The sequence below is a fragment of the Plectropomus leopardus genome, chromosome 1 (genome assembly GCF_026936395.1).
Source record: "Plectropomus leopardus strain MGB_pleo_1.0 chromosome 1, ASM2693639v1, whole genome shotgun sequence".
Taxonomy (NCBI): Eukaryota; Metazoa; Chordata; class Actinopteri; order Perciformes; family Serranidae; genus Plectropomus; species Plectropomus leopardus.
The window spans coordinates 43,969,000-44,257,357 of NC_142176.1; the positions used below are offsets into that span (position 1 = coordinate 43,969,000).

The 288,358-nt window shown below is 41.5% G+C and overlaps 2 protein-coding genes, 1 long non-coding RNA gene and 3 pseudogenes across 6 annotated transcripts; 2 read left to right on the forward strand and 4 right to left on the reverse strand.

Annotated features, from left to right (window-relative positions):
- The first annotated feature begins 53,199 nt into the window (after positions 1–53,199).
- On the forward strand, positions 53,200–54,581 carry LOC148190487 (uncharacterized; annotated as a pseudogene).
- Positions 54,582–70,153: 15,572 nt separating this feature from the next.
- Positions 70,154–221,758, forward strand: large2 (LARGE xylosyl- and glucuronyltransferase 2). Of its 4 annotated transcripts, XM_042485237.2 has the most exons (17): positions 70,154–70,643; positions 115,643–115,699; positions 120,110–120,207; positions 179,270–179,471; positions 189,903–190,192; positions 192,108–192,190; positions 193,321–193,444; positions 200,567–200,738; positions 202,629–202,733; positions 203,018–203,130; positions 204,562–204,687; positions 208,102–208,257; positions 208,873–209,036; positions 212,315–212,593; positions 213,531–213,677; positions 213,794–213,989; positions 218,278–221,758. In XM_042485237.2, the coding sequence occupies exons 4-17, from the start codon at positions 179,372–179,374 to the stop codon at positions 218,473–218,475; spliced, it is 2,253 nt and encodes a 750-aa protein (XP_042341171.1). In that variant the 5' UTR covers positions 70,154–70,643; positions 115,643–115,699; positions 120,110–120,207; positions 179,270–179,371; the 3' UTR covers positions 218,476–221,758. The 4 variants fall into 4 exon arrangements, with proteins under 4 accessions (XP_042341171.1, XP_042341161.1, XP_042341179.1 ...); XM_042485227.2 differs by lacking the exon at positions 115,643–115,699; XM_042485245.2 differs by lacking the exons at positions 115,643–115,699; positions 120,110–120,207.
- LOC148190488 (uncharacterized) lies at positions 142,419–151,774 on the reverse strand. Its single transcript, XR_015777363.1, has 3 exons — positions 151,644–151,774; positions 147,001–147,216; positions 142,419–144,263 (listed from the first exon to the last, which is right to left on the reverse strand). It is a non-coding gene; the product is annotated as an uncharacterized LOC148190488 (long non-coding RNA).
- On the reverse strand, positions 181,769–183,027 carry LOC148190489 (zinc finger BED domain-containing protein 4-like; annotated as a pseudogene).
- A 24,501-nt stretch (positions 221,759–246,259) lies between the features above and the next one.
- On the reverse strand, positions 246,260–247,420 carry LOC148190490 (SCAN domain-containing protein 3-like). Its single transcript, XM_088090232.1, has one exon. It carries the CDS (start codon positions 247,418–247,420, stop codon positions 246,260–246,262), a length of 1,161 nt encoding a protein of 386 aa, XP_087946358.1.
- A 30,466-nt stretch (positions 247,421–277,886) lies between these two features.
- On the reverse strand, positions 277,887–278,899 carry LOC148190491 (uncharacterized; annotated as a pseudogene).
- Between the last annotated feature and the right edge of the window lie 9,459 nt (positions 278,900–288,358).

Genomic DNA, 288,358 nt, shown 5'->3' on the forward strand with positions numbered 1-288,358 from the left:
GGTTGGTATGCTAGAACGTGTTCCCGTGACCTATCACGAGATGCGGTGTTTGTATTATCCATTAACCCCTAACGCAACTAAATTCTATTATATTCACAATGTTACTTATGTTGAGATAGAACCTCAATCTGTAAATGTGGGAGTAAATTATAAATCTACAGAAGATGAAATTTTAACAACTCAAATTATAGTACTAAGCACTGTATCTGAAAGACTGTCTGTCGATTTTTGTAATTCCATGTGGAGGAACCTGACCCCTAAATTTTTTGTGCATTTAGATTCAGATGCTTATAAGGATTTTCAGCCAGTTATAATTAAAGCTACCCAACAGAACCCACCTGTAGTATGTGTGCATGCCATAACAGAAGTTATACAGCATAACATGGGTTCCCACCAAATTGGCAAGGGGTTTGTTCCCCATTCTGGATCCCGACGACTGTTGAGTTTAATCCTAAAACTGAAACTGTGTGGAACCAAACGGAACGGGAAGAGCCTCCCCAGACAATTAAATTACCCTCTCAATTATCAGATGGATATGATCCAAAATTGACAAACAAAGAAAATGATGATGACTTGGGCTACAAAGAATTTATTTTTAGACGGCAATCATCCTTTTATTTCTAATTTATGGTATAACTCACTTATGACAAAGGTACGTAGACTGACCAAAAAATCTTGTTATGCCTGCTCGTTACTCCCACAATCAGCTATGTGTAATGGCCTATCAGTATGTGATTCAAACTCATCCTGATTTAATAGCATGAGTCTACATTCTTTATTAGACCTGTAATTTGGTCAATATTCATATTGGGAAAACTAAGGCCATGGTATCTAAAATAGGTGATGTTTTGCATAAAATGATTCAATATGTTATTTATTCCAATATCACTATTAGCAAAGAAAATGGTCATGAAACCCATAGAATTTTTGCTACCCCACTCAAGGATCCAGAACACTACTCATCTCTAATGGGTTGCCCAAGTTTTTATTAGAAGCATATTTTTCAAGTACTGGCCAATCTAGCTACTGATAATATTTTGATGTTGTCTTAGTACCATTCTTTATTTCTGTCGCCTTAATGTGCATTAAGCCCTTCCTTCAGTTGGCCATAAAGCCTTAGTTTCAGAAGGCAGTTTTTTGGCTGTGAATATGTAATGTGGTGTATCTATCATAACTGGTGCTGTGTGATGGTGATGCTGGGGATGTCAGCTTCCTCCAAGACACTTATGTCTTCCCAGTTTATTCTAAAAATGTTGCAGAGGCATCTCTGGTCATACTGCTCCAGGACTTTCATATATGTGCCCAGCTATGGAAAAACCAGGAACAAGTCACCAGAGGGTATTTTGAGTTATTTACAGATTCTGAAAGTGTAGTTTCTAAGCTTTCCAATGATGCCTAACACATGGAAATCGGAAAATATTTGAAGAAGATGTGGCCATTTGAATGTAGGCACTCTTAAAACTACTTTTGTGAGAAATCCAGCCTCAAAGTTTCTCACCTACCTGGGGAGCCAGGTAACAGTGGCTGCTCATTTGCATTACATTTACATAAATCCAGCCCCCTACCGGTCTAGCTATCAGTGATATCTGTTAGCCCATAGGACAGTCAATACTTTATTTATGTACCCATAGGTGTGCTATTCACACATTATTCAAGCACATTATCAGGTTGGTGTGTTATGCAAATTAATAGCAGATGCTCACAGTTTCGGTGTGCGTATCATTGCATTTTAAAACGACAATACTGAGCTAGCTAGCTAGATAACTTGGACATTTATGAAATTCACAGTGGATTATTAAAAGATAGCTTCTAGCACTAAAAACAGTTTGTAATCCCTGTATGTGCCTTCGAATGAACACTAATGTAACGTAGATAACTTGATTGAATTTATGAAAACTCACCCCATAAGAAACTGAAAGTAGTCCTGCAGACTTCATTGCCTCTGATCACATAACAAGCTTGGGGGTGCTTTCTTTTTGTCGCAGGCTTCTTGGTTGATGTAGTCATCTCAGAAGTAACTACTGTACACATGTTTTCCTCAAGGTGTCCATTTATTCTCATGTTCTGCCACTCTCTTTTGGCCGCTAAAGAATCCATCCGTATCTTGTACATAAGCTCGGGAGAAAGTTTGCGGCTGCACGACTGTGTCCTGAGGAGAGAATTCTCCTTTCTTCTTCCGTAGCATTTTGCTGTCGTTGATTTCTTCAGTTTCATCTTCTAGTTCGGGTTCAGAATCAGAAGTGAGATCGGTGTTGGCATGACCAGAAGCATCTGGCTTCTTGAAGAAGTACTGCCAAAGATTTGCGCTGTAACAGCCCCCATCTAGTTCTTCTGCAATGCGTTTTTCCTCTTCCATGTTCATTCAATGATGAAAACACACACAGCTTCCAGAAGTAGCAGTGGCAGTTACCAGCCTACTTTAAATGCAGGAGCGGCTGCTCAAGTAGCCATGTGGTTCCTCTTTAATGTGCAGCTGATTGGCCGAAAAAAGAAACAAAAGCACATGAATTGCCAAAGAAAGCCAGTATGCTTATGTACTGTGGTATCACTACAACCACAACTAGGAGCCGGCTTTTCCTATAAAACAACCCAAATTCAAATACTTTGTTTGCATGACTTGTGCCGGGCTGACTTGTTGCTGGTTTTCTAGTGGTGGGTCACATATTTGCTGGTTGTCTGGGAAAGGCAGAACCACCACTTGATAGATGGGGGTTTGTTGTTGTTATGAATGTCCTGATTGTCAAACACACAGCTCTGATTGACTCGCAATGGAAAAACAATCTATAGCCTATTTTAAGCAGGTTTACTCGTGTTTTCAAAACCTGCGTGCATGCGCTACTTTTGATGGAAAAGGGGTATAACTTTTTGTTTCACTTCAACTTGTCAGATAACATTGGATATAACATAATAACACATTATTAGTGTTTTGATAATGTAGTCAAGCTCAAGGCTAATGTTATCTATCAACATTAAGTTTCTAACTTTGTAAAGATGAGCAGAGCCAAAGGTGAGCAGGTACGCTTGAGCTGCAGGTGAGTGATTTGCTGGTGGTCCAGGAAAGGCAGAACCACCACTTGATAGATGTGGGGTTTGTCTTTGTGTTGACTGCCCTGATTCTCAAACACACACTTCCTCAGCCTGTAGCAAAAGCCACCTGGCATACCCTATACTGTACCCCACTACCAAGGTAGGTGAAGTGATCCATATTGATTTTTTCCACACAAAAATTGTTTGAGCTTGGAAGGGTTCATCAGGTGTTGGTTGATGTAAAATCTGAGTCCTCTCAATGTTTAAGTCAAGTCTATGGAGATGGTAAGCATTGGTAAAAGCATTCAACATATTCAGTAGGTCTGGTATAGAGTGAGCAACTAGGGTGCTGTTATCTGTATAGTTCCTTGATGAAGGTGGAGGTGAACATATTGCTTTTTTTGCCATAAACGGATACATACGTTTTTCCCCATAAGATATGTTTTGGTTGGTTAGGTGGAGGATGGCTTCAATTACATTCATTAGCCATAAAACTTGCAGTCCAAAGGAGCTGTGACATTTATGACCAATTTTGGTGTATCAGACAAGTGAATAAATTTATTTCCATATTGACAAAAAATGCATTTGAAACCTTTTAAAAAAAAGAATAATCATGTATTCATTACTGATTGTGATAACAATATAAAAAAATATTTTTTTTTTGCAATTTTAATGTATCAACTGGGGTTTTAGGATAACATAATGGGCATTTTTCACTATTCAAGCAATTCAGATGAAATCAGTTTATCCAGAAATGATCAGTTTAATTGATAATGAAATATTCTTAGTTGAAACTAACAGTTAATGTCATGGCTGAGTATTTTCATCTCAGAACTATGGTGTACCAATGATTGTATAAATCAGTGTACACAATTTCATGTGTCACATACCTCAGGAACCAATCACATCAACTTGCAAAACAAGGGGCATTAGAGGAGAAGCCAAGTGTAGCTATGTATTGGTATTGTGCAAGCTAAAGCCTCATTTCCACTGCACAGAAATCCCAATAACACCCAATAGCATCTGGCTTTTCAATGCAATGGGTACATATATAATCAGAATTCACACCTGGGTCGAAATGACTCGGCAGTAGTCACAGGTATTTATTGCCTCCGGCTCCAATCGACACTGATAGAAACACAACACACTAATTTCAGCACCTTAACTGACGAGATGCAATGACGCCCTGCCACTAATTACTGTCCATTCCAACCTCAGTGTCTGCACTGAGTTTGACACTGAGTTTGCACACTAAATAAGTTAGCGATATAAAAAGAGAAGTAATCACCCTTAAGTTTTCACAGTCTTCCATCCATGGTGCTTTTTACTTTTTACCTGTTTGCCAGTCTATCCATGGTGTTGAATGCACACACCAAAACAACACATTCACACACACAAGGAATAAGGCATACTCATTTGCAACAGAGCCATGTACACAGTTCTGCTCCACTGGTAATGGGAAAGCAGTCTATAGCCTGTTTTGAGCAGGTTTACCCATGTTTGAAAAACTCCCGTGCAAGCATTCATTTTAGTGGAGAAAGGGTGTACTTTTTCTTTTAGTTTAACTTGTCAGATAGCACTGGATATAACTTTAGAACACATTATTGATATTTTATAAAGTAATTAAGCTTACGGCTCATGTTGTCTATTAACATTATGTTCTCTTTTTTTAATTATTTTGCGGGGGTTTCTTCATTATTTGACAGGACAGATTTAGCATGAAAGGGGGGAGAAAGAGGGGATGACATGCAGCGAAGGGCCACAGGGTGGAATCAAACCTGCAGCTGCTGCAGTAAAGACAAAGCCTTTATAAATGGGACGCCCGCTCTATGAGATGGGCTACTGGGCAACCTACATTACATTTCTAACATTGTAAAAAGTGATGAGCAGACTCAAAATTGTGCAGGTGAGCGGCTGAGGGGCTGGAGCTGATTTGCAGATTCACAGAATCACACATACTAAATGAGGCAAAGGTGTCAGGTTACATCTAAACCTGTCACGACTGCTCCACTGCCGCTTCCTTTCACTCACCTCTCCTTTTATCACGCAGATCACCTCCACCTGTGGTGTTTCCCTGTCTCTATCTCTGCCTGGCTGCACCCTCATCAGCGGTAATCACACCCACCTGTTGCCATCCCCACTCCTGCATTTAACCTGTTCTGTGTCTCATCCTCACTGCAAGATTGTTCTATGCAAGACTCTCCAGCGTTCTTTTCCTGTCTGATCTCCTGTTGCCGCACCTGCCCGTCCCTGACCAACTTGCTCTGTCTCTGTCCCGGTAATCCAACCTGCCTTCCGTCTTCTGGTTCTGAGCTCGATCTGTGTTTTCTGATCTCTGGTCGCAGAGAAGGGGTGGTATTCTGCGAGCCTGCCTGCGAGGTCCGCCATTGCTGGGGTGAAATCGGCTGATCTCTGTGGCTTACCTGACTGGTTTCCTACCTGAGCCACCTCATCAATCCGGCTCGGTTCGGGGATCGATCCAGTGGGTCATCGGCACCGACATTCAGCTCAGTGGACTGAAACAATGTTTCATTGTAAAACTTAAGAAAAAAGATGATGATGAATGAATTTATAGTCTGTAAATCAGTGGTGTTTGTAATGTGGAATGTGTGTGTGGTGTTCTGAATGCAAAACAAATAAGGAAACCAAACGAAAAGGGTAGATGGTGATGGTAATGGAGAGAGAGTGAGTGAGAGAGAGAGGCAGTAACCTAGGCCCAGCATGCTCAGGTAACTGTTTGAAATTAAAGATGAAAGCTGGAATGTGCAAAGATTCACAGTATAAAAGAATCACACGTGACATAGAGATAACAGTCCCAGAGATATGTGTAAATGTAAGACATGGGGAGGGGGGGGAGATGTGTTTTTAATGGTTTAATTAATGCCAGGAGAGAAACCGTAACAGAATGAGTGCTTAAGTGTTAGCAGGAGTAGCAGTGGAGCAAACACAACAGAGACATCGACAGTTGTTTTATGGTAACCTTCCTTCTCCTCCTCTTCCTCCTCACTCTCTATTGGAGCCTTTTGGTTTGCCGCTGTTCTCCATCCTGCTGTGTAACCATAAGACTTATTTATTTCTCTTTGCTAACTCCAGGTTCTAATGAGCGGTGCCGAATGCTGCCCTCCCTATCAGCTGTGTTTACCAGTCATGGCAGATAGTCGTCTCCCACAACCTGCAAAATAAAACTCACATGAAGAATTCACGAAAATGGACTACTGATAAGACTATGAGTGGCGAATCTTTTGTAAACGCTGTCTGCCTCGTCTCAAGGCACATTACATAATTGAAATACCTGCAAATAGCCCAAGAGCGCTGAGATGCTATTTGCTTGGCAGCGCAGTTAGTGGTGCATTTCACCCTTTGCCGGTACTTTGAGAATTACAGTTTTTTTTTGTCTTATATATGCAGGGTTTGAGGCAGCAAAAGTCACATGATTAGTTTCACCGATACATGCAGTCACTAGGCAGGTTTCCATGCATAAATTGAAGTAGCAAATATAAAATATGTCTTATGAAAACACATACATTTTGAAAAAACATTTATCGCAAAGAAGACATTACGCTTGCATGGGGTGGTATTTCGGGTGATTACAAAAAGCCATATTTCATAAAACTGCAATGGAAACACTTTTTTGACTTATATAGGTCACATCATATGGCTATGTGCTTGTTGGTAGGAACTGGCTCCATCATGCAGCAGGCGCTACAAGAGGTGTTACTGCATCACAGAACTCTTCAAAAGTTGAGCTGATCATCCGGAGGTTTTGATAATTCTGGACTCTCACCTCCCATCTATAAGGGTTTCACCTTTCCAGTATTGCCTTGGTTTAGAAAAAATGACTGCCAGTGTGGTGGCTGCAATATAAATAAAGCTGTTTTGAACATCTATCACTATGTTGCTTGGAATGTTATCACCAGAGGAAAAGTTGCAGAACATCACTTAGTGGAAACACAGTCATGTTGCAATGTGTTTTATCGGCATTTCGAAAAATATCGCTTAAGTTTTCTGCAAGTCTGTAATGGAAACCCACATACTCATATGTGAAGCAGTTTGGGTAGCAGATTTTGCAGTGGTATCAGTGTGGTATGGGTGTTAGATACATTTTTGCATGGAATTATTTTAATGACAAAACTAGTTTTCAAACTTTGCAAGACTTTTAAAGCCTCTGAAATTAGATCATTACCACTCGTATAGGCCTTATGAGCCAGAATGTGAGAAGCATAAAGACTGGATGCATGGGCGAATGCCAAGCTGGTTCTAACTATAATAAAAAAAAACAAACAAACAAACAAAAAAACAAACATTTAGAGGCAACACAGTATTAAATAAAATGAAAGAAATTAAATGTGTGCTTGTCCTAACTTTAATGTTTATTTGATAAGGACATATACAGTATGCATAGAGAACTGTGAGACAATCATTTGATGCATTGTTTGACAGTTATAGCTACGGCTAATTTCCAATGTCTATCCTTAGAGGACACTCCTTATTTTTTGGAAATAATCCTAAAGGCTGGGTATGGTTGTTCAGAATTAGTCTGTATGACGTCCTGACCGCGTCTTGGTTCTCTCCAACTATAAATTATGCACAAACAGCAAATGCTGAAAGCTGTGTGGACTCTTGAGTTTTGTTTGCTGTCCAAATATCTCAGAGAAATGAATTACGGTGCACAACAAAACTGCAGCCGTACACTCTGTGGCTGCTGTGTCTTTGTGTGTCAGCAACAGGTGTTGTTATGTCAGCGAACTGGAAATATGCAACTTGTTAGTGTTCTCTGCAAGAGGAGTCTCTCTCTGAGGCTTAAAGACTGACTGGGATTCAGTTCAAGATATGGCGGCTTGTTTGATGTTGTTTTGTTTTTAGCTGTTGGAGCGGGACGGATCAGTCTCTCATCCACTTGCTTTTATTCCTGGATCCTACTGCCTTGCTGGTTTTCTGTCCTACCAGGCAGTTAATTGCATTCACCTGGCATTCCAATTGTAAATCTGCCACGTGGAGCTCAGGAGCCATGATTCATGAGAACGGTGGAGCTTTTCAAATCCTTCTTTCTCTTTCCTCTTCTTTAACCTTTTGAAACCTGAGCAAATTTGCTTGATTTCTTTCAAAATCATGGACAGATGGCAGTGAGCAACTTAACAAAGAAATCAGTCAAAAGAAAAGAAAGAAAAATGAACTGAAATTAACAAAGAAAAAGAGAAAGTAAAAGAACAAAACCAGAGAGTGACCTAGAAAAAAGTGCTAAGATTAAAAAAAAGGAATATAAAAATAAGCATTTTTTTGTAATCTAATTTGTAGTGCATAATTAGAATAATTAGAATGATAGTTTTCTTGATATTTTTCCTTGGTTATTTGTTAATTTTCTAATGATTTTCTCTATCACTCTCTCTTTTACCTAAATTCTTTTTCTTGTGACCATTTACAAAATTTTTGCAATTTGCATAGCATCTCTTGCCAATTTGCTTATTTAAGTAATATTACATGAGAGAGTGTACTTTAATATCATTTGAGCATGACAGTGAAGCAGTGGCAAGCATCACCGAAGTGCTTAAATGACGTGAAAGCACACCTTCTCAAGGTACAAGACACAAGGCAGATTTATTTGTCATTTTTTAAACAAAGTTTGAAAACCAAAATTAAAATTGTCAAAGTCTTGTATCCTGTCCACCGATCCAGTGCAATAGCTTTTTCTGGGATGTTAGGGGTTAACCATGTCTCTGTGAAAATGTGCTTAGAGCAAATCTCTGATTTCCGTAATATTCTCGTATTTCTTGTGTAATATTGCGTTTATACAACTATTACAATCAAAATAAAAATGTATAAGTAAGTATGTATAATCATGTATTCATGTTTTCCATTTAAATACACAGTCTGACTAGTAATTGGAAAACAATCAGTATGTCAGTAGAATCCTCTATGTAATGAAACCTAGTTTACAACTCCAGCAAGCAGAATGAACCTTAGTAACAACCCACAGACACGTTTTCTAGTCCCTGTTGAATCCACTGGCTAATTTGAGCTTATGCTTTCTAGAGATCGTGGGGTTTCCCAAACTAAATAAATATGTGATCCCATTCACTTAGCCCATTAATGTCTAGTGCATTTTCAGTTTGCAGCTAATTTTTTTTGTTTTAAGTTTCAAAACACAAATGTCACTTTTTGTCAGAGTTTATTTTGTGTGTAATGGTGGTTTATGCCGTTTTTTGCAATCTTTGTGTTAGTTTATAGTTTATACCATTAGTGAGTTGGCTGTTACTTTTCATTTGATCAGCTGCATTCTCTCTTTGGAAGTTTTAACTCCTTGATGTAAAAAAAATGATGTTCATTGGTATTGGTTTTGAATATCTCTTGTCCCCTGCTCAAAATGGTATGATAATCATGTAATTGCTTCAAGAGCGGTGATTAAGAAATGGCAGAGAAACCCATTTAGTGATGAGGAAGGTATGCTGTCATGCACATTTGAGCACATTCTAAATGTCTAGTGGACCAATCACATTGATTTGTCATAACTATAATGCCTTTTCCCCAACTTTTTGAAAAAAAAAAAAAAAAAAAATCAAACCAATTTTCTCGGGATTCAAAGGTTAAAATACTTGTAAATGGCATCTGATCCAGGTTTTAAAGGGTTAAACTTCTTATGTCAGCATGAACACAAAACATGGAAGAGATAGTCACAGGTTACAGAATACATTTCATCAAAAGGTTTAAAATAAATGCCAAGGTTCTCAAAGTGGAGACAGCCACAGCAGCAGGTGCTGAGGAGTGAGCAACTCTGACAGACCTATTTAGTTGGAGCTAACCTCACTCCTATTTTAATAATGGGGAGAGAAGGAAAGCAGCAGAGTTTGTCCTGGCAGAACCGCCTTTATTATTGTGTCCCGGCCCAGTGCTCAGGGGTGACTGACAGGCATTTTGGTGAAAGGGGCAGAGTTTCATTTAGCTTCTCCCTCAGGAGATGAGAGGCTGCTCATCTGCAGCAGCAAGCACAGAAACCTGCCAACACCACTCTCATCTCTGAGACACTGAAAAGCAAAGAAAAAAATCACCATTTGCTATTTTATTATTTTTACTATTTTTTAGATACTCCTCCTGACTCAGTTTTAGTGGCCAACAGCTTCCCAGCAGATGTCGGTGTTTTTTAAACTTTTGTCCTTTTTCCCAAACTATTAGAATACTAAGATGATCTGCTTCGAGACTTAAATTACATTTTGTATGTTATGTTAAATGTATGTTGGCCATACGTTTCTTTTCGTCAGTTTTCCAGAGATAACGAGATTGATTTTCATAAGATCTCAAGATAACAAAATTGTGTTTTCCTGAGATAACGACATAATTAATTTGAGATCTCGAGATAAAAAATTTAATGTAATAGGCCTGAGATTTCCATCACACATAACTTGTCATGCCATGCTGCCTGATGGACGCCCTGGACACTAATGAAGATAAGCCATTTGTTTTTGTGCTTTTATGCTTTCTACTCTACAATATTTTTTAAATGAGTGAATGTCACAACACAAATGTTAACGTTACAACAGCTGTCTGTCGAGCTAATTTGATGGCTCCGAACCACACAATGCACTCCAGTCTGCTCTTCTCAAACAATTTTGGACACAAATAGCCACCAGGGCAAAATCTCAGCATGGTCCTTTTGGAAAATACTGACAAATGTATATTGTCTGGAGCTGAAACAGCCTATCATGTCTTGAAACGTGCCTGACAATGATTCAAGTAGTATTTCACTGCTTAAAAGATGGTCTTTTCATAAAACCAGAATGCAGCATAATGACGCAAATGCTTTTGAAATTATTGCTACATGACCAGAGAAGAAACGGGCTCTGGCATTTGCTTTTGCTCAAGAGGTAGAAAACCTACAACTACCAGAATGCACTGTGGACCAATAATAGCTCCCACTGGAGGGTCATGCAAGCTCATGCAAGCTTGTTCAGTTTTCCACAGGAGACAATATGGCGGGCAGATGGTAACAAGCAATCTCAAATTACAGTTAAAGAGCACACTAACATGCTTCGGAAAACATTTGGGATGAGAAATAGGCAACTCAGAACAGCACCTTGGGTTATATTTGATCAACACTACTTAGTTTTATGATTTCTTTTTTCTTCCTTCATTTTTACAACGAATGAAACAGTATGGCGGCCACTTCCTGTTCACAAATTTTTGTGTTACAGCCAAACAGTGCACTAAAATATGTTTCTGTAAAGAGATGAAATGAGAAATGGTCAATACAAAAACTTCATCTTGGTTTATATTTCGCTCAGCACTGCCTGGTTTTACTGTTTGAGTTTGATCTATGTTTAAATCTCACAACAGCGGTAAAGATGGCGGCAGAGGCAGTGAGTGGTTTGGCTGGCTCCACTCACATGCAAAAATCTATTAACTGCACCATCCTTAACCCCACCTATTTAATACCTAAGATTTTTCTCTGGATTCTAAGCAAACTATCACACAGTGCCCTGAATCAGTGTGGTAAAAATAGGGGAAAACCCGATCATCACAACGCCGGCCTGTACTTTCTCGTGTGTGGCGTCCTATTACTGGTGCCTGCTCTGTCCACCTGCAACACACCTGGGACCGCAGCCGACAAAGCACAACACTGTGTGGATAACACTGCAAACGATCCACTTGGCATTTTATCCGGGAAAATACAACTGAACTTCCTAGGATATGGCTCAGTTGCAATCTTTGCACAAGTCCTTAGGGACGGCCAAGCTCAGATCCTCAAGCCACCATGCAAAACAACACTGAGAAGAATGAACGACAGCTGGCATAAACGCCACAGAGCCAAAATGCTACTGTTACTGCTTCTTCTATCAGGGGATGTTCACCTAAACCCCGGACGTGACGGACGGTGGAGGTGACGTTCCATCGGCAGGATGGTTTGGAGGAGGCACAGACAGGCGGGCAGATCCACTCGGCCGCCGTCGCTGGAGTTGATTCACCTGACGGCCGGGGATCCACATGTGCCATGGAAGCTGCTGGGCTAACACGGCAGCCAGCGCTGTATCCCGGAGGATCCACGGTGGACTCAGCGCTCTGCCATCCAGCGCAACCTGAGCGCTCCAAAGACTTTGCCGCTGACACTGGGGTGAGTCCTGATGCTCACAGTTATCCACACAAGCTGATAACCACAGACAGCAATCACGAGGACAAACGTGGGACAGTAGGCAAGTGTAAACAAACACGGAAACAAACGAGGGACAAAATAGCCTCACGTCGTTGTGCAAATTCAAAACAAAGAGAACTCAAACTTTTTCAAACTGTAAACCATGCACAAGTTATTTGGAACCCTGAATCAAAACCCAAAGGCCTGCTGGGTGGTCATATAAATATCAGAAGCTTATTACCAAAAATAGACCAGATTAGGAAACTGCTTATGGAATCTAACTTGGATTTTTTATGTATATCAGAGAGCTGGTTGAATTGTAATATCTCTAGTGATCGAATCAGTGTATTAGGATGCTCATGCTATAGGAAAGATAGAACCTCGAGCAAGGGAGGGGGTGTTGTAATCTATATAAAGGAGCATTTCAGATGTTCTAACCTTGATTTGAGCATTGACTTAGAGTGTTTGGGACTTAATGTGACTCTCTCAACAAATGTGAATTTTAATATTGTTGTTCTGTATAACCCTCCTTCTCATGGTGCAGATTTTTACAATGAACTAAATAGTCTTCTTTCTGTTTGTGACAAATGTAATGAATGTATTTTACTTGGTGATTTTAATATTAACTGGATGGTTAAAAGCGAAAAATCTAAATTGAAACCATTCATGGAGAAATTTAAATACAAACAGTTGATTGATAAACCTACACGCATTACAAGAAAGAGTGAGACACTCATTGATCTGATTTTCACAAACAGGCCAGAGAGAGCAGTAAAAACGTACAATCTAATCACTGGTCTCTCAGATCATAATATGGTACTAATAGTAAGAAAGCTAACAAAAAAACGTTTAGTTCACCATAGCAAAATTGAAAATAAAAAAAGACAACAGGAATTCCTAAGTCAAAAATGGCAGATTTTGAATATGATTTATCACAAGTAAACTGGGAAACCATAACTAAGGAGTCAACCCTGAATCACAGTGTAAACAATTTCACTTCAACTTTAGGTAACTTGATAAGTAAACATACAAAAACATGGAAAAGCAGACCAAAGAAATCCTCCCTCCCATGGTTTAATAATGATATCCACCAACTTATCAAAAAGAGAGATCTTTAGTGAGGTCTTTAGTGACGAAAAACAATACTGACCACCTTACCTTCACCAGTCTGAGGAACAAAGTGGTGTCTGAGCTACGGAAAGCCAAGAGTAACTACTTCCACAAACTAATTGAAGAGGCTAATGGCAGCAGCTCTAAATTGTGGCAGCAGATCCATAGACTAACAGACACAAGTAAACAAAAACACCCTAAAATAACCAGTCTTAAAGTAGACAATAACAAAATTGACAGTAATGAGTCAGTTGCAAATGTTTTTAACCACTTTTTTATTGAGTCTGTCCACGAATTGGCAAGTCATTTTAAATCAACTGACCCCAAGATATCCCCTGTGACTGTGATAATGCTTCCCTAGATGGTTTCACATAGAAGAAGTATCCAGTGATACAGTTAAAAAGGTTATTGCAGACATGAACAACTCAACATCGAAGGATATTGATCATTTAAACGCTGGTTTAATAAAGAAATACCAGAAATATCTGTTGCTGCCTATCACTTACTTAGTGAACCTCTCAATAAGAACAAATACATTCCCAGAAAGCTGGAAAACAGCAATAATTACTGTTGTGATGTGAACATTATTAAGTTAATCTTATCAGAATGGGAGCACAAGTGCTATGCACCCACCAGGGGTTGATGTTCCTTATATTGCATTTATTTTGAAGGAGACTTCTGCTCTGATAGTCACGTACGCCCCTGGCGTTGTTGTATGCTTGACCTCTAGCCGACAGAGACGTTAACAGACTAGCTCCGGTTGTAATATTAAGGTTTGCCAGTGTTTATATAAAGTGCAACTACGGCCACGACGTTGTCGAGTGGTTCTTTTCCAGCTGAAGTTACCACAATTACCCCGATCTATAAGTCGGGAGACAAGGACATGGCGAGTAACTATAGGCCTATTGCCATTCTCCCTATAGTCTCAAAAGTCCTGGAGAAGATTGTTGCTACACAACTGATAGAACATTTGGAGACCAGCCAACTGCTCCATACACAGCAATTTGGATTTAGGTCTAAATATTCCACAGAAACAGCCAATTGCTATCTTATTGAGAGGGTCAAGGGTCTGTTGGTCAGGGGACATGTCGTGGGGACAGTGTTCTTGGACCTCAAAAAGGCTTTTGACACTGTCGACCACAGTGTCCTCCTGGCCAAGCTAAAATGTTTTAAAATGTCTACAGATGCCATTCAGTGGTTTAAGTCATATCTGGAGGAAAGACAACAATGTGTTAAGGTAAATGGGGAGAAATCCCAACTTCTCACCAACAACATGGGAGTACCACAGGGGTCCATACTTGGACCACTGTTGTTCACTATGTACATTAATGACCTGCCGCTAAGTTGTCCAGGTGTCAGCTGCCAAATGTATGCTGATGATACTGTCATCTATGTATTTGCTAAAACAGCTAGCAAAGCAGCTGACCACCTGACACAAGCACTTGAGAAAGTCACTCATTGGCTTGAGTTGTCTCAATTAACCCTTAACGTTAAGAAAACTGTTTCTATGTGCATTTCTATCCGCAATAAGCCTGTGTACGACTTGTTTGAGGTGAAGATTAAAAATGAAATAATTAATGAGGTGAATGAGGTCAAATACTTGGGGATTATATTAGATAAGAACTTAAAATTTGATAAACAAGTACAGTACATCTGCAAGAAGGTAAAACCAAACCTTAACTGTTTTCGTTTTATCCGAAGAGACTTGTCATGCAAAGCTGCACAACTCTACATGCACGCTATGATTTTCTCCCATTTGTCATACTGTATCACGTCATGGTCACAAGCTTCTAAAGTCACTCTGAAACCCGTAGTAGCAATATATAAGCAAGCAATAAAAATTATGGACCAAAGACCCATGAGATGGCACCACTGTGGCATCCTGAGAAAATACAACCTTCTTGCATTTGAAAACACACGAGCCTCCTACAATGGTGACTGCATAGTTCCCAGGTGTACAACATCATTTGGACAATCTGCCTTCTCAGTAAAAGGCGTTAACCAATGGAACACTCTACCCACTCACCTGAAACTGGAGACTGATACAAATGCTTTTAACAGAGGACTAAAAGCATGGTTAAAAGCAAACCAACAATGTTCACATGTATAAATATGGACTGAGTTTAATATTGTTACTAATATCACAGTTGTGATCATGTATTTTGTTTGTCTTATCTCCTATTGCTGGTCATATGCTCTGTGATCTTTGAATATTACTGCTGCGATCATAACATCTGTTTGTTTTACCCCATATTCTTAATCATATGCTCTGTGTTTTTAGAAAAGCCGCCTATGGACTGGTGTTGAAAATTAGCACGTGTGCTATACACACCTAAGCATTGACATCTGGTCTTTCCACTGGGACAGTCTTAATGTACTTGTGATGTCCATATCAAATAAAATAAACTTAACTTAACTTAACTTAACTTAAAAGAAAGAGAGCAAGAGAAGGGCGGGTCTCTCTCATCGTCAGCTTCTATACTCTGTTCCCATGGTGGCAGACAAACCAAAATGCACATTATTATGAAAAAAAGCTGGTTGGAAAGTGTCAAAGTATCCCTTTAACCATTTAACAAAAATTAGCAATAATTTTTTTTTAACTTAAAGGTCCAAGAAAATTTAATTAAATACATTTCAAAAACAAACAAATGCAGAATGCAGAATTTATCTGGAAAAAAGTACTTTATACGTTATTTAATTAAAAGAATTTTTCAACTCTGTAATTGTGATTATTATATATACATTTTTTCCCTGGATTTTTTTCACTTGACATATTCCCTAGCTTTTTTTTTTCTAAATCTATTTTTTTTTATAAATCTCATCTACCCTATGAAGGTCTGTTAAACTGAAACATTGTTTTATTCATTCAATAAATACATCATCAGTAAGTGGGTATCATGTCAAGGAAGTTATGTTGATTTGCTTTTTGTCTTGTGTCTATGTTGTCTTGTGATTTCCTGTTTCATTTTGAAATCCTAACTCTCCTCTCATTTCAGGTCACTTACTTCCTCCCTTTGTGTGTTTTCCCGCCAGTGTGATTGTCGGCCCCACCCTGATTGTCTCAACCTGTTTCCCCTTACCTTATATATATAGTCAGCGTCTCCCTTTGTCCTGTGCCAGTTCGTCAGTCAGAGAACCAACGCCATTTCCATGCTCAAGTCACGTTTTGTTTGTTGCTCGCTCCTGTTTGTTGCTCAGGTCAAGTACCTTGTTTTGTTTGTTACTTTGTTGGACTTTTGTTTTCTTTGCTAGTAGTATATTCCTTGTCAGTGTTAATTTTTTTTGTTACTTTTCAGAGTGATTTTTTGTTGTTACTTTATCCAGCCTCTTCTGAGTGATTTTTGATTTTGCCTTCATTTGTGAAAGACTTTTTGTTGCCTTTAATAAACTGATTATTTGATACGTTGATCTCGTGTGTTGTGCATTTGGGTTCAGCTAAAAATTTGGTTTTGTCAGTGGGACAATATTCAGAGGATTTTTTTTCTAAATCTACTAATTTCTTGCGATTAGTGGAACATTTCTTACAAAGTTGCTCATTGCCATTTTTTTTTTTTTTTGATTTTGAAAGAAATCACACCAATTTTTGTGAGGGTTTAAAGGTTTAACTATTTGTGAAAGGCACCTTAAAGCAGCACAAGAAAAATGTTGTTCCAGGTTTCAAAGAGATAACTGCTGTAATCATAAACTTGCTGGTTGGTCACTTTCCATCCAAACCAGGCGTAAAACACTTCTCATGCGAACAAACTGCATATAAGGCTGGCATTTTACAGATATTCCTTCACACATTTCCACAAAGTAGTGAAGTGTTCAGAGAGCTGAGGAGCGTTCTCGTCTGAGGATGGAAACAACTTTAATGTCAGAAGTGGGGACTGAGGAGGCAAATGCAACACAGTATAAAGGGGGGAGGAGAGAAGATGGAGAGTAGTAGGCGATGGAGCATAATGCATGTGTGCTGTCCCCCCCAGTCCTTGCCCTCATCATGGCGTGCGGTCAGTGGAACCACCTGCAGCCTGGATTAAAAAGGCCTCGCTCTATCTGCTGGACTGGCTCTGTGTGTTTTGATTTACTGCCGGCTATGTGTGATATAGAGTGTGGGCATGCGCGTGTCTTTGCATGTGCACAGTGGTGGTTGTGTGTGTGTGTGTGTGTGTGTGTGTGTGTGTGTGTGTGTGTGTGTGTGTGTGTGTGTGTGTGTGTGTGTGTGTGTGTAGGTGTTAAGGAATGAGAGAGCAGATGGAGGCAGATGGCAACTCCTACTGCTGCAGTAAAAATGGCATCTCATTACAGCTCTGCCAGTTTAATCTGCTACCAATAAAAAAAAAATCTTTAATAAAATAAGAAAAATAAGGCGGGGGTGCTCGGGGAACAGGTGGTGGTTGGGGGGGGGTCTGTGGAAATTTCACTTCAGCAGTGATATCACTGTTACTCACCATGGAAACTCCATCATTTTGGACATCAGTACATAAATGGCAGAATGCAATATGTGAAAGTTTAAAATTAGACATCCACTGCTCTTAAAGGTCCATATGTGACATTCAGAGCATTAATATAGTAGCTAGCCACTCAGTGCTATGGAAAGACATAGAGGAGTAAAGGCGTCCTGAGCAAAGAATGATGTCACACTCACCCATGTGTAATGTAATCTGAGCTTCTCTCTGGTTTGTTGTGGCCACGCGTGCATGTAATGCTGACTTCATGTGCTCCTCGGAAATATTGTTTTAATGTAATTACGAGATATGAGCACATGAACAGCCCTCCCAATTTTGTTATTATAGTTGGGAAATTATGTAAGTAATTAGTAGTAAAAGAAAATATGTATTTCGTTATTTTGTTTCAAATAACTATCATTCACTTTTAGTAGTTGTACATTATAGTATATGCATCTATTAGCGTTAGCAAGCAAGCAAACTTTGAACTACAAAGCATGCCAGGCAAGCATTCTAACATTGATTACAACATTATTCTATAGCACGAGCTGCCAACTTCACGTCATAAATGCATAAACTTGGCGAGCAAAAATCAGTGTTTGGTCAATGGTACGAAACTTCTTTATTAATTTAGGTATTAAGTATCAATTTTTGATCACATATCAAGTGTAATATGGTATTAATGATAACTGCTGTCTATTTAGAGCAACCTAGATTAAATACAAAAATTATATTTAAAAAATAGTACAGAAAAAATAAAATAATGTATAGAATATAAATAAAGTGGAAACAGCTATCTACCTCTTGTTTAAAGGCTCTTAGCATTAAAATGCAACCCATCTTCTTTGTAGCTTTCGTGTTTTTCCCACTTTACCACCTCAAACCTCATTAACACAATGTGGTCGGAATGACTTCCCAACTTGGAAACTACGACTTTCCGACATCACATGAATGCAGCGATAGTGCATAAGTGTATTACACTGACTTGCAGCGCTTATCGCTGATATATGGATGGCACCTTAGCTGAAATGTCATGCAAACAACTGCCACAGGGAACCAGTGCACACGTCCATCCGAGTGTGTGAAAGAGGAGAATTTAACCCCAAACTATCATCCACCAATACAGGTTCAAGCTCATATGTTTATTTATACTAATTTGGGTGGAGGCAGAATTGGTTCTATCAGTTGAAGTGATGTCAAGTAACACCAAAGAAACAAAAGAAGATGAGATGAAATGGTCAAGTGAGAGTACTGAACTGTGTTGCTGGGAACGGACCAGGTAATCATTATGTTGTTTGTTAAAACACACACATTAGGAGTGCACTGTTTGTGGTGCACAGACCTCACCACTCAGTAGGCAGGTTTCCATTAACCTTCAAATTATGCAATTCAAATTACGAATATTAAAAAAATATGATTAATAGAAACACGTCAATTTCGAAAAAACTCCCATTCATCACAAAAAAAGTTTTTAAGCTAAGAAGTGGTATTTCAGGCGATTTGAAAAAGGCGTATTTCACAAAACTGCGATGGAAACACTTTTTTGTCTTTCCTAGGTTACATGATGCTACGGCTATGTGCTTGTCAGTAGGAACTGGCTCCCTCATGATGCAGCAGGCGCAACAAGAGGTGTTATGCATCACATAACTCTTCAAAAGTCTCTTGAGGGGATCATCCAAAAGTTTTGAATCCACAATTCCTCTGTGAAATCGTGGACTTTCACCTCCCAGAATTCCCTTATACGTGGCTACTCCCACTTATATGGGGGTTGTCTTTCCATTATAGCTCCATAACAGACCTACATGACCTTGGATTGGAAATAATGACGGCTAGTGCGGTGGCTGAAATAGAAATAAAGCTGCTGATGTTTTGAACATCCATCAAATACACTTAAGTTTTGTAAAAATCTTTAATGGAAACCTGCCTACTTACCAAGCAACGATATTTGATGAGATAGGAATGAGAAGGGGCTGGTCACCAAGAGGTCTGAGAACTGTTGTTGCAGCCCTATGCTGACAAGTTGCTGCGAGGCCATATGTTGGTTCATGTTGTACTGGAGGTAAAAAGAAGTTTGTTACATCTTTGTTAGTTTCCCTCCTGGTTGACCTTCTCATTTTACTTCGGGGGATGATTCTGCTGGAGCGGCTCCCCGGGCCCCCGCAATCACACAGTAATGGAGGTCGGAGCAGACTGGAGCCGTCCTCCCAGGTCTTTATTACAGCTTCACTTTGGAAAGTCACACCCGAGTAACCGTTCACCCCTGCTGCTCCACCAGCTCGGGAAATGTCAACGTGTCACTGATGAAAGCCACAACGGAAAGACTTGAAACACACACACACTTAAGAGTGTATGCACACACACTCAGCACTCTGACTTTTTTATGGAACAGATGAGGGGGCACACAGCCAATACAGAAGCAGTAGAAAAAGAGCTGCTGTAAATGGAATAAAAAGAGAATACTGACTAACTGTCATCAGTGTGGAAAAGCATCCTTGATAAAGCAGCACGATTTCTAAAGCTGTGAGATGGAGTGCTTCTCTTTCTCACTTTCGCTCTTCGGCTCTTTGTCTCTTATTCACTTACAAAGATGCGTAGGCACACAACCACATATACACACACTGAGAGAGAAGAAGAAATACAAAGAAAGAGACACTGAAGGTTTCTTATCTCTAACACAGTCTCACATTTATAGAAATGATCTGTGAGATGCAGTGATACCGAACAAAATGTGCTCTATCTGACATTCACATTTAATGTTAGCATGCTAAATGTAACATTCGATTCAGAGCACATTTAAAAATGATATATAACTCTATAGAATAGAATAGAATATTTTTTTTTGTATACGTACAAAGGAATTGGATGCAATCCCCATCAAATGCAAAAAAAATTAAAGTGCAAGCTTCATAAACAAATAAATAAATAAGAATTACTTTAAAACTAACCATAGCACTATAATAAAAATAAAGAAGAAAAGGAAAAACATAAGCATACAAGACATTTTCACAGCTCGCAGGAACACACTGCACAATTCAAATCCACAGTTCAAATTTGGACGGTGTTAAGTGCAGTTATGGCTCTAGGGTAAAAATTGTGTTTTAATTTGTTTGTCTGTGTTTTCAGAACTCTGTAGCAGCAGTTCAAACAGTGAGTGTCCGAGGTGGGATGGATCTTTGAGTATGCTCTGGGCTTTACTGAGGCAGCGGGAACTGTAAAGATCTCCCAGGGAGATCTTCTGGGTGGTGGCAACGACCCTCTGAAGCGCTTTTCTCTGCTGCTGTGCAGCTGGCAAACCACACACAGATACAATATGTCATTATGCTCTCTATGGAGCAGTGATATATGGACATCAGCAATTTTTTAATTGAGATAGTTCTTTCTGAGGACCCTCAGGAAATACAGTCTCTGCTGTGCCTTTTTCACCAGTGCTGTGGTGTTAGCACTCCAGGTCAAGTCCGTCTCCATGCACACACTCAGAAACCGGAAGTCCGAGACCCTCTCCACACATTCCCCGCTGATGTAAAGGGGCTACATTACTGTTTTGGGCCTCCTGTAGTCAATGATTAGCTCCTTGGTTTTGCTGGTGTTGAGGACCAGGTTGTTGTCTGTACAGAGCTACAGAGCTAAAGTCTTCAAATAACAGCATAGCGTAGCACCTCTACTGCTCTAGGTGTGTCAGGGTAGTGTGGAGAGCTATGGAGCCTCTGTGGACCTGTTAGCTCTGTATGCAAACTGGTGTGTGTCAAACTCGGATGGGAGGCTTGAGATGATCTGAGTTCGTACAAGTTTCTCAAAGCACTTCATAATGACAAGACTAAATACCACTGGACGTTAGTCATTCAGGCTGCTGATGGTGGTCCTTTTTGGCAGTGGAACTATGATTGAGGTCAAGTAGGATGCAATAGGATGGGATGGTGGACTAGGATAGGCACTGGTTGAAGATCTTGGAAAAGACCCCAGCCAGCTGGTCAGCACAGTCCTTCAGCACCCGTCCAGAAATGCCATCAGGTCTTATAGGTTTGCTCAGGTTTACCGCCCTGAGTGTGCGCTTCACCTCATGCTCCTCCACCATGAGGATGTGACTGCTGTGGGCTGGAAGATGTAAAGTGGCTGCCTCTAATTGCTCCACCTCAAAGCGAGCAAAGAAGTGGTTCAGCTCCTCTGCCAGCGCAGCGTCACCATCCATGGCTGCGAGGTTGCTGGATTTGTAGCTGGTGATGTGCTGAACCCCCTGCCACACCTGCCTTGTGTTGTTGCTGTGGAAGAAGTCCTCAATGTTACTCTTGTAAGCAGCCTTGGCCTCTCTGATGACTCTTTTCAGGTTGGCTCGAGCAGCACTGTATTGTGCCCCATCACCAGACCTGAAAGCAGTGTTTCTGACCCTGAGCAGGCACTGGACTTCTTTTGTCATTTAGGGCTTCTGGTTGGCATAAACCTTGATAAGCTTGTCCACAGTGACAGTGTCCATGCAGTACTTAATGTAGCACAAGACAGTGTCTGTGTACTCCTCCAGGTCCTGATGTTCAAAAATATCCCAGCTTGTCCTCTCAAAGCAGTCCTGCAGCTGATGGGGGGCAACTTTGGGCCATGTTTTAACAGACCTAGATGTGGTAGGAGCACTTTTTCTAAACGGGGCTGTCACCAGAATTAAGGGCAGGGACAAGTGGTCAGACTGGCCCAGGTATGCTAGTGGTTTAGCCCTGAAACCCTGTTTGATGTTGGAGTTCGGCCAATACAAGTTGAGCTTAAAAACAATCTAGTGCTGAACGTCATGAGCTGAGTCTGAGATCAAATCAAATGGCATCAGTTTAGAAAATAAGTCCATTTTGATTTTATGTTTTATTCTCTGGCTCGAAGACTGTCCAGACTACCAGCTATAACCTCACTGGTAGTAAAAACTGAATAAAAATTACATTTTCTCTCCAATGTTAATCTATACGATGCTTAGTTCTCCGGTGCCATGGATGTTACAGTTTCAACAGTCTTTGGTCAAATTTCAAGGTAAATGTCTTATGTTTCAATGTCAAACTCACTTCACATGTGTCCTCCATGTAGAAAACTCATCCCTTTCACTCTGTGTCTGTCAGCAGCAGGGAGCACTGATTTCTGTATCTGACCTGAAATTGACTCTCAAACTGTTACTTATGTGTCTGCAGCCTCCATATTTGTGCTGATTAGAGACTCTGGGATTTGTTGATATGCAATCAACCAATCATGGAGGGGAGGATTGTGTGTTGTACTTGATGCCGCAGGCAGCTGGAGCTATGATCTCAACACTCTCCCAGCAGACTCACTTCAATGCAAAACACTACACTACGTACACACACACACACACACACACACACACACACACACACACACACACACTTGCATTGTTTGAATACTGTTAATTCAGTACTTTAACTTTTGGTTCTATCTTTGAAATGTCTGCTATGTGCTGCTCATGAATCATATTGGAGTGAGAAGGTGTCCTCATGCTAGTCCAGTGTTGGACTCACTAACCTGGTAGAAATTCATATGTTTATACCACAGACTGTATAAAGATGGACAATACATCTCCTCTTACCCTAACTGTGCAGAAAGGAAGCCAAAATATCCCAGATACTTCCACTGCCATCTTGCTCTGGTGACATCATTTGGAGCCAGTTGCAATCTCTATGCTATCAAGTTTTATGTCTATACACCCATCTGACCAATCATCAGTAATGCCACTAAGACCATGTCCACACGGAGACAAGTTTAGGTGTATCCGCAAAAGTTTTTTATCATGTGGACGTTTCATGCACACGGAACCAGCGGTTTTTTGAAACCGCTAGTTTTTGAAACTGGGTCCCAGAGTGAACAAATCTGAAGATGGCACCCTTGCATTTCCTTGTTTACAACCCATACACATCCTTCCTGAACTGATGACGCCATAGCCCCGCCTCTCCCTTATCCCACATGTGCTAACTTCGCCAACAACAACAAAAACAATGGCGGATTTGTAGTCAAGCGTGACCTGAAGCAGAAGTTCTACCTCGTCGTCAGTCCACACAAATGTCTCCTTTCTAGCTTGATTCATATTCTCCACCATCTTCGTCTTTGTGTGTTTGTTTACATCACACGAGTTTTATGCACATGTTCCATATCTTATTCTCTGTTTTTGGTGTATTTCTGTGGCAGCGTTACAGCCCCACTTACAGGCCCGGCATATACTGTATACTATGACGTTTTCAGTGGTTTTGTGTGGACACATACGTTCCTTGAGACAATTCTGTGTTTACAGAAAACTTTTTTAAAACGAAAAATAAATAGATTGGTTCCGTCTCCATGTGGACATGGCCTAAATGTGAGCACACTGACTGATATTGTTGCCAATCATGTTTTAAAATCCCTTTTTTACAGCATCAAACAATTAATCAAACCCAAACTTATCAGAAAATTGAACAGTTGAATAAACATAATGGTGAAAAAATGACAGAAACCATCTTTGGGAAAAAATTATTTACGTGTGTTTTTGAGGTTTTAGTTTGGCCCCTGCCCCATTTACTAACATGGATGGGGTGGGGTTTATGACCTGTTCTGCAGCCAGACACCAGAGGGGGATTCAGATGTTTTGGCTTCACTTTTAGGGAGCTGCCATGCCATCCATCTTTATATAGAGTCTATGGCAATGATCATTTGTAGTTTGTAGTTTATTAATTTAAAAATGGGACAGCGTACATGAATCCACATTGAAACAAATGTAAATGCTGGCTGGGGAGCTAATTTCAATCAGTAGTCCCTTGCTTGATGTTAAAAAGCATCCTAAAGTATGTACAGGATGTACAATGATACTCAATTTATGGTTCGAGAAACAAGTCTGGCCCCCGATAGAGTGCTGGTAGGCCCCCTGACCTTTTTCTGATACACAATAAAAATGAAGTGATTCACACTCGGAATTGTTTTTGTACTTTTCGTAAACTTAATGTGCCAGAGTGCACAAAACGGCATAAAAATAGAGCTTATTTATCAAAAAAAGTACCAGTGGAGGATCCCCCACTCCCCCGACAGAGGTCCTAGCTAAGCCCCTAATTGTGATAGCGTGGGTTCCAAGGATGAGGGAGGACCCACGAGCAAACACTCGGACAGGATAGTTAAGTTGTAACACATGAGTTTTAATTAGAAAAGAGGAAATGAAAGGGAATGGTGGTGGGGGAAAGGAGCCAGGGAACACGTGGGCACAGATGGCAGGTGAGGTTGGTATGGTGCAGGCAGCGAAGGCAGGTGAGGTTGGTGAGGTGGAGGGTAGTGAGGATCCCAAGGTGGTGGCTGAACACAAAGACGAGAGGCTGGCTGGTGAGGCGCTGGAGGAACACAAAAAGGCACAATGAGCAAAAAATCCAAGAGGCACCAAAAGCAAATCCAAAAACACAGAGAGAATCTCAGACTGAGACGGCCGATCTACCACTTGTGGAGCAGGCAATAATCAGGCGCTGAGGAGATGTGAAGTCTGGGTATTTAAGCTGTGAGAGGTTGATTGCAGATGAGGCGCAGGTGAGAGAGTGTGCCCAGAGCTCCAGCACCCGAAAGCCACGCCAAGCCCCTGTGACACAGACAGACAGAAAAGAAAACCCAAGCACACACACAGAACCTCCCAAACACTCACAGTCATAATGATCAAAACACCACACTAATGTCCTAAAATCCAAGAAATGTCCTAAAATCCAAGAGATGTCCTAAAATCCCAGAAATATCCTGAAATCCTAGAGACATCCTTAAAATTTAGAAATGTCCAACAATCTTAGAAACATCCTAAAATCCTAGAAACGCCATAAACTCCTAACGGTCTCAAGTCATAGAAACATGCTTACATCCCAGAAACATGTATGGAGCTGCAGGGCTGGTCCCTGTCATTTTGCAAAAAGTGGACCAAAAGCAAAGAAAGTTGAATCTTCCTGGTCTGCGGTTTTTACTCGTACTCCCTGTTAGCTGATAAATTCAGTACATTTCAGATTCAAAATAAACAAACTTGTTCAGAGTGTCCTTTTCTTGCTTCTATAGTTTGGAACTGCTGAATGTGGGTTCTTTTTGTTTGTTTGTTTTTCTGAAAACTTCACTGAAAGAAAGGAAAGTTGAATTAGCTTTGCGTTATTTTTTGGGAAAATAGGTCTGACATGAAGGTAAAATGAGGGTGAATGACATGTTGAGGCAGATGTTTGTTGTTTTGGCAGTGAAAAACAGAACTCATCTGTCAGAAGCAGATTGCTCATTTCCTCTTTGCTCATTCATGTTTCCCCATTGGATATGAATGTTTTATTGTTGAATATTTCCCCCCTGTTTAAAGTGCTTCTAATTCAAATTGTGCTTTTGTGCCAATCCTAATAATCCACATCTATCTTGAATGGCTTGTTTACATTTAGTATTTTGGAGTGGATAGAACATTACATTTACTGTTTGGGTGGATTCTGTCTCACAGATTCACTTTTTATAAAGGGCAGATACTTTGACATCACCACCTGCACACACACAGGCTAACTGCTGCTGCAATTTGAACACTGAATGAGCAGAATGAGAGTTAAGGTCAGGTGATGTCTGATCTCTTCAGAAGGCAGCAGTGTTTACAGTCTGAGCACCTGAATGATGAAAAGCTGGTTATCATAAAGAGGGGAGAGACGTAATATTGTTTTAATGTGAGGATTAACAGCTTGTGTTTTCAGAATGTCTCTCCTGTACGACATTCATAGAACTGCACTCTGTTGTGAGAAATGACAGAAATAGTTGTGTATAGAATGAAAAATCAAGCTTCAGAGAGAATATCTGGTGGTATATTTTGGGGAAATTGTCAGACGTGAGAGGAAACTATCTGTCGATCTGTCGATCTGTTGTGATGATGCATACCAGCAGTCTGAAGGTGAGTCTGGGCTAAATAGGTATGATTTGATAGAGGCTCACTAGACATATGCAAGTGGATGTGCGTATTTACATGACTTGAAAATGTTTCAGTGAAATTAACACTATGAACACTTGAACCAGACTCAGACCACAGGTGTTTTAAAAGAATCTCAGGGCTAGAAACACTGAATGAAGCACTTTCACATCACAAAAAGTGTAAAACCAGCACTGCTCATTGCTTCTTACTACTGTGACCAACGCAAAGACGCAAATGGCTGTATTTGCCTGCATTTGGTTTGTCCGCTCTGGGCTACTGTAGAAACATGGTGGTGTAACATGTTGATCTCCATAAACTAGGACCTGCTCCTTATGTAGGTATAAATGGTTCAGTCTTTTTTCTTTTTCTTTTTTTTAATTTTGTATTTGTGTAGAGTATTGCATACTTTCGTGACACTGCAAGATTTTTTGCTAGTTTTTGCAAATTATAATAGTACATTCTCAGTATAATTGAAACTGTTTTTAACCAGCATTACATCTATACTCTTTTTTTTTTAACAGGAAAATATATATTTTTTAAAAAGTTAATTAAATAATATAAAGTTTTATAAAATTATATATATATAATTTTATAAAACTTAATTTTAGGTGATTATACACGAAAGAACATATACTTATTGTATTGTATTCCATGTCTGCCAATACATACCCCTAAATCCTACACACTGGTCCTTTAAGGCTGTATCTGTAAAACCTCTTACATTAGCAGATAATTAGGACAAACATAGGTACTGGCCAAGGTTTCGGACCAGATTTCTCCTCCAGCTGATGAGGAAGGAAGGATGATGCCCCTGCCAAACTCCTGTAATCTGAGCCTTTCCTTAATGAACATATGGAGACAAGAAGAAAAGGAGGAAAAACTTTGTCTTGTAAATGAATTGACTGTCTAAATATCTACAAATAACTTTCACTGTAAACCTTTTCCTTGATGAAACCATCAGACAGTCAGCCTGAATGAACTGTCTGTGGGAATAGACACCTGTCCAGAGGAGGTGACATGGGTTGGGCTGTAACTGGGAGTTGAGATTGTTTGTCTTAATTAGTTAGAGCCTGTCAATGCAGACATAGGGGCTAATTTCCTCTCTCAGAAGAAGCTCTACAATCTGAATGAAACACAACTTCAACAACTTCAACCCTCTGTTTTATCCTCATTTCATTAGTGCTGCCTCACGTTGCGCTCGGTCTCCTGTCAATCAACCTGAGCCAAACAGAGACAGGAGGGAGTCTCCTGCAGGAAGTGATCCCTCCCAGACTTTAGCATCATATCTATTACTTTTAGAGCATCTTTATTGCAGTTCAGGGAATCATCTTCTAAGACATTTAGCCAATCCAATTACAAGATTCACGTAGAAAACTATTTTTCAATATTTATTACAATGTGCTAAGTTCATGTGGCCAGACACAAAAATGCTCCAGGCACATCTTTCCTTAATTCTTGCATTTGTCAATGTAGTCTGAAGTAAATAGCATGATGTGGTGGTTATTGTTTTTTGGAGTGCTTGTGTGGCTGTTTTCTGAGCATGCTTCGTGTTTTGTGTTCTGTGTCCTGTGTTGCAGGGGCTGGGCGTGGCTTCTGGGGTGCTGGAGCTCAGAGCATAGGTCCTCACCTGCGTCTCGTCAGCGATCACCTCCCTCATTGCATTTAAGTGTCAGCCTCACCTGACTTTGGCGTCAGATTGTTTCCACTCCTACCGTAGTAGATCAACCGTCTCTCATGAGATTCTCTTTTGTAATTTCTGAGCTTCTTGTTGTTTCGTGTTCTCATGCTCATTGTGTTTTTTGCCTTTCTGCTTCCAGTGCCTACCACCTCTGAGCTCCAGTGCCTCGCCGCCCAGCCCTCGCCTTCGTGCCCAGCCACTCACCTCCACCCCATTCTCGGATACTCAGCACCCTCTGCTCCACCGACCTCACCCCCATCCTGCGCCAACCACCTCTGAGATCCCTAGATCCCATTCCCTGACTACCATTCCTTACCCCAACCTCCTCAACTTCATTAAACTCTTTGTTTGTGCACCTCGATCCTGTCTGTGGTCGCTTCTGGGTCTACCTCTCGCACACACAGTGTTGACACACAGCAACACATGATTTGTTATCATATTGGAAAGGAAATCAACTCACATGCTGGTAGTCATTCAGTTATAAAAAGATGGAATGATAGTGAAGAATAAAGCAGAATTTATTCATAGAGTTCTTTACAATTCATAAATAGTGAAATTATTCAAATGCTGTTTGTTATTCAGCTGCTTTTTAGGTCCAAAACCTTTAAAACTTTTAACCTTTAACCTCATCACAATTTCTCTATTAGCATTTTACTTTAGTGCAAATGGAAACTCATTTAAAAACCTGCTAACACATAACATAAACAAACATCTCTTCACTGATTTCTGGGTAGGTCTTCAAATTTAAACAAATGGCAAGCAGGAAACTGCTTCAAGCTGGAAGCTGTTCCTGCAATCCACCAGACTTTACCTCTCGTGTCAGAAAGAGGTTAACGTGACGTGGTTTTGAGAGAAATATCTCAACAACTATTGGATGGATTGTGATGAAATGTGGTTTAGACATTAATGTTCCCCTGAGGATAAATTATAATAACTTCTGTGATCCTCTGAGTTTTCACCATCATCAGATCAACCTTTCAGTGTTTCTGATACTTTGGTTTATGACCTCAGCTGTTCTGTAGCCCATCGGTGAATGAAATCACTCTGATTGGCAGTTTGACTCAGCACATGAGAAGTGAAACGGAATTTAGAAAAGTAAACAAAGAGCTAAAGTCAAGAAGGAGAGAGGTTGAAAGAAACTCATCATATCAGTTATTTTTTTAAGATTATTGTTTTAAGCCATCAAGCTATTTAGCAGAAACATTTCCTTACGGGTTGTGTTGTTGTTCATTGGCGCACGATAAATTTACTTTGTTCTTTCAACACTGGATAATATTGTTAATCTGCTAACTGGCTAAGTAGTGTCATGATGGTCTTCTAGTTTTTGAACGATGAATACAAACTGTCACCATCTGCTGCGAAAAAGAGTTGTTTCCTCTCACGCAGGTGCAGAGTGTACATGCTGGTTGCAATTGTTGTGGTATGTTCATGTGTAACCTTTTGGCTGAGACACAGGCAAGGTGAGGAAATGCAGCAGTTGGCTTTCGTCGCTGCTAGTCTTCTGATGTTTTGAGTGTCTGGGCCTTAAGGCTGCTTTCATATCGAATCAGGCATTCTGGTGATTGGCCTGGTGGTGTGGGAGGGTCACTTAAATGGCACATTTGTTGGGGAGCTGAGGGTGATGACCAGTTTTGCCATCTCAGCAACTTTATCTTTATCTTTATCTTTAACTTTCTTACCTTTGTAAGATAGTATACACACAAGCTGATAGTACATACATAATTATATTTTATTACTGGCTTTAGTATTTAGCAATAGAAAAAGACTGTATTGTTTGTTCCTGTGGACTGCGGGTGTCTTTCCGGTCTGATAGCTGGTTTCGTGATAGGCTACTGCAGCTTGTCATCATTTATCCAAAAGCTGTACATTTTTCCTCATGGTGAAAAGGCAAAAAAGCTACAAAAAGTATTATAAATCAAATAAAACCCCAAATCTCTGCCACAGGCATTATCATATGAGTGTTACTAATAATATATTTTAAATTTTACAAAAAATATAACATCCAGTTCATTGTTATGTACTGGGGCATTTAGTATGAAAACTGGCCTATCAGTTGGCCAGTTTCACTGTCATTGTATTCAACAAAAGTATTGCTGAGATTGCAGAATGCAGCCTCATTGCTAAAATTTGGTCCAACAGAGTCACAATAAGACAGGTTAAAACAGCACCTTCTCATCTCAAGTTGCAACATCTTGCCACTCAGCAGTGAACATCTACATATTACTTTTTAAGTATCATTCTGCATCTGCTGCTGTGATGTCAACAAATGCAGTGTTTCCCATTCAATGGTAAAATGGTAAATGGACTGTATTTGTACAGCAATTTTTCTAGTCTTTTTGACTACTCAAAGCACTTTCTCAGGACATGTCACATTCACCCATTCACACACACATTCACACAGTGGTGGCCAAGGCGCACCATACAAGGTGCCACCTACTGGGTAGTAACCATTCATATGCATGCACACTCTGATGACGCAGCATCACGAGCAATTTGGGGTTCATATCTTGTCCAAGGATACTTCGCCAACTTGCCCGGGGGAGCTGGGGATCAAACCGCTGACCTTCCAATTAGAGGATAACCCACTCTACCTCTGAGCCACAGCCGTATTAAAACATTGTTGGGTTATTTATAAATGGTAAATGGACTGTACTTGTATAGCGCTTTTCTAGTCTCTATTGACCACTTCACACTACTTGTTCTGATTAGCTGTGAATGTATCAACAGATCAATTATCTACATCACTGGTGACATTCAGTTGCAAAGGAGATAAAAAGAACTCTGCTGTGCTGCATTCGCGGACCCGCAAAAACATTGGATATTAGAGTGACACCACAGATAGAGTGACGCAAACCACACAATCCTCCATGAAAGATACACTGGCAATCTGTGGAAAACACAGAAATGCACATGGTGAGATGACACTGCACATGGTCATAGACTAACAACTAACTCAACTTCAGACTACATTAAGCAACTAACTCCAGGGCATTAACAAGCGCACATGCTGGCATAGGATTAGTCAATTAGGGCACGAATGGTTAAGTTTTGGCGAAAGAATCTCATGGTAAGCTGTAGGAAAAAATATCCATCACATTCAGACAGGAAGCGAACATCAGACTCTGAGAAGACTCTCAGAAGTCTGAGATTGTTGGATCCATCCATCATCCCTCCCACCCCTCCCTATAGGGACATATGTGCCTCTTACATGACATTATTACTGGCAATGATTCAACCTGATGCCGGCCAGTAACTGGTTCCGTCTGGCCATGTTCTCAACTAATCTCAAACTGACTATCGTATAATGAAGGGACTTGATTGGGTCTTGGACTTCAAGTCAGTTATGTTGTGAATCTAAACTTTTCAGATATTCTCATATACTGACAAATATTTTTATATCCAAAGTCCCTTCAGTCTTTGTTTTGGCATAACTCTTCACATATTGTGTGTGTGTGTGTGTGTGTGTGTGTATGTGTGTGTGTGTGTGTGTGTGTGTGTGTGTGTGTGTGGTGAATTATTGATGCGTGCGTCTGGCTCTTGACTTGTGTCTGCCATTGGAGTTGGGTTCTTTGATCACAGGAACCACACACACACACACACACACATACACACAGGTTGCTTGACTACCTCTATTAAAGATGGTTATCAAAGGTTCTGCTGTGCCATCTGGCAGCTCATCAAATATTAAAGGTCTGTCTGCAGCGGCAACCACACTGACTGCACTGCACATGAAAATATACTGTGAATGTGTATTCATTCATTCAGTCTTTTTTGTTTGCAAAACTTTGTGTGGAAATCAGTTCTTACAAACACCATGTAAAGTGTACAACAGTTTTTAGTCAAGCTATTTATTATTTTTTTCAAAGATTTTTATAATCGCCACTTTCACATTTTGCAATTATGCCTTAGCATCTCTTAATTATGACAAGCAAAGTTTATAATTACAAGATCTGTATAATTAGTAGAAAAGTGTATCCAAGTAAAAGGTAAAAATCTTTTATTCTAAGATTTTTTTAATCTTCTTTCTCCTAATTGAGACATTTTAACTCATCATTTTGAGATCTCTTCTCACCAAAATGAGATGCAGATTCATTAAAAGCTGTGGACGTAAAAATGGTGAGAAAATGTCTTCATTTTTGCTTTCTTCTTTTAAAGCAATTCTCTTTGTGCTGATATACAATTACCAGCTGGTTTGCATTTTACCTCAAATTTTCTCTGTACTTTTTATCGACAGAGGCATGTTCTGAGCTGCACTCATCACAAGAGGACCTTGTGCTTGGAGTTCAGTCTTCTTGCAGCAGGAAGCACAAAAATATTTGGACACGTTCAGAGGTAAAATCCATGTGTGTTGCAGTACTATGTGTTATGTTGATGACTGCTTGAAAGCAAAATTTGATTTGGACTGGAGAGCTGATTCTGGTTACCAGTGACCATCTAAAAAAGTAAATAGATAAACAATAAATAGTGTTCTGTGTCTGTGGTTTAGGTATCAGGCCACATGATTACAGTCTAGAAAACTACTATCTTCTGAGTTAAGGCTGACAGATGAACATATTGAACCTACATAAAGATCAAATACAAGACGTCCATGTATACTTATAATGCAAAATGATGCCACTTTAAACCCCAATTGAAGACAGGACCTTATAAACTGGATGATCCTCACAAGTCATACACTGGTACCTTACTATTTCACAGACATACACTCAGACATCAGCCCATCCCCCACTTGAAGATAGGACCTTATAAACCAGATGGTCCTCACAAGTCATACACCGGTACATTACTATGTCACAGACATACACTCAGACATCAGCCCATCCCACTTGAAGACAGGACCCTATAAACCAGATGGTCTTCATAGATCATATTTAGGTGGGTTACTGTTCCACACACACATACACCCAGATATCATACTGACTGAAACTATGAAAAGCTTGTTAAGACAGACTACTTGTTAACCACTGTCCACATAAACTATGTCCATGTAAAGCATACCACTGTCCATACAAACCATGTCATAATCATGTGAATGCACACACACACACACCAATGAAACATGGTTGTGGTTTAGATAATTTGTACAGTGTTACATTGTTAAACAGTGAACTAGATTTAATTTGCCTTTCTAACCTTGTTATGGGACCAAGCTTTGGACTTGTCTGATTCTGGTCACTCACAGCCATCTGGATCTAGTTGTTCTCAGTTAGCACCTGAAACAGATAAATCACAGAGGAAAAATCAAAATAAAAAGACAGGTACAGGTATAGACAGGAATGCTTACTTGTGAGATACAATCATTGCAAGATTTCACTGAAAATGAAGATATACCTCATCAATATGTTCCAACTGTGGATGGGGAATTTGGGAGCCCACAAAATGTTGAAAGTATTTCCTTATCAAGAGCCTGCAAAAAGAAGAAAAAGATATCACAATATCTGAACAGAGTATATTTACTGTGTAAAATAATGTGAAGTGCATAATTTCTAATGATTTTGATTTTCTAAGGTGCATTTCTATTTGACAGTGCTAGCCCCAGTGTCAAAGCATTAACCGGTCAAGAGCTTTTAGTAGCACAGCAAACTAACAGGGTTTGCATCTTCTAGATGTCAGTATACAACACACCATGCACACTGTATTTTTTTTACCTTAAATAATCAAAACCTTTCATGGTAAGTTTAACTGATAAAAAGACCAGTGAAAAAACTAGGACATGAGGAAAAGGAAATAAAATTATGAAGTATTTGTTTTTATCTCTATATAGTCACATTTAGACAAAATTGAAACTATTGACTCAGTGAAAGGTGTTAACTTGGAACAACTAACAAGTTAGTTGTTGGTGTCAACCTTGTATAATTCTGCACATCAGTAACATTAAAAGATAAATATTTAAGATTGAATGAAAGAACCCCTCCCTGAGCTACCACCTTATCGTGGTGGAGGTGTTTACGTGTGCCAGTGATCCTAGGAGCTCAGTTGTCGGGGGCTTCGTGCCCCTGGTAGGGTCACCCATGGCAAACAGGTCCTAGGGGAGGGACCAGACAAAGTGTAGCTCACAAGACCCCTATGATGACGACAACCAATGGTCTAGAGTTCCCCACGCCCGGACGCGGGTCACCGGGGCCCCCCTCTGGAGCCAGGCCTGGGGGTGGGGCTTCATGGCGAGCGCCTGGTGGCCAGGCCTTTACCCATGGGGCCAGGCCGGGCACAGCCCGAAGAAGTGACATGGGACCTCCTTCCTGTGGGCTCACCACCCGTAGGAGGGGCCGTAGGGGTTGGGTGCCATGTGTGCTGGGCAGCAGCCGAAGGCGGGGACCTTGGCGGTCCCATCCTCGGCTGCGGAAGCTAGCTCTGGGGACGTGGAATGTCACCTCTCTGGTGGGGAAGGAGGCTGAGCTGGTGCGCGAGGTTGAGAAGTTCCAACTAGATATAGTCGGCCTCACCTCGACGCACGGCTTGGGCTCCGGAACCAGTCTTCTCGAGAGGGGATGGACTCTCTTCCACTCTGGAGTTGCCACTGGTGAGAGGCGCCGGGCAGGGGTGGCAATACTTATTGCCCCCTGGCTCGGTGCCTGTACGTTGGAGTTTACCCCGGTGAATGAGAGGGTAGCCTCCCTCCGCCTTCGGGTTGGGGGACGGATCCTGACTGTTGTTTGTGCCTATGGTCCAAACAGCAGTTCAGAGTATCCACCCTTTTTGGAGTCCTTAGAGGGGGTGCTGGAGAGTGCTCCTTCTGGGGACTCCCTCGTTCTGCTGGGGGACTTCAACGCTCACGTTAGCAAGGACAGTGAGACCTGGAGGGGCGTGATCAGGAGGAATGGCCCCCCCAATCTGAACCCAAGTGGTGTTTTGTTATTGGACTTCTGTGTTCACCATGGATTCATAACGAACACCATGTTCAGGCATAAGGGTGTCCATATGCGCACTTGGCATCAGGACACCCTGGGCCGCAATTCAATTATCAACTTTGTAGTCGTATCGTTGGACTTGCAGCCGTATGTCTTGGACACTTGGGTGAAGAGAATGGTGGGGGAGGACGCCGGTCAGACCTGGCAGACCCAAACGCATTGTGAGGGTCTGCTGGGAACATCTGGCAGAGTCTCCCGTCAGAAAGAGCTTCAACTCCCACCTCCGCGAGAGCTTCGACCATGTCCCGGGGGAGGCCGGGGACATTGAGTCTGAGTGGGCCGTGTTCTGTGCCTCCATTGCTGAGGCGGCCGACCGGTGCTGTGGCCGTAAGGTGGTTGGTGCCTGTCAGGGCGGCAACACCCGAACCCGCTGGTGGACACCGGCGGTAAGGGGTGCCGTCAAGCTGAAGAAGGAGTCCTATCGGGCCTTCTTGGCCTGTGGGACTCTGGAGGCAGCAGACAGGTACCGACAGGCCAAGCGGAGTGCGGCGGCAGCGGTCACCGAGGCGAAAACCCGGGCATGGGAGGAGTTCCGCGAGGCCATGGAAAACGACTTCCAGACGGCTTTGAAGAGGTTCTGGACCACCATCCGGCGTCTCAGGAAGGGGAAGCGGTGCTCCGTCAGCACTGTGTATGGTGGGGACGGGGCGCTGCTGGTCTCGACTCGGGACGTTGTGGATCGGTGGAAGGAATACTTCGAAGACCTCCTCAATCCCACCGACACGCCTTCCGTTGAGGAAGCAGGGCCTGGGGACTCGGGGGGTGGGCTCCTCTATCTCTGGGGCTGAGGTTACCGAGGTGGTCAAAAAGCTCCTAGGTGGCAGGGCCCCGGGGGTGGACGAGGTCCGCCTGGAGTTCCTCAAGGCCCTGGATGTTGTGGGGCTGTCGTGGCTGACGCGACTCTGCAACATTGCATGGACATCGGGGGCAGTGCCCTTGGACTGGCAGACTGGGGTGGTGGTCCCTCTTTTTAAGAAGGGGGACCAGAGGGTGTGTTCCAACTACAGGGGGATCACAGTCCTCAGCCTCCCTGGTAAGGTCTATTCGGGGGTACTAGAGAGGAGGGTCCGCCGGATAGTCGAACCCCGGATTCAGGAGGAGCAATGCGGTTTTCGCCCCGGTCGTGGAACTGTGGACCAGCTCTGGACCCTTGGCAGGGTCCTTGAGGGTGTGTGGGAGTTTGCCCAACCAGTCCACATGTGCTTTGTGGACTTGGAGAAGGCATTCGACCGTGTCCCTCGGGGAGTCCTGTGGGGGGTTCTTCCGGGAATATGGGGTTTCGGACTCCCGAATACGGGCTGTCCGTTCCCTGTATGACCGGTGCCAGAGCTTGGTCCACATTGCCGGCAATAAGTCGAACTCGTTTCCGGTGAGGGTTGGACTCCGCCAGGGCTGCCCTTTGTCACCGATTCTGTTCATAACTTTTATGGACAGAATTTCTAGGCGCAGCCAGGGTGTTCAGGGGGTCTGGTTTGGTGACCTCAGAATTGGGTCTCTGCTCTTTGCAGATAATGTGGTCCTGTTGGCTTCATCAGGCCGCGACCTTCAGCTCTCACTGGATCGGTTCGCAGCCGAGTGTGAAGCGGCTGGGATGAGAATCAGCACCTCCAAATCCGAGGCCATGGTTCTCAGCCAGAAAAGGGTGGTGTGCCCCCTCCAGATCGGGGATGAAGTCTTGCCCCAAGTGGAGGAGTTTAAGTACCTCAGGGTCTTGTTCACGAGTGAGGGAAGGATGGAGCGGGAGATCAACAGGTGAATCGGTGCAGCGTCAGCAGTAATGCGGACTCTGCACCAATCTGTCGTAGTGAAGAGGGAGCTGAGCCGAAAGGCAAAGCTCTCGATTTACCGGTCGATCTTCTTTCCTACCCTCACCTATGGTCACGAGCTTTGGGTAGTGACCGAAAGAACAAGATCGCGGGTACAAGCAGCCGAAATGAGTTTCCTCCGTAGGGTGGCTGGGCTCTCCCTTAGAGATAGGGTGAGAAGCTCGGTCATCCGGGAGGAGCTCGGAGTAGAGCCGCTGCTCCTCCGCGTTGAGAAGAGCCAGATGAGGTGCCTCGGGCATCTAATTAGGATGCCTCCAGGACGCCTCCCTGGTGAGGTGTTCAGGGCACGTCCCACCGGTAGGAGGCCCCGGGGAAGACCCAGGACACGCTGGTGAGACTACGTCTCACAGCTGGCCTGGGAACGCCTCGGGGTCCCCCGGGAAGAGCTGGACGAAGTGGCCGGGGAGAGGGAAGTCTGGGCTTCCCTGCTTAGGCTGCTGCCCCCGCGACCCGAAAATGGATGGATGGGATAAATTAAAGAAAGAAAAGTTCAATAAATTGACACGTTCTATCAATAGGCAGCTGCAACCTTTTATATCAATCTTAAAACATATTGAACATACCTTATCAAAGCTTTTGAGATGATCAGCTGATGCACCTGCAGAGTCCTTCTGTGGACACAGACTTGCCACTGTAGATGCCTTTTGTTTACTCATAGAAGACTCTGATGTGGGTAGTTCTTCATCATACTGCCCCTTCAAAGACTTTCCTCCAGGTTTCTAAAGATTTTAACAATAAACATCAGACCACTGAATTCACAATGAGATCAAGTAAAAATGCATCTTCTAATGCAGTCGTTATCTTAGATATGTGATTATGGCAGTGTAATTGTTTATACTACACTCAACTTGTGAAGTAAATAATATGTTTTTTTCATGCTATAAATATCATGTTCAAACTAAGTTTGATTTATAACTTACAGTATATATATGCATGAACTTTTCCATGGTTATAATGTTTCCTTTATGAGAACTAAAAGTGAATTTTTTTTTAAAATTATAGTTACTTCATATACTTAAGTAGTGTAAATTAGCCTGATATCAGAACCATCTATCAAAAATGTTTGCATGTTTGAAAAAAAACAAAATGCAAAGTGTCATATAGTAATTCTAATTAGACAGAGCACTGACATAATACACATCACCACAGTTTTCTATGGAAATTGTACTCAACAATCAACATGTGAAGGCAGTCATGGTAAAGTCCCTGTCTTCTCACATTTTTGCTTGCTTATTAGTTAACGTCTGTATTTCAAAAGAAAGTCCCCTTTTATTGACCGAATCACTATGACATCACACAACAAAAGTCGTGTCTGAGTAGAAATTGCAGTTGTTTTGAATTGCAGCAAGCTCGTTGTAATTCAGTTTTAACTGTAACATATAAAGATAGAGTGTTATACACAGGGGTTAGACCTATCTGACATTTCTATTGAGCTTATTTTATGAACAGGGTTGCTTTCCTAATGTCGTAGATAAATCAGTCCTACCAGTGTTGTAGTGACCTGTTAATGCAAGTGCCTCCCTTGGTGGTTTTGGTTCTCTCTTTCCCCCTTTCACACTCACAGTGTCCTGTCAATTAAAGGCAATAAAAAACCCAAAAATATCTTTAAAAAAAAAAAGACTGTTTGTTGTTTATGGGGAGGAAAGGGTTGGTGCAAAACAGATAAAGTACAAGCACAGGTGTTTGTTTTATGATGGAGGGAGGGTGACTAAATGAAAAAAACATTTATAGCTTCAGGAAGGGTCGAGAGATGAAACAAAAAGTCACATCCTAGCCACCCTGATAAATAAAGTTATTCCTTAGAAGGTTTGGGTCAGGTTTAAGTAGGGGTATCACATATTGACAGGGAAATAGATTTCAACACAACACCGGCACGGAATCTAAGCGATGTCATGCTGTGGACAGGGCCACAGAAAAACATGTTTTAGCCACTTAAAAAAATCAGTATCAGTCTAAATGTAAATTATATTTGAATCTTGTGTCATCTTTACCTTCCACAACAGCTGATGGAGGCAGCTATAGAGCAACAGTTTCGCTGTTCAGTGGAGTAAAATGTGTTTCTCAGTGTAGTTTGGTGTTCTTCGTATAACAGCCTCAAATCCCCGTTGGTAAGGGCTGTCTGTCTGACAGCAAGGTAAAGCGGTGAAAATACTGTAAATGTAAATGTAGCTATTACACAGGCTATACTGAAACTGATACAGCTTTTTTAGGAGGCTTCAAACTAATCAGTGAAGGCAGAGTTTGCTCAGCACTGTTTGATTATATGTACATGAAGCTGAGGTTTTCTACCCGGAAGTTAATGTAAATATACAGTGTAACTCAATTTATAAATGGAACAGAGGTGAAGATGCCACGATGTGGTTCTGACACAAACAACAAAGAAATGACAAAAAGTAAAGTGATATATTTTAGTGTAATCATTATTTAACAGTCAGAAGACTCGCCTTACCTTTGAAGTCATTTATGTATTTGATGTCAAGTCCAACTTTGTCTCTTCCAGTTGTACAATATTACATCTTCCGTTGGATTAATGCATCGCCGCCTTTCCAGCATTTGTCAAAAGCCTGAAAACAAAAGATGATAGATAAGAATAATTAGAAAATAAAGTTCACAGATCTTAAAACCAGTAATGTATGAGCAACATTTTATTAAACCCATTTAACACATGAACTAATTAATTATCTACAACATTTAAAAGGAAGAATATGGCACTTCCTACCCTTCTGATAAAATTTTGCCAAAATGTAGGTACATATTTGAAGAACACATCAAGTATATGTGACATTTTTAAATATTTATATATATTTTATTATTGTGTTGCTCAACACCTTTCCACCATAAAAATACACTGGTTGGAGTCTGCATTATGTAATAATAGGAGAAGGGTGACTTTTGCTGAAATGAGCAGCTGTGCTTGACCACATTTGGACTGATCTGCACTCTTGTCACTATATTTTTGATACTGTACAAAGTCACCCACAACATGACATAGTTTGCCTAACACAACCAACTCCAGTTAACCTCCAAAAGAACCACAGAGACAAGGCTATGGAAAGGGAAAATGTTTTAGCTGAGGTCCACTAACAGAAATGGATATTTTTCCCAAAATAGGTGGTTCAGTTTGTCTGGTTCTCTGTTCTCTGTTTCATCATCTTCAGTCTTTAAATCACATCTTCCTTCTCTCACTCTCCTCCATTTACTTTAGACTCCTGACGCACTAGTATTGAGCTCACAACAGTATAAGCAGGTTAGCAGCATGATTTTATTATTTGTTTTGTGATATGACAGTGACTGGATTCACATTATGGTTTTGGGTTCATGCCCTTATGACAAGAGCCAGGGCTTGTTTTGTTACCACTGTGGAGCTTTTGACATCAGATTAATTTGTGATTGCTTGATTAATATTAAAAGTTAAATTATAAACTTCAAGAAACTAACTATTCAAAGAGCCCCAGCCAGACACATACTTCAAAAACAGCAAGAGAAAGACATTCCTCTCTACTTGTTCAGCTATAGTCTAATCTGTAATAATAACTGATCTAATGCAACATTTACAGTAAACTCAGTTAGCTGTGTGCTGATTGCTTAAAACACCTGCCCCTGTCCACCTTAGCTAAATAAGTGAACAGTGTAAAGACTGAATTTAACATCATACATTATTTTAACTTTAACATAGCATTAACACTGTATACACATCATACATTATAATACACCAGCAGACCTATACAACATTTAACAATATCACATGATGCTTACATGTTGCTCAGTCATATTGATTTTGTCTATTTTATCCCTTCTGTGTCACTAAAGCATCCCAGGCAAGACTTGATATCATTTAGGCTACAAATACTGACTGCATCCATTTAAAAAATGACCAAAACTAGCTGTCTATGGCGAAATCATCTCATCTCAATCAACTCATCTCCTGCTGTCCTCTGTGTACAGGCACACAGCAACAGCATGCATGATGTAACCTTAATGTGTCTTAATTAACAAGGAGACTGCAGTTTTGAGGAAGTATAGAAAACCAACAACTGTGTCATATTATACACTATTTTATCACTTTTCTCGCCAAAAACCAAACCTGGTCTTAATGTTAGATGCTTCTGTGCCCACTCTGGCTGCTGTCCTTGACCTAAACCAGCAAAAAGTTAGGCTTTCACTATTGAGTGTTAGCTAACGAGACTTACCTGGCTCAGCTAACTTTACCATGTGCAAAGAAAAAAACATCTATGGTTTGACACAGGTCTGTTATATCTAAAAGCATACTATCATACCTCTCTTTAATGAAAGATAATGTTAGCTGCATCACATGGCCTCATTTCCTGCAGTGTAAACAGATGCTACAGCTAACAGATAGTTGTCCTCCTAATCATATATGCTAATAGGGTAAGCTAACAGCTAAGTTGCTAAGCTAGCTGCCGATTGAAACCAGTCGCCCTGACCATATTTCACAAACAATAAAAAAGCTTACCTTGATGTGTTTAATCCTCCCATGAATCCATTAATGCAGTGTGCAGGCTCTCCTCCTCCATCCCTGAGACCAAGATGGCGGCGCGTGTAGACGCAGCGACCTCACGCTCTCCCGACAATGCGGTGTTTTGTTCGTCAAGTAAATGTTTGTCTGCAAGTTTTTCTCGTCAGTCTACGTCGGAATACATGTACAGTCGACAGGCTCTCTTACACATTCGGAGAAGCAAGATCTGCAAAGTTTTGAACATTGAAACGGAGACGCTAAAGGAACTAGGACTATTGCGCCGGCCTTTTACCTCACCGGACTCACCTGCTACCCCTCCCACAGAAAGGAGGCGTCGGAAGCGGTGCGCAAGGACGAGGAAGAGGGGCAAACGCGGAGGTATCCGAGCTAGGCTAGAGGCTAATCCAACTCGCCCAGCCATACCAACCATCCTCCTGGCTAACGTACGATCACTGGACAACAAAATGGATCACATACGACTACTGAGATCAGCGGATCGGAAAGTGAGTGACTGTTGTGTGCTTGTTTTCACTGAAACATGGCTAAACGACAACATTCCCGACTCTGCTGTACAACTGGAGCAGCTAGCATGCTACAGAGCGGACAGGGCTCTCGCAGACGGAGGGAAGACTCGTGGCGGCGGGGTCTGTGTTTACATCCGTGAGGCGTGGTGCCGGGATGCCACTGTAGTAAGCAAATACTGCTCACCACTGGCGGAGTTTATGATCATTAAGTGTCGCCCCTTCTACTTGCCCAGGGAGATGAGCGCGATATTGATTTTCGCAATTTATCTACCCCCCACGAACAACAACAGCGATAGAAACGCGGCGCTTAATGAACTGTATCTGGCAATCAGTGAGCAACAGACAGCACATCCAGACGGCTTCACCATCCTCGCTGGAGATTTTAACCATGCTGATCTCAAGACTGTTCTTCCAAAGTTTCATCAGCATGTTCACTTCCCAACAAGGGGAAACAACATCTTGGACTTAGTCTACACTTCACACAAAGGAGCATACAAAGCCACCCCTCTCCCCCACATCGGCCTCTCTGATCACCTCACTATCATGCTAATGCCGGCATACAGACAGAGAGTGAAAGTCACCAAACCTGCTCTGAAAGAGGTAAGAGTGTGGCCAGAGGGGGCCGCTTCTGCTCTTCAAGACTGCTTTGAGACAACAAACTGGGAAATGTTTAAGTAAGCAGCCACCTACAACAACATCACTGACATTGAAGAGTACACAGACACTGTGACCTCCTACATCACCAAATGCATTGATGATGTGACCCACATGAAGACCATCACCACTCGGGCTAATCAGAAGCCATGGCTGACAGGGGACGTTCACAGGCTGATGAGGGCCAGAGACAACGCCTTCAGAGGTGGAGATGATTCTGGCCTGAGAACTGCAAGAGCCAACCTGTCCCGAGGCATAAAGAAAGCAAAACAAGGCTACACACACAAGATAACCTCCCACTTCAAAGACAGCAAGGATGCACAGAGCCTATGGCAGGGCATTCAGGCCATCACAGACTACAAGCCCGCGCCACGGAGCTGTGAGAGCAACGTCACTCTGCTCAACAACCTGAACAGCTTCTTTGCTCGCTTTGAAGCCCAAAATAACACCCACCCACAGAAAACCTCACCGCCTCTGCACGACCAACCTCTGTGCCTGTCTGCCGCCAGCTTGAAGAAGACACTTTCCGCCATCAACACCCGGAAAGCAGCAGGACCAGACAACATCCCTGGTAGTGTGCTGAAGGACTGCGCAGAGGAGCTGAAGGATATCTTCACAGACATCTTTAACACCTCCCTGAAGCAAGCCATCGTCCCATCATGCTTCAAAGCCACCACCATCATACCCGTGCCAAAGAAATCATCCCCATCCTGCTTCAACGACTACCGTCCCGTAGCACTGACACCCATCATCATGAAGTGCTTCGAACGACTAGTCATGTCACACATCAAATCCACCCTCCCCCCCACCCTGGACCCCTTCCAGTTTGCATACAGAGCCAAACGATCCACGGAGGATGCAATTTGCTCTGCCCTCCACCCAGCTCTCACTCACCTGGACAAGAAAGACTCATATGTGCGAATGCTGTTCATAGACTTCAGCTCAGCTTTCAACACCATAATACCACAACAACTCATCGGCAAACTGGACAAACTAGGCCTCAGCACCTCCCTCTGCAACTGGCTGCTGGACTTCCTCAGCCAGAGGCCACAAGCAGTGTGTGTTGGCAACAACACCTCTAGCAGCATCACCCTGAGCACAGGGGCCCCACAAGGCTGTGTGCTCAGTCCTCTGCTCTTCACCCTGCTTACACACGACTGCACACCAACCCACGACACAACACTGGTGGGGCTTGTCGCCAAGGGCGACGAGACTCACTACAGGAAAGAGGTTGAGCTCCTGACCATGTGGTGCAAGAACAACAACCTCCTGCTAAACGTCAGCAAGACTAAGGAGATTGTTGTCAACTTCCAGAGAGGCCACACCCAACACCCGCCACTGACCATCGACGGAGCTGCAGTGGAGAGGGTGAGCAGCACCAAATTCCTGGGGGTGCATATCAGTGAAGATCTCTCCTGGACTACCAACACCGCATCACTGGCCAAGAAAGCCCAGCAGCGCCTCTATTTCCTGCGCAAACTCAAGCGGGCAAGTGCTCCACCACCCATCTTGACTACATTCTACAGAGGAACCATTGAGAGTATCATTTCCAGCTGCATCACAGTGTGGGGTGGGAGCCGCACCGACTACAACAGGAAAGCACTGCAGCGCATTGTGAATACAGCTGGGAAGATCATTGGGGCACCACTCCCCTCTCTGCAAGACATTTACACCACCCGCCTCACCCGAAAGGCCACCACAATTGTGAGCGACGCAAGCCACCCCGCACACAATCTGTTCAGCCTCCTGCCCTCTGGAAGGAGGTACAGGAGCCTCCGCTCCCGCACTACCAGACTCACCAACAGTTTCATCCACCAGGCTGTGAGACTGCTGAACTCTCTCCCCTCTCTCCCCTCCTGAGGAGAGTTAAGTTATTAATTTTACCTCTCATTTGTGCAATAATAACCCCCACAGCTGCTACAATGTTTTTGTTTACACAGTTTATATACTGGTTATTCTTATTTTGCACTACACTGTTTACACTGTTTATTTACTGATTATTCTGTTTTTGCACTATTATTCTGCTGTTTACATTCGGTTTATCTGTTTTCTCTCTACTGCACTCATTACTATTTTTGCTCTTGTTTTTTGTTTTTTTTGTTCTTTTGTTTTGTTATATAGACTATATTTTTAATTCTTTAATTCGATTTTTAACTCTGTTGTGCCTGTGCACTTTACTGTTTGCCCTGTCCTGTCTGATATCTGTCAACGCATGGGATAGTGAGAAACGTAATTTCGATTCCTTTGTATGTCAAGTACATGTGAAGAAATTGACAAATAAATCTGACTTTGACGTCCCGCCCACAAATTTAAACCAGCCAATCAGAACAAAAGCCTGCCAAAAGTGCCCATGTGTATCAGAAATGTGCAAGAAAGTGCAATTCTACCACTCGCCGGTTATGGCGCTGTGCAAGACACTGGGATACACAAAAAGTCACATAGACAAACATCAATAACAGGGGACTATAATTCTTTACTATCCAATTGGGAACTTTTATTAGCAGTCATTTTAAAAATACAAACATATATACAGTACATATAGTTGAGGAATAATTATAAAATTATTTAGGTGAGATTCTTTTTGTGTAAGTGTTATTTATCTTATTTTATTTATTTTTTACATGGTGGAGTGTGAATGTCACTTCAGGCTATCCAAGAGGGAACTTGGGTCATTATGTACCAGCCAACAGTGGACTCATGTTGTTATATTCTACATATGTGTTGACATTTTTTCTATAATGTGCACCCACAAACAAATTACATTTCCATTAATGCAGACTGAGAACACAAGCATATTGAAAAATTGATTGGCATTCAGTGCTTGTGAAAACTGGTCAGGTTAGTATGGTCTGGGACTAAACAACTCTAAAGGTCTAGTCAAAGTCTGATGTTACATCATTTTACATAATTAAACCTAAAAAGAAATAATCTTACTGCTGATAATTTTAAAGTTTTCTTCCTTTTTCTTAAAGCTCGAAAATACTGATTTCTCTCCTGCCTTCTGGATAGCCCTTTATTTTAATACAGTGTGAAATCACCTAAAGCCTTGTATTTTAATACAAAGCCTAATAACAAATCACGTTTCAGGAGACTGGTTTCTTCATTAACCCTATAATGCCATTTGTATCATATTTGATACATTACATTCTGTGACCTCCATGTCATCCACATTAACATTACTCAAGCCTGTTTAACGGCCCATCTACAGTCTGAAAGGCTGGTGGGGACTGCAAGCAATACACCCTGTAGACAAGTGTTAAAAGCGACGTGTGTGAATGAGTCGTTCAAATACCTGCTCCAACCAGCAGGGACAAAGCTGAATATGGATAATAACACTCTCACACGGGCAGCACAGTGGCGTCATGGTTAGCACTGCGCTGGCTTCCTCCCACAGTCCAAAGACATGCAGCTCAGGTTGATTGGTGACTCTAAATTGCCCTTAGGTGTGATTGTAAGTGTGAAAGGTTGTCTGTCTATATGTGTCGGCCCTGCGATAATCTGGCGACCTGTCCAGGGTGTACCCCGCCTTCGAGAGGTGACTGACTGACACTCACACAGACCTCACACAGGTCCCCTCTTGGCAAATTTTGACAAATTTCACCAGGGGCCTTAACACATGATTTTATGATGATTTGGAACATGACCCAGTGGGGACCTAAAAAATGTCCCCTGTTGCTTTTTCAGTTCCCTGTTGGTGACTGTGTAAGGACACCTACGTCCACTGTTATATATATTTGCGAGTGCACTCACACACACACACACACACACACACACACACTGTGTGTCCAGAATACTCCTGAGACTGCTGTTGTGACAAACAGCACATATGGGCTATTTGCATATGATGCCTGGATCTTCAGCCTCACCTTGAATATATCTGTGTGTGTGTATGTGTGTGTGTGTGTGTGTGGGTGTGTGCGTGTGTGTGTTTTAAGGGAGTTGATGCCAAGCTGAGTGGGTCTGTGGTGAAAGTGCTCATCTTAGAGTTGAGCTGCAGCTCAGTGAAAGTTGTCCTTGTCCGATTCTTTTTCATGCTCTCATAAAAACAACTTGTCTGAATTATTTATGATCTGCGGGTTCTTTGCTCCTGTGCTGCTTCACCTTCTTTTTCTCTCTGAGTCTAGTTTATGAACTCACTTTCTGTTTCTGTCTCTTTATCTGTCTTTGTCTTTCTCTCTCTCTTTCTGTATTGTCTTTTTTTAACCTTTGTTTTTCAGTAGAAGCTTCTCTGAACCTTAGTCTCTCTCTCTCTCTCTCTCTCTCTCCCTCTCTCTCTCTCTCGCTCTCTCTCTCTCTCTGTAGGACTCATTTCATCTTCAGTCTACTGCTCAGCTGACCACTGACAAACACTGTGATGATATCAGGGCACTGAAACATCACCTTGGCTGTCGTTTGGCCCTCACTGGGCCATTGTGTAACATCTGTGATCGACCATCACCTGTAGTCCTGTGGACAGCATTATTGGTTCCAGTATCTGCCGCTGTTGAACTGATTCAGCATGTTGAGGCAGTTGGTGAGAGACCTCTCTGACTGGCTGTTTGACCTATTGGATTAGTGATTTTTACCCATATTATGTACAGTGCAAGTTTCGCAACTGGATACGTGCATTTCTACACAGTTCTCCTCACTAGCTTGCAGCACAGCAGTTCATCTCAACATCCAAAATGCACTAAAGCAACCAAAACATTTGTACACATCTCAGGATCAACTCTTCTAGCAGAAAAACAGTTTCCTCTCAAAAAGAAAATTTTGTCACTCAGGAACACAGTGACCTTAAAAAACAAAACAAACAAAAAAAAAAAGATTCAACAACCAAATGTCTCTTTACAGCATAGATTGTGAAACCTTACAGATTGTGTTCCTGAAAAACAAATCCCCAATTCTGCAATATGCTTCAGTAAGCTTTATTTTGTGAACTAAAGTCACTCTGGTAATGCATTACAACAGGGATACTCATCTTGCTTTGCTTGGGGGCCACTTTTGCAAAATGATAAGAGGCCAGGGGCCATTTGCAGCAGCCTCCAAAATAAGTTTCTAGGCTTTGAGGAAATTTTTAGGATTTTAGGAAATTAGGCTTGGATGTCTGTTGGGAGGTGATCCTAGGAGTTCAGTTGTCAGGGGCTTTATGCCCCTGGTAGGGTCTCCCATGGCAAACAGGTCCTCGGGGAGGGACCAGACAAAGCGTAGCTCACAGGACTCCTCAGGAAGAAAAACATATATGTAACACATATATAACATATATGTATACCCCCCTCCGGAGCCAGGCCTTGGGGTCAGGCTCGATGGCGAGCGCCTGATGGCCAGGCTTTTACCCATGGGGCCAGGCCGGGTACAGCCCGAAGAGGCAAAGTGGGACCTCTTTCCCATGGACTCACCACCCATAGGAGGGGCCAAAGGGGTCGGGTGCAATGTTAGTTGGCCGGCAGCCGAAGGCAGGGACCTTGGCGGTCCAATCCTCGGCTGCAGATGCTAGCTCTAGGGATGTGGAATGTCATTTCTCTGGTGGGGAAGGAGCATGAGCTGGTGTGTGAGGTTGAGAAGTTCCAACTAGATATAGTCGGCCTTACTTCGACACATAGTGTGGGCACTGGAACCAGTCTTCTTGAGAGGGGTTGGATTCTCTTCCACTCTGGTGATGCCACTGGTGAGAGGCGGGCAGGGGTGTCAATACTTATTGCCCCCCAGCCCAGTGCCTGTATGTTGGAGGGAGAGCTGGACGAAGTGGCCGGGGAGAAGGAAGTCTGGGCTTTTATGGGCAAACTGAAACCCATAGTGTACTTAACTACCATTTCTACCAAATTACAACTTAACTGCTTATTTGTCCTCTGCTCCAATCACCAACTTCTGCCTGCTCTGATATCATCTACTGCCACTCTCTCTCTTGCTCATCCAGCACAATGAATGAATGAACTTTACATTCAGACAAAATTTACATGTAAGATAGTGAAGCTGAAACACTCACTCATGTTTGTGTATAGTATGTGTGTGCCAATCTTTTTGTTGATGGTTATTGGTTAGTATTAAGTGAACTTTGACTGTCAATCAAAATAAATAACGTTCTACGGCCAGTAGAGTTGCTTTCATACACCTGTTACATCTGTCAAAGTGGCGGATGGCCTGATGAATTTACACGCCACTGCCAACTATTTTGCTGCATTTGGTGAATAGCAGGTGCTTATTTCAGACCTTGAGTTGAACCATGTAATAAAGTGGCTTCAAAAGGTATTTAGACCCGACTTTTACCCATCATTCTAGAGTTATTGATGATTAAATTATTTTTTTCCAAATTAAAAAAAATTCAAAAACTAAAATCTTGCATTTACACAAGTACTCAGACCCTTTGCTGTGCCACTCTAAAGTGTCGTCAGGTACATCAGGTTTGAGGTAATTATCCTTGACCATTATGGTAGAGTGGTTAGACAGAAGCCTCTCTTGAATAAAAGGCATATAACAGCCTAATGGCATTCAAAGAACTCTCAGACCATGAGGAAAAAGACTCCATGGTGAGATAAGACTATAACTGAACTCTTTGAGCAGAAAACCAAGCACTCTGTCTGGTGAATACCAGGCACTGCTCGCCTCTCTGACTGATGCCATCTCTACAGTGTAGAACGGTGGTGGTAACATTATGCTTCTCAGCAGCAGGGACAGGGAGACTAGTGGAAACTCCAGACACCTGAGGCATACAGCCAAGGCAATTCAGGAATGGCTACGGGATACATTTCTGACTGTCCTCGATTTGCCTATCCAACACCAAGATGCAAGGCATTTGCACACCAAGTCTGTATTGTTCATCCAAAACTGTTGCACATTCAAAAACAGAGAAGAGGTGGACAGAGGGCCATGGGGAGTACTGTTACAAAGGTTTTATTAGTAGTATAATATTTTAGAGTCTCCAGAGGGAATTGTGTGAAGTCTGATAAATGTAGTCAAGTGATGTCACTTGAGTCAGCATCAGTTGGGGCTGAGGACTACAGGTTAGAAAATTTAAAAAGATCTTGAACCCACTACCATCTGGCTTTTGTGCGTAATGGGAAAGGTATAATAGGCATTCACACCCACATCAAATCACTCTGCAGTAGTTAGGGGTATTTATTGGCTCCAGCTCCAATCAGCAGTGATGGAAACAAAACAACCGGGTGAAGTTCATTTTAGCCCTTTACCGGTGAAATGCAATGAAGCGTCAACAAAAAATACTGTCCATCTCCATTCAGGCAGCACTAGAGCATTGTTGCATATAAGTCTGGGTTTTAGAGAGAGAATTAATAAGTAAGAGATATAAAAAAAGAGGAAATCACTAACATTTTTTACTGATCTCCATCCATGCTGCCTTCTACTGTTTACTGACCTGTTTTCCAGCCTGTCTGTGACACTGAACATGACACACCAGAAAAAAGCAACAAAAAACAGATAGGCATGTGGAAAGAGTTTATAGTCTATTTCAAGCAGGTGTTCCCGTGTTTAAAAAAACTCATGTGCAGGTACAATTTCAGTGGAAAAGCGGTATAAGAACAGAATAGAATAGAATGTCTTTATTGTTATTGAGTATACAACGAAATTAAACAAAAATAACGGAATTACAACAAAATTAAACAAAATTAGAAACTGTTTTTAAGTCTGTTTGTGTGTGATTTCAGACTCCTGTATCTCTTACCAGAGGGTAGGGGAGTGCACAGTTTGTGACCAGGGTGGGAGGAGTCTCTGGTGATTTTATTAGCTCTGCAGAGGCAATGGGAGGTGGCAATGGCCTCTAGAGCAGCCAATGATCTTTTCTGCCATTTTTATCACTCTCTGCAGAGCTTTTTTTGTCAGCAGCTGAACAGCTAGCATACCACACAGACATGCAGCATGTCAGCACACTCTCGATGGTGGAGCAGTAGAAAGACACTTGCAGCTGCTCCTTCAGGCAGTTCTTTCGGAGCACTCTCAGGAAGTGTAGTCACTACTGAAGAAGTGAGTTCATCTGACCTTTAGAGCCCGCTGCTCATCTCCGCTGCAGGCTAGAGGCTTCAGGCTTCACCAGCCGCTACCGGCCACATCCCAATCCCTGACCAAACAGCCCATTGTCAACCTGAAGTTGCCAAATACTGACACTTTGACAGTGCTTTCGGCGTATAATCCTGATGCCAAAAGCCTCCTTTCACATCCTCATGATGCGCACCTGGATGGCTCAGTTTTGAATGTGGCTGGACAGAACCTGTCATGGGTGATGGATGGCACCTGCTGTGGCAGCCTGATATGCCTGATATTGAAAACCCAGCCGGGCTGAACCTGTTGTATCCACATGAAACGCCAAAGAATGGCATCAGGTTAAAACGCTATCAGTACTGACATAATATGAGGAGCACAAGGGTACATATAGGGAGGATGGGAGGGACAGTGGATTAATCCAACAAACCAGGACTTTCATTTGGGAGTCGGATGTTCGCTTCCCCTGTGAATTTGATGTTTACTTTTTACACCTTACCAAATGCCTCCTTTGCCTTATCCTAACCATCAGTGTGCTTTTGTTGACATTCTAGCATTGGTTGCCATGTGCTGTTGTTGTCTTAACATAACCATGTGTTGCATCATCCCACCATGAGCTTGTGTTGACATCACTGTAGCGGCATCCAGGGAAAACAACAGCAGACGCAGAAGGATACCTAGAGCGTATTATGTAGATGTGGAAGTCCACTGCAAAGTGGCAATATGTGATGACTTGGGATGAGAATGTGTTGGACCAAAGTGCCAGTAGTCAGCTTGCATTGCGGGCACCAGGTTTTGACAAGGAAAAATAATAGCTTAAATAGAATAAAAATGTTATAGGAGTGCAATGCTAAATCAGTTTGTACTTGTGTGGTCTCATAGGTTTCATTATTCACTGTTTTATATCTGAGGCCTCTCTGTCTGCTCTTGTTTACTTACTCTCACACCTGTTTAGAAAAATGACCATCTACAGTTTCAGAAACTTTTCTAACTGTCCCCCAAAGGTCCAGACTGATGACACAAACCTGCTTCTTTTCTCTCTCCTTCCTCTGATGTTTTTTTCATACAAACAGCGTTATTCAGATGTGAAAGAGCTCCCATGTTGATCTTTAACTGAATATGAAAAGATCCTAAAGCAGAGTTAGAATTCTGCCTGTGCTTCACAGAGATAAGATTAATCCACAGTTGACAACTGAAGTGTGATTTCTGCTCGCAGACTGCAGCTGCTGTTTCAACATTTAAACTCTGTAGATTCCTCAGACTTTGGACTGCTTTTCTTGGCAAACTCTTGAGATCGTTAGTCTCAGTGACACTAATTTGACCAAGTCTGGCTTACTTTATTTATCTAATGCACTTAATGTGTCTCATGATAGTATCCTCACAAAAATGAAAGTTTCCTTTTCCAAGCTTGGTTTTGGTCCAGGAATTAGTAGAACATTATCTAAAAGTATTGTTTTTCCCCTGAATGTTGAATAGTTGAAGTAGTTCAATAAACTCAAACATCATATTCGAAGGTTAATCATCGACCACACTGTGTCAATATTAGAGATCATTTAAAGGTTTAAGCAAGGGTTACATAAGGTTAAATTTGTCCCAACTGCAAACCATATTCTAACTCAAACAGTATTGTCAGTATGTTCAAATAGGAAAAAATTTTAAGAAGTTTTTAAAATGCAAGCATAGATACTGAAAGTAAAAGATCTCTGATGTTTTAAAGAAGTATTTCACAGCTGGAAAGATGGTATTGCTATAAAACTGAGCTGTCTATTCAAAAATTATTTTAAAATAAGTGCTACATGACCAGAGAAAACAGACAACGGGCGGTGGCATTTGCCTTTGCTAAGAGGTTGAAAACCTACAACTACCAGAATGCACTGCACCAGTGTTAATTTTGGCAATTATTTTAGATTTAGTTTTAGTTTTAGTCTTGTGACAAAAATGTGTATTAGTTTTAGAAACATTTTAGACATGTTTATTCTTCATAGTTTTAGTCTAGTTTTAGTCAATGAAAACTCATGACGTTTTAATCAACTTTTACTCAAGGTGGGGTTTTTTTTCTCAATTTAAACTTATCCAGTCAGGCCAATACAGGTCCCAGAAATTATAATCAATGTGACAGGTTGTCTAAAAATTTCATTTAAACATAGTTTTTAATATATATATATATATATATATATATATATGTACACAACTATAAATCCTTTCTACACATTTAGAAATCTGCATTTCTTCTGCAGTTTTCACAGGTTTAAAGGATGATTTACAAGAACCACTCACTGATCATCATTTATAAGCTCAACAGCTCTCTATTTATGGCCTCAAATATTTTAACATCACAAATAACTAATTTCAGACAACTGGGATTCACTGTGAACTCTGACCTCTGATCACTATTAAGGAGCTTTATTTCAGAGTGATTTTTTTCTAAATCTGCAAAATATTAGTCTGGAGGTTGAAACTCAGGTCCTCTCACAGAGTCACTGATTAAACTGACTGTGCTAAAACTTGTAGCTGTCACAAAAAAGTTCAGACCGGTTATATACAGGCGAGCTACTCTCTCTGATAACTGAGCCTCCTACCTGCCTGTCAGACATGGTGCAGGGAGCAGATGTACTGACGTACTGTGGGCGTACTGATGTACTGCGGGTAAGTCAAGTCAAGTCAAGTCAATTTCATTTATAGCGCCCATTACACAAAACATGGTTTTCCTCAGAGGGGTTTACAGTGTACGACATCCCTCTGCCCTTAGACCCTCACATCACCCAAGGAAAAACTCACGAAAAAAAGAACCTCTGTAACAGGGAACAAAAAAAAAGGAAGAAACCTCAGGAAGAGCGGCAGAGGATGATGAGGGATCCCTCTTCCAGGACGGACGTTACCTCACTTTCGGTGCATTTTTGTCTGTGTCTGGTAACTTTTCTGCACTACTCCTACGAGCAATTCCCAGTTTATTTTTTAATTTGCTCCTTATTTCGGCTGCTTTCTACTTGTCTGTGACTGAAACTTATCTAAGTTTTACACAAACACTAACCGCTGTCTTCTCCTCTCAGCGGTTTTTCCTGTTTAATCACACAGCCGCTCACTCAATGTTAGCTCATTAGCTACTTTAGCTCTAGCTCTGCTGCTCTTGCCTGCTCGGTGTGCCAGTTAAGTTACTCCTCTGCCTCCTTTAGCAATACTGGCACTTGTAATCAGTGTAGTTTATTTGCTGCTTTGAAGGCGAGGCTTAGTGACCTGGAAGCGCAGCTCTGCACCATGGAAAATCCCTCTGTAGCTGAGGTAGTTAGCAAGCCCCCTGTAGCCGAAGTGGGCCGACATAGCGTAGCCTCTGTTAGCCATCCCCCGGCAACCCCCGTGCAACCGGGAGGCTGGGTGATTGTCCAAGCAAAGCACAGTGGCAGGCCTAAGCCCACTGTACACCACCCACCCCCCCTTCATGTTTCAAATAAGTACTCGCCACTCAGCGACACACCTGCTGAGGACACAACCCTGGTCATTGGTAGCTCTATTTTGTGAAACGTGAAGTTAGTGACACCAGCAGCCAAAGTCAAATGTATCTCTGGGGCCAGAGCGGGCAACGTTGAGTCAAATTTAAAGCTGCTGGATAAGGCTAAGCATAAATTCAGTAATATTGTTATTCACGTCAGCGGCAATGACACTTGGTTATGCCAATTGGAGGTCACTAAAATTAACATAGAGTCGTGTGTGAGTACGCAAAGACGATGTCGGACACCATAATCTTCTCTGGACCTCTCCCCAATGTGACCAGTGATGACATGTTTAGCCGCATGTCATCATTCAACCGCTGGTTGTCAAGGTGGTGTCCAGCAAATGATGTGGGCTTCGTAAATAATTGGCACTCTTTTTGGGGAAAACCTGGTCTTATCTGGAGGGATGGCATCCATCCCTATTTGGATGGAGCCACTCTCCTCTCTAGGATTCTGGCCCTGTTTATGAGAGGCCCAAAGCCATGACATCCAGATTTGGGACCAGGGGCAGAGTCGCAGTCTTACACACTTCTCTGAGCTTCCTCTAGCACACACACACACCCATAATGTTATAAAAATGGTGTCTGTCCCCTGACCACTTCATTTGTTTAAATCTAAAATAAACAAAAGGGGAATTGTATAAGAAAATCTAAAAATAAAAATAAAAAATAATAACTTCTGTCAAAGAGCATCATAACAGGAGAATTAATTGCGGACTTTTGAACATTAGATCCCTATCAACCAAACGTCTTTTAGTAACTGATTTAATATAGGATAACCATACTGACTTATTTTGCCTCACAAAGACCTGGCTATGTCCTGATGAGTACGTTAGCCTGAATGAATCCACTCCTCTTGGTCATATAAATAGTCACGTTGCTCAAGACACTGGTCAAGCAGGGGGTGTCGCTTTGCAATTTACCCTAAAGCTGAGCTAAATTATAGTTCATTTGAGAGCCTTTTTCTTAGTCTTTCTCACCCATCCTGGAAAACTCTACAGTCCATTCTATTTGTTATAGTGTATCACATCCCCCGCCACTACTCTGAATTCCTATGTGAATTCTCTGAGCTTATATCAAGTTTAGTGCTTAAATTGGTAATTATCGAAGGAGATTTTAACATTCACATGGATATTAATTATGATAGTCTTAGAGCTGCTTTCTCTTTGTTTTTGGATTCAATTGGCTTCACTCAGTGTGTACATAAACCCACCCACCGCCACAACCATACCCTAGATCTTGTCCTTGCATACGACGTTGTTATTGAAGACTTATTAGTCTTTCCTGAGATTCCCGCTCTGTCAGACCATTATTTAATAACTTGAAATTTTCTATTACTTACATTACAAGCCTCTCAGCAAGAGTTACTATTCTAGATGTCTAAATTTAAGGAACTGATTCCTTTTGCATTGACCTCATTACCTTGTCTCACAGTGACTGAGAATGCTCTTACAAATTTAATTCATTCCCGAGTTGATTGTCTCGATGATAGTGCTACTGGCTCACGATGATCAACTCTCGACTCTGTTGCACCTTTCAAGAAGAAAATAATGAAACAAAGAAAATCAGCTCCATGGAAAATGTGAAAGAAATTGGCGTTCAGCAATCCTGGAGGAGTCCCATTTCGTCTGACTGGACAGTCTTAAAATGTATAGAAAAGCCCTCTGCCATGCCAGAGCAAACTATTACTCATCGTTAATTGCGGAAAATAAAAACAATCCCAGGTTTCTTTTCAACACTGTAGCCAGGCTGACTCAGAGTCACAACTCTATAGAGCCTTGTATTCCTTCAGCCCTCAGCAGTGATGACTTTATGAGTTTCTTTAATGATAAAATCATAACTATTCGAGATAAAATCCATCACCTCTTGCCCTTAACTGACCTGACCCCAGACACAGGTAACTTGGATAAGGTAACATGGCCTGGAATTTATTTGGAGCGTTTTTCCCCCATTGACCTGAACCGACTCTCTCATTTGATTTCTGCATCTAAGCCATCAACATGCCTGTTAGACCCCATCCCAAATAGGCTACTTAAGGAAGTGTTACCCTTAATAGAGAATTCTTTATTAGATATAATCAATGTGTCTTTATAAACGGGCTATGTACCACAACCCTTTAAACTAGCTGTCATTAAACCCTTCTAAAGAAGCCCACTCTCGATCCAGAGGTTTTAGCCAACTATAGACCGATATCTAATCTCCCCTTTATTTCTAAAATCCTTGAGAAAGTGATTACTCATTAACTTGGTGACTTTCTCCAAGATAATAGTTTATTCGAGGACTTTCAGTCAGGTTTCAGAGTTCATCATAGTACAGAGACGGAACTTAATTAATAATGACTTATTGAATGCTTCTGATTAAGGTCTGGTCTCTGTCTTAATCCTATTAGATCTCAGTGCCGCATTTAACACCAGTGACCATCAAATCTTACTGCACAGACTGGAACACTTAATTGGCCTTAAAGGAAAGGCACTAAGCTGGTTTAAATCTTACTTATCAGATCATTCCCAGTTTGTTCATATTAATGACCAATCCTCCGTGCATACTAAGGTCTGCTTCGGAGTGCCACAAGGTTCTGTGCTTGGACCAATCCTTTTTACTTTATATATTCTTTCCTAGGCAACCTAATTAGAAAACACTGTAAATTTCCATTGTTATGCTGATGATACACAACTGTATCTTTCCGTGAAACCAGATGAAACTGATCAGTAATTGACAAGACCACACTAGGAAAAGAACGCAAATGCATGACTCATGAGGCAAAGTATCAAACAAAAGGATTTATTAAGAATTGTGCAACAAAAAAATCACTCTCACGCAGAGGAAATGCAAAAACTGAAAATCACTCTTCAGAGGAAAAACACTCGACAGAGGAAAAACCACTTTCACTAAAAAAAAAACAAGGATCTCTCAAAGTAACAAACAAAACTAGGTACTTGACCTGATAGGGAAGCTGAAGCATACAAAACAAAACTTGACCTGACAAAGGATCTCGGCATGGAAATGGTGCTGGTTCACTGACTCAATGGACAAGGCGAACTGGCACAGGACAAAGGAAAACGCTGACTATATATACACAAGGTAAGGGGGGACAGGTGAAGACAATCAGGGTGGGGCCAACAATCACACTGGCGGGAAAACACACAAAGGGAGGAAGTAAGTGACCTGAAATGAGAGGAGTCAGAATTTCAAAATAAAACAGGAAATCACGAGACAATATAGACACAAGACAAAAGCAAATTTTTCCTAGTTTCCTAGACATGACAGTTATGTAGACAGTTATGTAGACTTCAAACATGTCTTAAGGACATAAAAGCCTGGATAAGCCATAATTTCTTGATGCTGAATTCAGACAAACTGAAGTTATTGTTCTTGGCTGCAAACACCTCAGACACTCCTTTTCTAAGGATATAATTTCTCTATATGGCACGTTGGCCTCTAGCACAACTGTAAGGAACCTCAGAGTTGTATTTGATCAAGATTTATCTTTTGCCTCCCATATAAAACAAACTTCTAGGTCTGCTTTCTTCATTTGCATTCCATCACAAAAATTAGACATATGCTGTCACAAACAGATGCTGAAAAATTAGTACACACATTTGTCACTTCTAGGCTGGATAACTGTAACTCCCTATTATTCAGTTGCCCTAAAAAATCTTTTGCAGAATGTTGCTGCAGGTGTTCTAATGGGAACCAAGAAAAGGGACCATATTTCTCCTGTTTTAGCTTCTTTGCACTGGCTCCCTGTAAAATCCAGGATTGAATTTTAAATCCTCCTCCTTACATACAAAGCTCTAAATGGTCAGGCTCCATCCTATCTGTCACAGCTTATAGTTCTTTACCAACCCTCAAGATCACTGCGCTCTGAAAATGCAGGTTTACTTGTGGCTCCCAAAGTTTTCAAAAGTAGGATGGGAGCCAGAGCCTTCAGCTGCCACGCTCCTCTTTTATGGAACCATCTTCCAGTTTTGGTCAGGGAAGCAGACACCATTTTCACTTTTAAGGGTAGACTTAAGACCTTCCTCTTTGATAAAGCTTATAATTAGGGCTGGTTCAGGTTGGCTGGACCAGCCCCTAGTTCGGCTGACATAGGTTTAATCTGCGGGGGGACTTTCTATGATACACTGAGCTCCTTTTCCTTCTCTTACTCTCTCCATCTGAAAACACTCATGTCTGTTTACTGCATTATGCTTACTGCATTACGCTTACTGCATTACGCTCACTCCGTCGCCTCTCCGAAGCATTCCTGCTCCCTTGTTTCCTAGTTTTTCCAGATCCTGGCTGCAACCTTGGCTGCACTTGATCGCAGTGATAGCTGTGCTGGTGCTGTGACCCTGCCTTTGGTTGTGCTTGTGCTGTGGCTGCACTGATACTGTACCCCCGGATCGACCTGATCGTGGTCTTGGTTTTGCTGCTGCTTTGGTCCTGTCTGAAGCTACACCTTTGTTGTGGTTCCTGGTTGCGCTGATGCTGTGATCGTGCTTGATGCTTCCCGTACTGCCACTATTATGAGTTACGCCTCCACTATGCACATGGGACTCTTATCAACACCCACAATATTATTATAGAGTGTATTTAGTAATTTCACACCTATAGTTATTGTAATATGACATGCATCTGTTTTCAATAATGCTGTGCATCGCCCCCCCTCTCTCCCCTCTCTTTCCCTCTCTCTTTCTCTTTCTTTTTTGTCATGATTGTATTTCAATTGTTATTTACGACATCTATTGCACGTCTGTCTGTCCTGGAAGAGGGATCCCTCATCATCCTCTGCCGCTCTTCCTGAGGTTTCTTCCTTTTTTTCCCTCGATTCTTTTTCAGGAGTTTTTCCTTAGGTGATGTGAGGGTCTAAGGGCAGAGGGATATCGTACACTGTAAAGCCCTCTGAAGCAAACCGTGTTTTGTGATAATGGGCTTTATAAAAAAAAATTGACTTGACTTGACTTGACTAGATGTAAAGAGAGGACCGCAGCTGCTGGCTGCCCGCTCTGCAGGGGTTCAACGGCTAACTTACGGAGCTAAATGCTAACAGCCTCAGCTACAGCTCACGAACTCCACAGATACAGATAACAGCTCCATCATCCACAGTCAGACACACACCGCAGTTGATTTACTGCTGAACTAAGGCTCGCACCAATAGCTAATGCTGCTCCAGTGTGAATGTTTGACAGCTAACCAAACATCCTGGTGCTGGCTGTTTACTGAAAAGAACAGCCAGCCTGTCTCATACTGTTGCTTGCACGCAGAGCTGTTGTTGGCCATTCTTTTATCCTCTCCTGTCATTTTGAATATCTGATGATAAACCTCTGACATTTCTGTCTCGTCTCGTCAGCGAAAATGAAACTTAGATTTTGTCATAGCTTTAATTATTAAGAGGTATTTTTAGCTCATCATTGTCTCATTTTGATCATGAAAAAAAGGGTCATTGAGAGAAGATTTCCATCATAGTTTTCCTTAATAAATTTAACACTGCACTGCACCACACCAAACTAATAAGCATCCTCACTTTTGGGTGACATAGGACTTGAATGCAGAAAAGAGTATGGTGGCCAACTGGTAACAAACAGTCTCGTATTACAGTCAGAGAGTAAGCTGAAATATATAGGGAGGGTGAGGTAAGATGAGCCAGTGGGTAAGTTGACCCACTCCTTGTACCTAGGTAACCATGCACATGTTTTGTCATGTGACCATAAATTAATGTCATTGACAATTCTTGTCAAAGTAAATTTTCTGCATGTCAGATAAAATGACTGTTATGTCAAAGCAAATTTATCCAGGCCTAAAATTATATATTATACATGTTGGTGATTTGTTAACGTATAAAATCATGTGAATCACGTCACTAAAGATTAGCCTGAATTTCTAAGCTAGCTCATTTTTTCCAAAATGGTGGCTATGGGGCAAAGTGAGCCAAAGGCTATGGGGTAAATTGAGCCAATGGTTTAACTTACCTCACCATAAGGCACTGAAATTGAAACTGTTAAAACTGCTTGTTAGCACAATATGCTCAGGTTTACATTTTAGAACTCCCCAGATGGCTCAACTTACCCAGTGACTTGGTTCAACTTACCCCTAACCTGGGGCAAGTTGAGCCACACGAGCACTTTTTTTGAGAAGTCATTATTTTGGGCAGCTTTGTCAGAGATGCAGTCTGCATTTGATAGGACACATCCTGAAATAAAGGTATATGTTTTCATTCTATTTCTGTGTCATTTTTCCTTATCTCCAGGACAACGTAAGTTAAAAGTGGATAATCTTACCCCACACTCCCCTACCTGAAAACATTTAAGGTGAGAAATAGCCAACACAGTAACAGATCAGGTAAAACTAGGCAACGCTCATCAAATATGAACCAAGATTCCGAGTTTTTTCAACCTTTGTTTTCACAATACAGGAAACAGTATGGTGGCCACTCCAGTTCACAAGCTCTAGTATTACATCCAAACAGTGCAGTAAAATATGTTTCTGAAGACATATTTGGTGAGCAATTCTCAATTCAGTCACAAAATCTTTTTTACTTTATATATACAAACTTGGATTTTTTTTCACTGTGCAAATGAGCAGGGAGATCTGGGCGCTGGTATGATGGATGGAGGTGTTAATTAACACCAACAGGTATTCCCAGCAGTATAATTTGCAGCGTTTCTCAGAAGATGGTAGCCACCATTCATAGTTGCTTGTCTGAAAATGACAGACAAACCCTTTTCCCTGCTGGGACAGGCTAGCTAGCATAGGGGTTGGTCGACCTCACAAGATCCAGTTTTTCTTGAAAGGTCCGTCTTGAAAATGGTGTGGCAAGTATATCTGCAACCAAATCTATCCCTTCTCCTCCTTCAGCCATCGTTGGTTAAAAAAATACACCGATACCTGTTGGTAGCTAACAAATCTCTTGGTTTAGTTCAGATATTTTGCAAAGTGTCTCCTTTCAGGCTCTCACGAGTGCTTATCCAATCACAGGATGCATACATGTCAACTTCAGCGTAAGACCTTATAGCTGGCCTTGGTGACGCAGACTCGAGAGCTGATTGGCTATCGCAACTGACTGTGTCCGTTCACTTACAGTGCACAGAGCCTGCTCTGTTGATTCTGAAGGCCTCAGGCAGATTTCATAGAACTTGACAACAAAAGCTAGCTGAAATATGTTTGCAAAAAAACCTCTAGCATTATATATAACACAGTGCAATCAAGTGGATATAATATGACATAAAGAGAACAGACTAGGGAGAATAATTTTATTTTAAAATATTTACCAAAAAAATACACTACTTTTCTGAGTATGTTTAGGCCAACAGAGAAGGCCTTGCTGGCCCACTGCATGTAGCTGTGCATTCTCTGATTAACATGCCCTCCCATTGTCATTTTGCTTCTTTTCAACAAATTAGGATTTTTTTCCTGCTGGTGGTGGACTTGTTGGACCATACAAACAAAGCCTCCCTCTTCCATTCCTTCAACCACCTTCTTGAAATCCTGTCGGTATCCATGTCTTTCATACTGTTTAAAAGTAGGTATGTTTTTCCTTCTGACAAGAAATTAGGTCTTTTATTTTGGGCATGCATCTCTACTCAAGCCCTGCAATCTGCTGGGAGTTTGTGTACAGCGTCTCCATGACAGCTCACGGAGGTGGCCAGTATTGCAGTACCAAACTGCAGTAAAAACGGCGACTGAAAGGCAAATTCCGAATGCACTGTTACATGTTCAAACAATGCTGTGCTATGTTACAATGCATGTAGAATCAGAATGATGGTGGAATATTAGTGTGCATGTAAACATGGCAGTGACTTATTGTTGATATATTAACAATAGTTACCCAGCTTTGTGTTGTCTAAAAACAAGCCAGATAAATGCAGCAAGTGGGTGAGCACAAAAAAACAAACACAAGAAATGAAACTTTAATTTTTCTTTTAACATAGTTACATAATAACCAGAGAAACACAGATTAATAACCAGAAACAGAAACTGCAGATACTGAGGCAACAGATGTCTCTTTTCAATCTTTTTTTCCACCTCTGCAGATTTCCTTTCATTCATTTGAACCAAGCTGGTTCAAACCCCATCACTGTGCCTTCTAAAAATGATCCTATGAAACTTGTGGCAGATGATATTTGTGAACAAAATGCCGCCTGGATTACATTTTCTGTTCCTTTGTATTGATTGTGTCAGCAAACTGTTTGCTGCCAATTTTTCTTTTATTATTTTCCGACAATATCTGTTCTGGATAAATAAAGCATGATTAATCTCTTCATGGTTATGTTAAAGATCGAGATGTTTTCAGTGTTTAAACCAAAATCACAACCTTTCCCAAAACTTCACCCACACAGAGTTTATGTTAACCCGTATATGCTGGGTTTTGGCTTGTGTCATGCACGGTTGATAAAAACATTAAACAGCCAAAATGTCCGGTGGAAAATATTCAAAAAAAAAAAAATTACCCATCCATCCATCTATTTTCTTCCGCTTATCCAGAGTCGGGTTGCGGGGGCAGCAGCCTAAGCGGGGAAACCCAGACTTCCCTCTCCCTGGCCGCTTCGTCCAGTCCTTCTTAGGGGATCCTGAGGCATTCCCAGGCCAGCTGAGAGACATAGTCTCTGGACATGCTGAGAGACTATGTCCTGGGTCTCTCAGCATGTCTTGGGTCTTCCCAAGGGCCTCCTACTGGTGGGACGTGCCCTGAACACCTCAACAGGGAGGGCGTCCGGGAGGCATCCTAATTAGATGCCAAAGTCACCTCATGTGGCTCTTCTCAACACATAGGAGCAGCGGCTCTACTCCGAGCTCCTCCCGGATGACCGAGCTTCTCACCCTATCTCTAAGGGAGAGCCCAGCCACCCTACAGAGGAAGCTCATTTCGGCCGCTTGCAGAGTTCGCATTACTTCAGATGCTGCACCGATCTGCCTGTTGCTCCCAATCTCGCGCTCCATCCTTCCCTCACTTGTAGTGGACTGCCTTGGCGTGGTCATTACATTTGTCCCTCTGAGGAACTCCAGAGCTCAATGTCCCCTGGGCAAGTGGGGGACACGTCAAAAGACACTGTTTTACGAACCCAAAACATCCAACAGGGGGGTTGTTAATTAACTTAACTTATACTCCCTGGGGATGTCTGCAAACACGCTCTGCCTTTTTAAGCCACGGGAAAGTGTCAGTATCTGACACCCTCCATCCTGACATATGGTGGAAGGTAAGCACTCCGAAGGTCCCATCAGCATACCACAGGATGTAAGGCATCTGAACGACCTCCTGGGATCACCCAAGCAATACCAAGCAACCATCGTATTGCCTCCCCTGCTGAGATAACAAAAGGTCAAACATTGGGTAAAGCCATTATATAACCCTGTGTTGTGATAAACATCTAACAGAATGACTTGGACCAAGGTTGTAAGTTAAAATTTCCCTTTCTTCCCTAATCTTTGTGACTGGGGGTGAGGTTGTCTCCCTGCTTCAGTAAACAGATAGGAGCACCTCCCATTCTTTTCATCTCATGTAATTTGAATGAGTTAGGTAAAGTACGTTCTTTTTCCCTTTGTTATAATGGAGCTATACTGCCATCTAGTGGTCTTAGTTATTAGTAAGCTCGTAACAAACTTTGTAGTTACTTCGTATTTTGAATTCATTGTATAATGTTAAAAGTAATCCTATATCTAAGTAATCACCAAGTTTCTTAGGATCCATGGTACAATGTTATGTTATGCGTGGTCATTTCACAAAATTGAGCAAAGGATCTTCAGAATCATGTGTTACGTTATAAATTACTTTTAGGTCTCCTAACATGCATTTGAAGTTACTGTGATGAGACTATAGTGGTGAGGAGATACGTGAATTTATACACCACGGGTTAGATCGCGTAATTCGTCACAAAGTTCAGAGACATAAATGTCTCCTAAATTACATTAGGTCTTTTAGAAACTTATACGATCGCTCGGTGCAGAAGTTCGCTAACTCCGCCTTCCATCCGCACCCCCAAATCGAAAGATAAAAACTGAGTGACTCTCTCTAAGTCAGAGCTCGCTCTCTCTCTCTCTAAGCTCACTCTTCTCAAGGCTTCTCCTCTTCTCTCTTCTGAAGTTTTTCTTCGCTCCTTTTTACCGCGGTGCGTCTCGTGCATCCGCGCTCGCAACTTTTCTTTTCTTCAATTTTATAAGCGGAGCCGCAACAGCTCACCAGAGCTTTGCTGAACTTTAACTTTTGAAGCCATTTTCTTTTAAATCTCTTTGACGCTTTTCTTTATACCAGTTTTTGGTCAGTAAAGACACTTTTGGTAATTCGTTTTAAAGTAAAATCAAATTAATAATTTAAAGTGACTCCCTCAGACCAGTGGGATTACTTTGATTATTTCTGCGAGTTTTAATTGAGAAGGACACTCCGCGATTCGCCGTCAACTCTGCCACGGATCTAGAAACAACACCTGCTGCACAAACTATCAGCATCCGTTGCCTGCCCTTAAGGACTTTGTTTAAAGACTTTTACCGGTTCGCTGAGGCGAACACCGAGGCCAGTTAAAGACCGTCGCACACCGACTCCACCTGCCCGGCCGCCGCCGCCTTTCAGCGGGTCACCTCGTCTGGAAGACGCGCCGCAGCTCTCCCCTGGAGTGACGCGAGGACCTGGACCTCCCCGGAGAAGTCTAATCAAGTCGACAAAAGTAGGCAGAATAACATTTTCTAGTGATCAGAGTTGATGTCGTATAGCGAAGCTTTAATGCCAAATTTCTAAATTCTACGTCACCGTTCAGTGCGCATCCACGTTTTAGACGGTCACGTATTTCCTCCACTATCATCCATAATTAATTATTTACATCACCTGAACATACATCACGTAGGTTCCCTTTTATGTGTTCACTGTCCTTTTATATGTCATACTATTTCATCTATTTACTCTTCATTTTATTAGTCTAAATAAATTATCCTCATTTATCGCCAAGTCGTTGTCTGTGGATATTATTTCATGAGAGAAACAAGATCAATGTATACAGAATAAACGGTTCAGATTATGAGATTGATTAAAGTAATGACATGTCTTAACACTGTCACATTTTAAGATTTAATTTTCTCCTGAATGGAGAATGGTGCCCCTTTTACTTTAACGAGTGCAAAATCCAAATTTTAACGTAGTTATTCATAACCACTACACACTCGTAAACAAGACCCCGAGGTACTTAAATTCCTCCACTTGGGGCACGATCTCATCCCTGATCTGGAGAGGGCGCTCCACCCTTTTCCGGCTGAGAACCATGGCCTCGGATTTGGAGGTGCTGATTTTCATCCCGGCCTCTTCACACTGGGCTGGGAATTGATCCAGTGAGAGCTGGAGGTCGTGGCCTGATGAAGCCAACAGGACCACATCATCTGCAAAAAGCACGGACCCAATACTGAGGTCACCAAACCAGACCCCCTCAACACCCTTGCTGCGCTTAGATATTCTGTCCATAAAAATTATGAACAGAATCGTTGACAAGGGGCAGCCCTGGCGAGTCCAACCCTCACCAGAAACGAGTCCAACTTACTGCCAGAAATGCGGACCAAGCTCTGGCACCACTCATACAGGGAACGGACGGCCCTTATCAGGGGGTCCGATACCCCATATTCCTGGAGAACCCCCCACAGGACTCCCCGAGGAACATGGTCGAATGCTTTCTCCAAGTTCACAAAGCACATGTGGACTGGTTGGGCAAACTCCCATGCACCCTCAAGGATCCTGCCAAGGGTCCAGAGCTGGTCCACAGTTCCACGACCAGGATGAAAACCGCATTGCTCCTCCTGAATCTGGGGTTCGAATGTCCAGCGGGCCCTCCTCTCCAGTACCCCTGAATAGACCTTACCAGGGAGGCTGAGGAGTGTGGTCCCCCTATAGTTGAAACACATCCTCCAGTACCCCTTCTTAAAAGGGGGCACTGCCCCCGATGTCCACGCAACGTTGCAGAGTTGTGTCAACCATGACAGCCCCACAACATCCAGGGCCTTAAGGAACTCCGGGCAGACCTCATCCACCCCCGGGGGCCTGCCACCAAGGAGCTTTTTGACCACCTTGGCAACCTCAGCTCCAGAGATGGAAGAGCCCACCCCTGAGTCCCCAGGCCCTGCTTCCTCACTGGAAGGCATGTCGGTGGGATTGAGGAGGTCTTTGAAATATTCCTTCCACCACTCCACAACATCCCGAGTCGAGGTCAGCAGTGCCCCGTACCCACCATACACAGTGCTGACAGAGCACCACTTCCCCCTCCTGAGACACCGGATGGCGGTACAGAACCTCTTCGAAGTCGTTCGGAAATCGTTCTCCATGGCCTCACCAAACTCCTCCCATGCCCAGGTTTTCGCCTCGATGACCGCCATAGCTGCACTCCGCTTGGCCTGTCAGTACCTGTCTGCTGCCTCTGGAGTCCCACAGGCCAAGAAGGCCCGATAGGACTCCTTCTTCAGCTGGACAGCATCCCTCACCGCCACCCACGTCTGGGCGAGGGAAACTTCAAACTATTTTTTGTATTCATTAGAAGGGGTCCAGTGAGCTACACTTTGTCTGGTCCCTCCCCTAAGACCTGTATGCCATGGGTGACCCTACCAGGGGCATAAAGCTCCTGACAACTGTGCTCCTAGGATCACGGGGACACGCAAACCCCTCCACCACGATAAGGTGGTAGCTCAGGGAGGGGAATAAATAAACAAATTAATACATTCTTTAATAGCATATTAAATAACCTAATATTGTGAAACCTGTAACATAAGCTATGTAGGCAAGACAACTTATATAAAAACTTAATTATTAATTCCCAACAAATCTATTTGTCCGCCAAAGTGTGCGTCCAAGCCTCTCTAGAGCAAATGATGATCTTCCTCTCGGTGTAGTTAGAAGATGGCATCAAAGATCACGTTCTTCAGGAAGACATCCAACACACCATGGGTCTCCTGGTAGAACAGAACAGATACACACTTAATTCCACCACAGCAAGCCAGACGGTTGATAGGCCCAGGCTGCAGGGTCACAAGCCCAGGCCCCAAGCTCCATGGCCGGCTCAAGATCTGCAGCAATAGTTTCGCTGTCTAGTTTATTTTTTCCACAAGCCACGAGCAAATCTGGCAGGAAAACACACAGAAAGTTCTTTTCCTCCTTTGCTGCTGCCACAAAATCTGTGATAAGTGACTATTTAATTTAAAGTGGTTTATTGCTTTAAAGGGCTGTTATCTTGCTATTTAAAACATATGGCCAGCTGTTTCTTATGGCGGGAATTCTGGAATATTGTCGGCCATATTTGGCATAAAAAAAAGTCTAAAAAAGTGTAAAACCTGAACCCACGTTTTAGTGGCTGAAACCTAGAAACAAAGCAGGATGTGACAATACATTAATCCCAGTCTCTGTTGTCAAAGTCTAATCCTTTCTTCACCGAACTGTCCACCTCCATCTCCTTCTACCATTTTCCTTTTCCACCAACATGGACTAGTTCCATTCCAGTACTGCTCAGAGCATTTTGATCCAACATTAACTGGTTCGGAACCTGAAAAGTTGGTTCTCAGTTGGAACCAAAAATAACACATTTACTTTATGATAATAAATGCACTTTATTTATACAGCACTTTCCTTAACAAGGTTACAAAGTGCTATTCAGAAAAAAAAAGCAAGGCAAAAAAAATGTAACAACACAGTGATCAAGTACAAAGTCCATAGGGGGTTAATAAAACAAAGCAACAGCAACCTATTCAATACTCAAAAATGCTTACCTATAATAGAAAGTCTTAAGATGCAATTTAAAAGATGCAAATAATGGAGCAAGTCTTATTTCAGTGGGCTAAAAGTTCCACAGTTTAGGGGCTTTTACAGCAAAGGCACGATCACCTTTTTGTCAGGAGAACCATGAGAAGAGCTGCATCCATTGATCTGAGGGAGTGCCTGGGTACGTAGGGGATCAATAATTAGGAATATTCCGGCCTGGCGAAAAATTTTGTATTTTGGTGGTTTCAAAGACAGGCATTGCAAAATGGCTCCACAGCGCCCCCTAATATGTAGCCCCAATAGGGAGTTTCACTTCAAGTTTCACGTACAATTACGGAATTCAGTACACTCTTGTATCATGCCCAGATGCACAAAAAAGGCTCTTGGACCCACCCCGAAAACCCAACAGGAAGTCGGACATTTTCAATTTTGTGCTGTTTTTTGGCAATTTTGGGCCTCGTACTTTTGTCAACTTGTCCTTCAGGATTAATCCGCTTAAACTGACGCAGTAAGTAATAGGCCAGTGTAAATTTGCTAAAAACAGGAGAAATGTGTTCATATTTTTTGAGCGGGCAACAGCGTTCTGGACCAGCTGGAGTCGTTGAAGGGAAATCTAGTGCATTACAGTAGTCAAAGCGAGGAAAAATAAAAGCATGTATCACCTTGTGTAAGTCTGGGGTAGACAAGAATAGTCTAATTTGAGAAATCTTTTTAATATGGTAGAAGCAGGAATGAACAACATTTTTTATTTGAGCATCAAAACAAAGTTCTTCATCAAATATTATAATATTTAAAAGTTTTTGCAGTCTGCTTCAAATTAAAAGAAAGGGAACCAAGTTTGCTGTGAATCAGGCTGCTTGCGTTAGTTGGACCTATGACTAAAATTTCAGTTTTGTCTTTCTTAATTTTTTTAAAAATGTGTGACATCAGGCATCTAATATCACTTGTACAGGTAAGGAGGTAATCTTAAGACTTACTGGACTGGAGGGGGATATAAAGCTGTGTGTCATCTGCGTTACAATGATAGGAGATACCATGGTTCTGAATAATGAGACTGAGGGGGAGCATATAAATGGAAAATAACAGTGAGCCAAGAATGGACCCTTGAGGCACCCTGTACTTGAAAGGAGACACAGAGTAGCTGGTGTTTTCCAAGACAACAGAGGAGGTTCTGTTAGAAAGGTAGGAACTCAAGAGCTGTAGTGCTGTTTCTTTTAAACCAGCCCAGGATTCAAGCTGGAGCAGGAGCATAGAGTGATCAACAGTGTCAAAAGCTGCGCTCAAATCTAAAAGCACCAGGACTGAGCATTCACCTCTGTCAGCTGTTAAAAGTAAGTAATCTGTATCTGTAATAAGAGAATCAAAGTTTGCAGGTAATCAATGCAATCTGCAATTTTGCTAGCTGTTTGCTTCTGTTGTGCAACACCCTCTGTTCAACACACATCCTTGATGAGAATGCGAAAACCAGGCCCCCAGGAAGAGCGCCAGGCTTTTTGTAGTGGCCAAACGTTGTTACTGCAATTTCTGGACTCGGTCATATGATTCCATGGGGCCAAAAAAGACTTTTTGTTGTAGACTTACATTGGGAGAGAGACGTTGATAAATTTATTTGAGCGTCACAACCCACACAAATTAACTTGTTTCACTATCAAGATTTAATCCATTATGAGGCGCGCAGTAGCTCAGTTGATAGTGCAGGCACCCCATGTACAGAGGTTGTTTCCTCGCCTTGGCTGTGGGTTCAGTTCCTGGCCCCAGCCCTTTGTTACATGTCATCCCCCTCTCTCTCCTTTTCATGCTACAGCTGTCCTTTCTATAATAAAGGAAAAAGCGAAAAAAAATCTTTAAAAAGAAATTCTTAAAAAAAAAGATTTAATTCATTCAGTCTGCTAGCACTACATATATTTTTATGCTAGTTTGCCTAATCTGTGTTGTTCTTCAAATGTAGAATTAATAATATTACACTTTTAGGTATTGATTAAAGTTCTTGAGTAGCTCCTTTGATTTCTTGATTAAAGTGTCCAATATGAAAGTGGACCCAAGGTTGTGACTCTGGTTTTAAAAGGCTGTAAAATATCTTTAATGCACTTCAGTCACATGTGGACAGAAGTATGCATTCACCTCACTGCGTCTGAGCGAGTGACTGTCCGCTTTTATTAGAGGGGGATAACTGATTGGCTCCTGGTGAGAAGCTGAGTCTTTGTCCCTGTAACAGAGAGAGAGAGAGAGAGAGAGAGAGAGAGAGAGAGACAGAGAGAGAGAGTTTGTGTGTGATGGGGTTGGTCCTCTGCTATTGGCTGAGCCCACGTTTGGGCGGGGTCTCTCCTGCTGGGGGGAGGTGCTGCTGCAGTCAGCCTCCGGAGTAGCAAAGCAGATACAGCAGAGTGTGTTTTTTCCTCACAGTGATCACCGCCCGGCTAATGAACAAACAGCTGCCACACAGAGAGAGGACTGTTGAGAACCGCGCACACGTCCTGCCAGAAGCAACGTCCTCTCTCCTCCATCCCGGGGCAGGGTGCGTCTTCGGGCTGAACTCTGCGCGGACTCGGCGTCTTCCTCCGGAGCTTACACCGATTCTCTGCCCCAGCACCTGGCTCTGTCCTCGCTCCGTCCTCACTACGTGTGTTTTTGTGAGCGTTTGAGGACAGTTTTGCAGAGCTGTTAACGTGACTGTGTCTCCTACACACACGCACAGAGACACGCGTACACAGCTTGGATCGGAGACGAAGCTTTTCCCCAGTTTGTGGATGGATTTTCGGATGGTTTACAAACCCCCTGGATTAGGAGATGGAGTGATTCGCGGCTCGGAACAACAGTGGAAGTAACAACCATCAGAAGTACACACATACATAGGTGAGGGACATTTCCACTTTGTGTTGCTGTGGAAGATAAGAAGCAGCTGGTATGTGTTTTGTACATACATCTGACTCAGAACAGAAAGCAGGTTCAGTCACTATGTGCATGTCTCGAATCATTAAAGTGTGTGTGTGTGTGTGTGTAAATCAGGTCCATGTGACCTGTGTGTTGGATAAGGTCTAACTAAGCTACATTCTTATCCGCTGAGCCATGTTCAAACCACCCCCCCCCCACAACAGAGCACTCACACGACCATGCTCTAACTTAAACTGAATATTGACAATACCAAATCGCCTCCGTATTTTAATAATTCTGTCGTAAATCTAATATTTAATTCATTTTTGAATTGTTAAAAAAAATAAAGTAAGACATGCAAGGAAACCCTCAATCACTGTACTTTAATAGGCAGGACAGAAAATTCAGCATATTGTACACTTCCACAATATTAAATCCAAATGGACGGATCCATCAACAAAGTGTGTCATACTCAGTCTTTCTAGTTCATTAAAATTGCTGTGCGTTTGTAATGTTAAGATACTGTAATGCAACTCAACATTCCTAACTCTGAAGCTGCTAACTCTGATTTAATTTTAAATGTTTGACATCAAAGTTCTGGATCCCCCATAGCACACTTCTGCTTCCATGAAAGGTTGAAGGTGTTTCATGTGAGGATAAGATTTAAACTTTTACCCCTTTGAAACCTGAGCAAATTGGCTTGATTTATTCCTTAAAACCTGATAAGAAGGCAATGAGCAACAAAAGAAGAAATTACCCAAAAATGATCAAGAAATTATTAAAAATTACAAGACAATTACATGATAATTATTAAAATGATTAAAAACAACAAGAAAGTAAAAAAAGGAAATGACCTGCAAAAGTGCCTGACATTTTTAATAATTATTAAACATAATTTAATGTGATTATTATGATTACAAATATAGATTTTCTCTAGTTTCTTCCACCCAGACATAGCTTTTAAAAATAACTTAATAAATCTACTAATTTCTCATTGCCTTCTTTCCCATGTTGTTCAAAGAAATCACCACCTCTGTTGTCAAACATATCAGAACTGAAAACTCGAGGATTATAATGTTATTTATAGTTTGTTTATTTAAAGGGCACAGTGCACATATCATCACTGACATTTAATAACACCAGCGGTTGAGCTCAACAGCTAATTTACGCTGGCCAGTTGTTCCGACACTGAAATATGACTGAATATACACAGGTGAAATTAGCAGTGTACGTCTGTTTCTAAAATCTTGTGTTCAGCTGAGCGGAATAAAGGCGCTGCACACCACAATGAGTTAGATATGGAGATTGATTGATTGATTTTTTGGTATCGACTGCAACATGTCAAAAACTGTAAAGTAGTCTATTTCAGCTCACATGTATATTTTTGTTTTTTGATCTATCCTGATTTAAATAGAATTTTTCCCCCCAATTTTAGACTCTGTTCAGACAAATTATTTGTACAAGTGCTTTGCAATAACATTTTGGGATTACTGCGTCTTTTGTAAAACCTTAGTTGATTCATTTTTTGGCCACTCAGGGGCAGTGCAGTAAGCTGTAAACACAACACTTAGATGTGTTCATATCATGAACTTGTTAGCAACTTGTTTGCTAGTCTGGAGACTCAGCAACATGGTCGTTCATTTGGAGCTGTGTTTATGTCTGCACAATGAATTGAAGTTTGATATTCACTAATTTTTGCTCCGGTTTGGTCTCTTTCATCACCACCTCATTTTCCTTCCTGAAATTTTTGCAAGGTGTACGGTATATGATGGCAAATGCCCTACTTGCTATCAGCTTTTCAGACTAATAAATACACAATAGAAAGCCACAAAATGTTAAAAGTAGTATTCTCTCACTTATTTTTCTTATTACACAGAGAAAAACAACTTTAACACCTTTTGAATTCAACTTCCTCTCGGTCACAGACGACTGACAAGGCTTAATTGCCTCCACCACAATGTGTCACTGTGTCTTTCAGCTCAGCTGCCTGTTCTACCAGTAGAGACCGGAGACTGAGCTCCGGTGGTGCATGCTGTGCACGGCATACAATGAGTGTAATGGAAAGAGGGCTTCCTGTTTTTATGACAGTACTAAAAATCATACCATTGTGATTTCTGAATACCCTGGTATACCATGATACTGCAATACTGCCCAAGCCTACATTGTTGTGTGGATGTAGTCTCAGTGTGGTCCTTGGCTGTGTTGTTAAGGCCAGCTGCAGTCAGGAAGAAGCTGTTCTTGGGGTATCAGTTTTAGTGTTAATGGACCTCAGCCTCTTGGGGAGTGTTTCCAAAAGTTTGTGTCCAGGGTCTGCAGTAATCTCTCCATGTTTATATGGTACATAGGCATCAATGGTGTTGTCAGTAGAGACTGGGGACTGAGGTCTGGTGGTGCGTACTGTGCACTACATACAGTTAGTTTCATAGAAAGAGGAGTGCCTGTATTTATGATGGTATTGAAAAACATACTGTTATACTGTGATACTGCCCAAGCCTTGTAAGAGACTTTCTCAGAGCTTTTTGTTGAAAACAGCTGCTTCTGCTGGAAACAGTGAGTGTTAACTAGACAGGAAATATGCAGTAAAACCAAAACTGGGAGCTACAAGAGGTTAAAATGCTCAGTAAAGCTGAAGGGAACTGCTGAGTTAGGTAAAAATTGCTTCGGCCTCGTTGCTATAAACAACTCCTTTAATGTTAAAAATTTTTATAAAACATTAATGAGAGCAGCTTTGACCTCTTGCAGAAGAAAGATGCATATTGAATACCAAAAGCATCTGTTCTAAATCTCAGATATCATGTCAAGATTAGTATCCAAAAACTCATAACACCCATTGGGAGTAACATCTGCTCATAGAAAATAGCATCTACACACACACACACACACAGACACACACACACACACACACACACACACACACAGAGTTGATCTCTGGGGTTTCGTTGTAGCAGCTGTTTGTTCTTTGACACTCTGCTGCTGCTGCTTCCTGTCACTCTGACTTCCCACCCGGAAAAAAATCCTGCATGCTTTGCCATGTGGCAGATGAAATGCATCATGGTTTTATTTGACTGGCTCCTTTTCTACAATGTTTTTCACAAAGCAGAAGGAAAGGAAACAGTAGTTAAAATCAGGCATTTTTGTCTTTCCATTCCTCCCTTCCTTGTCCCTCTTTCTAATAACAGAGGAGAGCATTTCCCCTGCATGTTTCACTGTGCCATATTTAAATATTCATCACTTGTAAGAAGGTGTGCCAAAGCATTGCACTTTGAGGGGACAAGCCCCACCCTCCACCCCCAAGGAGTAGCACTTGGCTACCGCTGCCACGATTGACTCCACACTTAACCCATCCAGGAAGCGTAAAATCTGATTTAGGAAATGAGAAATTCCATTTACATTGGCCTCGGAAATCCCTCAAGTGTGCAATTGGAATTCCTGATGACTTGCCCTCACACTTCACCTCGAGCACTTTATGTTAATGTTAGTGGAGGGGAGCAGTGATGCATGTCCGAGTGGCATCACATCGTGGAGGCTGCATTTGGGTTGCGTGGAGCGGACCCTGACTGATGTTGTATGTTCGAGGCCGATATTAATTGAGCTTTTAAAGGGGTTTTTACAGCCTAACGTCAGCTGACATGCCATTCAGAGTACTACTACTACAACTTCCACCACTACTGCTACTACTATAGTTATGATGTTATTAGTGATGGGGTAATTTCATCATAGGCTTGAAGTCTATAAATAGATAAAAGAAAGTGCTGATCAACCTTAGCTGTTTTTGTTCACGGAATCCTTTTAGTAAAGTACATTTTAAAAGTGCAACGTTATAATTTAGAATGCAAGATTTATTTTATTTTATGCTAGTGAGGAATCTTGAGTCAACAAGATGGTCAATTTTTCTTTTCTTTTTAAAGTGTATTCTGGATGGTGTTTGGTGTAACATTTTATTCAGTGTTTCCCCACACATTAATTTATTTGTGGCACCCCGCCACCATCAGAACATCTGCCACCACAAATTGATTTTATATTTTTGGAGCCAGGTGTGTATGCATATTTGGATACTGGAGCGCAGCTAGTGCCACACATTCCTGTGCATATTGTATATGCAGTGCAACTGTATACTGTGTATATATTGTATATATAAAGATTGGATACAAAATAAATCATGTTAATATTTTTTGTGAAATTACTGCAGCCTTCAGTGTTAAAGACAAGTTCACAGCTTGCACTTTAACCCCGGAAATTCTGTTTACTATATTAACAGAAGGGAAATTCAGTTTGCCTTTAATTTTTACTGCTAAAATCAAAAGCAAAACTTGTTTTGAGTAATTTCGTTGTTATTTGTAGTTTGTTTTAAGGAAGGAAAAAAAATCGATTAAAACTGTAGATCAGGTTTGGTGTGAAAAAAAAGATTTTATTTTTAGGCCATATCGCCTGGCCCTAGGATGTACCATTTTGTTTTTCACTGCACAGACAGAGCAGCAGAACACTGGGTGCAGTAAGTGAAGCTTAATTGTTCATTGCGCTGGGTTTGAAAGTTTGCTTTCATTTACCTCAGCATCAGCTGGTCCTCTTATTCATTGATCTGATCTGATCCGGTCAGCTCAGACTGGTTTGACTGATTAATTATCCACCCTGGGAATCAAATTCCACAAACTGCTGCTGAAGAAAAAAAAAAGATGAGTTCTGCCTGTGCTGAATTCACACAATCTCACAAAAACAAGTGGGGCGATAAGAACACAGAATGATAAAAAAGGAACGCACACCAAAGATTAAAAAAAAGTGAAGTTTGATCAAACTTCCCTACTCCTCAAGGGAAACACTGTAAATAGTGCACAAATGAAAATTCTAGGTGATAAGGTTGCCTTTCAGACATTCAGTTAGCGGTTTGCATCGCTGAAATATTTTATTCTTTGTATTGAAAATGAGTGGAGCTCCAAGATGTCCAAAAATGTATTTCTGAAAAATCCTTACAGTCGTACTTCCTCCGCTGTCCATACTCAATATGTAAAAGCAGCCATTTGAACCGTATCGGAGAAAAAGCATTGTTTGTGTGTGTGTGTACGAGTGTGCGCGCATGTGCATGATGTACTTGTACATCAGCATACAGTAATGTTTCTAGGTCCAGTAGGTGAACCTGCTATTATTACCAGAAAATACATTTTGCAACTGTCATTTGGCTTTCAGTAGATTGCAACATCAGTTCAATCTTTATTGATTGCTTTGAGGGAAGTGAATCATTTGGACCAGGTTTTGGAGCTCTAAACTCACAGATCTACTGATGAAAAGTTAAGCCAAAGCTGCCCTCACTCTGTCCAAAGGTAACATTTAAGGTTTGGCTGGTGTGACAATTTTCAAACTGGACTGGATGAGTTTACCTAACTTTACAAGGTGTCCCACATGATTCAGCAGCTGCCCCTGAGTGTAACTTAATGACACCAGCATTATTTTAATGCTCGGACAGAGCCAGGGTGGCTGTTTTCCGTTGTTTTAGGCATTAATGCGAGACTAAGCTAACTGCCTTCTGATTGCAGCTTCTTATTCACAGTGCAAAAGAGATTAGCAATCCAAATTTTTGATAAAACAATTCTTACAGAGAATTTCTCCAAAAATTAAACAACTAAAAGGAGTAGATTGATTTAAGAATTTTTGTACTAAAAATCATTTTACTGTCAATTTGTCTTCATTGAATTCTTGGATAATAAAAGTTAAAAAAAGAAGACCTAATCACCTTTTTCTCCATTTCTCTCTGTGTTTCTGTCTTTCATTTTCTTGTTTTATTTGATCCCTCTTCATTTCTCTCTGCTCCATCACACGGACAACCTGCACTTAGTGTTCTAACTTCCATTCCACTCTGTCTCCGCTCAAGTCTTTAATGAGCTTCCTGCTCTATTGTCTGCATAACAGTAAAGTCAACCAGACCATTAAAATATGGCTGATCAATATTTTAAAGCTATATGCTGTATAATATTAATGTTACAAGCTCTGCTGAGTGAGCCCTAATGTACTCTACCTCTTAACCATAAACTTGTCATTTCCTGCGTTTTATTTTACCGCTGAGGGTTCCTTCCAATTCTCCTACAAGGAATGTTTTGACTTTTAACAAGAACTTAAATCAGCTTTTCTTTACCTTCTTTAACCCTTTGAAACCTGAGCACGATAGCTTGATTTCTGTCAAATCATGGGAGGAAGGCAATGAGCAATGAAAGAATTAGATTATTAATATTTCACAGCCATATATTAATATTTAGGTTCAATAAAGAAACAATAATCTATTAACCCTTCGGAACTGTGTGGTGCATTTACTTTCCAGTCTTCATTTTTTTGATAATTTTGGCTGTGTTCATGCATATGTACAGTATATATTTTGGCAAGATTGTTAATTTTTGTTAAATCTTGGAGTTCACAGTTCGGCTCGTACAATAAGTCTAAAATAAACCTTGGGAACAAAATTCTTACATTCATATTGTTCAGTGCAAAAAAACACACCATAGAAACCCATTCAAACTGACATTTTTGATCCCACAGCCATCAAAGCATAAAAACATACAGTGTATTATTTCTTGGTGTCATTCTGGGCTTTTGCCTTGGAATTTGTCATTTTTACTTTTTGTTTTCAACCTAATGATGTCAATTTTCCCCATATTTGGCAAATAGAGAAAATACATGCTATTTCCACTAGGTGCTAGTGCACTAGGTCACAATCAATGTCACTGCTAATCACTGACATATCCCAGGCTGAGATCATTAAAAAAAAAACTACTTTTCATGTAGTATATTGAAAATAATTTATTTTGTCTTTTTTAAAAATCTAAAAACATAATGACATCATGACAAAAAACCTGGCATTTAATGGGTTAAAAGTCAGAAAATTTATCAGTATTTGATATTTATGATTAGAACTGATGTTGGTTGAAATTAACTCAGTGTACTTAATGTATAATATTTTTTAAAGCTTGACTTTGAAAAGAGCATTTTTTTGTTTTTTTTCTTATATGTGGGAGCGGCCACGTATGAGATAATAAATGGGAGTTTTTTCGAAATTGACGCGTTTCCATTAGGCATATTTTACATTTGCAATTTCAATTTGCACAATTTTAGGGTTAATGGAAATCCGCCTTCTCCCTCTCTCTCTCTCTCTCTCTCTCTCTCTCTCTCTCTCTCTCTTTAATAACCAGAGCAAATAGAAGGCTATTTATTAATGCTTTATGGGTGTAGACACCACTCCATTCATATCTGTATATCTCTTTTGGTATTTGTATTGCTCTCAAAGTACTGGTTTTGGTACAGATATCATCATTTAAAAAAATACCCAGCCCTAACGGACCAACACATTGTTACTTTTGGTCTTTTCGTGGGATTTGTTGATGGGAAAAAACGTTATAAAAACACTGGCCCATTTTTTGGAAAATTACACTGTATCCTGCTTTATTTTGTATCATCCTGTTTTAACTGCTGACACATCTCCATGCAGTAAGCAGCAAGGTGGCGGACAGGTTCATAATAAGCTGAATTAACAACTATTATGTGCTTATTATGCCCATGGCTGCATTCTCCTCCTCCTCTTCTTCCTCTTCCTCCACAGTTTCTGCTGTTCCCCTTCATTCATCCCTCCACTCCCCCCTCTCGCTGCTACTCTGCTTTTCCCTTTGTACTAATGGTTTCTCCATTAAGCCCACCTGACGGCTGTGTGGGTAATTACAGATCTGTTTACGGCCTGTGGCCACACACAATGAGAAATAAATAACGTGTTTGACCAAGCAGAAAGAGACATTAGCAAGCCTTTCACAGATTTAACCACGTAGATACACACACACACTCACACTCACTCTTACTTTTTAATGGAAACTGTTGCCAGGAGGCTTAACTGTGACGTCCTGTACAGTATTGTCTCTGGATGTCCTTGGTGCTGCTGTATCTCCAGTTTAACTGGAGCCTGGAGCTTTTTCCTCCCTCTGCCTCTGCTGATCCGTTGTGTAACAGATTGTTTTAAAATAAGGTCAATACAGAGGCTGATGCAGGTGGAGTAGACTAGACTTTACACATTAATTTCCTAGAAAATAGAACATATTTACAATAGTTTTTTTCCACATTTTTTTTAAATTAAGAAAAAAAGTTTAATTCATTTGTTTCTTCTTTTTTCATAGAAATATGACAAAGCAGGTTTGGAAGGGTTTGTTCTCTTAAAAATGGCAATTTGTTTCTCCTTATTTCCTTTTTTGCAGTTTTAAAAGAAAACTTTAAAACTCACTTTTTCTTCAATGTTTGAATGGCATGTTTTCACTTAAAAAAAAGAAAAGAAATTAGCATTTGAATCTGATATGTTTGAAAAACACCAGCTAAGTAGGGCAAGAAAAAAAAGATATTTTGGGTCTTTGAAAAATAAGGTTTTTGTGGTTTTAAATTAGTTGTGTATGAATGTAATTTCATGGAGACGGGGCTGTTCTGTAACCTTTATGAACATAAAAACATGACAACACTGCAATTTACAATTGTGTTAGAATATTTGTGGTTTTCTTTAAATAGCATGATGTTATTGTTGAGTATTTTTTGCTGTGATTGTGTATGCAAGAAAGGCACTTTTTCTTTTGAAGGAGGAAAAAGATTTTGACTTCAGAAATCAGAACAAACTTTCAGTTTTTGATACTCTCCAAAGACAGAAAAATCCCCTCTTTTAGTCAACAATCTTGTGGCTGATCCTTGTGTTTGTAGACCTGAGGAAGCTTTATGTGAGGTCAAAATATTACCTGTGTGTTTGTAAAATGTTGATGCCTTTGTCTTTAGACAGTGGGCGGGTTTCTTTTGATATGTCTTGAAAAACTTTTTTAAAAATTGCAGTGTGATCAAACACTTCCAGAATCAGGGACCTGCTGTATTCTGCTACTGCTTAGGGTGAACAGAGTGGCGTTGTCATACATTCATCAGCGTGTTTAATCCTCTCCATGTGAGAAAACAGATTTCCGTCTCTTTGCGTGTATGCAGCTCGTCTTTTCTCAAAAATTTTGAACTAGATCCAGAGTGCACAGATGATCGCAGACTTGCGTGGCCTGCTGGGCTGCATGCTAATAATCCCTGTGAAGCTCTGATTGATTTCAGGTCATTATCCGTTTGCTGTGTTTGTACTGCTGAGAGCAGTTTGTCAGATTTATGTTTGGCAGTGTTGGGGATTAAATGTTAACAAGTGAGCGAGTAAAACTCTGCTGTTAGGATGCCTGTTTATCACTATTTTTAAAGCACATTTATATATTCCATTTTGATTTGCTCTGTGTTGTTAAAATGTCTGCCAATGGGAGTTTTTTTGGTCATTTCTCCAATCATGAGCTCACATAAAAAGCAATTCTGTGATTTTTAAGACCGGTTGACATTTAAGAGAATGATGGGAGCCCGGGAGAAAAGATTGAAATAAAATAAAAAAATGCTTCTTTGCTCCTCTGAGTCGTTTGATGTCCCACTTTTATGTTTTTATTTCAGCTTCTATAACATTTCAGTTGTCCCTATGACAAAGTGACAGAAATATCCATCCATCCATCCATTTTCTTCCGCTTATTCCGCTTATTTCTTTATTTCTTCCGGCGTCGGGTCGCGGGGGCAGCAGCCTAAGCAGGGAAGCCCAGACTTCCCTCTCCCCGGCCACTTCGTCCAGCTCTTCCTGGGGGATCCCGAGGCGTTTCCAGGCCAGTTGTGAGACATGGTCTCTCCAGCGTGTCCTGGGTCTTCCCTGGGGCCTCCTACCGGTGGGACGTGCCCTGAACACCTCACCAGGGAGGCGTCCTGGAGGCATCCTAATTAGATGCCCGAGCTACCTCATCTGGCTCTTCTCAACGTGGAGGAGCAGCGGCTCTACTTCGAGCTCCTCCCGGATGACCGAGCTTCTCACCCTATCTCTAAGGGATAGCCCAGCCACCCTACGGAGGAAGATCTTTTTGGCCGCTTGTACCCGCGATCTTGTTCTTTCGGTCACTACCCAAAGCTCGTGACCATAGGTGAGGGTAGGAAAGAAGATCGACCGGTAAATCGAGAGCTTTGCCTTTCGGCTCAGCTCATTCTTCACTACTACAGATCGGTGCAGAGTCCGCATTACTGCAGACGCTGCACCGATCCGCCTGTCGATCTCCTGCTCCATCCTTCCCTCACGCGTGAACGAGACCCCGAGGTACTTAAACTCCTCCACTTGGGGCAGGACTTCGTCCCCGATCCGGAGGGGGCACTCCACCCTTTTCCGGCTGAGAACCATGGCCTCGGATTTGGAGGTGCTGATTCTTATCCCGGCTGCTTCACACTCGGCTGCGAACCGATCCAGTGACAGCTGGAGGTCACGGCCCGATGAAGCCAACAGGGCCACATCATCTGCAAAGAGCAGAGACCCAATCCTGAGGTCACCAAACCGGACCCCCTCAACACCCTGGCTGCACCTAGAAATTCTGTCCATAAAAGTTATGAACAGAATCGGTGACAAAGGGCAGCCCTGGCGGAGTCCAACCCTCACCGGAAATGAGTTTGACTTACTGCCGGCAATGCGGACTCTGTCACCCCCCCCCCCCGGGACATGGTAGAAGCTCTCCCAGAGGTGTGAGTTGAAGCTCCTTCTGACGGGAGACTCTGCCAGACCTTCCCAGCAGACCCTCACAATGCATTTGGGTCTGCCAGGTCTGAACGGTGTCCTCCCCCACCATCGGAGCCAGCTCACCATCAGGGGGTGATTGGTTGACAGCTCTGCCCCTCTCTTCACCCGAGTGTCCAAGACATACGGCCGCAAGTCCGACGATACGACTACAAAGTCGATCATCGAACTGCGGCCTAGGGTGTCCTGATGCCAAGTGCGCATATGGACACCCTTATGCTCGAATATAGTGTTCGTTATGGACAATCTGTGGTGAGCACAGAAGTCCAATAACAAAACACCACTCTGGTTCAGATTGGGGGGGCCATTCCTCCCGATCACGCCCCTCCAGGTCTCACTGTCATTGCCAACGTGAGCATTGAAGTCCCCCAGCAGAACGAGGGAGTCCCCAGAAGGACCACTCTCCAGCACCCCCTCTAAGGACCCCAAAAAGGGTGGATACTCTGAACTGCTGTTTGGACCATAGGCACAAACAACAGTCAGGATCCGTCCCCCATCGTTCTTTGCTCCTCTGAGTCGTTTGATGTCCCACTTTTATGTTTTTATTTCAGCTTCTATAACATTTCAGTTTTCCCTGTGACAAAAGTGACAGAAATAGTTGTGTAAATAATAAAAAGAGAGCTGAGAGGTAAGTTTAAAGCCTGGCTCCTCTCACCTCCACACAGTCACCAATCATTTTGTTCCTTTTTGGGGCCATTTGTATCTCTTTGTAGCCATTTCTTTATGTGGATGTTTTGCATCCTTGTCTGGCCAATTTGGGTCTTCTGTGGGCATTTTGCATCTCTTTATAGTTATTTTTGTTTCTTTTTGTGGCTGTTGCATCTCTTTGTAGTCATTCACTTCTGCGTCCCTTTTATGACTCTTTGTGGTCACTTTGTGCTTTGTGTTCGTGACTGACTGTCCAACAAGAAATGTTGTTGCAATATATGGTACATTAGGATTTATCCTGTGGAGGTCACAAAGCTCAACAGATCTGATGTAAATATGGCCTGTGGTTTCGAAATATCTCTTTGGACGGGTCGATGGACAGCAACATGTGAAGTCTCTGCTGCAGAAAAGAATACAAATCTGTATAAATCTGCTATATTGAACAGTGTTCATGATAACAAACATTTACAGTATCCAAGAGCAGCAGGGAGTTCATGTAATTGGTCAAACATGGACTGACTCTTTGTTCCGTATCTCATCCCATCACACCATTGAGGTGTCGAGGTCTTGATTGAATCCCAGCAGCATCAGCGGCAGCAGCAGGAGGATAAAGCCTGACCTGTGTCCTCCTGCTCTTCACTCTGATGTGTAATCCGGAGCAGAGCTGCTGCAGCGCAGACCGCCTTCAGCTCCAAGATGCACGTGGGAGTACATCTCTGATTTGACGCCTTTTATACACGACCACGCTGTTTTTCTCTCTGTGCTCTCCTATTTCTGTGTAGTATAAAAGGCTAGGTGTGTGTGTGTGTGTGTGTGTGTGTGTGTGTGTGTGTGTGAAGAGAAATAGTTTTTCACATACAAGGAATATATGCATTTTTCAAATGAAAAGAGCTGTACAACAAAGATGATAGAATTTGCAAAATAAGAATCCTAAGATTTGCATTACTCCTGAAGCCTTTACATTAATGTAATGTTGCGGCCAGCAAGCAGCACATATACTTATTTCAGAAAGGTTTGAAGGTACGAAAAATTAGATACTGCCCAAGCCTATTCCACACTACTCAGGTGTATTCAAACCCCTTAAACAGGGATTTTTGAAAACGATGTGGACCCTGTTTTAGTATGAAAACAATGTTATCTCTTATTAGTCACAATCAGTGATGTAGAGATGCATTGTGAGGCAGTTAAAAATTGATAAAAAATATGCAAGACGCAAATCGGTGAGATGGAAAATGAACCGATGAAGATGAAGCAAATGCTCTAGACAGGTACTATTGAAATAGAAGATGCACCCTCCAGTTTCTAATCAGAAGTGTGGCGGCATTTGAGTTTCCTTAAGTCAGAAAGTAATAGAGGCGGGAAGATGAGAAGAACAGAAAAGACAAAAAAAGTCTGTAAATATTGAAAGAGGGTGTTGAACTACACAAATAGTACTACTAACATGATGCAGCATTTGAGCCGGCATCATAGTTAGGAGCTCCGGTCCACTCAACCTAGGCACGTTCATCCTTAACGGCCAAAAAAATACACGGCCAAACCACATTGACAAGCTGCAACCCTGCTCGCCCAAACGAGTACAAGAGCCAAAGAGAGAGCCCAACTTATCACCCACGAGTGGGAAAACACTAACTAAGTTCTTCAAACATGCCCTCTCTGCTTTCCCCTCTGGCATAAGCACACCCTTCCACAGCAGCCACCTCTATCCCAAGTGAAAAGGTTTAGGTTTTTTTTTTTTTAACAGCAGAGGACATTGTGAATGTCCAGAAATGCATTCATTGCATAGTTTGTGTTTTGCATTTACACCCTACCTCAGAAATCAAAAAGGTATATTTTAATCTGATGTAGAAAAGAAGAGAAAATGCAGTATTTTGTATCACCGTGGCTTCCCGAGCAATTAGCACTGCTCTGATATGTAGCAGTATATGCTTTGCAACAGCTTCTAATCTGTTTCCTGCTACCTTGACCACCTTATACTCACGTGTCAAGGGTCATTTATGCTCCCTTTACATATGCAAATAGATCCATTTCAAACAGTCTAAACCTCACTGTCAGGCATACTTACATGTGTCCTTTATAAGGACATAGTTCCAGCCAATAGATGGCTCTAGAGGACAGAGTCAAAACTTTGAGGTGACAGTGGAAGACGAGGAGGGGGTTGGTACGAATTTTTTTGCATTTCCATGGTGAAAAGTACCATGAGAACCTGTTCCGATTTTTGGTCACCCTTCTGCTTGAGGTACCTTGCACATAGTTTCACTACTAAAAGGTAGAGCTACAAACGCTGCAATCTGTTGATTGGTCAGTAGAGAATCAACACTTTGTGCTCAGGGCTGAGCTGTGGCTGCTTCAACCACTGTTCATACTGTGCCAAGTAGAAGTATAAAATAGCATAAAAATAAATTTGTTGTGGTCTTGATTGATCGATTAGAAATCCGGAGTCTTCTACGTCTGAGACCGATAAAAGACAGAGTCAAAATGCATTTGATTTTGAGATGAGACAAGACCCTTGAAAGACAGATCTCCAGTACTACAACATTAGGCTAATGGACCTCAGCCTCTTGGGGAGTGGTTTCCAAAGTTTGTGTCCAGGGTCGGCTATAATCTGTCTGTGCGTTTGGGTGGTTCATATGCATCAGTGGTGTTGCTGTAAGACAGACATTGATCTGTGTGTTGCATTAACCCGGCAAGCTAATGGTCAGAAATGGGTGATATAAAACACACACCTGCTGAGGGAGAGCTCAAAAGCCCAAATGAATCTGGTATTTTGTAACGTTTTGAACTTGTGTGACCTGTGTTTGAATGTGAGTTCCGTTCTGGACTGAAACAGTTGATGTCAGATGTCAGGGGGGTAAACAAGCTCTAGTTTACCAGATAGATAAACAGATTTTCTATTGATTAGAAAATCTTTCATACTGTATTTATATGCCAAAGACTTTTGGATTTGCTGTTTGTGTTCTATGAGGATTCTATACAGTGAGTCAGCTTGCAGTTTCCTCGGGTTGTTGGGGGTGTGTTGCTCCTAATGGCCTGTTTCCAGCATGTGGCTTCTCAACATGCCCTCGCATTAAGGGAGCAGGAGCGGGGGCTGCTGGCCCTGTGGGAAGGGCGATGGAGGGACTCCTGCAGGGGAATATGAATGGAGGATCAGGGAGGGGATGAGGTGAGGTGGGGGTAAGGTGCTTTAGCCTACAGGGGTGTCGGCTCTCTTCAGCCAGGCTCTTTTGTCCTCATCGTCAGCCTCTTCATATTCAGATTAGCTGATGTTGGTTGTCAATGAGAAACAGGAAGTGTGCTCCCCCTCAGAAGGATCTGCGTTCTCTTGGGTGCTGAGCTGTTTGTATATCTGACGAATAGAACAGTGTTTCTCTGCTGAGGCTTTCCACACGCTGCTTTAGGTAAGACATTACCACAGAGCTCAGACCAGTTGTAAGCTGCACTTTGTCTTCTCTGTCATTGTTTTGACTCAGATTATCGATGATGTGACAGCTGCCTCACGTAGACAGGCTGCAGCAGCTTTCAGGAAAAAAAGAAGAGGGAAGCTCAGGGCCAAGGCACCAGAACGGAAAAGGTGGCAAAAATGTTTTCAGACTTGACTTTCGATTTAGATAATATCATTGTCCTAAATCACATCGTATTTAAATCTCTGAAAACTGAGAAAATTTGTATGATTTTTTTTCTTTGAAAACATGAGCTGCTCTCAGGCACAATCAGTTGTTCCTTCATGAAGGAAGTATGAAGATGGTGGTTTAGAGAGGATCAGTATGAATTAAAATAGTGGAAAATATTCAGGAAACAACCCAGAAAAATTTATAAGTAGAGCCAAATAATACTGTTTTTTGTGTTCAATTTCAATATTTGAGCTTTTAAAAAGTCTGACAGTGCTGGAGTCATTTAACCCTTTGAAAGCAGGATCAGCGTCACTTTTCTTGTGCTGCTTTCAGACGCCTTTCACAAGAATTTAAACCTTTGAGCCTTGAACAGTTAGTTTGATTTATTTTAAAAATGTTGCAAGAAACTAGTAGATTTACAAAATTAGTTTTTTTCAGAAGGCTAATGAAAATTTGTACCTAGCTGTTTTTCAGATCATTTCACTGTTTTTTTCACTTTCCCATTTGTTTCTATGGGTTTTATAATTTTCAATAATTCTTAATTTTAATAAATCAAGCCTATTTGCCCAGGTTTCATAGGGTTAAACAATTCATGTTATTTATTAGTGTTTGGTATTAAATTTTCTCTCTGAATAAGCAGCTCTATAGTTCCATTGCATCCATAGCTATCTCAGTCAGCGCTTGCCTCTGATTGGTTATATGTGTGAGACATTATGTGCTTCTAAATTAATTTAGAGGCAATTGAGCCTGCATGCTCACAATTTTTGGTCATTCTTGTTGTGGTTATATAACTGTGTTGGACTGTCACAAGCTCAGAGGTGGGAAAAAACACTACCTGTTAGTGACACCAAGATGATATGTATGCTTTAGTAGTAATGTTTTCTAACTGTACTTTTCTAATTTATGTGAGAAATTAATTCAAGTACATTTTTTCCGCATTCAAGGGCTGGCTTGGGTTGGTGTGGTTTGGTTTGACAAACCAGCTCAGTGCGGCAGGGTTTTACTATTCCATTACAGCAGGGCTACCGGCTTGAAGGGTGTGTCTCTTCAATGATGATGTTTAAAAGTAGCTAGCAGCAGGAAAGGAAACACAAATTGGCATGGCATGGTTTGACTCGGTGTGACTAAAAATTTCCAACAGAGAAGGCTTAAAGCAAGGCTACTCTACTTGCTTTGCTTGGGGGCCACTTTTGACAGGAGGGCAGGGGCCAGTTACAGCAGCCCCATATTTCTAGGATTTAAGGGCATTTCTTGGATATAAGGGCATTTCTAGGATTTCAGGACATTGCTATGATTTTAGGAGATTTTCAGGACTTTAGGACATTTTTAGGATTTTAGGACAATGCCAGGAATTGAGGGCATTACTAGGATTTTAGGACATTACTAGGATTTATGATGTTTCTAGGATTTGTGGACGTGTCTCAGATTTTCAGGATGTTTCTAGAATTTTAGGACATTTCTCGGATTTTAGGAGCTTCTTCTGTTTTAAAATATTCTGCTCTGTTCATCAGACAGTTGTAAAACTGTTTTGGTGGTAGATCTCTTTTATCCAGAGACTTGTGAGGAAGGAACGCCTGGTTTCATAAGAGCTCTGTGATCATGTTTCTGGCTGCTTTAATGAGCTGTGCATCACTTTGTCAGACACCATAATGTACTTTGCAGACTGATAATCACACTTTCATACCACAGGGACAACTTTTATTTTGGAACGTGATGACAGCTCCCTGTTAGTTGAATCCTTTGCATAATAGAGGTGTCTGATGATTTAGATGGAAAATGTAGCAGTTTGATCCACACAACCAGATGTTTGGTACTGAGGTGACTCACTGCTGTGTGAACAGCATGTTGTTGAGTTTCCTCTGCAGATAAATGATTTTACCGAGTGAATTATGCACCGACACAGGTGCTAATGAGTGCAGTAGTAGTGGACTGGAATCAGTCAGTAGTACAATAACAAGAGGTTTAGAAGGCGGGAATGAGACAAAGGCTGATTTATAGATTTACTCAGGCTAAATGTTTGGTTTTCATTAACCGCAACTTAATATAGTGCATTCCAGATATTGAGCATCATCTACAAATATGTTTTTAAATGTAAAATGCATGATGTAACTAGCAGCACTGGCGTTGGCACAAAAGGGCTGGGCGTAATGGCTTTAAAATAATATCATGATATTTTTAGGGTATATTACGATACATGATATATATGTATGTCTTAATATTTTGAAATGTCCTCTAAACGACTGTAAACTACAGATTTCCAAGTCGCTCTGTTGTGCCGTAGTTGCAAAATCTGACTAAGTAGGCCCAGTCTGAAGCTCTGCAAAAACCCCTGCTTAATGTGTGTGTGTGTGTGTGTCTGTGTGTGTGTGTGTGTGTGTGTGTGTGTGTGTGTGTGAGAGGCAGAGAACCTTAGGAGAGAGAGGGAAAAACGAAACGCAGAAGCGAGTCTCATGCCGGGGGGTAAAGAAAGAGACTATTCATACGTATATTCGTATATTCACCCACCCCTAGTTCTGTGTCTGATTTTTTCATACCCAAACCACCTCCAGAGGATAACGGCAGCACCTCTTTTGGGTGTGAGCTCCTCCTGGTGTTGAGTAGGCCAGACTGTGTTATTGTCTTGTGCTGAATCCCCACGTTCAGTATCCAGCTCCTCCATGTTTGTTTGTTTTGGTGAAATGCGTTGTGCAGTCACCCACTCAGACGGGCACAAAGCATTATCAGACGATGCAAACGAAATAAAGGATGTGACATAGTATGAAAAAATAGATGTTTTTTATCAGCATACAATAGGGGTGTGTGATATGACGATATTAGATTATGAAGAATAGAAGTAGAATTAGATAAATAAATAGAATTAGAATGTGTCCACGATCCGCCGTCAGGGAGAGATCGCTGTATTATGCTACAGTGCCCATTTCTATCTGTTGTAGTTCTGTGATCACACACGGGACACATCCAAACTTTGTCTGGACCGCAGCATGCGGTCGGCTCTGGCACAGTCTCCGCTGGTCACAGGGGACGTTCATCCCCGGACCCGAGCAGAGCTGCGTAGGGAAAACGTGTTAACAATCAGCAGGTACAGCTCCAGAGGAAGCAGCTCCCCTCCACTGTGTGACTGTGTTTAACGTTATAACTGTATTGTTAAGCTTTCACTGTCAGTCTTGTGCTCACATTACACCAAAGCAAATCTTATGCCAAAACACTGCAACAGTAGACGTGTTGACCAATCATGTAATGCAGTGAAGGACTGACTGTAGAATACAGCCGATTATTTGACAACCAAGTGGTGTTTCATTATCAGGGATTGGACAGCTGATCGATCAACAGCGCAGCATGGTGAGAGAGAGACAGACAGACAGAGTGGAGCTTCCCCCTCACAGCACCAAAGTGTCTGAATGAACCCAGTGAACTCTGTGGATTTCTACAGACTACTTTGTTTTAGTTTCAGGTTTAATCAGACTTTGGGATGGAAGTACTTAGAGCACATCGCTCCATGTCTCATCCAGCTGCTGGCGCTGAGCTCTCATTATAACCAGGGGCAGACGTAGTGATTTGGGGGCCTGGGGCCACAGGCACATTGCCTTATTTTCAACCTTTCTCTTAATTTAACATGAAATATGTAAATATGTACTCAGTGATGGTAAATAAGTCCCTGAAGGAAAAAGGTTGGGAACCATTGTCCACGGTCTAGCAATATACAAGGTTTTAACTTAGGCTTGTTTTTTCTCAGCTGAAGCACACTATTTGCTAGTCCGTTTCATGTCTTCCCTATAGATACACAGAGAAATCAATCATACTGAACCATTGAGGCTTGAACCCCCCCCCCCCCTTTTATTTCACAAGTGGGAAGTCATGGATGAACATGAAAACAGCCCAGAGTTTGTCCCTCAAAAAAATTCAACATCGATAGTATTTTAACTGATAAAAGATATGGTTCCCATAAAAACAGTGGAGAACAAAACCGCGCACACAGATTAAAATAGGCCTAAATGTTCTGTTATTCTTTTTTATTTCAGGGCTATATTTTTTAATTGGGAAATCAGCTTGTACTGTTCAGTAACATGCACAATAGTCTTAAAATCCAAAGTGAAAAAGAATCGTGATAAAATTGTGATCCTGCCTTAAAAAAATCATGATATGATAATTTTGCCATATCGCCCCCACCCCTATCAGACGATCTATTTTGTCATATCTCACAGCCCTAGACACATTGTAATTAATTGGTGGGAAAATTTCCTCACTGAGGCATCCTTAACTAAGGCTCAACTCAGAGACTACATGCTAGCCCAAGCAAGTAGCTTGTTCTGTTTTAAGCCTATTGCCCTATTGCTGGCATTTGCACGGTTCTGCGTTTACATTGTGAAAATGATAGTTGGCAGTGGTGTTTCTATGCCACTGTGTTGAGTGTTGTAGTTCAAATAAATGGTGACTTAATCTGAGCAAGTTGAATTTGGAACTAATAAAGGTTGAACAGTTACTTTGACTAAAATTACTGCAACGCAGAAAACAGAGAAGACGGCACTGTCTAAAGCACTCCTTGTAATTGGTCTTTTTAGGAAGCAAACTTCTTCCTCCCGCAATTAGGAGGTAATGCAATGCTACCAAGTGGACCAATCACAGCTGCTGCAATCTGTTACATTTCTGGGGAGATATACATTAGGCAATGCAGAAGTATGAACCAGCCTCACAAGTCTACAACAATGCCAGCGTATCCGTGAGGCATTACTTAATCTATATTCCAGTATTGCACCTTTGGAACCAAAAGTATCACCTACGACCAGTTACCTAAAACCTAGATTTGTGTAGTGTTTCTACTGTAGACAGTACTCTTACATGTGGACAGGCTTTGTTGTCACTCGCTGCTCCATCCAGCAGCACTCACTGTATTTCCTTATTCACCGGTGATACAGAATTCTTGCACCTCGTTTATTGTCCACAGAACTGTCCACAGAGCAGTTTGGTGCTGCCGAAGCGCATAGGAACTGAACTGCTTGGTGCAGCTTTAGGCCCAATAGTCCTTTGAGCCAAATGCTAATGTCAGAATGCTAGCATGTAGAGTGTGGATGTACTGTCAGGAAATGTCAAAATCTAATATGGATAAATGGGAAAGATGCAGGATTTATGCACACTAAAAGTTTCTTTCTGTAACTTCAGAATAACAGAATTGCTTGAGTCCCTTATTTAGCATGCTCAGGACATTTTAACCTGCAGCTTTTTGTCGTTTTTGTAAAGCAGCTTTGTTCACAGTGTTGTTTGTCGTTTGCAGATCTGGCATAGAGTGTTTCAGGTTATTTTTGATTTCTGGTCAAAATACGAACCACATGACAATCCGCTTTGTTTTTTTTTTTTAGTTTTTGTTAATAAAGAAAAGTTTCTTTGATTTAAGTTTACAGCGAGTTTGCTGTAAAGGTTTTAAACTGTCTGAGTCGTGCTTCAAGGCCGCCTTAAGTCCTGGCATGACTCCCAGGAGAGAACTTGTCATCCTTCCTGTATGAATCCATCTCGTCTCTGTCAATCCTACTGGAGCTAAACTTTTCTCCCAGCATGCCTTTATTGTCCCTGTGACTGACAGCTGTGGTCCTGACGGGGCGTCCGGAGTGACAGCTTATGACGGATCAGCTGGAGACAATGTCTTTGTGTGAGATTCAGCCTTTTGTGTTTCCTCTGCTGACATGTGAGGGGGAAGTTCTGATAAGTGGCTGATATGATCGCCTGTTTATACCAGTAGTCTGTGTGTGGCCTTGTATCTCTCACATCCATCTGTATTTCATAACAGAAAAGGAGAAAAGCATGATATGTCTGATACTTTAGTCTGATATGACAATGACATTTCTGGATGCAATAAAACTTTATTTTAACAAAATTTAAATGTTTCATGATGCAGATATTGAGAATGAGCAGATTGTGTTTGAGGTGTAATCAGAATATGTTTATTTTCTAACACCACATGACAACCGTTACAATATTCTACGTACTATTATGTATTATTCTTTAACTGGTATCCTGAATAATGTACTAATACAGATTAAGAGCCATCATACAGACAAACCTTGAGTTGGCAGTCTGGGGTCACATTAACACCTCAGTGTAGATAATTTGTTTTCAGCTACTTAAAAGTACAAGAGACTTTATGTTTTAACCCTTTTAAACCTGAGCACATCCGGTTTTATTGCCAAGTACATTTACATATACAAGGAATTTAACTTGGTGTTTTGGTGCAAAACAATTAACATAAAGGAAGAAAAAAATATTGAATTTAAATAGTATAAGACATAACATAAAAATATAGAAGCAATTTAAAAATATAAAATGAAAAATAGAATATAAAGTACACAAAATGCACATACAAAAGGTGCAATGGAAGAATAGTACAGATGTGCAGAAGTTGGAGTTACAGTCTAAATAAATAAATTAACCTATAGTGAGAAATCCAGGCCAGTGTAATGTAACTGATTGAGCTTAATATTAATATAATGTTCTCAGACTCTGCGGCAGGGTGAGAGCCTGTGTCATTCAGGCGATGGGGGCGGGGGCAGGCACAGAGTATTGTTCATGATGATGACAGCCAGAGGGGAAGAAACTGTTCTTGAGTCTTGAGGTTTTGGTTCTGATGGACTGCAGCCTCTTGTCTCAAGAAATCTGTGGGGTGAGAGAGGTCGGCCACAATTCTACCTGCACACCTCAGGGCCCTGGAGGTGTACAGGCCATGGAGAGATGGCAGATGGCAGCCAATCACCCTCTCTGCAGCATGTATGATATGCTGCAGCCTGTTCTTGTCCTTCGCCGTGGCTGCAGCGCACCACACTGTGATGGAGGAGGTGAGGATGGACTCAATGATGGCGATGTAGAAGTGCACCATCATTGTCTTTGGCAGGTTGAATTTCTTTAGCTGCCACAGGAAGTACATCCTCTGCTTGGCTTTCTTGTTTCTTGAGGTCCTGGGTGATGATGGTACCCAGGAGGCAGAAAGACTCCACAGTGGAAACTGGGGAGTTACAGAGGTAGATGGGGCGGGGGCGGCAGTAATCCTTCTGAACTCAAATACCACTGTCTTCAGAGCATTGAGCTCTAGGTTGTTCTCACTGCACTAGGTCAGTAGATGGTCAACCTCCCACCTGTGGGCGAACTCATTCCAACCAGAGATGAGTCCAATGAGGGTGGTGTCATCAGTGAGCTTGAGGAGTTTGATGGACTGGTGACTTGAGGTGCTGCTGTTCGTGTACAGGGAGAAGAATTTATGGATTTCTTTGAAAAAAATGGTGGGAAGGCAACAAGAAACTTAATAAGATATGGCCCAAAAATTAGCAAAAAAGTTGAAAAAAAATAATAATAAAAAAAAGTCACCTGCCCAAAAAAAAAAAAAAAAAACCCAACCGAATATCTTTTAAATGTTTATCTTCATCAGATATAGATTAATACAGCACCTTTAACAAAACAAGATATTTATTGTACTCAGACTTGAACTGGCCACTTTACAGGATCTAGGATCCTTAAGACCTGGGGCAAAGAGGAGGACCCATCCTACAAGCGGTGCGGTGCAACCCCGTGCACCCTGAACCACATCCTGACTGGCTGTCCCAGAGCATTGGGAGAGAGACGCTACAGGTGGAGACATGACAAAGTCCTTACTGCAGTTGCCAAATGGAGGGAAATGCAAAGAGTTAAGGCCAACAACCATCAGACACCCCCACCGAGAGCCATGTTTCCTCAGGGAAAGAGAAATTGGCTTCTATTTTGTTTCATATATGATCCACCTCTGTCACTTTATGAGGATGGAGACAAGTGAAATAGGACAGTGGAAGTGATGGTTGGTGTGTGCTGCGATTATCCTCTTTCTTTTTCTTCTGTACTGCGCTGACAGGCAGCAGGCCCAAGGCAGCTGAGGGCTCTGTCCTCACAGACTTAGTCAAACTTTGATGATCTCTTCAAAAAGCCACTCGGCTTGATCCCTTAGGAGTGTCCTGTGAGGACACAGCATCACTTCATGTGTGTCCACACATGACTGTGTTTCATAGCCGTCCACTCACAGCAAAAATCCACCAACGTTCAGATCTGCAAGACTTCACAGACTGTTGGGTGCTTTCACATGTTCTAGAACTACAAATTAGTAGGGTTTACAATAAGGTTGAGCAGTTTTTTCATGCTTCAAAAATCAATTTCCAAATTTGAATTATATGCTGCTGTGAAAATGAGCTTCCTCGAGATGTGTAATCCATCACAACAAGCAGCAGGGATTTTTTAAACGGACAAATTTACATAACTCTTACAGCAACTGCAATAATGAGCTTATCAACATCCCATCCAATTATCAAATCTAAGATGTCCGAGTGTCCTCAAATGCACCATCAAGCCGAGATTTTAAGAATCGTTTTAGCTCACAACTGCAGTATCACATTCTGATTATGCAACTTAGGCAAATTACATTAAAGGCAACAAAATGTTGACTGTGATGGATCGTCTCTCTGCTGCGAGTTTCTACGGTCTTCAATTTAAATACTGAACTGAACTGAAACCAGTTCCTGCCTAGAAGGAAGGAAATTAATCTGAAAAGTTTGAGTCGATTCAGAAAGTGGTCAGTGGGGATATTCTAGTTCAATTGTAGTTAAAGGGCTAAAACACCCCAAACTAGCTTAGGTTTGGGGTTTAGGGCATGGAAACTTAACTTGCTTTGCTTGGCGGCCACTATGGAAAAAGGACAGTCGCAGCAGCCCCATACATGTTTCTAGAATTTCAGGACATTTATAGGTTTTCAGGACATTTATAGGATTTCAGGATGTTTCTAGGATTTTAGGACATTTATAGGATTGGCACCCGTCAACCTATTGGAGGCAAAGTTTGGCCCATGGGCTGTAAGTTGAATATGACTGATTAAAGGTTAGGTTTAAGTTAAGGTTAAGGTTTAAGTTAACTTATGTTAACTTGGTAGTATTTTAGACACAAAAGAGGGCCAGATTAGAGACATGAGCTTGTTCCAATTGTCAGACTTACAGATGGAGTTTCATCATGGAGACATATTTACTTTGTCCTTACTATTCATAACTGTTAATTTCAAAAGTCATTATTAAACTGACATGCTTACAAAAAAAGATCGATGGGTGACCCTCTGTTATGAGCATGCCTCTCTAAACTTTCAGCAACTACAATTTCAAAGAAAAGAAAATTACTTTAAATGTGTCAAAGCCTACTTATCCTTAACTTAAAAAAAAACAATAACAAAAACAGTAAATAACAAATATGCAGTCTCTCTTGTACCCTATCCCCCATGAACCTAACTGTGGTAGTGATGCCATTTGTGCAGAAGCTGTGGGTGTGTTTGTGACAAATGGTGGCACAGAGGAAGAGGAGGAGCGAGGACACTTTGCTCCTCAGCTGATGCTGAGAGGATGCTGAGTCAGGGCGAAGAAGTGACAGGAGGAGCTGAGGGGGAGAGAGAACGAGGGGAGGAAGAGAGACTGCTAAATATTTTAGGAAGGTTGAGCGGAGCTGCGGCACTCTGTAGCTGTTCCTCGCTTTCTGCATCTGAAAGGACTTGTTTTTCCTTAGATTGTGACATGTAAATAATGTAACAAAGGCAAATGTTATATTAAATGTAGCTAAATTTTCAAATAATCAGGTAATCAAATGTAAAAGTAATCCATGTGAACAAAACCTCACGCTTCAGCCTGCTCTGAATGCTCTGTTTTTTATTTTATTTGTTTTTCGTAATCCAGGGGCCCAGACACACCAAGCTGACTGTGTGTCAGGCTGTCAGCAAACTGTTGCACTAGTTTTTGCAGTGTGTCCCACGGGATTGGAAATGGTCAGCCTCTGGCATTTGGACTGACAGCGCAGTGACAATAGACAGTGGGATGCAGATGATACAGAGAAGGATGAATTAAATACTCATTAAAAATTTATTATATTTCATCACATTTGATGCAGGATCATATATCATCTCAGAAAATGTTGCCTGTGCCTACAAGACATACTGATTCAGCTTCTCCCTTCCCAGTTTTTGTTAACAGTACTGATCCAACACTGGTGCCCCCTGTTTTCCAACTTTAGATTGTTTACTCTACAGGGGCCACTTCATTGTTGATTGCTGTAGTACATTTAATGAACTGAACTACATTTAATGTGGATCAGTTCATGATGCTGATGAGGTCAGTTTTTCAGGGCTGGTGCTGATCCAAACTTTGTGGTTACTCAGTTTTTCCCTCTGAATATGTGTGGATATTAGGGAACTGGGAAGCTGTTTAGACTTGTAGAGACTAGTTGATGCAAGTTTAGTTGAACTTTTGTCAGAATTAGGGCTGGGCGATATGGCTTAAAAATGATATCACAATATTTTTAGGCTAAATCGCAATATATATCTCTCTGTGTTTTAAAATCTCTTCTAGACTGCTGTAAACTACTAAAATACAAAAATATTATATGATCTACATCCATGAATAGACGTGATGATTCATTCTCTATAAGCTGGAAACAAAGTAACAGCTCTCCAGTACATATATTAGTAGTATTTGCTGGTCATAGTGGTGCCCCATGGCGGCAAAATGTGACTAAATAGTCATGGTCTGGAGCTCTGCAAAATCCCTGCTTTGTGTGTGTGTGTCTGTAAAAGGCAGAGAGCCGGAGGAGAGAGGGTGGAAGACGAAATGCTAAAGCCGGTCTCATGCTGGTGGCTAAAAAAACACGACAGTTTATACTTGATGTTAATGAAAAATAAATTTTATACATCACGAACCACGATACATTAAGTATATTTGATTGATTGCCCACCCCTACTTGGAATTATTTAAAAAAAACAAAAAACTGATGCCATGCTGTTTCTGATGATACAAACCAGAGTTCTTGAATACCTGATATTACCACACACATGCTGCTGCTGAAGTCCATTTTTGGCTCTGAATGATGCTTCTTGTCGGTACTTGAACGCATCAGAATAATGTACATGAAGATGCACTCTGTCGCTCCTCTTACCAACAAAACCTCCTCTTTGGGAAGCCTTTTCCTTCCTCCCTTTCTCTCTTATGCACTACTGAATCTACAAGTATCCTCTTCTTTATATTTTTATAGCTGTGTGTGTGGGACAGTACTCAGGTCTTCAGCGTGTGAGCACACCTCTCTACCTTTGCTCCTACACATGCTGCTGCTGCTGTGTGTGTGTGTGTGTGTGTGTGTGTGTGTGTGTGTGTGTGAGTGTGTGTGTGTCTGTGTGTGCGTCATGATGACAGGTGTGTGTTACCAGTGTGTGTGTGATGGAGTTGTGATTTGTGACTGTTATCTTTCCTCCTCCTGTTTGGCTCTCCATGCAGCCTCTGAAGCTTTCTCATTATCTTCGTCGTGCCAACGGAAGGCGCCGGCCTCTCGATCGGGAAGCAACTTGGAGCTAATGGACCCGATGAGACGAGGCATGGAGCCAGGACCAGCTGCTGCTGGGTTCAGTTAAAGCTAACCCGATGTGTCTGTGTTTAGCAGAGGAAGAGAATGAGAGCACGGATAAGGATAGAGAGATAAAAAGCAAGATAATGTTTTATACTTTGGTGTAAAAGTGAAATGTACTGAACATGAGCTACTAATGTTGTTCATAAATAATGCAGTATCCATTTGGCCATCGCTTCTGAAGTCAGCACTGTGAGTGACACGAGCATGGACTACTGGAGAGTTACTTAGAGTTGTTTCTGCTTACACAGACTTCAGCTCTTCGTCTCTGCTGGTATAAATACACCTTTGTCTTGGACCACAAGGTTTCCTGATATCCTTGAGCAAAGTTTGAAATCCAGATCTGATTTTTAGTGTTTATGTGATAATCATCACATATTGCTGCTTTGTTAGTGGACTTTAAAGTAACCAGTCAAGGCCATGGCATCAACAAAAGTGCATGTTTAGGTCGGGAGATTCGAGTGGAAGTCGGAGATGCCTCAGGTGATTGAAATTGCAGTCAAGCAGTATTTGCTTTTTGTTTTTTTGCTAGTCAGTGTGCTGTGCACCACTGGTCCCAGATGGGGATAGGATTAACAGAATAAAAAATAATCAACATGGGCAAGATTATTTCGGTTAGAGGTTCTGAATGTCGGTTTCAATTAATTCTCAATTAACTGCCCAGCCCTCTTAGAAAGTACATGAAAAGTATGGATCAGAGAAGTGGAGCAAACTGCAGGTGCTGCCAAACCTCCTCTGTACATATATAGATAAAAGAAGTAAATAAAACCTAAAAACAATAGTTCTCTAATCAACGTATGTCTCAAGATAAGATATAAAAGATTATTCTGACTCAGTCGGTCTTTTTTTCCTCTGGCAGGTGTTTTTCGAGCCTCGGGGCCTGACCTGTAAAGGCTCTGTCTACTTTGACTTGAGCCTGAACTCTGGGGCAGATAAAAGACCTCTGCCCGAGGATCTCGAGACTTCTTGGGGGACTTATTTCTGTTTGTCTGTTTTACTGTGGTCATGTTTTAAACCAGAAGTAACCGTTTATTTACAAACTAATGCCATGCAAGCATCTATTCAAACTCACATGACTTCAGTCAAATTCTAGAGGAGAATCAGTGAATGAAATGATTTTTTCTCAGTCTACAGCTGCTGTTAGAGGCTGAGAAACAGCTTTTTAGGCGAATGTTGATTTTCTATTGACCAAACGGACTAACTAACTAACCTGCTGGTGGAAACACCCCATATGTCTTTTTTGTGCATGCACTGGACAACAGCATCGCACATTTTTTTCTTTCTTGTGCATGACGATTTATTCAGACTTCAGTTGGTGATTGCCCTCTTTAGCTCTGTCTCCCCGATGATAGATGAATAGCTTACGGCATAATACAGGAACTGTAATGTGATCACAGCTGTGTATATAGAGCATTTTACAGTGACTGCGTACGTGGCTCAGAAAATCATAATCATAATAAAGTACCAGAACTGACTTGTTTTATATCTAGCTTTTTAACCATTTAAACTTCTTTTTTGTCAGGAGAGAGATTTTCTGTGACTGAAAGAATATGGAGCATAATGAGATGCAGCTGATTAACTTTGAAATGAGAGATTCTTCATATTGGATTATCTCTCTCTGCTCAAGTTGTTTTGAAGTCTGAAAGAGGATAAGTAGCAAAAACATTTTTTTTCTGAAGGGAAAAGAAAAAGATCTCAGACTGTGCAGATGAATCTGACAATGGCCCTTAGGCTGTCAAAGTTTTTTTCAAAAGCTTAAAACACACACAAAACAAAGAACTTAAACAACAGGAAGTTTTTTTTTTGTTTGTTTTTTTTAAACAGAGGCCATTACTGGATACCTGAGCGGTTGTCGTGACAACAGAAACGATAGCAGGAGGTATTTTAGTGAGAACACCTGTGTTGTTTTTAGTCATATTTTAACACAAAAAACGTGATTGTAGACAAAGTTGAAGACAACACAACAGGACTGAATACTAAATTGTGTTTATTTAATCACTCGCCATAGTTTTCAATAATTCCGTGTAGTCTGAATTGCACATACTGTAAAACTTCAATTAATAGCCTGGGCCATTATTTGCTGAAACCATTGAACTCAACGGGCTAATATTTTGGACAAGCTTTTATCCCTTTCACATTAATTAAACATGTGAAATTTAATCAATTAATCAAAAAGCTATGGAATGCTGTCAAAATATATGCAACTGGTCACCATTTGCTCAAATTGGTGTGTAGTATATCCATACTTTTGAACATTTTGGTGGCATGTCAGTGCTCTGAACTGCCAACTCTGCCAAGTACACCACAATGGACTTCACCACACCACAGATTGTATGGGTTGCAGAGGGCCAATCCCACATTGAATTAAAACATGCAACGGTTGCAGTGATTGGCTGCGAGCAATATCATAGTAATTATTTAAAATAATATTTTTTTTAGTTATTCTTATTTTTAGAAATGTAGTGTTTGTTTGACTGGAAAAGTCAAACAATAATTAATCCAAAATAACCCAATACTTGGTTCTCCCTGGATTGAAATATGTTTCATAGATACCTTTGTGGCTGCTGTGTTCACACATCTGTTTACCTCATCGTAAAGGTCTTCAGTCTTTCTTCGACATGTTGTATTATGGTGTTTTTGGCCATTTTTGCGACATTCTATGCTATGACATGCCTCGGCAGGCTATTTTATGTGGTTTTCAGCTGTTTTTTGGCCATGTCATATTTTGACATTTTTCGCCATACTATAGTATTGCATTTTCAGTCTTCATTGAGGATAATGTGTGACCTCCTGTTCGGTAGAACTGCGGTTTACTTTTCCTTAATCTCTGTAAAAAAGCAGAACGATGATTGACGAGTTTAATCTTTGTGTAAATGACTATTTACATCCAGTTTGTGTGTTCAGCCTGTGTAAACGTTCAGAGGGTGTGTGTCAGGTTTCCCCACCGCACTGATGTGAGACTGTAACATTGCCATGTGACAGGCTGCTTCAGTTTCTCTGTAAACACCAGGATGTTGATTCAGTTGGTTCTTTTTTTCGGCCGAGAAAACGAGAGAGAAACTGTGAAGTGAAACCAACTTTCAGAAAATGAAGCAAAAAATCTGTTAGATAATCATAAAACTTACAGTAATGAGCTGCTCTTAATAGAGTCTGGATCGCCATCCATGTCTGAATCAAGTATAGTCGACTTAAAGAGCAGGCATTGCATCACATTTTATCAAAAGAAACATTTCAGTGGAATGGGAAAGAATTAACAATTAACCGTACACAGCTTGATTTTTAAAAAATTATTTTATTTTATTTTTTAAACTTTTTTTCTATTTAAGATTCTTTTTTGTCCCTAAAAGCAGTTAAATTATAGTGTATAAAAATGAACCTAAAGCAACGCCACGGAATGTCATTTGAGTGTAATCCTAAATTCTTTGGGTTGTTAAAACCTAAAATTAAAATAAATAAATAAAATAATTTTGTTTTTTGTCAAAACAGAGCTTTCTGTGAGCTGTATTACTACATGTGTGTTTTGTTTCTAGGGCTGGGAATCCCCAGAGACCATATAATAATATATTATCACAATATTTAAGTAACAATACAATATTAATGGGATTTTTAATATTTTATGGTAAATGGACCTGTACTTGTGTAGCACTTTTCTAGTCCTTCGACCACTCAAGGTGCTTTCACACTACATGTCACATTCACCCATTCACACACACATTCATACACTGATGGCTGAGGCTACAATACATGGTGTCATCTACTATTCAGTAACTATTCATACACACTCACACTCCAATGGCGCAGCATCAGGAGTATTTTGGGGTTCAGTATCTTGCCCAAGGATATTTAGACATACTGAATGGAGGCACCGGGTATCGAGCTGTTGCTCTACCTCTGAGCCATGGCTGCCTCGTGATGCGTTATGCTTGATTTTTGGATAGAATATATTGCAATACCTTTTAACAACTGCAACTTATGTTCCCAAAGGTAAACTTTGTCAGAATCAGTTTTATCTGATAAGATAACCTTTTCAGTCTGTATATCCCACTTCACGTAATTTTTATTGCAACAAAATGTTACTATTAGACTGAAAAAGCAATTGATTATGTTATTCTAATTGACTACTAAAAATTTTAATTTGTATTTTTAAATTCGTAATTTGTAGGGCTGCCCCCAGAAGGTTGGAGATCATCATCAGTCAGAGATCCCTCAGTTGACTGAGCTTCACGTTCAAGTGGGCGATATGGAAAAAAGTCTTTGCAATATTATTTTTCATGAAAAAAATTATTGCGAAGATGATAAAGGTTATCGCCCAGCCCTACTTCAAGTTGAGCAGTTTTTTATTTTTGCTTGTCAGTGTGCTGTGCAGTGTACTTCTGGGGATGTTTTGGTCATCAGATTTTGCTGTGGAGTGACTGATCTTGACTTTCACACAACTTGTTATTACAAGCAGCTGCAGACATGCATACAGTGGCACAGAGGAGAGAGAGAACACACTGCAAGGCTCAGAGATAACATTATATTCTGGAAAAAAACAGCTTTGTCGAATATTTGTATTGAACAGTCAAATATGATTTGACTTGCAAAATTCTGAGTCGGGTACAGCCCTAATAATTAATATAATAAAAAAAGACATACTTGGTCTCTGTGTAATGATGTGATATCACCACCCAAAAATATCGCACTACTATGTATCAGTATATTCCCCCCACCCCTATTTATTTCAGTGCCAAATGCCAGCAGGGAGTCATATTTTAAGTTTAGAATTAAAAATTGTATGATCTCTGATCTGACCATTCAAGACTAGGGTGTGGTTTGTGTCAGATTTAGTCAGAAATATCACATTCAAAGAGACTGTCCACACTGACAATGAAAAAAAAAACATCAGTTCAGAGACACTGCCAGCTGCTTTAAACATCAGTATAATCTGCAGTATCTACACACTTTGCTCTGCTGTGTTCCTGCCCTGTAGCTCCAGATGTGTGTTGAATCTGTCTCATATGTGGCATGGTTTCTAAGGGGCTGGAAATAGGCTAAAGTGGGCTGAGAAGCAGAAATTTGGCCAGCTGTGGTCTAACTGTGGACAAACTGAGGGCTGCTGTAATAGCATCTGTAAACTTGGGCAGGTTATTTTATCTGTCATGATGCATTGGATGTAAACAACTGTTAGACTTTTTGTTTTCAAACTTTTTTTAATTCAATTTTTTTTATTGAAACTCTCTTGTAGAAAGTTGTGATACCTGATCTTTGGCCAAAATGGCAACAGTTAAAAGTAAAAGTAAAAATATTGTGTGTACAAGGTGACACCCCCGACAGAGGTGCTACCAAGTACCTAATGTCCTCAAATCCTAGAAACATCCTAAAATGCTAAAAATATTCTAAAATCCTAGAAATGTTCTGAAATGCTAGAAACGTCTTAAAATCCTAGCAATGTCCTAAATTCCTAGAAATGTATTGAAATCCTAGGGACATCCTAAAATCCTGAAAAAATCCTAAAATTAGAGAAACTTCCTGTAATCCTAGAAATGTTAAAAAATCCTAGTAATGTTCTGAAATCTGCAAAATGCCCTAAAATCCTGGAAACATCCTAAAATCCTAGAAATGTTCTGATATTCTAGAAATGTCCTAAAATACTAGAAATGTCCTGAAATCCTGAAAATTTCCTAAAGTCTTATAAATGTCCTAAAATCATAGAAATATGTATGGGGCTGCTGCGAGTGTCATTTTGCAAAAGTGGCCCCGAAGCAAAACAAGTTGAGTATCCCTGGCTTCAACCTCAATTTACTTACATGTTAAAAAGCCCAGTCAGAGCCTGGGATGATTGTGAACACAGCTCTCATGTTCCGTCAGTCAACAGCATGAATAAAGTCAATGACATGAAAACATAAATTCGAGTGACTTCTCTAGGCAGCCAGGTCTGGGCTCATCCTCGGCTGCAGTCAGCAGGTCCTGGGTGTAGTGGTGTAGCAGTGTAGCTGGGATATCTGGGAGCTGAGGGGGTGTAATGAAGCGTGGGGCGATGCTGTGATAACCTCATTATTCTCCTCCGCTCGCTTTAAAATACTCTGCCAACTCCACCAGCTACTGAAGCAGAGAGCAAGTCGATGGGTTAATCATGCATGCAGAGGGGATATCTATGTGTGTGTGTGTGTGTGTGTGTGTGTGTGTGTGTTTGACCAGAGCTTTGCAGTAAAATCAAAGCCACTGTTATCTTATTTAAAATGCTTGTTTATTTGGCAGAATTAGATCACTTTTTTCAGTTTTGGTTTTGGATTTATTGATGTTATATTAAAAAAGAATTAATACATTTAAAAATATGAATAATGCAAAAATAATAAGGTAAAAAATGGGATAACGAAATTACCATGAACTCCAAACATTTTGTATGTTTTATATGGACAAATATTCAGCAGCTCCTTTTTCTCTTTTTAAGCATTTTTCTCTTTAATTCTTCTCATTTTTACACCAGTGAACCTCAGATCTTTGTGAAAATCAGTCAAAAATCAAGACTTCCTTAAGAAAATCTGGATTTATTTCAGTGCCAGTTAGCCTTGTCTCAGAAAGGAAACAAGTATCCACTCACGCTGCCCCCCTCCCCCTCTTTCATTTCCAAGCAGGAAAAGAAGTGTAGTTGAAGCTTTTAACCCCCCGCTACCCCCCTCAGCACTCCCCCACCTCCATCTAGAGCCAGAATTGAGTCCCTAAACTCATCTAAAAATCTTTCTTATCTCACCTCCTCCTTCTCAGTTTCCCACCCAGCAGTATCGTCCTTGGCTCTTTCTACTGTTCTGAAAAAAAAAAAAGATTTCACTACCTAAATTCACCCAAATATCTGTCTAACCCCCAGCCTGCCGGTGCTCTCACACCAAACACGCTGAGAATAAAACCACACAACCCTGCAGCTTTCCATTGCTTCAGTCTGTTTGTCCAGGTGAGACAGGTGCTCTCAGAACTCAAGTAAACAACACTGAGATGTAAAAGCTGTTTTTTTCCCAGCTGAACTGCAGTGTAGTGTGTATTCCGAGGAGAGAGAAGGGAATCAGAACAAACTATGGAAACTTTAAAACCTAATTTCCACTGCACCAAACCCTTCTTAAACCTGCTAACATCTGGCTTTTTAATGCAATGGTGTCAGATGACTCTGACTCGGATATTTATCACATCCGGCTCTGATCGACGTTGATGGAAACATGAGACCCTGTTGAACACCATAATTTCAGCCCCTCTACCAGCGAGGTGCAGTGATGGGCAGCCACTTACTACCGTCCATCTCCCTCCAAACAGCGCTAAAACAGAAGTTAGTCTGCATAGAGTTTTAGAGAGAGACTGAATAAGTAAGAGATATATGAAGAGAACTAACCACTATAAAGTTTTCACAGATCTCCATGCTGCTTTCTGCTGTTTACCTGTTTTCCAGCCTGGCTGTGAATTCTTTTTTTCTTTTTCTTTTTTAAAGTAAAAAAAGCCAGAATCTATAAACAACATTCTCTTAACGTTTTTGTTTTCAGATACTAAAGCCCAAAATCAATCAATATCAGAGCATTTGATGTGCTCACGGTAACTCTGCGAGGGCTGTAGGCTGTCCCCTCTACATTTACATGAAAAGGTGACTTTTTGTTTTAATCCATCTGACTGTACTGGACTGGACTTTTAAAATACATGTAAACATGTTAGTCTGACTGACATCGTACTATGTGGAATAACTCATAGGAGAAAGCCAGGAAAACAAAGCAACAGACAAACAACATTACCAGGTAAAGGGTTGAGTACATACAAAATGTACACTGCAGAAAAGTGATCCAAGTTGTCACCGCTTGACATGAAACACGTTTGTCACTTGCTAATTTGTTTGGCATGTGATGTAATATGCCAAACAGAGGAAGGTCCAGTAGCAACAAGCTGAAAGGGGGCATGTCTCCACTTACTGTGGCGGGGTCAGACATAACTTCCGGCCTAATTGCGCTATAACCATAGCTCCACTTAACTGTGCAGGGAAACATACTGACTTTCCAATCACCAGTACAATTATGTCTCTGCCATAGACATTTTAAGCCCTTTATAGACATTTTTTGTTAGTCTGTATTTCTGCAGACTGTGTGAGGAAATAACCAACAATTTATAGCAATATGACATCAAGATGTCAAAAAAAAAAAACGGTAAACAAAGAGGACTATGGGGTATCGTATCATAACTATAGATAGAATAAGGTAGATACTGCCATAAAATAAAGTTAGATAAACTACTGTTATAATAAAGTTTGATAAAATGCTGTTATAATGTTACTTAAAGTAATGTATCTAATGTTTTGCTGCTCTGCATTGTGTAGACGCCCCTTTGGCCACACGGATGGATGCAAAGCGTTATCAAATGATGTAAACTAAATAAATGATATACCATAATATGAAACAAGAAACTTTTTTCTTTTCTTTTTTTTATTGTCAGAAAAAAATTTTCTAGTAGCCCTAATTTTTATTATCAGCGAGCAAGACTGGTCAAAAAACATGGCTGCAGATATCACAAGGGGCAGGGCTTACCATGAAAATGGTCATAACTCATACAAAATATATCCAATCATCATAAGACAAGGTAGATTTGTTCACAGCATGACTGGGAAGAGGCTTATGAAAGCACTTTTAGCCTGAGTCACAGGGCTTAGTCATTTTTTAAAAAAAGTTTAAAAAACAAAAATAAGATTTGTTCTTGATCGTGCTACATCTTTATAGTTGAAGGATGAGTTGATTAAAATCACCAGCTACTATGAAAATTCTGTCTGGTTGTTTTGGCATGTTGCTGCTTATGGCGTCATACAATTCCTGCAGTGCATTTTTTGAATTTGCATCAGAGTCTTGTCACTCTGAACAAGGTCCAACCATCCAGTGCAATAGCTTGATCTGGGATGTTAGGGGTTAACCATGTCTCTGTGAAAATGTGCGCAGAGCAGTCTCTTTTCTGTGTGTTTTTTAGATAAGCTTTGTGCAGAAAAGACAAAAAGTACAGGCTCTGCATTGTGAGAGAGAGAACAGTTTTATGTCACAGCATGGATGTGTGAGAATGTCAGTGATTGAAATTGACTTGTTTTGACTTCTGGCTCGATTATTGTTAGACCTGGAATCAGATTGTTGTGAAAATGAAGGTGATTCTCTGTTGATTAGCTTTCTGTTTATCCTGCTGCTCTGCTGTCACTGACTTGTACACTGCCTGTTCAGGGTGGGAATATTGTGAAGTTATGCCTCCTTGCTGTTCTGTATATAAAAGGTTCAGGTTCAGGTTCAGGTTACTTTATTTGTACCAGTAGGTAGATTTGTTTTGCAGTCAAGTGAGGTTACAGCGTTCATTTCAAAACGCAGGTCACAGAACAGAACAAACAGGAAACAAACTGAAAAACTAAAGGTTATTTAAAACCCCCTAGGACATAAGAGCCCACCCCCACCCTCCAACTCATCCCCTGAAAAATTAAGCACACATGGCATAAACAAAGATAAAACATTAAAACATTTAAGTGCTCAAGGTTCCATCAATAAAACAGAAATAGGCATAAAAGAGTGTGGAATACCATCCATTAAATATAAATCAGATCTCAAAAACCAGGGTAAAAACCAGGTTTAAGATTCAAATGTAAGAAATAATATTAAAAAAATAGATAAAAGTGCATGAACAAATAAATACATGTATTCTAAATAAGGCTACAACTTGTTCAGCTCAGCGATAGCAGCAGGGACAAAGCTGTTTTTATACTGCTTTGTTCTGCACCTTGGGACTAAAAACCTCCATCCAGAGGGGAGAAGCTAAAATTCACAGTGCAAAGGGTGGGACTCATCATTTAAAACAGAGTTAGTTATCCTCTGCAACTGCTTAGGATACAGGGATGCTGGATCGAGCTGGGGCTCACCAATCAGTCGACTTGACCATTTCACTACTTGACTCAAGGAATTTGTATCTTGCAAAGACGTGTGACCAAATCAAGACACCAATGAAAAAGACAAAACTGATTCAATAAAAGCCCTGTAGAACACAGTCATTAGTGTTCGGTCAATGTGATAGTGTGACAGTTTCCTCAGACAATGCAAACGCTGATGAGCCTTTTTACACACCGCTTCACAGTTAGCCTCAAAGTTCAATTTTGAGTCAATGATCGACCCAAGATATTTGTATGACTGCACACACTCAATGAGCTGACCTTTTATTGAAGTTACACAGTTTTGTTGAGGTGTCTTCCTGAGGTCTCAGCATATCTTTTGTTTTTGATATATTCAGCTGAAGGTATGACTCCTCACACCAAGAAACATAATTATCAATAATTGGGCCATGGCTGGACTCTTTCTCATTAAGTAAACTTACAATAACAGTCATCAGCATACTTTATGATGACTCTGTTCTCATGTTTGCTCCGACATGCATTTGTGTACAGGATGAAGAGCAGGGGTGACAGCACACACCCTTGTGGAGATCCTGTGGATGTTTGTTTTTGGTCCGACAGAATATTGTTCACCCTGGCCCTTAGTGTTCTGTCGGTTAAAAAATCAAGGATCCAGCCCACCAGAATGTTACTTAAATTAAATTGTTCCAACAGCCTTTCAGTCAAGATGTGGGGCTGGATGGTGTTAAAAGCAGAGGAAAAGTCCATAAAAAAGCCTGGCATGTGTCCCATTATTATCCAAGTGTTTAAAAGCAAGTTTAGCAGCGTTACCATCTTCCACTCCTCCATTAGGCCTGTAAGCAAGCTGCATTGGATCCGGGGCACCTTCTGTTGTCCTCTGGATCTCAGACCTGATCAGTTTCTCTCAGGTCTTCATTAAAACTGGGGTAAGAGCAACAGGTCTAAAATCATTTAAGGACTTAGGATAGCTGGATTTATGGACTTGGACAACAACAGCATTTTTCCAAATGTTTGGGACATGTTGTGTCTGTAGGGACTTGTTGAATATAAAATGAAAGACCGGACTCAGTAGTATAGCACACCATTTCAGTAACCAGACCACAGATATTATCCGGGCCATGTCGTTTGTTGACTTTTACAGTACGAAAGGCCTTTTCAACTTCTTCCAGCTGAATATTAAAGTGACGATCATCCTTCAGTTTGTGGCTCAGTTCATGAATTTTAGTGCTAAAATCAAAGTAATCAAAACGACAATAAAAACTTTTAAGAGCATTAGCAAAGTCAGTGTCTGTGTTAAAACCATCTACAGTAACACAAGTGCTATGCTCTGCGCTCTGAAGCCCTGTTAAAGTTTTCATGCTTGCCCAGCCTGAGCCAAGATTATTAGCAGCCATCTTGCTTTCTAAGTCTGACTTGTATTTGTGTTTTGATTTAAAAATTTCTGTCTTCAACTCTGTTGTTGCTAAGACCAGTCAGATGCTGATCTAGATTTTTTCCTTTGTATGCAGGATTTAACAGACCCAGAATCCCATGGTTTGTTGTTTGGGTGTATCTTTACACGCTTGTAAGGAATAATAATGTCTCTGCAAAAAGCAATGTATGAGCAAGTCACATCAGCCAATGAGTTCCAGTCATCTCCACAAGACTGAGCAAAGATATTCCAGTCAGTACCATTATAGCACTCCTGAAGAGAGAGAACTGCATCCTCTGACCAGACTTTAATGTCCTTGGTCCTTGTTTTTTCCCTCTTTACAACAGTCTCGTATGAGGGTAGCAGGTACACGCAGTTATGATTAGTGGAGCCAAGCGGAGGAAGTGGAATTGATTTATAGGCATCCCTCACTGATCCATAACAATGATCCAGTGTCTTATCATGTCTGGATAAGTGACATACTGGTGAAAGTTCTTAAGTAATTTTTTGAGACAGACATGATTAAAGTTGCCCATTATAAAATTCATGCAATCCCAGAATGGGGGGGCCAAGTTGTCTTGTGATTAAGCCGCCCAGAAGGTGGTATCAGAACCGAAACAAAGTGGCAGGACAGGGAGATTATTGCATAAATGTAGAATTTCGATATCCAGGACAATAGAAAAAGCGAGTTTTGACCTAGTCTCATCAGAGCCTCCTGGCTCAATCTGTTGCACGTTTGCTAAACCAGGATGAGAAGGTGCAACTATGTCAAGCCAGGTGTAAGTATTCTGGATAAATGTGCATTCAAGGCTGTCATGATGATGTGCAAAAAAGGGAAATATGGACGTTATAATTAAACAGAGAAAAAATAGTAAAGAAGAATGCATAAGTAACGACAGAGATACATCTCTGTGTACATTAAAAAACTGTGGATAAGGTGGCACAGTTGATAATCACAACGTTTTCCACCCGCGGGTCTCGGGTTTGAGTCCCTGTTAATGTAAGTTTTAATCTTAAGAGACAAAGCTTGCATTAATTACTCATTACCTTTAACTACAGCTGCACTGACACGTCGTAATTACCACGCAAGATATTTGTTATTTTTACAAATCAGTTGGACACTTAAGAGTTGACAGTAGAAATTAATAATTAATGAAATATATTATGAAGACTAATTACTGACACTCATAAAGGTAACGGGTATTTAGCAGACGCTTTTTTCCTCCTCCACCACGATCATCCATAACGCTGCACAGAGCATCTATGGGAGGGTGAGGACGTCTCATAACTGACTTCATTGAAACCACCTTTGCAACTTCATTGGCCATTTCTAATCATATCAACAAAAGTAATAATAACCTACCAGTATATATTACATTTACTGAACTTCTGAGAGAACCATGATCTGGAGGACAGGTGGCATTGTGGGCAGGAGTGCTGACTTGGCCCTGGTCTAAATCCCCCTCAGTGAGCACATTACCTTTACACTGAAAATGATACACTATGAAACACAGTTTACAGCATACAACATTACAGAGTGGAGGTCTGTTTTAATGCAGCCAAAAACACCATGGAATAATTATAAAATGTTTATTTCTGATGAGAGTGACAGCTGACTGAAGAAAAATGGCACCGTGATTTAACAAACCTGGTTGTAAGCCTAGTCAGGAGCAGGCTAGCTACACAGAATAAATCTCCAAGGTATGTTATGTGCCTCTACTTTCATGCAACCGAGTTAAGGCTAAATTCAGCCTGGGTACCTGGAAAATCTTGGCTTAATCCACTATCCTAGTTTTGTGCAATAGCCCTAGGACCATGAGCAGGCTGGATGTGATGTTTTTAGAGCGCATTATTTGTGTGACCCACTGCAGGAAATAAAAAGCAGCTGTTAGTACAGCAGGTTTCTATTACAAATTTATGCAAAACAGTTTTGAAATGGCGATATGATGAGATGACTGCATTTCCACCGAGTGATCTTCTGCGACTTCTCCTCTGGTGATAACATTCCAAGAAGCATGGCTATGGATGTGGTTTATGGAAACAAGTATAATGGGATTAAGCAACTCCTCACTTTCTGCGCAGAGAAGACGAGATCAGCCACCATATAACAGGGTGGTAAGTTATTGTTAGTGTTAAGTTTTGTCATTGTTACTGTTAAGAAAGCATTAGAGACAAGTATGTTATGTATCACATAAGATGCTGAAGCTGTTGTGCTTAACATCTCGTCTGTCTTGCCTGTCTTGCCTGTTGCCTTTTTTGATTCCTCAGTGCTGGCATGTTGTCTAAAATCTCACACTGTAGAAACATAATGTAGCTGAGGTTTGGTTTGTGTAAAAATGCAAAGGAGGCTTAAAGTAGGGACTTAAGATCGGCTCTATAGCTTGATCTTTGTGTAAAAAGAGCTTGTGACACTCTCCCTGTCTGCAGTCTTTGTCCTGCACACGCTCTTTTTTTTTTTTAGAAACCCTTTTGCATCTAAATGTGGCAGACAAATCCACTTCGAGCTGGGAAATCAGCTTTGTCTAACCCCTTCCCGGTTATGCTGACCAAGTTTTTCCACATGCATTTCATACAAATTATATAAATGGAGAAAGCAGACAATGAATGATGCCATCAGCAGCAACATCACCAAGCAACCGGATGGAATCTTCATAGTAGCTGCTGATTTTAATCATCTCAACCTTCAACTCCAAAGATGTAGCAGGATCAAGGATAATGTAATTTAATGTAAAAATCTACCTTCTACCTTCTTCTTCTTCTATTACCTGTGTAAAAGTATTAGAGATGACATGCAGCGAAGAAAGGTGATCTTTATCCTGTATCTGCAGACATGAGGACACTTTTCTAGGTCTTTCATTCATACATACATTCTTAGAAACACATCACAGTGCACATATGGCCACATAATCCACTCATCCATTAGAAATGTATCTGTGATAAACTCTAAAGCTGATTTATCCTTTCAAAAATCACTTTAGAGCTTATAAGAATGACTGGAAGAATCACTATACTGGAGTGCATGTAAATGAATTTGACTCTGCAATGATTCTGTTTACTGCCAACTAAAATAGAGAGAGCAAGAAAGAGAAAGAAATTATCCACAGTTACACTGGGCAGGGCTGTGCTTGGGGTGGGTGGCTGCCCCCCCGCAGGTCATATTGAGCTTTAATGGCTGCTGTTGTTTCACACTACGAGCCAATCTGGCTGAGCTCCTGGAGCCATCAGAGGGCTGTTAGCACACAAACAACTGCAGCAATCCTGCTATCTGCTGCAGTGACGACAACGCGGGACCTCCTGCGGTTTAGGATAACCCCCCGACACACGCACACACCTTGATGTGGATGCAGAATACACTGTTGACAAGCAGGGTGAGGGATTGTCATAGGCTCTGACTCAAATCGCACTCTGGGGCAGAATTTCGTGGGGCTTCTGACAGGCGTCATGTTGCATCCCTCTGTCCTGTGCGGCTGCGGGGAAGAGCAGCCATCTGGACAGACCACAGTGAGCGCCAGGGAGGACAAAATAAAGATGAGAGTCTCTTTTCGTTGAGGTTTTTTCTTCTCCTTCTTGCTTGACTCCCCCCTTCTGCCTCTCTGTCCCCCCTCTGTCCCCCCAGAGCCTCACTACACAGCACTACCTTCCCAGAAGTCAGCCATAATGAGCCCAGTTTCCTGCAGACTTGGAAACATGTTTTACATGTTACAGTACCAATCAGTGATGGTTTTAGCTCAGTTAATGATCCAGTCCACTTCATCCAAGCTTCTTTATCATTATACCACTGTGATTAAAGCTTTTCTGTTTCATGTCAAAGCACCTAAAAACATCTAGCGTGTACATCACAAATTACACTAATTGGACAAAAATGTGTGGACACTTGTCACCAATCTGTGATAACTGCATGAGAGATTCCAATATTATAGACATCATTGTGCAGTCTCCACTCTTCTGGTTTCAGTCTTTGCACCAGATTGGAAAACTTGGCTGCAGGATACGATCTCATTTAGCTACAATAACAGTGAGGCGCAATATTGATGGGAAGGTGATGGGGTCTGGCTCACAAAAACACACCTTCAGTATTGTTTTCAGTTTCAGTCTTACCCCTTTTCCCAAAACCAGCCCATGCATGTAGGTTTTTCTAACATTGGTAACCCTGCTTAATGTAGGCAATCCAGTAAACCCACCGCTGAACCAGATGAGTCTGCCTCTCTGTTAGCTTGGTGTGTGTGTGTGTGTGTGTGTGTGTGTGTGTGTGTGTGTGTGTGTGTGCGCGCGACATCATGGACAGGCTGAAGAACAGGTAAACAGTAGTTGGCATTAGGAACAGAGGTCTTTTCAGTAGTTTCTTCTCTTCATATATATTTCTTACTTATTCAGTTTCTCTTTTAGACTTGGTGCAGATGTATTTGGATCAGTGTTTTAGCTGCTAGAAGGAGATGAACAGTAATTAGTGTTGGTACGTGTTAGTATGTATTTTTATGATTATGCATCCAGTTCAAGACTCTATGTCGACCTAAAGTAAAGAGCTACCAATATATAGTGAAGCCTTAGTGCCTGTAAGTTGACCATAGATACCTGAGATGGACCAGTGCCAGCAAATTTAGTAAGACAAACACATTCCTCACTTCTCAGAAGAATCTTAGTTCCTGACATGTTAGAATTTGATCCCAACCATCTACGTCATGACATCTGAATAAATACCACTGTCTGTTCAGCCACTTGCAGGTTTCCCTTGTTCCTGTGTCGATCCGAGTGCTCGTAATAAATGTTTCCTGATTGAAGCTTCAACCGGTGTCTCTGCTCCTCAATTCTACCACAGAATATCATCTTATCGGCGCGTCATTGCATCTTGCAGGTTATGGAACTGAAATCACTGAGTTCACCTGGGTGTTGTGATCCCATCAATGCCTGTCGGAGCTAGAGGCAATAAAAACCCGTTTCTACGTTAGAGTCATTTGACCCAGGTGTGATTACCGATAGTACAAATTCCCCGGGGCATTAAAATACCAGATGTTAGTGGGTCATAGCTTTTTTTTTGTGCAGTGGGAATGTATTTTTGTGTGCCATTAGCTGACAATGAGGTGGGGTGTGGGGTGTATATCAGCAAACTTCCTTTTTATTTATTTTTTTTCATTTTAATCTTGTGCATGTGTATGTCCTTTTTTATCATTCTATTTCGGATGGCCCCATTAATGCAGAACTTGTTATTGGTCTTTTTTTCCCTCAGCAGCAGTTTGAGGAGTCAGACTCACAGCATGGATAATTAATCTGTTGATCTTCTCAGAGTTGATCAGACGTTTAAACCCAGTGCAGTTAACAGTTAGGTTTCACTTTCACTGCGACTGATGTTCTATTGCTCCATTTGTGCCCAGAGTACTCTCTGTGCTCTGGGAGTATGGTGCAATCGATAACTGAATGGTATTTATATTGAAACAGTGGTCCTAATGAAGAGTCAAGCTCCAAAATACAAAAAAGAGTACATAACAGCAGATATTTAAACCATGGTGGGTTGCTACAAATAAATGACAGTGTGGGAAACCCTGATTATATTTGGAAAAAAATCATGTTTTGGCTCAAAATACTCTGTTTTGGGGCACAATTATGACTGAAAATGCTGCTGGTGTCTTGCTTAAAAAGAACATGTTTTGTTGAACAGTTGCTCGCAGCATTGCAGCTGTCCCGCCTAGATCTCACAGCCTCCACCACCCTCTGCACCTCATGATGACAAACTAAGCTCATACATTTAATCAAAAGTATTTCACTTTAGAAACATTGATCTGACATGTATTAAACATACAGATGTAAAACAAACTGCCATAGTTGTATGCTGAAGCATAAAGATTTTCTTTAGATCACACTTTATCATACAAAATGTCATAGTGAGCATACTGTTAACGAAATGCATCAGATGAAGTTTGTTGAGCTAATAAGTATACTTCCAAGGATGCTTTGTGTTTTGGTTTAAAATCCCCAGAAACTCTTCTGTCTTCTTACCCATGACAACAGCTTTTTATGTTTCTTTAATGCATGTATCTCAGATGAATCACAGTATACTCCGCTCCCCTTTTGCAGTATTGGTGGGTAGATGAAATGTGATGCAGGAAATCCAGTTTGGGTGCATGAATATGAAAGTTAGTCAGACAACAAAACACTGACGCTGTTTATGAAATTCATTCAAACTTATGGGAAGAAAGCAATGTGCAAGAAAGGAAGAAATTACCCCAAAATTAGCAAGAAATTAGTAAAAAGTACAAGAAAATTACCTTAAATTGATTTTTTTGAAAAACAAAACAAACAAATGAAAAAAAAAAAACGACATGAAAATAAAAAACAAACAAGTAAATGACCCGGAAAATTCTGTAATAGAATGTGAAACATGTTAATATGAAATTTAGAAATATAGTTTTCCCATTAAAAAAAAAAAAATCCCCCATTTTTTCTGTAAGCTTTTCATAAATAATTTTCTTAATCTATTTATTTCTTGCAATTTGTGGAACTTGCATGACCAAGTTGCTAATTTCTTTCATTCTTTCGTTTTTGAAAGGAATTGTACCAATGTGCTCAGGCTCCAAAGGTTTAAATACTTGTGAAAGGCGTCTGAAAGCGGCACAAAAAAAGTGTCAAAGGGTTAACGTTGTTTTGAATGGAGACTGGCGTGCTCAGTGTGTCGAGTTAATAGCCATAAAACAAGGTACTCTGTGGTGGGCTAAATGTTTGAAAAAAACATAGCCAAATAGAACCAGCTTACCTAGATGTGGTGGAGCAGTCTTTGGGAGCGGTCTTTAGGAGAGGTCTTTTGGAGCAGTCACAGGCACTCTAGTATTGGATTAGGGCTGGGGGGATGTAGCCTAAAAATAAAATCTCTTTCATACCAAACTGGATATATGATTATAATCAAACTACACATGACAAAAAAATTACTCAAAACAAGTTTTGCTTTGATTTTAGCAATACAAATTAAAGGCAAACTAAATTTCCATTCTGTTAATAAAGTAAACGGAATTTCACTTTTGGGGATTAAGTGCAAGCTGCAAACTTTCTTAAAAAGTGAACTATGTAGTTTCAAGGGGGTGGGATGGGTTAACATTTGCACTAAGAGCTGCAGTAATTTCACAAAACATATTTACATGAATTCATCTATATCCTATCTTTTGCGATATGCAGTGCAACTGAATCAGTAACAGCTCTGCAGCAGGTCGCTTTCCTGTCATATGGGACACAGTGTTAAAATGATTTCACTAATTTCGGCTGCTTTTTACAAGCTGTTTGTGAGCTTGTCTTGTGCATCTTGGAGTGAGACACATTTCTCCCACTCGGCAGGCCTCTGTTTCACATGTTGGGAATTTACTCTTAATTGTCATTAATGTTTGCTGTCATGTTGTCGTGTGTGTGTATCTCTAGGAGGTAACCCACTGTGACAACGGAAGCCCAAAGAGAGCAGTGGAGGAGAAAAACAAGGTTTGATTTTTTAAAAATTGTCCTTTGCCACAAATTCGAATTATCATTAAAATAGATTTATCACCCAGCCCTATATCGGATTGAAAAAAAGAAAAGAAAATTAGGAAAAATGCCAGCACATTTCAGCACAGTGGCTTTCATCAGGGCGTTTTCTCTCTGATACTAAAGTGCCTCAACTTCACCGCGTCTTGGTTAACATTGTAACTTGTGGTTTTGTCCACAACTTGTCATATATGGAGCCATTATTTGGTTGTTGTGGTTGTCTTTTTTTGATCCATTTTGAAATGTTGTCTCTGGCTGTTGAAACAGGAAATTCAAAACATCACATCCCCATCCGCTGTGTTTGACTAACAGGTGAAGCATGATGCAGAAACAGCTCTAATGATGGCCACAAAAACAAGACATTTAAGAACAATAATTTAACAACAATCTACCAATTTAAGAAAAAGATCTAAAGTAAAGAGCAGATTTCTCCAGTTTGTTTGACAGTTCAATTGATCCTCTGTTGCTTTTCTCATTTGATATTCAGCAATTTTCTGCTCTCGACAGAAATCTCCATCTTTCTCTTTCTTTATTCTGAATGGATTTTTATTTGACATTTTATTTTTTATTTGACATTTTATTTTATTTTTTTTGAGATTTTACTTTTTTCTTAAGATGGCACCGACTGTCAGGGCACGCCGTCCGTCGCTCTGTGTTTACGTGCTTATTGTATGTTTAGTGGTGTCATTGCTTGCTAAGAATACCAAATCGCTACTGGTTTATGAGCGCCATGTGCTTTTTAACATCCTGAATTCTTTGGGAAAGCTCTCCCATGTTACTGGTGGAGAGCAGGCGTTAAGTTTACCTCCTCACCTGGCCACGGTACCGGAGGAGTTATGGCGCCACGAGCTTCCTTATCCGCTGCACATTAGGAGGCGCAGGAGGCGCAAACGTGCTCATGGTACGCGAGCAGGAATACATGTGGCGATTACAAAGATAAAAGCGAGGGCGCGGAGGGAATCTTTCCGGGTTGCTGCTGCTGCCTGGATCGGCGACGTGGATCTAACCTATCGATTGCGGTGGATTCGACCGGTCTGTCCGACTGATCTACAGCCCGATCAGCTGTTTTTCCCCAGCTGGAGAGGGGCGGGGCGGCGAGGAGGGGGCGGGGCGTGTCTGGATAACTTGCGGATACCCGCTGTTGTGCCGGCAGCTGTCGGTGAAGAAGTGAAAATGCGTATGGCCCTTCTGAATGTTTGATCACTGTCTCAAAAGACTTTTATCCTTCATGACTTTTATGAGTCCCACGACCTGCAGTTTATGTTCTTGACTGAGACATGGATGCGTGAGGGTGAAGTGACTGCTCTATCAGAACTTTGTTCTTCCAACACCACTTTCTTCAGCACTCCCAGACTGACTGGACGAGCAGGGGGCGTGGCTTCTGTTTACAGTGATGCTTTTAAATGCAAGCGGATTTCTCATGCTGCTGCTTTTACCAGTTTTGAGTTGCAGCTTTTTACAATGGACAAACCATGTGTCTGTTTGATGGCTGTAATCTATCGTTCCCCTAAGTATAATGTGAATTTTATATCTGAGTTTGCAGATCTTTTATCTAGATTTGTCCCACTTTATGACAGAATTCTGATCGTGGGAGATATGAATATGCACATCTGTTGTCCTGATAAACCATTAGTTAAGGACTTTTTAAATATCATTGAATCTTTTAATCTTACACAGTTTGTGTCTAGTCCAACTCATCAACGGGGACACACTCTGGATTTAGTCCTAGGATATGGACTATCTGTGTCAATAGATGAAATCTGTCAACTACCAATGTTTGATCACTTTGGGATTATTTTTAATGTCCTACTTCCTAAGCCTAAGGGCTCAGAGACTAAGTTGCAGGGAACACATTTGTCTCGTTATATTAGCACCAATGCATTGACCGATCTGTGTTCACGACTGCCTGATGCTGTTAATCAGATTTTTTGTCAGACCCTTTCTTTAGACAGTCTTGTGGATAATCTAAATACCACTCTCCACGACTTGCTTAATCTGGTAGCACCAGCAAAGGTTCGAAGGTGCCATCATAAGAGCTACGCACCCTGGCTAAATGACGATCTATTAGCTCTTAGAAAGATCTGTAGGAAAGCTGAACGCCAGTGGCGCAGCTCTAGACTGGAGGTGCATTTTCAATGGTGGCACGAAAACCTGTCCGCATATCAGACTACAATGGCAGCAGCAAAGGCAAATTATTATTCGGCGTTGATAGTCGAGAATAAACACAACCCTAGAGTCCTGTTTGCCACTGTGGCTCAATTGACAGAAGGCCACAAGCAAAATGATGGAACAGAAATATCTGCCTTTGACTTTGCTGATTATTTTGATGAAAGGGTAGCTGCTATTACAGCCAGAATTCCCCAGTCATCTAATGGTGTATTAACTCCTGATGTCAACCCTCCCTCTTATTCTGGACAGGGTTTCTCCGAGTTTGAGTCCACCTCACTAGTAGAGCTGACTAAAATTGTTTTGTCGTCTAGAGCTACCACATGCCTGTTAGATCCTTTACCAGCCTGGGTCATTAAGGAGTTATGGGCAACTCTGTGTCCCTATGTTCTTTTTATTGTGAATTTATCACTTTCTACTGGAGTTTTCCCTGCCTGTTTCAAATCCGCAGTGGTCAAACCCTTACTAAAGAAACCAGGTCTGGACCCGAATTCCTTGGTAAGCTACAGGCCAGTCTCAAATCTGGCATTTCTGTCTAAGGTCCTTGAGAAAGTTGTCTCAAAACAACTTGTGAATTTCTTGTCACGCAATAATTACTTTGAGCCACTACAGTCTGCATTTCGGTCCCATCACTCTACAGAAACAGCACTCACAAAGGTCCTGAATGATTTGCTATTGGCAACTGACTCAGGCTCAACATCAGTTCTTCTACTGTTGGACCTAAGCACTGCCTTTGAGACTGTGGATCACGGTATATTGCTTGACAGGCTTAAAAACATGTATGGAATCTCAGGCAGAGTGTTCGAGTGGTTAAAATCATATTTGTCCGACAGATCTCAGTGTGTCCAACACAACAATGTAATATCGGAGAAGCGGACAGTCAGGTATGGGGTTCCACAGGGGTCTGTTCTTGGTCCTTTGTTGTTTTCTTTATACTTGGGGTCATTGGGTGATGTTATACGTTCTTTCGGGATTGCCTTCCATTGTTATGCGGACGACCTGCAACTGTATGCACCAATTACTGTTGACAGTTGCTCGGATATACTGAAGCTTGAGGCCTGTTTGGCTGCGGTGAAGAGCTGGCTGGCAGCAAACTTCCTATGTTTAAATTCGGACAAGACTGAGATGATGGTGATTGGTTCAGGGAGACTAAATCATCTAACCAACATCGCTGTCTGCACCTTAGATGATGGCATCATTCAGTGCAAGGACACTGTTAAAAACCTTGGCGTGACCTTTGATCAGTCTCTTACATTTGTCTCCCACATACGAGAGGTGACAAAAATAGCCTTCTTCCATCTTAGGAGGATTGCTAAGATCCGCTCTTTGTTGTCATTTAATGATGCCGAGGTTCTTATTCACTCATTTGTGTTTTCAAGACTGGATTATTGTAACGCTCTCCTGTCTGGCTTGCCAAAGAAGAGCTTTCACAGCCTACAAATGGTTCAGAATGCAGCAGCTCGCATTCTGACAGGAGCAAAAAAATTTGATCATATTACTCCAGTGCTAGTTTCTCTCCATTGGCTTCCAGTTCATATTAGAGCTGATTTTAAGACACTTCTTTTAACTTATAAAGCTGTGAATGGCATTGGACCATCATATTTAAAGGAACTGGTTGTTCCATACGAACCAGCAAGGTCCTTGCGCTCCCAGGGGACGGGTCTGCTGACTGTCCCTAGAACTAAAAAGAGGACAGTCGGTGCACGGGCTTTTCATTCCCGTGCACCGTCTTTATGGAATGCTCTCCCCACTGACATACGGCAAGCTTGCACAGTAGAGGTGTTCAAAGTTAAGTTAAAGACCCACTTGTTTTCTATGGTATATGACTCCTAACCAGTTCTTAGCCATTATTTTATCTTGGCTTTTGTTTTATTTTCTTAGCCACTGTTTTTATTTTTATTTTTATTTTTATTTTTCTTAGTCATGGTTTTTATCTCTTAGCCACTGTTCTTATTCTTAGCCATTGTTTTAAATTCTTAGCCATTGTTTTTAATTCTTAGTCATTGTTTTTATCCGTTATTGCCTTATGGTTTTATCTGTTGTGTGTTTCTGTAAAGCACTTTGAGTTGAAAGCACTATACAAATAAAGTTATTATTATTATTATTATTATTATCCCACATATATGCTTTATCTGACAAGTCATCTCACTGTCACACACTGTATCTGTCATCTCATAGCTGTTTTTATATATTTATTTACAGTTAATTTTCTCGGGAGGTTCCAGTTGGAGGCGTCGACTGCGGCTGAGCAGCTTCTCGGTCACAGTTTTCCCACTCTGGGATTTGCATCTGCGAATCTGGTGAGAAACAAATGCTGTTTGTTTTTTTTTTCTTTACTTGCTTCAGATGCCACACTTTCCCGCTTCACTGGTGTCTCTTCCGCTCAGTGAGTGTGTGTGTGGGAGTGTGACAAGGTTTTACCATCAGGGAGGAAAATGACTGCAAGTGAAGTGTAAAATGAGCCATATCGAGACAATAACAAGTATCAGTTCATGTATGAGACACACTCAGGAGCACATTGAGACAGAGGTATATGCTTTGGCTCTTTGTTGTTGATTCCTCTGCATTAACTTTGAAATGACTGGTTTCCTGATGATATTATTTTCTTGTTTAGGTGACATGAGACATGAAAGGAAGAATAAAATGGGATTTCAGGCTGCAGCTGCAGATTTAGCGGTAAACTTGTTAGAAAACACAAAGGTCATCTGATAAATACAGCACCATGTTAATTGACTTCTTAATCCGTAATTTCAGGTTGTTTTTTTCTCAAGGTTTTCTCAGTTTCACGCTGCATTTCTTTTTTGTGCTTCAGGAGTCATGGAAGCTACAGTAGAGATTATTAATTTGTGCCTGAAGCAGTTTTAGCACAGCAGCATGGAGTCTCATTCAGAGGAGTAATCTCTGGAAATAAATATTTAATGGGCAAATTAATACTGCAGTGCATGTGGCTGTTTGTTAAAATGTATGATATTTGAATGTGATTGGTACTTGTTAAATATAGGTGGTGTAGTGTTATGTGTAAAAATACAGATTCTTCTCTGTAGGGGTGTGCGATATGATATTGCTCATGATTACACTGGTATAAACTATAGTATGGTAAAAAAAGATGATAATGCCTATTGACGATGTGACATCATGCCCTTACACACATCAACAACAAGCATGGCTGACAGCAGAATTGTGACTAACTTTTCGGTTTAACATCAGTCATTGTTCTTAGTTCTGAGTTCATGCTGCTAAATGTAGAAGTGCCACAAATCTGTGCCATCACTTTGAACAACAGCCAGTAGGGCTGGCTTTAAAATAATATCAATATATTTAGGCTATATCGCGTTTCGAGATACACCATATATATCTCAACATTTTGAAAACTCCTCTGAAGTACTGTAAACTACTAAAATACACAATTATTAAATAAACCACAGTTACAAATAAAGTTAAAACTTCCATAAAGTGTTGATGTTTTTGCTGTGGACTTGGAGCCTTCAGTAAACACTGGATGTTAGCATTAGCAGAAAGTTAAAAAGTAAAGGCGGTATGAGGATTCATCCACTGCAAGCTGAAAACAAACTAACAGCTCTCCAGTGCAGACTGCAAAGATTTCCAAGTCACACTGGTGCTCTGTGGTCACAAAATGTGATTAAATAGTCGCGATCAGAGCTCAGCAGATAGAAAAACACAAACACACACCTGTTCACACCATCAACCATTACCACTCATTAAGTTAGACTGCCTTTTTTCTTGGTGCTTTGCATTGTGTAGATGCCCCCTTAGCCATGCAGATGGAAGCAAAGTGTTATTAGATGACGCAAACAAACTAAACAGTATAGCATAATATGAAATGATAGATGTATTTCTATTGTCAGACGATATATTTCATCATATCCCACAGCTCTACCACTCAGTGCAGAAAACTGCAGTCAAGCCAGCCTCCACTTTGAAAAAAATGGTCAAACTAATGCAAATCCTGCATTGTTTTGCAATACAGGTATGTTGCTGGCATTATTGTAGAAGGTAGAATGTAGAAGAAGGTAGATTTATTGGTCATTTTTTATACCAAGTTTAAAAAACGAAATTACTTTTGTACTTGATCCTGCTTCATCTTCGGAGGTTATGGATGAATTGATTAAAATCAGCAGCTACTATGAAAATTTCATCCAGTTCCTTTGGCATGTTGCTGCTGGTGGCATCATTCAATTCCTGAGGTGCATTTTGAATTTGCATCAGAGTCTTGCACCCAAATGGCTCCCACCATGTCAGTCCAGCCAGTACAACAGCTTGATCTAGGATGTTAGGGGTTTAACAATGTCTCTGTGAAGATGTGCGCAGATCAGTCTCTGATCTCCCGTTGCTGAGTGAGCCTTAATCGCATCTCATCCACTCGAACATTAGCCAGAAGAAGGCTTGGTAGAGAAACAGCTCTCAGTCCAAGTCAGGTAAGCCTTGCCCTGATGCCGGCTCTCCTCCCTCTCTTTGTCCAGCACTTTCGGTTTCATTTCTCCCCTCTCGTCCGATTTGCCGCTTGGCACGCCAGTTGCTGTCTGCTGCGTTCAGTCCAAAACCCACACAACTTTTCCCGATGTAGATAAGCGCTTCTCTATTGTACAAAAGTCGTGCTTCAGCAGAAGGGGTCATGATGTCGAAAAAAATAGAAAAATACAGCGAAAAAGTAGTAAGGATTTGAGGAGCTACTGGCTGCTGCATCTACGTGCGCTGCCATCGTCATAGCAACCAGGTTGTGTAATGGGGCGATCACAGCAAGATGCATCTTGCCAGGCACAACCGCCCCCAAAATGCCTCGGAAGCACATCTGGAAAACAGCTGGGAGTGCTTGTGGAGCGGGGTTGTGTGAGCGTGGCCAAAAGTAACATTGACGAGCGGTGCAACTCCGTGCCTTGAGCAGAGAATTTGAAAATACCTTAACTTATATGCGTGCCCAAAAGCTGCCAGAAATACTCGTCGCACATCAGCAAGAGAAGAGCACCTGACATGCACACTGTACTATAGGAAACAATGGTTTTGTTGCCAACGCTTTTCTAGAGACGCATCTTGGTGTGATCAGCCCTTAAGAACCGACTCGAAAATAAAAGTGACCTAGCACTGTATGTGATGGACAAGTTTTACATACATTCAATCAGTCTATCAATGATAAAAACAGATAAATAAATAAAACCGAATCAACACTTTGAATTATAATTGTGTGAATGATAATTAAAAAATTTCCTGCAAAAAGAGAAAAATTTAATTTCGATCATAAAGATAAATTAATTAAACTTTAAAAAGAATACATTTTCATAGTCCAATCTGATCTCAAAATGACAGTATACTACTTCAGAGTCAATCAATCAGTCAATCAGTCAATCAACCAAATTGTATTTCTGTAACATCTTTCAAGCAAATCCAGTGCAGTTTAAAGGGCTTTACAGTTAGATTGATGAAACAAAAACAAGAACATAGGATCTTAAAAAATTGATCTTAAAAAATAGAATAAGTATAAACCATAAAATTGTATAGTAAGACACTATAAAAAACCAGAGTAAAAAGATAGGTTTTTAGTTTATGTTTAAAGGTATCAATATTTCGAGCTCCTCTCAGATGCTCCGGCAGGCTGTTCCCGCATATAGGAGCATGATGGCTAAAAGCAGAATCACCAATTTTTTCAGTTCTGTTCTGTGGAGCAGCTAAAAAAGAAGAGCCAGAGGATCTGAGGGGCTTTCCAGGTTCATAAACTTAAAGCATCTCTGAGATCTAGACTGGTGCAAGGCCATGCAGTGCCTTATACACTAATAAAATCATTTTAAAATCAATGCAAAAACTAGCAGGCAGACAGTGTAAAGTTTTTAAAACAGACTTATCGTGTGCTCTCCTTCTGGTCTTAGAACTCGTTCTCCAGAATTCTGAATTAGTTTCGGCTGATGATGATCTGGGACAGGCAAACTGGTTGGTTCAGTCTTTTACTATTCCTCTGATAAAGCACACAGCAGCTTTTATTTTCAATGGAAGCATCCAGGACTTCATGCAGTGGATAGACAGTTGGGGCTATGAACATTCCTGAGTCTCATTTTCATTGCACAAAAAATCTGCTAACACCTGCTAACATCTGCCTTTTTAATGCAATGAGAATGTGTACGAAGGTATTCACACATAGGTCAAATGACTGCAGAAGATGTGTTTTTATCGCCTCTGGCTGCGATTGGCATTGATGGGAACACAACACCTAGGTGAACACTTTAATATCAGCTCCTTAACTGGCGAGATGCAATGATGCGCCAACTCTAATTAACCTTTGTCTACACCTAAGCAGCACTATTATTCCAAGACACTGACAAAGTAAGAGGGATTTAAAGAGATTTAACCACTGTAGTTTTCACAGACCTCTGTTCATGCTGCTTTCTACATTTTACCTGTATTTTGGCCTGTCTGTGACGTTGGATGAACACACCAAAAAAACAGCCCCCACCACCACACACACACACACACACACACACACACACACACACACACACACACACACACACACACACACACACACACACACACATGCTCACACATGCACACACACAAGCTGACAGAAAGGCACACTTTTGTTTGCCGTAGAGCCGTGTATGCAGCTATACTCCACTGACAGTGGAAATGCAATAGCCTATTTTTAGCAGCTTTACCAATGTTTTAAAAACATGCATGCAGGCAGGCAAATTTTGGTGGGAAAGAGGAATTGGAGACTTCTAATAAGCATGCACAGGTGGAAAGTTGAGCTTCTGTTTCTTGCTATTGGTGCTGTTAAGCCTCGTTTCCACCAAGCAGTCAGTTTCAGTTCAGTTCTGTACATGTTAGAACAGTTCATTTTCAATTATGAGAAGTTGTGAATGGCACCAATAGAACTGCTCCATACCATACCCATTTACTTAACCCTTCTATTGTGGTGCCAAACACACTCATTACGTTAATGTGCACAATTAAATGGAGCTAAGGTCGATTAGGCCATTTAAGTGGACTACTGTTTTTGCTCCATTGTACAAGCCACGGGGGAGAATACATTTACTGATAGAAGTATGTCAGACTCCACCCTTTTTCAGCTAGTTGCTATTAGTCCGATTGACCTATTATGTCACACAGCAAACAAGTTAGCAAGTGGCAAATGGGATGCTGTTGAATGGTGACAACATGGATAACTTTTTGGCACTGTACATTTAGTGTGCACTCTGTGCTTTACTTTTGTCTTTACTCAACCTTTGTCTTGTTTTGTTTCCTTCCCTTCTTCTTTTGTTTCTGTTCTATAAATTAATGCTGTTCTGCTTTCAGGCACAGGGACTGTGGAGCATGCACACAACACCTGGGCCAGTTCAGGTCCAGTTGAGGCATATATAAAATAGAGTAAATCGACCCCCAGCTGCATTATCAAGGTGTGTTAGTCTGACTTCAAGAAATTTGGCTTAGTACAATTTCAATTTGACTAACATGTTTACATGTAATTTAAAAGTCCAGTTTTAGTCACACTAACACAATAATTCAACTTTTTCTAACATCATGTAAACATACTTAGTGATCCGGTTCTAAAATGTGGAACCTACATTTAAGATAACTGTCTGTGGTGGAAACTCTAAATATCAGTCTCGGTACATGTCCGTAGTGGTTACCTTTGGTTCTGAAGGTACTGAAGATTTTTGGTGGAAATGACCCTAGATTCTTGCTGCCACCTCCCACATTCTTCCTGCTTTGTTGCACTCTCACTTAGCACATGTGCAAAAGAGCTTTGCTTTGGATTAGACCTGCTTCAGTTTAAAAACACAACCTACACGATGTCGACACCAAGCCTGCTGCGTGCAATGTTTGTATTCTCGTGCACGCTGTCACAACTGCAAGAAACAGAGTCACATGGGAGGTGCTAGGACTTGTTCACAGATGTGCCAACAGACAGAGCACGATGCAGTGTTTTCATCCTGATAAGATAAAAGAGGCAGCATTGTGTGATCCACCCTCCTCCTCTTCTGCAGCTGTAGCAGATTATTTAGAGTTAGGGAATAAACAGCCTCTGAAATCTATGCAGCTGGAGAGGGTCCACCAGCGTGCTGTCAGCTCCATCACCAGACATTAAACTGTTTCGGTTGAATTAGCTGAGCACAATTCTGTGAGGCTCTTCTAACCCAACATGATAGTTCAGTGGTGTGGGTGGCTTCTGGGGGCGTTTCCATCCCAATTTAACTCAATGTAAAATTTTCACTTGATAAACCACATCACATGTGGTAGCTGTGTAACCTGCAGCTCTGCTGTAATATATACCCCCCAAAACCTTGTAAACTCTGATTTGGTGATTTGCAGGTTAAATGGAAGGTTTCTAGCCATGTTTTCATTATAGATGGGTTTACTGTGGCTTCTATCCCAGATTAACCCTTTGAAACCTGGAGCAACATCACTTTTCTTGTGTTGCTATCAGTTACCTTTACAAGTATTTAAACCTTTGAACACTGAGTAAAATAATGTGATTTATTTCAAAAACATGGGAGAAAAGGCAATAAGCAACTTGATAAGTAATGTTCCACAAAGTAATAACTGTTGAAAATTATTTTTAAAAATCAAGGGAAATAGGTCACATGTTACAAAATTCTTATAATTTTAGGCACTTTTGACAGGTGATTATCTTGATCTTTTTTTCACTATTTTTTTTAGGTAATTTTCTTGCACATTTAACTAATTTCTTGCATATTTTGAGGTCATTTCTGCTTTTGTTGCAAATTGATGCGATTCCTTTCCAATAACATGAAAAAAGACAGCGAGCAATTTGGTAAGCTGTGTTCCACAAATGAATAGATTCAGAAAATTGTCTATTGAGATATGTCCAGGGACAACAAAGCTAGGGAAAAACTGTATTTATAATTATTATAATTATGTATTTAAAATTATGTTGCAAAATTGTTTTGTTTTTTTTAGGTACAAGGTAGATTTATTTGTCATTTTTCAAACATATAGTTTAAAAAAATGACCTGGGACTTTTTCCAGGTAATTTTCTTGTACTTTTTACAAAATGTTTCGCTATTTTTAGGGTAATTTCTTCTTTTGTTGCTTCCCATGTTTTTGAAAGAAATCAAACCAATTCGCCTAGGTTAAATGAGCTCAACCTTGGGGCGCCTGGTGGCTCAGTGGATAGTGGGACACCCCATGTACAGAGGCTAAGTCCTCACTGCAGTGGCCGTGGTCTCGAATTCGGCCTCGGCCCTTTTCTGCATGGCTCTCCCTCTCTCTCTCCCCTTTCACGCTCACACTGTCCTGTCAGTTTAAGGCATTAAAAGCCCCAAAAAATAATATTAAAAAAAAAAAACTCAACCTCAATCAGCTAAACTCTGCCTACATATTAAAGCATCAGTAACAATAAGCCAATAGTCAGTCATTTTCTGTAACTGCTTGTCTTCGTCCTGTCATCGGGCGGAAGACGGGGTACACCCTGGACAGGTCGCCAGACTATCACAGGGCCGACACATATAGACAAACAACCATACACGCTCACTGTCACACCTAAGGGCAATTTAGAGTCACCAATCAACCTGAGCTGCATGTCTTTGGACTGTGGGACGAAGCCGGAGACCCCAGAGAGAACCTAAGCAGACACGGGGAGAACATGCAAACTCCGCACAGAAGGGTCCCCGCCCGGACCGAACCCTGTTCCAACCAGGTTGCGAACCAGGGACCCTCTTGCTGTGAGGCAACAGTGCAAGCCAATAATATATTACATATAAAAGAATTATACTCACAGGGGAGCATTTTCAATGCTCGAAATTTACTGTTAATGGTATTTTTTAGATTGTGCTGCTGCTACTTTCAAATTCTGAATACTTCCTCCACCACTTATAGTGGATTATCAGTGTCGTTGTTGTCAGTTTTTTTCTTGTCAAAAAAGTTTAAAGTACCTTATGTGTTTGCTTCATATTTGTACTTCTTGTACATACCTACATACTTGTCTTCTCAATTAGCTGCAAAGTTTGCCATGTATGGAATGACCAGGAGAGAGACAATCTCCTAATTTGTCCTTCAGACGTGCTTCTCTCCAGACTTGGTGCCAGTGTTCAGGGATATTTCTGTTACCTGAGTGGAGGCACTGCCTTAAAGAGTAAAGTCGGAGAACAAAAGTCTCCTGTGTGCGGTCAACGCCACAGATAACATCAAAGACTGTTATGTGAGGTGAATGCCTGCAGGCTTACCAAAGTAAGGTGCAATAAATCCTCCTGCCCTGAGGTGGTGTTAGCTATATACCTGCATGTAAGCAACACACCATCACAGCTCCAGGTTCAGATATACACTTTTAAATCAGTAAATCCACATTTACTGACTGTACAGTAAATATTGTTCTTCAGTGCCCTCCAAAATATGTCCTTACAAAAGTTCTAAATGGAGGTTTTTACAGATTTGTCACTTTTATATTAAAGGTTTTGATCTGGTTTCGGTGGCTACAGCTGCTCTGCAAAGCTGAGAGAGAGACTGCAGTCATAGTTACATGAAACTGTTGGTAGAAGGTAGGATGTGAACCGTTGAATGCAGTACAGATTTTTTAGTCCAACACCAACATGCTTCCTCCACCTTTTATCTCAGAGCGGCATCAGTCATTATTTGTGTGACCTCAAGAGGTTGTGTGTCAAAAAATGAAGCCATAGATGTTTGAACAGTTGTCTGATGAAGACACTTACAAAGACTGCCCCTTTTCGATTATGGAATGTGATGTAGCAAATATCTTGTAGTTTGATTTTAAACTGTCTGTTTCCATGAGCGCTCTGTATTTGCATAATGTATAACCTGGGCTTAAAATACAACGTATATACAGTGAATTGCATGAAAAATTTTAGCTGCACAAGTAATCCTCTGCTTTGCATGCATTGCTGAATGCATCTCTGTACAGAAAATATGTTGTGCAAGGCTGCCAATTGTCACGCAATGACCGTGAAGACTCATGCAATTGACACTTTTCACACACTCTCACACCACACAACTTTTTTTCTCATGCGTTTAAAAACTATTTTGTAGAATGATGGAGCTATAGGGCTGCAACAAAGTCCCCATGTTTATACCGCCCCTGCACTTTAACACAGAGCAGAACCACAGCGGCATACACTCCAGTGTGTGATTAAACACTGCATCACGACATCCTGCGATCAAAAGAGGGATGACTGAAAGAAAGCAGGTCATTCCAAACAATAAACAGGCATAACATGTCAATCATAATCATTTACCGTCTCTGATATATACATCAGCTGATCCCGTCCTCTGATTGGAGGGGAAGGAGCTCCTGAACCTGGTTGTTTTCACAGTCTGCCGACATTAGCTGCCGCTGTTCTTCCTCTTTGAATTAGCCACTATGCTAACAGCTGCTTTTTAAATCTCCCGGTCTCGTATGCATAAACACATTGTCAAAACATCACAACAGTGCCGGCCATGGTCCTGTCTTTCTGGATTCATTTTTTACACAGACCACATTTCAGGGGCTGTTACTACCTCTGGTCCTGGCTCAGAGGCTAGACCACTCTGTCCCCTCTTTTTGCAATCAAAGGTCATAAACATAACAGCGAGGCAGCATAACGGCAAACTGGCAGTGCAAATGCGACTAAGAAGAGTAGCACAGCATGTAAGCAGCACCTTGAAACACTGTCCCATACAGGCATACATTCATATATATACTTATCAAAGAAAGAGATAACAGAAACATTGAATTGTACAAATAATGGAGATTTATCCATGGCTTTGATTTTGAAGTGTCTTCATTTGTTGTTAGGGTACCAGTAATTGGAGCTGCCAAAAAGGATAAAGAAACAGATGCTTTTCATCATAATTTCTTGCACATTGTATTTTATCTCACAATAAATTTGAGGTTTGCTGAACAGTTTAAAGGATAATATAATATTACCATATTAAATTGTTCAGTGCACATTAATGCACAGGGAGAGTCAGCTCAAATGATATTGTAACACTGTAAATGTCCTCAATTTAAAATGAAATGCATTAATAACTTCCCTCAGAGGTTTTCTGAAAATTTCAAGGGAATTCTGATGAGTATGACTGACTGTGACCATGTTAAAATTGAAGTTACTTTACAGTACTGTTGTTAAGAGCTTTGAAGGGAAAATCATTTCAGATTTCTTTATAAAACTCCAACGATTTCCTCATACGGAATCTGAGCTGTCATATAAAAGACAGTGTTTTAGAGTTCAATATCAGATTTCTTTCTGTTGGATCTGGCTGCTGAAAGCAGAAGTGCACAGAAAGAGGTCAAATACACTAAATGGTGACGTGAAAGAAAAAAAAAAATAATGCATGTAATTCTCAGTTTTTTGCATCAATGAATGTACACAGAACAAGTATTAAACTCTTTGAAACCTGACACAAATTGGCTTGGTTTCCTTCAAAAACAAAAAAAGAAGGCAATGAGCCATGAAAGAAGAAATGACCCCCCAAAATAAGCAAGAAATCAGTAAAAGATTAGTTGAAAAAGAAAAAAATAAAATTAAATAAAAAGAAAACAAGCAAGGAAATGACCTGCAAAAAGTGCTTAAAATTATAATAATTCTGTAATGTAATTTAATATGTAATTATGCTTATGCACAGTAATTATAACATAGTTTTTCCCTATGTCTATTCTTTTTCCTTAGATATTTTCCTCTAACTTTTTTCCAAATCTATGAATTTGTGAAACATTTCTTACCAAGTTGCTCCTTTTTTTGTGAATGTTTTTGAAAGAAATTGCACCAATGTGCTCAGGGCTCAAAGGTTTAACTGAAAGAAGCACAGGAAAAGTGATGTCACTTCAGGTTTTAAAGGTTTAAAGGCTTGATCATCACTGTTTTTTGAGATGAAGTGAGTTATTTTAGCTCTCACATTGTTAGACTGTTTATAAAAAGTCCAACACTGTTCACTCCAAAACAAGTCAACACTTTAACCTTGAACTGGTGCTTCCATTTTAAATTGAATGTTGTGGAGTGCAGTAATAAATCACCGTCAAACATCACTCCGCTCCGACACTGGCTGACTGAACTTTTTCTTATAACAACAGTTCTTATAAAAACAGTTAGTCCAGCAGGCACACTCAGTGTTAGCACACTGTGTGTGCCTGCTGGTTGCTGCTGAGCAGGTATTGTACAGTTCATCAGAGCAAGTGTGATGAAAACCGGATAGGAAATGTGCCAAAACTAGGAGGTGAAAAAGGTGAAAAAGCTCCATAGACCTGCAGAGTTGTGCTTGTCACTGCAGAGTACACTGTCATATCACATTGAGTAATTTTATTCATTGGCGATATAAAGTATATCTTAGGAAGGTTTCTATTATAGATTTGCAAAAAACGTAAGCGGTATTTTTGAAATGTTGATAAAACACAATTGTGAGATGACTGTGCTTCCATTGAGTGATGTTCTGCAACCTCTCCTCTGGTGATAACATGCCAAGAAGCATGGCGATGGATGTTCAAAACATTAGCAGCTTTATTTCTATTGCAGCCACCGCACTAGCCATCATTATTTCCAATCCAAGGCCACATAGGTGTGTTATGGAGCGATAATGGAAAGACAAGCTCATCAGAGGAATTGTGGATTCAAAACCTCCAGATGATCCGCTCAACTTTAAAAGAATTATGTGATGCAATAACACCTCTTGTAGCTCCTGCTGCATCATGAGGGAGCCAGTTCCTACTGACAAGCACATAGCCATAGCTTCATGTGAGCTATAAAAAGACAAAAACCTTTTTCCATTGCAATTTTGCAAAATATGACCTCATGCGAGTGTAAAAACTTTTTTGCAATAAATTGATAAATAGTTGTTTTTTTTAATTGACACACACAAAATGAGGCATACAAAAGTCCCCCCTCCACAGTTTCCCAACAGAGGTGACCTGAAATGACCACAAGGCATGTTCCCACCATGCCTTGCTCTCCCACTCCTAAACCCTTACCTCTGACCCCTCTGCTACACCCTGTGATTGGACAGATAACAAACACTAGAGGCCATGTGATGTACTGATGGGGTTGTCTGGCCCGCTGACAGGCCGAAGACTTCGTGTTTAATTAGTTAGTGTTTCAGTCAGTTTTCTGTCCTGAGGGGATCTCTGTCAGGGTCTGGAGGTGAAATAAAGTCCCAAATTAGGACCCGACCACATGTGCATGCACGTATTTGTCCACATACTTGTCCAAACGCTGTTGTTGTTGTTACAAACAGTCCTAATGAAAGAAACCTTCAGCTGCATCCAGAGATTCAGTGTGTGAAGGCTTATTAATGAATATTAAAGTGAAGTTTTGATCATGATGGATTTTGGGATGATCTTGTTTGTGTGCTTTGGACCAGGGGTTTTGCCGTAAGAAAATTTTCTTTTCATGTTTAAATTTATTTTTCCACAAAGTCCTCACTTTTCTTAAAAACTAAATTCCGTGGATGTGGGGATGTGACAGCATCTCTAGAACCAGTGATTTTATTTTTTTTTTCTAATGATCCTCTGGAGACCTGTAATTTTTAAAATGGCCACAGTTATGCAGCTTTTCACATGTGGTGACATTTAACTTCTCTTTGACTGCAGAGTAGATGATAAAGAATAAATTAAAGCATCTTTCTTCAAAAGAAACTCTTAGATTATAGGCAAGCGGAGGAGGTGAAGAGAAGCTGTTTGACTGAGGTTAAGTGTAGTCTGTATGTTGACGTAAGGAGGTTAATTTTATTCTATTGGCAGTACAAATACATTTCTCTTTACTTGAAAAAGATGAAAAAGAAATGTTTCTGATTTTGAACCTACTGAAAATCATCATCACAATCCAAAACATTTTTTTTTTTTAAAGCAATTATTCCAGCACTTCTAACATCTGTTGTCTGTCGGAAGTGTCCATTAAACTTAGCCGAGAATAAATAGATAACAAAAACAAAAACAATATTTATATATTTATTTATTTTAATCTGTTGGATAACACATACAAAGGTTGTGCAGTGCAGCAGAGGTGTTTGGTGTCTTCACTTTCAAAAAATTTGGTTTAAATAATCATTAACCCTTCACAAGCCCTCCCTTAAATAGACACTTTCTAATCCTACGTTAGCAACTCTAATTTGGCAAAGGAAATGTGTCAAGCTGTCAGACAATTATTCCAGAAATGTGTTATTATTTCCTTTGGAATATTGTTGAAAATGCCATATTGGCATTGCTGAGTTTCTGTCAAGTGTCAGCCTCAGCGCCTGCCTGAACTCGACCCAGAAGGACAACTCCACTCAATTCAACTCAATTTACTGAAATGATGATCGTTGAAGTACGAGTGTCCGGTTGAAAGCCTTAAAGAAAAAGAAAAAACAAGTCATGTTAGTCAATTCAGCCAATAAATTCATTTCTTTAGTAACATATGTCAACCAATCTTTGTCTTAAATAAAATCACTGGATTTCAATCGAATAATTAAATGGAAACATTGTTTTATCATGTTGAATACCAAATCTAATGTAATCAATATCATGCTGTACCGCATATTTAGTAAACATATTTATTGCAATTTTTGAATATTATACTTTTTTGAATAATTTGTATATTCTTTAAAATACAGTTCGCAATAACGGTTAAACTATACTACTAACTAAACAAGTGTTAAATGAATCGTAATCAATCGTAATCATAAACCACATCAATGAGTCACTCAATCACTTAATCAAATATTTGTAACAATAAACTTGAATTATGGCCTAGGTCTTCAAATCATTCCTTTTACACCTAAACTCTGAATTATAATCTCTGCAACAAAGCCACTCAGTCTACAAACAAGCAAATTCTTATAAGAATCTCAGATTAACCACAAATTATGGCATTAAACGCCAAAGTTAACAATCATAATCACATTGTATGTAATGCAGCACCATCCCACAAATCATTGAAATTGTATGGCATTAATGAATGAATGAATGAATGAATGAATGAATGGATCGCTGCGGACCCTTGCATAACAACACTGCTTGCGCATAACATGAATAATTAATGGGTGTGAAAGCTTGACAGGCGTGACAACAGTAACCAAAGGGGGTGCGTCTAAGAAAAAGGTCATTCTTTGATTCAAAGTTCAAATCTTGACTGCCTGATTAGCTGACTGTTTGCCCTAATTCACTCTGTTATGAAGATATATATATATGTGTGTGTGTGTGTGTGTATATGTGTGTGTGTGTGTGTGTGTGTGTGTGTGTGTATATATGTGTGTGTGTGTGTGTGTATGTGTGTGTGTGTGTATGTGTATGTGTGTGTATATATATATATATATATGTGTGTGTGTGTGTGTGTGTGTGTGTGTGTGTGTGTGTATATATATATACAAGACATGATCAAAAAACAACGCAAAATGTCCAGAAATCATTTTTATAATTCTCTCAAATATATTTAAAATTATCCATCCATCCATCCATTTTCTTCCGCTTATCCGGGGTCGGGTCGCGGGGGCAGCAGCCTAAGCAGGGAAACCCAGACTTCCCTCTCCCCGGCCACTTCGTCCAGCTCTTCCCGGGGGACCCAGAGGCGTCCCAGGCCAGCTGTGAGACGTAGTCTCTCCAGCATGTCCTGGGTCTTCCCCGGGGCCTCCTACAGGTGGGACGTGCCCTGAACACCTCACCAGGGAGGCGTCCTGGAGGCATCCTAATTAGATGCCCAAGCCACCTCATCTGGCTCTTCTCAATGCGGAGGAGCAGCGGCTCTACTCCGAGCTCCTCCCGGATGACTGAGCTTCTCACCCTATCTCTAAGGGAGAGCCCAGCCACCCCACGGAGGAAACTCATTTCGGCCGCTTGTACCCGCGATCTTGTTCTTTCGGTCACTACCCAAAGCTCATGACCATAGGTGAGGGTAGGAACGAAGATCGACTGGTAAATCGAGAGCTTTGCCTTTCGGCTCAGCTCCCTCTTCACCAAGACAGACCGGTGCAGAGTCCGCATTACTGCAGACGCTGCTCCGATCCGCCTGTCGTTCTCCCGTTACATCCTTCCCTCACTCGTGAACAAGACCCCGAGGTACTTAAACTCCTCCACTTGGGGCAGGACGTCATCCCCGATCCGGAGGGGGCACACCACCCTTTTCCGGCCGAGAACCATGGTCTCGGATTTGGAGGTGCTGATTCTCATTCCAGCCGCTTCACACTCGGCTGCGAACCGATCCAGTGAGAGCTGAAGGTCGCGGCCCGATGAAGCCAACAGGACCACATCGTCTGCAAAGAGCAGAGACCTAATCCTGAGGTCACCAAACCGGACCCCCTCAACACCCTGGCTGCGCCTAGAAATTCTGTCCATAAAAGTTATGAACAGAAACGGCGACCAAGGGCAGCCCTGGCGGAGTCCAACCCTCACCGGAAACGAGTTCGACTTACTGCCGGCAATGCGGACCAAGCTCCGGCACCGGTCATACAGGGAACGGACAGCCCGTATCAGGGAGTCCGAAACCCCATATTCCCAGAGAACCCCCCACAGGACTCCCCGAGGGACTCGGTCGAATGCCTTCTCCAAGTCCACAAAGCACATGTGGACTGGTTGGGCAAACTCCCAAGCACCCTCAAGGATCCTGCCAAGGGTCCAGAGCTGGTCCACAGTTCCACGACCGGGGCGAAAACCGCATTGCTCCTCCTGAATCCGGTGTTCCGACTATCCGGCGGACCCTCCTCTCTAGTACCCCCGAATAGACCTTACCAGGGAGGCTGAGGAGTGTGATCCCCCTGTAGTTGGAACACACCCTCCGGTCCCCCTTCTTGAAAAGAGGGACCACCACCCCAGTCTGCCAGTCCAAGGGCACTGCCCCCGATGTCCACGCAATGTTGCAGAGTCGTGTCAGCCACGACAGCCCCACAACATCCAGGGCCTTGAGGAACTCCGGGCGGACCTCGTCCACCCCCGGGGCCCTGCCACCGAGGAGCTTTTTGACCACCTCGGTAACCTCAGCCCCAGAGATAGAGGAGCCCACCCCCGGGTCCCCAGGCCCTGCTTCCCCAACGGAAGGCGTGTCGGTGGGATTGAGGAGGTCTTCGAAGTATTCCTTCCACCGATCCACAACGTCCCGAGTCGAGGTCAGCAGCGCCCCGTCGCCACCATACACAGTGTTGTTGTACTGTTTCCCCCTCCTGAGACGCCGGATGGTGGTCCAGAACCTCTTCGAAGCCGTCCGGAAGTCGTTTTCCATGGCCTCGCTGAACTCCTCCCATGCCCGGGTTTTCGCCTCAGCGACCGCCGCCGCCGCACTCCGCTTGGCCTGTCGATACCTGTCTGCTGCCTCTGGAGTCCCACAGGCCAAGAAGGCCCGATAGGACTCCTTCTTCAGCTTGACGGCACCCCTTACCGCCGGTGTCCACCAGCGGGTTCGGGTGTTGCCGCCCCGACAGGCACCAACCACCTTACGGCCACAGCACCGGTCGGCCGCCTCAGCAATGGAGGCACGGAACACGGCCCACTCGGACTCAATGTCCCCAGCCTCCCCCGGGACATGGTCAAAGCTCTTCCGGAGGTGGGAGTTGAAGCTCCTTCTGACGGGAGACTCTGCCAGACATTCCCAGCAGACCCTCACAATGCGTTTGGGTCTGCCAGGTCTGACCGGCGTCCTCCCCCACCATCGGAGCCAACTCACCACCAGGTGGTGATCGGTTGACAGCTCCGCCCCTCTCTTCACCCGAGTGTCCAAGACATACGGCCGCAAGTCCAACGATACGACTACAAAGTCGATCATTGAACTGCGGCCTAGGGTGTCCTGATGCCAAGTGCGCATATGGACACCCTTATGCTTGAACATGGTGTTTGTTATGGACAATCTGTGGCGAGCACAGAAGTCCAATAACAAAACACCACTCGGGTTCAGATCGGGGGGGCCATTCCTCCCGATCACGCCCCTCCAGGTCTCACTGTCGTTGCCAACGTGAGCGTTGAAGTCCCCCAGCAGAACGAGGGAGTCCCCAGAAGGAGCACTCTCCAGCACCCCCTCTAAGGACTCCAAAAAGGGTGGATACTCTGAACTGCTGTTTGGACCATAGGCACAAACAACAGTCAGGATCCGTCCCCCAACCCGAAGGCGGAGGGAGACTACCCTCTCATTCACCGGCGTAAACTCCAACGTACAGGCACCAAGCCGGGGGGCAATAAGTATTGCCACCCCTGCCCGGCACCTCTCACCAGTGGCAACTCCAGAGTGGAAGAGAGTCCATCCCCTCTCAAGAAGACTGGTTCCAGAGCCCAAGCCATGCGTCGAGGTGAGGCCGACTATATCTAGTCGGAACTTCTCAACCTCGCGCACCAGCTCAGGCTCCTTCCCTACCAGAGAGGTGACATTCCACGTCCCCAGAGCTAGCTTCTGCAGCCGAGGATCGGACCGCCAAGGTCCCCGCCTTCGGCTGCCGCCCAGCTCACACTGCACCCGACCCCTACGGCCCCTCCTACGGGTGGTGAGCCCACGGGAAGGAGGTCCCATGTCGCCTCTTCGGGCTGTGCCCGGCCGGGCCCCATGGGTAAAGGCCCGGCCACCAGGCGCTCGCCATCGAGCCCCACCCCCAGGCCTGGCTCCAGGGGGGGGCCCCGGTGACCCGCGTCCGGGCGAGGGGAACTCTGGGCCATTGATCGACATCATCATAGGGGTCTTGTGAGCTACACTTTGTCTGGTCCCTCCCCTAGGACCTGTTTGCCATGGGTGACCCTACCAGGGGCATGAAGCCCCCGACAACTGAGCTCCTAGGATCACTGGGACACGCAAACCCCTCCACCACGGTAAGGTGGTAGCTCAGGGAGGGGTTTAAAATTATGCCTCAGAAAAATTTTAAAAAAGAGAGATTTTAGTTTTTTGTGTTTTTTAGGCAATTTTTCTTGCTTTATTTCTTATTAACCCTCCACATAGCTCAGAAAGGGGGACCATGTTTCTTTAAATTTCTGATAGGAACCACGCTTGCAGTATTTAATCTTTTCTATTTTCATCAAGAGCATCACATTCTGGACCCGTTTGGTTTCCAGTGTAGGAGTATAAGACGCCGGGGCAAAAGAGAGGCGAAAGCGATTGCGTTTCATTGATGGTTGGATAAGCTCTCTTCTGGCTGAACTGATCCAAAAATGGCTGTTACGGGGTTGGGTTTCAGTGTTTTTTTCAGTATTTTTAATTGTTTTAAATTATGTTTCACACAGAGAGATACGGAATTGATAAAGGAAATGGCAGAATTCCATTGTTCATCCAAAATGGATTCTCCTATATCCAGTTCCCAAGCCTACGAGAGGGCATTTAAATTCTGAATCCCGTTATATATTTTAGAGATCAATCCTTTAATATATGCATTGAATTTAAGGATTGTGTGTGTTGGGCCTTTCACAGGTGGGCTGGGATATGATAGGAAGTGTTGTGAGGCAAAGCTGTGGGCTTGGAGATAGCAGAAATTGTGGTTTTTAGGAATATTGTAATTTTGACATAAAGAGTCAAATGGTCTAAATGAGTGGTTATCAGAACAAGTCAGAAAAAGAGACCAGGCTGCAGCTATGCCAGGCTTTAAAGGCCAGATCCAGTTAAGTGGGAGGAAATTGATTGTTAAATGTCAACAGAGTTAGGCTGATGGTTTGAGAAAAATTGAAATGTCTCCTAAACTGAGTCCAGATTTTTATGGAGCTTCCAACCACAGGGTTTGGACAGTTTTTTTTTTTACAGTGATAGGTATTCGAGACTGGACTGTAGTTCCATGCTTGACCATAAAGGACCCTTTCCCTCTGTAATATTGATACCTAAATATACAAATTATACAAATCCTTCCTATTTGAGTTTCAAGGGGAATTGGCTATCAGTGGTCTGTTTTGCTAAGTTGTTGATAGGGAATAGTAAGCTTTTATTCAAGTTCAGTTTGTAGCCAGAGAGCTCTCCAAAGAGTTTTAGCGCAGTCAGGAAATTTGGAAGACTTGCAATTGGGTCTGTGATATAAAGAAGTAGGTCATATGCATACAATGAAATTTTTTGCATGAATCCATTTCTATTAACTCCTTGAATCCCCCTCACTGGATATGATAGCAATAGCAGGGGGCGCTGTCTCTATATTGAATAGGTATGGAGACAAGCAGCACCCTTGGCGGGTTCCTCTATGGAGGGGGAAATAGCCAGATTTTAAGTTGTTGGTGCAAACAGAGTTTAGGTTTTAAATACAATATTTTTTTCCAATTAAGAAAAGCTTGCCCCAACACCAAACTTCTCAAGGATTATCAACAGGTATTTCCATTCAATCTGACCGAAAGCCTTTCTGCATCCAGAGAGACATTCATTTCTGGTTGAAGTTCAGAATGTAGAGAGGACTGGGGCAGCTGGCAGCTGGAGAATGCATCATTGTACATTACTTTTAAAATTTGAGCCAATTTGTTTGCAAAGGCCTCAGAATTCAGTGGGTAGCCCATCGGGGCCAGGCGCTTTACCACTTTGCATCGATTGGATTGCGTGAATAATATCATTCACTGATACTGGACTATCAAGAGAGGCTTTCATATCCATGCTAAGAGTTGGAATGTCTAAAGGTTCAAGAAATTAAGCTATTTGGGACGTTTCCACATTTGTGTCCGATAAGAATAAATTGGAATAGAACAATTCGAATTGATCATTTATAGCCTGTGGATTACAGGATGTCGTGTCTGAATCTTTATGCAGTTCTGTTATGGCCTGTTTAACAGTTTCTCATTTTAACTGGTGTGTTAGTAGTTTGCCTGCCTTTTCCCCATGGTCATATAGATGTTGTGTGGATTTCAGTAGGGTTCTCTCTGCTTGTATAGCTGAAATATTGTTGAATTCAGTCTGAAGCAGAAGCTTCTCCTTGAAGACAGCTGGGTTGGGGAAATGCGCATTATCATTGTCAGTCTTTAAAATGTGCCGTGAGATTTCTGCAAGCTGCTTTGAGCACTGTTTGTTTTCATATGCTGTGTAAGAGATTACCTGTCCCCTTATTAAATACATTTGTTCACTTAGATACTGTTTGAACTTATGACATTAAAGCAGAATGGGGTCTAACTGCCAGCTGTGCTGTGGCATCACATTGTTGTGGAAGCATAGATCCACTTGGACTGGACAATGATCTGATAAAACAATGCTGTGGTATTGGCTATTACAAACATATTGCAGCAATCTGTATAAAGGAAGTTATTACCACTGCAGATTTTGATGAATAGGTATTTGGTTTGGGCCTTGATCTATCTAACGTGGTGGGGGAGACAGACAGTTAAGGTCTCCTCCTCTATCAGATGGTGAGTGTTCAGATCGGGGAAAGACATTATCACCTTCGAAAAAAAAAGTGGGTCGTCTCTATTGGGCCCATATACATTGGCCAGAACAACAGGAACACGAAAGAGTTTACCTGTAACAATAATGTAGTGGCCATTAGCAGAGGTGCAGAGGAAATGAACTCCCAACTATACTTAATCATGTACCTCCACCTGCCGCCACCCCCCACGCCCTCTCTCTCTCTCTTGCCCTCTGGTATCTGACATTTGTGCCAAGGCATGCCCACAATCTCGAGATCAAATCATGAAGCTGTTTCAGCATTCCTCAAAGAAAGAACACCTCTCAGCCCGCTGCGATTCAAAGGGCAGGACAGGGTTTCTGTTGGATCAGTAGCCAAAGGGGGGAGGATGGGATTTCACAGCTTCTCCAGATATGTGTGCCGTTGCATAATTGGTGTTAAAATGGGTTAAAACAGAATGAACACGTGTAAAATCTTGAAGGGAAGAAAACGGTCTTCTCAGACGTGGTAACAGATACAGTGAGATCTTGTGCTCATCACCTAAGAAAGGTGTAAAATGCACTGCTCAACAAAAACCTTGCTCAACAAAAACCTTGCTCTTCCTTACCTCCCAGACAAACAAATTGTCATTGAGATTCATCATTGTGGGAAAAAAAAGCATTTTCAGAAAATGTAAAAAATACAAATTAAAAGCCCAAATGACTTCAAGAAGTGTGCATGAGTGATAACCCTAAAAAAAGTCTTGGATAAGGCTGGATAGAAAAAATGAAGCAGCTTTTCAGGAAATAAATAGGGCTGTTTCTTGGCATAAATCACTGTGCAAACACAACACAAAACTTATAACAAATAAGAAAAACTGGATTTGTTTTAGGACTGGCATGAAATTAGATTGTCACTACACGATTCTCGTAACCAAAGGAGTTTACATTATGTTATTGTCGTTCTATCTTCAGAAATTTTTTTAAAAAAATGCAAAATTGTTCATTTCGTCTCTTTTTTTGCCAATAAATTACACTCAGACTACAACTGCAGGCTGGTGCAGAGTGAGTCTGTATCTTTAAGTGTAATACAGAATCATACAAATAGAGCGATGGATAGTTAACCCTTTGAAACCTGAGCAAAATTGGTTTTGATTGCTTTAAAAAACATGGCAAGAAGGCAATGAGCAACTTATTAAATGAGTAAAAAAATAAATAAATTCATAAACAAGAAAACTTACAAGAAAATTACCTGAAAATAAGCAAAAAAATAAGAATAGTAAAAAAAAAAACAATAAAGAAAATTACCCACAAAAAGTGCTGAAAATGTAAAAGAAAAATATCTATGTACACATTTTTTTTCAATAGCATAATTTTAAATCTAAAATTATAACAACTAAAAATATAGTTTTCTCAAAATCTGTCCCTGTTTTCTTGATCATTTTTGAATACCCCCCTTTTTGCTATTTGTGGGACATTTCTTGCCAAGTTGGTCATTGCCTTTTCGCCAATGTTTTTTTCCCCAAAGAAATCAAACCAATTTGCTTGGTTTCCAAGGTTTAGATCGTTTGTGCAAGTCGTCTGAAGATAGCACAAGAAACTGATGTCTATCCAGGTGTTTAAGAGTTAAAAAAGCAACCAGATGGCATTGGGGGAGTGACAAAGTGAGAATGCAAAACCATAAAAATTATTTAAGAGGTGCTGGATTATTACACAATATAATCATGTGTATTAATAACATGATATCAGTATTTCATTTATAAACATCACGGTTATGATCAATATTTAACGACACCCCTGCTGTATTTTCTTAGATGATCTTTAGTGACATTAAAGCCTACTGTCTTTCACGATAAATAAACAAACAAAAAAAGCTCCAGAATCCAGTTGTCCAGGTTAGTTAATGGAAACTATAGCCCCTTTCCTACAGCACAAAAATCCACTGACACTGGTAACATCTGGCTTTTATATTACAGCCGCATTAGATGATTCTGCAGTAGTCATGGGTATTTGTGGACTCCATCTCTGATCAGCATTGATGAAAATAAAACACCTAGGTGGGCATCTTTGCCTGCGAGAGGCAATAACGCGCCAGCACAAAATACTGTTTGTTTGCACCCAAGCACTTTAACAGCGATACAAATTAGTTTGCACTAAGTATGAAAGACAGACTGAATAAGTAAGAGATATATAAAGAAAAGTAACTACCATAAAGTTTTTATTGACCTTCGTGATGCTGTCTGCTGTTTACTAACATGTTTTCTGGCCCGTCCGTGATGTCGAAAGTGGCACACCAAAAAAAAAAAAAGACCTTCACACACACACACACACACACACACACACACACACAGAAAGGTATGCTCATCTGGGAAAGGATTCTGTTGCCAATTTTAAGCAGGTTAACCTTTGTTTAACCTGTTTTCTAGCGTGGATGACGTCAAACGTGACACACCAGTAAAAGCGAACAGAAAGGTAACCTTGGCCGCTGCACACAGTTGTGTTCACCTGGCAATGGAAAAAGATTCTATAGCCTTTTTTTTTCTTTCTTTTTTGGGTTTCCCTGTGTAAAAAGCCCACATCTATGCACCAGTTTTGGTAAAAAAAATGGGATCTAAGTTTAGCTGTAACGTTATGCAGTGGAACAGTCAACTCAAGAGATTTTTAACACATCGAAGATTACAAACAGTACAGCAGATCTATAAATCACAGGATTATAATCATGTTCTACCAGGATGTATGTGGTAACCTGACATCAGTTGTCAACTGAGTCATAGAGAGTGGTCTGATAAAGTTTTTGTTTTTGACACCAGTGTCCTAAACTGACCTCAGATCAGTCAATGATTGAAGCCTGAAAGCATGAAGCAACTTCTGTCAGAGCACCATTGATGCACGCTGCGCAGAAATAGCAGCATGTGACTCACCATGTTAACAAGAGACCCAACAGGGTCCCACAGCATCAAAGGGCAACAAGCTCCGAAATGCAGACTGAAAGCTGCTGATGAATGCCAGTCCACTTATATGTTTATGTGTTCTCTTCCAGCCATCAGTAAGACACACTGTTATTATGACTTAATCTCAAATATCAAATTTTGTGTCTCAGTAGGGAAGTGTCCTGGTATTCAGCCCTTATTATTTATTTATTTAAATACATGTTAAACACAGTGTCTCACATTTAAGAATTGAAGTAATTAAGAAATAAGATAAAAAATATACATTACAGAAAATTAGAAAAACATACAAAACAACAAACAATAAATATGGGAAAGTAACAGCCAGTTTATGAGAGTCTTTAATGCGAGTCTAAACCAGAGATTTTAATTATGATAACGAGTTAGATTGCCTGGTTTAAAGGGATAGTTCACCCAAAATGAAAATTCAGTCATTTTCTACTTATCCTCATCCTGAGACAAAGTCAGGTGAATATTTATAGTCCACAAAACACTGCAGGAGGTTCACAGGGAAAAGACGTTGCACTCATCTCACAAACAACTCAAGCAAATGGTGACCAGAATTCACACTTTAAAAAAATGCATAATAAAACCACAAAATATCTAGACACTATTTGTCTGAAGTAATCCAAGTGCACTGATCCCCAACCTGCCAAATTGTTTTGCTGCTGCACAGCTGGCACAGTCTTCATCATCATCCACTCACAGCAGCAGTGGTAAGCACAGACAAACTTTGAAGCAAGTTCCATCACATAGGAATAGTAATCCAGTGTTCAAATTGATGATGAAATTGGCAGAATAACAGCTAGCTAGCCATATAAACAAGGCTGCATAAGGTTTCATTGTGATATGTTCAAGGTCAGCTCAGTAAAATGACTATTAGGCAAAGGTAAATAAAACGTCATCATTATGTGTTTAAATGTAACACCAAGAAAAATAAAATGTAGTTTTTGCTGAGAAACTTAAATAATACAGTTGTTTGGGTGAGAAATTTGTTTTCCCAACAATATAAAAGAAACAGTCACTTGTTTAGCAATAAAGGCAAAACCAGTTCTGTTATGTATCAATATCAATGAAAATTAATGATCCTCATCCCTAATTGTTGTGCTTTTTTCATTTCATAAGATTTGAACCTCAAACAGGTGATGGATGCAGCTGTAAAACGGTGGCTAATGTTGTGTTTGTTGTGGTCGTCCTTGTTGTGATGAGATCCACGTACTGTTCTTGACTCATCCTCAAATCCTGCAGACAACAGTGGATATAGAAAGATTCTGTGACAATGGATGTAAACAAGTTACATTTTTAATAACTGCCTGCAGTGGAAAAGAAGTAAAGACAACATGGACAACCCCCTGCATGTTGCAGCAAAAATGACAGAAGTTTTTAAAACTCTTAAGAGTTGTTTCTCTGGAGGGAGGAGGAGAGTTGTTTCAGAAAAAAAAAGTTATGTGCAAGAAAATAAGTTTTTTAACCGGCCGACCGATCATTGAGTTGTCTGTATCGATCGACAACCTTGCAAACCCCCACAGATTTATTATGGAGTGTTTACTCTGAAGGACATTATCAACCTGTATCTCTGCTCAGAAACAGCAGGTGAATCTACATCAGCTGATGGCTTATAATAGATTCTCAGTAGAACCTCTGACCTGTTCTACTGTCCTGAAGCGGACTCTGTGTATATGAATATGCAGTATGTAGGCAGCTGGAGCCCAGAGAAACAGACAGAAGAGCTCTAGTGTGTGTGTGTGTGTGTGTGAGTGTGTGTGTGTGTGTGTGTGTGTGTGTGTGTGTGTGTGTGTGTGTGTGTGTGTGTGTATATGCATGTGTGTGTGTGTGAGAGAGAGAGAGAGGGAGAGAGAGAGAAATGGAGAGACAGAGAGAGAGAATCTGTAAACTGTGAGTCTATTGTCATATTATTTATACAGTCGGTGTGGGTGGGTAGCGCAGAGCCAGAGAGCAGCACATGTTTACACTGAGAGAGATGTAGAAGAATACTCTCTGCAGTGCTATCAAACATTGATCCTCTGCTTACGGAATTTAAAGTAGGTGATTTGTAGGTGTCCTTAAAGGAGAATGCTGTCTGATGGTGCTGCCTGATCAACAAATGGAAGATTTGTGCCTTTAGTGGGGGGATGCGTGTGTTCCCTTGTAAAAACCTGTTGAAAAGACGTAATTGCCATACGTCTAGAAGACATTTGGATTAGGTAAAGAATGAAAGGTGAAAAGACATCTATTTTAGGTTGTTGAAAAGACATCTAAATGATGATGTCCCTTGACATCTAAATTTGGTTGAAAAGTAAAAGGCGAAAAAACGTCTATTTTAGGTTGTTGAAAAGATATCTAAATAATGATGTCCCTTGATGTCTAAATTTGGTTGAAAAGTGAAAGGACTCTACAATGAACTGATCATATTAAGTTGTCGAAGGCCAAATGACCTTTCATCTGTCTTATTCAAGTGAATGCAATCTCAAGAACACCTTTTAGCAAATTTCTTTATATTTGCTACAAATGTCCACTTGGACTCAAAAATTAACTGATTATATTTTGGTGGTAATTGGTCAAAAGTCAAGGTCACTGTGACCTTGTCTGTCTCATTTTCATGAACAGGATATGTCAAGAACCCCTTGAGGGGATTTCTTCAAATTTGGCACAAATGTCCACTTGTGCACTAGAATGAATCGATTAGAATTTGGCTGTTATTGCTCAAAGGTCAAGGTCATTGGGGCCTCACAGAACATTTTTTTTACATGAATTTACAATAATTTTATGCAAGTATCTAATAGGATAAAATGATTAAGATTTGATAATGTATTTCCAAAAGGTTAAAAGTCAACCACATTGTGACATCACAGTATTCTGCATAAATCACATTCTGGCCATTATTAAAACCGAAACTCAGACACAGAAGGAGAGAGATTTGTTCAGATACTGAATTGGTGACACTAATTTCTGGTGTCTTCCGGGGGGGAGGGGGGTAGAAGCAACTTGAGTGGTTCGTGGAGGCATACAACCCTGAAGCTGTAACTCTATTTTCAGGTCTTCACCCCTTTACAGGGCTGGCAAAACTTAGGTTTATTTTGGGGATAGGACAGAGGTTAGGTTATACTGAAAAATAGATAAAAGTATAAATACAGTATGGAGAAGATGGGGCACATTTTAAGGCGATCTTTGCTTAAAGGCATTCATGACATTTCTCTTTGTTGTGTATATCAGCTGCAAAGGTATTCATGACTGTACCAACCCATGTGCAAACTGTACATGCCAAGTACACCTGTGAGGACATGTCCACCTATGTAGTACTAAAGTAGTATAAACACAACTGCTCACGCAGCTGCTGTCCATGTCTGTTCCTGTTAATATTCTTTCCTGAAACCAATGCAGTGGCCTCACAGGGGACACTTCTTGTGTGCTCAAGAATCCTTCAACATTTCTTGTACATGATTACAAAAATTACCATGGTGGCATAGCATCCAACTCACAGCTGACTTGAAATTTTTTAAGTGTAGATCAGGGGAAAATCTGAAAGGTTTCCAGTTTTTCTACTGCTTGACAGCTTGAATTGAACTGAGTTTGAAAGATAAATCTCTCTCTTAAAAAAAATTTTTTGGTAATTGTTTTTTTTGTTAGCTTCCTCAAATTTCACTAGGGTATATGGTAAATGACAATGGAATTGTGTGGTGCTAGCGACCTTTCTCCTCTGTAGCGTTTTTAATAGATGTATTAATTAATTATCATTAATTAAAATTATTAATTAATTGATAAATCAATACCAAAATACGTAGCTATAACTCATAATGAAAAATTATGACTCAGAAACATGAATTGGTATAAAGATGAAGTGGAGTAATGGGACTCTACTTCGGCTATCAGGAACAATAAGTTGACATTAAAAAGAGTTTAAAAACCTCGAAACACTTCCTATGTGTCCTTATCATTTAAGAGCATCAACCCCATAAAAGCACAGGAAAGAGCATTTCACCTTCCTCAGAAGTCTCGATGCTGGGGAAACGGTTCACTCCACAAAGTTGCAGTGTGGCCTTTGTGAGGACACTGGACGGCAGCTCGGTTACGCTTGTGCGGTTCCAGTGGCTGGCCTCGGTTGATTTGAATGTTGCAAACTTGGCTTGAGTTTGTTTCCTCCATCTCTCTCTATCTCTCCATAAACAGCTGGATCATCTTCTGACACCTCATGTGGCTGAGATGAGATCACAATGACAGCTTATCAGGCTTCGTTTCATTTGAAGTCTCTCTTTGTCTCTTTGTCTGCAGCACAAGCAAGCACCCACCCCCTCCTCAAAGGAGGAGGAGGGGGGAGAGGCAAAAGCCCCAAAGAGCCAAAAAACCCCAAAAGACCCAAGTCCTTTGACTTCACTGGGGTTATAACTCCTGTGAAGAAAGGGGTGGGGTGCTTGACCGTCAAAACGACCTTCTATCACTTCTACTGTTTTGACTGTTTAGATCTGATTTCTTCCTAAAGTGTTGATAAAGTTCACTACAGGCCTTCAAATCATCAAATTTGAAACCATGACGCTCTCCTCTGCTGATCCATACCAAACACTTAAACACCAAATACACCAACACCAAATAATTATTTGGCAGATCATTAACTAAGGAAAATAGTATCAACCACGTTTAACAAACATAACGAATATGTGTGAAAATAAGTAAGTGTGATACTACGGTGTCAAAACACTTTGATATAATTAAAGGTTGTTAAAGATCCTATTTGAGTAAAGGTATACAAGCACTAGCATCAAAATACAACAAAGTATGAAAGTACTTAATATGATCAAAGGTCTATCAACAAAACCTATAATTAGAAAATCACAAATTGCATCATTACAAAACAATATAGCATCTGCACACAATAGTGTAAAGGAAGGATAATTAAGATACAGATAGAGGAGATGCATATGAAAATGCAAGTCTGTACTAAGAGTCTTTCCATTCAGTGTGTAGCACGCTGCTGGCAGGGGGTTACAAAAGGTCACACCCCTCCACACACATACAGGCACAGCTTGTGTTTGGCATGTAAGCAAATTTCAAGTTCTGTAGGTATGAGACCTCCACACAACATTTCAAAGTATGTTTTACTTTGAATATGAAAATCAGTTAATGTAGTCCTCTCTTACAGTCTGGAGATGTGCAGATATGTCATGTGTTGGTTGCTGCTCCTTGCAGCTCCTTGCCCTTGCCCCAAATGAGTCGTAAGTTAACTCAAACTGTCATTCGGGCAATAAAATCTGTCGTAATTTAGTTCTACTTACAAGAGTCGTAAGTTCAACAAGGCAGTTAGGTCCATTAGCTGACCCTGAGGGTCATCCAAGGAATCTCCAAAAGAAGTTTCACTTCTGGGTAGGCATTTGAATATCTTCTTATTGTTGTCCTCATCATCCACTACACCTCCTCTTGTTTATGGGCAACCAGTCTGCAAGTGTGCGACTTAAGTTCAGCTATTCAGACTAATAAACACACAATAGAAGGGTTATGCATTTTATGGGATATTAGAATGTTGGCGGTTCTAGTGTTAAACAAAGAAATACAACTGTACACCTTTTGAATTCAACTTTCTCTTGGTCATGGAAGACTGACAAGGCTTAATGGCCACATTAACTCATCATAAAACACACTTTATTCAAACTCTAGTAATCCAGTTAGTAAATCCACTGTTCCAACAATCACCAGCTCCAGTTCGGCAGAAATAAGTCCTTATTTTACAAAGTTAGATGCAAAAAAAATCAAACATATATATTATTATTATTCCCCACGGTCTCTCGCTGCCTGCTGGCCGCCAGCTGTTTACAGTCCTGTAACTTCTCCCTCCACAACTAGGTGCCGTGGTGTCTTTCAGGTCAGCTGCCTGCCCCACCAGTAGTCTGAGCTCTGGTGGTATGTGCTGTGCACTGCACACAATGATTTTAATAGAAAGAGGAGTCCTTGTATTTATGACGGTATTGATAAACATACCCTCGGGATTTCTAAATGCCCTGGTATACCATAATACGGGGATACTGGTTAGTCTAGAGTTTGAACAATACAAATTTCCCTGGATGTCAGGAGGAGGACAGAGGTGCAGCAGGTGTTACGGGGAAACCCAGCTCCTAACCCCTTCCTTCCACTGTCCACTGAATCCCCTAACACCCATTACCCCACCCCCCCCCAGACTCCCTCTATGTTCGCCAAGGAAACTCGAGCCTCCATCTCTTTATCTTTCTCCCTGTCCTCTTATTTATGTGCTACCAGGCTGCAGTAACACCCCCCTGTGGGCCAGTAAACACGACCTCTGACCCCATAACAAGGTGAGAAGTGTTGATGTTAAGTTGTCAAGTTGTCCAGAGGACAGTCACCTGATCCTCTCACAGCAGCACAACTCAAAGCCAGAGGACAGCAGGCAATAAAAAAAGATGTTTTTTTCTTGGAGTAAATTGCTGAAAGTGTTGTTGACTTGTCAACCTCTGTTTGTTAAAACCTGGTTTTATCCCAGAGGAGAAATACTAGTTCACACTGCAGTGCCTTTCTCTCTCTCTCTCGTGGATATAAAACTTAAAAGACACAAGAGAGATTACTTTGTTGACCACAGACGCTTTGTCAGAATTTTATGGGAGCTGCAGTTGTTGAAGATTTATGAGATATGTAAACATGTTCTCATCCCAAGTCATCACATGTTGTTGCTTTGCATAGAATTCTGCGTCTAAATATTATGCTATAGGTATTCTTCTGCATCTGCTGTTGACATTCCGGGATGACGCTATCATGATGTCAACAAATGCACATGGTGGGATTATGCTGCATGCTGCATGCTGCATGCTGCATGCTGCATGCTGCATGCTGCATGCTGCATGCTGCATGCTGCATGCTGCATGCTGCATATATAGGAAACAAAATCACATGGTATCCAATGCCAGGACATCAGGAAACGCACATGCTGGCACAGATGTTAAGGTTAGGCACATAGTAAGGTGAAGAAAAAAACCCTCATCACATTCAAAAGGGGAAATGAACACCAGACTCCCACATGAAAAGTTGGGGGTTTGTTGGATCCATCTACCACCCCTCCCACCTGCCCTAAAGTCACCCTTGTACTCTCTATGGGTGTGACATTGCCTGTCCACATATCTGGCTGCCACAGAAGGTACTGTCCAACCTATGGGCGGCATACAGTAACACTGCAACCGGCTCTGTCCGGCCGTGTTCTCAGCTGACATCATCCAGCAGTTGTATCATGTGGACGCAAAAGGAGGCCTTTCACCATTGGGATCTTACATCCAGAGCACTGTCAATGTGGCGGTATTTGATGACTTCGAATGATAATGGGCTGGAGCCAGTGATGACTTAGAGAATATGTTATTGTTTGTTGTGATAAGTAATTGTTCTTTTATCTTTGTTAAAAAAACCATAATATTATATTTTAGTCAGGGTTAGGGTTAGGGTTATTCAAAAGTAAAACATACTTTGAAATGTTGTGTGGAGGTCTCATACCTACAGAACTTGAAATATGCTTACATGCCAAACACAAGCTGTGCCTGTATGTGTGTGGAGGGGTGTGACCTTTAATTTATCCCATCAGACCCATGGAGGTATTAAGAAGATTTGGATACAGCATGGGGCGGGGCCCTGTTCTTTACTATAAGAGCTGCTCAGTAGCACATGAAGCAAAAAACGCTATTTTTGCGTTTGAAAGTACTTTGATCTTCCGCATTATCGGGCCCATGAGGCTTGTGCACTGTTATTGTTGGACATTTCAACATAAAATTTTGCTAAAATGCCCACAGTTTGCCAACAGCTAATTATATACTGGAAATAAGTTATTCTTCGCTGTTATAAAACAATAGTTACTTTGGGCTGCACAATGTAACTCTTTGTGTTGGTCACTGTTTTAGAGCTGTGGAGAAGAATGGATTTTCGGTAAAACTGCAGTTTTACTCAGGTGTGAAACTGCTTTATTTTTTAAAAATATATGGTATTGAAAATGTGCATAGTCTCACGATACAGCATTTTAGCCAGTATCAGAAGCATTTCTGATTCTGATTCAGTACAATCTGGTGACTAAAAAAGACTATAATGTCAGCAGTATGAAAACTGTGGATATTATAGTCACCAAGGTAGCTTTGCTTTTCTTTAAGACTTGAAGTCAACCAACACGAAAAAAACAGGCTGCAGTTGATTAAATATGATAAAAACTAGCAACACCATTTGACATAAGACTAAGACTAAAAAAGAAATAGCAGACAAAATGAACCCTACCTGCAATAACCTGAAAAAGGTGAGGATCTGATTGAAGCAGGCTTGGGCTCTGCACACAGTTAACATTTCAGAAGGTGATTACAGAAGTCCCAGGAATCGCTCATGTGTGGTATAGAGTTTTCCCCGAGGCAACAACTTCAGTAAGATTGCAAGTTTTTTTTTGGAGAGGAGATAAGAGCTGCATTCTGTTCCAAGCCTCCCTGCTGATCCACTCCACTGATCTCTATCCTTCATGAAGCATCTATCAGCGGAGCTTCATTAGCTCAGGCATGCAGTGTGTTCCGACCAGCCTGGCACTGCCAAGCATAATGTGGCTCTGTGTAGTCTTTAATTAAAGACCACTCATTCTGTCATGATGTGTTTGTTCCTGGAACTTACCTTCATGCCTCATGAGGAAAAGCCGGGATAAATTATCTTAGAACTAAATCTTTCTTCGTTTTGGAAAACCCAAAGCTGCGAGCAAATACTGCAGGTACCCCGGGTGTTTGTTTAATGGCATCTGCACCAGGTCAGGAAGTGTGCAGCTCACAGCCAGAGGAACTCAACATCAAAGGCCAGTTTCCTGGACAGGTTATATATTAAACCAGGATCTCATTCTAGAGTAGTTATTCCTGGTTTAAACTGGACTAGTTACAGTTCAACAATAGTGTCCCAAACTAAGTAAATAAGATGAAATTCTTTGAGAATATTTGATCAGCAATGAACTTAGAAAATCTTTGTGTTTTGGTGACAACAATTCAAATTTGAGCTCTGATATGAAAATTGTTCCCTGTGTGGTTTCTTATGAATATGAGAAATTTAAATTTGTTAAACTTATTTTTTCTCCTTAGTACACCCTTGGCTTGTTTGAAACTCATTTGGGGTTCTCTGAAAAGGTCCATAAAATCCATGTGTTTTTATTTGACTGGCAAGTAACATAATCTGAGGTTAAATTTACCAATGTGGAGGTTTAATTTAAAGTTTATTAGTATTTCAATCTCAGTTATTATAAAAACAGCCTGACATAAACCTAGGCTGTCAATGCTGCAGCAGAAAGACACAAATACTTTTGAAATTGGTGCTACATGACCAGAGAAAACAGAAAAACTTTTGCCCAGGAGGTAGAAAACCTACAAATACCAGAATGCAGCGCGCCTTATCATATCAGTAAATGCTCTTGCTGGTTGGTGAGGTAATGTAAAATGGTTTGTGTAAAACAATGGCGGCCGGCTGGATCCTGTGTTCCAGTTAAACAGTAAGCTAATAAATATTCATGAAAACATTTGAGGTGAGAAGTATGCAACTCAGTAAGAGAATCTTGGCTTATATTTGATCAGCTCTGCTTAGTTTACTGTCTGATCTCCATTTTCTGGCCTCCGTTATCAGGAAGCAGGATGGCGCCCACTTTATGTTCACAAACTTTAGCTATTACAGCTAAACAGGGCATTGAAAAACATTTCTGAAAAATTATTAGGAGAGAAATAGGCAGTTCAGTCACATAATCTTGATTTATATTTGAACAGCACTGACTAGTTTTAACGTTTGGTCAAATTTCAGTCTAAGTTTAAGAGGTAGAGAGGGATATTCAGCGGTCCTGATGTGGATATTCTGAGGCTACACTTTACTCAAACTTCCTAAAATAGAAAAACTGTACACGTTACACAGAGAGTTTTCTTCTGGGTTCCTTGTAGGTTAATCTGTCTGTGGCACAGAACATACATATTACATCAGAGATTCCCCAGTTAGTCTCTTGATCAGCCCTAAACTCTTTGTGTTTGAAGTGGCGGGCATCACGAAAAATGCGGAGGTACTGCCTACAGTTGGAGCAAAAGCCCCAAGAGCCAGTGAAACACTGCCAAATGACTTAACAGTAAAACCATGGATAACTTTTCAGCACTTCACCATGTGTGGTTCTTGCTCTAACACTCACCATGTGTTGATACAAGGTTCAAGGTAGAATAATTAATTGCTTATTGCTGGGGCTTATAATGCATTATACATATCTATACTCACTTATTCACACACCAACAATCAACTGTAGTAAGGACTCATAGTATAATATAACAGTCCATGCTGTATCATAAGTTATCATTGTATGTGTTAACTAAAGTGAGGTACATATTGATGCATTTATAATAATGTTTGCTTCATCATAATGTTTCATTGTAGGTGTTAAGTAAAATGTAATCATTTTCATGCATTTATAACAATGTATGCTGCATCATAAGTGATTAATGCCTACCATACACTAGAATACTATGAAAATACATTTAAAAGACCGAAGTCTGACAATGTGTCAGAGAGCTTTTAGCCACAGAATTAGATTTCATAAAGACTGGGGATCTTGCAGTGTCAGAGGCAGACAGAAACTGTAACAGCCTTTGAAATCTACAGTTAGTATAGCTAGCTAGCTATTCACTATCCCCATACCAAACAGGATATTTGCAAGTTAAATTAGCCACTGGGATGTTTTCTATTAGCCTACAAGCTTACCGTATGATTTAGCTTAAGATTGCTTGGTTCAAAAATACATTATTACTTGATATATGAATTTTGAAGCTAGCAAACTTAAGTTGAATCCAGTAGCTAAAGTTGCTTGCAGAGTCCCCTGCAGTGGTTAGCTCGCTAACTTACAGCATGCAGCGTACTCACCAGGGATTTCAGAGCTCAATCTCTGTCCACTTCTTTCTTCTCCTGTCTTTATTGGTACAAATGGGAGGCCATGTCAAAGAGACAGTCTTTATCTCTGCTCAAATCCACTTTGCCTCCCTTTTCCACAACAGAACCGAGACTTTTTTCCCCTTAATGCAAGCATGTTCCGTCTGCTCCCGCCCTTCTGGGCTGTGATTGGCTAGTAGGCCACTGCTACTGTGCTGTGATTGGGTAGTAGGCCACTGCTACTGTGCTGTGAATTGCTAGTACTTGTTGCCTCTGGTTTTATTCTTCAGTCAGTTAAACAGTTTACATTTGCATATTTAGCTACATTTATCTTGGACTGTGGAAAAAGAGGACAACGTGGAGCTAAGAAGGGAATAAGATTTCTTCTTTGACATGGCTTCAGATTTTGTACTCTGTTAGAGTGGAGAAGAAAAAAGTGGACAGCGATTGCTGCAGCTCCTGAAATCCCCGATAAGTATGCTGTATGCTGTAAGCTAACCAGCTAACCACTGTAGGGTCTACCTGTGAACTAACATTATTTACTAGATTGTTTGCTATTAGCCTGCAAGCTAAATGCATGTTTGAACATAAAATTGCTAGAATCAAAAATCATATCATGTATCCATGTATATGAATGGAGCTAGCAATCTTCAGCTAAAATGTATGTTTAGCTTGTAGGCTAATTGTCAACATCCCAGTGGCTAACTTAGCTTGCAGATAGCCTGTTTGGTATAGGGACAGTGGTTCGCTAGATAGGTAGCTACAGCATATAGCATACTCACTGTGGATTTCAAGGGCTACAAACAGTTTTTGTCCACCTCTGACACTGCAAGATCCCCAGTCTTTGTGAAATCCAACTACAAAAACTCTCTGAAACATTGTCAGAATTCAATCTTCTAAATGTATTTTCAAAGTATTCTAGTGAATGGTACCCATTAATCACTTAAGATGTTGCATATATTCTTATACATATATGAAAGTGATTACACTTTACTTAACACCTACAATGAAACATTATGATGAAGCCTTAATTATTATAAATGCATCAGTATGCACCTCACTTTAGTTAACACATACAATGGTAACTTATGATACAGCATGGACTGTTATATCACACTCTGAGTCCTTACTACAGGTAATTGTTTATGTGTGAATAAGTGAGTATATATATTTATAATGCATTATAAGCCCCAGCATTCAACCTCCAGTTTATAACAAGTCAGAGCACCCATGAGACCCTTGCCACTTATAAATCATTGTAAGTCAAATCTATATGGTTTATGACTATTTATATAGTGCATCAGTAAGCAATATGTGTGTTTATGAGTGTATTCATAAAGCATTATGAATGCATTATAATTCACTATGAGTGTCGTCATAATGCATAATAGATGTGGTCTTCATAGAAAGTGTTACCAAATTTTTCCTTGATCCTGCTACATCTCTGGAGTTGAATGATGAGTTGATTAAATCACAAACTACTATGAAAATCACTTCTGGTTGCTTGAGCATGTTGCTGCTGATGGCATCATTCAATATTAATTCAGTGCATTTTTTGAATTTGCATTGGAGTCTTGTGTGCTTTTAGCTCTGAACAAGGTCTGCTCATTCAGGGCAAAGGCTTGATCCGGATATTAGGGGTTAACGATGTCTCTGTTAACCTTCGTCTTGTTTGGTTTCTTCCCTTCTTCTTCGTCTTTTGTTTTTCCTGGCTTTCTTCTACATATTTATGCTATTCAACTTGCAGGTAAAAGCCCGGCATGGGGACCATAGAGCATTTGCAGAACACCTCGGCCAGTTCAGGTCTGATTGAGGGGTATATACCAAGCTGCATTATCATTAGCTTTGATAGTCTGACTTTGAGAAATTCAAGTTAGTAGGATTTCAGTTGGACTAACATGTTGAATGCTGAATGAATGAGGTGAAACGAAATGGCACAATCTGATGATCAGGTTCCACAGTGTGAAGCAGATGAGACATTTATCTGTCTATGGCTAAAAAAAAAATCTGCTAACTTTCCTACACACAGGAGGCAACCAAATCCAAACGCTTCTTTTTTTGTCTTGAAGACTCCAAAGCTTTCTTTTTTTAAAAAAAAAAAAGACAAAACTCCTCTCTATTATTCCTGACAGTATGTAAGGCGACACCACTATTTTCTTTCTTTTATTTCTTCCCTTTCCACCTTTCTCCTCCCATCTGTCTGACGGAGCTGAACTCTTTCCAGAAAAAAGCCTGGAGAGGGGGCTGAAATCAGAGCCATTCCCTCGGAGGTGGAGGCAATTTATGGCGTGTTTGAACACGGGGAGGAGGAGAAGGAGAGTGGAGGAGGAGCACTGGGAGGAGAGCTGGCAGGGAGAAGGAAAGGAGGGCATGCAGCAGCGACAGAGGTTGAAGAAATAGGACAAAAGTCTGCTGAGAGAAAGAAAAGAGCTCTGGAGTTTATTGTCGGAGCTAGAGAGTTCTGAAAGAGGAGGATTTGGAGGAAGGAGGGGAGAGGAAGGAAAAGCTTGTTCTGTGCAGCTGAACTTGGACTTGTAACTACATATTTAGATCACACTGAATGCAGGAAAGGCAATATCCAGGTAGGACAACAGGGCAAAGGTTACTGGCTCACTTTTTCCATGTCCTGCAGGGTTTTGTTTGGCATGCATCTGCATTGTAATTCTATTCATGTCGTATGATTTAAGACACTGCTGAATTGAACATCCAGCAGGTGCAAAATACCACTGTAAAAGGGTATTGAAGAAGGATTTATTTCTGTGTATGTGAGTATTGAGGAGAAGGAGGTGCACAGCTACATTCTATTCAGAGCTGTGAGCATAGCTTTTGTAGTGCAAATTGTTCTTTCAGCTTTGCTTCTTGTTTGCTTTCTGTCTTTTGACTCATCAAAGCAAGTTTTCTAATCTCTCAAGTGACTGCTGACTTTTATTTATCTGTTTGCCTTTGAGATGCAAGGCATTGTTACACCTGCCTGCTTCAGTGTGCTGGAGAAGGAGGTGGTTTTCTTGATGTATGTTGTGATGTCTCTACAAGCAGACATGCTGTTTTACCTCACCTCCTGTGGTTTCTGTCCACACAGACGAATTTGATTTAATTTGTCCAGATTTTAAGACATTTGTCTTCACCTCAATATTATGGAGGTTAGTGGAATTAAGTTTGTGGAGCACACAGCATTGAACAGTGATATTTAAAAAGTCAAAAGCAACAGCTCATATGTGAACAATGTTCCCTTGACTTTGGGTAGTCACCAGATTTGATTGGGAATATTTCTCTGGTTTTCAGTCCACTGAAAACATGACTTTCTACTGAGCTTTGAGCAGCACAAATCAAATAAAATCGTTGAAGTGGAGGTTTAGAGGTAGTTCTAGGGATACTGTAGCAATTTTCAACCAGCTCTGTATTATAAAAAGTTGGGTAGTATGCGTAAAATGAACTGTGGTAAACTTCCTGCTGGATGACGTGAAATGCTTGATCCAGCTGATATGAGCTGGCTCTAGGGTTGTTGCTGTAAACCACAAGGTACTTCAACATTAGGACATAAAGAGTATAGAAGCGGTTCTGTCTTTCTTTCTCTCTCTCTCTCTCTCTCTCTCTCTCTCTCTCTCTCTCTGTTTCTCTCTCTTTCTCTCTCAAACTGATCAAACTCAGCAGTGTTGATCAACTTTTAACCAAGATTTTGTTACTGTATTTCCTTTTTCTTACCTCAAATTGTTTCTAGAAACGAGTACACTGTTTGGCCAGCCTGTTCTTATTTCTAAGTTGTCAAATACTGTCGCTTTTGCTGTGATTTTGGCATAACATCCCTACCAGAAAAAAAACACCTTTCATGTCTGCAATAAATGTCGCTGGATATCATCAGCTGAGAGCGTGGCAAGACAGAAACATTTGTGGTGTTATTTAATGCAGTTGGACAGCTGTACGGAACCTGTCACACCAGCATGATTAGGGAATGGTTGGAGTCAGTTGAAAACTCAGTCGGACGGAACCTGTTGCGTGCACATGATACACCACTGGACGGCGTCACGTTGAAATGCTGCCAGTGATGACGTAATATTAGGAGTGCAAAGGTCCCTAAAGGGTGGAAAGGAGGGGCAATGGATAGCTCCAACACCCTGGACTTCCATGCAGGAGTCTGGTGTTCACCTGTGTGAATGTGATGTTTTTATTCTACACTTTACCATGTGACTCTTTTGCCTAAACCTGACCATCCTTGTCAGCTTGTGCTTTTGATTGATGTCTTAGCATTGATTGCCATACGCTGTTGTGATCTAAACATAATCACATGCAGCGTAATGCCACCATGATCTTTTGTTGACATCACAGTAACAGCATCAACAGCAGACGCACAAGGATACCTAGAGCGTAATATGTAGATGCAGTAGTCCATTGCAACATGTGTTTCAACATGTGAAACACTCCCTGTGGTGGGTGCCACAGGGAGTGTTTCTTGGTCTGGTGTGGCGTAGGGCATTCTGGTTGTGTTGTAGTTTTTATACCTCTTGAACAAATTTGAATGGCACATTCCATTGTCTTCTGGTCATGTAGCACCAGTTTCAAAAGTGACTGCATTTTTCTACTGCATAGACAGCCCCGTTTTACGAAACTTACATCTGTCCATCAGTAAAATACTTTCCAATTAAAAAAATATTCCCCTATGTATATTTTAAACATACTGTTTCTCAAAATATGGCAAAATGTGAAACTTCCAAAATCCTATCATACATTTTAGGTTTACTGTTTTTTTTACACCCTGAAAGGACAATCTGAATGTCAAGGACATCTGAAGATTACAGCTTAATTATTAACATACATCATGTACTTGTTAGAAGAAACCCTGGAGCAAAATGATTTGATTCAAATAAGTTTTTATTCTAATCATGTTTCATGCCTGAATTTGGTAAAAATATGGAAATCTTTGTGTCTTTTTATGTTTTTACTACTTACAGAAATATTATTTTACAAGCCTCTGAAAGCAGTCTTAGCATTCACAGTCTGCATGATTAGTGGTCAATCCTTTTGACCCTGAATGATTCATTCTGATTGATTTAACTCATTGAGTGCCATTGATGGATATGTACGTCATTCAAAAGCCAACACTTGAGTGCCATTGACGTATATATATACGTCGAAATGTGTTATTGGCGGCTGGCACAAGGGGGCGCTCTGATGCCCCCTGTGTGTAATTTTGGGGCTGCTGGGATTCGTAGTTGTAGTACAAAAGACTGTAGATCAAAGCATGAGGTGCCCACCAAAAAACGGACAGGGTCAAGTTTCGCCAGCGGACGCTGGAAGAAACTCTCATGGATCCCCCCCCCCCATGCTCTTGACTGAGTGTCCCGCAGGGTCCGAAGTGCTTATTTTGAAACAATTTGAGTGTTCAAAGCAGGCCGGGTTGCCCGAATACTGCAGGTAGGAATAATGGAATAGGACTCCGGTTCTATTTTGTGGGGTTTCTCTCTCTGAACTGGGGCCATGATTTGTTGCATTGTGCTGTATTTTGCATATTTACACATTTACACACACTTGTAATACAATTTTCAGATGTCTTTTATGTCAGTGAAGGCAAAATTATAACATTCAAATCACTGTTTTGCTTGACAGACTCCCTTTCACAAAAATGCGTTTTTCTCAGCTTTCTAGAAAAAAAAAGTGGTCTTTTTGATGAAACTAGCCTCTATTCAACTTCAGATAAATCAAGAATAGAACAAGGTGCAGACAGACGTTTTTTTCATGACAAAAAAAAAAGTTTCTTCTTTCATTTGAGCTGTTTTCAGAGTCTTTGTACAAAATATTCTGTGGCTCTTGAAAAACGACTCAAAATGGCCAGAAAAGCTGGCACAAGCCACTTTCCATTATATAATAGGGCTGGCACTCAATGAGTTAGGATAAAGGAGATGATGTGATACCTGCAAACATTCTATGTTGAACCGGTCACTGCTGTAAGGCTCTATGTTATATACATATAGTAAATGTTATACACATTTAAACATATACATACACAGCTGCATCTAAAAATGGCATAACACAGAATGCTCGCAATGTACTCTGTTATATATGGCATTGTTAAGATGACAGAAATACATTAACCCTTTGAAACTGAAGCATTACTGGAGAGCTACAAGAAAATTACCTAAAATTTAGCAAGAAAGAGAGAAGAAAAATAAATAAAAAATATAATAAAAATAATAGTAATAATAATAATAATAATAATAATAATAATAATAATAATAGATAAAATAGTTAATATTTATAATTATAAATAAAGTTTTCTGGACATTTTCCCTTTTTATAATTATTAACTTTATTTTTTAACTTTATTTCCTCCCTTTATCAAAACAAATTTTCAGGTCTTTTTCTTTTTCTTATTTCTTGCAATTTGTGGAACATCTCTTGCTGAGTGGCTTATTGCTACACTTTTAAAAGAACTCAAACCAATTTGCTTTGGTTACCTAGGCTTTAAAGCATGTGAAAGACATGTGAACGCAGCACGAGAAAACGTATGTGGTTAGCAGCAGTGATAATGTGAAACCCTGTGTGGTGTACAGAGTGTAAAATGAGAAAAGTGGTCCAGTTCATCTTTAGGAAAGAGACAAATAGAGAAAGGAAGAGAGAGAGAAAGCGGTGTATCATTGTGAATTCTTGCCTTTGTCTGTGGGACTGGTGGGAAATGAAATGAAAAGGTTGTCCCCGGTCACAAACCCACTAATCCCACCTCAGCTTACTCTGATAAATCACAAAGAAATACACGTGTCTTTACAGAGCAGGCCGGCATCCCCACAGTACAGCAGATTAAGTCGAGCACGCTGCGGTGACCTAGGAATCAAATTAAAATCACAAGAGGAGGATGAACCTTACAGTCGACCTATTACAGCAACTCTCTACTGTCAGAACAAAAAAAACAAGTGAGGACAGGAAGTGTTCAAGTGATGAGTAATGTTTGACGGCTGAATCTCTGTGATGAAATATGTATGTTCATCTGCCACAGACGAATTAACCTGCGAGGAAGCCTGATGAAACTCTCTATGTAATGTGTACAATTTTTTTTCTTTCTTTGCTCTCCCATATTTCATTTTTGTTTCATTTTTTGTCAGAGATGACAAAAGACTTGGAGATGAAGTCTGGGATTATTTATTGAAACCTAGAGTCAGGGAAGTTTGTAATACTTTTCAAGGATGTAGTGTTTTACATTTTAACACTGGCAAATAGTTTGATAACGCGTAAGCTGGTGGGAGAAGGTGAGAGCTTTCATCAGTTGGACTCAAAGTGTTGGTATATGATTATTTCCTGGAAGCTGTATTTAGGCTACCAGTGCAGACTTTATGCAAAAAAGTTTGCACAAGACTTAAGTAATAAAATGTCATGGAAATCCAGATAAACTGATACTGTCATATGCCCTGGTTGTATTCCATGAAGGTGTGAGGTATGAAAAAATATATACCGCCCCAGCCTACTTCGCGCTTTAATAATCAAAATAGGTGATGTCATTTTCAGTGAGTACACTGTTACAACCCTGCAGCCACCATTCGCCTAGCTCATACCCCTTTTCCACCTGAATTAGTGCATGTACGCAGGTTTTTTAAACACGGGTAAAAAAAAAAAATTTAAATAGGTGATAGACTCTTTGCCCATTGCCAGTAGAGCAAAGCTGTGTACAAGGCTCAACAGCAGAGAGGTAGTATGCCTGTGCGTGTGCGTGTGTGTTTTTTTTTTTTTTTTGATGTGTCACTTTCAAGGTCATGGACAGGTTAGTAAACAGTAGAAAGCAGCACAAAGGACAGTGAAAACAGGGGTTATTTTAAACCAGGGCTGATAAATACTGTGACTACTGCAGAGTTGCTTGACCCATATGTGAATGCAGATTGTTGTCCCATAACATTAAAAAGTCAGATGTTAGTGGGTGTTTGCTGGTTTTTTTGTGCCATGGAGAACAACCAGGCTGCAGCTGATGTTGGACTTTCTGTTGAAGAACTATTTTTGATGGCAAAATTGCCACACTTATTTACATAAAGATGACATATTGATGCTAAACAATCATTGCTCATCTCTGCATGCCGTAGTCTGTACACGTTTCAGTTGTTCAGTGCTACATCAAGTTTCATTGCTTTGATTGGTTTATATGTCTGTCCAAACACATCCAGAAGCATTTTGACCTACTCCATTTGATAACGGCCCTTGGAAAATGAAAATAAATGAAAGGTTCCAGACTCACATTTCTGAATTGGTCCATAAACGCCAGGCTTGTAATAAGTGCTTAAAATTAGACTTTGACACAGACAGCACCTCATCCTTTATCATAATGGCTGATACTCTGCTTTAGTGCTGCATATTCCCAAGATAAATTTCAATTATTTATTACGACAGTTTATTTTTGACTTTGGGAAGGGTAGTTTGAAAAAGTAATGCTGACAAAACATCTTCTTACTAGTTTTCTGTTTGTTTTTTTCTAAAGCTTTCCAACCGCATCTCTTAGTTAAGATGTCTTCATCAAAAAATGTTTACAATCAACATTAATAATTTCAGGATGATTATAATAAGAAGAAACATTTTTTGGGCTCAATTTCAGTTTATACCTAATTTTCCTCTCGTGGATTATGTAAAAAAAATATTTCAATAATATTTTGATGTTTGCATCTAAGCTCTGCTTTTGGTTTTGTCTCAAATTCCATCACTACATATTTCTCTTTTTCAAAACTTTTCAGAATCAGAGTGACTTTATTGTCATTGTACAGGTATATGCAATATACCCTACCTGAGTGAAGCCCAGTAAGAATAAGAATAAAAGATTAAAATGAATAGTGGAAGGTAAAAAGCAACCAAGGAAAAAAAAACACAAAAAAAACCACATTCACATACACTGACGCTCACACACCAAACATACATGCTCAGTACCTACATATGCATAGACATTAAAGACTACATACACCCACACACACAAAATAAATACATTTGCACTTCATTTTGCTGTTTGCATCAAGGAACTGTTGCAGTTTTAGCATTATATGTGTCTCTTCGAGCTGTAACGGATGTAGCATTTTCCAGAGAAGGAGTTGGTTTTCATGGTCGGGGGATAGAGCAACAGTGGAGGGCTTGAGATTAGAGCAGAGTACTGAAGCAGAGGGTGAGGAGGAAAAATAGGGCAGGAAGATGCTGAAACATGATAAACAGCAGCACTGGAGGGCAGAGGATGGAGAACAGAAATTTCTTGGGAGGCGGCGGCAGGCTGTTTTCCACACATTAGCACTGAGACTCAACTCTGTCAGAACTCAAAGAATTGTGATCAACAGAAAAGAGGAGCGGGATTTTCATACTGAACATGATGAGAAAAGAGTTAAAAATATTGGTTTGTCTGCACAGAATGCTTAGTAATTGTTATCTTTATTTTGCTGTCTTCCCACTAGACCTAATATCTGCTCCAATGCTCACGATGTCCGGTCATGATCAAAGCTGAATTATTATTGAGGTCAGTCCATCAGGTCACAGCTGTGTTCTGGATTCATGGGGATTATTTAGAATAAAATGGTCTTAATGGGAAAACATTTGACAGTGTGCAGACCTTAGATCAGTGGATTCATCCTGAGTGAGTCAGTATTGATCTTTCCATGAGTTTATAGCAGGTTGATAGTTTAGATTGTTGTGTTTGCTAGTGTGTGGGTATGTTATCTGTGTATGATACTGGCTAAGTAATGCCTGGTGTGAGTCCAATTTTACTGTTTGTGTTTGACTATTTACTGTTGGTTAACTAACTACTGAACCACTAGTCCTTAATCTGGGTTGTGTGCACCGCAACTACATACAGACTTCAGGGACTGTGCGTGCCACAGCTGTATACTGTGAGTGCGTGGCAGTGGCCAGGTTGGCGGTGGTTGGCAGGCAATGTGAAAATGCAGAAGTACAGCCTGTAGCTTGAGCAAAAGCCCCAAGAGGCAAAGAGACACAGCCGAGTTTCACTGGGGAGAAGGAGGGATGTCCAGGCACTGGTTAGATGGAGAGAAGTTTCAGACCCTTTTACAGTGTTCCTTTTAAAACAAGTCATTTTGAGACTCACCATGAAGTTTGCCTTTTTTACGCACAGTGATGCATTTTACACGCTTTTCATTCTTCAGTTTTTGATACTACTAATTTTTTTGAAACCCATTCAAACTGCAATTTTTGATCTCACAGCCACAGATCCCACTATGTTTTTCATCTTAAAACATAGTGGGATCGTGACAAAATCCTGGCATTTAAAGGATATTAATTATGAAAATAAAGAATATTTGATATTTCTGATTAGGCCTGAGGTTAAAAAATAAACTCAATGAAAGCAGACAATCATATTAATGTATAATATATTAACTCACTGAGTGCCAGCCCTATTATATAATGGAAAGTGGCTTGTGCCAGCTTTTCTGGCCATTTTGAGTCATCTTTCAAGACCCACAGAATGTTTAGTACAAAGACTCTGAAAACACCGAATAGCTCAAATGAAAGAAGAAACTCTCTTTTTCGCAATGGAAAAAGTGTTTGTTTGCACCTTGTTCCACTCTTGATTTATCTGATGTTGAATAGAGGCTAGTTTCATCAAAAATACCACTTTTTTCTAGAAAGCTGAGAAAAATGCATTTTTGTGAATTTTGTACTACGACTATGAATCCCAGCAGCCCCAAAATTACACACAGGGAGCATGAGAGCGCCCCCTTGTGCCAGCCGCCGAAAACACACTTAATAGTACTCAAGTGTTGGCTTTTGAATGATGTATATATACATCAATGGCACTCATGCACAAGAAATAACAATGCATAAAAAATAATCTTCTTAGCATATGCTATATTGAAAATAACAGCTGAACATTAATGGATATTTGTTATTCATAATTAGAACTGATGTTGGTTAAAAAAAATCAAACTTGAAAATAAAATTAACGTATAATATTTTTTTAAAGCTTGATTTTTGAAAAGCACATTTTGTGCGCAAAGCAATACAACTGGGTGTAATTTTAAAGCTGGTCCTAAGGGTTAACTAACTTGCTTCAAACCCTGCTGTCCCCTGTCATCAGCCAGCGACACCTACCGTCTGTCAACCGTTACTGGATAGACATAAGTGTGAGAATTCAAGGACCCATTATTTAAAAAAAAGTATACATCTGTGTTACCAGTTTAAAATGCACATGTGCTTTTTATAATGAAGTACTTGACAAATGTAGCAACAACAACTCTAAGTGCTGTATCTATGATGGATGGGGATAACTGATGTATCAAGTTAACGCTAAAATGTAAGCGGGAATTAGTCTCTCTATAACCTGCTGTTCTGTCTCATTGACACACATGTTTCAGCTTATCAGAATGCCCACCGCTTCTCTGTGGAGGTGGACTATGTAAAACACAATAAAAAAAAACAAAAAACTAATGTGATACCTTCCTGCTGGGCCTTGTTATTCAGAGGAAAAAACAAGATCAGCTATTAAGTCAGTGAGATGTAAAGCTGTGTGTATCCTGTCAAGCCGGGATGACAGACACACACTTATTTCTCACCAGTTCTTGTCTTCGTTTAGTGCACGCATGTGCATGTGTGTGCGTGGGTCAGTCAGGTCGACAGAGAGAGCGAGTGGAGTTGATTACCCGTTTCCACTCTTATCTCCATCCTCTAATGCAGGAAGCGCCTGCTGATTATTACCTTAATCAGGACTGTCTCCTATGCGATTAGGCAGGTTCTAAAAAGCCCTTCAGTTAGAATGGGGATGTGGCCACCGGACCACAGCACTGCTTTCAATGTGTGTTCAATTAAATGCATTATCATATATTCCCCCTGCAGCCTGGACTGACAGGATTTAGTGTGGGGAGAGACTCAACAGGTACAACCTCAGAAATCATAAAAATGATCTGTTTATCATGACATTTGTCTCTTTTTCTATTCGAGAGTACCAAACTCACCATTGATTCGTGCATTTTACATGCTTTTTATTCTTCATTGTTTGATCATTTTGGCTGTGTTCATGCGTATGGCATAAATTCTGGCAAGATTGTATATTTATGTTTAATCTTGGAATTTCCAGCTCAGCTCTTACACTAAGTCTACAGTAAAATACACTGTGGAAACTAAATTGTTTCATTCATACTGTTAAGTGCAAAAAACAGGCCAAACAAACTCATTTAAGCTGCAACTTTTGATCCCACAGCCATCAAAGCATAAAAAATGCATTGCATTATTTCTAGATGTCTTGGAATTTGTGATTTTTACTGTTTTCCACCAGATGATGTTATTTTTACCATCTTTGGCCTTTGGAGAAACTACATGCTATTTCCACTAGGTGCACTGTCATAATCAATGTTTCTGCAAATCGTTCACATATCCCAGACTGTGATCTTAAAAAAAAAAAAAAAGAATCCACTTAGCATGTAGTATATTGAAAATCTAAAAACATAATGGGATCAGGAGAGAAACCTGACATTTAAAGGGTTAAAATTCTAGAATTTATACATTTGATATTTATAATTAGGACTGATGTTGGTTAAAAAATAAATACAATGACAGTAGAAACTAATATTAATACACAATATATTCAGTCAGACTAACATGTTAACATGTATTTTAAAAGTCCAGTTTTTGTTAATAACTGGACGCTTCTAACATCATGTAGTCATACTGAATGATTTAAACAATTATTGGACAGAGTGTCTAGGAGTGTGGTTGAGATATACTTGTTTCCTACGACGATAAACAATAATGGCTTTGGTGGTCCTCTGTAAACTCAGTCCTGGTCTTTAAATATTCCCAAACAGTACTGTGGATTTTAGCGCCACCTTCACTTTAAGAGTGTTTAGAAATGTGCTGAGTGCTGTCTCTCTCCCTTTGCTGTGTTGTAGTTTCAATAACAGCCATTAGACAGAGTTATTTGTTGTGCCTCCACCCCGGTGCAACCCACGCGGCCTCTGCCGTCCCTCCAGTGCTGTTTTCAGCTCTGATTAGATGACCGCAGAGGCCGCAGTCCTCCACAGCCCTCCACAGCCTCCCTCTCACATGCCGGCTTTGCGAGTCTTTTGTTTTTATGGCTACAATTAGAGTGTAGACGTGTAAGCATTTTGTGCAGCTCCTGCAGAATCAACAAAAGCTGCCTATTAAACTCCTCTTTAGTGGCACTGTCCCTCACTTTTATATCCTCGCTGGGTTTATGTGTGTTAGAGCCTGAAAGGCCAAAACAGCTCCACATCCCAGAACTCAGCCTGGACCTTATATATATATATATATATATATATATATATACATATATATATACATATCCTTTATTTATCCAAATAAATACAACTATCACACAATACAAAGAGTGAGCACAATCATCAGTTAAAATGCAAAAAGTGCAATCATCAGATTTCAGTTATCATTGGAGTACTAGTCACACTGACCAATAGTGCTATGTTCTCGACCTTTTAAAAGTGACTTAAATTCCCCCATAATGATCAGCTCAGACAGTTTTAGGTCCTTCTGGAAGTTATTCCAAGTGGAGGGCGCGGCAAATTTAAAAGCTTTTTTGCCAAGTTCTGTGAAAACCTTGGGGACCGTCATTAAGAGAATACTGTGAGAGCGCAGGCCATGTTGATTCTGGTTCTTACACATATATATACATAAATAAGAGGGAACCACCCCAAGTAGACTCTTATATAAAAACCAACCATTGTGAGAGCCTGTGGACAGACAGAGAAGGCCAATTAAAAGCAGCGTACAATGTACAGTGGTGTACGCGGTACCCACAGCCAGTAATGAAACGTAAAGCAGAATGGTAAACAGTGTCCAATTTCTTTAATGATCAGGTGCATTCATAAAAAGCAGATCAGCGTAATCCAACAAAGGTAAAAATGTTGCCGAAATCAAGTGTTTCCTTGACTGAAGCGAGAAACAGGATTTATTTCTGAAAAAGAAATTTAATTTGAGCACCAGCTTAAACAAGGTTATCAATTTGAGGTCTGAATAACAAAGTTTGGTCAACAGTAATACCATGATACTTACAGGTGTACCATTTCAATTTCAACTCCTTGGGCAGTTAGGAAAGAAAAGTAGATGGGGGCTTTTCTCCATTTGAATTTTCTTGCTCTTTGTTCTTTTCCTCACCTCTTGTGCACTCTCATCTCCTCTCTGTTGCCTAAATCGTCCTTTATTCTCTTTATTACACAGCCTCTGCATTTTTTCCTTCCTCACCTCCTCTCGTCTATTTTCACCATCAGCTTTCTGTCCTCTCTAAGTGTGTTCTTTTCTTTCTCTTCCCCCTCATCTTATCATCCTCCATCTCTTTCTCCCATCTCTCTGTTCCTTCCTTTTCTCTTCTCTTCTCACTTTTCCTCCCATCTCAGCACCTTTCATTGCTCTTAACGACATCCAGCGCATACATCAGCCTCACTAATTAACTCATAAATCATCTCCATGTAAGTGGAAAGTCTGCTCTAGCAGAGTGCTGGAGCAGATTCCTGCACTCACTTTGATCCACATTGACAGCAGATGATCACAGTGCTTTTAATAAGGAGCCACTTTTCTACCTTGTAATGTTTTCGTTAACTGGAAATCACTTTTAGCTTTAAATATATTTTGCAAATTATCAGTCATTTTCCTCTCCCCAGAGGTTCTGCACAACAAGAGAGATTGAATTTAAGATTACAAAGTTAAACAATTTGTTACATCCTGGAAGACGGATCCCTCCTCAGTCACTCTTTCTGAGGTTTCTACCATTTTTTTCCCCATTACAGGGTTTTTTTGGGGGGGAGTTTTTCCTCAGTCGATATGATGGTCTAAGCGCAGCGGGATGTCGTATGCTGTGACTGACTTGACTATACTTGGAAATGGTTCATTTGCAATAAATTTTGATCAATTCATTGTTGTAAAAACTTTATCACGTGATATATTTGAAAGCACCAGAACAGCTACTACACAGAGCCTGGAATGATATTGTTTTCCCAAAAACTTTTTCAAAGTTAAATTAAAAGCTAATAAAAAAAAAAAAACATCCTCTAAAATTAGGTCTTAATTGGTATTGAAATGACTGAAATCCCTTTTCAGTTAAAAATGACTGACCTTGTGTTGTAAGATCAAAAATTTATTTTTTGTTTGTTTGTTTTTGTTGTTGTTTACAGAATGCCTCACACTTTAACATCATGCAGATCAGGATAGTGGAACCAGCAACACTTTGCACTTTGCTCTGAGCATCCTGGTTAGGATGCTCAGAGGATCCACTTTCTGCTGGCTAGTTATCAATGTTCCCTGGACGACATGGGAAACTGCAAATTCAATGAAAATCGTCAGTTAAACTAAGATTTTATCACATAGTTTAAACCGATACAAGGCGTGTAATACATGGCTTGTTGTATTTCATGCACATAGTTTTTCTTATTTTGGCAAGATCGGAATCATGGCAGTGGAATCCCACATACAGTGAAAAACACAAAATTGCCCAGAAAAAAAACACCAGGTACTCCCCCCAAAAGTAATCTTTAATGTCACAACAAACATACAACAAAACTGTCCCTAATCCTAAGTAATAAATGATGGTTCATATATTTTGATCATTGCAAATTGGTCTTAAGTTTCATTTTAAACTTCTCTGAGTGGTATTAAAAACATTTGAAAAAGTGGTCAATCTAACTACTCTCAAGCTGTAGTAACCCTATTTTTTTAGATTTCAGATGATTACAGATTGTCAGATTCTTGTGTTGAGCTTCCCTAAACTGTAACTGAGTTGTTTCTGGCTCCAACACTTTCCATCAGCGTTCAAAAATCATAGACACAGAAATGTAGCAGCTGAGACCAATTTCAGTGCAATGACAGTAAACACTGGTTTAACTAAAGAACATAGCCAGGAACACGCACGTAGTGAGGAGAGCTGAAATCACACACCACGAACAAGACAAAACAAAAAAAACCAAAACAACACTAAAACCCTCTGTAAATTTGTCAGCAGCTGCTGTGCTCATATGACCCTGAAAGCTTAGCTGTTCTTAGATCAGCATCACCAGCAGAGGATAGCAGTAGAGGAAAGGACATTTAAGCAACATCACATGTGAGGTCGTGCTGTTATACTGGTTAATACTTTGCTACAGTACTTGAGTATTTTTTTCTGATATCTGTATTTCTTGTTTTTATACATCTGTCAACTTTCACTTTTACGCCACTAAAATGTACACTTTTACTTCAATACATTTCCCCAATAAAAGCAGTTTAGTTATTTACTACAAAATAGGGAAAGAACTGAGGAATCAAGGAGGGGAACGGTGCACAATTGAAGGAATCGGCAAAGGGCTGAGCAATATGGCTTTAAAATAACATCTCAAAATATTAGGCTATATGGCAATATATCAATACTTTGAAATATCCTCTAAACTACTGTAATCACAAAGTTACAAATAAAGTAGTTACAGCCATAAAAGATATAAAGTACTGCTATAATAAAGTTTAATAAAATACTGATAAAATGGTCAATGAAGTAGAGTATAAAAGTAAATAAATAACTAATAAATAATATATAAAACTAATAATAAAGCACAGAAGAAGCTCCTCTTTTGGGTATGAGCTCCTCATTGTTTTGAGCAGGCTGGTTGGTGTCAGCGTCTTGTGCTGAATCCCCACATTCAGTATCACTTTCCATCTCCTATGCCGTGCATTGTGAAGACACCCCCTCTGCGACACAGATAATATTTTATTTTATTTTATTTCATTTTATAAAAATCATCAGACAATATATTTCATCAGCCTTAAATCAGAGGAAAGAACAAAAAAATGGATTTTGTCTTGTAAATCCAATAAGTTGTAAAAATGATGCTGTTTTTCTTCAAATTAAATGTACCCTTGATTTTTACGGTGGTGTATGGTATGAAGAAACAAACATAATTATCAAAATTATGTAAATAATTGTAGTAATTGTATAATCGTATTTCTTTTTATGACGTTGTCCTTTGAAGGGAAGCCAGTGAGGTTCATCCTCTGAGGATCATGATTATCCACAATAGATTTTATAATTATTTTAGGTGTCCATCAAACATCACAGATAGTGATGATGATTTTTTCTGTGTTTCAACATGAAGCTGATTCAGCTGCTGAGAAGAGAAGAGAGCCTCAATGGCAGAACGTCCTGGCAGAGACATATAGAGCAGGACTGTGTCGTCAGTGCAACATTTATCCTGCAGTTGCTGACTGACGTATTAGAAAGTTTCTAAAGAATCAAGAAAACAAAGTGTTGAAAGTCCCCAGCTCTGTTGTGTTCTTTGTTGTGTTTGAGTTGTCACCTCTCACCTCTCTGCCTCTTCATCTGCTCTTTGAAATGTTTCGTTGAAGATTCTTCATATAAACTCTGAAGGTCGACCGTGTTTTGTATCTTTCTCATCTCGCTGTTATCTGCTCTTCACTGCGTCCTCCAAATTGCTTATAAAGTAATGCACACATCATGTAAAGGTCGTAAAGTGTTTCTGAAGGAAAGTGTAGGACTATAAGTCGTTTATTATTGACAAAAGACAAAGATCCATGTGTGCACAGACCAGCAGCTTTGATGCCATTGCAGAGGAGGGCAGTCTCAGTTTGTTGTTTGAGCTGGTTAAATTAAGAACAAGGTCTACTTTTGGTCGCACTATCCTGTTTATAAGGACTTAAGATAAGTCCTTTTTCAGTAAAATTACCTTTATTTAGTCAAAGAACCAAAATTAAGTGTCAACATCAGTACCCTGGTGTATGGTCAAATTTTGATTTCATTTTTGCTTCATATGACATCCATTTATGTTTATCTCTTTTAGCTGGATGACTATGAAAAACAGGAGTTGTGCTTCTGGAGGGTACCTGTTTTGTTGCAGATTTTATATTATTATTTATTTATTTAGTGTTTGTGGGTTTTTTTGTTGGAGCAGGCATAATAGTTTGGTTAAAACTGAGCTTTAAATGAGCCTTAGGTAAAACCTGAAACTGTATTTTTTGGTGACTTGTCAGTTTGTGTGATTGACCCAAAAAACAATCAATCAATCAATCAATCAATCAACCAACCAACCAAGTGCAAAACTGCAATGGAAACACTTTGGCTGTTCTAGGTCACATGATGCTATGACTATGTGCTTGTCAGAAGGAACTGGCTCCCTCATGATGCAGCAGGAGCTACAAGAGCTGTTATTGCATCACATAACTCTTAAAAGTCGAGCGATCATCCTGAAGTTTTGAATCCACAATTCCTCTGTGAAATCATGGACTATCACCTCCCAGAAATCCCTCATATGTGGCTGCTCCCGCGTATAAGGGGCTTGCCTTTCCATTGTGGCTCCATAACCATCACCATGCTTCTTGGAATGTCATCACCACAGCAGAAGTTGCAGAACGTCAGTCAGTGGAAACAGTCATCTCATAACTGTGTTTTATCAACATTTTCAAATAATGCAAGTTTTGTGCAAATCTGTAAAGGAAACCCACCTACTTTTGTCATAGTTCAATTTGACAAAATTGTCCCTTACTCAATATGCACATGTTGTCATGGACCTGCTGTCTGTTTCCTCCTACCTGCTGTCAGTAATTTTCCACACACACACACACACCCTCCCTCTGCTCCACTGCTGACCACGCCCACTGCTGCAGCCTGCTCTCCCCTCAGCTGCAGCTCATCATCAATCAGTGCAGTATATAAGACACTCCAGGACACACACACACTGCCAGATTGTTCCTCTGCGTTATGCATGTCTTTCCAGCGTTTCTCCGTCAGATCACCCGTTGCCGACTCTGCCTGTTCCTGACCTGCCCTCCTCGCCTGACTCCCCCCGGACCTACCTGCTCTTTGTTCTCGACCACGTTTCCAGTTTCGGCGTTCCGGAAAACTGACGGCTCCACTGGTAAAGACTCCTTCGCTCAGCTAAGACGATCCTCCTGCCTGATCCCTGTCGGTACTGTTGCTCCCGCGGACGGACTTCCCGGTTACCGAACCCCTGCTTGTTCCAGACCATCCCTCAGCTCGATCCCAGTCGGCGTTCCAGCACGTGGAGACGGCTCGTGGAGCTACGGGGTTTCCTCCCCGCCAGCCACTGAGGGTACAAGCTTCGTTTCTTCATTCAGTGACAATCCCAGAGACACTGCTAGTGCTTCCGGCACGAAGAACGAACTCTTTGTCTGTAAGCTGAGCTATTTCTGTGTTGGTGACAATAAAAGTTATTACCAACTGCAAGAGGCTATTGTTGTACTGCATCTGGGTCCTACCACCACCCGTTTCAGTACAATCTGGCCAGACATGGACCCAGCAGACTCCAATGCTCTGCAATCCCGCCTAACCCGCGTGGAGGGAATGCTCCAGCAACACGAGGCTAAGCTAACCTCCAACGCGGCAGAGGCGCGTCAGTCCGCATCAGCCCTGGAGCGAGCGCTAACTCTACTAGCCAACCAGGTTCAACAGATGGCTACGTCACTGACCCAGCACGCCGCTCCTGTTCCTCCTCCGACTCCACCACCCAGCATGGCATCAGAACCGCGTGTGGGAGCGCCAGAACGCTATGCCGGGGATCCGGAGGGGTGCAATCCATTTCTCACAAACTGCTCGATCCTGTTTGCCCTGCAGCCTCGCACGTTCGCCACGGAGGGGGCTCGGGTCGCCTTCGCCATAAATCACCTCACGGGCAGAGCACGCTTGTGGGGAACGGCGGAGTGGGAGAGGGGCACGCCAGCCTGTGCGTCGTTTCAAGCCTTTTCTGAGGAGCTTCGCAAGGTGTTTGGTCCCGTCTCCTTGGGCCCCGATGTTACTGGGGGTCTTCTGAATCAACGGCAGGGGGACAGGACAGTGGCAGACTACGCGATCGAATTCAGAACTCAAGCTCGACAGAGCGATTGGAATTCGGTCGCGCAATGTGACGCTTTTCTTAACGGTCTAGCCCCATATATAAAAGACGAACTGGTGTCGTTTGATCTACCTCATTCCCTGGATGGACTCATTGAGATCACCACGAGGCTTGACAAACGCATTCAGGCGAGGAAAAGGGAGCGACGCCGGGAGGAGGGGGCTCATCGTGTTCCGGTTCGTCAACCCGGATTTCCAATGAGTCCCGAGTCATCTCCAGTGTCAGCTCCAGGGGGCCCAGAGCCCATGCAGGTGGGGCAGACCCGGCTTTCTTCGGAGGAGCGGGAGAGACGCCGGCGAGGAAATCTCTGCCTGTATTGTGGTCAGGCCGGCCATTTTGTCACCAAATGTCCGGTAAAAGGCAGGGCTCAGCAGTCGAGAGGGGCATCCTGCTGAGCCGATCCCAGAACTCTGTCCCACGTCCTCGTCCGCTGTTCCACGTTCAGCTCCTGGTTAACGAAGGGTCCCACACTCTCGCCACCTTCGTTGACTCCGGGGCCGACGTCAACCTCATCGACCAAGAACTCGCCCGTCAGCTGGGGATCGAGCAGGTTCCCCTTCCACGTCCCGTTCCGGCACACGCATTAGATGGACATCTTCTGGGAACGGTCATCCACCAGACCGTTCCTGTCTCCATGATCCTGGCTGGAGAACATCGTGAGACCATCCAGTTTCACGTTATGGATTCTCCCAAAGTCCCTCTGATTCTTGGATATCCATGGTTGAGGCGCCACAATCCACATATAGACTGGGCCACGGGGTTGATTCTGTCATGGAGTCCTTCCTGTCAGCACATCTGCCTCCAACAACAGATCACGCCCACACCGCCTGCCAGTGCCGGTTCTCCTCCAGACCTCTCCGGGGTGCCATCGGATTACCACGACTTTCGGGAGGTCTTCAACAAGTCCAGGGCCACATCTCTGCCACCCCATCGACCATATGACTGCGCCATCGATCTCCTGCCTGGGTCTACTCCTCCCAAGGGCCGTCTCTTCTCGCTATCTGCACCAGAGAGGGAGGCCATGGAGACCTACATCTCCGAGTCCCTGGCGTCTGGAATCATCCGACCCTCCTCGTCTCCTGCCGGGGCCGGATTCTTCTTCGTGGGGAAGAAAGATGGATCACTCCGGCCGTGCATCGACTACAGAGGTCTGAATGACATCACGGTAAAGAACCGATATCCTCTTCCTCTCATCGCCTCTGCTTTCGAGCTGTTGCAAGGTTCCACCGTGTTCTCGAAACTTGATCTCCGCAACGCCTACCACCTGGTCCGCATCCGAGAGGGGGATGAATGGAAAACGGCGTTTAATACCCCCACAGGACATTATGAGTATCTGGTGATGCCTTTTGGACTAACTAACGCTCCCGCCGTGTTTCAGGGCCTCATCAACGACGTGCTCGGAGACATGTTGAATAAATTCGTTTTCGTCTATCTTGACGATATTCTGATCTTCTCCCGATCCATGCCTGAACATATCCACCATGTACAGAGGGTTCTGCAGCGCCTCCTCGAAAACTCTCTGTTCGTGAAGGCGGAAAAATGTGAATTCCACACCTCTTCCGTCGCCTTCCTGGGTTACATCATCAGCCACAACCACATGGAGATGGACCCCACCAAGGTTTCCGCTGTGTCCTCCTGGCCCGTTCCTGACTCCCGCAAGCAGTTGCAGCGGTTCCTGGGGTTCGCCAACTTCTACAGGCGTTTCATCAGAGGCTACAGCACGATAGCCGCTCCTCTCACCGCCCTCACCTCTTCCAAGATCCAGTTCCGCTGGACCACAGCTGCGGGCGAGGCCTTCCAGCACCTGAAGGACCGATTCAGTTCGGCTCCGATCCTGCTCATCCCTGACCCAGACCGGCAGTTCGTGGTGGAGGTGGATGCTTCTGATGTGGGAGTGGGGGCAGTGCTGTCCCAACGCTCTGCTGAGGATGGGAAACTGCACCCCTGTGCCTTCTTCTCCCGGCGTCTGTCTCCAGCAGAGAGGAATTACGACATCGGGAACCGGGAACTGTTGGCTGTCAAGCTAGCGTTGGAAGAGTGGCGACACTGGCTGGAGGGAACCAGGGATCCCTTCCTCGTCTGGACTGATCATAAGAATCTCGAATACATCCGCTCAGCCAAACGAATGAACTCTCGCCAAGCCCGGTGGGCCCTCTTCTTCGCCCGCTTCAACTTCACGCTCTCCTATCGCCCCGGTTCCCGAAATGTCAAGCCAGACGCCTTGTCTCGACAGTTTCTGGTGGGAGAGGAAGACTCTCCTCACACAGACAATATCCTTCCCTCATCTCGTCTCCTGGCCACACTCACCTGGGAGATCGAGGAGCGGATCAAGGCCGCTCTGGAGGATCAGCCGGGGCCCAGCTCATGTCCTCAGGATCGCCTGTTCGTCCCCCGGGAGTTCCGGTCGGAGGTTTTGCAGTGGGCCCACGACTCTCGACTTACCTGTCACCCGGGGATAGCTCGGACCAAGGAGGTCCTTCAACGACGATTCTGGTGGGCCACCCTGGATGAGGATACCAGGGGTTTTAAATCACGCTTGTCCCGTCTGCAGTAGGAACAAGACCCCTCGCCAAGCCCCGGCCGGCTTCCTGAGGCCCCTCCCTGTTCCTCATCGTCCTTGGTCCCATATTGCTCTGGACTTTGTCACCGGTCTGCCACTGTCAGGAGGGAACACTGCCATCCTGACAGTGGTAGATCGCTTCAGTAAAATGGCACATTTGGTGCCTCTGCCAAAACTCCCCTCCGCCAAAGAGACTGCCAGTTTACTGCTCGACCATGTTTTCAGACTCCACGGACTCCCCACCGACGTGGTGTCTGATCGTGGTCCCCAATTCACGTCGGCGTTTTGGAGAGAGTTTTGCCGTCTCCTGGGAGCCTCCACCAGTCTGTCCTCGGGTTATCATCCCCAATCCAATGGCCAAGCCGAGAGGATGAATCAGGAGATGGAGACGGCTCTCCGGTGTATGGCCTCCTCTCATCCGGCCTCCTGGTCCTCCCAGCTCATATGGGTGGAATATGCGCATAACACCCTGGTCAGCTCCGCCACAGGACTCTCCCCTTTTCAGTGCGCTTATGGCTTCCAGCCTCCTCTGTTTCCTGACCAGGAGAAAGACACGGTGTACCCGTCAGTGGAGGCGTTCATCCGGCGATGCCGCCAAACCTGGTCGCAGGCCAGAACCGCTCTACTCCGGGCCACCGATCGCTACGCTGCTGCTGCCAACCGCCGCCGCTCCCAAGCTCCGTCCTACCGGGTGGGGCAGAAGGTATGGCTCTCCACCAGGGACCTCCCCCTTCAGGTGGACTCCCGGAAATTGGCCCCCAAATATGTTTGTCCATTTCCGGTCGATCGCATCGTGAACCCCATGGCGGTCCGGCTCCGGTTACCCCGTTCGATGCGGATTCACCCCACATTCCACGTCTCCCGGATCAAGCCGGTTAAGGACAGTCCTCTCCAGCCCGTTTCCCAGCCACCTCCCCCTCCTCGGATCATCGACGGGGCTCCAGCGTACACCGTACGACGTCTGCTCCGTTCCCGACGCCGGGGGAGGGGCCTCCAGTACCTGGTGGACTGGGAGGGGTACGGTCCTGAGGAGAGGTCATGGTTGCCGGCTCGTCAGATCCTGGACGACCAGCTGGTGAGAGATTTCCACCGCCTGCATCCTGATCAGCCCACTCGTGCCGTCCGGGGGCGGCGTTCCTCTGCTCCTGTTCCGGTCCCTTCCTCTCCTGTTCCCGGGACGTCTGGGCTGAGATCCTGCTCGGGGGTTCCTGCTTCGCGGCCGCTGGTCGTTCCTTCCTCCGACGATGACGACGTGGGTTCCGGTGTTTCGGGGGACTTCGGTCCCTCCTCCTGACCCCCTCCTCCCGCCCGGCTTGGGTGTTCCTGTTTTGGGACGTCGGGGGCCGTCCCTTGAGGGGGGGGTTCTGTCATGGACCTGCTGTCTGTTTCCTCCTACCTGCTGTCAGTAATTTTCCACACACACACACACACCCTCCCTCTGCTCCACTCTACCTGCTGACCACGCCCACTGCTGCAGCCTGCTCTCCCCTCAGCTGCAGCTCATCATCAATCAGTGCAGTATATAAGACACTCCAGGACACACACACACTGCCAGATTGTTCCTCTGCGTTATGCATGTCTTTCCAGCGTTTCCCCGTCAGATCACCCGTTGCCGACTCTGCCTGTTCCTGACCTGCCCTCCTCGCCTGACTCCCCCCGGACCTACCTGCTCTTTGTTCTCGACCACGTTTCCAGTTTCGGCGTTCCGGAAAACTGACGGCTCCACTGATAAAGACTCCTTCGCTCAGCTAAGACGATCCTCCTGCCTGATCCCTGTCGGTACTGTTGCTCCCGCGGACGGACTTCCCGGTTACCGAACCCCTGCTTGTTCCAGACCATCCCTCAGCTCGATCCCAGTCGGCGTTCCAGCACGTGGAGACGGCTCGTGGAGCTACGGGGTTTCCTCCCCGCCAGCCACTGAGGGTACAAGCTTCGTTTCTTCATTCAGTGACGATCCCAGAGACACTGCTAGTGCTTCCGGCACGAAGAACGAACTCTTTGTCTGTAAGCTGAGCTATTTCTGTGTTGGTGACAATAAAAGTTATTACCAACTGCAAGAGGCTATTGTTGTACTGCATCTGGGTCCTACCACCACCCGTTTCACATGTGAAATTCATGTTACCATATGTGAATGTGTTTCTGATTTGAGACACTTTTTATATGAAATATCAGAAAGTCATGTTTGCCTGGCTTATGAATGTCTCAGATGGTAAAATGTGGAATATGTAAAATTTTCTGTGGCAAAAAAAATGCTGCATAATTATTAGGAATTCTGAGTTGTTTTTGAATCTCTCTCTCTCTCTGTTTTTATTTGTTAATGTCCCGTTTTGGTGATCAAGGCTACCTTGATTCCTATTTGGGGTGGCACAGTGATGTGGTGGTTAGCACTGTCGCCTCACAGCAAGAGGGTCCTAGGTTCAAAACTGGGTTGGGGCAAGGTACAGACTTTGAGCCGGTGGCCCCTTCTGTGCGGAGTTTGTATGATCTCCCCGTGTCTGCGTGGGTTCTCTCCAGGTTCTCCGGCTTCCTCCCATATTCCAAAGACATGCAGGTTGATTGGTGGCTTTAAATTGCCCATAGGTGTGACCGAGAGTGTGAATTGTTGTCAGTCTATATGTGTCAGCCCTGCCATAGTCTGGCGTCCTGTCCAGGGTGTACCCCTCCTCGCCCAATGACAGCTGGGATAGGCTCTCTGAAATTATGGATCTGTTATCAGCTACTTCATAATAGCTCCATGGGCCAATTTTAGACCACAACCCACCAGTAGAATCACAAAAACTGACCAGAAAATTATTGAGAAATGTTGTGTCATGTTGAAACAGGTCCCATTATCACATTTTAAAATAAGAAACAGAAATAAGAAACAGAGATAGAAAATAGAAATAGAAAAGCAGACTCAGACTCAATAAGAGACAAACATTATTTGGTCAGATGTATATTTTTGCTGTACATTGACTGAGGTCAATCTTTTTACTCTTTCCACGTTTTTCTGTCTTCAGATGAAAGGATGCTGCAGGGACCCACCGAGAGAGTGAGCCCCACCTGACCACCCCCACACCCCTTTCCCCGACCCTCAGAGCCCTCAGCGCCGCCATCCCATCATGAACCTGCTGTGCCGTGGGCGCCTGAAACTGCTGGTGGCGTCTCTCACAGCCGTTGTGCTGCTCACCTGGCTCTACCTGCTGGCTGGCAACCTGGAGAGTGAGTACAAGCCAATTTGCAGACATATGCAAGCATTAAAGGGAAAAATTTGTTTTGCCAGAAATTTCTCATTCTTCAGTTGAATGTGAGTGAGCTCACTGTGTGGTTTTCATGGAGATTGGGTTTGAAAATTCAGAAGCTGGTTTATAATAAAAGCCTGGAGCTGTGGTTTGGATCAGATAGAGTTGCAGAAATCCAATCAGCAAAAACAGAAAACATCAATTATCAGACAGTTTTTCACGACTCAGCTCAATTCCTCTTCGATCCGACTATTAAGTTAAAATTTTAAACACACAGAGCTTATTTTCTGCTCAGTTTGATTTTTCATCCTGACATCCCGGGGAACCACCAAGGCCGCACCAGCGAGCCGCAGTCAGCGCTTTTGTTTGGATCACGGCAGCAGGGTCGCATCAGAGAATTTCTTTGCCACAATGCTGCCATGCTGTTTCCTGGAAGAGCTTTTGTAACACATGGACACACACACACATGCGCAAAAACACATACGCACGCACACACACACACACACACACACAGAGTCCACTTACACTGAACTAAAACAACTTCTGACCAGATTGATGTTCCCCACAGGATTATTTCAATAACCTTCTTTTCTCGAGGGCCACGATCGGGCTAATACAACAAAAATGATTATAAATCCTTCCCGTTTTGCATGACAGAGCACCTGTGTGGAATACATAATAAGTAAATACGATCAATGAAGAATTGTAGGATGTAATTTAGCATAAAAGCAAAGCTTTGTCCTGTGAAAGGAAATTGCCTTGATTTCTTGTACAACGTGGGAAGAAGGCAATGAGAAATGAAAAAAATTTAGTAAAAAGAAAAAATTTAAATTACCTGAAAATTAGTTTAAAAAAAAAAAAGAAAAATAAGCGAAAAATGAAGTTAAAAAAAGAAATTCATTTAATCCATAATGCTTTATGATTACACTCAAACACACAAAAGGCTTATTCATATCAACAGTAATAAAACATTATAGATATGCCTTATAATGAATTATAAGTGTCAAATGTCTTATCCATGCTCTTTTTTAAACTAGAGGTTGACTGATGGAGCTTATAATGCATTGTAAATACCTATACTCACCTAAACACACATCAACAATCAACCGCAGTAAGGACTCATAGAGTGCTATAACAGTCCAGGCAGTATCATAAGTTATCATAGTTTGCGTCAGGTAAAGGGAGTGACATATGGATGCATTTATTATAATCTATTTTTCATCATAATGTTTCATTTTTGGTGTTAAGTAAAGTGTAACTCATTTTCTTGAATTTATAATAGTCCATGCTGCATCATAACTCATTAATACCTACCATACACTACAAGAGTGTGTTTATGAGTGCAGTCTTAAAGCATTATCAGTCCATTATAATTCACTATGAATGCCCCCATAATGCATTATAAATGTGGTCTTTATGGAAAGTGTTATGAAGATTTTTACTGCGGGTCCATTAAGCAGCTGTTGTGATTCTTTGGATTGCAAATTGAAGATTCAGATGAATTTACATTTTTCTGAGCTCTTTATGGATTTCTTGCCAGAAACTTATAAGTTGGGATTGAAATTTAATTTTGTGCAATAAATGTGTCGACAGTAGCTGATATTCTGCATGAACTGAAGTGACAAACATAATTTACTGAAATGTGACATTTAACTAGAGAATCAGTGTTAACACATGATCGAGTTGCATAATCAGACTGTTTCCATCCAAATGTTTTAAAATAAAATATGAAACGATGTGTTTCCATCAGCTCTATTTATGTGTAGATGTTCATGAGTGTGTGACCAGATGACATTATTGATGTTCAGTGATTATGATACTTCGTGGCATTTTAGTCATGCTTCGCACCTGAAATGCATTTGAGTGTTATTGATAAACAAATGTGCCTCTTTTGATACATGTGCACACTGTGGCATTTTAATGGATCTATGGATGGTCTATGGTGATGGAGATGCGGTTGACATACAACAACGTTACAGTTACAATAATGGCCTATCTTTTTAACCTTCTTTAAGGCTTTTCTACCCAATATGCCAACTTTTCAAGGCAGTGACTTAGCTGTATTGCTGGAGTGGTCCCATCATCCTTCTTCTGCCTCTTATGGTATGAAGCAAACAGCCCTTCCCCTTGTCCAAGGTCCTCTCACTCTTCCTCATCAACACGAGGCACAGGTGGTGCAGTGTTTGCAGCACCATGCAGGATCAGATCTGACAAAACATGTAAAAACAACAGCAGAAACAGAGAAGCCTTCATTGCTGTAAGTGTTATTACAGTAGGTTAAAGTAAAAAAGTTGTTGTCAATTAGATCAAATTATAAGAGAAAATGTTTCATTAAACTCAATAATACTTACCTTTCACTCTGTGTTCGACCTCTGCCTTGACCTCATGACTGACCAGCACATGTTGCTCCACCAACATCAAAGAAAATGCTGGGTCCAAGGCAGCTGCTTTGAGGTAGACTGGATCTGAAATGGGGGCAGTGATTCCATCTTGTCCCATGGCCATTTTCACATTGATGAAGATTTCAAGAAATCTTTTGTTCAGGGATGCCTGGAGACTTCTCACTAGGTAGCTGAGAAAACGGACTTGAGTCCTCAGCTTCTCAAGGTGATGATTCAGGGAGAGGACAGAGGGAACAACAGAACTGATGGTGACTACCTTCTCACCCTGTGTCAAATGTGTTGCTTCTCCAAATGGCTTCAGGATGTTCACCAACTCCTCCAACAGGTTCCACTCCTGTGATGTGAATGACTACTCCTTGTGCCCAGCCTTTTCTAGAACATTAGAGAGCTTTAGTTGATCATACTGGAAAACTGCCTTCACTTGCCTCACTGTCGAGTTCCATCTTGTATTAACAGCAGCAGGGATGCCTCTTTGCTCACCAAATTCACCATCAACCTGATCTTTGAATGCTGTGCTTGTGGGCAGCAGTGAGCTAAGTTTTGATAACTTTGAAAGAGAAGGAGATATTTGTTTCTCTCGACCTGTCTCCCACCACCAGCTGGAGGGTGTGTGCAAAACACTGCAAGCTGTGTTTATTTTGCCATAGCAGCATCTACTGTTAGCTGATCTTCCACAGTTAGATCATGCCAGATCTCTGGGTTGTCAAGATAATAACAGTCATATACTTCATCTTCTTGTTCAGTGGGGAAACACACAGTGAAGGCTTTCCGCATGTCTGCAGCATTGTCACTAATGATGTAGTCCAAATTATCTTTATCATTGAACTCATCACATTGGGCCTCAAACTGCTCACAAATTCTTTCAGCTGTGTGTGAACCTGTGAAGTGGTCACAGGCCAAGAGATTGGACTTTAGCTGTCTCTCTTCAGCACAGTTCTCTACTTTGAAAGTCAATGTTCTGCGACACACTAGGGCATACTTACTATCAACAACTGTCAGAAAGTGCCGAAAACTCTTGTTTTCAACAAATGACAGAGGCAAGTTGCAGTTAATAACCAAGTTGGATAGTATTGTGTTGGTGATAGCTTTCTGCTGTGGATGAGAGTGGCTGTAGTGGCCAACACGGGACTCCATGAACTGCGAGATTGAAGGCTGTTGTGGTTCATTTGTGACTATTTTGTTCTTCTGGTACTCTTCAAATCTGTTGAGTTAAGCATAAATTTCAAAATGTCAATTTACCTAGCTGGCTAGTTAAATAATTGAGGATGAAAACTAAAATGCTGAAATTAGCTTTCCATTCGGAGAAACATAAAACATTATATTTAGCATTTAAAGTTCCCCTTAACTTCCCCCTTAACTCTGAATCGTAGTCCACAGCCCAATAGAGTGGTGAAGGGATGTCGTATTTTTGTAGGCCAACCAGGAAGTAAACGTCACACTGGTTCCCTTGTCAAAAACCTTATGGGATTTTTGAATGGGATTTTTGGTTATCGCCAAAAATAGGCTCTGTGGCGAACACAAGTTTATGAGACTTACAAGTTTGTTCAGCGTGATAATCTTCACAGATGAACTACCACTTTTGTGTGTTTGAAGCATGAATTAAATTGCCAGGAGCTAAAAGCTATTGTTAGGCTATACACAAACTACATCACGGTCGCACGTATTAAATGTCACCACTACAAACACTGTAAAAACACGTTGAAAAATGCTCGAAAAATGTTATAAACAGATAAATCTAGAAGTTCGAGTGCAACTCTGTAAAGCTGTAAAGACAAATGGGTTTACTGCGTTTCTGTGCGTGCTGTGATGACGTCTAACGTCCCCGACAAATACTGTAGTCCCATATAGCCATTTGTTAGCAACAGCCTTTTTTTAGGATGAGTTAAACCTTAAAAGTTCAAAAATTGGGTTTAAGCGGATGTATTTTATTTTGCAGAACAAATCGTCCAAATACCTTTAGTCTGTGTTAACCACAGACCTTATTTAGGGCATTTTACCGAAAACCTATTCAAAAAACCCATAGACTTTAAAACCAGGGAATGGCAAGTTCTAAAAGGCTAACGGACTTCAGCGTTTTAGGATTCATTACTTCACCGCTCTATTGATTAAACAACATAACAAACAGTTATTTAGCTGTTAAGCTAATGGAAGCTAAAATTACCTTGCTAAGTTAGGCCTCGACTTACTGGTCTTTGTTAAGCTTTAAATGCTGGAGAAAGTTTGATGTTGTTCTTTCTGCATCTGATATTTTCTTCCCGCATGTTTTGCATGTCGCCAAACGTTTTTTGTTAACCACCTGGTAGTTTCAATATCCAAACAATATTATCACAGGTATCATCTTGTTGACTCAGCAACTTAATGTTTTTTTCTTTTGTCTCTGTGGTCTCACCTGCAACGTGATTGGACGCTGTCAGGTGATGCATTGAAAAGGTGATAGGAATTTATATGGTTGATGCTATACGATACAGGAAATAAAGGAAGATGAATTGATTCGTGACACACTTTTAAATAACAAACTTTGGCTTGGGGAAGGTATCAAATGTCTTCAAGTCAAAAGACTCAAGTGAAAGTCAAGTCTTGAGTCATTGGTATTAACTAATTAATAATTAGTAGTAGTTAATGAGACCAATAATTATATATATGTATATATATATATATATATATATATATTAAGTCCGTTAACAATATAAATAAAAAATGAATAAATACAAATAGCTCTCTGGGGTTTTAAGTGACAGTTCCTTCAGTGCTGACACTTCTTTGCACTTGGTGATCATTAAAATAAAATGCAGATACAGATAATCAGCAAAATGCCAAATACTGGCCCCAATTGTCAAGGCAAATAATCTGTCAGCTCCCACTTTATTTTCCCCGTATTAGTCTTGGACTCAATGCTGCACAAAAAATTCCTCCAAAATTATGATAAAAACAATAATCACACCATTACATTAAAAACACAGCAGTCTAAACAAAAACAACAGCAGATGTACCATTACACATAATCCCAGTTTCACCAACATATTACACATACATTGCACATAACACATATTGCACTCACCCCTTATAAAAACACAAATTGCAGGGTGTGTGACTGAATTTATGGAGTTTTCACTCAAGTTTTAATTTTGACATTTTTTCTTTTTTTTTCTTTTCAGCCTAATAAATATAAATATATAACACATAAAATATTTTCATTGTTAAACAGAGAAATACAACTGTACAACTTCTGAATTCAACTTTCTCTTGGTCACAGAAGGCTAACAAGGCTTAGTTGCTTCACTCAGCATTACTCATCAAATGCACTTCATTCAAATTCGACAGAAACAAAATAAAATCTAAATAAAATCATCGTCTTGGTTACTAGTAATCTAGTTAGTAAGTCAACTGTTCCAACAATGACTGGCTCCAGTTTGGTCAAAATATATCTTTAAAGGGATAGTTCACCCAAAAATGAAAATTCACTCATTATCTACTCACCCTCATGCCAATGGGAATTTGGATGAAGTTTTATAGTCCACAAAACACTGCCAGAGGTTCATGGGGAAAAGGCGTTGTACTCTTCTCCCAAACATTTGAAGCAAATGTTAAATAAATACATAATGAAACCACAAAATGTCTTTCTACTGCTCATCTGAAGTAATCCAAGTGTCCTAAAGCCCCTACGTGCCACGTTGTTAGTTGTTTAGCTTTGTTGTAGCCTGTAGCTCTTAGTGTGGGAGCCGCATTTATGTATGCACACGTGCACAAGACGAATGAGAGTTCGTGGAATCTGCACGCCAGTTTTACATGGTACGCGGAAGCCTCCCACGCACACATACACAGACACACACACACACAGACACACACACACACACACACAGACACAGAGTGTCTTCTGAAGTTAGCAGTAAGCAACAAGTCCCTTTATCGGATTTAAATATAATTTGTGTGGTGTGTATATGTGAACAGGCTACAAGGCTAGAAACAACTTGGCACACTGGGGCTTCAGGACACTTGGATTACTTTGGATGAGCAGTATGGAGACTTTTTGTCTCAATTTTTTTGACGTTTGAATTCTGGTCACCATTTGATTCAGCTGTTTGGGAGATGACTGCAACGCCTTTTCCCTGTGAACCTCCAGCAATGTTTTGCGGACTTCACCAAACTTTCCATCGACATGAGTGTGAGTTGATAATGACTGAATTTTCATTTTTCGGTGAACTATCCCTTTAATTCACCAAGTTCTATGTAAAAAAAATTGTAGTTGTGCCCCACGATCTTCACTGGCTATTTACAGTCTCTTAACCTACCGTTACACGTTATGATGCCCTTTAGCTCAGCTGCCTGTTCTGCCAGTAGAGACCAGAGACTTGGCTCTGATGGAGCGTGCTGTGCACTACATGCGGGATTTCTAAATACCTGATATACCATGGCACCACAATAGTGTAGTTACAGTGCAGAGCTGACAGTGTGTTACAGCCAAACAGACATCCCTCATTTATGGCACAATGTAATGGCAACTCCATGCACAGTGGTGGGTAGTAGCAAAGTACATAACTTGCATGCTATTCTGGGATACATGTTCCTTGCTTATTTTAATGTTATGCCACTTCATATTTCTACTTTATTACCTAACAGCTACTTTCAAGATAAAATAAAAAGATTATGGTGAGCAAATGAACTGCATTACAGAAAATGAAAACACTCAACGGAAAAAGCAGCTAGAAATATCTGCACCTCAGCCAGACACAACAAAAAAAAAAAAAAAAAATCTGCCTCTATGTATCTGTAACAATAATCCCATAGAACAATAATTATATACAGAACGTTTTTTATTGCCACATTATGTAGGCTTTCATACCTAACAATTTGAAACCTAAACAAATGGTTTGATTTATTTCAGAAACATGGGGAAAATGCAATCACAAACTTGGCAAGATATGTACTACAAAATGCAATATATGACGAAAAAAATGACCTAAAAATGATCTGAAAGGTCTATGTCCAGAAAGCTATATTTATAATAAATATAATTATATGTTTAAAATAATGTTACAGAACAAAAAGTAATTTTAAAAAAAAAAATTCTTCACTTTTGGGGAGTTTTTTTTTTTTTTTTGTTTGTTTCCAAGTAATTTTCTTGTAACATTTTAGTAATTTCTTTTACTAATATCTTGCTACTTTTCGGACCATTGCTCAGTGCCTTCTTCCTATGTTTATGAAAGAAATCAAAGCAGTCTGCTCTGGTTTCAGAGGGTAAATTCAATAATTTTTGCAGATACCTCACTCAGGTAAAAAAAATAATGCAGGATGTTTTATTTGTGATTAGACAGATTGAGATTACACAGTGCAATATAGAATATACAACATAATTATTCTGAGAAGCATACATAGGAATAAATATTTAGAAGCAGAAGGTGTAGTCAGATGTAAAAGAGCTTCCATCCATCCTCGCTTGTCGCTGTCGTCCCATTTTGCCTTCAGATCAGGGTGTGAACATTCCCAGCATGCCTCGCTTCAACTATGGGCTAGCTGCTGCTCCCAAATGGTTACAGAGAGCGAATGACAGGAGGAGAAGGAGAGGAAGAGAGAAACCGAGAGGGAAGTGAAAAGAGTAACAGAGAGGAAGGAAAGGTGGAGGCAAAGGAATAGAAACTGGCATTATGTGGGAAAAGAGACAATAAGAATGGGAGATGATCAGAGATACATGGACAGATGGAGGGAAAGTGGAGACGAATATGAAGGGAAAGCTGGATGTTGGAGGAATGTATGAAAGAGAACACAGATGGAGAGAGGCGAGTGATGAAGAGATGGAGACAGGACTAGATATAAAGAGAGATATGCATAGGGAGAGAAGAGGAAAAAGGAGTAAAAGATCAAGAGAAGGAGAGCAAGGAGGAGAAAAAGCAAAGAGAACAAGAGAGGAGCAACACTTACATTGATCAATGTAGATTTTTTTTAACAAGCAGGAGAAAATAGTGCATTTGTTATGGACTATTTTCAACGGCGGGATAATTCACATCTGTTGATCTAGTGAGTATTTAGGACAATAGGACAGTGTGTGTGGGAGTCTAGTTAAACTACAGACTGTGTGTGTGTGTGTGTGTGTGTGTGTGATGCATTAAGCTCCTGGCAAATTTAAACATGCACAAGAAAACATTATTTAAAAACATCTTCTTAGCTCTTTTTTCACTGCCCTCTCTCTTCCTGTAACATTTCCATCACAATGCCTCTGAACTGAGAGTCTGGGGTTAAAAAGAGAAAAAACAATAGTTAAAACAAATAGTTGTTCTGTTTTTGGTGGTTGTGACTGTTGGAAGAACCATTATAGCAAGTGTTGTTGTCGGTTCTATTTCTCTGTGGGTTGGTCATGAAAGAAGCAGCCTGCAACTGGCAATAAGAGAAATTTTTGGCAGTTGTATTTAACAGAAACAATGAAGTGAAAACAACATTACCATACCATTACCTTTTTATGAAAGCTGACATGTTGAACTTGTAGGCAAAAAGTTTCTAATGTCCACATCCAGCACTTCTGGATGTGGAGTCTTCGTGTTAGTGTCACCTGATAGATGCATGTCCATTCTTGACTCTCTTGTGTTTTGGTCTCTTTAGCAGCTAAATGCTATATTTTGATAATGATTGTGCAACTAGGGGAGTTTCCATTAAACCTTTAAATTGTGCAAATTGAAATTGCGAATATAAAATATGCCTAATGGAAACACCTTCAATTTGAAAATCTCCCATTTATTGCAAAGAAGTTTTTACACTCACATGAGGTGGTATTTCAGGCGATTCGAAAAAGCCACATTTTGCAAAACTGCAATGGAAACACTTTTTTTGGCTTTTCTAGGTCACATGATGCTATGGTTATGTGCTTGTCGGTAGGAACTGGCTCCCTCGGGCATGATGCAGCAGGAGCTACAAGAGGTGCTATTGCATCACATAACTCTTCAAAAGTTGTTTTGAATCCACAATTCTTCTGTGAAATTGTGGACTATCAGCTCCCAGAAATCTCTTATGCGTGGCAATTTGCCAGTTTACATGGCGAGGGAAAGGGGTTGTTTTTTCAGGAGATTACACTCTGGAATCCGGTTTCAGAAGTTTGCGTTTCAGGCCCCCAAAACGCTGTTGTGGTATGAACAAAAGGCCAAACCGCAACAAAAGTTTTATGTTTCATGAAAGAACCGTTGCCGTGTAAACAGTCTCTGAGACCGGAGGATGTCCTAATAGACACTGCACTGGGAGTTAGGGCAGCACACTAGCTGCAGCACTCCAGCCAGCAGTTGGCCAGTGTCAGTCTGAGTCCAGCAAACAGGCAAGCTGCACTTTTAGGTTGTTGCCATCTTTTTGTTTTTCTGGCATTATGCCTGAAAGAGCTCTACAGTAAATCAACTTACATTTTCTAACAAGGCTTCAGAAATGACCCAGTAAAAATCCAGTTTATTTAAAGCACATTATAACACTTCAAGGACTCATTTTTAGTGTCTTTAGTAACAGACCGTTCCACACCCCAACCTGAGGCACTCTGAGATAATATTCACACTGCAGTCTTTCAGAAAAGAGCGAGGACTGGAAGGAGGTGCAGAAAGGGGAGAAGAAGAAGTGATGACCCAATTTTCAAGTGTCTGACTCACTAGAACACATCACTAACAAGTTCTATGTACCATGAAGTTGAAGAAACTATGACCACATTTGATGTCACCTTGAGGATTGTGAAGTGATGAATTGCAACCTGGAGTTCAGGTTTACACTTTGAGAAGTCACATCTTGTTAGCAGCTGCTAAAAATATAACTGTAGTTGTTTATGTTGCCTTTTGGGAAACATCTGCATTTCATTTTGTAAGTCATTGACTTTATGCATCTTAATACAGTTGTGTAGAGTTTTGAGTTTGTGATAATTGTGCCTGTATGCAGGCCTCACTTGGCTGCAGTCTAAAAAACAAACTATGAATTTTTAGCAAATCCAAATGAGCATAAGTCTTTGAAGAAAGTTGCAGACAGTCTGACAGTCGCTCTGTCTCACTCCACAGATGGGCGCTCTCTCCTCCTGGCTCCCTGTCTGGCTGACACACCACCAGCTCAAGTCCTAGAGCGAGCCGTCCTCGAGTCTCGGGTTCGAGAGGTGGAAGAAGAGAATCGGCAGATCAGGCTACAGCTCAGCCAATCACAAGGCACTGCCGGCCAGCCACTGGACGGCAACTATGGCAACCAGCAATGGGGGGCCTCTGCAGACACGGGACCAGAGGACGGGGACAACACGGCAGAGGAGAAAAATAACCACACGGAGTGTCCTCGATCACCCACCGTCCAGAAGTGTGAGGTGGGGAAACACAACATTTAACACATGTAAACATTAAAACACAATTATAGGTGCTGAGCAGCAATGGATTAGAGCCGGGCATTAGTAGCAGCAAGCATCAGACAAATTGGAGACAATGAACAGCTTCGCATTAGAATGTGTATTCTGCATCACATGAGTCTTGACCTCACAATCTCAGAAACCCAGGGCAAGTCACTATCTCAGTGAGCTACATGTTGAGTAAGAAATTAGTGATTTCACACTATGACTGAGGGCATAGGGGCAGGATATCAGCTGTCTGTGCATGGAAAGGCAAATATCAAACTGCTTTCAGAAATTCAGTTATCAAGACAAAATTCTGAGAATTTGCATATGTAATCTAGCCAGCATAGATATGTTGATAATTTATTTTTACAAAGATTGATTTGCGCCATTTTTTTTTTTTAACCTTGAAGATTTATTTAGCAAGACTTTGCAAGTTTATGTTTGCGGCACCATTTATAGTCAAACATTTTGATGCACTGTAGGCTCAATTTTAAAACAATCAAAAACCTGTGTGGATGGTTTGTGTAGCAAGCATGGTGACAATTGAGCAAGAAAATGTGGGAGGACATAGGTTGAATTAGGTTTTATTTTTTCATTAAAAACAGAGTGATGGACTTCCTAATTTGTACCACAGTGAAGTGTACGTAAGTTTTTTTCAAAATTAGGGTTACATTTTGGTTTAAGCTGTAAAGCTGTAGCATGTATGAATGATTTGTTATGAATAATCAAACTTTTGAAATTTAGACAGCTGCTGTGGCACCACCATCAGGACAGTTGGCTTGTATTTGCATCTGAGGAAGTTTAGCATGGGACTGGACCTATGTTCTTTGCTGCCTGGCCCCTAATAATAATAATAATAACAATAATAATAATAATAACAATAATAATGATGATAATAATAATAACATTGAGGAAAACAAGAGGGACCAGCAGCTTTGCCGACTGCCCCCTAGCAAGGTGCCCTGATTTACAAAGCTAAAGTACAAGGTACAAATCAAAAGTATTACTTCCTATATCAGGGCACACCCAAGTTTATTAACATGTCTATGCCAAATGATGAAAGTAAAACTGGTTAAATCATAATTCATTTCAGAGTTGTCTGTCACTCACAGAGTCGCGGTTATTGAGTGGTCACACTACATTCAGCACCAATTTCCTGCTGTGGTTATATGGAGTTTCATATACATCATGAACCGATGTTGAACAGTGGTTCCTCACTAGCTTCTACTATTTTTTTTTATTTGTAAATAAGATGACACTGTGCTTACCACAATTTATGCACTTTTGTACAGGTGCAATGTAGTACATTATGATGGTAAATACATGCAGTGCTGATTAGACAAGAATTGTGTGAAAAAATCTGTCCAAAGAAAGGTTTATGTGTATTTTTACTGTAAACATACCACCTCAGCTCAGCACAGTTCACACAAACTAATCAATGAAGGAGCCAGGAGCGAGCTGACAGGGACCAAAATTCAAGGGAACGCACTCACTCTTTGATGTTGTTATAGCCTTTGAGCTCCAACTTTTCAAAGACTTTTGCTGCTGAAAAGCAAGTGACGTGAAATCATACATATCTGAAAGGCTAAATATGAAATTTCACATCAGAGAGGGGATTGAATGTCGCAGGTTGTGTGAAGTTGTCAGGGTAAGCTGCTTGTATCACCAAAATGGGGTGACGGCTCAGAAACCAAAAAAGTAGAGCGTCTTTTTTTTTCTTTTTTTTTTTTAGATTCACAGAAGTAGAAATTTACAACTAACTTGTTGAGACTGATTTTTGTGTTTGTACGTTTACATTAAAATCTGCTTAAAAAAGACTTGACTTTGAGAGAAGGATGCTGTGAACTTCTTCATGGAAGTCGCTGACCTGTCTTGTCTTCTGTCTCCGCAGCTGATCCATGTAGCGTGCGTTTGTGCCGGGCACAATGCCAGCAGAGACGTGGTCACACTGGTCAAGTCTGTCCTCTTTCACAGGTGAGTCTCTTTGTTCACAACAGAAAAATGCTCACACACTGAACAATTGTTCCATTGACCTTTCCTTGATCTCTTCCTCTCTGTCCCTGTAAACTTGTTAGCAACCCGCCAATAAATCAAGCCGTTATTAAGAAAATTCTTCTTTTAACTGGCGACGAATAGGACCTTTTACAAACTCTTGTTATCAGGGCTTCAGATAGAGGCCAGTCGCTGTGCAGCCTCCATCAGTCACTAAGCCTCATTCCCACTGCACAAAAAACCCGCTAACACCTGCTAACATCTGGCTTTTTAATGCGATGGGAATGCGTACGATCGACATTCACACCTGGATCAAATGACTCTGCAGTAGACCCAGGTTTTTATCACCTCTGGCTCCGTTCTGCATTGATGGGAATGCAACACAGCCTTTGTCAAATTAAAACTCATCATTTCAAATTAAAAGCGTTTCATACATGGTACAGGCGTACACTAGATTTTGATGAGTCTTGTTCGCTGAATAACAGTGAAGACAACAGCTGTTCTAATACTAAAGAAACGCTAATACTTTATATGTTTTACTAATACTTTGTATGTAAGATTTCAGGGTTTTGTTGCCGTTTTCTGGATCTGTAGTGACCTCAATCAGCTCGGATTTGTTCCTTGTCATAGATGCTTTTGGAGATTAAAACAGAGATGTAGTTTTAATTTTTTTCTATATTTGACCTCCGCTTATTTGTTTTGCTGCTGGTTTTACAAATGAATCGGATGTTATTTTTAGCTTTTTTTCAACTGATGTCAATTTCAATTGCAAATAAAACTCTTGAGTGCTACCTCACGAAGCTGGACCTCTCACTAGGTGCACTGTCACAATCAATGTTTCTGCAAATCATTGAAAAACGGCATTTAAATGATTAGAACTGATGTTGGTTAAAAAATGTAATTGATGAAAGTAGAAAATATTAACAATATTAACAATATTTTTAAAGCTTTATTTTGAAAAGCACATTTTGTGCGCAGAGTGATACAAGTGTGTGTAATACTAAAATGGGACCTGAGGGTTAGAGAAGGAGCTGTTATAGTGGAACTTAATCACCCTGTTTCCCAGAAGGAACTTCTTGACCTTAACGTCTGTTTTTCTTTCCGTTTCTCAGGAGAAACCCTCTCCACTTTCATTTCATCACCGACACAGTAGCCAATCGTATTCTGAGTTCCCTGTTTCAGTCCTGGATGGTTCCATCTGTGCAAGTCAGCTTCTACGATGCAGATGAACTCAAGGTAAGAGGCCATGAACACACACCTCTCCTCAAACACATCATGTCAGTCCTCATCTGAAACCCCTCTGCGTATCCCTCCCTTCTGCTGTCTGTGAGGACAAGGTGAGCCAAAGTCAAATCCTACATTTACAGTATCAAAGGAAATCCTCTCTGCTCCAAAGTGGCAGCAAGTTGAGAGGATACGGAGACACGCCGACTCAAATGTTTTTATAAACTTACCTTGACAGAAGAGATTCACCTCAGAGCAGCTTTACAGCAGCATCAAAGAGCGAGAAACATCTATCGAGAAACTGCATGCTACACACGCGTCACTAATTCTAAAACAGGAGGTCACGGTGCATGTCTTCAGGTGCCTGTCGCATTAACAGAGATCAGAGGTTTGTTTAAGCTGCAGCGCCGTGTTAACTGGGTGTAATTCAGCATTTGGTGAAGGGTCAATCTTCAGTTTAGTCTCCTTTTAGACTCACAACCACATAAAAAAAAGGGAGTTTGCATCAAAGCTACTAGTATCAACATTCAACTCATTAACATCCATATTTTTCCTGATATTCTGTCCACCCCTATCTGTGTGAACATGCTCGGACTAAATTCTAGAAACACCTTTTAGTGTAAGTAATACAGTACAGGGTGGGGCAGTTTGAATAAGTCAAGTCAAGTCAAGTCAAGTCAGTTTTATTTATAGAGCCCATTATCACATGGTTTGCCTCAGAGGGCTTTACAGTGTACGACATCCCCCTGCCCTTAGACCCTCACATCACCCAAGAAAAAACTCCCCAAAAAGAACCCCTGTAACGGGGAAAAAAAAAAGGAAGAAACCTCAGGAAGAGCGGTAGAGGATATTGAGGGATCCCTCTTCCAGGACGGACAGACGAGCAATAGATGTCGTAAATAGCAAATGAAATACAATCATGGCAAAAAAGGAAAGAGAAAGAGAGAGGGGGAGCGAGGCACAGCAGTAATAGAAACAGATGCATGTCATATTACAATAATGGTAGGTGTGAAATTAGTAATTGCACTCTCTGATGATGTTGAGGGTGATGATAACAGTCTCATGCATATGTTGAAAGGGAGGTGTCCAAAGGCAAGATCACAACATCGGCGCAACCAGGACCAGACCACAATCAGGGCGAGCGAGGGGCACAGTATCAGTACAGCCACAGCATGAGCACAACCAAAGGCAGGGTCGCAGCATCAGCACAGATATCACCACGGTCAGGCATAGCCAAGGTTACGGCCAGGATCCAGGAAAACTAGGAAACAAGGGAGCAGGAACGCTCCCAAGAGGCAACAGGATTAGCGTAGTGCAGTTCAACAGACCCAGGCTCTGTAATCGCGAGCCCAGGTAGTGAGAGTATCACATGGCTATCACAGAGCTAAGCTAAGCTTGCAAATGGCAATGCAGTTAACAGACATGCATGATTTCCGATGGCGGCATTGAGAGAAGGAAAAGGAGCTCAGTATATCAGAGGAAGTCCCCCGGCAGGTTAAACCTATGTCAGCCTAACTATGGGCTGGTCCAGGCAGCCTGAGCCAGCCCTAATTATAAGCTTTATCAAAGAGGAAGGTCTTAAGTCTACCCTTAGAAGTTGAAACGGTGTCTGCCTCCCTGACCGAAAATGGAAGATGGTTCCATAGGAGAGGAGCATGGTAGCTGAAGGCTCTGGAAATTTTGGGAACCACAAGTAACCCTGCATTTTCAGAGCGCAGTGTGTGTGAATAAACTCTTCTAATATCCTAATCCTATCCTAATTTTATATATACATTCCCAATCTCTACAAACAACTTCCCAAATTCTGGTTATAACCCACAATAACATGGACAACTATCCCAGATTTATAACCCTCTGGTATCACTTTAATTACAACCACTTAAGGCCATTAAGGACATAAATGTCCACTTCCAAAACCCTTCCTATAAATACTATATATACCAATGTTTTTCCCAATTTTTTGGCTTGAATCTTTTAATCAACTTCAGTCCCAATCAAAACTATCAAATGATTTAACATTGTTGGGATTTTAACCTTTTAAATGCCAGTTTGAATACATGATGTCACTGCTGTTTTTGACAAAAAAAAAAAACAACACAAAAAATGAATGATTTCACTGCTTTGCATGAAAAATACACTCAAAAAATAAGTTATTTTCAATATAATAAATGAGGGGAGGCTGGGGGATCTTTTTTAATCACAGTCCTGGATATGTCAAAGATTAGCAACAACACTGATTTTGATGCAGTTATAGTTTTTTGTGTCAGATTTATAATTCAGTCTGTTTTTTTTTTGTGTTTTTTTTGGGGGGGGGTTTCTTTTGTTTGTTTATTTGTTTTTCTTTATTTATTTATTATTTACTTCATTTATTTATTATTTACTTTATTCTATTTTATTTTAATTTTTTTCTTTTTTTTCTTTTCTCTCTAATTACTTACTTTTTTTTCTTTTCCTCTTTTTTTTTTTTTACTCATTTCCTTCCTGCTTCCACCGTTAATACTGTTGTAAATACTTGCAGCTGTCATTATTGTAGTTAGCATTGTTGTCATTGTTTTCATTGTCGTTGTTGTTGTTATTGTTGCTGTTGTTTTTGTTGTCTCTTGTGTCTTCCCCTCCCCTCTGTGTCCCCCCAACCTCTCTCTTTTCTCTCTTCCTATCCACTCTAACGTTGTGCTGTCTGGTAGCCTTGCCAATAAATCTCAGTACGGACTGCAACAGGAGGAAGTATGTCAGACTCCTCCTTTGCAGAGCAAATCTGTTATGGCACCTCAAGGCATCCAGACCTCTCATACTGCATGCCTAAGCTGCCGAACAGGACACGTTAAAAAAAAAAAAAAAAAAAAGATTTATAATTCAGGATGCGTGAAAGCCAGTAAGGACAAAAATGTCCACTTCCAAAAACTGCGATAAAAGTATTAAAGATTAATATGTTTTTCCCAATGTTGGGGTTAAATCTTTATATCAACTTCAGTTCTGATCAAAATTAGCAAATTACCATTTATTTTCCAGTTTGAATACATGATGTCACTGATTTTCATTAAAAAAAAAATCACATATTTTAATCTCACAGCCATTCCATAATATTATAATGCATTCTGTAATTCCAGGGTTTTATCTTGGAGGAAAGTAGTAAAATTTGTGATTTTTACTGTATACTAGCAGATGGCAACATTTTCCCAACATAACCCTTTGCATTAAATGCTTGTAATTTCGTAGTCTCTGTGCCTGTTGAATTTTGGAGCCCTGCCAACCACTGAAATAAATGTACACAACTAATATGATGTAGGTGTGTTGGTGTGTTGGTACAGATGTCACAGTAAGAGCACTGCTCTGTCAGTGCCTAAGGCGTACAAGTGTGACGCCAAAGGCCACCTTTCGCGTCCACATGCAATGTGCACAGATAGTGCAGATGAGAATGTGGTTATCCACTGGCGGACAGCTGGTAAGCACAGGGCGCATCCACATGCAATGCGCACATACGGTGTCACTTGACAACGTGGCTAGACAGAACTGATGGCATTGTTATCATATGCTAGCAGACACCAGACACGTCCACATTCAACACACGCAGGTGGTGTCAGTTTACAATGTGACCGGACGGAGCTGGTCTTGTTCAAATATACTAAAGGAGCACAAGTGTGCTTATAGGGTGGGTGGGGAGGTGGATGGTGCCCACAAACAATACACTTTCATGAAGGAGTTTGGAGATTGCTTCCCCTATGGATGTGCATTTTTTTCTTCACCTTACCTTTGGCCTCTTTTGCCTTAACCTAACCACCTCATCCCAACCATCATGACAGTCTGCACTGTTGTGGAAACATCAGGATCATGCTGCTTTCTGCATGCTGTGACATTCAGGTGACAGGCTGCATCATCCCACCATGTGCGTTTGTTGACATCACTGCAACAACTTCCTGGTGAACAGCTGACACAGAATGATTCCTAAAATATCATAGGTGGACTCAAAAGGTCCTGACAGACCTGAGTTGGGAGTTAGAACATGTTGGGTATATTGAATAATACCTTATGTGCATAAATTCAACTAAAACACAAGAAACTTGTGCTCCAGAAAAGGATAAGCACTCAATGAGGATCCTAGGGTCACTGATCAGCAATAATGACTCAAATATGAATGCTAGAGAGAGGTCAGAGAGAGTCAGAGAGCAGTGGAGACTAACAAATCTTTGGGGTCATCGGGTGGGAACCTCCTTTCATCAGTGTTTCACCTATTGGTCCTACAATACCTCCAGGAGGCTAGGCAGTGAACTCTGGCGTCCTAAAGCCACTCCCCTAGTGCCAGCCCTCACTGCTCCTATGCAGCCCAAACAGCCCTGCCACCTTCAACAGACCCAGGCTCTTTTTATGCAAGCTCCAGGTAGTGGCAGTACAACAATACTGGCAGTACAACATACACACACTCATACAATGAGGGGGTGAATGCATGAAAGTGTGTGTGTGTGTGTGTGTACGGGCGTGAGAGAGAGAGAGAGAGAGAGAGAGAGAGAAGGATATGTACACACACCTGATAGGGCTCCAAAATGCAACAGGCACAGAAACCAAGAAATTACAAGCATTTCATGCAGGGTAAAACCCTGACATTACAGAATGCATCATTATATTCTGTAATTATGAGTTTCATAAATATGTGTTTTTATTTTTCATTTTTTTCATTAGAAAACAGTAACCTCATGTTAACAAACTGGCATTTAAAGGGTTAAAATTCGGAAGTAATTGAATGCTTGGTAGTTTCGATCAGGACTGAAGTTGACTGAAAAATTTGATCCAAAAATTGTGGAAAAAAATATTATTCTGCAATATTTTTTACAGCTTTTGGAAAATGACATTTTTGTCCTTAATTGATTTAACAGGTTTTTAATTATGAGTCTGACTCTGCACAGAAAAATCTAAATACATCAAAATCAATGTTGTTGCTAATCTTTGACATATCCAGACTGTGATTTAAAAATAGAAAACAGCCTTACCTCATTTATTATATTGAAAATGATTCATTTTCTGTGTGTATTTTTCATGCAAAGCAGAGACATCATGTAATCAGACTGGCATTTAAAGGGTTAAAATCCCTAAAATGTATAATTATTTGGTATTTGTGATTAGGACTGAAGTTGATTAAGAGATTTAACCCAAAAAAAGTGGGGGAAAAATATTTAATTTATAATATTTTTTATGAAAGGTTGTGGAAGTAGACATTTTTGTCCTTAATAGCCCTAAAGGGTAGTAAATCTGTACACAGTGTATTATAGACCCATTACAAAAATTGAAATTGGAATTTCAAAATTTATCAAGAAAAAAACCTTCTTAAAAAAAACCAAACACCATCACAGCCAAAATGATTGCAAAAACAAACATGAAAAATTACCCATTTGGACAAAAATGTCCATAGTGATACCAGAGGGATTTTGGATGCAACCCACAATAACATGGACAACTATCCCAGATTTATATACAACTCAGTATAATATAAACAGCTATCCTAGTTTTATAAACAACCCAATACTGATTAATTGATCAGTTGAGGAGTTGAATAAAGATACCAAGACTGCAACTATTTGGATATTATATGAATCATTTGAGTCATTTGTATAGCAAAATTGCCAAAAGATATGATCTTTTCCACAGATTCCTTTTTCCCCTTTCATACCCCTTTGTCCAAAATTAGACCCCTTTCCCATTGTCACAAGATCAGACACAGTTCTGCTTCAGATGAGTATTTTGTTTTTGTTTCTTTCAGTGTGCCACATTCAATGCCACGGACAGGCAGAGAAATATATTAGTAGACAGTAGAAAGCAGGATGGAGGTCTGTGAAAACTTTAAGCTGGTTACTACTTTTTATATCTCTCTAACTAATTCAGTCTCTTTTTCAAACTTTTCAAAAGTGCAGACTAAATTGAACTGATGTTTGAGTGCTGCTTGTGGGGACACAGATTGTATTTTGTGAGGGTGCATCATTGCATCTTGCTGGTGAGGGGCAAAAATTTTCGCTTTGAGGTTACACTCCAGGCAACATGTCGAAGCATCCATGGACAAGATACTGAACCCTGAATTGCTCCCGATGCTGCGTCATCGGAGTGTGAGTGCGTGTGGATGATAACTGAGTAGCAGGGAGCACCTTGTACGGTAGCTTCGGCCACCAGTGTGTAAATGGGTGAATGTCACATGTAGTGTTGAAAGCATTTTGAGTGGTCAATAAGACTAGAAAAGCGCTATACAAGTACAGTCCATTTACCATTGACATGACTTAACAAAACCACAAGAAAGATAAAAAAAAAAACTTTAAAAAACATCAAAAAAACAATAGTTGCTGATGTTTTTCCTAAAGAAAGCTTGCATCTAGTAACCTTGTGTATTATATTGAGACGACAGGGCACTTGAGTGAATCTCATAGATTTTTATTGTTTACCCTGTTTTAAGTTAAACCGTGACAATCAGCATGACAGAGGGGTTACAGTTTTCACTTGACAGCAACAATCTGTAACTGAGTTGGACGAGCTGTTGAAACAATTTTCTCCCAAAGTCAAGTGACACTTCAGCACAAAAACACCAAATCATTTATTTAAACGTCAAGTTGATGAATGTGCTCTCAAGAGTGATGCCAGTGTAAGGAACGAGCATGAATAACTCTGTGTGTGAGTGTGTGTGTGTGTGTGTGTGTGTGTGCGTGCGTGCGTGTGTGTGCATGTGTGTGTGACTCCAACCTTCACTTCCCTCCTTCACATCATCACATTCCCCTCCCTCACTGTCTCTGTGCGAAACAATTGCTCCTCTGTGCCTTCAGATGCTTCGTCCTGCAGCCTTTCTCTTCAGTTTTTACAGGCGAGACTCTAAGCCGATTATATTTGCAGATGATGCACTTATGCAGATCCAATTACTCTGAAAAAGGAGAATTAATTAAAAGGCACTATTTGCAGATTCAGAGGAGAAAAAAAGAAACATTGAACATTTGCCAAAATTGCTGAATGTGGCTTTGTGTAAACCCACACACAATGCTCCTCATATATAATGAGCACTCGATCTGTCAGTTTAGAAAGAAAAGACGGTTGTAAAAATTTAGAAATGTAACCTAAAGATTTCCAGTGAAAATAAACTGTATCATGTTTCATTGTGTGTCGTTTCAGTCCGAGGTGTCGTGGATACCCAACAAGCACTACTCAGGTATTTACGGCTTGATGAAGCTGACGTTAACCAAAGCTCTGCCGTCAGACCTCTCAAAGGTCATCGTCCTGGACACGGACATCACCTTTGCCACTGACATTGCTGAGCTCTGGGGCATTTTTACGAAGTTCACTGGTAAGACATTATGGATTTCGTAACGTATTAAAGAAATCCTGAATTTTATCTCTGTGATTACAGCAACAACCACATATACGCTATGTCACAAAAACAGCATTTTATAATTTCAGAAATATTTCCAAAGTCAGACCATTTCTCTTTTTGAGCAGCACGGAGAAACTAATGCAAACTTTTCTTACTAGTAGGCTAGAAAACTGTAACACTCCTTTCTGCTCTACCAAAGAATAGGAGAATCCTGAGAATCGTGTTTTTGTTGCCTTGGAATGAGCCGATATATCTAGATAGGGGTCCTTGTCTATGGAGATAACTGTGTGGCACTGCCATGTTACTACAGAAGCCCAGAGTGGACAAACCAAACACTGGCTATAAATAGGGCCATGTGCATTTTTGGGCACCTTAGACCACGTTTATAGGGAAACGATTTCAGGAGAAAACGTCAATCTTCTGTTACGTTCTGGCTGTTTATTTACATGACAACGCCATTTTGTGTGCCTGAAAATGGAAAGATTTGAAAACTGGTTTCAGAGTGCAAACTTTTGAGAACGCCACCATTGTCGTTGTCAAGTAAACTAGCAATACGGAGCTTCCTTTGACAACGGGGACTTTTTGCATATGCACATAGTCTCAGACAATAGCCGTGCGCAAGTAGGTGGGCAACAAGAACGATGGACCCCTGAGTGCTGTTTGTGCTGGACACCCTCCTTAATTTAACAGTGCTACTCCAGCAAAGTGTAGATTTACTACACCATCACTTCAATCAGCGGAGGCGCATTACTTACATGCGCCAACTATTAAATCCACCTTTACACAGATGAAGTTATAAATACATACATATACAAATATTGGTGCATTAGCTATCTTTTGTATGTTTACATCTCATTGCTCTGCAGAAGGAAGTGTAGGTGCGCACACACGTTTTGTCACATCTCAAAATCACACTGTTAACTACTGGTCTTTCATGTATACTACAGCATTTTAAGTCATTTTTGCAGATCCGTGTGCACAGTGTTTGTTTTCAAAACATTTTTTTTTTTTTTTAACGATCCACAGAAAACTATACTGTGGCCTTAGTTAGAGCCCCCTCTGTGATGGACAGCTGAATCTTAAGTTCATAGAAATGAGGTGAGCAGCATTAAAGAAGCACTCATATGTTACAGTGAAACTGCTTTATTCAGGTGTTTTTTTGTTTTGTGTTGTTTGCTTATTTTAAGCAGTGGTTAGTTTTAAAAGAGGGAGAGACGTCTGAGGATAATTCATCTCCTGGTAAAAACCAAGAACATTGAAGGAAGTCTAACAAGGAGAAGTTCTGGCTGTTAGCAGTCTGCAGTCCTTACTGCTACATGTCACTAAATCCCCCTAAAACACACACACTGGACCTTTAAGACGGTTCATGTCACAGTTCATGACCACAACATGCAGATGCAGGAAAATTAAACAGCATATTCACATATTAATAAATATTTTTCATGTCATCCAAATATGCACCAAATATAATAAAGGCTGAATTAAATGTATTCGAGAGGGTTTTTGTTTTTTTGTTTTTTCTTTTTTAGGGATGTGGGGAAAAAAAGAATGTTGCTTTTATTCCTTGATTAAAATCCTTACTCTATGAGCTAAACAAACAAATGGTAATTAAAACAACCTTTTAAGTCAGTATTCATTATTCAAGGATTATTTTATTTGCATTACCTCTAAGCTGTTGTTGTCCAGCATGCCTAAAATACATCAGCTACTCTAAGAAATGCAGTTTTTAATTAATTCATACCACCTACTCATGTTCTGAATTCGTACTTTTTTTTGTGAAATTGCAGGCACAGTTTGTGAAAACTGAATAAATCACACCTGGGTATCTTTGTTTATCAGTGGTGTTGGTTGTGTTGTGTGCAGATAAACAGGTGATTGGCCTGGTGGAGAACCAGAGTGACTGGTACCTGGGGAACCTGTGGAAGAACCACAAACCCTGGCCTGCACTGGGACGAGGCTTCAACACAGGTAACGGCTGCTTTTCTGTATGGATCCTTTATGAAGTTGTACTGTTTGCTTTAACAAAAACAATCTGATGTGATCTCATGGGAGAAATGTGTTTATACCAATAAAAGACGTTGTCGTTTGGCGTGGATCTCCACAATGTCTGAGGATGGCTAACTGAAGTTGTCGGAAATATTTGAACAGCTGTGGCATCGCACCTAGAGCCCCAGGTTAATGTGAAGTGAACTGTGGTTTCTGCAGAGAAACTGATGTTATGTTTGTGAGTTCATTCGTGTTCCTTCTCACAGGCGTCATTCTTCTCTATTTGGAGCGACTGCGGCGAATCGGTTGGGAGCAAATGTGGCGGCTAACGGCAGAGAGGGAGCTAATGAGCATGCTCAGTACATCGCTGGCTGATCAGGTGAGGCACATCTTCAATCCACTGAAAACACTGTAGGCAGGTTTAAATCACAGATTGGCGCAAAACTTACCTTCCGACCCAAGCCAAAAAAGTGTTTCCTTTGCAGTTTTGCGAAATATAGCTTTTTAAAATCACCTGCTCGTCATGCAAGCGTGAAGACTTTTTTGCGATAAATGGGAGGTTTTTTTTAAGTTGATGTTGATGTTTCCATTAGGCTTATTTTATATTCACCCCCAATACAATGGTAGGGTAAACACTGGAGACATTTACAACCTATTGATAACTCTTAATATGTTTGGTCCAGTAATGATCCACAGAAACAAATCAGATTTACAGTTTAGGAGGAGATGGTGTTAAAAATGTATTTTTTAATAAATTCACAATGGTGGAATATCACAATAACTTTTCTTAAAATTTAGAGTGTAGATACATAAATGTGTATACCAAATGTTGTGTATATCAGACTTACGGTGAAAGAGTTATGACTTTCCAAAGTTAAAAATTTTGACCCTTAATTGAGGCGCCCCAAGTCTTATTTGTTGAGCAGCATTTGCACACATCTACAGTGGCTATCCTAATCAAGTCCAATCAGTATAATAAAACACAGCTGGACTCCAGTGAAGGTGTAGAACCATCTCAAGGATGATCAGAGGAAACGGACAGCACCTGAGTTAAATATATGAGTGTCACAGCAAAGGGTATGAATACTTATGACCATGTGATATTTCAGTGTTTCTTTTTTAATAAATCTGCAAAAATGTCAACAATTCTGTGTTTTTCTGTCAATATGGGGTGCTGTGTGTACATTAATCAGGAAAAAAATGAACTTAAATGATTTTAGCAAATGGCTGCAATATAACAAAGAGTGAAAAATTTAAGGGGGTCTGAACACTTTCCGTACCCACTGTAAGTCCTAGTCTCCAGTTAAGGTGGAATGTCCATCTACAACATTATTATTTGTTATATAGTTGAGAAAGGTTGGATGCATCACTACCAGCGCTAGTGCACTGTATGAAACTATGATTCTTCTTTGATCTGTGCTCTCAGTGTATGTACAGCCATAGATCCAGTACTAACAGTGTTTTCTGAGCTTTGACCAGCGCCCTTGGTTGCACTTTAAAAATACATAATGTATCCTTCTCTCACAGGGCGCCTGCCTTTATTGACAATCATACAGAGTCTAAATTAAAAGCTGATGTTGCCAGGGAACCAGCAAAAAGACAATATGGCCCTTCTTTCTGATGCCTCGAAGAGTCCAACTGTTGCATTTTCAACCAGTCACGATGTCGGGATGACTCAAGCTCTCAAGAAAGCATTCCTGTTTCCTGCATCCCAGGAAATAGGACTGAACTATTTATGTGTGTCCTTGACGCTCCACATACAAAAGGACCACAGTAACCACAGTAGGATGTGTTGTGTGTCTGTGTTCAGGACATCTTCAATGCCTTCATAAAGCAGAACCCGGTCCTGGTGCACCAGCTGCCTTGCTTCTGGAACGTCCAGCTGTCTGATCACACTCGCTCTGAGCAGTGCTACACAGAGGTGTCCGACCTCAAGGTACACACACACAGACGCTGATCAATTTATTTGTTATGAGTTCTCAAAATTTGAAATCATTATGAAGTGCTGAGTGCACAGGAGAGCCAGTGTTCAGTATATTCCTCACTGCTGTATGAACACAAATACTTGAATTACACCACAACCACCTTTCGCTATTGATACTAACAGTGGATATTATAAAAAAAAAAAATCCATTACCATGAGTAGTAACGATCATCATAGGCTTGTAGGGCCCATTCTTGTGAACATGGTCTCTAAAGAACGCCTTGAGGGAATTTCTTCAAATTTAGCACAAATGTCCACTTAGACTTAAGGATGAAGTGATAAGATTTTGGTGGTCATAGGTCAAAGGTCAAAGTCACTGTCACCTTGTCTGTCTCATTCTTGTGAACAGGATATCTCAAGAACTCCTTGGGGGATTTTTTTTTCAAATTGGACACAAACATTCAAGTGAAATCAGTGATGAACTGATTTGATTTTGGTGGTCAAAGGTCAAGGTCACAGTGACCTTGCATTTGCCTCATTCTTGTGAAAATCTCAAAAACTCCTTGAGGATTTTTTTTTTATTTGGCACAAATGTGCGAGTGAACTCAGTGATGAACTGAGTAGAGTTTGGTGGTCAAAGATCAAGGTCACTGTGACCTTACATTCTCCTCATTCTCGTAAATTTGATATCTCAAGAACACATTGAGGGATTTTTTTTTCAAACTTACAAACGTTTAAGTGGACTCAATGACTGATTAGGTTTTGGTGGTCAAAGGTCAAGGTCACTTTAACCTTGCATTCTTCTCATCCTCAGCGAACACTAAGTGTTTCTGCTGGTAACATTCTGCATTCAGTCCAATAGCAGTAACTGGATGAACCTTCAGTATGAGAACTAAAGGAAAAGAGAGAAAAAGCGGAAGAAGGAGAGAGACGGCACCTGGACGTTGCAGAAAGAGTTAAGATTCAATACCAGATGATCACAGTTAATGAAAATGCAGCTCAGAGAGGATATTGACAATTTATGCACCACACGTAGCTATATTTACTGTACTCTCTCTCGCTTTCACTTGCTCTGTCACTCTCTCTTTTTTGCTCACTCTCTCTTGCTCTCCGTCTTTTGCTCTCTCTCTAAAAAAAAAGGTACTGTTGAAAAGTTCTCTTTTGCAGTATTGAATTAAATATACACATACGGGCATTTAACTCTTGTTTTGGGGTTTCTGTTTTCTACTCTAGGATTTTTATTTTTGCTGCCTGTTACAACCCAAAGATGTACAGCCTAAGGACAAAGGGAAGTAACAAAGCCGTTGTGGTGAAATTGGCTGGAAAGCCGTTTATTATACAGTGAATGAATGAATGATTAAATGGGGAAACAAGCAAGCAGCATTGAAACAAAGGGAGAGGGCGACAGGTGGCAGCAAGAATAAACAAACAAAAAACAAATCTTATACCTGGCCAACCTCACCCCCAAGCTTGCTACATTTACAAACGGTTCGGAAATGAAAGAATCTACCTACCTACTCTATACTAACCTGTGCAAACACAATCAATGCAGCCACCCATAAAACCTTGTGTTTTTGGCAAACAGATTCCTACGGTGGTGCGATAGCAGAATGTGTTTAACAAACCAAGACAAAACCAAAATCTATTCTCTAGAGCCCTGCTCCCTTAACTGTGGAGTACCTCAGTACAAGTTAATGTGAACAACCAGCAACTTAACAATCATGAGCCAACAACACACAAACTAGAGGCACAGAGGCAGACTGCTCATATAAAATCACAGCTGCCACTGGCGAAGTTACTGTGGACTTACATAGTCTTCAGGAAACACATAATAGGAGCAGGCACTCATCAAGGGGGAGGAAGACGGGACCCGATTGGTCGGCAGGGAGACGTAGAGAGGAGGAGCCAGCCACAGGCAGAAGGACGCCCCATAATACAGGAGAAGGGAATCACAGAATATGTCCCCACTCCCTAATGATGTCATCATCCCCAGCCACACTAAATCAATACTCACTCAATAAATGACTGCCACCTTAGCCACCAGCCTCAAATACATGAATAACTAAGGGCAACGCCATTGCCAATGTAGATCAGTTCCGAATATTCGTTATCCCTGTCTCCTAGAATACTAATATCAGTATTGGCCCTGGAAAATACAAACAAACTAACCAAAAAATAAATTTAAATCCCCAACTGAAAGTCCTACAGTCAAAATTGTACTGACAATTAAGTAAAATTGCAGGAAATATATTGTAAATCAAAAATAAATAAAGGACAGTGAAGAATACCTTTGTGTGTGTCGAGGCTATAAAGCACCCACACAAGTCAATTCAGTTTTGGATATGTGTGTGTGTGTGTGTGTGTGTGTGTCTGTGTGTGTGTACCAACTGTCTTTGATTGACGTGTCGAAAAGGTGTGTTGCATCTTATCATTCTAATTATTTCAATGAATCTTCCAGTGTATGTTTGCCCACCTTCAGTCAGAGCAGCCATCTGATCAGCCAAAATAACTGCAAACAGCTGAGAGTTCCTGCAGGGCCTTTAGATGATTGATACATTGACATGTACCTGATATATGTTAATGCAGCAGTCATGTTAATTCCAAAAGACAGTTCCTCTCTTAGCTGTGTTGTGGATCTTTAGATAAGTTGAAGGATTATGTGCTCACCCAGGGAGGTAAGATAACAACATAAATTAACTGTATCATTGAGATGAAACAAGGATGTTTTTTAGAGCTGAATTTTTACATCAGTGGTGTTAAATCCAGAGTGAATTCATTTTTGTGTAAGTGATTTCCTTTAAAAACTTTTGTCATACTTTATTGATAATCTAAGAATGAAAAATAATATTGGTACCATAAAATAAATCATAACATTTGCAAAAAAAATTAAAAACGAAACTGTGAGGCTGCAGCTGGCGGTCGGTGCGCTCCTGGTTTGAAGAAACAGATGGGGTGTGCCCCACAGGGGTTGATATCAAACGTAATTTAGCCACTTTAAAAAAGGCCTACCTAAAAAAATCAATGTCAGTCTATGTGGACACCGTATTTGGAGTGTTTTCGCCGCTTTACCTCAGCCTTTACCTTTGGTGCTACATTTCTCATCCTCTGCTGGTCAGCTGTTTGGGTCAGAGTGCTGTTAAGTGTTGTTAGGTGCTGTTGGAAACCTCTGGAGGTAGGAAAAAACCTCTACCTCTGAGCCACGTATATAGATGCCCGTAAGAAACCTGAGTACAGCACAGATATCATTCATCTGATTCAGCATGCTTCACAGTAACAAGGTATCTGTGTACAGCCTTGTGATACAGGTAGTGGGGTAAAAATGTTGCGTTGAGAAGCAGAAAGTCTTCAGAAGGTGAAGTTCCTAAACTGTACTGAAGTACATGCAGAGAATGGAGTCATCCCACCCACCCCCTGCTGTGATTTCAGGTAATCCACTGGAATTCTCCAAAGAAGCTCAGAGTGAAGAACAAACACGTGGAGTTCTTTAGGAACCTCTACCTGACCTTCCTGGAGTACGATGGGAACCTGCTGAGGAGAGAGCTGTTCGGCTGTCCAAGTCAGGCCAGCCCGGAGAGCATCCAGGTTACACATACTTACACACATACTTACCCACATACTTACGCACGCATGCACGCACGCACGCACACACACGAATACACAGACTCTAAATATTTATCTCCCTACTGCACCCACTATGTTATTATGGTACCTAAGAGTGATTGAAATAAAGGCCAACTGAATGTTGTTTTTTGTGATTAACAAATATCTGTTAATGATCTTTAGCCAATGTTCAACAACATAATCAGAATCACAAAGACACTTTCCAAAATCAAAATGTCATTATTGAGTCATTGGCAGGAGAATAACAAGTGGTAGATTTTTTTCCCTGTACAGAGGGATTGTGGCTGCCATGGTAACATAGTTCTCGCTCCAGTTTGCCAGATCTTGCTGAAAATCCAAATTGATTTAATTGGTATAATATGCTGTGATTTGTTTAAGGTGCCAAAACTGGACCAAGGACGAGAAACTATTCCACATTTTTCTCAGTCTGAAGCAAGAAATGCAACAGGAAGTGATCGTTAAAGGATTTTTCTGTATCAAAGAAAAACTCCTTTTAGAAAGAAACCTCTGTGTTGCTTTGAATGGTTTTGCTCTGAAAGTTCTTCCTCAGATGAGCAGCGTTGTGTGTCTCCTCAGCTGCAGACGGCACTGGAGGAGCTGGACGAGGATGATCAGTGTTATGACTTTCGTAGAGAGAGACTCACCGTTCACAGAGTGCACCTCTACTTCCTGCAGTATGAGTACATGCCCAACGATGACAGCACCGATATCACACTGGTGGCACAGCTCTCCATGGACAGGTACCAGAGTATTTGAAGCAACTATTTTAGCTGCAGCTTGTTGAGAATGACATAAGAAATAACCTGGGTTGGACTCATGTTCCACTTTGTTCGTTAGCCAGGCAAATATCGGCATTTCATTTAAAAAAAAACAAAACAACCAAACAAACAAAAAAAACAAAACTGCAGGTCAGAATGAGGAAATGATTTTATACCTTCAGGGTTTCAGACCATGAGTCCTGTACTTTAATCTGCAACACTTTAAGAGCTACCAGCTTTACTCTCACATGACTGTTATAGATGCTTTTTCACAGCACACACGACTGAGGTTCATAGCTCATTCTTGGAATCAGTACATAACAGATCTCAGCCTAAGTTCCAAGGACTTTTAACTTAAAAAAATGAATACTATTCAAATAATGTAATTTTAAGTGATGATAAAGCAAACAAAACAAACACATGTATACAACATGACAACAAAACATTTATACAGACACGATGGAAAAAATACAGACAGTTTAAAGTAAGTAAAGTAAAATGTGCTTTTCAAAGTCAATATTAAAAAAAAATATGCATAAATATTATTTTCTACTGTCATTGTTATTTTTTTAACCAGCGTCAGTCCTAATCATTGATATCAAATATGTATCAATTTTCCTAATTTGAACCCTTTAAATGAGAGTTTTTTGTCATAATGCCATTAAGTGTTTAGGTGAAAAATTACTTTTAATATACTACATGCAAAGTAGATTTGCAGATTTTTAAAAAAAAAAATATCACGGCCTGGGATGTGTTCATGATTTACAGCAACAATGATTAGCATATGCCAAATATGGTAAAATAATAACATCATGAGGAAAATAGTAAAAAATATAAATCCTAAGGAAATAGCCTGGAATGACACCCAGAAATAATACAATGCATGTTTTTATGCTTTGATGGTGCATTTTTTTAACTTAACAGTATGAATGTAGCAATTTTGTTTCCACAGTGCACTTTAGACTTAGTGTAGGAGCTGAGCTGGAAATCCCAAGACAACCTTGCCAACATTTATGTCATTAGCATGAAAACAGCCAAAATTAGCAAAAAAAAGAAAAATGAAAAGTGCATAAAATGCGTCGAACAGTCTGGAAAAGTTGAATAAGATGTGATATACAAAGTCCAGGAGTAGATCAAATTGAAATTATGTAGGATATGTTGAATTTTGGGCAAGGCTGTGACAAGTATCAGGAGTATGATATCAGAGTAACAGGAATAAAGGAAATAGATGAGACATGGTGTTAACATAATTTAGGAATATAGGAATATAATAGTAATGACAATAATAGTAATAATAATAATAGCTTCCACAGTTTTATGATAACTATAACTTTTGTAGAGAGATTATTTATACTCAAAACAATTGCTGCTCATGTTAGTATGTGTTAATGCAATTTTGCTGCACAATATTAGTGAATTTACTCCAAATCAGATCACCCTTATCCACATTAGAGCTGAAATTATTGGGTCGAGGGACTGTTTGGAAATAGTCATAGTCATAATCATAGTCATAGTCATAGTCATTCTTGGCACATAAACTGAAATCCTTAGGTTTTGGTCTGTTGGTCAGATAAAAATAACAGACAAAAATGTCAGCTTGGGCTCTGATGATTTACAATTTGCTCTGTTTTCTGTCAAGATGGAGTCAGCCAAGCAAAATCTTGTTTTTGTACTAAAACTTACAGACCTACCTCAACCAATCAGTGGGGCGATGGGGAAAACAAATCAGCATGTTATCTCCAGATCTACTAATTTGCCCACAGTGCACTGGAATTTTAATTCTAATAGCCAACAGTTTAAATTGTGTTCAGTCATAGAAGAAGAAGGCTGAAATAAAACCACAAAGAATGGCTGTCAACAACAACAACAACAACAATAATGGATAAGAAAATATGCTGCATTCATGTGATGTCGGAAGGTCACAGTTTCCAAGTCGGGAAGTCATTCTTCCCTCTTTGTTGTGTTCGTGTGCTTTGAGGTCGTAAAATAGCTACAAAGAAAATGGGTTGCATTGTAATGCTAAGAGCCGTTAAACAAGAGATTGATAGCTGCTCTAGTTTATTGATATGTTATATATTATTCTATCTTTACATGTGATCAAAAATTGATATTTAATTTGTGCATTAATAAAACAATTCTTATCACTGACCAAACATCGACTTTTGCCCACCATGTTTATGCATTTATCCACTCCAATTGAATCCAAATGTATTTATAAAGCACATTTAAAAACAACAGAGTTGACCAATGTTCTGTACATCGATAAATAAATTAAAAAACAATATTGATAAAAATAATAAATAAAAAATAGCATAAATAACATAAGAGAGGACAAGAGGGGTAGGAAAAAACAAGCTATTTCAAAAGGCAATACAATCACAAGGTAAAAACTACAGAAAGTGACATTTATGATGTCAATTTGGCAACTCGTGTTATAAAATTTTCAAAAGTTTCAATGTTCGTGTACTCGCTTAGCATGCTTTATACTACAGTTTGTTTACTTGCTACAGCTAATAGATGAAGATACTAAAACGTGCAACTACTAAAAGTATCTAAAACCTAAGAGGAACAAAATATTGAAATATCTAATTTTTTACCGTCAGTTGTTGACACTGCTTCCATGCTTTCCATCATTTCTGCTGCCCTGAAATGACAATCAAATGTCACAACTTGGCTGTTCAGTTATTGAAAAGTCCCACTTGTAATTATGACTTTGGAGGGCCATTCATGTGCTCCTAACTTGTAAATACTGTAAATACACTATTTCTGAGGAGAAAGTGAATACAGCAATAATTCACTCTACATTTTTTCCAACATTGTGCAGAATGTTTTACTTTGTGCATATTTCTTATAATAGCAACCAGACCCAACCAAAGTGTATCAGCTGAAAAAAAAAAAAACAAAAAAAAACCGCTTTGCCTCCAGAGCGCTCTGATGTTCCCAGCTTGACAATGTCAGAAGAGCACCAGCCGTTTGTAGCTGGGCAAGAAATGCTTTTGTGGACACACGGCCATATTAAAATAACACCAGCGATTGTCAGCCCAATGAGAATTTGCTTGGACAAAAGCATATTAGCCAACCAGTCAACACACAGACCAGAAGATGTCCACCTTAATTTTCTGATATTATCAGACAACTGATACATCTCCAAAAACTTAAAGAGAAATTATTTGATAGTGAAAGTGAATTTTTGCTGCACCCCTGTTCTTCATCATCGCCTCCATCAATAACACACGTGTCTGTATCTGTGCCACCTGCAGGCTGCAGATGCTGGAGGCCATCTGTAAGCACTGGGAAGGCCCCATCAGTCTGGCACTCTACATGTCAGACGCCGAGGCTCAGCAGTTCCTTCGCTACGCCCAGGCCTCCGAGGTCCTCAAGAACCGAAAGAATGTTGGCTACCACATTGTCTACAAGGAAGGCCAGTTCTACCCGGTAAACCTGGTCAGGAACGTGGCCCTGAAGAACGCCAACACGCCATACGTGTTCCTGACTGACGTGGATTTCCTGCCAATGTACGGCCTCTACGATTACCTCAGGTATGACTAGCTGTTGGTGCCAGATTACAATTTTAGCACAGCTGAAAGTACCGTAACATAAGACTTTAATGTAAGGAGTTTATGCTCTGGTTTGTTCACAAAGTAACAAATCCAGAGACCCAAAGCCAGCAGGCGTTAAAAGACCTTTTTCATTGCAGGCAGGTTTAACCCCGGACAAGCACAGGAGTAACTGATAACAATAACGATGCTCACTTGCACCAAGTGTCCCACTAAGGCCAGAAAGGCATAAAAGAGACCCTCACTCATTTCATTTATATCACTGCATCGACTCAGGCAAAAAAAAAAAACAGTGTCATTAGCAAACAAGCACATTTTGACTCACCTTTAAAATAATAATAATAATAATAATAATAATAATAATTAATATTATTATTATTATTATTAGTAGTAGTAGTAGCAATACTACTAAAAAAAGCCAAAAAGAGCCAGCTAAATTTGATGGAGTGGTTACAGACCCTCTTGTATCGGATAAAAAAGTAGGAAGTAGGAAACAATAGAAATATAGAAAAAAACGCCAATGCATTTCAGCACAGTGGCATTCGTCATGGAATTGTGATCCTGCACAGGTGAACTGGGATATAAACAGAGGTAAATTTTTCCTTGTTGTGTTATCCCATGATATCTTACGACATGCAATGTAGTAATTTTATTAGTTGTAGAAATGTGCCAAGTGCAAAAATAGTAAATTATTTGAAAACAGAAAAAAAAAGGAAAAAAATGCAATTGTGAAAAATAGGTTAACAAAAAGGATTTGAAAAAAACCCCAGATAACTTCCCTTCTGTCTGAATTATATAAGCTAAATACATGAATACTGTGAGCATCTTAATGAGCCATTTTCAGTTTTAGTTGTACCTGTTGGTATGAACACTTTGCCTTTTTTTGCTGCGTCTCACCTGTCCCGTTTCCTCCGTTTAGAAGGTCCGTGGTGCTGCTGGACATGGCTCACACTAAGAAGGCTCTGGTGGTTCCAGCTTTCGAGACGCTTCGGTATCGTCTATCCTTCCCCAAATCCAAAGCTGAGCTGCTCTCCATGCTGGACATGGGGACTCTCTACACCTTCAGGTACCCAGACACGATCAAACACATCAGTGAATGAGGATGAGGGAAAAACAAGGTGCCAGCAAGTGATGTCATTATTTGATCCCTTTCACTGAGTCCCTCTCTTTCTGCCTCTCCAGGTATCATGTGTGGCCTAAAGGTCACGCTCCTACCAACTATGCCAAATGGCGAACTGCCACCACACCTTATAAGGTGGAATGGGAGCCAGACTTTGAGCCGTACGTTGTGGTGAGACGGGACTGTCCAGAGTACGACCAGCGCTTTGTAGGCTTTGGCTGGAACAAGGTGTCGCATATCCTGGAGTTAGATGCACAGGTATGTGTCATGGCTGCTTGGGGGGGCTGATTTTGACAGTCCAAATGTAAAAGATTGGTGTGAAATGTGTTACTGCTCAACAGTTAACATTAACCTCTCCTCTCCTGGTAACTTAAAGGCATTGTTCAGGTTTTTTTAAAGTGGAGTGTTATGGTGTACTTATCAGAAGTCAATGAATTATATACAGTAGATGTCAGTTGTAATGCCCCCAGCTTGGAGAAGCAGGCTGGAGCATCACCACTGTATCTGAGCAATGTACTGCTGTGAACATGGACAGCAGACCCCTAAAATCAGTTGAAGTGTACACTATATTTAGTATATTTTCACCACTTTACCTTCCAGTCAGCAAATTCCAATAGAGAACTGAAGCTTTATGCTCTTTTCAAAGCCACCAGACTCCGTTCAGAAAAACATTAATTTTACCTTGCTGAACACAAGAGTTGCTGGTCTATCGCTACCTTGATCAGTTTGTTCACATAATCATATGACGTTAGATTATTAAAGAGATAGTTCACCCAAAATTGAAAATTTAGTCATTATCTACTCACCCTCATGCCAATGGAAAGTCGAGTTCATGGGGTAAAGGCGTTGCATTCATCTCCCAAACAACTGAAGCAAAACCAGGATCCAAACATTAAAAAATACATAATAAAACCACAAAATGTCTCCATACTGCTTGTCCAAAGTTTTTTTATTATTATTTTTGTTATACAGTTACTGAAGACACCTGTCACAACAACACAACAAAAAGAAGCAACAGAGCAGAGTTGGTTGTATTACATGAGATGCTTGAAATGAGTCTTTGCTGTTTTGGGGTTGCATGCAGTCTGTGTCGGTCTACCTGAGGATGGCCCAACTCGTAGCTGTATGTGGTGTGTTGCTACATATTTTGGTCTTTCTTTCAGTCTCTCCTGAAGAGCAGCAAATAGGTCAGAGAGCTCCTGGGTTCCAAAGGATGGTGGCCTCAAAATCCGCAGCTTCTGCGTCAGCTGTGCTGTTGCCCTCATCTGATATCATGTCTATTGTGATTCCTCTCCAAACATCCATTTCTTCTTAGGCCCAGACAGCTGTCCTGTCCAGCTGTATAATTAGAACTGCTCTGTGGTGTTAACACACAGATATTATGGCCGATAGACATTTTTGGTCCCATTTAGCACAGTGCATTCAGCTTTTTTCTTTAAATCTTACCCTTACAATGGGTCATATCGCCTGTTATTTCCCTCAGTTTTGGAGACGTTGCACAGTTTCCTTTAAAATACAAAATCAAAGTCACTTTGGTGAATAAATATATCCCGGCTTAAGCAGCAGGCATAGTTACAGAAGCGGATTAGGTCCATTTATGATGGAGAAAAACATTTTGGGCAAATCGAGATTAAAGTTGAAATGATGAGAATGAAGTTGAAATTTCGAGAATAAAGTCGAAATGTTGAGAATAAAGTCCTAATATAATTTTGAGATTAAAGTCGAAATTTTGAGAATAAAGTTGAAAGGAGAGCGGAGAGCCGCGCCGACCCCTGTGTACTTGCCCGGGGAGGGCTGCTTGTGGCCGGTGTACTACTACAGAGGCTCCCCGGGATGAATTTCCAACGTTTTCCCCTCCTTCTCATAACCACCTCTGTGGTGGCTGGGGACCCCCGCTTCGATCCCGGCCCACCCTGGGGGTCTCATCTCACCCCTAGAGCCAGCTGTGGCTACCTTAAGAGAGTCAAAGTTACTCCTTCACTTTACCCGCAACTGCACTGAGGGACCCATGTGTACCCCCCAAGCCGGGCCAGGTCACCCCAGGCCAGCTTGGGGGGTACACAGGGCAGGCCCCCGCCTCGATCCCACCACGCTTTTGGGGTCTCACCTCCCACAACTCTGTGGTGGCTGGTGGTGGTGAGGAGGATGGGAAAACATTGGAAATTCATCCCGGGGAGTAGCACCCCAGCCACGAGCAGCCCTCCCCGGGCAAGTACATAGAGGTCAGCACAGTTGTCTGCTCTCCTTTTGACTTTATTCTCGAAAATTCGACTTTAATCTCAAAATTATATTACGACTTTATTCTCAGCATTTCGACTTTTTTTCTTGAAATTTCGAATTTAATCTCGTCATTTTTGACTTTAATCTCGAAATTGGATTTCGACTTTATTCTCAAAATTTTGACTTTTTTTCTCGAAATTCCAACTTTATTCTCGAAATTTCAACTTTATTGTCGTCATTTCAACTTTAATCTCGATTTGCCCCCAAATTTTTTCTCCATCATAAATGGCCCTAATCCGCTTCTGTAACTATGCCTGCTGCTCAAGCCGGGATATATTTGCTCACCAAAGTGACTTTGATGTTGTATTTTAAAGGAAACTGTGCAACATCTCCAAAACTGAGGGAAGGGACAGGCGATATGACCCAATGAAGGGTAAGATTTAAAGAAAAAAGCTGAATGCACTGTGCTGAATGGGATCAAAAATGTCTATCGGCCATAATATCTGTGTGTTAAAACCATAGAGCAGTTCGAATTATACTTCTTGTGTTTTCAGCTGCTGGAAGCGAGGACAGCTGATGATGACCAGCTTATGTTCGAGTCTCGCAGAATGCCAACAGTTGTCATAACTGTGATAATATAAATATTACTTCATCCATTGAGTTTTGACTGAAGTCTCTTTGTGCTGCGCCTCTCCATCACAGCTGAGAGGAACACGAAACCTGTTTGAATAAATACAAAGAACAAAAGTTATCCTGAGAGAGAACATGAAGTTCTGATCTGAACAGCCTCTTCAGGTCTGTGTAAAAAAATGAACCTGAAAAAGTTGATAAGAAGTGCAACAGTGAATTAAATGTTTCTTTAACCTTTCAGTTGTGTGGGAGTGATTGAATTATTTATGATTGCGTGTGAAGGCTTTAGTATTTGTGACTGAGACAAGAAAAGATTACTTGTGTTTCATTTTTAGATGTTTAAGCAATGTCACACTCAAGGTCGATAATCACAGCAATGATGATATACAGTACAACAGCATGACCTTGAGTGTGATTTTGCTTTTATACAACAGTTTTAAAAGTGCCATTTATTAGTTGACAGTAATAAGCAACAACAGATAATGATTGTTTATTATTATTATTATTTTATTTTATTTTTTATTATTTTTGGCTCCCCCAATACAAACAGTTCCACAACCACTGGAACTGAAAGCTGTTACCTAGCAACATATAAACATTTTCCTACACACCAGTTTAGTAATCTGTGGAAGCTCGGTCTTTGTGTTATGCGCAGACAAACTGCTTAGTATCATTTACATTTATCTCTGTGTTTCCAGGGAAATAAAAGTCTGTTAACAGCTTGAGTGATTCAGATGAGTTAATTTGATCAGACAGGTCGTCATTCCAGTGTGTGCCATGATCTCCATCACCTCGAGTCCCATATCAGACAGTTTGTGTATGTCGGTGTCTCTCAGGTTGCGGTTGTTGTAAGACAAGTGTGTCCCTGTCTCACTGCACATCCTGGTAAGATCTGTGACAACTGGTTTACTCCCAGTGAGTGGTGTTTTTCCAAAACCCGTCTATCACAGCTGCCCACCTCCTGCCTGTAGGTTGAGGGCTTTTGCATGAGGCAGAATTTTGCTCAGGTATTTTTTGAGAGATGCCGGTCAGACGGGATTTTCTTGCTATGCAAACACTGACATTGGCAAACACTGACACTGGCAAACACAGTAACATCAGATAACTACCAACCATTAGTGTGAGCCTAATTGAACAGCAGTTTAGAACAGCAGTGAAGCTGTAATACATGCAGAGGTAAAAGTCCCAGTGATGTTATATTGTATATTGTCGTTGTTTCCTAAGTAGCAATGATGTGTAGACGATGAAGACACCGCTGCTGACACTGACTTGGTTGCATAAGAATTAATTTATTACAACAAAGTTCAACATCCACGAGGTACCATGGTCTGCCTGGGAGAGGATTCAGTACCAATGCGAATCTCTCTCTCCTACAGCTCAAGGAAATATTCTTATATAGGTACAGACATCTACACATTAATCAGTAAACATTCCTCACCTACTGTGATCAATCACAAAAAAAACCCCAAGGGGCCACAGTCCATGTCATTTAAGCCTAGTATCAATATTCTACTCATCTGACTCCGAGACGTAATCATCCCTAGACCTCTGACCTCAAGATAAGACCCATACAAACAAAGCATAATACACCTCAATATCAGCACTCATGGAATGCCACTTGACCAATCAAATTGCTCAGTCAGAAGTACCTGTTGATTCATCTGTCATCTGAACCACTTTGTTTTCCGTTCCTCAGGAGTACGACTTGATGGTCCTCCCCAACGCCTTTATGATCCACATGCCCCACGCTCCAAGCTTTGACATCTCCAAGTTTCGCTCCAGCTCCGGCTACCGCAACTGTCTCAACACCCTGAAGGACGAGTTCCACCAGGACCTTTCCAGGAAGTACGGCTCGGCTGCTCTCAAGTACCTCACCGCCCAGAGGAACATCTAAAGAACTGCTCAACTGCTGAGAGCCAGCGAGTCCGGTAGCCTCCGAGCTCCTGGCTAACAAGGCCCGAGAACTCAGACAAGTAATGATGCAGCACTGCACCACAGGCTGCATTGCCGCACAACGCACACAAATGACGGTAAAGCTTTACAGCCTTTTGAAACATTCTGGGGCTCCTGTGCATTACTTCTCCATTCAACTCCACCTCAAGGTGACGAGAGGATGAGACGGAGAGACGACCAAGTGGACACAGTGGCGGCAGATTACCTAGAGGCTGGATTGATTAGGCTGAGATGGGCTATGGCTGGGCGTGAATATTAATGGGACTAGCTTTAAGGCCAGGAAATAACAACCATATTCTAACAACTTGTTATGACAATCAGGGCTTTTTCCAGAAGACACACATCAAACAGTCCATCTACATGGATATCTGGACATGACAGGACCTGTGTCGTTTTGGCGGAAGATTTTAAAGAAACATTTAAATCATTTCTGCGAGGCCAGTCGAACTGGAGAAAGATTAAAGCCTTATTACTTTCCATGATTTTCTTTTTTTTTTCTTTTTTCAAAGAAAATCCAAACCAACGAATAACAAGTATTTACAATGTTTTGATTATACATAAGAATCAGTTTATTTTTCCTTTCTAAATTTTCTGACCTCTGTCCTGGGCGAATAATTTGGAATTTACGTGAGCTTCAGGGATGTGCTTTGTGTGTGTGTGTGTGTATGATCCAGCTGCATCATATGGCTCGTTTTCAACACGCTTACTGATTGTAATCAATGTCATTCTTGCTTTTGTCTTGATCATATATTTGCTTGCATGTAGCGAGTTGCACTACACATTTTCACATTTTACTTTTATTATTCATCCCCCTGAGAGAAGCAAAACTCCACTAATGATAACAGATATCATTACTCACTGGGACCAACTCACGCGACGAACACTGACACCTTATAGTGAGTCATTATTAAGGAAGCCGCTGGCCCTGAAATTAAACTGCTACACAGACAGAGAGCAGGGAACCTTTTTTTAGTTTTAATGCCATTACATCTCTTATGTGTCTGATACACTGGATATATGTGCCATCTATTTTAGCACCTGACCTGCAACCCTGTTTTTAGATTGTAAAGTCCAATTGAAATGACAAATTTAAACCTTACTGCAGTCAGGTCACATTTATTATTTAAATATTTGATTTATTTTGTTATTTTTTTTACATTTATAGAAATGCTTCTTAAAAGTAAACTTCACCCCCAAATGATCATTTGTACTTCAGTTATTTACCCCTGTGTTACATTGATTTGTAAAAAGAAAAAAAAAAAAATTGGTTTTCCTTGCATGCCTCAGAGGTGCATGAAGAATCCCAAGAAGGTTAACATTCATCATGAATTGATGTCATAGGGGTCCCAGGGTTTCCCACATATTAATTAATTTCAATTTTCTATTTTTGGATCTGGGCTGTTAATTAGGAGCAGTATTGGAACATGCTGGTATATACCATTCAGTTCATTAGTACCATTCAGTGCATCATATCTTTGGAGCACACAGCATATTCTGGGCACAGACGGAGCAGCAGAACGCCAGGCGCAGTGCAAGTGAAACTTCACTGTTTACTGAGCAAAGTCTAAAAGTTTGCTTTCACTTGCCTGTGAAGCAGCTGTCCCTCTCAGCAATCAATCTTATCTGATCAACTCTGAGTGGACTGACTAATCAGTTATCCATCCTGCGACTCACACTCCATAAAAAAAGACTCAAAATTTAGGATTTAGGATTTAGAAAAAATGGGAAGTTGGTTTAGTTTTCTTAGTTTTTGGATTGTTTGTTCACTGTGGAGGCATGTGAAAAAACAAATTTCAGTGTAATAAGCGGGGTAAGTAATTGATACACAAATGATCATCTGGGGTGTGAAGTATTCTTTTAAACTTCACTCGAGTATCGGTCATATTGTAATATGAGAAAATGTGTATTTTCAGGGTCCATTTGTATTGGTTGTGACTATCCCTTGGCGTATATTTTATCTAATCCATGCCAAATTTGGGTCCAAAGCTGTGCACCTGTGAAGACTGTAGTTTACAAGCCAAGGGTAAACAGCATTGTGGTATTGAAGGAAAATTAACAATTTTATGTCTGAACTGACATATCTTTGAATTTCCAGCAAGTTTTTAAAATGCTTATACTGCAGTGAAGTTGCTAATTAACTCAACAAAATAATCTGACATCTCACAACAATAGATGTGTGTCACACAAGATTTAAAAACAGAGACATTAGTTAAGAAGCTAATGTGAGCTGTAGGTCACAGCCTGTCACACTTAATGTCTTATCTAAATAGAGGTTTGGCTCTCAGATGACCACACTCACTAGTATTTACACAGACAATGAGGCTCCATCATTGAACCACACATGTAAAAATACACATTTCGATACTGATTTGTCATAAATAATAATTCTGTTGCAGCAAAAGTTTAACATATAACAGTTTCAGTTGGACTTTAATCTTCCTAATTATATATATATATATATATATATATATATATATATGTGTGTGTGTGTGTGTGTGTGTGTGTGTGTGTGTATCTACACACACACACACACACACACACACATATATATATATATATATATACATATATTGTGGAGGATAGCAGTTTCCAGCCAACACATTATCTTAACTGACTATGATTTTGGTTACTTTCAATTTATATCACAAGTTGCTGTCAGATCAAAAAAGATTTTGGCCAGATTTAAACATTATTCTGGTCAATTCAATGTCCCCATAGGATAATCATGATAATTTTCATGTCCTTTCCTCCTGCAGTGAACGCAGTGAACTTCCATCCATACATCTCCTCTGTACTCTTCTCACTTCCATTTGTGTTAAATAATGATTTTGTCCTCACCTTTATTTGGCCAAAAGGCAAGTGGAAAGTAATTGATTCAGATCTAGTATAATTTTCACAGAGAATAAGGCAGATCTGGGCAGTGGTGTACATGAGTGATGGTGTATGTGACAGGGGCACAGACTGTTTGTTAGGTGGTTAGAGTGAGAACTGAAGAGCCCTGCCTCCCCACACACATGCTGCCATCCTCGCTGCCTTCATTGACTTGTTGTTGATTGTGGTAAAAGCCAGTGCCTTTTCTGTATTGTGAAACTGGATATTGATTGTACTGTTGTACTGACAGGGCCTGGGGATAGTCAGGCACTCTATTTATTATTGTTGACTCAACTCAAATCAATCATATTTTTCTATGTAAGTGCTTTAAATAAATTTGCCCTTTTTTAACACTTTGGAGTGTTTTGCGTTTCTACACTGGCACAGCGTACTTGGTAAGCACTGTCAAACTCATATTGCTGTTAGTCACATTAACCCTTTGAAACATGAGTAAATTGGCTTGATTTCTTCAAAAAAACATCTTCACAGAGACATAGTTAACCCCTAACATCCTGGATCACACTATTGCACCGGATAGGCAGACCTTGATCAGGGCCAACAGGACACAAGACTCTGATGCAAATTCAAAAAATGCACTGCAAGAATTGAATGATGCCATCAGCAGCAACCGGATGGATTTTTCATAGCCGCTGCTGATTTTAAATCAACTCATCGTTCAAACCTAAAGATGTAGCAGGATCAAGGACAAATGTAAATTCGTTTTTTAAACTTTGTTTAAAAATAAAAAAATTTAAAAAATCTACCTTCTACTGTCTATCTTCTAAAGGGAGATGCCCAGGAGGCATTCTGATCAGACACCCAAACCATCTCAGCCGGCCCCTTTCAATGTGAAGGAGGAGCAGCTTTGTTCCAAGCTCCCCCGCAGAAGTCTGAGCTCCTCACCCTATCTCTAAGGCTGAGCCCAGACATCCTCTAGAGGAAACTAATTCTGGCCACTTGTATTCACAACCTCATTCTTTCAACCACTATCCAAAGCTCATGACCATACATCTATGGGTCGGAACATAGATGGACTGATTAATCGAGAACATTGCCTTCCAACTCAACTCCTTGTTCACCACAACAGTCCGGCACTACTCCTGCATCACTGGGGATGCCACACCTAACCGCCTGTCCAGCTGAAGCTCCATTTCACCCTCACTTGTAAACAAGATCCCGAGATACTTGCACTCCTTCACTTAGGACAACAACTTTCTCCCCAAATGTTTCCAGCAGAGAACCATGGCCTCAGATTTGGAGGTGCTGACTTTTATCCTGATCACCTCACACTGGGCTGCAAACTGCTCCAGTGCATGCTGGACGTCACAGTGTGATGAAGCCAACAGAACCACATTATCTGCAAAAAGCAGGGTTGCAATTCTGACGCCCTTAAACTTAACCCATGCCTCCCTCCAGCTGCACCTTGAGATCCTGTTCATTAATGTCAGGAACAGAAGAGGATTGATGGTAAAGGGCTCCTCTGGGCTTCTTTTTTGGGAGTATTTCCTTCGGTGATGTGAAGGTCTGAGGGCAGAGGGATGTTGTATGCGGTAAAGCTTTCTGAGGCAAACCGTGTTTTGTGAAAATAGGCTTTGTGAATGAAATTGACTTGACTTTACTTGACTTGTCTGGCAGAGGCCCACACCAACTGGGAAAGTGTTTGACTTTATGCCAAGTATACAGACACAGCTCTCACTCTGGTCATACAGGGACCAGATGGCTTGTAGCAACAACTCTGGTACCTTGTATCCCCTCAGTACCCCCCATAGGACTCCCCCGGGGTACATCGTCCTAAACTTTCTCCAAGTCCACAAAGCAGATGTAAACTGCATTTGCAAACTTCCATGACCCCTCCAGCAGCCTCGCGAGGGTAACGAGCTAGTCTACCATTCCACAGCCAGGATGGAATCAGCATTATTCCTCCCGAATCTGTGGTTGAACAACTGGTCAGAGCCCCCTTTTTCAGCACCCTGGATTAAACTTTTCAAGGGAGATTGAGCAGTGTGATAATTGGAGTACACTCTCCAGTCACCTTTTTTAAAACTAGGAACCACCATCCTGGTCTGCCAATCCACAGACACACTGAAAGGCATGCCAGCCAAAACAGTCCAACAATGTCTTCAGCATCTCAGGGCGAATCTCATTCACAGCTCATCCAGTGCTTTTTGACCGTCTCAGTGACCTCTGCCAGAGATATGGATGAAAGTTCCCCTGAGTCTTCAGACTCCACCTACTCCATGGAAGATGTGATGGCCGGGTTTAGGAGTTCCTCAAAGTGCCTCTTCCACAGCTCAACAATATGCCCGGTCTGGGTCAGCAGTTCTCCTCCCTTGCTCAGCACAGCCTGAGACAAGCCTCGCTTTCCCTTCTGGAGCCGTCACACAGTTTGCCCAAACTTCCCTGAGGCTGACTGAAAGTCCTTCTCCATAGCTTCCCCAAACTCCTCTCACACCCGAGTTTTAGCTTTCCTAAATACCTTAGCTGCAGGACTTCTTGCCACCAGCTGGCCACTCATCTCGCAGGTGTCTGCTGCTTCGGGAGACCCCCGGGGCAACAAAGCCCAAAAGGCCTCCTTCTTCAGCTGGTGTCCACCAGCGGGTTCTTCAATTGCCACCACAACAGGCACCAACCTTCTGACCACAACTTCTAGCAGCCACTTCCACAAAGAAGGTTTTGAACATGGACCCATTGGATTTCTGTGTCCCCAACCTCCCCTGGGATGAATAAAAAGTTCTTCCAGTTCTTCTTCTTGGGTGGCTGTGGCTCAGAGGCTCAGAGTGGGTCCTCCTTTAACTGGAAGGTTGATGCCCAGTTCCTCCAGGCAACATGTCGAAGTATCCTTGGGCACTCGAGTGTCCAAGACATATGGCTGCAGATCTGATGACACAACCTCAAATTATTTGGCCGAGGGTGTTCTGGTAGCAACAACACTTATGAACATCCCTATGCTGGAAGATGGTGTTCGTCATGAATTATCCATGACTAGCACAGAAGTCCAATGACAAAACACTCAGTTTCAAATCAGGCATACCATTCTTCCAAATCACGCCCTTCAAGGTTTCTCTGTCATTGCCCAGGTGGGCGTTGAAATCTCCCAGAAGAACTATGGAGTTCCCAGTTAGCAACACACAGTCGCATTGAGGCAACTGTCGTAATACCTGGGGAAAACTCAGCCAGGGGCTCATGAGTATTCCCACACCTGCCCGGCATCTCTCACCCTGGGCAACTCCTGAAATTTCCAGTCCAGCCCCTCTCCAGGAGTTTGGTTCAAGAACTCCACTGTGTGTAGTAGTGAGCTCAACTATATCTAGCTGGTACCGCTCCATCTCCTGCACCAGCTCTGGTTCCTTCCCTGCCAGAAAGGTGACGTTCCACGTCTTGGAGGTAGTTTATGATGCAAGGGGTCAGCACACCCAGGTCCCTGCCCTTGCCTGCCACCCAGCACACAACAAAAGCTTGATTCCTTTTCTCTGTGGGTGGTGGGCCCACAAGGTGGCGGCTCCTTGTAATTATTTTGGCCCAATGCCTGGTCACCTGACGCTCGCCATTACATGTGAGAGGTATCTGAAAGAAGCACTGGAAAATTAATTTTGCTCCAGCTACAGAGGGTTAAAGTCACGTGAGGACGGGTGAAACCTTGAAGTTTTTTTTTTTAATTCCTCCCACTATAGGCTCCCCTGTCCTACACGTGACATTGCTGCTGCGACTTCTGTTGCCACTCCTGATGTGCTGACGTGCTGCAGGCAGAGGCGGAGCTAGAGGGGAGGCCGGGGTAGCACTGGACCCCCCTGAAATCTGATTGGACCCCCCAGGTGCCACCCCAGATGATTGACATATCGCAGCACCGCACGTCTTGTCGGAAGGACCCAGTTGCATTTTTAAATCAGTGAAGCCTATTGACTGCTAAGTCCCTCCTGTACAGTAGTTGGCGCTATGTACCACAAAGCGTTGCAATCCACGTTCATTAGGAGAAGAAGAAGAATCGCCACTGAAGCAGAGGAAGATTTGAATCTGATTTGAACTGGAGTCGGTTATCGTTGCTGGAGACAGGAGATCAACAAAGTGACGAAAAAGAAGGAGACGAAGGATACCCTTCATGGACAGTGAAATCCTTGTCATAAAGTAAGTTTTACGCTGGTGTCCTAATGAGTCACTGTTTAAAATAACTTTTGTAGATAGGAGATTTTTTTTTGTTGTTGCTACAAGCAGAGAGCCACGGCATCAAGCAAATGTTAACGTTACATCTCATGGCGTCTAGCTTCCAACAGCCGCTCAATATTAACGTCTACATTTAATTCATTTGGGTCGCTATTTATATATGTGTTTCTCCAATGATTCTAGAGGTATGAAACTGGAGAATTAGCCAGCTAGCTGTTTTATGCTCTGTTGCCTTAAATGAAACGTAACGTGAACACGGTAGTTAGCCTGCTGTCAACTAGCTGAAAAGTCTGAATATTAAACTTTCATCTACGGTGGTTTATTTGCCCTGACATTTTTTAGGCTTGAAGTAGGGATTTAATAACATTGTGTGATTATAAGAGGCTAGGAGTAACGTTATCAAGACTGGCTTATTTTTTTATAGGGTCAGTTGAGAATGAAAAGGCAGGGGGAGAAGATTTATGACCTCTTTTTAAAGAGAACCAAGTCAGGAAAAGATGAGGCAGGCAGACAGCCAGAATTCAGGTCTGCTAGCAGCTCCCATCCTGGGACGAGTCAGGAGGAGAGAGAATCTGATGCACACAGCCCATCATCACCAGGTCAGAGCATAGAAGCAGTCACATGCTCACTTCAGTAGTAATTTTAAGTTTCCTACGCTAGTATGGAAAGTATGGAATTTGATTTTCTACATTTCCAGGTCTGTAGTAGTATGGAAAATGGAAACAATTGTATGGAAATATATTTATCTTAATACTTATCTGGGTTATCTTAAGATGTTTGGGTTAATTATTTTGCATACACTACCTATCTACAATCTCCTGGAAATAATTTAGTGACATAATGGCATGCAAATTCAGAATAATGATAACAAATGATTTGCATGATGAATTGCATAATCTATTCACATGATACACATCTTATTACTCAAATGTCACAAAAAGATTTCTGTCTTTGTTACTGAGAAGTCTGGGAATTAGGGTCTGGGAATTTTAAATGTGTAGGAACCCTTAAGTTATTTTTTTTTAATTTTTTTTTTTTTGATATTTTGAAGTGTTGGTTACTGATGTGTGTTGTTTTTTTAATGGTGGTTGTATGTTTATTTTGCTTACACTAATATTTTCATTTTTATACAATGTAGTTCCATTGAGGGAGGACACAGAAGACAAAGGTGGCAGCTCCCTTCCTGGGACTAGTCCGGAGAGAGAATGCACAACACAGCACAGCCCATCATCACCAGGTCAGAGCATAGACAGAAACAGTCACATGCTCAGTTCAGTAATTAAGTTTAGTTTTAGATATTTTGAAATGTTGGTTACTGATGAGTGTTGTTTTTTAATGGTGGTTGCATTTTTATTTTGATTACACTATACAATGTAGTTCCATCAAAGGAGGACACGGAGGCCTCTGAAGATGAGGATGTCAATGAGCAACAAGAGCCAGACCCAGAGCCAACTGTCCCCAGCACGAATTTCGCTCAGCCGAGAGGACCCGGTGGTAGGTCTACTTACCTGAAACTTGCTAGTTAGCTGCAGTTATTGTCTAATAATCTTCTGGATCCCTTAACTGTGTTTTCATGACTATTTTATTTGTATTCCAGATATTTCAAGATGCAAAGAGGAGGGACCAGTTCAGCCTTGTCTGACACAATTCCCCAGATCCCAGCATGGATCAAGGAAGAGAGCATTCTGCAGTGCCTGGTACAGAGCCAATTCTTGGCTTGAATACTCAATCCTTAAAGACTCTTCCTACTGCTTTGCCTATAGACATTTCTCCTTGCCTAATGCACCAGACTCTGCCTTTGCCTCAGAGTCAGGCTTCTCCAATTGGAAAAAAGTGTTGTCAAAGGAGGCTGGGTTTAAACTCCACTCAAAATCAGAAATGCATGTCAATGCAATGTACGCATGGAATCAGTGTAAAAAGGCTACTGAGATGAACACAACCATGTTAAACTCTTTGAACATGAACCGACAAAAAAAAGTGTAAGAAAATCAACAGTATGTGAAAACAATAGCAAATGTTCTTCTGTTAACGGCAACTCAAAACATTGCACAGAGAGGCCATCGGGAGTCTGAGGACTCTCACAATAAGGGGAACTTTTTGGCCATACTGGATGAAATAGCAAAACACAATAAATTCATTGAAAAGAGGCTTGATGCATGTGGCAATGCAAAATACACAAGCCACCAAATTCAAAACGAAATCCTACAGGGTGTAGCGGTTATTAATAACTACGTTAAAATTTGGATTTTGCACTCGTTAAAGTAAAAGGGGCACCATTCTCCATTCAGGAGAAAATTAAATCTTAAATTGTGACAGTGTTAAGACATGTCATTACTTTAATCAATCTCATAGTCTGTACCGTTTATTCTGTATACATTGATCTTGTTTCTCTCATGAAATAATATCCACAGACAACGACTTGGCGATAAATGAGGATAATTTATTTAGACTAATAAAATGAAGAGTAAATAGATGAAATAGTATGACATATAAAAGGACAGTGAACACATAAAAGGGAACCTACGTGATGTATGTTCAGGTGATGTAAGTAATTAATTATGGATGATAGTGGAGGAAATACGTGACCGTCTAAAGCGTGGATGCGCACTGAACGGTGACGTAGAATTTAGAAATTTGGCATTAAAGCTTCGCTATACGACATCAACTCTGATCACTAGAAAATGTTATTCTGCCTACTTTTGTCGACTTGATTAGACTTCTCCGGGGAGGTCCAGGTCCTCGCGTCACTCCAGGGGAGAGCTGCGGCGTGTCTTCCAGACGAGGTGACCCGCTGAAAGGCGGCGGCGGCCGGGCAGGTGGAGTCGGTGTGCGGCGGTCTTTAACTGGCCTCGGTGTTCGCCTCAGCGAACCGGTAAAAGTCTTTAAACAAAGTCCTTAAGGGCAGGCAACGGATGCTGATAGTTTGTGCAGCAGGTGTTGCTTCCAGATCCGTGGCAGAGTTGATGGCGAATCGCGGAGTGTCCTTCTCAATTAAAACTCGCAGAAATAATCAAAGTAATCCCACTGGTCTGAGGGAGTCACTTTAAATTATTAATTTGATTTTACTTTAAAACGAATTATCAAAAGTGTCTTTACTGACCAAAAACTGGTATAAAGAAAAGCGTCAAAAAAGATTTAAAAGAAAATGGCTTCAAAAGTTAAAGTTCAGCAAAGCTCTGGTGAGCTGTTGCGGCTCCGCTTATAAAATTGAAGAAAAGAAAAGTTGCGGTAGCGGATGCACGAGACGCATCATGATAAAAAGGAACGAAGAAACACTTCAGAAGAGAGAAGAGGAGAAGCCTTGAGAAGAGTGAGCTTAGAGAGAGAGAGAGAGCTCTGAGCTGACTTTAGAGAGAGTCACTCAGTTTTTATCTTTCGATTTGGGGGTGCGGATGGAAGGCAGAGTTAGCGAACTTTTGCACCGAGCGATCGCGCATCTGGTATAAGTTTCTAAAAGACCTAATGTAATTTAGGAGACATTTATGTCTCTGAACTTTATGACGAATTACGCGATCTAACCCGTGGTGTATAAATTCACGTATCTCCTCAACACTATAGTCTCATCACAGTAACTTCCAATGCACGTTAGGAGACCCAAAAGTAATTTATAACGTAACACATGATTCTGAAGATCCTTTGCTCAATTTTGTGAAATATGTGACCACACATAACATAACGTTGTACCATTCCTAAGAAACTTGTGATTACTTAGATATAGGATTACTTTTAACATTACACAATGAATTCAAAATACGATATAACTACAGAGTTGGTTACGAGCTTACCAATAACCAAGACCACTAGATGGCAGTATAGCTCCATTATAACAAAAGGAGAATAAAACATACTTTACCTAACTCATTCAAATTACATGAGATGAAAAGAATGGGAGGTGCTCCTATCTGTTTACTGAAGCATGGAGACAACCTCACCCCCAGTCACAAAGACTAAGGAAGAAGGGAAATTTTAACTTACAACCTTGGTCCAAGTCATTCTGTCAGATGTTTATCACAACACAGGGTTATATAATGGCTTTACCCAATGTTCGACCAGTTGGTTATCTCAGCAGGGGAGGCAATACAATGGTTGTTTGGTATTGCTTGGGTGATCCCAGGAGGTCGTTCAGATGCCTTACATCCTGTGGTATGCTGATGGGACCTTCGGAGTGCTTACCTTCCACCATATGTCAGGATGGAGGGTGTCAGATACTAACACTTTCCCGTGGCTTAAGAAGCCAGAGCGTGTTTACAGACATCCCCAGGGAGTATAAGTTAAGTTAATTAACAACTCCCTGTTGGATGTTTTGGGTTCGTAAAACAGTGTCTCTTGACGTGTCCCCCACTTGCCCAGGGGACATTGAGCTCTGGAGTTCCTCAGAGGGACAAATGTAATGACCACGCCAAGGCAGTCCACTACAAGGGTTTAGCTGAGATGGTCCAGACCGAAATTATCAAAGAAGTAAAAGAAAGTGAAGTTTTCAGTGTGATTGCAGACGAGACAAAAGACCTCCAAAAAAAAGAACAAATGTCTATAGTTATAAGGTATTATTACAAAGGTGCCATTCATGAAAGTTTTCTGTGCTTCCAGGCAGCTGAAAGCCTTGATGCAGCAGGTCTCAGTAAATTGATTGTCAGTTGTCTAGAGAGGCATGGTCTGGACTACAGAAATAACCTTGTAGGACAAGGGTATGACGGTGCATCTGTCATGAGCGGTAAACATTCTGGAGTATCTGCAAGAATTCAAAACAATGCCAGATTTGCATTATTACATTCACTGTAATGCGCATTGCTTGAATTTAGTTCTTGTTGATGCTATAAAAGCAGTGCCTGAGGTTGTTGACTTTTTTGCAGTTCAGAAAGAGCTGTATCCATCACAGCAGCCCAGGGAGCTACAGGCACTTACAGACACAAGGTGGGCCTGCAGATACACAGCGTGCCGTAATCTGAGAGACAGGCTTCCAGCAGTTCTGAGACTATTGCAGGATCTTGCACTTGAAAGACGTGGAGAAAGGTCAGTAGAGGCGAGGGGTCTTCTTTCTCAGATAGATCTACAGTTCATAGGGCTTTTGGTTACCTTTTGTAAAGTGCTTGGTGATGCCAAATGTCTTTCTGACATGCTCCAGTCCAGCACTCTTGATCTAGCAAGGGCTGTGGATCTAGTAGGTGCCCTTACAGACACTTTCCAGGACTACAGAACTGAGAATTACTTTGATGAAGTATGGAAAGAGGTTGAGGAGCTTGCTGAGCAGTGCAAAATTGGTGTACAAACACACTATAAAAGACATTCTAGAATAAGCTCAAGATTTCTTGACTCACTGGTGATGAGCACTGTAGGACAGAGAAACTGTGATGATGAAGGCTTCCCCAGATCACTCTTTTATCAAGTGATTGACTGTCTCATAATTGAGCTGAAGAGGCGCTTTTCAAAGAAAAGTTGTGAGATCATGCAAGGTGTGCAGTCCCTGAACCCAAAGAGTGCAACTTTCTTAAGTGAGGAGCCTCTATTTGCCTTTGCACAGACCTTTGAGTCAGACCTCAGTGACCTCAAACATGAAGTTCACCAAACCAAGCGACTTCTAGACAGGAGAGTGAAAAGTGGATTAGACAGACCATCTACTTTGCTTGATTTCATTGTGTTTCTCGAGCCTTAAAAAGAGGTTTTCCATGAGATATTCAGACTTTGCAAGATTGCTGTTGTTACTCCAGTCAGCACTGCTTCCTGTGAGAGAAGCTTCTCTGCTTTAAAACTGATTAAAACTCACCTCAGAGCCACCATGGCTGATGGCAGGTTAAGTCACCTTGGAACTCTCAGTATCGAGTCAAGAAGGGAACGTGCCCTCAACATGGATGACTTTGTGAAACATTTTGCGACTTCTCACCATAACCGAAGGATTATGCTTTTCTGAACACGTATAAGAAAGATAGTGTCTCTGGTCATGACTAAGCTCTTCACTATGTTCTACTTAGACCAAGGATAGTTTGGGAGTCAGACAGAACCCCTTGTCATAGTTAAAACCTGCACACTGTGTGTGTGTGTGTGTGTGTGTGTGAGTGTGAGAGAGAGAGATTGATGAGAGAGAGAGAGGGAGAGAGAGATATTGTGTGAGTAACTATGAATGTGTTGGTGCATTTTCACAATTTTTGTAAAAATGAGTTATTATTAATGAATTATTGAAAAGTTGTTACCAAGATGTGTTTTACATTTTCTGCATTGTTAAGATATTGATGAGGGGGGGGGGTTGTGTGAGTAACTATGAATGTGTTGGTGCATTTTCACCATTTTTGTAAAAATGAGTTATTATTAATGCATTATTGAAAAATTGTTGCCAAGTTATGTTTTACATTTTCTGCATTGTTAATAAACTGCAAATTATATATACATAAATCTCATCTCCTGTGTGCTTAGTATGTGCATTTCAACATTTGACACTCTGATTGCAATTGATAAGTCGAGAAATAAATTCATTGTTATAGTCTGTGGACCCCCTGAAATAGCCTTGGCCACCCCCTGGCCACCCCAAGGATAAAAGTCTAGCTCTGCCACTGACTGCAGGTAAGCATGTTACATCACTTCCAGTGCATCTTTGTCTGTGCCTCTGGTAGCGTCTCTGAACTGCTCCTACGAGCGATTCCCAGCTAATCTTAAAAGTTGTTCCTTACTTCGACTGCTTTTATTTGTCTGTGACTGAAAACTCACATAAGTTTTACTTAATCACTCACAGCTGTCTCCTCCTCTCAGCGGTTTTTCCTATGTATTCACAACCACTCACTCACTGTTAGCCCGTTAGCTACTTTAGCATTAGCTCTGGTTAGCGATGGCTTCTCCCTGCTCTTCTCCCTCTTCTGCTGCTCTCTCCTGCTCAGTGCGCCAGATGTTTAGTTACTCCTCTGCCTCCTTCAGTGATAGTGGTACCTGTAACAAGTGTAGTTTATTTGCTGCGCTGGAGGCGAGGCTTAGCTATCTGGAAGCGCGGCTCTGCACTGTGGATAATCCTTCTTTAGCTGCGATAGTTAGCAAGCCCCCTGTAGTCGGTGCGGACCGACATAGCATAGCCTCTGCTAGCCATCCCCCGGCAACCCCCGTGCAGCCAGGAGGCTGTGTGACTGTCCGAGCAAAGCATAGTAAGCCGAAGCCCACAGTACACCACCCATCCCCCCTTCACGTTTCAAATAAGTACTCAAAGTATAGTGATTTTCATTAATATCACATTTTATTTTAACCAGTCGGCCCTGGTCATCTTCATTTACTGAAAGTATATTCACCTCTAAACGTCTGTTGAAGAGGATAGCAACACCTCTTGATCTTGAGTTAAAACAGCTGTAAAACATTTTACCAACACAGTCACATTTTTATTTCTCATGTTCATTATTATTTAAGTGAGTTTCTTGCAAAAAAGCACATTTTGTCACATTTATGGTTTTTGAGGTAATGTAAGATCTTTTTCCGTTTTATAGGATTATTTATGCCCCTAAGATTGAATGTAATCATAGTTAGTTTATTCATTGATCCATTGTTTGAAAGGTAAGTTTACTTGCTCTGTCTGGCATCCCATTCCCTCCACAAACAAACAAATAAACAAACACAACACAAAAACAAACATAGTAAACCAATTGTGCCATTAAAAAGTGACACAGCTTGGCCTGCATGACTGATAAGGGACAGAGAAAAAAAAAAAAATCAGCAAATAGTACTAGGTCTAAAGATCCTATGTGTCTGGGAGAGATGGAGGGAGGAATGAGAAAATGAATTTAAAAAAACAAAGTGGGAAGGTCCCTTCCTTCTCAATTAATTTGCATTAAGTAAGTGAATTATGACGATGTAAGTTAAATCTAATTAACAAAGAAATTATGTGTCAACTTAGGCTGTTATTTACAACTTTTCATATTTTACATTAGCCCCCCCACTCCCCCTTTTTTGTCTCCTCCCCTTCCCCTGTCCTCTTCCTCTCTCCTCTATTCTACTCCTTTTGCGACACCTATTGTCCCAAAATGAAATGTTGATTTGCGACATCAGTATCCGGCAAACATAGCAGCATGTGCTGCAGTCCCAGTGGACAGCCAAACAAACTCAAAAACACCAGCTTAAAAGAATCACCTAAATAACAGAGCCTTAACATAATTGCTGGGAATAAAAGTAGGAACAACATATGTTGTTAAACATATTCAGGCTGTCACAAGAGGATTCAAGAGGTCGCCAGCAGTCAGAAAATATTGTTAGGTTTGCATTAGGCTGTAGTGACAGCCTGAAGAGGAAGTTTTCAAAACTGATGAACTTGTCAATATTTTATAAGTCTCAGGCTTGGACCTATAAAAATAGCCCATGAGCACCCCCTAGACAGTTTCTACGGAGCTGCACCCAAATGCGGTTTCACCTGCAACTACAAAAATTGGCAGGCACTGTGGTGTATTTGATCGAGCACTCGGTGCTCCTCTATATTGGGCTGTCACACTTTGGGGGTGTTCTATGATTGATTGCTTGGGTCAGGGACATTACGTCGTCTCCGCCACTAAAGATGGAGTTGCTCGCAGTCTCACCTCCGTGTGTGTTATTCTTTATAGCATAAGTACCCACAGTTAAGTGACAGTAATAAGGGCTAAAGCCACAACATGGTGTCAGAAGACAGAGTTACGGAGTGAGCCGAGGTACTGTGTACAAGCTGAACCCACAGCTAACAGCTAACGCCGTGCAGCTCGCCAGCGTGAGCATGGAGCAGTTCAAGCCGCCGTCACAGCTAATCCTCACCGGCAACATCGCTGAAAACTGGTGCAGATGGGAACAACGTTTTCGGCTGTACATGACTGCTTTAGGTGCGTCGGACAAAGGAGAGGAGGTTAAAATAGCCATCCTGCTTCACACCATAGGCGAAGAAGCATTAGAAGTGTATAACACACTCACAGTCACCACAGCTGATGACGACGATAACGATGGAAGACGTTCTTAAAACTTTCAAAGACTACTGCAGCCCACAGAAAAATGTTGTGTTTGAGAGACATCAGTTCTGGTCACATGTGATGGTACCAGGGATTTCTGTGGACAAATTCATCACAGAGCTGCGCCAGAAAAGTAAAGACTGTGAGTTTGGCCGATGTGAAGATGATATGCTGAGGGATATTTTAGTGTTCAGCATAAATGACTCTCGTCTGAAAGAGAGACTACTACGTGAAAATGACCTTACACTTCGCAGGGCCATAGAAATATGCAGGTCAACAGAGCTAGCCAAGACTCAAATACAGGCGATGCAGACTTCACCCGCCACACACGGCACTCGAGTGGATGCTATTGAGAAAGCAAGAGGACAAAATTGAGCAGGAGGTGGAAATAAAAGCACCAAGGTGCAACCTGCAATGAATTGTCAAAAATGTGGTAGAAAGCATGAGCCTCGTCAATGCCCAGCTTATGGAGTAGTGTGTCACAAATGTGGAAAAAATAATCATTTCTCCAAGGTATGTCGTACACTCAACATCAAAAGCGGCAACGACCAGGCAAAGACTGCGCACAATATAGAGAGTGAAGTGGACTCTTTATACATAGGCTCAGTTGGCAGAGAAGGAGAGGAAACAGCATGCCACACAAAGGACAACAAATGGTATGAGACAGCCACCATCAGAGGCGTACCAATAAAATTCAAGCTTGACACAGGCGCTGATGCAAGTGTGCTACCCATGTCCATTTTCTCATCAGCTGCCAGGTCCCATTCAGTTGCGGCCCACAAAGACTGTGTTAAAAGCTTTTGGTGGAGCTCGCCTGCCGTCGAGTGGCATTGCATCTCTACAGTGCAAAACCGCCAAACGCACCGCCATCGTGGAGTTCCATGTAACCTGCCTGACCGAGAAGGCGATTCTGGGTGGAGAAGCGTGTACAGAGTTGGGGCTGGTGCAGAGGGTTCACACAATCACATCCACATAGCCGCCAAAGCCTCCATCCACCAAAAAAGAACTGATTGAAAAGTATGCTGTGGTCTTCACAGGACTTGGGTGAGTTTCCTGGAGTTCATCATATACACATCGACCCGTCTGTCCCCCCTGTGATTCATGGCTGCAGAAACATACCCCTCTCTATCATGGATACTTTAAAGGACACATTACAAGACCTGGAGAAGAGAAATGTGATAAGACCTGTCAGCGAACCAACAGAATGGGTGAACAGCCTTGTCGCCACAAAAAAGAAGAACGGTTCACTAGGGGTGTGTCTGGACCCTTGTGACCTGAATGAGGCTGTCAAACGCCAGCACTACTCCATCCCTACTCCTGAAGATGTGCGCAGCAGACTGGCAGGAAAATCCATCTTCACCATCTTGGATGAAAAAATGGATATTGGCAGATCAAGCTAGATGATCCATCTTCAAAATTGTGCACCTTCAACACACCATGGGGCTGATATCACTTCCTCAGACTTCCTTTCGGGATCAAGTCAGCCAGTGAAGTGTTCCAGCAGAAGAACTGTGAGACCTTTGGTGATATACCAGGTGTGTACGTCATTGCAGATGATATGATCATCGCTGCCTCATCAGAACAAGAGCACGATGAAATCCTGCACAAAGTCATGGAGAGAGCAAAGACGGAGAACGTAAAGTTTAACAAGGACAAAATCCAATACAAAGTAGACACTGTGAAATACATGGGACACATAATCACATCAGCAGGACAGAGAGCTGATGACATAAAGATCAAGGCAATCGTCGACATGCCCCCCCCAGAAGACAAACATGGCCTCCAACGCTTGCTGGGAATGACAAAATTCCTACCACAGTACATACCGAATGAGGCTTCACTCACAGCTCCCCTCAGACAGCTGCTCAAGAAAGATGCAGTGTGGCAGTGGTGCCCACACCACAGCGCAGCGCTAGAGACTTTAAAGACTGCCCTTACACAGGCCCCTGTGCTGCGGTACTATGACCACAAAAAGCCACTGACGCTACAAGCAGACTCGTCAAAAGATGGACTAGGAGCATGCCTGCTACAAGAAGGCCAACCCCTCTGCTATGCTTCACGGGCGCTCACTGACACTGAAAAGCGATATGCGCTTATAGAGAAGGAGCTGCTTGCCATAGTCTTTGCTGCCAAGAGATTCCACCAATACGTCTTTGGCAGGCCGGTTTTGGTGCAATCAGATCATAAACCTTTGGAGGCCATAGTGCGAAAACCACCCGCATGGCTACAAGGTATATTGCTGCAGCTGCAGAGGTATGATCTGAACATCACGTACACACCAGGCAAGCACATGCACATCGCAGATGCACTGTCACGAGCCGTAGTCAGCGGAGAACGAGAAAGCATCAATGAGAACCCCTATGATGAGAAAGTTGTGTACGCCATGGAGGCCACAGATGCACTGAGTGAAGAGACACTCCACCAGCTGAAAGAGGCTACAGCAGCAGACGGTGTATTGCAAGCTGTGTGTGAGAGACATCTGAATGGCTGGCCTGTGAAAAGATACAGCCTGGACAAAAGTTTACACTGCTACTGGCCGATGTGACACAACATCAGCATCCAGAATGATATTGTGATGGTAGGAGACAAAATCATCATACCCCACAGCTTCAGAAAAGTAATCTTAGAGAAACTCCATCTAGCTCACCAGGGAGTACAGCGCACAAAAGCCAAAGCAAGAAAAGTCCTCTACTGGCCGGGCATGACACATGACATAGAGACAATGGTGGAGAAATGTGTGCAGTGCCAACAGTTTCAGCCACAGCAGCAGAAAGAGCCGCTCATCACACATGAAGTCCCAGAGCTCCCGTGGATGAAAGTTGGAGCTGACATTTTCCAGCTGAGAGGTCAGTCATATCTTTTGTTAGTGGACTACCTGACAAAATATCCTGAGGTGCTAAACCTGCCTGATCTAACAGCTCATACAGTAATTCAGAAAATGAAGTCTGTTTTTGCCAGGCATGGGATCCCTAAAGAGCTGGTGAGCGATCATGTTCCATTTGCCAGTTATGAGATAAAGTCATTTGCTGCTTCATGGGAGTTCAAACTCACACACTCCAGCCCGGGATATCCACAGTCCAACGGACTCGCTGAGAGGACCATAAAGACTGTGAAACATGCACTGAAAAAAGCCATGCAAACTGGCACAGATCCACATCTGGTGCTGCTCTCATTGAGGAACACACCAGTGACAGGACTGAATGTGTCACTTGCACAAATGTTGATGGGAAGAGTCCTGCGGAGCACACTTCCATGCTCCAGTGCTGTGCTAAAGCAGTCAACCCCGCAGCACGTACACAGCAGGATACAGGACCTGCAGTCACGCCAGTGTCTGTACCACGACCGGGATGCCAAGCCTCTACCGGCCCTGAACCCAGGCACCACCGTACACATGCACACGCGGCACGGATGGGAGCCTGCCATAGTGACAAGCCAGAGACATGAGCCCCGCTCCTACAATGTGCTGACACCAGCAGGAAAGGCATTTAGGAGGAACAGGCGACATCTGAGGAAGGTACATCCCAGTCTGTTCAGGGACACTGACCCCGACGGCGATACGGATGCAATGCTGTCACAGACACCCGAATCTAATGGCATACCACCACATGATCCTTCACCTGTGAGGACTGATGATTTGCCTACATACTACGCCAGGAGCAGCAGAGCTGTGAGGCGCCCTGTCAGGTTCAGAGACTAATTCTTAGATCATTGTCCGAGTGGTTATGTGTGAAACTTAAGAGGTATTGATTAAAAAAAAAGTTGGAAGTGTTCATCGACATATATACAAAGAATGCTTCATTAGAAGGTTTGATAATACTTGTTTAGAATTATTCACAGCAGTACTATTTTGCTAATATACGTGTCACTGAAGTGGTTTGTTCAATATTCTTCATGTTACAGTTCAAGGTTAAAAGAGGTGGTGTGCCCGGAATTGCAACCACATCTCATTCTTAGAAAAGGGGGATGTGGTGTATTTGATCGAGCACTCGGTGCTCCTCTATATTGGGCTGTCACACTTTGGGGGTGTTCTATGATTGATTGCTTGGGTCAGGGACCTTACGTCGTCTCCGCCACTAAAGATGGAGTTGCTTGCAGTCTCGCCTCCATGTGTGTTATTCTTTATAGCATAAGTACCCACAGTTAAGTGACAGTAATAAGGGCTAAAGCCACAACAGGCACATGCAACACCCCAAGTCGAACGAAATAGTCTCATGGAGCCATACTGTAAACCCAACAGGAAGTCGGCCATTTTGAATTGAACCTGCAATTTCGGTGTATTTTTGGCCTTACAGAGGGGTCCTAACTTTTCAAACTAGCCCTACAGATTTAAAAATGGCGACATCAAAAGTTATTAGATTAGTGAGTTTTCATCGCACAGTGTGGGAGTTAATGGGCTAAACATTTCCATGTCTCATCATGAGCCAGGAAGTAAACAGGAAGTAGTTTATAACTCTGAGGGACATGGTCCAATCTTCACCAAACTTCACATGTTGGATGACAGTCCCACCCTGAACACATCTACATGATAAGCATTACCGTTTCTTATAGTGCCTCCTATTGGCGACAGGAAATGACATGAAAATCACGTGTTCTTCTTTGATGTATATCTCCTACAAATTTCACCCAATTGACTTTAAATTCAGTTTCTAAGACCCTAAGACTTGTAACACAACAACTGATTTAAAAAAATAAGTTTTCGTCACACTACGTGGACGTGGTTTGGTTTTCAACTTTGATGTTTCGCCATGACACGGGACGTTGTTGTAACTCACCCAAACATCATTCGATTTGCCCAAAACTTCTCACACTTGATAAGTGAGTCCTGGCCTGAACACATTTGCATGGCTCATTTGAGTTATCATTGTGGCACCACCTACTGGAGACAGGGAGTTATATGTTTTATATTTTGATGTGCACCTCCGTACAGGTTGACTATATTCAGCTCAAACTTGGTAAGAAAAGTGTTGAGACCTTGACGATGCCTGCTTGTGATTTCAGAGCTTTTTCCTGAACATTGTTGCCATGGCAACATGGTCTTCGCCGCCAAACAGGAAGTTGTTGTAACTTCACTTTGCATAAACCGATTGGTTCCAAATTTTACAAGTACGATCAAGGTGCAGCCCTGAACACATCAACATGGTAATCACAGCACCACCAACTGGCAAAAGCAAGTCAGCCTCTTACTACAACTATACTTTGATTTACATGACATTTACATGTTTTGGTCTACACATGATGTAGACCAAGATGACACATTTTGTGTGGTCTCCAGCACCACCTATTGGCCACATGAAGTATTACCCCAAATGTAATAGCTAACTGAAGGACTTAAACTCCCATAGCGCCACCTACTGGAGACAGGGAGGTATATTTTTTTTCTTCTGGAAACAGGAATTTACATGATTTATATTTTAAGTTGCATCCCTTTACAGGTTGACCACATTCAACGCAAACTTGGTAACAAAAGCTGCTGTAAGACCTTCATGATGCCTTGTTGTGAAGATCATATGTTTTCAATGAACGCCGTTGCCATGGTAATGCAGTATTCACCACCAAACCCAAAGCTTCTGTAACTTCAGTTTGCAGTAATCAATTGGCCCCAAATTTTACAGGTGTGGTCAGGTTGCAGCCCTGAACACATCAGCATGTGATACTCAATGGACCACCTACTGGCAATAGGCAGTATGCCGTGTAACAATATCATCATTTGATTTACAACCAATTTACATGGTTTGGTCTACACATGATGTAGACCAGGATGACTAAGATTTTGTGTTGTCTCCACCACCACCTAGTGGATTTAGGAAGTACTACACTGTGTGAAATATCTCACTCAATGGTCCAAACTTTTTGCATGCATTTTCACTACAATTAAATATCAGGGCAGTTGGAGTCACGGCAGTTACCCCAAGTTGCGTGGGGGTGTGAGGGCCCATTCATCGCTGCTTGCAGCTTTTATTATTATTATTATTATTATTATTATTATTATTATTATTATTATTACAGCAAATGAATTGCTTTTTTGAGGGCTTTATCATATTCAAAAAACCATGTAAATTTGCAGACTGGTGAAAAAAAAATTATATTTTAGTGGTTTACTGGTGAAAAAATGACTCCGTAGCACCACCCAGAAAATTTCAACAGAGCAGCCCCTAGACTGTGTTTCACCTAGAGTTATGAAAATTGGTAGATGTATGTAGCATCACAAGACAAACAAAAAAGTCAGTTACAGCCATCCTCTAAACCCAACAGGAAATTGGCCATTTTAAATGAAAAAAATATTTTGTCCGGGATTTTCCTGTGTTTTCCTGATCCAACTAGTCCTACAGTTTTCCCGGGATTGACTTCAAAATTTATAAATCTTCAGGTGGGGGCAAGTTTAGTTTGAGACCCATTTGTGATTTCGTTTTATGGTGTAGAAGTTATGCGGCCAAGAATTTTCATGTCTTACCACCAAACAGGAAGTAGTTTTTATCTCAGTTGTACATGATCCAATCTGCATCAAACTTCACATGTTTGATGAGAGTCCTGCCCTGAACACATGTATATGACAATTTTAAGCGGTATTCAGAGCACCACATATTGGCGTAGGAACGACAAAGTTTTAGACTAAGAGCTCCGGCTCCTAGCAGGTTGACTTGATTGATCTGAAAATTGTGTCAAAAAATCATTAAGATGTTGGTGATGCTTAAAAATGAATATTGTGCAGTTTCGTTGAATGGCGTTATCGTGACGCCACGGCGAATTTCGATGTTGCGATGTGACAACAAAAACGGTCATAACTTGACCCCAGATGGTCAGATTTTAACAAAATTTCACACATTTAATGAGAGTCCAGGCGTAAAGACACCTGCAGTGCAATTTTGAATCAGTCATAGCACCTGCTAGTGGTAACAGGAAGTTACCTTTTTTACACTTTGATGTTTCCCCGAGAGCAGGTTAACCCCAGCAACCTCATATTCAGTCATTATACTGCAAAGACTTTCATTATACAAAAAAAACCTTCATCACACTCTGTTGCCATGGTAACACACTATTCACCATAAAATATAAAGCACTTTATGAGGGGCAAAGCATGCATGAAAACGCACCGAATGTTTCTAGATCCATCAGAAATCCTAAATTGTGATATCGGATATGATGTTTTTGAATTGATGTGCCAAAATGGCTCTTGAGCACCCCTAGAAAATTTCAACAAAGCAGCCCCCGCGGACCATTTTACCTAGAGCTACGAAACTTTAGAAATGTGTATAAGATCAAAACCTACAAAAAGCCTCTTGGAGTCACACCCTAAACCCTACAGGAAGTTTATTTTAATTTTAATTTTTATATTTTTGTAATTTTAGCCTCCATTTCAAATGAACAAGTCCTACAGGTTTCGTCTGACTGACTTCATCTCTGGAAATCAATATTTCCTAAAGTTGGTGATGTTATATTGCATCCAGTTTTGATTTTATCAAATGCCGTTGGTGTTCTGCCGCATTCTTTGCCATAAAACAGGAAGTCGTGTTTGACGGACTAAAGATGCTTAAAAACTCACAAAACGTGGCATGCACATCAATAGTTCTATTATGTGTTATTTGATATGATTTGTTTTTGCTGTACTGTGCCAAAATGTGCTCTGTAGCGCCACCTACTAATTTTCAACAAAGCAGCCCCCACGAACCGTTTAATCTAGAGCTACGAAACTTAACAAACTTGTTTTTTCCCAAATGTGCTGAAAGGAAAACTCTGTTCACAGACCAAAGGAAAATGTATGTTGCTGTAATTATATTTGAAAAATGCTCAATAAATAGATATTGAATAAAACAAAGCACAACTGAATGTTATCTGAAATCTTATTTATTTAGTTGAACAGTGCCTCAAGTACATTTCAGAATGCCATGGGTAGTCGGGTCAATTTCTGTAAAAAAGTATTGGTTTCTTTTTTGGGGTGCTTTGAGCACCGCAGCAGAGACATTAAAATTGAAGTCCAGAACCAAAGTATGGGGGAAGAAAGTGTCCAGCAACACATAGTCACTCATACACACACCCTGACTGTCTTGTAAAAGCTGAACTTGACCACTTGCACATTAAATAGAATAGTGCCACAAATGATTGGCTGTGTACCCAGACACTGAAGGTTTACATGGGCATAACTATGATTAACTAGAGCAGTTAAAAGTTCTTAGAAATTTTACCATCAATGAACAGGGAACTAACAGGTAAAACACCAGTTCTGCGCTTCATGTGAAGTGGACAACACATCAACAAATCTTTTAAAATACGAATGTTAGATAGAATATGAATGTTAGAGAAAGAGAGCAGGTTACGCAAATCCTCTACAATCTTTTGTGTTGCAGCTCGAGAAACATGCAACACTGTTTGCATACACAGAAAGAGAGAAGCCAATTTGTGTTCAAGTGTCTCACTATCCACATCCTCTACAATTTCTTCAACCTCATCTGGTCTGACAATATTATAAGCTGATGTTCCTGCTTCACTATCAGATTGCTCACTTTTAATTATCTCATCTTCAGAGACAGTTCTTGCAATTGTTCAAAAATCCTCATGTGTACAATTTTTATGGTTTCGACTTCTGTGAGAACTGAAGGTTGGGCGAAGGTTGGTTTTAAAGGTACGCCTTAGAAAGGGACATTGTACAGTTTCTCGGTTGTTTAAATGATGTCCAAGATGGTTCCAAAAAGTTTTTTCACTGCAAATCTCCTTAAAATCACACAATTCACATTGAAATGTTGAATCTTTGTGGATTTTCGCTATTGAGTGTGATCTTGAGAGGTGTGATCGTTATGCTCCAGGTGTTTTAAATACACATACACAGTCTGTGTGAATGCAAGGCCAATGTGCACTTTGTCCGTGATGAAGGCGAAAATGTTTCAGAAGAGTCTCTTGACTGGAGCTTGTGAATTTGCAAAATCTGCACTGCATGAAATCCATCCCTGAAACTCAAGAAACACATAGGACACAATCAGTTTTGCTAAAAGCACTTTTGCAACAGTCCCTGTAATTTGTAAACATAAAATAACAATACAGCTCTATTTCCCCAATTTGTGATGTTCCATGACTGAATAGACAATATCCAGGGCGAATTTGTCATGCAAGGAGAAGAGGATATATCAAATGGCCAATGTAATTTTCCTAACTTACCAGACTGTCCTTGCTGTTCTATTATTTTCCTTTACCCATTTAGTTGTTATATCCATATTACTGATGATTACTGATTTTAAAGTCTCATTATGTCCATAGTTTGTGAAAGCACCAAATGTCACCACTACAATATTGTTGCAATATTAATAAAAGTATTTGGTCAAAAACATTGTAATATGTTTAAAGAGACCTTGAAGTATTACATATTAGACTATTAGGTTAAACTTATTATTGGGATTGAAATCTCCTGATATGACAAAAATATGTATCATGATAAGAATTTTATCAATATCGCCTGCAGCCCTACTTGCCTGAAATCTAATTGCAACAGCCATTATGGGATAAAACATCCATATATAACACACAGAAGGAATCTCTAGATGCAGGAGCTGAATACATCAATAAGCCAAAACCAGAGACAACACGAAAAAAGTATGTAGGTAATCATATTAACTTATATATGACCATTCTTCTACTATATCTTCTACTATATCTGGCATGTCATTGATAACATACATGACATGTAACATAAATGCAAACATGAATTCAAACATTTGTCTTTGTTACTATGATAAAAATATAATAACTATGAAAAAATTAATACTATCTGTAATGTGACATCAACAACACACAACAGTTATTCCTCAAATATTCTGTCTCCTTTCCCATAATGTAAAAAGCTCTGAAAATGTAGCAATCTTATAACACAGAGCATGAAGCACAACTTTAATTTGTATGTGACAATTAACTTACAGTAATTAAGGACATTAGACAGTGTCACACCAGCTGTCAAACTGTCAAGTTAGCTTTATACATTTTATTGTAAAGCAACAGATAAACGGTGTCTATTGAAAAAAAGAAAAACAACGTTAGCTAATATGCACGTTACTTACATCACTGTCATATAATTGGCGCACGTCTGCCATACACCGACCCATGAAAGCGTCTGCATGAGGACATCTGCCTGCACCAGCGTAGCTTACATGGGTGGCAGTTTGTTTGTTGGTCAATGTTAACATCATGTCTCCACACCAGGATAACATTAAAACCGATTACAAAATGGGTAATAAGCTAATAAGCTTTACCATGGCAGACGTGCAGTAAAAAAGCCAGTCTGAGATACCGTCATTTAGTGATTGAAGTCTGTATCTGAATTTCAGACGTGCTTAACATAAACAGTATCAAACATTACTTTTTGCGGGGGTCGAACGAGCTGGGCCGATGCTCTGAAATAAAACCTTAGCATAGAAGTAGGTGAAGGGCTGGAAATGTTGTTAGGCGCTAGAAAACCCTAACAACACACTTAATTAGCTTACCTGCTGGGGCAAAATGGTCATCAGCTCCCGCTTCTGTCCAGAAAATGTCCAAACACTACACTCAAACTGCAGACCAGGCGAAAATCCGTAATGGTCGAAACAATTCAGTTCACATCCAACTTTGGCCACGTTTGGTCAACTTTTCTTGGGGGGTTTTCAGTACAGAAAATATCCACCATCACACAGCTCAGGTCTGCTCAGGTTCAGTAGAATGTCCGTTTGGTCTCGTTCAAACTTATTCAGACCATGTGTGCATGCGCAGGTCAGTCATCTATGGGGTTTCCCACTGGTTCCCAACTCAACTCAAAAAATCTACTCAAAAGTTGATAATCTTTGTTGTGCTGTTTAGAAAATCTTAGTTAGGGCAACAATAAGAGAAATTTGCTGGGCAGACAAGTTTTTGTAAGTTGTAAATGGAAAGCTGAGTCAGTTTAATTTGAAAACTTTAATGAAATCAACAATTACTAGTTATCGTTTTTACAGTGAAAAGTGCAACGACTCCTTTTCACGTAAGAACCGAGACATGAGCAATCTCTCAAAATATCGAAATAAAGTGCAGCACATACAGGCAGAGAAATGCGTTGTTTTCAACCTTTTAGCTTTAAGTTCATATATCGTTATGTTACCCCATCCACTTCAGGTATGTTAGCTGGGATTGGCTCCAGCCCCACTGCAACCCTTGCGAGGACATGCGGATACAGAAAGTGAATGATTGAATGAATATAATGATCAAACATATTTATTTCTGAGTAGTGTCTTCACTGAAATACAACCAGAACATACAGGAAATGCATATACTGTATATCATGGGTAGTCAATTAAAATTCACTGAGGTCCAATACTAAAAGTTCCTCCACATAAAAAGGTCCGAACCAAAGACCAACTTGTATTATTGTGTTTGTGGTTTCAATATTGTATTATCCGTTTTAATAAAGTACACTTCCATAGTCAAATAAATTTAAGGCTTTTATTTCAGATTAAAGGAAACAGAAACCTCAGAATAAATTAAGTGCAAAAAGAGCCTAATAACCCTGCTTTCTTTTAAATAAAGGAGGTCCCAGCCTAAAGGACTAAAGGCCTACACTTCAAGTAAAAAGGTCACAAAAAGTGTCTGCTTTAGGAACAGTGCAAACAGAGCATTGACTAAACAACCTTCTTTTTAAATTAAACAAGTCCATGCATAAAAAGAACTGAAGGCATACTTTTCAAGAGGTCAATAGGTCAACATGTTCAAAACAATAAAATGGCTCTTTTTAAAGAAAAAACACCACCATTTGGTTCTTCTTTTTCTTTTTAACTTCTCTTAATGAGAAAAATGGGCATGTGACTGCCCTGCCAGTGACTTAAATCTTGGCTGGAATGGAGTTAGTGCCATTCTCATGCAGACATGTAAGTGTTCATTGGTGAGCCTCGAGCGGTACTTGTTTTTGATAATGTTCATGGTGGAAAAAGCAGACTCACAGCTGTAAGTCGATCCAAACATTGTCAAGGTGTGCAGGGCTACTTTGGTCAGACCAGGGAACACACTCTCAGGCACAGTTTGTAGCCAGAAGGTAGCAGGGTCAGTTGCCTCAAAATGCTCTCTTAATGCAGCATTTCCTTGCAGATCAATGAGCTCGAGCTGTAGAGATCCTGCATGTGCCCACTTGAATGTCTGTGTCACCTCCTTGGAAAATTCTCTGACTTCTCGGATGAGGAAAGGATTCTGGATTAGCAGGAGGAGCCTCTGGCCAAGGCAGAAGCTGTTGAACCTTTTGCTGAAGTTTACAATCAGCTTGTTTGTGAAATCAACATAGGGAGAAATGTCTCTCTCACCCTGGATTTGTTCCTTCAGTTTTGGGAAGTGTTCACACTCTCCTTCAAGATCCTCTTTGAAAATGTCCAGCTTCCTCTGGAAAGAGCGAACAGCTGTCATCAAATCAGCAACTGAGTTGTTCTGACCCTGCAGCTTTAAGTTGAGCTCATTAAGATGTGATGTAATGTCAACCAAAAAAGCAACCACATCCATCTTGTGCTCATCTTGCAGAAAAAGTAAAAACTCTGTTGCTCTCTGTCTCTTGACCTGCTTTAGGAAAGCTGTTATTTCTTTTCGAATAGACCAGAAACGTCCCAGTGAATTCCCTTTACTCAGCCACCTCACATTGTTGTGCAGTAGCAGATCATTGGCATTTGCCTCAACATCTTCTAGGAATTCTCGCAGGAGACGATGCTGAAGGGATGAGGATGCCCTGAGAAAGTTGATGAGGTTCATCATTGTGTTCATTACTTCTGCAAACTGCTCTGATAAAGTGGCACACAAAACAGTCTGATGGATGAGACAGTGGTAAGCAACAAGGTCTGGGTTGTCTTCTTTCATTCGGGGCACAGCCCCCCGCTCTTTTCCCACCATGGCAGGGGCACTGTCTGTTGTGACAGACACAATCTGCTTCGGATCTATACCCTTCTTTCTCAGCATTTCTTTCATTGCTGCATATATGTCCTCTCCTCGTGTGTGTGTTTCAAGTGGCATTACACCCAGCAGGTCCTCACAGAGCTCCTTTTTATCTTTGTTAAAAAATCTCACATACACCAAAAGCTGGGCATTATCAGTCACATCTGTGGACTCATCAATGGCCAATGATATGCATGGTGCACTCTGAATAGCTGCATCAAGCTGCGCCAGAACATCCTTGGCTAATATTTCTGATTTTCTGGTTGCCGTTGAAGCTGACATGGGGATTTGTTTGATTTTTTCACAGACTTCGTCTTTTTGTTTTCCTTCAAATAATGTCTCTGCCACCGCATGCAGACACTCTTTCACAACTGTCCCATCACTGAATGTTTTTTTATGTTGCCCCAAAATCCACGCTACCTTTACCGAACACTCATTTGCACGTTGCTGGGCTGTAAATGTGTGCGTGATGAGTTGTTTAGACCTGTCATACTGGGCTCGGAGCTCAGATATTTTGCGTGCTCTCAGCTCGGACTTCAGGGGATAACTTCGCTCAAAAGAGCCGTGCCTCGTTTCATAGTGCCGCTTCACGTTGCCGCTTTTAATTAATGCAACGGTTTCGGAGCATATGAGGCACACTGGTTTTGAGCTGTCTGCTGGAAGATTGAACATAAATTTCTCCATCCATTCATCATTAAAACTACGGTTTTCCGCGTCGACCTTCCTCATTTTGGAGCACGCCATGCTCTCCCCACTGTCTCTTCCTCTCGGCTTTTGGGTGCGCTGGCTGTGCAGGGTAAACAAAGGATTTGATTGGCTCAACTGAGTCGGCGCTATTACCGTATTAACTGGAGTAGCAGCGCCCACTACCGTCAGAAAAATGCTCCATGTAAAATTTTGTACATAGATTGATCGGAGATTCGTGGGTCCGGTCAGACCAATCACTCGGTCCGGACCCGGACCGCGGTCCGCCATTTGGTGATGCCTGCTGTATATTATCAAGAAAACACAACAACTTCATCAGGCTAAAATTGCAGGTATTGAGTGTGACCTCCCTTCCTACTTAGCATGTCTTTAACTCTCTTGGGCAGACGATATGAGATTTATAATACTAATCTTCTGGCGCATTTACACCATGTTGCACTCAAGACAGGTCCAAAGCTCAATATTAACAGTGTCAGCTAACTTTTGCTATGATTAGTCTGAAGAAGTAATTGTGTTCTGACTTTTTTGGTGTTTTAATGTACATGTTCTCTGTTTTTTTTGTGTGTTTTAACAAAATGCTACTTTCCATATTAGGTGTGTCTGCTATAAATACCCAAGTAGTATCCGTTGTGACTATGAGGATATGAGATGACGACAAACTTTTCAGAGCAACCTGTCAAGTCTACAGACAGACAGACAGACAGACAGACTGTCAGTGTTTGATACCCAGAGGATCTTTAATGAATTCATAAATTAGCATATTGTACTGTAGCCCCAGGGTTTGCCCTAAGGTTAGCTGGTGATGTTTCTGCAGCTGTGTGTGTGTGTGTGTGTGTGTGTGTGTGTGTGTGTGTGTGTGCGCGCACCATGGAAACATGGTTCAGAGGCATGCGTGGCAATTATTAATTTGTAATTCAGATAGAGTTGATGGAAAGACGAGGAGCAGCACACAACACTTTCTGTTTCTCAGCTTCTCCTCATGCACAATGTAACTACAACTCTTTCAAAGTGATAGAAAACAGCCTGGATGTTTCCTCTGCCTTCTGTGTGTCTAACAACAACAGTTCATCACTGAGACTGCTGAGTGAGCATTGCTGTTGAGGCTGCTTCTCTTGCAGGAGATGATTATCACCATGCTTCGGTTGTTTTTGCAGATATTGAAGATGAGGAGCTGCTTGACTGCAATTTTTTTTTACTGGGCTCTGTTTATTTTTAAAGAAAACTGGAATACATAATTCAAACAACACTGCTGCAAAAGACAATTCAGTTTTCAGGTTCTGTCAATAAATGTGAGAGCAGGAACGAGCAGAAATTGCTTAATCTGGTCTTTGTGCACCCGTGAGGAGGTGCTTTTGTGTGTGTGTGTGTGTGTAGCTGTAATAGTTCAACACATTCTCATCCCAAGTTGTCAAATGTGCTGCTTTGCAGTGGACTTCTTCGTCTACATATGACGTATCCTTCTGCATCTGCCCTTGATGTGCCAGGGTGCTACCACCATGATGTCAACACGAGCACATGCTAGGATGATGCTGCACGTGGTTATGTTAAGGCAACAAAAGCACATGCTGCCACAGATGGTAAGGTAGGCAAAATAGGAACGAAGTAACGTGTAGCTTAAAAAGGTCACATTCAGACAAGAAGTGAACATCAGACTTCTGCATGAAAGTCCAGGGTTTGTTGGATCAGTCCACTTCCAACCCTGCCTGCCTTATAGGGTTCCAACCAGGGTGCCCTCCAGTCATCTGGCCATCTGGTAATCCACAGGCGTATAATAACATTTCAAAGCGTTCTGTCTGGCCATTCTGTCTGGCCGTGTTCTCAGCTAAAACTCATCAGCCACAAAAGAGCACTTTTGGCGTCAGGATCTTACTTAAAGCGAAAGTGGCGGTATTTAAAGGCTTCGTAATGAAAACAGGCTTACAAGGGTTGATAAAACACTCTCACCTTATTTTCCATTTAGTGGCTGTTCTGCAGCTTTTGATCAAATCCCATAATTTTCTTCAGCAAATGAAGTTTGCAATTTTCAGATTACTCAGTCACTATGTGAGGCTCAGAGTTAATTCTTGACATTAGAAACATTAGTCAAATGGTTATGGTTAAGATTTAATTTCAAGTTGTGAGAAATCATGTAGTGGTTTTGATGGCGGTTAGGTCAACTGTGTGTGTGTGTGTGTGTGTGCGAGCGCTTTTCTGTCATTGTGAAAACCAGTTGAAGTGTTAGACCCAGAGAGTGAGGACAATGTATCTGGTTTTCAGTCCTTTACTGGGCTATTTGCAGTGTTCACCTGGTTTTAGAGTCATGGTCAGGGTAAGGGGTTGGGTTTGTTAAAGTTAAATTAGGGTGTGGTTTCACTAAATTTCAGGGAGAAAGTTTTACACTGTTTGTATAAAATATTTAAGAGATGCCTGTTAGGCCTTGGGGGTGAGGGAAGAAAACAGTGATCTCAGCCTATAATACTCAGCGTCTTTCTCTGTCTTCCCTCCAGGCTGTGATCAAGCTCAATTCTGCCTTATAAACAAATCATGTTTCAGTGCTTGTGACCTGCTGGTCCCATGGGACGGAAATTGAAGCATTAGGGTGAGATAGGGGTAAAGCACAAGAGCAGGCATGCGCACGGAAACATACTTTTACTGAGGCGTGCTGCACAGTTTAAAAGTGACTATGTAGGTGCACGAGCTTACAGGAGTTACAGGAAAGCTTTTCAGACACATCTGCATCAGTGGTTCCATCAGCTGTTAGTCCATATAATGTGCGCTCTCTCTCCTCAGACACAATTTCTCTTGGAATGCAATTCTAATATTTTAATTTGAATGGTGTCAAACATCCAGGTGTCTGTTCCCTGAAGTAACTCATTGTCTGCTCCATCATTAGCTGCCATAAAAAAGGTTGTCATGCATCTAAAAAGTAGCTCTGAAACTGTCCTGGCAATTTTCTGGTCTTTCTCAGCCTGTTTAGCTTGTCCACTCTATTAAGTAGCTCCCATTAGCACCAAGTTTAGCTGACACTTGCACTTACACTGACCAGATTAGAGGAATTAATTAGATTTTCAAATTTTTAATTTTTATTTTTTTCACTGGCACCTTCAAAATGTAAAACAAATTTTCAGAAGGTCATTTAGACAGACAGTTAGTTTGTTAGAGATTTATTTTGAACATGCCAAATAAAACAGGACAACAAAACAAATTAAAGCTGCAAGCAGCGATGAACGGGCCCTCGCACCTCCTCGCACATCGGGGCTATTTGCTGGAAAGGGCAACACTGCACGCAGCAGTAAATTAGTGTTTCTTCCATGTAGTGGTGGAGTCTGGATAATTGTGTCTTTAGGAGGGTGTTTGTGTCTCTCTTTGACACTGTCTGTGTGTGTGTGAGAGAGAGGGTCAGCTAAAGCTGCAGCTGTGATACATTTGAAAAGGTATCCAGCCTGTGTAATTGTGGAAAAGCCATATGTGGTCTAATCTGCTGCTTTTACAGTGCTGAGAGTAGTGTAAACAATGGAGTAAGACCGCACTCTGCTGGACAAACTGTAGAATGCAAACATTTGAAAACCACCCCAGCATCATTTTCTGTATTATAGTATTATGTATTATGTATATAGTCTCTGAACACAGTTTTCCCATCAGCGCATTTGGGAAAAAATATGTGCAGAGGCTGATTTGCTCCATTATGTGTGTAAAAGGCTCCTATCAGCTGTCAATATAGGTCTATTGAAAAATCAGTCAGGCTATAGCAGAAATGGCAAAAATTTGGGCAAAAACTTAATTAAAATTGGAAATGGTGGACCTTCTCCTGGGTTTAGGGCATGGCTCCAATAGGCTTTTTTGTAGTTCTTGGGCTTTTAAATATGTTTCTGAAGTTTCTAATCTCTAGGTTTAATAATGTTTCCTCCATGTAATGGTGGAGTCTGGATACTTGAGATGTATTTTAGAAGGGGTGTTTGTGTCTCTCTCTGACTCTCTGACTCTGTCTTTGTGTGTGTGTGTGTGTGTATGTGTGAGGATCAGCTAAAGCCGCAGCTGTGATACATCTGAAAAGGGATCCAGCCTGTGTGATTGTGGCAGAGCCCTATGTGGTCTAATATGCTGCTTTTACAGTGCTGACAGTAGTGTAAACAATGGAGTAAGAGCTCCATCTGCTAGACAACTATAGAATGCAACCATTTCAAAACAACCCAGCATCATTTTCTGCATTCTGTAAATTATTTCCCCGTTAATTTACAGTAAAATACTGGCAGCTACAGTTGCCAGCATGATACTGTTATTCTACAGTGTACCTACTGTAATCTACAACAACAGTTTATTACCGTAAAAGATATTACAGTAGTGTACTGTAGAAAATATATTCACTTTACAGTATGATACTGTAATATTTTTTACGGTAATAAACTGTTGTTGCATATTACAGTAGGTACACTGTAGAATAACAGTATCATGCTGGCAACTGTAGCTGCCAGTAGTTTACCGTAATTTAACAGGGAATTTGTTACCATTATTTTACAGTTCCTACTGTAAACTCTTTATGAGAGATTACCATAAACAGTTTTACTGTAAATGCACATAAGTACTGTAGAATGGAATTTTTACAGTAACATTGCTATAGAGAAATGCCTCAGACAAGAGATGGTCTTACAACATTTATTAATGCCAAACATTTTCAGTCACTGAACAATTTAAGTAACGAGGAGGCCACACTGTATAAAATTACATACAGTAAAGTAATGAAAGACAGAGCCACTGATTATGGCACAGCTTAAAATAAAAGACAACTCAACATTACTGAACAGAGCTGAACACAACTATGAGTTCGCATATGCCTGACATGTGCAAATGTATTGCTGCAGGTTTTAAAACAAATGTTGCAAGTCAACATTTCTGCAATGCAACCTAGAGGCCTTGACAGTACAGCAGAATCAGCGATATAACTTTAGTGCATGTGAAGTTTCTCCTACCTGGAAAAGCCACACGATGTCCTCAAAATGTTTTTACCTGAAATAGTCACACAGAAAAATGTTAAAATATAGCCTAGTCCCTGATTTGATAACAAATACAGAAATACAGAAAATGTAATGACCGAGCAAGCTAACATCAACAGTGGGATTTCAGTGACTACGGCAGGCTAAATCAGATGTTCATTGCTTGCAACATGTAGCCTAGCCTAGTTCACAACAAATAACATGAAGCAGTAATTTTAACAAAATAAAACGTATATTCAACAGGAAAATATCTTGTAAGATTGCATTTACCTTGCTAGTGAGCCACACGGCAGGATCATGGAGCAGGATGTCAGATGATGGTACCTGGTGCAACGCGATTTTGATTGTGACCAGACTACTCAAGTTTGACTTGACAAAGAGAAAAATACTGTAGTATGTCGTAAAATTCTACACTTGCCGTTATTTTTTGTTCCTCAAACAGTAATAAACTGTATTTAAAAATAATGTTACATTGCCGTAAAAACCCTGTATTTTTACAGTTATAATTTCCCGTTGTACTGTATTTTACCGTTAAATCTTACAGTAGTCTACTGTTAATGTCTGTTCTTGGTTTTGGCTCCAAAAGTATATAAATTTACAGTATTTTACCATATTTAGAAATAACGGTACATTACTGTGAGAATTTGGCTGTATTTTTACGGTAATAATTTACAGGTACATTTTCAACTCACTGGAGTAAGAATTGTATGATTATTCAACAAGAATATCTGCATTTGGTGAAGGCAGAAATACATGGCATTGAAACCAGAATTTCTTTGTTAGCCTTCCAGGATTATCCTAATTAGGTGAACAAGAAGATCCAAGTTGGCAGAACTCTTGTCAGAACTTGTAAACCTTAGTTAAGTCAACAACAGTAGGCAAAAGTTGAGAAAACTCAAAAATCTCTTGCATCACGTTGCCTTGATATTTTAAGTTTTCTCAACTTTTTCTTTTTTACAGTGTTGGTAACAAGGAGCATCGGCATCAACTCTTGAGAGGTATAACCACTTTGGAGCATGACACTGAGAGCTGGGGCTCCAGTGTGTATGTGAGACACAGTGTGTGTGGTGGAGCTGACCTCACTCGTCCCTAACACATGCAGTAGGCTGCAGGTTCACACAAGGTGCATTATCATTAACTCTCAAACTGCGCAAATTTAAATTGCAAATATATAATACACCTCAATTAAAAAAATCAATTCATCGCAAATAATTCTTACGTCTGCATGAGGTGGTATTTCAGGTGATTAAAAAAAGCCATATTTCACAAAAAATGCAAGGGAAAAACTTTTTTGGCTTATAGGTCATGATGCTATAGCTGCGTGTTTGTTGGTAGGAAATGGCTCGCACATGATGCAGCAGGTGCTACAAGAGGTGTTACTGCATCACATAACTCTTGAAAAGTTGAGCCGACCATCCATTAGTTTTGAATCCACAATTCCTCTGTGAAATCATGGACTATCACCTCCCAGAAATCCCTCACACATGGTCACTCCCACACATAAGGGGCTTGCCTTTCCATTATCGCTCCATAACATGCCTACATGGCCTTGGATTGGAGATAATTACGTGCATCACCATGCTTCTTGAGAAGTTATCACCACAGGATAACATCACTCAATGGAAACATAGTCTTCTCCCAATTGTGTTTTATCCACATCTCCAAAATATCTCTTGAGTTGGTGAGATTAAAACTGTAAAAGATTATTTTTATGTAGCCCAAATAAACAGGAAATGTGTTTTCCTAATTCTCCAATACCAACAGCAGAACCTTTAATGTTGGAGTTTTTGTACCCATCCATAGACATGATGCATTTATTTTGGTTTTATCCTCCTGTTGTTCCCTGAGGGTGGAAATCAAGAGATTGCAGTGTTGATGTGTTGTGTTGCCTTAAGACAAATTATAGTAGTCAACGGTTTTAAATAATTCTGTACTGTCAGCAAAAAAAAATTATATATATATATATATATATATATATATATATTGTGAGGACAAAAGAAAGTTTGACCTTTCATTCCAAAACTCCTTATTACAAATGTGTGGAAATGAAAATACGTCAAACCCGATGAGTAAGAACAAAGACAGAAACACCATCTCCACAGCTCTGGAGTACTCCTCCCACTCTGATCATAGCAGCAATCATTTCTTACCCTCTGTCATAAAACTCAACTGATGAAGAAATACAGCATGTCACCACATCTGATCTCTGCACTGCCTCTGTCCTTTACTGTTTTCTTTTCATAGTCAGTGCATCAGAATGCTGATTTTAGTAACTGAAACACCATTATGTTGATTTTGATAGAACAACAGGAGTATCAGCTGAATGTTTATAAAATGCTAAAACTTTGCACTACTGCTAACGGCCTCCACATGTCACAGAGTTCATTAACACCCCCAGATACAAAAGTCGAAGAGCTCTTCTCTGAGGCCACGAGTAGAGCTGAAGAGCTGAAAATGTGTTTTGTCTCAAGGGTGTCTTGAGGAAATGTCATGAAGTCACTAAAGGGGACCTAATACAGTATGCTCTTTCTTGCTGCTACAATGCTTGATTGTGATAATAAAAATGGATACAAATACAAAATAAAGAATACAAAACACTGAAAGACACTCACATGAAACAGAAGAACAAAGAACAGAACACAAAAACAAAATGTAGAGGATGTAACAGTTCAGATTTTGGAAAGTTGTGGATGAGAGGTATTATAGGCGTTTTTGGAAAGGTGGGTTTTCAGTTTATTTTTGTAAGATTTTTACATACATGTGGCAAAAGTCTGAAATACTAAGGTAAATTTATTACAGTTGGCTCAATTTATGGATTGCATGTCCGGTCCAGTCAACATTCTTAAACCAATTTTTTTTTTATGTAAACTGGCTGAACCAGTATTTGTCATTATGAAAAATTAAAGAGTAGCCTACATCAGTGACTGTGCTGATGCTATAACAGCCCTGTCCAACTCATATTGCATTAGTAGTAAGCAATATGACAATATGATAAGCATAATATTATGTATTTAAATGGACTAACGGAGTAACTAGTTTGTGACAGTAAGGCCACAATTTCCTCTGAGCAGTAGCAGCATGAAGAAATAGCCCATTCTCATTCGAAAGTCGTCAAATACCGACACTTTGACTGTACATTTGGCATAAGATCTCGACGCGATAGGCCATCTTTTGCATCGGCATGCATTTAGTCATCCTCAGCTGAAAACACAGCCAGACAGAATCGTTCAGGGTGTTATTATAAGCTGCCAGACAGCACTTGCAGCAGCAGCATGATAGGCGGACAGGTGGCATTAGTTAAGAATGTGGCCAGAAAGCACTCATTTTAGTTGTACGAACAAATTGTTTTTCTAAAATTATATACTCCTTTAAAATCATAACCCTCCCCCTCTCTGTCACAAAACATTTTTTGAATGTTGTCTGGATTAATCAATTAATCATTGCAGTTTTAAATTTGACCAGACAGTTTTTGACATTAAAAATAATGTGTTCCTGTGCTCCCTATATCCCACATTGTGTGCTTTCCTGAGTGTTACCACAAACTTCCACAATGAAGGAAGGGAGAGGTAATTTTAAGGTACCCACTCATCTTTTAATCCCAAATCACCCAAACCTTTCTTAATATGTTATGAGACATTAGCCTCAATCCAAATTTGAAATATTGTTATTTTATTTTTTTTTTTTAATTGTTTTCTCACGCTGGGTTGATTTGGGCGTGGTGACCCCCAATCCATATTATGGATAACGCCAATCAAAAGTCAGGTGTGAGTTCATTCTCATTATGACCTGCTTCAGCTCCCTGACCGTAGTCAGCAAGCACATGAGAGAGTTGTTTACCTCCAGGCCTGAAGTAACTTCAGAGTTAACTCCCTTCACTTTTACCAGCAGCTGGGATGCAAAACACTGGAGCTCCATTTGGTCATTAGAAACAACAGCATTTATTGACCAAAAAATGTGACTTGCTCTGCAAATTAACAGCTAAACTGGTCACTTTCACACTCGAAACACCCGCTCACTCACTTGCTCTCTACTGCTCAACCTCAGCAATTGCAGCATTTGTTTCTTGATGGAATTTCTGGCACCGGGGTATCGGTGCCCTCGGTATGCTCGACAATCGCACCACTTCGCTCTTGCTGGGGCACCCTGCACCGGGATGCAGTTATCCCCAGTCGTACACCCACAGCTTCCTGGTCTGTTGGGTTGTCGGCGCCCCCAGCCGTGCAATCCCAGCTACTGCACCAGTTCGCTCTTGCTGGGGCATCTGGCACCGGGTTGTCAGTGCCCCTCACCGTGCCTCCGCACGACCCGCAGCAGCCGGCCTTGGTTGAGACTCCCGCCTACGCCTCCCAACCCGTCTGGGCCGGGGTTGTTGGCACCGGGCTGCCACCGAATTTTCCCTCTCATCCTGTGCACCATGTCGTTTCGTCCACAGTTCTGGTCTCCTTTCCAATCGTTTTCCGTTGTGGCGGCCTTTGCCTACTTTCACCCTGGCCACAGCCGATCCTCCCTTCCGCCCTCCTGGCGCTTTCGTCTCCTGTCCATCTCCGGTTCCCTCCGATCTTCGTACCCAGATTCTTGACTGCACCGGGCCGCCAGTGCTCTCTACTGCTTAACATCGACGCCTGCAGCAGTTCGCTTTTGCTGGGAAGTCTGGCTTTGGGATGCCATTGCCCCCGGCTGTGCATGCTCGGCAACCACACCACTTCGCTCTCGCTGGGGCATCTGGCACCGGGGTGCCGCTGCCCCCAGTTGATGTTCACAGTGACTTCGACAGTCCGCTCTCGTTGGAGCTTCTGGCACCAAGAGGCCGTGCCCCTGGCCGTACGACCTCGCCTACTGCGCCGTTTGTTTCTTCTTGAGGCATCTGGCACCAGGCTGCCGGTGCCCTCTACTGCTTAACATCGACGCCTGCAGCGGTTCGCTTTTGCTGGGGAGTCTGGCATTGGGATGCCATTGCCCCCGGCTGTGCATGCCCGGCAACCGTACCACTTAACTCTCGCTGGGGCATCTGGCACCGGGGTGCTGCTGCCCCCAGTTCTACGTCCAGTGACTTCGACAGTTCGCTCTCCTTGGGGCATCTGGCACCGAGATGTCGGGGGCCCCCAGACGTACGACATCGGCTACTGCAACGGTTCACTCTCCTTGGGGCTTTTGGCACCGGGCTGCCAGTGCTCTCTACTGCTTACCCTCGAAGCCTGCATCCGCATTGTTCCCCGGGGGGGCTTCCTTTCTCATCCGTTGCCTGTCGCTTCTTCCGTCCCGTCGCTCATGGCCTCCGTCTCTCTCGTTGCGCCCAGCCGCGCCAAGCTCTGGTTCTGGCTCCGCCTGCTCGGCGATTGGAACGATTCTCCTTCTTTATGACGATCACCTGTCTCATCCTCAGGACGTCAACTTTTTCGATGACGCGGCTCCGTCTGCCGGTTTTGGGGGTTTTTTACGATGAAAGTTGGTTCGTAGGCAAATGGCCCCAAGAGTTGGAAGGAGACTGCCAGGTCACTTTATCTGCTCTCTTTGAGATCTACCCCATCACCGTCGCCACCACGTTATGGGGGCGTGAATGGAGTCGCCTATCTGTCCTCATCTACTCAGACAATCTCGCAGTAGTTTGACATCATAAATAAAGAAGTTCAGAAGCTTGGCTCCTCATGTAGACGCACACCCGACTCTGGTTCCTCCATATTCGACCTTGTCTTTCAACATCTAAACCCAGCTTTCATGTCCCTGATCTGGAATCTCAGAACACCATCATCAATAGCCTGTCCCCATGCAACTCTCTCTCCATATCGGTCGGCTTGGAATTGTTTCCACAACTTTCACGACATGCATAACATCACTTTTCCTTCATTTGATCTCATCACCTTAATCTGCTTCATCACCCACGGACATTCTGTCTTGGGAAATTAAAACCCAGACAATCAAAGTCTACCTCAGCGGCATTTTGTTCATCTCTAAACTCCTAATCGGTAGTCATGGCCAGCTCATGGTCATCCCCAGATCACCTCACTGCTCAGAGGCCTCTCACGCTAAGAACCAGCCCAAAATCCTCGTAGACTCCCATTAACCACGGATCTGCTGTCACGCTGTATCCACACCATCCGCTCCAGATATAGCATACCTCACGTCAACCAAACTCAAGAGGCAATGTTCATTCTCGCCTTCTTCCATTTCCTCAGATGCTCAGAATTCACTGCTTTGACCCTTCGATACAATCCACGTCGGCACGCCTGCCTCTCGGACCTTTTTTCTCTAACGACACCATAGTTATTTTTAAAAAGAACCAAAACCAACTAATCTAGCCAACCCACTCCCGTCTTCTACTTTAACATTCAATCAGTTCTAAACGCCTTCCTTATTCTCTCCAATTACTTACATTTCCGGACATCACAAAGCAAATCCCAAGATGACCCTCTGTTTGCATCTGAATCCGGCCAGGTGGTTACCGGCTTCTGGTTCCACCAACACTTCCGTCAGGTCCCGTCATTGTCAGGAATCTCTCCCATGAATTACTCCGGACATTCTTTCAGAATGCCACCTCGGCTTCCCGCAGCGGTATACCGGAACACTTTATTCAGATCATGGGCAGATGGTCCTCGCAAGCTTATCACCGTTACGTCCGTTCCGACCTAAGAGATCTCAAATCGGCTTTTTCCTCTCTCATATAATGCACGCTTTTGGGGATCTGTCGTGCCGCGGCGGATTCCCACCGAAGCTTCCCCACACCGCACTCAACCATCCATTCGAATAATCCAACATCAATGTTTATACCAATCTACATTCACGTCAATAAATTGTTAAAATTAATTCCGATTGAGGTGTGGTCCTTGCTAGTGAAAGGAGGTATCAATTAAAATGTGATCTGCCACGCCCAAACAGTCTGGAGAAAATGCTGTTATCCTCAGAATGAACTGTTTTCAACATGGTCATCTAACAGTTGGACAAGTTGTAAAAAAGGATAGTTATACTCTCATTGTGTAGGTGCAAAGCTTTCAAAAAACTTGATTTAATACAATTTTGACCATAGGTGATGTTGACTTATAACTAATGATGATTTTAATATTAAGGTTTTTGATAAAAAAAATGTGTGGTGATATAAAAAATTTCAATATGTTTTTATTGACTGAGATATGCTTGATGTTCTGTAATGTAGCAGTTATTAATAACTACGTTAAAATTTGGACTTTGCACTCGTTAAAGTAAAAGGGGCACCATTCTCCATTCAGGAGAAAATTAAATCTTAAATTGTGACAGTGTTAAGACATGTCATTACTTTAATCAATCTCATAATCTGTACCGTTTATCCTGTATACATTGATCTTGTTTCTCTCATGAAATAATATCCACAGACAACGAGTTGGCGATAAATGAGGATAATTTATTTAGACTAATAAAATGAAGAGTAAATAGATGAAATAGTATGACATATAAAAGGACAGTGAACACATAAAAGGGAACCTACGTGATGTATGTTCAGGTGATGTAAATAATTAGTTATGGACGATAGTGGAAGAAATACGTGACCGTCAAAGCGTGGATGCGCACTGAACGGTGACGTAGAATTTAGAAATTTGGCATTAAAGCTTCGCTATACGACATCAACTCTGATCACTAGAAAATGTTATTCTGCCTACTTTTGCCGACTTGATTAGACTTCTCTGGGGAGGTCCAGGTCCTCGCGTCACTCCAGGGGAGAGCTGCGGCGTGTCTTCCAGACGAGGTGACCCACTGAAAGGTGGCGGCGGCCGGGCAGGTGGAGTCGGTGTGCGGCGGTCTTTAACTGGCCTCGGTGTTCGCCTCAGCGAACCGGTGAAAGTCTTTGAACGAAGTCATTAAGGGCAGGCAACGGATGCTGATAGTTTGTGCAGCAGGTGTTGCTTCCAGATCCGTGGCAGAGTTGATGGCGAATCGCGGAGTGTCCTTCTCAATTAAAACTCGCAGAAATAATCAAAAGTAGTCCCACTGGTCTGAGGGAGTCACTTTAAATTATTAATTTGATTTTACTTAAAAACGAATTACCAAAAGTGTCTTTACTGACCAAAAACTGGTATAAAGAAAAGCGTCAAAGAGATTTAAAAGAAAATGGCTTCAAAAGTTAAAGTTTAGCAAAGCTCTGGTGAGCTGTTGCAGCTCCACTTATAAAATTGAAGAAAAGAAAAGTTGTGAGCGCGGATGCACGAGACGCACCGCGGTAAAAAGGAGCGAAGAAAAACTTCAGAAGAGAGAAGAGGAGAAGCCTTGAGAAGAGAGAAAACTTAGAGAGAGAGCTTAGAGAGAGCGAGCGCTCACTTAAAGAGAGTCACTCAGTTTTTATCTTTCGATTTGGGGGTGCGGATGGAAGGCGGAGTTAGCGAACTTTTGCACCGAGCGATCGCACATCTGGAATAAGTTTCTAAAAGACCTAATGTAATTTAGGAGACATTTATGTCTCTGAACTTTATGACGAATTACGCGATCTAACCCGTGGTGTAAAAATTCACGTATCTCCTCACCACTATAGTCTCATCACAGTAACTTCAAATGCATGTTAGGAGACCTAAAGGTAATTTATAACGTAACACATGATTCTGAAGATCCTTTGCTCAATTTTGTGAAATGACCACGCATAACATAACATTGTACCACGGATCCTAAGAAACTTGGTGATTACTTAGATATAGGATTACTTTTAACATTACACAATGAATTCAAAATACAATGTAACTACAAAATTGGTTACGAGCTTACTAATAACTAAGACCACTAGATGGCAGTATAGCTCCATTATAACAAAGGGGAATAAAACGTACTTTACCTAACTCATTCAAATTACATGAGATGAAAAGAATGGGAGGTGCTCCTATCTGTTTACTGAAGCATGGAGACAACCTCACCCCCAGTCACAAAGATTAGGGAAGAAAGGGAAATTTTAACTTACAACCTTGGTCCAAGTCATTCTGTCAGATGTTTATCACAACACAGGGTTATATAATGGCTTTACCCAATGTTCGACCTTTTGTTATCTCAGCAGGGGAGGCAATACAATGGTTGTTTGGTATTGCTTGGGTGATCCCAGGAGGTCGTTCAGATGCCTTACATCCTGTGATATGCTGATGGGGCCTTTGGAGTGCTTTACCTTCCACCATATGTCAGGATGGAGGGTGTCAGATACTGACACTTTCCCGTGGCTTAAAAGGCAGAGCGTGTTTGCAGACATCTACATGGAGTATCAGTTAAGTTGATTAACAACCCCCTGGTGGATGTTTTGGGTTCGTAAAACAGTGTCTCTTGACGTGTCCCCCACTTGCCCAAGGGACATTGAGCTCTGGAGTTCCTCAGAGGAAAAACGTAATGACCACGCCAAGGCAGTCCACTACAGTAATATGGCCTTGACATCACTTTGTATATGCATTCTGTCAATGTATTTCCTATGTAGTCTATTTAATTGTTTATTGTCAATTGTTTAACTACCCTGAATGGTTCAGATGGTTAACCACAACTGCAACCGTAGAGCTCATCAACCTCTTGGTGTGCATTACGTATAAATATAGGTGTGGTTTCATCTTTTCAAACATTTGACCTGACGAAGATCCAAGTGGGATCGAATCGTTGTTTTGAAAAACTTGTGTGGCATGGAGTAAATGTGCAGACATTTCCTTTTTTTCCTCACGAATGTCTAATAGTTGGGAACATTTATTTCCACTCAGAATTTTGAAGATGCTAAATGAGACACTCACATTTGAGAATTCAATGTGCATTCTACCGCAAGTGTTTATGTTACAAAGCCATGCTACATGTAGCTACCTGCCAATGTCAGGGAGGTTGTTAGTTTTAGTTGTTAATTTTACTTGAAACCTGGACCAACATCAGTTTTTTTGTTCTGTGTTCAGATGCCTATTACAAGCTGTTAAAACCTTTAAATCTGAGCAAATTTGTAAAAAACATGGGGAGAAAGGCAAAGAGCAACTTGTCAAGAAATGTCCCACAAAATGCAGAAAAGTAAAAGGTGACAAAATTTTTTTTTAGTTTGAAAAAAGGGGGACAATTAAAAGAAAATATAGGAAAAATAAATTATAATAAAAGTATTATCACATATGTTTGAAATTACAGGAAAAAAAACATATTTTAAAAAATATATTTTTTTTAAATTTGTGTGCCTATTTTCTGGTCATTTTCTTTTTCATTTTACTGATTCCTTGCTACTTTTAAGGTCATGTCTTGTTTAACTGCTTATTGCCTTCTAATGTTTTTTGCAAGAAATCAAAACAATTTGCTCAGCTTCAAAGGGTTAAGAAGCTTTTATGTCAGCACAAACTGTATGAGTTCCGTTTGCTCGGCAGCTTCAAGATGTTACAGACTTCTCAAAAAGGCTAGAAGTCCCTGCACTGGGTCATTAAATTATAGTAAAAACACAGCAAAGGAAAACAAAGCAAAACTTGAATTAAAAAAAACCCCAACAAAATAAATGACCCAGGCTAGTAATTCTGGCGGATAAAAACAGTTCTAAAACGTAGTCTTCTCTTCATGACAGATGACTTTAAAATCAGGCAGAATTGCGGAGAGGTACTTAACTGACAGGAGAGGCGTGTCTCAGTGCGCTTCCTCTCTGCGTCTCTCTCTTTTTCTCACTCCCTTGCTGGAGCCGATCTGCTGCCGAGCCCCTGCTGCTCTCCCAGTCGGCCTCCTTCGCTGGTGCGCCTCCTGATTCTCCTCATGGGGCTACGCGTCGTTGGCTCTCCCGTTGCCACTGCTGCTGCTTCACCCTCTCGTCCTCTCGCTATGGTACACTTCTCCTGGGGCGGGTTGCGATGAAGTGTGCGTTCTGGGCCTTCCTTCCCTTTAGGCCTGATTTTGTAGACTGGGCGTTCTGGATGCAGTCTGCTGGTGATGATGTAGGGTCTGTCCTCCCACTGGTCACTGAGTTTGCCCCTTGTTCTCCTCTGGTTCAAGACTAAAACACATTCTCCAGGGAGCACGGGGACTTCTTTTGCTGTACAGTCATACAGTCTCTTGTTCTTTTCAGCTGCTTTCTGTAGGCTAGCAGAGGCTTTGTTATATGCATAGCAAAATTGTTCTTGGTGCCTACTCACCCAGTCTATTGTGGTGCTTGGCACAGGAGAGCCTGTAGTTCCAGCCAGCATGTCAGCAGGGAGCCTCATGTGTTGGCCAAACATGAGGAAGGCCGGTGCATATCCTGTGGACCCATGGATGGTGTTATTGTATGCTTGGACTAATCCAGGTAAGTAATCCACCCACCTGTTGTGCTTCTCCACCTCTAATGTGCCAAGGAGGTTCAAAAGCGTCTGGTTCATCCTCTCACATGCACCATTCCCTATTGCATGATAGGGAGTTGTGCGACTTTTTCGACATCCATAAACTAACAGAGTTCTTTTATGAGTGTCGACTCAAAGTTGGTCCCCTGGTCTGAGTGGAACCCTTTGGGGCAGCCAAATGGCTGAATGACATGGGAGCACAGGGCACGAGCCGTTGTAAGGGCTGTTTGGTTCATGGTGGGGACTGCCCAAGCAAACTTTGAAAACAGATCTGTCATAACCAATATATTCTGGTATCTGTCTGTGGGCCTACCAAGCGTTAAGAAGTCAATAGCAATGATGTGCATTGGTGCTTTGGGTATGATAGGTATTAGAGGTGCTTTACCTTGTGGTTTAGATTTGTGGAGAGTGCAGCGTGGGCAGGCCTGTATCCAGCTGTTTACGGTCTCTTCCATCCGCGTCCAATAAAAACACCTTACCTCTGGAGAGAGAGCGACCTCTCCAACCCTGGATGCCAAGCCTGTTGGTGGTAGGCCTGCCATAATCCTCGTCCCTGTGTTACTGGAGTAACAATCTGACGAAAAGTCTCAAGGGTCTGTGAATCTTGTACATCTCTGCACACAACCCCATCACACAACTTTAACTTCTTCCAGTGGCTCAACAATCTTTTAACTGGTAGGGCCAGAGTCTGCCTTTCTGCTGGGCCCGGTAGCCTACCTTGTTCAATGAATTCCCTTACTTTACACAGAGCGGGGTCCTCAGCCTGCACACTCTTACACTCTTCCATTGTTTGGGGTCCCATCTCCAACTGTCAGGCAGACCTGGTGGGGTTTCAACCGTCCTCACCAGCTATTCTTGCTCCGGCTTTCTTTCTGTTGGTGCAGGGTTTGTGGTAGCTGTAGGCAGTCTAGAGAGAACATCAGCATTAGTGTTGTCTTTTCCGGGTCGGTATCTGATTGTGTAATCAAAGTTGGCTAACTGTGCAACCCACCTCTGTTCTACAGCACCCAGTTTAGCAGTATGTAAATGAACCAGGGGGTTATTATCAGTCACTACAGAAATTTTTGCTCCCCACAGATAATCTTTAAACTTTTCCACCAAAGCCCATTTCATGGCCAGAAGTTCCAACTTGAAGGAGCTGTAATTGGCGTCATTACGTTCAGGAGGATGGAGGCTCCTGCTGGCATATGCAATGACCTGCTCGATGCCGTCTTGTTCCTGTGCCAGGACAGCCCCAAGCCCACAGTTACTTGCATCAGTGTAAACTATAAAAGGCAGTGTATCGTCTGCATAAGCCAAAATGGGGGCCTGGAGAAGCTCTTGTTTTAGCTGCTGGAAGGCCTTTTCACACTGCTCAGTCCAATGAACTGGGTGTGAGCGCCGACCTCTGCTGTGGCCAGTGCCTGCTAACAGCTTGTTTAGTGGTTTGGCTATCTTTGAAAAGTCTTTAAAGAAGCATGTGTAGTATCTCACAAAACCAAGAAATGCACGAACTTGCCTTACTGTGGTGGGTGGCTGCCAGTCTGCAACGGCTGCCACTTTTCCTGGGTCAGGCGAGACTCCCTGGCTGCTAACCACATGTCCCAGGAACTTCACCTGCTTTTGGAAGATCTGGCACTTGTCTGGGCGGAGCTTAAGGCCATAGCGTCCTAAGGCTTGGAACACTGCTTCCAGATGTTTGAGATGATCTGAGAAGTTCCTGGAAAACACAATCACATCATCTAAATACACCATATCAGATTCTGTGAGTTGGTCCCCCAAACACCTTTGCATTAACCTCTGAAAGGTGGCGGGTGCGTTACAGAGGCCAAAAGCCATTTTTTTCGAACTGAAACAACCCGAAAGGTGTTGTGAAAACAGTCTTTTCTTTATCACTTTCCTCAACCTCTACCTGCCAGTAGCCACTAGCTAGGTCTAGCATGGAGTACCACTCTGCTTTGGTGAGGCTTGTGAGTGAGTCTTCGATTCTGGGTAAAGGAAAAGCATCTTTATGTGTGACAGTGTTCAGTTTCCGGTAATCTACACAAAACCTCCAGGCTCCACATTTCTTTCGCACCAACACAATAGGAGCTGCCCAGGGGCTACAGCTTTCCTTGATAACCCCCCCTTTCAGCATGTCTTTTAACAAGCTGCGTATCTCTTTGTAGAGGGTAGGAGGCACTGCTCTGAACCTCTCTCTAATTGGCTCGGCATTACCTGTTGGGATGCGGTGTCTTACAGCGTCGGGGGGGTGCTGTCCTCACTGCCCGCCTCTGGCAGCTGCTGGCCCACATCGATGAGGCCAACCTCCAGCATGCCTGGACTGACTTCCACCATGGAGAGCTCCTTGCCATCTCTCACACTCTCAGGACTGACTGCAGAGATTGTGGCCAGCCTCTGGAACCTGCTGAGATGAACAGGGTAGGGGTGCGCATTTCTGACCTTTAAAGGAATTCGTCCCCTCCCCACTGTAACCAGGGCCCTAGCTACCTCCACACGTCCTCCTTCCCCTAGGGGTTCCACCAAGCCATAGCACGACTGCCCTGAAGGTTGTGGGGGAATGCTGGCCCATACAATGGTTTCACTTTGAGCAGGGACTGTTACTGGATAGCGGCTGGCCAGTCTAGCGGAAGCTTGCCAATTGTCTCTGTGCGAGGCTGCCCAGATTCGCTGACAGTCTACAAATGCATCATTCCATTCCTTAGAAAACTGGGGTGGCTTGGTTGAGGTAGGATTGTTTTGGTTAAGGAGTTCTTGCCAACAATCAGCAATTACATTCATCCCTAAGATAGCTTTGTTGGCCCCAATACAATCATCCTTCACTACAACTATGCCACGTGCTGGGGCCCGGACCCCACAGACCTGGAAATCTGCGACCATGTAGCCTACATAGGGAATGTTAAGACCGTTAGCAGCTCTCAAAGTTAGCCATGATAAATGTTCATTGCCCTTAAGCTGTTTATGTTCAAAGAACTCTTTGCAGACACTTTCACTAAACAAGGTCACCTGGGAGCCGGTATCCACTAAGCACCTAATTTTAATGTTGTCTACTTCAATGTCAGCTAAGGGGCAATCTCCAGTCATTTTTACAAATGAATTTCTGTCAGTGGGGTCACTTTGAGGGGTCCCAGACACTTGACCCGCAGTGGCCGGGACACTTAAAAATTCCTGATTCCAGGTTTTGGTGGGGCAATAACGACCAATATGGCCTACTTTTGCACACAGGGCGGCCCTGGGGGTCCCACGTGTATTTTGCAGTGTTACGTGGGGCTCTGGGTTTCTGCATTTGATTGTGAGGCATTCTAAGGTTAGCATGGGGGGCTGGGACAGTCTGTGTTTTAAGTTCTCTCAGTTCATCTAAAATAGACTTACTCATAGCAGTCATTTGTTCTTTCACCTCACCCAGGATTTCAGAGCGAAGTTCTTGCTTCCAATCCATGATGGGTTAGAACCACTGCAGGCAGGCCTACTCACCGCCAGGCAGCCAGAGGGCATCCATTGTTCCTCCTGTTCCTCCTAAATGGCCATTGCCTCCATTTTGATCTTGTCGAAGGTTAATCGGGGGGTTTTTCTGACCTGTCACCGTAACTCTTGACAGATGGGGCCCTCTCTCAGGCCCATGATGAACTGGTCTCTCAGCAGTACATCCCCTTGCTCCAAGCCCGTGGCATCTTTTTGTCTCAACCTGGAAAACAACTCACGTAGGCGTAAAGAAAAGGACCTAAGTGACTGATTAGGTTCTTGCCTACAGTTAAAAAACTGGATTCTTAAGGTGGATGCATGGGTGTTATCACCATACAGTTCAGACAACACATCAAAAATTTTGTTTGGGTGATTTCTCTCTGGTCTTTCTAGAGTCAAAATTTCCCGTTTGGCCTCCCCTTCAAATAAGCCCAAAACAAAGTCTGCTTTCTGAGAATGGCTGGAAAGTTAGCATCGTCTTTGTCTGGGATTTCCATTCTGCAAACTTAACATCAGATGTCCCACTAGTCAAGTCAAGTCAAGTCAGTTTTATTTATAGAGCCCATTATCACAAAACATGGCTTGCCTCAGAGGGCTTTACAGTGTACGACATCCCTCTGCCCTTAGACCCTCACATCACCCAAGAAAAAACTCCCCAAAAAGAACCCCTGTAACGGGGGGAAAAAAAAGGAAGAAACCTCAGGAAGAGCGGTAGAGGATAATGAGGGATCCCTCTTCCAGGACGGACAGACGAGCAATAGATGTCGTAAATAGCAAATGAAATACAATCATGGCAAAAAAGGAAAGAGAAAGAGAGAGGGGGAGAGAGGGGAAGAGAGGCACAGCAATAATAGAAACAGATGCATGTCATATTACAATAATGGTAGGTGTGAAATTAGTAATTGCACTCTATGATGATGTTGAGGGAGATGATAACAGTCTCATGCATATGTTGAAAGGGAGGTGTCCAAAGGCAAGATCACAACATCGGCACAAGCAGGACCAGACCACAATCAGGGCGAGCGAGGGGCACAGTATCAGTACAGCCACAGCACGAGCACAACCAAAGGCAGGGTCGCAGCATCAGCACAGCTATCACCACGGTCAGGCATAGTCAAGGTTACGGCCAGGATCCAGGGAGACTAGGAAACAAGGGAGCAGGAACGCTCCCGAGAGGCAACAGGATTAGCGTAGTGCAATTCAACAGACCCAGGCTCTGTAATCGCGAGCCCCAGGTAGTGAGAGTACCACATGGCTATCACAGAGCTAAGCTAAGCTTGCAAATGGCAATGCAGTTAACAGACATGCAAGGTTTCCGATGGCGGCATTGAAAGAAGGAAAGGAGCTCAGCGTATCAGGGGAAGTCCCCCGGCAGGTTAAACCTATGTCAGCCTAACTATGGGCTGGTCCAGGCAGCCTGAGCCAGCCCTAATTATAAGCTTTATCAAAGAGGAAAGTCTTAAGTCTACCCTTAAAAGTTGAAACGGTGTCTGCCTCCCTGACCGAAACTGGAAGATGGTTCCATAGGAGAGGAGCATGGTAGCTGAAGGCTCTGGTTCCTAACCTACTTTTGGAAATTTTGGGAACCACAAGTAACCCTGCATTTTCAGAGCACAGTGATCTTGAGGGTTGGTAAGGAACTATGAGCTGTGACAGATAGGATGGAGCCTGACCATTTAGAGCTTTGAAAGTAAGGAGGAGAATTTTAAATTCAATCCTGGATTTCACAGGGAGCCAGAGAAGCTAAACCAGGAGAAATATGATCCCTTTTCAGCAGCGTTCTGCACCAGTTGGAGAGACCTAAGAGATTTGTTGGGGCAACCAAATAATAGGGAATTACAGTAATCCAGCCTAGAGGTGACAAATGCATGTACTAATTTTTCAGCATCTGTTTGGGACAGGATATGTCTAATTTTTGCGATGTTACGCAAGTGAAAGAAAGCCATCCTTGAAGTTTGTTTTATATGGGAGGCAAAGGATAAATCCTGATCAAATAAAACTCTGAGGTTCCGTACAGTTGTGCTAGAGGCCAAGGTAATGCCAACTAGAGAAATTACATTGTTGGAAAAGGAGCTTCTGAGGTGTTTTGGGCCAAGAACAATAACTTCAGTTTTGTCTGAATTCAACATCAGGAAATTACGGCTCATCCAGGCTTTTCCATCCTTAAGACATGTTTGAAGTCTAGATAGCTGATCAGTTTCAACTGGTTTCATAGATAGATATAATTGCGTATCATCAGCATAACAATGGAAATTTAAGGAATGTTTTCTTTTTTTTTGTCATTTACTTTTTATTGGTTTTTAATTTTACATGTAAACAGACAAACAGTCAAACAATCAACATGAAGACCTATAAATGAGTATAGAAGTATCAGGGAAAAAGTATAAGCGTACATAGGGGGACTGGTAAATACCTCCAGTTGAGAAATCAAGAAAAAAAAAATAAAAATAAAGTAGTGAGTACTTATAAGTATTCTGATAGTACAGATTGAAATTACTTGAAATCTGGTCTTATGGTAGAGACAAATGCACACCATTTTTGCCAATTATCAATAAATGCCTCTTTTTGTGTTCTTAAATTAAAAGTGATTCTTTCCATTACAAAGATGCTGTACACTGTATCAATCCATTCATCTACACTAGGTGCCTCCCTCTTCAGCCATTTCTTCGTTATTGATTTCTTACAAGCCACCAGTAATATTCTCAATAGATATTTATCTTTGTTCCTCCAATCCAGATCCTGTAGATCCACCAAATACAACAAACTGAAACAGAAAGTTATTCTTGTTGAAAACACAGTCTCTAGAGTTTGATGTACCCGTAACCAAAATGGGGTCACAGCAGGGCAACACCAGAATATATGATAGTGATTCGCCTCTTCGCTTCCACAACATCTCCAACATTCTGTCTGATTGGAAAAAGTTCTCTTTTGATATGGAGTATAGAAATAGCGAATGACATTTTTCCATGCATATTCTCTCCAGAGCGGAGAATTTGTTGTTTTCCATTGTTGTTTAAAAATTTCCTTCCAGTTCTCCTGGGCAATTATGGTGTTGCCTTCAGTTTCCCATCTTGATTTTACATTAGATGTATTTTCTTTGTTAAGAGATTGAAGACTTATGTATAGTTTTGAAATTATCTTCTTATTAGGTTCATCTTTATAAGCTTTTACGAATACCTGTAGGATATCATTTTCAGGTTCATAATTTTTTATAATTTTTTTCCTGATATAATCTCTTATTTGTATATACCTGAATAGGTCCTGGTTTTGTAAACCAAATTTGTCCTTGAGATCTTGGAAACTTCTAACCGTACCTTTATTTATTAATGAATAGTATGTTGTAAGCCCTAAGGAGGTCCATTCTTTGAATCTATGGTCGTGTTGATTAGGTGTGAATTGTGGGTCATAAGCAAACCATTTCAGGCCTTCGAGCGTCTTTTTTAAATTGAACTGTTTTGATACATCACTCAGAAGCTTTAATGAATTAGTGATCCATGGATTATCTTGATCGATAAGTTGTTTGTGTAGTGATGGGTCCCCAATTAACGCACTGACTGGGAAGCCTTTTCCCATTGTTTGTTCAATATTTTTCCATCTGGCCTTGTAACTAGGTGTACACCAGCAAATTAAAAGGCCTAAGTTGGGCTGCCTTGTAATAATCTTTTAGAATAGGGAGAGCTAGTCCTCCTTTTTCTTTTGAAAGTTGGAGTATCTTATAACGTATCCTGGGTTTTTTCCCAGCCCATATATACCTAGAAAATAATCTGTCCCATTCTTGAAATTGTTTTTCTGGTGCTTCTAAGGGCAATGACTGAAAAAGGTATAAAACCCTTGGTAGGATGTTCATCTTGATGGATTCGATACGTGAGCTGAGGCTTAGATATGGTATCAGGCTCCATCTATGAATATCTTCCTTGATTTCCTTAATAAGAGGTTTATAATTGATTTCGGCTAATCTTGACTGATCTTTAGGGATATGAATTCCTAGGTATTTTATAGATTTTTCATCCCAGTTTAGCTGATATTTCTGACGGAGATCAGCAGGAGGTTTGTAATTAAAACTAAGGATCTGTGTTTTTTGAACATTTAATTTATAACCTGAGAAAGAGCCGTATTCATTTAAACATGCCATTAATGCTGGTAAGGATTGTGTCGGATTACTCAGATATATTAATACATCGTCAGCAAATAACGCCAGTTTCTGGTCATCTACCATTTTTATCCCCTCAATTGCTTCATTTTGTCTTATTCCTTGAGCTAGAGGCTCGATAAAAATAGCAAAGAGAAGAGGACTCAGTGGACACCCTTGTCTCGTTGATCGTTCAAGTATAAATGATTCTGAGAGTTCTCCATTAATCTTCAGCCGTGCTGATGGGTTTTTGTATAGTATTTCTATTGTTTGTATTATTGTCTTATTAAAGCCAAATTTTTCCATTGCCTTGAATAGGAAGGTCCATCTTACAGAATCGAAGGCTTTTTCTGCGTCCAAGCTCACTATCATAGCCTGAGATTTTTGATTAGTATGTCTAATAATCTGTAGTGTACGTCTTATATTGTCTTAGGTTTGTCTACTTTATTTGAATGAACCCTGTTTGATCCAAATGTATGATCTGTGGTAGAATCTTGTCAAATCTTTTAGCAAGGATAGAAGTGAACATCTTGTAGTCTAGGTTTAGTACACTAATTGGCCTGTAATTAGTGCATTCTGATTTATCCTTTCCTGGTTTTGGAATAACCGATATTGTTGCTTCCCTCCAGGAAGTTGGAGTCTCTTTTGTCTGCAAAACCCAATTAAATGTTTTCACTAAGATAGGCGTCAATACATCTCTTAGAGTTTTGTACCATTGTGCTGTGTATCCATCAGGACCTGGGGATTTATTTGTTTTCAGTCTTGCTATGGCATTTTTGACTTCTTCTGTTGTTATCGCTGACGTTAATGTATTATTTTGAGTTTCAGAAAGGGCTGGTAGATTCAATGATTTCAGAAAATCTTCCATTTTTGTGTCATTATCTACCTGTGGTTGTGTGTAAAGTTTTTCATAAAAAATTTTAAAACAATTTTTAATATTATCAATGTCATGATAAGTTTGTTTAGTCACTGGGTCTTTTATGGAGTAAACAGTATTGTCCGCTTGTTGTTTTCGCAATTTAAAGGCAAGGAGTCGAGCATGTTTACTGCCTCCTTCATAGTGTTTTTGTTTGGTGTACATTAATTTTTTCTGGATTTCTTGTGCATATATCTCGTCTATTTCATTTTTTTTAATTTTCATCTCTATTTTTATATTTGAGTTTAATGAATTTTTATGTCGTTGTTCTAATATTTCTAGTTCGTTACGAAGTTTATCCAGATTTTCCTTCCTGCGTTTCTTAAGCCAGGATGTCATAGCAATTAATTTGCCTCTCATTACTACCTTGCATGCGTCCCAAAGCACAGTCGGTGACACCTCTCCGTTATCATTAAATTTTAGGTATTCCTTTATCTCGTTTGTTAAATGTTCTACCGTGTCTTTATTTAAGATACCGGAGTTCAGTTTCCAGAGTGTTTCTTTATGTCTAGTTCCTATGTTTATTGACAAATAAACTGGGCAGTGGTCTGATACATCCATACATCCTATTTGACATTTTTCCACCCACTGTTTATCCTTCTTAAACATCAGGAAATAGTCGATTCTTGAGTATGTCGAATGTGGGGAGGAGAAGTAAGTGTAATCCTTAGTTAACAAATTGTTTTCTCTCCATATATCAACTATATCTAACTCTGTCATTAAAGTGCAGATTTTTTTAGCAGCATTATTGGGTTTGTGCATTCTTGTACCAGAGGAGTCCATGTTTGGGTTTAAAGTTAAGTTGAAGTCTCCTCCACAAATTGTTATTCCCTCTGATTCCATCATTATTTTGTCAAATATTTGTTGATAGAGTTCCCACCGTGACCCTGGTGGTGCATATACATTATACAGAGTTATTAAAACACCATTAATCTTGCCCTTAATCAGAATAAAAGTGCCTTCCTTGTTTGTTATTTGTGTTAAGTGTTCATAAGCAATATTCCCTGAAATCAAAATGGCAACACCTCTGTTGTGTTTTGATCTATTCGAGGATGAGAACACATGCTTAAAACCTTTCCTTTTAAGTTTGTTATGTTCTATTTCTGTGAGATGCGTCTCTTGCAGAAAAGCTATATCTATTTTTTCTCTCTGTAATTTAGTTAAAATTTTGGTCCTCTTAGTCGGTTTAAGAATCCCGTTAACATTCAGAGTAACTATTTTCACCATTTGTCCAGAGAAGTAAAGTAACTTAAAACCTCCCCATGTACTGTACTACCTTCAGTTATTATTGCAGATGTATGTATGTCTTCAAAACAGAAACAAAAGGGACAGAACAATGTCCCAACAGAAATACGAACCAGAACAGACTCTTCCGTGAGTAGGGAAAGCATTATTCCCTTTGAGTCCCTGTTGGTGGGTGGGGGGATATTCCTTCCACAAAGGACGGGGCCCTCCCTAGGGGTGGAGTGATATCTTCCATTCCTCCTAGACATGTCCAACATTATTCCAAATGTAATCCAGACAGTCGGTTGCATTTTCCTGTACTTTTAGTAGTGACCAAGCAGTTTTGTAAGGTTAGAGAGGGCTATATTTTAGAGGGGGTCTATAAGAAGGAGGCAGAGAATAAATAAAGAGGAAATGCAAACCTTGCATCTTAAGACTAAATGCATTATATATTCTAATAATAATAAAAAATAAAAAATAAAAAATAAAAAAGGTTTATTACTTTGCCCTTATGTCAATCAAAACTGAAAATGTATTTTTCCTGCACATTGACCTTGTGTGTCTTTCACCCCAGTCACCTCCATCACCTCTACCCTATTACTAGTTCTTTTTGATTCAGTCCTGCATGGTCACTTATCTGTCTCATCAGCGCTGTGTTTCTCTCCTGAACTCCTGCAGCCTCTCCTCTGTGTGATGCCGCTTTGGTTTCGCGTCATCTCTGGAAGCCACGCGTTGCCACGGAAACGCTTTCCGGATGCATTCCTCCATGTTCATGTCCGATGTGTCCCTCGGAGTCTCCACTTCTATTCCGTGTGCCCTCAGGGCGAGTGCCGCCTCCCGGGCACTCTCGTAGGTCCGGGTCTCACTGCTCCAGTGGATGCGGATTTTTGCGAGGGGGGTCTGAAACGATTCCTTTTTCCTTTAAAGCCTTCTTGATTTCTTTTTATAGGCTCTGCGGCTTTATCATTACTTCATTCGAGTAGTCGTGGTCAAAGAAAATCTGTTTTTCACCCACACACACCTTCTTTTTCCATGCTGTCTTTAGCACCATCTCTTTGATTTCGAATCGTAAAAAGTTCACAATAATGGACCTGGGTGGTGAGTTTGGGTCGGGTTTTGCGACTAGTGCTCTGTGTGCTCTCTGGATCTCTAATTTGACTCCTTCTGGCAGGGTAAGTTCGGTGGTGAGCAAATTGTTGACAAAATCCAACACTGAAGTGCCTTCTGAATTTTCTGGTACCCCGTAGAGCCGTATGTTATTTCTTCTGGATCTATTCTCTAAGTCTGTCAGTTTTTCTTGCATCTTACTGTGTTGATTAAGAAGCAACAGGAGGGCGTCTTTCGCTACCGGGCCGCTGGCTTCCAGGTCTGATATGCGTGTTTCAGCTGCGCTAATAGCCTCACCTTGAGCTTGTAGTGTAGTGGCAGTTTCGGTTAGCTTCTGGCTAATATCCTCTTTGAATGTAGTTAACTCTTCTCTTACGTCTCTTCTGAGGTCGGCTTGAAAGTCTTTAAGAGTATTTTGCATTTCGCGTTTGAAATCCCGCAGGTTTTTGGTAACAGACGTTAATTCTTGAAGTATATCGCCAGCTTGAGTTTTCTCAGTTAGCTTTGTCGTGTCGCCATTTTCTTCCTCCTCGGAGTCTTCTGAGTCGGGTGAGGGTTGTAACGACGGTTGCGTTGTATTCCCTGCTCTCTGTGCACTTTTTTGTCCTCTGTTTGTCTTCGCTCCTTTCATTGTAACGGAACACAGCCTCTGAAGTATTAATATCTCGAGTATTATTTAGTTTTGCAACCGACTGGTATGGAGCTACCGTCTACCGCTGCATTCCACTATGCCGTCTTAACCGGAAGTCTGCCGTCTTAACCGGAAGTCGGAATGTTTTCTAATTATGTTGCCTAGAGGAAGCAGATATAAAGTGAAAAGGATTGGGCCAAGCACCGAACCTTGTGGCACTCCAAAGCAGACCTTTGTATGTGTGGAGGGTTGATCATTGATGTGAATAAATTGGGAACGATCTGATAAGTATGACTTAAACCAGGCTAGTGATGTTCCTTTAAGGCCAATTGAGGTTTCAAGTCTGTGCAGTAAGATTTGATGGTCAATGGTGTCAAATGCAGCACAAAACAGAGACCAGACCTGTGTCAGAAGCGATAAATAAGTCATTTTTAATTTTTACTAGTGCCGTCTCTGTGCTATGATGAACTCTGAAGCCTGACTGAAAGTCCTCGAATAAACTGTTGTCTTGGAGAAAGTCACAGACAGTCTATAGTTAGCTAAAATCTCAGGATCGAGAGTGGGCTTCTTTAGAAGAGGTTTAATGACAGCTACTTTAAAAGACTGGGGTACATAGCCTGTTAATAAAGACGCGTTGATTATATCTAATAAAAAGTTGTCTAATAAAGGCAAAACTTCCTTAAGGAGCTTAGTTGGGATGGGGTCTAGCAGGCATGTTGATGGCTTAGATGCAGAAACCAAAGTATTGAGTATATATAGTATAGAGTTGATGAAGGTCAATGGGGGAGAAATGGTCCAGATAAATTTCAGGCCTTGCTGCCATATCCAGGCTATCTGAGTTCGGGGTCAGGTCAGTTGAGGGCAAGAGGTAATGTTTTTATCTTGAATAGTTATGATTTTATTATTAAAGAAATTCATAAAGTCGTCACTGCTTAGGGCCGAAGGAATACAAGGCTCTATGGATCTGTGACTCTGAGTCAACCTGGCTACAGTGTTGAAAAGAAACCTGGGATTGTTTTTGTTTTCCTCAATTAATGATGAATAATAGTTTGCCCTGGCGGAGGGCCTTCTTATACACTTTAAGACTGTCCAGCCAGACTAAACGGGACTCTTCCAGTTTGGTCGAACGCCAATGTCTTTCAAATTTTCGCAATGTTTGTTTCAATTTGCAAATCTGGAGGTTAAACCATGGAGCTAATTTTCTTTATTTCATTATTTTCTTCTTGAAGGGTGCAACAGTGTCGAGAGCTGATCGCAGTGAGCCAGTAGCATTATCGATGAGACAGTCAATTTGAGAATGACTTAAGTTAGTAGTAGTGTGCTCAGTCGTTGTAAGACATGGTAATGATGTCAAAGCAGAAGGAATTAGTTTCTTAAATTTAGCCACTGCTGAATCAGATAGACATCTAGAAGAGTAGCTCTTACTGAGAGGCTTGTAGTCAAGTAATAAAAAATTAAAAGTTATTAAATAATGGTCTGACAGAGCAGGAATCTCAGGAAAGACTAATAAATCTGCAATATCGATGACTAGATCGAGGGTGTGATTGTAGCGGTGGGTGGGTTTATGTACACACTGACTGAAGCCTATTGAATCCAAAAGTGTGGAGAAAGCTAAAAATCCCCTACAATAATAATTTTGTCTGATTTGAGCACTAAACTTGATATAAGCTCAGAGAATTCAGATAGAAATTCAGAGTATGGGCCGGGGGCGTGGTACACTATGACAAATAGAATTGGCTGTAGAGTTTTCCAGGATGGGTGAGAAAGACTAAGAAAAAGGCTTTCAAATGAATTATAGTTTAGCTTGGCCTTAGTGTGAATTGCTAAGCTTGGATCAAAAATAGCAGCGACTCCCCCTCCTCGGCCAGTGTCCCGCGCAACGTGACTATTTATATTACCAGGAGGAGTGGATTCATTCAGGCTAACGTACTCTTCAGGACAAAGCCAGGTCTCAGTCAGGCATAATAAATCAATATGGTTATCCAATATTAAATCAGTGACTAAATGAGCCTTGGTTGATAAGGATCTAACGTACAAGAGTCCGCATTTAATTCTCCTGTTATGATGCTGTATGACAGGAGATGAGTTAATTTTTATGAAATTTTCATGTACAACTCCCCTTTTGTTTATTTTAGCATTAAACAAATGAAGTGGTCGGGGGACAGACACTGTTTTTATAACATTTAGATTATGGGTGTGTGACTGTGCTAGAGGAAGCTCAGAGAAGCGTGTAAGACTGCGACTCTGAATCCTGGTCCCAACTCTGGTTTGTCATGGCTTTGGGCGTCTAATAAAATCGGCCAGATTCCTAGAGAGGAGAGCGGCTCCATCCAAAGTGGGATGGATGCCATAAGACCAGGTTTCCCCCAAAAGGAGTGCCAATTATTAACGAAGCCCACATCATTTGCTGGACACCACCTTGACAACCAGCGGTTGAGTGCTGACATGCGGCTAAACATGTCATCACTGGTCACATTGGGGAGGGGTCCAGAGAAGATTACGGTGTCCGACATCGTCTTGGCGTACTCACACACCGACTCTATGTTAATTTTAGTGACCTCCGATTGACGTAACCGGGTGTCATTGCCGCCAACGTGAATAACAATCTTACTGTATTTACGTTTAGCCTTAGCCAACAGCTTCAAATTTGACTTGACGTCGCCCGCTCTGGCCCCAGGGATACCTTTGACTATGGCCGCTGGTGTCACTAACTTCACGTTTCGCAAAATAGAGCTACCAATGACCAGGGTTGTGTCCTCGGTCGGTGTGTGGTTGAGAGGGGCGTACTTATTTGAAACGTGAAGGGGGGGTGGGTGGTGTACCGTGGGCTTCGGCTTACTATGTTTTGCTCGGACAGTCACCCAGCCTCCCAGCTGCACGGGGGTTGCCGGGGGACGGCTAGCAGAGGCTATGCTATGTCGGTCCGCACCGGCTACAGGGGGCTTGCTAACTATCGCAGCTTAAGAGGGATTATTCACAGTGCGGAGCCGCGCTTCTAGATCGCTAAGCCTCGCCTCCAGCGCAGCAAATAAACTACACTTGTTACAGGTACCACTAACACTGAAGGAGGCAGAGGAGTAACTAAACATCTGACACACTGAGCAGGAGAGAGCAGAAGAGGGAAAGGAGCAGGGAGAAGCCATAGCTAACCAGAGCTAATGCTAACGAAGCTAACCAGCTAACAGTGAGAGAGCGGTTGTGAATACACAGGAAAAACTGCTGAGAGGAGGAGACAGCTGTGAGTGATTAAGTAAAACTTATGTGAGTTTTCAGTCACAGACAGATAAAAGCAGCCGAAGTAAGGAACAAGTTAGAAGATTAGCTGAGAATCGCTCGTCGGAGCAGCTCAGAGACGCTACCAGAGGCACAGACAAGATACACCAGAAGTGATGTAACGCAGTACGTTAGCACGTCCACTAAATTTTGGCATGAATGCCCGCCCCCATGAAAAAAGGCATCATCATTATAGTTTGACTTGTGGCTTGTGTTTCGTCGTCTGACATGCTGAATGAACAGTTGCTCAACCCAAAAGAACGATCCTGCTGACAACGCCAAATTTGTCACGGGGTAAAACCCAAGTTTTTTTAAATTGACTCTGTTCTGATAGGGGGCGCTCTGTTCAAAACAGCAGACAAACGGGGTTAAGGTGTACAACAAAATAAAATTTATTAAAAGCCAGCCACTTGATTAAAACACAACTTAAAAAGGACCCCAGCCAAAAGTCTCTTGTTCCTACAACAGAATCCGCATCCAAGTCTTCTTTCTTGGGGTCCTAGGGAAGGCAGAACCCAGGAGATGGACGGTGCAGAGCCTGAGTACAGAAAGTTTTGTGAAGGATTGGGTTCTGTTTGTTCATGTTTGTTCGGCAAAGGCTACAAGTCCCTGCACTGGGTCATTAAATTGTAGTAAAAACACAGCAAAGGAAAACAAAGCAAAACTTGAATTAAAAAAAAAACTAAAAGAACGATCCTGCCGACAACGCCAAATTTGTCATGGGGTAAAACCCAAGTTTTTTTAAATTGACTCTGTTCTGATAGGGGGCGCTCTGTTCAAAACAGCAGACAGACGGGGTTAAGGTGTACAACAAGATAAAATTTATTAAAAGCCAGCCACTTGATTAATACACAACTTAAAAAGGGCCCCAGCCAAAAGTCTCTTGTTCCTACAACAGAACCTGCATCCAAGTCTTCTTTCTTGGGGTCCTAAGGAAGGCAAAACCCAGGAGATGGTCGGTGCAGAGCCTGAGTACAGAAAGTTTTGTTAAGGATTGGGTTCTGTTTGTTCATGTTTGTTCGGCAGCTTCAAGATGTTACAGACTTCTCAAAAAGGCTAGAAGTCCCTGCACTTGGTCATTAAATTGTAGTAAAAACACAGCAAAGGAAAACAAAGCAAAACTTGAATAAAAAAAAAAAAAACACAACAAAATAAATGACCCAGGCTAGTAATTCTGCTAAGTGCGTGCAGCAAGCGCGTTCTCCCAGTGCCGTCAGGTGTTCCAAATCAGAAATTAAGATCGTGCACCCAGGAGAAGGGGGAAGAGGGTAGACTTGTGCAGAAACAAAAAAAATAAAGGCTCGGTCACACACACCCCATGACACCCCTCTCATGTTCTCTTCCCCCCTGCTGAGATGACAAAGGAAGGATATGTTGTAAACTCATTCTATATTCTTTTAAGACCAACATTTAACATGACCACATGGACAAACTTCTGAATTAAGGTAAACCTAGTTCCCTAGTCTTTCTCCTAGTAGGTCAAAGTTCATCTCTGTGTTTTAATGAGTAAGTAGAACCAACTCCCATGTCTTTATTATTTAGTTTGAGGGAGTTACATAAAATGATATTTTATTCCTTTTCTGTGATGGAGGTGATGAGGTGTGATGGTGGTGCTGTTTGTCTGTCTAGGTTGTTTTGGTGTGAGTTGCTGAGTGTTGGCGATGTCTGCCGTGGAGGTGTCTGCCTTCTCTCCGATTTAATGGAACTCGCTCAAAAGCGTCAAAAAATACATTTGAAAAGTAGATAGCATTGTTTCTTTCCAGAAGTCATGACTTGGTTGCTCAGGGTAGTCCACGGACCTTGTTGTGGGCAGTTTCATGTGATTGCCACTGTCTGGCCACTGTCATCTAGTGGCCTTAGTTATGCGTAATTTCGTAATCAACTTTATAGTTCTATCGTGTTTTGCATTTATTTTAGAATGTTAAACAGTAATCCCCTATCTAATTGCTAAGTCCTTTATAGTCCATTGGATAATGTTATTTTATGTGTGATTACTGAATAAGGTCAAAACAAGGATCTTCAAAGCTGTGTTTTACATTCATAGTTAACTTTAGGTCTCCTCGCATGTGTTCATAATGTGAGCGACGTGGGTGTGTGAGCAGGAATAAAACAGTCCAACAACTTCTGGGTTTTACTCATAACTTTACACGTTTACACAGTTACACAGTTTTACACAGTTATTCACCTATCACAATTTCACTCTTACAATAATTACTGCAATTGGACCATAGTGGTGGTGAGATACGTGACTTTATATGTAACGGGTCAAATTGAGTAATTCATCAAAGTAGCTACGAGAAATAAACGTCTCCTAAATCACGTTAGGTCCTCTAGCACCAGATGTGCAGTAGCTTGGCGCGAGGGTTTGCTACCCCGCCTCCCATTCGCACCCCAAAATTCATAGATTAAAACCTAGTGAGCTCTAGGTAATTCATCACAAAGTAGCTACGAAAAATAAATGTCGCCGAAATCAAGTTAGGTCCTCTAAAACTAAATGCCAGATGTGCAGTCTCTTGGCGCAACACTCCAAAGTTCATAGATTAAAACTTAGTGAGCTCTAAGCTTAGATATGGAGAACAAAAAATGACATAAGTATAAATAAATATATAAATAAATAAATGTATAAATAAATAATTAAATACACGAATAAATGAAAAACCAAGGGCATTTTGGTAATAAAAAAGGCTATTTCTGTATTTTTACATTTATTTATTTCTACATATATTTATTTATTTATTTATTTATACTACTACTTATTCTACTTTCCCTTTCACCGCGGTGCTTCTCGTGTGTCCTCGCTCACATCTTTTTCTTTTCTTTAATTTTACAAGAGGAGTCGCAACAGCTCACCAGAGCTTTGCTGAACTTTAACTTTTGAAGCCATTTTCTTTTTAAATCTCTTTGACGCTTTTCTTTATACCAGTTTTTGGTCAGTGAAGACACTTTTTTTAATTCCTCAAATTAAGAATTTAAAGTGACTTTGTCAGACCAAAAGGGCTACTTTTGATTATTTCTGCAAGTTTTAATTGAGAAGGACACTGCGCAATCCGCCGTCAACTCTGCCGTGGATCTAGAAGCAATACCTGCTGTACAAACGATCAGCATCTGTTGCCTGCCCTTAAAGACTTTGTTTAAAGACTTTTACCGGTTCACCAAGGCGGACACTGAGGCCAGTTAAAGACCTTCACACACCAATTCCACCTGCCCTGCCGCCGCTGCCTTTCAGCGGGTCACCTCGTCTGGAAGACTCCACTGGAGTGAAGCGACAACCTGGACCTCCCCAGAGAAGTCAAATCAAGTCGGTAAAAGTAGGCTCTGGTGATCAGAGTTGATGTCATATAGCGAAGCTTTAATGCCAAATTTCTAAATTCTAATTTACCGCGCATCCACGCTTTAGACGGTCACATTTTTCTACCCACTATCATCCATAATTAATCATTTACATCACCTGAACAGACATTACTTAGGTTACCTTTCATTTGTTCACTGTCCTTTATATGTCATACTACTTCCTTCTATTTACGCATCATTTTATTAGCCTAGATAAAATATTTCATTTATCACCAAGTCCTTGTCGAGATAAACGATACAGATTGTGAGATTGATCAAAGCGATGACATGTTTTGAAACTGTCCCTTTTACTTTAACAAGTGCAAAAATCCAAATTTGAACATAGTTATTAATAACAGCTACAATGATTCAGGATAAGTAAGGTCTCTGTTTTATTGTTACATTACAAAATCAAAAACAGTTTAGAGCATGAACATGCTCAGTGAATGTCATGACAGTCGCCTCATTATATTTTTATATTTTGGGAACAAAAGGTTTCTTCTTTTGGTGTTTCATTTCCATCAGTCATGCTGTGTTCTGCCATGGCTGCCTGCCACCTATGTTTCCGTTGCTGTTTTTACTACCGTTGATAAATAAGGCTTTTTGGAACACGCTGAGTATATTTATGGAGAAATAAGTCCATCTGAGAAGTTACAGTCTGTATTTATCTAGTGCCAAACATCAACTCTGCACATTATACTAATTCACTATAAGCTTTCTGGTTTTACTTGAATGTAATCAATCAAGTATAAAAAAAAAAACAAACAAAAAAAACCCCCTAAATTTTCCTTTTCATTATTCCTTCCTTTGATAATTATTTTTTAAAGAGACAGTTCAGTTTTTTAGATGAGTGCACACTGCCTTTGTAGCACTCAGCTGTGCTTAAAGCAGCCGTCAGCATCATTTTCTATCAAAAGAGACATTTTTGTCCGAATTTATTTTTTAGAAAAATAGAAATAAAAAAATCTGTGTGGCCTTATGATCGAGGTAATTTAGTCTATTAAGTCAACAAAGTCAACAGCAAACTCAGAAGGATACCTAGAGTGTAAAATGTAGATGCGATAGTCCACTGCAAAGCAGTAAAATGTGACGACTTGGGATGAGAGCATTGTGCCAGCTAAAGAGTGCAGAAATAGGCCTTCTTTGAGCCTATTTTATATATGAGCTTTGAGCTCATATGTCTCCAGGACTCTGTAATGACTTTAACCAGGTGTTGTGGTGCTCCTGAGCTGGCTGACAGGAGCTGCGGCCTCCGCTCTGTGTTGAGCAGAAAGAGGTGATGGAGCCACCTGGGGACCAGGGCCGGGCACAGGCCAATTAGTCAGAGCAGAAGTAGGATCGATGTGGTTCCGACAAAAAACAACTCCCACCAGCGGCCCAGGCGATTCCTCCTTCTCCTCCTCCTCAGATCAATGGCAATAACTGCTACCGTTTCTTTTCTTCTCCTCTCATCAATAAAGGGGAGGCCAACACTCTGTCTCTCTCAGCAGTGATAAGGCTCACACAGGGAGAACAGTGATGTATCTATCATATTTACTCTGGCTGGTTATTGTCCTGTCTGTTTTTTATAGACTGTTGGGCCTCTGGAGACTTTGTCCATTGACTGGGACATGACGAAGTCACAGAGAACAGGACAGGTCTGCACAGCTGTCAACGTCCAGATTAAAAAGCAATGGATTCATTCAAGTGTTAATATGATATTAACTGTTTAAGGTATATCTAATCACTGTCACTGACACATGATGTAAATTTAATGGTATACTCTGCAGGATTGTTGGTTACTGTTTGTAAACACATTTTCCAGTGGAAGTGAAATTTAAAGTTAACCACAGAGTCACTTTTGTTTGGCATCTTGCCTTGCTTTATTTGTCTTTTTTGGGCGCTGTGTCTTGGATGCCTGCTGCCTACAGTCTGGCATGAGGATGCTACCTTTTTACTTAAGTCCTGAGCTCACCTGTGTGGGTATAAACACTCATTAACTCAGAACCAGCCCGCTCTTATTTCAAAATGGGCAAATACTGATGCTTTTGCAGTTGTCCCGGCATAAGATCCGGACGCCAAAAGGCACCTTTTGTGCCTGCCTGATGTTGTCAGCTGAGAATGTGGCCAGACAGAACTGTTCACCATCAGACAGCTGGACAGCTGGACAGCCAGACAGCCAGACAGCAGGGCAGCCAGACGACGCCTGCAAAAGCAGCATGACACATGTACGGATGGCATCAGTTGAGAACGGGGCCAGACGGAACCTGACGTATCCCTATGATATGCCACTGGATGGCATCAGGTTGATACGTAGCCAGTAACAACAAAGTATAAGGTGCACGAACGTCCCTCCTGGACGGATGGGACGGGCGGTGGATGAATAGAGCAAACCATGGACCTCCATGTGGGAGTTCAGTGTTCACTTCCGGTGTGATTGTGATGTTTTTTTCTACACCTCACCATGTCCCTCCTTCCCCTAATCCTAACCTATGGTGACAGCATGTGATTTTGTTAGTTGCTTTTGTTGCCTAAACATAACCATGTGCTGTTGTTGACATCATGGTAACGGCATCCCTGAGTGTCAGTCAACAGCAGACACAGAAGGATACCTAGAGCATATTATATACACACAAGTCAACCGCAAAGCCGCAGCATGTGACAACAAGGGATTAGAACGTTATGCCACATCACAGAAAATAAGAAAATGGGCAGAGCCTCTGTAGACCCTACCATACACAGAATAGTTCATAAGTGATGACAGAGAATTAACTTTTGTATGACGCATGAAGACTTATTATAAATCTGGACATATCACTCACTGCTGTTGTCATAAACCTGGAAACTGTCAGATGATCAGCAGCTTGCAATGACCGCTGTCAAACAGGTTCCATTCAGAACTCCTCAGACCCGTCCGCTCCAACGTTGTCGCCGCCGTCATCAGAAGGAGGACCAACCCCCAGCAGCGAAGCGGGACCCTCCGGGAAGGACCCCAAACTAGAAGGCCCAGGAACCGGAGAAGGGGGACGAGCAGAGGCGGAGGACCCACGACCGGGAACGGCACGGGAGGGCCGATCCGGATGGAGACGGTGAAACTCCTCTATGAGCTGGCCGTCCAGGATCTGCCGAGCCGAGACCCAGGACCGCTCCTCCGGACCGTATCCTTCCCAATCCACAAGGTATTGGAGACCCCTGCCACGGCGCCTGGAACGAAGAAGTCGGCGCACCGTGTACGCTGGGGCGCCCTCGATGAGTCGAGGAGGCGGAGGCGGCTGAGAGGCTGGCTGCAGGGGGCTCTCCCGGACTGGCTTGACCCTGGAGACGTGGAACGTGGGGTGGATCCTCATGGTGCGAGGCAATTTCAGTCGAACTGCCACAGGGTTGATGACCTTCTCGACGGGGAACGGACCGATGAACTTCGGAGCCAGCTTACGGGAATCCACCTTCAGCGGGAGATCTTTGGTGGACAGCCAGACCCTCTGACCCACCTGGTAGGAGGGGGCCTGGGAGCGGCGACGATTAGCCGCCGAGGTGTAGCGGCCCGCAGCTCGTAGCAGCGTGGATCTGGCTCGTGTCCAGGTTTAGCGGCAGCGACGGATGTATTCCTCCACCGAAGGGTAGGCAGTCTCCTTCTCTTGAGCAGGAAACAAAGGAGGCTGGTAACCATACGCGCACTGGAAGGGAGAAAGTCCAGTGGCGGAACTCAGGAGGGTGTTATGGGCGAATTCTACCCACAGGAGCTGCGATGACCAGGAGGCAGGGTGAGTAGAAGCCATGCAGCGTTGCGCCGTCTCCATCTCCTGGTTCATGCGTTCAAGTCTGCCCATTGGATTGAGGGTGATACCCCGAGGACAGACTGGTGGACGCCCCCAGGAGCTGACAGAACTCTCTCCAAAACGCCAAAGTGAACTGAGGACCCCGATCGGAGACCACATCAGAAGGGACGCCTTGCAACCGGACCACATGCTCCAGTAGCAATCCCGCGGTCTCCTAGGCTGAGGGGAGCTTGGGTAGGGGCACAAAATGTGCCATTTTGCTGAACCAGTCTACCACTGTCAGGATTGTGGTGTTGCCACCCGACAGTGGCAGACCGGTAACGAAGTCCAGAGCGATGTGGGACCAGGGACGATGAGGAACAGGAAGTGGGTGCAGATGGCCGGCAGGAGCTTGGCGAGGGGTCTTGCATTGATTGCAGACAGGACAGGAATTCACAAAGTCTTTGGTGTCGTCGGCCAATGTGGGCCATCAGAACCGTCGTTGCAGGACCTCTCTGGTGCGAGTGATCCCAGGGTGACAGGTAAGACGAGAAGCGTGGGCCCACTGTAACACCTCCGACCTGAACTCTTCGGGAACGAACAGGCGGTTCTGGGGACAGGAACTGGGACCCGGCTGTTCCTCCAACGCTGACATAATGCGTTCCTCAATCTCCCAGGTAAGGGCTGCCAGGAGACGAGTTTCAGGAAGAATGCTGTCAGGGAGGGGTGAGGCCTCTTCCTACTCCAGGAACTGGTGGGACAGAGCGTCTGGCTTAATGTTGCGAGAGCCTGGACGATATGAGAGGGTGAAAGAGAAGCGAGCGAAGAACAGGGCCCAACGAGCTTGGCGAGAATTGAGTTTCTTGGCAGTTCGGATGTACTCTAGGTTTTTGTGGTCCGTCCAGACGAGGAAGGGTACCTTGGTGCCCTCCAGCCAATGTCGCCACTCCTCCAGCGCCAGCTTGACCGCCAGTAACTCGCGGTTGCCAATGTCGTAGTTGCGCTCTGCTGGTGAAAGCCGTCGGGAGAAGAAAGCACACCACAGCTTGCAGCTTCCCATCGTCAGCCGAGCGTTGGGAGAGGACAGCTCCCACTCCCACATCCGAGGCGTCGACCTCCACCACAAACTGTCCTTCGGGGTCAGGAATGAGGAGAATGGGAGCAGAGCTGAAGCGCCCCTTGAGGTGTTGGAAGGCATCGTCGGCTGCAGGAGACCAGCGGAATCGAACCTTGGACGAGGTTAGTGCTGTGAGGGGGGCTGCCACCGTGCTGTACCCACGAATAAATCTTCTGTAAAAGTTGGCAAACCCCAGGAAACATTGCAACTGTTTGCGGGAATCTGGAACAGGCCATGAGGTCACGACGGAGACCTTTGCAGGATCCATCTCCATACGATTGTGACCGATGATGTAACCAAGGAAGGAGACAGAAGATGCGTGGAAGTCACATTTCTCCGCCTTTACAAACAGGGAGTTCTTGAGGAGGAGCTGCAGAATAGTCTGAACATGATGGACGTGTTCTTGTCTGGACCGGGAAAATATCAGAATGTCGTCCAGATAAACAAACACAAACTTGTTAAGACTTGTTAAGTCTCTGAGAACGTTGTTAATTAGGGACTGGAAGACTGCGGGAGCATTGGTGAGCCCGAAAGGCATCACCAAATACTCATAGTGTCCAGTGGAAGTGTTGAAGGCCGTCTTCCACTCGTCCCCCTCTCGGATATGGACCAGGTGGTAAGCGTTGCGAAGATCTAGTTTGGTGAAGATGGTTGCCCCTTGTAGCAGCACAAACGCTGATGCTATGAGGGGGAGGGGGTAACGATTCTTGACGGTGATGTCGTTCAACCCCCTATAGTCAATGCAGGGCCGTAGAGAACCATCTTTTTTCCCCACAAAGAAGAAACCGGCCGAAAGGATGGCCGGATAATACCGCTAGCCAAAGAGTCTTTTATGTAGGTGTCCATGGCCTCTCTCTCAGGTGCGGATAGAGAGTAGAGACGACCCTTAGGAGGGGCAGCTCCGGGAAGGAGATCAATGGCGCAGTCATAGGGACGGTGGGGAGGCAGAGAGGTGGCCCTGGACTTGTTAAACACCTCCCTGTAGTCGTGGTACTCTGTGGGTACCCCGGAGAGATCTGGGGTGGCACAGGAGTGGGCGATCGGCATGGGTGGGGTCGGCTGTTGGAGGCAGACCTGTTAGCACGAAGAACTCCATGCCAAAATCGAGCCGGTGGACCAGTCTATATGAGGATTGTGACGACGGAGCC

Excerpts from the sequence above, each read along its gene's own strand:
- large2 (XM_042485237.2), top strand. The coding sequence starts at position 179,372 with ATGAACCTGCTGTGCCGTGGGCGCCTGAAACTGCTGGTGGCGTCTCTC. Across the intron at positions 200,739-202,628 it reads CATTTTTACGAAGTTCACTG|ATAAACAGGTGATTGGCCTG; the intron begins GTAAGACATTAT and ends TGTTGTGTGCAG. Across the intron at positions 204,688-208,101 it reads CAGAGGTGTCCGACCTCAAG|GTAATCCACTGGAATTCTCC; the intron begins GTACACACACAC and ends CTGTGATTTCAG.
- LOC148190490 (XM_088090232.1), bottom strand. The coding sequence starts at position 247,420 with ATGAAAGAAATGCTGAGAAAGAAGGGTATAGATCCGAAGCAGATTGTG.